This window comes from Onychomys torridus, chromosome 2, assembly GCF_903995425.1.
Source record: "Onychomys torridus chromosome 2, mOncTor1.1, whole genome shotgun sequence".
Taxonomy (NCBI): Eukaryota; Metazoa; Chordata; class Mammalia; order Rodentia; family Cricetidae; genus Onychomys; species Onychomys torridus.
In genome coordinates, this window is record NC_050444.1 from 16,921,758 (window position 1) to 17,187,280 (window position 265,523).

A 265,523-nucleotide genomic window follows, 5' to 3' on the forward strand; every position below is an offset into this window, starting at 1 on the left:
CCATTCTTCCCCTATTGGTTTGAAATCTCACATTGTATTAGGTGCTATTGGATAATATCCTTCTGAATATGACTCTGGTAGATGTGTGACAGCTTGTTCACATGTTCATCCCCATTGAGTTCTCTTCCTGGTACACACAGACTCTGTCTGAATGGAAGGATGAATGTGCACTGGGATAAGTGATTGTGGTATTTTTAGTTCTGATGTACACTGGGTCAGTACATGTGCATGAGGGATAAGTGACTATATTATTTTTAGTTCTGATGTACACTCAGTCAGTACTTAGTGTTCTGAGCTGGAATACTTAGGTAGATATTATAATGTTAGGTTAAAGAAAAAAGATCCAAACATTACCTAGAAGCAAACTATGTAACAGATTGGTATAGTAAGTGATTGAAACCAAGACCAACACTTCAAGAACTAGTGTATGAAAAGTGTAAAATTTATGAATAAAAGCAAAAAGACAAATTGGTGAAGATATTTTCAAGATAGTTGAACCAATCTCTGAAATATGGGAAGGACCTAAAGGCAGGAAGAAGCAACTTACAAGAGGAGAAATAAAGCCAGGCGTGATGGAGCACACCTTTAATCCCAGCCCTTGAGAAACAAAGGCATGGACTCTGAGTTTGATGCCAGCCTGGTCTACACAGCAAGTGCAGGCCGGCCAGGGCTTCATGGTGAGAACCTGCTTTAAAAGAAAGAAAGAAAGAAAGAAAGAAAGAAGGAAAGAAAGGAAGGAAGGAAGGAAGGAAGGAAGAGAGAGAAAGAAGGAAAATATGCAATTAATATTAATATCTTTTTAAAAACTCATTTCTTTTTTTTAAGATTTATTTTTTATCTTTAACTGTGTGAGTGTGTGTGTGTGTGTGTGTGTGTGTGTGTGTGTGTGTGTGTGCGCGCGCTGTGGAGGTCAGGGTTGTCAGATGCCCTGGAGCTGGAGTTGCAGGCAGTTGTGAGCTGCCAGACCTGGGTGTGAGAAATCAAACTCAGCTCTCCTGTCAGTGCTTTTGAACTCTTAACCACTGAGTCGTCCCTCCAGCCCCACAGGCAGGCTTGTTTCTAGTGAAGACTGTAGACTAAACCAAGAGATGGTATTTTTTCCCGTTAACTGATAGTGAAAAAGACCAGTAATATCCCAAGAATTTTTAGAATGTGAGAATCTCAATCTCCCCTGCTCCCCAAATTCTTTGGCATTGTAATTCTAAGAATTTATACCAATAGTGCTAACATTAGAGCAAATGTGTATATGGATGATGCTTATCACATTTCTGTTGGCAAATATTAAAAAGAGAAAATAGTTGTTTTTCGAAAGAATGGGTTAGGGCCAATCAATTACGGCACATTTAACTTGTAAAATAAAAATCCACCACTAAAAACGTGAAAGAGCCTGGCAGTGGGTCACACGGCTCTAATCTGAGCACTCAGGAGGCAGGGGTAGGTGGATCTCTGTAAACTCGATACCAGCATGGTCTACAGAGAGTTCCAGAACAGCCAGGGCAACACAGAGAAACTTAGTCTCAAAAACCCAAATAAATAAAATAATCAAATAAAAGAATAGAAACATGAAAGAGATGAAGTGTATTGGTCACAGAGTAATGCTGCATTTTGACCATCGGGGAAAGTATGTGCGTCTGTACTCCAAATACCAAGGGAAAAACAACAAAATGTTACCTCTGGATGGCAAGAGAAAGGTGATTTAGACACTTTCTAACTACAGTAACAGCTGGAAACTTCAAACTTTGCTCTTGAAGAATTAAGTATGGTATGATCACACCAATATTTCTTATATTTTCATTTAGATTTGTATACATACTAAAGCTTAGTCTTAAATAAATTACAACAAATTTGCTATTGATTTTAAATTGTGAAGCTTTATACCCTATCTTATCACTTCGTTTGTGTGTGTGTGCAGCTCACTTCTCAGCCCAGTGAGTCTGGAGCCTCAGAGTGACTTACCAGAGCACCAAAAACTTGCTCGCCCCCTGCTGCCCAAAGTGCTAAAATTCCACGCTTTTAGTGGGGGAAAATGAACCTATGATCAGATATTTTCTTTTAAAAATATTTTATTATTGTTGTATGGTGTGTGTGTGTGTGTGTGTGTGTGTGTGTGTGTGTGTGTGTGTGTTCATTATTTCATGTGCCATGATATATGTAGGTCACAGACAACTTTTGGAAGTCGATTCTTGCCTTTATTATTCTGTGGATCAGCCCAGGTCACCTGGTTTGTCCAGCAAACTTTTCTTCAAACTGAGCAATCTCACCAGCCCTGGTTAGGTATTTCTGACCATCTTTTGTGAATATCCCTGTTATTTTAGAATAAAGGAATCTACCTTACCCCAGAGGAGGGAATGGGGAGTGGGTTTGGGGGGGTATCTGGGGGGTGGGAGGAAGGAAGAGAGGGGGATCTGTGGTTGGTATGTAAACTGAATAAAATATTTCTTAATAAAAATACACATCAAATGACAAAAAATAAAATATTTTCTATTTATTAAAAAAAAGGAATAAAGGAATATAATAGGGATGTGGGCCAGGTACTGTGCTAGAGTCTGAAAACATGTTGTGTACTTACAGGTACCAAGGAGGGGACTATGCTTTCTCTTTTACAGAGAATATGGGCATGCTCTCCCAGAGTCAAATAGTCTGCATTCAAAACAATCATTGCTAGGTCATTCTGGTGTGTTTCTAGATCACTCCATTTAAAATACTGTACATCAGACTGAACCCCCTCCCAATTTCGTGATATGGATAAACTTCTAATTGCATTTGAGTAACTAATATAATTTCTTTAGTTTTGGCATGGCTGTATTTGAGTGCCCATGTTATCATGAAATGCTATGGCCATTTTCTTGTTCAAAATCCACATATTGCTATAAAGCCAACATTTTCAGCTACTGTATGTATGCTCTGGTGTGCACATAGGTATGTATGTAACAAGCAATGAAGAAGTCCCTAGTGTTGATTGTTATATGTGTATGTATGTAAATGTCCATCATACCCATGAGATTCTGAAGAGGTTGAGTTATTGAAGACCACTAAGTGGTAGTCCGAGCTGGTGTCAGTCAGTCTGCTTTCAAAGCTCATCTGTCTTCTACTATATGAGATCTTTTTGGAGGGGGATGGTTTGAGACTGGGTTTCTTTCTGTAGCCCTAGCTGTCCTGGATCTCACTTGGTAGACCAGGCTGGCCTCAAACTCCTGCCTCTGCTTCCTGAGTACTGGGATTAACGGTGTGTGCCGCCACTGCCCAGCTACTGTATGAGATTTTACTATGCCTCACTTTGTAGCTAATGACTTTTGGGCTTTATGTCACTTTTTATCAAAATGAATAGGAGTGTTTAATGAAAGTAGTTATCCTGAAATAATAATTCAAAAGTCTATGAATTTGAAATATACAACTGCATCAATTTAAATTTAATTGATATATTTTCACTTTAATAACTAACATAATAGGAAGAGTAAGTAGGAATATTAAATGAGAAAATTGACATGAATTGAGCCTTAAATAACTTAGATTTATTCTTGTAATGCTAGTTAAAATGGTTTCATAATAGTTTGTAAAGGGTTTTCAATTCATTTTACGTGCTGACTCATAAATTGACATTTTATGCTCTGTTTTGCTAAATGTGCATGGCTTGAAGTGAAATACACTAGAAAAAGTGAAAAAACAAAAAACCAAACCAAGTCTACTTCTTTTGAAGGCTGCCTCTCAGTAATGTGTCAGATGTGTCTGAAGACCTGTGAAGGACATACAGCTTGGCCCTGGCAGGAGAGGGCTTTCATCTGCTGGAGCCCTGGTTTTGTCAAGAGTTGCCTGAGGTAGCTTTCTAACAGAATCTGCTTATGTTGAGTTGTTGAATATTCCAAGTGGTCTATTCCTGTTTACGTGTTTGGATTTAAACTATAAAAAGGAGTTGGAAGTCTTGGTGGTTAAGATCATTAACTGTTTTTTTTTGTTGTTTTTTTGTTTGTTTGGTTTTTTTTTTTGTTTGTTTGTTTTGAGATAGACTTTCTCTGTGTAAACAGCCCTGGCTGTCCTGGAACTCACTCTGTAGACCAGGTTGGCCTCGAACTCACAGATATCCACCTGCCTCTGCTTCCTGAGTGCTGGGATTAAAGGCAGGCACCATCATGCCCAGCAAGCATTAACTCTTACAAAGTTCTGGAGTTCCATTTCCAGCACTCAGGATTGGTAGCTCACCCACATTTTGCAACTCATAAGCACTTGTAGTTACAGCTAAAGGGGATCCAGCACCCTCTTCTGCCCTGAGAGGATAGCCACATGCTTGTGTGTGCATGCATATGCTAGTGAACACACACATACACACACACATACACACACACACACACACACACACACATTTAAAACAAATCTTAAAACTATTCTAAGTTTCCTAGTGTATCAATAAAATTTTCCTAAAACCTTGGGATGTCCGATATTTCCATATATCTTTGGCTTAAGGTATTGGTCATTTAAGCAACCTGGAGACCTTTCAGACTTTAGCCTTTTGTAACAGGACGTGTGTGGAGAACTCCTTAGTCTGTGTAAGGCTTTTCTCCTGGTCTCTTTAATCACACCCACTTTACTCATTACATGTAGCTTCCTCTCTGCTTACCACTTGCCATCCACAAGTCTTTCTGTTCACATCTTCATGATCAATGGAGATTTCAGAATGTGTTTTTTATTCTTATCACATGGCACCATGTTAAATGTGAATGCTCTAATAGTACTGTAGCCTAGATCAGTGCCTCTTAGACTTTTTCCATTCATGAATCCTTTTCTCCTGAGAAGCTTTCATGACACTAAGTATACACACATATAAAACAGTCATACAAATAAAACATTTACTGACAATAAAACATGAAGAATTTGATTTTGGCACACATAAAAACTTACCATTCATTAATGATGAAAGCAAATTTATATACTGATGAGATACATGTGATTCTTACATAAAAATTAAAACTCGAATATTTGATAATGCATGGCACAGAACACCCTCAACATTTTCAGATTTGAGTTTAGAGTCAATTCAAAAATTGTCATTTTTGGGCTGGAGAGCTGGCTCAGCGGTTAAGAGCACTGGCTGTTCTTTCAGAGGTCCTGAGCTCAATTCCCAGCAACCACATGGTGGCTCACAACCATCTGTAATGAGATCTGGTGCCCTCTTCTGGCCTGCAGGGATACATGCAGACATTATACCATATATATAATAAATAAATAAATCTTTTTAAAAATTGTCAATTTTGTTCTAATATAAAGACAGAATATTGATATGTTTGTCTGTGGTATACATGTGTACAAGTGTGTGCACTCATGACACACAGCATAGAGAATGGTGTCAAGTGTCTTGCTCTTTCATTCCCCACCTTATCCCTTTGAGACAGGGTCTCTCACTGAACATGGAATTTGTGGGTTATGCCTAAAAGTCAGCAAGTGTTAGAAGTCTCCAACTCCCCCATAACCCTGTGCAGGGGTTAAAGGAGCCCTTGGCAGCTCCTGGCTTCTAGTGACTCTGAGGATCTAAACTTAGGCCCTCATGTTTACAAAACAAGTGCTTTTATGCACTAGGTCACCTCCCCTGCCTGTGAATAATCTATGAGACTTGATCAGTAACTCAGAACTGAAAATCAATACTCGCTTGAATATAAAGGTGACTAAATCTTATCAACCTGGCCACGAGACAGCTATGACATAATTAAAGGGCGTCTGATATACACCAAATGAACACAGTGGACACAGGGTGGTTCAGCAGTGCAAGAATTAGTCAAATACTGAGAACACATAATTTAAACCTTAGAAATTATTTATATCTTTTTTAAAGTTAATTTTTGCATTAAAATCTTTAGTACTATGTATTTTGATCATATTCTTTCCTCTCTCTCAAGTCCTCGCCAACTTTCTATCCATCTAAGTTCATATTCCTTTTGTCTCTTAAAAAATATTCAAGCCAAAAACCAAACAAAACTAAACAATACAAACAAAAAAACAAAACAAAACCACTGTTTGTTTTCATCCACATTTTGCCTTGGAGATTTTTACCTTTCTGTCTTTATAGCGTACTTCCTGCTGTGTCTATGTCTAGCTGGCTGGCAGCTACCTGGCTGGCCCCTCCTCTTTCTTCCCTTTTTTCTCCCTTGTTTTCTCCTCACTTCTTCCTCTTGTTCTCTTGAGCCAAGATTTCTCATCCTATTTATTCTGTCTGCCTGCCAGCTCCACCTATCCTTTCTCTGCAATTCAGCTTTTTATTAGAACAATCAGGTGCCCTAGGCAGACAAAGTGAAACAGCAACACATCTTTTCATAATTAAACAAATGCAGTATAAACAATGTAACACACCTTTACACAGTTAAAGCAATATTCCACAGCATAAGCGAAAATAACACATGTCTAGTTAATTCCACAACAGAAGTGTTATAGAATTTCATATCTTTTAAAATGGTAAACCGTATATCATGTTCCACATCAAGATCTTTGTTTCCAAGAGCTTTAAAATAAAATTCAATTCCCTTAAAACCATGCACAAAATACTGATTTTTGGCTTTTCCTATTCTCTAAACTACATTATACTTTTTGCTTTCTATAGTCCAATTATACCAACCTTAACTCAGTTTCTAGAATATGGCAAATAACAATTTTCTCCCCAGGCTGTTCTACCTAAAACCCCTTGCTTGTTCTCTACCAACACTCAAGCCTAGATGACCATCCTTTTTCAGTACCCCACTCTGTCAATCTTGCCCCCACCCAAGTCTCATCTCCTTTTGAGGTTTTTCCCCTAAATGCTTCCTTCTGAAAGGTGCAAATTTTTCTTAAACATACTTTTCCTAGTTTTCCAATTTTTTTTTAACTTTATTATGTATTCAGTGTTCTGCCTGCATGTGCCCCTGTAGGCCAGAAGAGGGCGCCATATATCTCATTATGGAAGCAGCTGTGAGCCACCATGTGAACTCAGGACCTCTGGAAGAGCAGCCAGTCCTCTTAAGCCGTCTCTCCAGTGCTTAATTCTCCAATTTATAATGCCCATGAAATACATGTATATGCAAACAGTATATGTACCAGTGCACATTTTCTGCATCATTTTTGATATTTCAAACTCATCCCATTATAATCTCACGTGTAAGTCTCAAACTCATTTCCTTTCCCAGACCTACTTTTTTTTTTTTTTAGATTTATTTCTTTATTATGTATACAGTGTTCTGTCTGCATATACACCAGCACTCCAGAAGGGGGAACAATGCCAGAAGAGGGCACCAGATCTCATTAGGTGGCTGTGAGCCACCATGTGATTGCTGGGAATTGAACTCAGGACCTCTGGAAGAGCAGGCAGTGCTCTTAACCTCTGAGCCATCTCTACAGCCCCCCAGGCCTACTCCTTGTATTCCATATACATATATATGTCCGCCACCACTGACTCCATTCTCTACAGATATCCAAGACACCTAGTGTCTCATTCCCCTCTCCTACCAAACTGCCAATAACTTTACTATCTCTTCCTTAAGACCTCCTTTCTTGCATATCTAATGCAGACGTCTCCTTTCTTTTTTTCTCGCAGTGTTGGTAAATATCTCCAGATGACTTGTGTTGCTGTGTCTGCCTCTTCCCAGAACATCTACCCTCCAGAACACTGTTAGTATGGTCTTTAAATAATCAATTTTGATCATGTCATTTTTCTGAAAGTCTAAGAATGTCACTTAAAGATAGACCATTAAATAAAGCCTCAAAGTTTGGTTTAATGTTTCATTGTCCTCTTCATCCACTTCTGCTTGCTAAAAACACTTTTCCTCTCTTTGTATTCCTCTCTCGTTTCTTCCAGGTAACTGAAAGCATGGAAGCATTATCTCCTCAGGAAACTTTCACTTACTTAGACATCTTTCTACTGTACTGCCAACCTAAGTGTTCTGTTCGAGCACACACACACACACACACACACACACACACACACACACACACACGTCCTTCCGCACAGGCCTATGGACATCCTGAGATGGCAGTGAAAAAAGTTGACGAGAACGGAAAGGAACGTGGAAAACAACGGATTTGGACTGGGTTTCGTTAACTAATTTTGATCTTTTCAGGACTGTAATCTGCTGAGTGGGATGCTGTCAACTCGATTGGATCTAGAGTCATCCAGGCACCAAACCTCAGGACAGGTCTGTGAGAGTTTCCAGACTGGGTTGAAGTGAGAACAGGAGCATCATGAATGGGTTGGGCTTGCAGGACTGAACCTCTGCTTTTGACAAGAGATGAACTGTGACCAGCTGCCTCACGCTCTTGCCGCACCTTCTTCACCAGGACAGTCTATACCTTCACACTGTGAGCCCAAATAGCCCCTCTTTAGTCTATGCCAGTGTTCTTTTGGTCACAGCAACAGAAAATACGGTGAAAATACGTATTCCCGCTGGATGGACACCATTTCTCCACCAGCATCCTTGTCCACAGCTGGAATCCAGAAGACACACCAGGCAGAATCGGGGGAAAAAAGAAGGCTTCGGGCGCCTGCTGGGAGCTTGGGTCATAGCGGGGCACCCTCGGACCCTGCTCCCCTCCGTGGGTCGGCCTCCCTCACAGAGGCGGCTTTGCTCACAGAGGCGGCTTTGCTCACAGAGGCCGCCCGGACCCCGCCCTCGGGCTCCACGCAGTAGACGGCCTGCCAAGGGTTCCGCGACGGTGGGGCTGAGGACGTGGGTCCCCGCGGCGGTGCATGCGGGCGCGCCCCGTCCAGGGCAAGCCCGCCGGTCCGCACCTGCCCGACCAGGAGGTCGCCGCTCGCCCGCCCGCCCGCCTGCGCGCGCCGCGCCGACCGCCCCAGGCGCTGCCCCGGACGCGCGCCGCCGGTTTAACGGTCCTGGCCCCGGGGCCCCGCCCGCCCGCCCGGGCCCGCGCCCCGCCCTCTGCCCGCGGCCGCGGCGCCCCAGGCCGCGAGCCGACTCGCGGCGAGAGCCGTTCCCCGACGGCAGCCGGGCGCTCGGCCGCCGTGTCTGGGCTGAGCGCCGCGACGCCGCGCCGGAAACCCTCCCAGGTCTTGAGGCGGTAGGTGACGGGAGGCCGCCCGCAGAGCCCGGGCGCCGGGTGGGCTGCGGGCACCGCGGAGGAGCGGGCACCGGGAGCGGAGGCACCGCAAACCCTGGGGCCTCCGAGCCGGTCCGCCCGCAGGTGCCGGCTGGTGCCGGCTGGTGCCCGCAGGTGCCCGCAGGTGCCGGCTGGTGCCCGCAGGTGCCCGCAGGTGCCCGCAGGTGCCGGCTGGTGCCCGCAGGTGCCGGCTGGTGCCCGCAGGTGCCCGCAGGTGCCGGCTGGTGCCCGCAGGTGCCCGCAGGTGCCGGCTGGTGCCCGCAGGTGCCGGCTGGTGCCCGCAGGTGAGAAGGTCCAGACTGCAGGGCACACACCTGTTGCCTGGACATCTTGTCTCAGCGATTCGTTAAACTGTGTCTTTTATTGAGAGATACCAAAACGGACAAAACCAAAATCCAAAACATAGAAACAAACAACAGCAACCAAAAGACTCTTTTGTGGCCCACCCCCTGAGTTTTTTTTAGAGAAAGTGGGAAAAATAAGATGCTGCGTGTAGCTGTTGGATAGTTTTTGATTTTTTAAAAAACCAAATAGGCCAGTTAGATTTATGGAATATAAAGTTCTTTTAACTACCTAGTAGTAGATTCTGTCGCCCGTTTGTATTTGTTTTGTTACTTTTCTTGTATTATTTTCTATCAGGACTGGTTGTCTTAACAAGCAGAGTTTGGTTTTAAGGAATACTTTGTAGTGTGGAATTTTGAAGTAGGAAATTGAATTTAAATCTTAACGAGTTTTCACATGGGATATATACGGAAGGTAAATAAAAGTGATCTTGTTTTTAAATTATACTAAAACTCTGCATCTTTATTTTGGTGGTGCTGGGAATAGAACTAAAGGCCTCACACATCCCAGCGTTAGCACTTTCCCGCTGAGATACATCCTTATCCTCAAGACGCCCAGAATTTAAAAGGGAGATTTTAATTTTAGTACTCAGCATGTCTAGCTGTGGCTGGTCTCTAATTCACTCTGAAGCCGAGGATGAGTTTGAATTCCTGATCCCAAGTGCTAGGATTATAGGTATGAGCCATCATACCCGGGTTTTTGCCGTGCTGGGAATCAAACCCAGTGCTTCATACGTGATAGGCAAGTACTTTATCACCTGAGCCACACACCCAGCCCTGTATATCTTAAACTCTGAATTATGATTAGTATGAGGAAAACATGTCATAATAAAATATTCTAAGAAAAAAAATGTAAATTGAGGAAATGGAAAGTGTTAGCATATACAATTTATTCACCAAGGCTTTAAACATGAATGTGCCATCTCCTAGTTAATTTTTCATCAATACATAAAATAATTGCATGTAACAGTGGAGTCATGCCTGAACAAATAAGCAACTTTGGAGACTGATGAATTGGCTAACTCTGTAGACTGGGGTTTCTGAACCTCATGTTTCTCGTCTGTAAAGTGGGACTAACCATTTCAACAGTTAATGTATAGCTCTGTTAAATGAAGTCACATTTGTATTTAGGATGCAGTAATATATAAAGAAATGGTGTTTTAATTTAAGACATCTATACTCGATACAGATTGCATCCAAATTTTTCAGTTTACATGCTTATTCTACTATATTTTAGAAAATTCTAGTTAATTTGTAATCTCAGAATTAATGAGGACAGCTTCTGCAAAACAAGAAAGGAACCCAGGGTGTAGTTAGTATTGGCACATGTGGAATAATAGCTAAAAGGTGCTTCCCTAATAGGCCTAATAAGTCCACTGATTTCACTCCTAAGCAACCGGTCTTTCAAGAGGATACATTTTCCAAACTTGAAAGAAATTTTATTTAGCAACCATTCTGAGGAATATATTAATAGAATGAATATTTTTGAGATATTATGTCAAATGACCTTTTAAAAATATAATGAGATCTAAGTCACAAACTGTACATTTGTATTCTAAAAGAGAACCTTCTTAGGGGCCTGCCCTTTGCTACTCAACATTATCAGTGAGATTGTTTCTTTTGCAGCTACTGTCCTTTGAAAAGTTGAGGAGATAAATGCATACCCTGGGTAGCACTGGCAGCATCAAGGAAGCTGTTAAGCTTTAGGATGAAACAGGCATTAAAAACTGAGGTTATTTTATACACCATCTTAGTAGCTAATAAATAACAGGTAAACTTCTGTTATTTTTAACCGATGGAAATTTGGATTGTGGTTCATGGAGTCCTCTCTTGATTAGCATCTGTAGCTCAGATATGTGTGGTGGTTATCTTGTAAAAACTTAACCCTCTAATTAATAAATGATGATAGCGTGTACTATGCATCATGATTTCTAGATCATCTTCTATCATGTCAGTGTGTCTGTGCAAACCGAGTTTGGTTTTAAAAGAAAACATTCATTAATATGTGTGCAACCATATTTTATAATTTCCTGATAGATGTGAATTTATCTATGGGAAGTTGTAGGTGTCTCTTTTCTACTGCCAACTGGAAGGTAGGTGGTACCAAAAGGGCTTTCATTTTCTGTTTAGTGTTTTGCAAGATCTGTAACTCCCAACTCTTGGAATTCCCCAGTTTGAATACTATGGATTTGCCTTGCTCAGCAGCTGGAAGAGACTTCACAGTCTACAGCTCAGTTTCAGCTGAGCAATGGAAAACAAGGAACTGTGTGCCAAGGTCTTCTATTCTTTTGTGTTCTGATTCACTAGTTTTATGTGGGAAGCAGGGAGGACAGTTGCTGTGTGGTATTACTAGAGTCCTCGTCAGAACTGATAGGGTGAGCATGAAGTGAAGAAATACATATTCTAGCTAATATTCACATTAGATGGCTTTTGACCCTTATTTTAAATATTCTGTATAGGAAACAGTCAATATATATTTGAGGGTTTTTCTTCCTGTTAGATCAGTGTTGTGTCATGAACAAATGCAATATTGATTTATTTAGAAGGCTAATTGCTATGTTAAAACAGCACTAGTTAATATATAAAAGCAAGATAGGCATTGATGGGCCCTGGTAGGCTTAGCCCCATACTTGAGGAAAAATTAACTCTGATATGAGTTAGCATAACTAAGAAGAAGTATACTTATTATTGAAATACTGGAATTATGTATGTCCAGACTTTTAAACAAAAGAGAGCATCTCTTAGGACAAAACAGTAATTAGTAATCATATCTTATGCTTAAGAAAATGTAAGTAGGGCTTACCATTTGCTTAAGATCATAATTAATTTTGATGACCTGTTTAAAGTTAAGCAAGGTCTGTACACCAGAATTTAGGAAGCCATGTACTATGAAGATGTTGGGAGATTTTACTTATAATAAGAAAGGTTTTTTTTTTGTTTACTTACTAAAATTAATTATGTTGTAGATAATAGGATGAAAAGATAATTGAAATACAGTTCCTGTGGCCTCAGCCAATTATTGGTATATTCAAATAAACATAATATATTTACATGATATATTTTAGCAAAAAGAATAGACCGATGGAGAAGGAAGGTAAGGAAAGCGGAATTATGATTATTTTACTTTTGACTACTTATCAGAACATTGAAAGCTGCTTTTCTTTAAGCCATGTGTTGAGACTCGAAGATATTCTGTGAGGAAATAGCAACACCTTGCTTTGGTCCAGAAAGTTTAATAGCAGGTAAAGTGAAGAGTCTGGAGACATAGTTGGATTTCCATCCATGGTGAAACAGAATAACATTCATTCAACAACTTAGTGAATATTCACCTTCACAGAGGAGTTGGCTCACATTAGATGCATTCCTGAAAGGGAGAACTGGAGTTTGATAGTTGATGGGGGACTGAGAGCGGAGGAGAGTAGAGGGTTAATATGATCAAATACATTGAATATGTGTATTAAATTCTCAATAAATTTAAACATTAATTAATAGGTAGTTGCAATGTGTGTAGTAAGTACTGGGTTGGAAGAGGTTACAGAAATGTTTTGTGAAAACATAAAAAGGCTTCTTATTGAGAACCTGAGCAGCTTAGCCTAAGTGTGGGAAGGATAGAAGATTGTCCCCCAGCATGGGCAAAGCCTAGATATCACTTCTTAGTCTGCTGACCTTGCATGATTACATTCTTTCTCCATACCTGAACTATAAAATGAGAATGACACATTAACTTCTAGTGAGTAACACCAGCATTCCTCAGTGATTTATGTAAGTTATACTATTTAGTATTAACATCAAGCTTAGGGAGTAAGATGGTTATTATCTACTGTCATATAGGTAGGTGTTGGAGGCATGATATGAATCCAGGCATGCTTACATAAAAATCATTAATTTTGAAACACAGCCAAGTAGCTCAAGATGGCTTTGGATTTAACTAGGTGTCCCATTGTGGCCTCTAACTTGCAATCTTCTTGCCTCAGCTTTCTAAGTGGTAGGATTACAGGGCATACCTCTCTTCCTGACTTCTATGAATGGTATAGAGTTATTTATAATAATATGTACATAAATGGCTTGTTATACATACCATGGATATAACCTGCTTCTATTATTATTAGTGCAGAAGATTTTGAACTGGTGGGCAATATTTTTGTTTTGTTTTGGTAGTGTCAGGTAATCTAGATCCTTGCATATGGTAGGCAATATATCTACCCTTTAGATATATTCCAAGGTATTTTTAACTCCCCCCCCCACACACACACACACAGGATCTTGTTAAGTTGTTTAGGGTGGCCTTGCAATTTTTCTGCCTTATTATCCAAGCAGTAGGGGTTACAGCCTTCAGGCATGTACCACTAGTCACATGCTCATGTTTTTAAACTTTAGGTGTATACAAAAGGACCACAGTTCAAAAGATGGCAATATTTATCTAGTTGCTCAAGGAACTTTATCCATATTTTATATTTTTAGAGGATATTGGGTGAATTAATGTTTCTTCATTAAGAAGAACCTATTTTCCACTTTTTTCTAGTATGGAAGAAAAAGTATACTATAATGTCCTCTAAATGTTATAATGTAGACATATTCTTGGTGTCACAAGGTCACATGTGGGAATCATTTACATCTATTTAAAAGGTGGTCAGAGAGATCAATTAAGAACTTCTATGGCCAGACAGTGGTGGCACATAGCTTTAATCCTAGCACTTGAGAAGCAGAGGCAGTTTGAGGCCAGCCTGGTCTACAGAGAGAGTTCAAGGACTGCCAGGGCTGTGAAATTAAGAGAGTAGATAAAACGCATGAGGAATCTTTGGCAGAAAAATGGACAGGAATCAGAGTGACTAAAACCATTAAATTGAGGGTGTGTCTAGTAAAAGGGTGTTAAAGGGAGTTGGTGATTAAAGAATTCAGGAGAACATTTTTGATACCACAGCTCTTAATTCCATTTTGGACATGTTTAAGTGACATGCCAATGATAATGTAGAAATGGAAATAACAGTGGGGCATTTAATACATAAAGGCTAAGGTATACATCACATCATATTTTCATGTGTATGTGGCTAGCTGTAAATATGAATATCAATGAGTTAGCTGAAAGGACTAAAGCTAAATGTAATCATCCGTAAATTTACAATTAAGGAGTAGAAGAGGAAAGTAATTAGAAGAGGCAGCCAAAGACATAGGAAACAATACAAGATGATAGAGTCACATAAAGTGAAGGAGGAAATGCCTTAAAGAGGGGTTGTGTAATTGTGGTGAAGACTGTAGAGAGGTTGAATATTTTGAATGAATTTCATGTATGTTTCCATTTAATGTTTTCAAATCAGTATTGTTTTTGTTCACATATAGGAAAAGGGTATAAATGGTCTTTATTATTTTGTCTAAAAGATAAAAATGTGTTTTTCCCATTAAAGTATGGAACCTCAAGGTCTTTATGACAATGGAAACCAAAAAATTGATTGGCAAACCGCTTCAACCAGCAAGACCTGTTCGTCATCTCTCTTCTTCTCCAGGTGAGTAATGGAGTATTTAATTCTTTAAGTATTAATTTATTAACCACTAATTAGTATTTGGAAGGTTAAATCATTTATAAGTAATTATTTGAGGTGGATTTTAAAAGAAGTAATAAAAATTAATGACCCCTTCTATTGGAAGAGATTACAAATGCTATCTAAAGGTAAAGAGATTATTAGTGTCTGCTGACCCTGAGTCTTCCACATCAGGCAGGGAAAGGAGAATAAGGCCTTACTTGGAAGTAGCTGACTTTTTTGTTTGTTTGCTTGTTTATTTTAATGTCTTATCGCATAGTTAACTGGTCTCTGATCAGAGAAACACCCTCCATATAAATTATTTGTACCTTGTGATTATTGTCAGTGCATAGTAATCATGTTGTATAATGTCTTTTAAAAACACAGGAAACAAAATGACCATTTTTTGTAGCAAACAATGCTTAGAGGCTAACATTACATTGTGCATGTAATGCCAGTAGGAGTTGGGGACATTCTTAAGCTGTTCAGAAGTCAAACAACAATAACAATGTAAGTAAGCCAGGACTCATGGCTGAGGTCTGTGATCCAACTACCTGAGACATTCAGGCAATAAGATTGCAAACGCCAGGCTTATTTGGGCCACAGAGACAGTTCAGGTTTGATTGGACAGCTTAGTAATAACCTATTTCAAAATAAAACCAAGGGGTCTGGCGAAATGGTGCAGTGGTTAAAGGTGCTTTCCCCCAAGCCTGAAGACCCAACTTTGATCCCTGGGACAAACATGGTAGAAGGAGAAGTGACTCCTGCAAGTTGTCCTTTGACCTCTATGTGTGTAACATGTGTACTATGGCACACACACACACACACACACACACACACACACACACACACACAACTGGCTAGAGATATAACTAATTCATAGAGCCTGGAACATGCGAGGTCCTGGGTTCAATCCCTGGTAACCCCTCTCCCAATCTTAAATATTTTTCTTTCAGTTCATGAAAGTGTTCTTGGACACAATCTTGAAATATGTGATTCCACTCTGCTAGAATGGTTTCTGTGGTCTTACTTAAGTGGCACACATATAAACTACTTCAAAATTTCATTAGTCTAGTTTGACCCACTGATTTAATGGATTACTTAATAAAGAAAAAATATACTCCTTTTATTTCTATAAAAATGAAGTGGGAAATGTAGACATGTCACCAGACTGCTCCCATTCTTGGTTCCTCCAAGAAAATGGTCATTATGTAGTCATGCTCCCTTTCAAGAGAGTTGTGCATTAACACAGACAGGTAATTTACTGGATCTTCCAGGTCACCAGTGTTGACATGTGGATCCCGTGTCCTCTGAATTGTAGAGTCAGATTTCCAGTTTATCATCGAGTAAATAGCAGCTGTTCCTTCCTGTGATCAGCTTTAAAAAATTTTATTAATTTATTTTACATCCTGACTGCAGTTTTCCTTCCCTCCTCTCCTTCCCCCTTGACCCCCCCCCCCCCCCCCGATCCATTCCTCTTCTGTTTCTGTTCAGAAAGGGACAGACCACCATGGGTATCAACAAAGCATGACATATCAGGTTGAAGTAAGACTAAGCTCCTCCCCTTGTATTCAGGCTGGGCAAGGCAACCAACCAGTATGGGGAGTAATTCCCAAGAGTCAGCCAAAGCATTAGGGATGGCCCCTGTTCCCAGTGTTAGGAGTCCCACGAGTAGACCAAGCTACACAACTGTCACATGTATGTAGAAGGTTTAGGTCAGTCCCATGCAGGCTCCCTGGTTGTTGGTTCAGAATCCAAGTTCCAATGAGCCCAGTTAGTTGATTCTGTGGGTTTTCTAGTGATGTCCTTGACCCCTCTGGCTCCTACAGTCAATCCATCCATCCTTCCTTCCTTCCTTCCTTCCTTCCTTCCTTCCTTCCTTCCTTCCTTCCATCCATCCATCCTCCCTGCCTCCCTCCCTCCCTCCCTTCCTTCCTTCTTCAGGATTTCCCGAGCTTGGCCTAATGCTTGGCTATGGGGTCTCTGCATCTGTTTCCAGCAGTTATTAGATAAAGGCTCTCTGGTGACGATTGGGGTAGTCATCAGCCTGATCACAGGAGATGGCCAGTCCAGGCTACACATCCACTATTGCTGGGGTCATCCTTGTAGATTGATGGGAGTTTCCCTTGCATCAGGTTTCTACCTGACCCCATGATGCCCCTCCCCCTCCATCAAGACATCTCTCTTAGTTCTCTTCCCCTCCATCCACCCACCAACCAGATCCTTCAAGTTCCCATCCCTACCCTTCCCCAGTCCGCCCAGGAGATTTCTTCTGTTTCCCTTTCCCAGGGAGATCCATGTGTTCCCCCTTGGCTACTCCTTGTTACCTACTGTCTCTGGGTCTGTGCATTATAGCATGCTTATCCTTTACTTTATAGCTAATGTCCACTTATGAATGAGTATGTGTTTGTCTTTCTGGGTTTGGGTTACCTCACTCAACATGATTTTTTTCTAGTTCCATCCATTTGCCTTCAAATTTACTGATGTCATTGTTTTTAACAGCTGAGTAATACTCTATTATATATTTTTCTTTATACATTCTTTGGTTGAGGGGCATCTAGATTATTTCCAGGTTCTGGCTATTACAAATAAAGCTGATTTGAACATAGATGAGCAAGTGTCCTTGTGGTATGATTGATCATCCTTTAGGTATGTATGTGCCCAAGAGTGGTATAGCTGGGTCTTGAGGTAGATGGATTCCTAATTTTCTAAGAAACTGCCATATTGATTTCCAAAGTGGGTGTAGAAGTTTGCACTCCCACCAGCTGTGGAGGAGTGTTCCCCCTTGCTCCACCTCCTCTCCAACATAAGCTGTCATTTGTGGTTTTGATCTCTGCCATTCTGACAGGTGTAAGATGGAATCTCAGAGTCATTTTGATTTGCATTTCCCTGATGGCTAAGGATGTTGAAAATTTGTTTCCCTGCCATTTGACTTTCTTCTGCCATTTGAGAATTCTCTGTTTAGATATGTGCCCCCATTTTTAACTGGATTGTTTGGTTTGTTGATGGCTAGTTTCTTGAATTCTTTACATATTTTGAAGATCATCCTTATGTCAGATATGGGGCTGGTGAAGATCTTTTCTGATTCCGTAGGCTGTTGTTTTGTCCTATTGACAGTGTCCTTCACCTTACAGAAGCTTCTCAGTTTCATGAGGTACCATTTATTAACTGTTGATCTTAGTGCCTGTTCGACTGATGTCCTATTCAGGATGTTTTCTCCAATGCATTCAATGAATTTAAGATTCTTCCCCACTTTCTCTTCCATCAGGTTCAGTGTAACTGGGTTTATGTTGAGGTCTTTGATACAACTGGTCTTGAATTTTATGCAGGGTGATAGATAATGATCTATTTGCATTCTTCTACATGCCAACATCCAGTTATGCAACCACCATCTGTTGAAGATGTTTTATCTTTTTTCATTGTATAATTTTGGCTTCTTTGTCAAAAATCAGGTGTCCATAGGTGTGTAGATTTACATCTGGGTCTTAGATTCAATTCCATTGATTTCGTCCCTGTGATCAGCTTTTGCCAGCACTCTTCCCAATCTTGATTTTGCAGGTCCAGATTCTCACTGACCCCTTTTCTCTAAGGCTGTGACATAGATGAGTGGGAAGGAACTCAAGGTAACCCTGATCTATAATTGAAGTATAATACATTTAAGATACAATGAACTAGAGGCTTGTTAGATAGAAAGCTAAATTTAAAAAATATCAATCTTGAGCTTTGACAACATATTTGCACACTTTGTACAGCTCAGGTCCTCAGAAGAATTTTCTTTTCCCTCAAATGCAGATTAAATTCCTTTGTGAAGCCTTCCTGGTACCCTCAACCAACTATGGCACCCCTGTGATTTCTCTAAAGCTCACAGTAAGAGTATAGTTTACTGTGTATGAAGTTATATGGAAATCATTACTTATGAGCTTGTTTTAGACTGTGGAGTCTTCTCATGCTTGTTACCTTTCTTCTAACAAGCTATGACATCAGAAGGTGGAAAAAATATATGTTGGGTAATGAACCATTATAAGCATTTTGTAACAATGCCAAAGATGTCAAAAACGTGTGCTTTTTAGACTATGGTATATCATTTATAGAACATGTGAATGTTTAAAATAGTTTTTCCCTCTTCTTACAGGACCAGTATTCCCTTTTAACTTTCAGAATGAATATCCATGTAACACTCAGTGCTTACAAAGTGGAGTTGGCCGAGTAAGTCTTAGAAATTATACGATTGAGCTGGGGAAGTAGTTCAGTGGCATAGTTTATGCTTATCCAGGGATTTTGTTTGTTTGTTTGTGTGTGTGTGTGTTTGTGTGTAATATATGTACACACATTATAGACTATAAGTGGCTGTATGCCAGATCTTATGTTAAGAGCATTATTCTCTTTTTTTAAAAAAAAAGTTAATATACATATATTAATGATTGTATGCCATCCATATACTTCTCACTTAGCATTTTAAAATGTAATATTTTTCCTATATTTGTTTAAAAATTTAAAAACAAAAGCTGACAATTCAAAACTCACTGTGTATTTTTCTAAAAGTAATTCCCTTTTCTAGCTACCTTCCTCAGAGCTAACTCTCCTGGCTGTTATTTTTTCCATGGATATATTTTGAATTTTTGCCATAATAGAATTATTTTAATTACTTTATTTTTTTAAAATTTTCTTTCACATCAATGTTTGTGTTGAAAAATTAAACTCACAAAGTGATACTTAGTGAACCTATGGCCCTTCCCTGGTAGTCCACTTCTTAGTAACCTAAGTAGATATCCTGATGCAGACACATCCAGAATTAAGCTGTGGGTACACATTGACAACTGGAAAGCTAGGCTAACAAACAGAGCAGGTCCATGGCTGCTGATGGAGAAAAACACTTCAGCTTACACAAACAGACCCCATCGTGAGTCTGTTTTCCTTTGATGGGTAGTTGTTTCAAGTTTATACCAGTGTAATAATGGCTCTCCAGTGCATTTTCCACTTTTTCAAGTTTGAAAGAGTCTCTGTGATAAAACAATAAACAAACAAAACCAGGGAGAGAATTGCTGTGTTAAGCAATATTTTCACAGGTGCTGGTGTAGGCCTTTGCACCTTGAATTCCAGCAGGGAGACAGAGGCAGGTGGAGCTCTGAGTTCCAGGCTAACCTGGTCTACAGAGTGTGTTCCAGGACAGCCAGGGCTACACAGAGAAACCCTGTCTGGAAAAACAAACTAACAAACAAAAATAAAACAGAAAACAATGTTCTCACCTTTAGCTCTGTTAGCTACTCAGATTATGCAATGAGGTAAATTTTCTATGTAGGGCATGGAACTCTGTCACCTAACCAAGGTCCTTATCTTGTTATTATCAGACATAAAATTTTTTCTTGCTAAGTGGTTGCTTTTAACTTTTATTTCTGTGGCTTGAGAACTAGAGTATCTTTTCATGTGTTTAGTTTGACTCATATAGTTTTTGTATGTGTAAAGATAATTGCCAATTCACATTATTGCCCATTTTTCTTGTTAACCTCTTTCTTTATATTCCTTTAAAATATATTTTGGGTTTTGATATTGTTCTTATATACACAGAAAATATTTGAAGAACATGGTCTATGAGAAAGTTGTTTCATATTTGGGAGTTTGGGAGTTTCTGAAAAGAGATGTCATATTTTTCTTTGTATTTCCAATTCAAACCACAGTGCTCCTATTTCATGGGTACCCTGTGTTCCTTAAGTGACCTTGTTCATTAGAGTGATTGTTAACTAGCATCTTTGTAAGAATTAGAAGAAAACCAAATTATTGAAAAATTACAAGATGGTTATATTTTGTTCCTATTTGTTAAAAGTCCACATCAGTATGACGAAGGGCACTCCTTTATGTGCACACCCTTCATAGCTGTGTATACGAGCACCAGTCCTCAAAGCCCACTTCAGCTAGCTCTGGTCTGGCATTTGGCTTACTCACTAAACTCATCTGGTCTTGTCTTTGACTGTAAATCTAAACATGATGATCATGCTTACCTTTGTATGATTATGACATTTATGTCATGGAACATATAATCAATTTGCAAAAACTTTTAGTAAGTATTCTTTTTACAAGTATGAAATATTTTAGATAATGAAATATTTTAATATGAATAGGCATGAAAAAGTATAATTTTCCCTTTGATGTTAGGCCTTGCTTTGAAGTAGCTGTTTCAGAGTTAATGATCATCCACTAAAATTTCAGATGTAAGAAACAATTATGTGTATTTATTTGTGCAAAGTGTGTGTATGTTTTATAACTCAGTTAGTGTTACTTGTATGTGTGTGGGTGTGGGGTTGCTTAGTGGGTCATGAACATCTTATCAGTAGCTGAGCCTCTAAGAGAAAATAACCCCCTCTCTTCCAGCTGCCATTAAAGCCAATAGTCCCCATCTGGTCCTGGAGCTCATGTGCCCCTCTGCCTCCATGCTAGAATGCTGAAGGGCTCAATTGTGTGCAGGTCTTATGCAGCTAGCCATAGCTTCCCTGAGTTCATGTGTACAATGCCATATCCAGAAGCAGACATCTCACAACATCTTTCTGCTTATATTGTTTTCACTCCCATCTTAGGGATATTCCCTGAGTCTTGAGGGGTGGGAGAGATACTGGTATTCCATTTAGGGCTGAGAAGTCAGCATTCACTTTGACCAGTTATGAATCTTTGAATTAACTACTCCTTATCCTATCAGGATGTGCTTAGTTAACTGCAGAACATGCATGCCACTATTTCACTACTAGTCACATCTCAATACTGGCAAGTCAGTATTGCATAGCACATGGGATTATCACTGTATCATCAGAATGAAAGCTGTATTTCTGTGACCAAGGATGAGAGTATTACTAGTTAGGAGTGTAGGCATAAAGATTTGGAAAGACTTAGACATGTCCATTTAGCAAAGCAACAGTAGTAAACTATCCTTGTAGAGTATATTACCTCACAAGCCACGGGCTTTTGACCAAGTTTGCAGCGCCAGGCATGAGTTCCCGTCTGTGAGATGGGCCTGAAATCTTAACAGAACATGGTTAGTTAACTGTGTAACATGCATGCCACTGTCTCAGTGCTGGTCACATCTTCACTGGCAAGTCACTACTTTATAGCATGCAGGGTTTATTAATGTGTAAGATCATTGATTGTTTGCTCCACAGTAGCCTGCAAAGCATCTTTTGGCACTATAAAGGTAGCCATAGGGGAGGAAGTATTCAGGTCAGTTCCAGTTTGATGCCTTTGTGTCCTACAATCAAATATATGGTTTCAGAATCAGAGTCTTACGATCTAGTTGTGTTGAGTAACCAAGACAATGGCAATAACTATATTGTTTTTGGGAATTCTGCCCCCTCCCTGCCACGCAACAGCTCACAGGTGAGCTGAGATTGACTTGTCTTCCTCTGTACCAGGCTGACCTTGAATTCACAACCCTCCCACCTCTGCCTCCTGAGTGCTGGAGCTGTAAGTGTGCAGCAGAATACCAGTTTTCTGTTGTTCACTTTAAAAAGCAAACTTATAGTTGGAGTTTATTAGTTAGCTCCAAGAATTCTTTAACATTTTAGGCCTTACAAAATGCCTCTGGGTGGTAAAACAAAATGTTATATAAACGCTTCAGTCCCAAGTTTAAAAGTATGTTTTTTTACTCCACAGTGTAAGACAAATGGAATGCAAGCCTTTTCTCAAGGTCTTAATGAGCAACAGCAACACCAGTCTCCAGTTAAAAAAGGTACACTTTTGCTAAAATTCTCAGCTTTAATCACAGAGTATCCTCAGTATTCATATAAGGTTAACTCTCTTTGTTATTTTCCTCCCTATCTATACATAAGAATTTTATTATATTTTAGGTTGATTCATTTGTATTAGTAATTACATTGGTTTTTCTGCTCTCAAAGAGACACCAGAATAACAGTTATTTCAATGAGATGGAAGGTTATATATTTTATCAAAATTTTCACTGGGTGGTTTGTTTGACTGATTTGTAGTATACATACATACATACATACATACATACATACATACATACATACATATGTGCATACATACATATTCTCTTTCCCTCCCTCTCTCTCCTCTCCTCCCTGTTCCTGCCCCTCTTCACTTTTAGTGTTTGACCCCGTCAGATCCCAGACACCTGATTTCCAGTGTTTTTGCCTGCGCCGAGACAAGGAACACGTTGTCTCAGTTCCTTCTTTCAGTGCTCAGCATTTTCATTAGATGACTCCCCACTTGGCGTGTTTCTCTTTTGGTGCTGTATTTTAGGATTAGATGGGGGAAAAAGACTGTCCGCTCTTACGAATATATACTCTTGGTCCCTTCAGGGTTTGATACTTTTATAACTTTTGGACTTTTGATCAATTTTGAGTTAATTTATGGATCTATTGTGAAATTAGAGTCCAGCTTCATTTTTTTTCCATGTAGCTATTCAGAGTTAAAGACACATTTTCCTCCTGGGAACCTTTATTGGGAATTAGGTGATATGGACATTGGTGTTTATTTATGAACTCTCAGTTCTAATCCTTTTATTTTTACCTTATGCTGGTGTCACACTGTTTGAGTACTGCAGCTTTGTAGGAAGTTTTGATTGTTGGAAGTATAAACCCTCTAATGCTGTTCTTTTTCAAGATAGTTTAAACTATTTGGGGTTCATTGAAATCCATATGTTTTTAGGATCAGGTTTTCCATTATGTAGTAGACAACACTAACATTTTGGTAATGATGGCACTGAATCTGTAGATTACTTGGGGGGACTATCACCATTTTGAAATACCATGTCTTCCAGTCAGTGAGCAGGTGTGTGTTTCTTCCAGCTGCCATCTCTTGTCCTGGGAATGCTGGTCAAACAGGTTAGGTTTTCATGAAGTTACAGAGTTCAGAGAAAGGTGATTCTTCCAGGTGTTTACCAGCTTTTCCCCAGCTTGGCTCTTTTCCATGATGTCACTCAGGCTTTTCCTCGGTTGTCACCTGTCTTCACTCACCATCTCTCTTTGCTCAAGCACATTCTTCAGAAAATTTAGGAAGAAGGGTGTTGAACAGGTGTTTGAAAATGGCGTTATTCCATTTTCACACAGGAGTGATAGTCTGGCTAGATAATTTCAGTTGAAGATAAAGATACTGTAGGGCCCTTGATATGGAATGGTTTTGCACATTCTTTGGTAGTTTTTCTCCACTCCATCTTTCTCTCAGTTCCTTTTCTAAAGCCCCTATTTGGGTCTGTTATTAATAGCATCAGCTCTCTCCTGTGTTTTATATTTCATCAGTCATTCTTTACCTTCTGAACACCCCTTCCCGCCATGCGCACATGCTCACCTTGCTAATAGCTTTTCTTGTTCTCTTTTCCCCTGGGGAAGCACAGCCCAATGTGAAGTTAAAAATCCTTAGTTTTCAGCCACTTGGCCATTCCCATCCACGAAATTGATCCCATCCTATGAGCTGTACTGTTTAAAGCAGCAGCTATCCAGTCTCTTCCTCATTATCCAAATTTAAAAATCTCAGAGAATCTATTACTTAGCAGTTTTACCTCAAGATACAATGTAGATATTATAGAAGTCACCATTTTAAGTGGGTAAACTGTCTTCTTGCTAAACTGCAGAATTGTGTAAGCACCACTGCATTTCCACCACAAAACATACTCATTTGTTGCACATTTGCCTCATTCCCTATTTCCACACTCAAGCAGCGAATACTAACTGCTATCTTTTTCTATTGTGTATTACTTTTTTATTTTTCTTGAAAAGTGGTGGGTTGGAATTTCACTACATGGCTATACAACATTTTATTTATCCTTTTGCATTTTAATGTTTGATTGTTGTTGATATTGATTGTTTATATAAAAAGTTATTGTTTGGATTTTTTTTTATTTCTCTGGGGTAGAAGTTGGGTTGATGTGCCATAGAAGAGGTAGATGCTTAATTTCATCATCCCGTTTTAGAGTGACATTGTAGCTAGATGCATCTGTGACTCTAATTGTTTGAAAACACTTGACATTCATAGCTCATTATTATTATTTCAGTTGCAGTAATTCTAATAGACTCTAATTTTCAAATGGCCATATCAAGGAAATTTAAAACCTGTGTTCAAATATGTATACAGCCATTTGATCATGTTGAATGTTGGTAGGAAGTTGCTCATTCTATCTCTGTTTTATAATTAATGCCTGGTAAGAACTCCATTATTTTTCTAGACAGTGGTTATTTGTAGTTGTTTTTTGTTGATTAATCAATCTACTGAGATGATAGTAAGAACCAGCTTTGTCTTTAATTGTTTTACTTTGTCTTTGGTGATTGTAAATTCCTTTCTCTTACTTTGGGTTTATTTAGTTTGTCCCCCACCCGACCCCAGCATTTCAGTATAGCTTATTATGTTATTACTTGTATATATTTATTTTCTTAATGATATGGTTCCTGATAAGGTTCTTATGATTTGTCTCCACAAACCTCTTATTGAGGCTCAATTCCCCATTATAATAGTAAGGAATGGGGGGGACCTAGTCTTTAAAATAGATTAATTCCAGTCTCTCTAACATGCTCACGCCTCTTATGCTAAGATGCCTCCTTGCATGTTAAGATAAAGTCAACAGTTCCTTCCTTCCCAGATGCCATGGTGTTTGGATTTTCCAGCCACCAGAATGATAAGCTGCTTTTCTTTCCCAACTACCTAGAGTCAGGTATACTGTTAGAAAAACACAGAAACAGAACAAAACATTTCTTTATATGTTTTATGTTTTAAGACATGTTTAAAACATACATGTGTCATTAGTTGAGGATTTTGTACAATGTGCTTTGATCACACTCACCTTCCTCTCACAACTCCTTCCAGGTCTCCCTCATCCCCCACTTCCTACTCATCCAATTCTGTGTACCTTTACTCTTCGAAACTCATTAAGACAAATGTCTGCTACCCCAATATTCTTAGATATATAGTATTCTACTGTACTGTGGTCAATTTATCCGGAGCTATAATCTGGGAGAAAAATTATTAACATTTTTCTAACTAACAGTTGCCAAGAGCTCCTCAGCTAGGGAAGGGACTTCATGCACAACCCCCTCTCCACGCTGGGATTTGGTGTGACTTGGGCTTGTACTGGTCTTGTGCAATGCTGTCATAGCATGTGAGTTCATATGAGCCCTTCTGCCCTTCTGTATCAGGAAGACACTTTCCCTGTAGTTGTCTACAGCCTCTGGCTTTTACACTCTGTCTGATAACCTCTTCTTCTTCAATGATCTCTGAGCCTTTGGAAGAGGAGGTGGAGTATGTCTGCCCCATTTAGGGCTGATCATTCTGCAGTGTCTTATTCTCTGCACCACAGCCAGTTGTGAGTCTCTGTGTTCATCAAGTAAATAGAAGCTTCTCTGATAAAGGTTGAGAGATGCATTAATCTAAGTCATTAGCAGTCACTTTAATACTGTGTTCACTTATCCGAATGAAAGTAGTAACTTTAGGGATGGCCGCTTGGTATTGATAACCAATGATCTTCTCTGGGAAGACTACTTCTCCGGCTCTTATTATTTCTTACCAGTAGTTCTTCCTGTAGGGTTAAAGCCTGTTTGCTTTCCTCTGTTGATGTTAGCATATCTATGGGTATTGTCCTTCAAAAACAATTTTTTAAAGTAGTAACTTCTCCGTTATGGCCTATGACTTGTTCAACTATAGGTACTTGGCCCAATAACGGTGCCAGGTGTGGCTTTCATGTTGTAGAATAGGCCTTCAATCCAATCTCAAAGTGATTGATAATGTCTGTTATGTTTATGGTACTACTGCCACAGTGGGCATGGCTTGCCAGCCTAGTCATTATTGTGGCTCCCAAGGTGTGAGATAAGTGGGGTAAGATTGATGGTTAACTTTTCTCTGCTTGTAGTGTTCATAGCACCTTCCGGTACTATGAAAGCTAGCCAGTAGGGTAAAGCTTCTAGATCAGTACCAGCTTGATTTCTCTATGTTCTATGACTCAAATATGTGTCTTCAGCAATAGAGTTGCCCCAAACCTTTGATGTAATAAGAATTTGTTCCCATTGAAGCTGTTTCAGCCATATTGTACATATTTGATGAAGACTTAGGTTTTACATTTACATGCATGAAATTTTTGCCTGAGTATATGTATCAGGCACCAAATGTATGCCTGATGCCTGTGGAGGCAAGAAGAAGGTGTCAGATCCCTTGAACCTGGAATTACAGACAATTGTGTACCACCAAGAGGATTCTGGGAACTGAACCCAAGTCCTCTGCAAGAGCAGCAAGGATTTTAACCTTTGAGCCACCTTACTAACCCCACTCTACAAGTTTTAAATGCTGTATTTGAATTGTTCACTTTAAAATATTTTAATTGTGTCTTATGAATGTATGTTGAAATATATTATTTGACTTGTTAGAAATTTGAGATTTTATAGGTATTATTATAGATTTATAATTTAATTTTGTTATTATATAGACTTTAATTTATTAAGAATTGTTTATGGTCTGACTTATAGCTGCTATCTGTATATTGTACCAAATATATTAAAAAGGAACTTTTTAGGTTTTTTTTAGGTGTCATGTTTATAATTTAGTTAGATAAAATATTTAATTATGCTCTTGAGATCACTGCTGATTTTTGTGCTTAATTTTCTTACTTTCTGAAGGAGAGTTTTATAATACTTGATGTTATTGTCTAAGTTTCCCAATTTATTTCTGTTAAAGTTGCTTCATGTCTTCTAAAAGTCTGTTACGTTTGAGAAGATAGCTAGCAACTTCCGATTTCTTATTCCTAGTCTTGGTATAATATATATCTATATATAAAATCTATACCACATACATATAACACACACATATATACACACATACACAAATATATGTATATATACCTTTCACACAAATGTATTTGTTTAATGTGTCATTTGCAGGAAGTACAGAGTAGGAAGAAGGTCTTCTTTACCCAGTGTCAACTTGTATGCATTTATGCAATGCTTTTCAGAGGAGTCAGAAAACTATGGCTGGTGTATCAAATGCTTCTTTAGAAACAAAATTTGTTGAAAATAGAGCCATACTCTTCATTATGTATTATTAGTGGCCACTTCTGTGCTATGACACAAAATTGAATAGTTGTAACAGGTTGTATGATTCCATGATTCACAAATATTTGTTAGCTGAACCTTCCTAAGAGAAGTTCTGTTTTTTTTTTTTAAGAGCATTCACATTTAAAGTGATTGTTGATATACTTGGATTTAGGTCTATTATTTTATTACTTGTTTCTGTTGATAATAATAGATGGTTTTTTATTTGATTTTTTTCTTGCCTGCTTTTAGATGGTTTTGTGTTTTTCATTTTATTTTTATTTATTGACCTGATTTCTGATTACCTTTTCTTTCTTAGTTATAATCTAGGGATTATAATATCTAAACTTGTTAACCTTGTTACTTATTTTTAATATTGTACTATTTCAAGTATATGGTGAGGATACATTTCTGGACATGTATTCAGGCCACTCTATACATCTATAATTTAGAGACACACCAGACCACATTAGAACTTTAGCCTTTAACAGTGACACACATATGAATACAATTTAGAGGAAAGATCATGAGTCTGCTGCACTTGGCCAGTTTATCATTTCTTGTGCTCTTGCGTTTGAAGAGCAAAGTTTCCATCTAGGATCATTTCTTTTCAACTTAAATGACCTCCTTTAGCAGTTCTTGCTGATCAGGCCTGCTAGTGAATTCATTTGCTTTCCTTTATGAGAGAGTGTCAGGAGAATTCCTGTGGGATTTTCTCTCCACACTGATAAGAAATATGTCAGTTCTTTTCTTTTAGTTTGTTTAGAATATTACGTCCATTGCTTTCAACATTAGCATATGGTCAATATTGATGATAGTTCTGGATGATTTATGAGGAGAAATTGGCAAATATTTGAATAGTTGGTTGCCTTAAAGATAGGGACCCTGTCTTGGAACTCTTTACCATCACCTAGCATAATTCTTGATATACAATAGTCATATAATAAATGTTTTTGAATTAGTTTGATTGTACTAAAACTACAGTATTGATTGAGATTAGATAGGATCATAGTGGTTCCATTTGGGCATGATCTGAATATTACAATAGATATTAATAATATCCATTGGCATAGTCAACAGATATTGCTGCTGTTATACTTTATAATATTAGGTCACCTTGCTGTACCTGAGTAAGCCCTGTATTACATATTTTTCCATCTGGTTCTTCTTTCCTTTTTTCCCTCCCTTGGCTTTCTTTCTATGTGAAAGGAAAATTTGATAACCTTTTTTCCCGTATGTTTTCAAAAGATACTGCCTGCCACTTAATAAAATAGTGGACAGTTTAGAGACATACAAAACCAAGTTGAAGAGTTATCTAGAATAGTATTGTTTTATATTTATGTTTAAATTTTACTATCTACAGAGAGAATTAAATACAGCAGAGATTTCTTGTTGAAGCTTTCAAGTGTTTCCATCTGCAGAAAAAAAACCAGACTTTCTGCCTGATCATCCCATTGTACTTCAAAAACCAGTGAGTCATTTGCTGATTTTTTTATTGCACAATTGTGTCCCAGGTGTTAGTTTTTAACATTTTTAATTTGATTATTATGGATTAAGAATTTTGACATTCTACATTGTAAAGTAATGGTAGTACCAAAAGCACAATAATTTAAATGTACCTATGTAATCAATCATAAAATAATCATCATTCTACTTAAGAGATAGAACAAAATAATTTTTATTTTCTAAATGCTAAAACTCTTCAGCTGAAAGATTATAAAATATCATCTTGCAGCCCAAGTTTTTGCTTAGTTTTCAATTAACTTCTATAATCTACCTGACATTTGGAATTTATTTTATAACAATATGAAGTGCGAGTTGTTTTAATTTTTTTCCTGTGTGGATATCTAGTCATCCTAGCAATATTTAAAGAAAGGCAGTACCCTGACACCTTGTGGCAATGTGTCCCGAGCCTATTTGTATGCTTCTATTCTGTTCAATTAGTCTTTTTTTTTTTAAAGTACAGACCACTCATGTTATCTCTTTAATTTGCTACTTAGTCCTTTACATTTCCATGCCAAACCACCAAATATAGAAAAATACACACAGTAGTATATAATGCACCCTGCTGGATGCTTATAGGAAAGGACACGGGTTTTCCTATTATACTTGTGGTAGAGACAATTGATCAAATTGTTGCTTCATTCTGTATATTTCTAGTTCAAGCATGGGAATTAACTTTCCTTGAACTTCAATTTTGTAATTGAAGATGAGGCTGATGATTTCTGTGTGGCTAGGATTAAATCAAATAACATATAAAAATACAAATAATGTGCCTACCAGTCATTTTGCTTTCCCTAACTTCTTTTCTGTTCTTTTTCATCTCTACTAACTTTTGCTTTTTTTTTGGCTTGTTCTCAAAACCACTATTTGCTTTAGATAAAATTATTATTTTTTTCTTTTTTCATTAAAAATTTTTTTCTCTTATATATTACATCCCAACTACAGTTTCCCCTCCATTCCTTTCTCTGAGCCCCCCAGCATACTCTTCCTCTCCCTAGATCCACTCCTCCTCCATTTCCTTTAAAAAAAAAAGAGTAGGCCTCCCAGGGATATCAACCAAACATGGCATAACAAGTTACAATAAGACTAAGCACAAACTCATGTCAAGACTGGACGAGGCAACCAAATAGGAGGGAAAAGGTCCCAAGTGCAGGCAAAAGAGTCAGAGGTACCCCCATTCCCATTGTTAGGTGGCCCATAAGAACACCAGGCAAGTGTCCTTGTGTCAGGATGGAGTGTCCTTTTGGTATATGCCTAAGAGTGGTATAGCTGGATCTTGAGGTAGATTAATCTCCAAGTTTCTGAGAAACCACCATACTGATTTCCAGAGTGGCTGTACAAGTTTGCACTCCCACCAGCATTGGAGGAGTGTTCCCCTTTCTCTACATCCTCACCAGCATGTGCTGTCATTTGAGTTTTTGATCTCAGCCTTTCTGACAGGTGTAAGATGGAATCTCAGCATTGTTTTGATTGCATTTCCCTGATGTCTAAAGATGTTGAACATTTTTTTAAGCATTGCTCAGCCACTGGAGATTTCTCTGCTGATAATTCTTTGTTTAGATCTGTGCTCCACTTTTTAATTAGATTATTTGGTTTGTTGATGTCTAGTTTCTTGAGTTATTTATATATTTTGGATATTAGCTCCCTGTCAGATGTGGAGTTGCTGAAAACCTTTCCAATTTTGTCCAGTTGGCAGTGCCCTTTGCCTTCCAGAAGCTTTTCAGTTTCATGTATTGATTGTTGTTCTTAGCGCCTACACAATTGGTGTTCTGTTCAGGAAGTGGTCTCCTGTGTACATTCAAGGCTATTCCCCACTTTCTCTTCTATCAGGTTCAGTGTATCTGTTTTTATGTTGTGGTCTTTGGTCCATTTAGACTTGAGTTTTGTGCATGGCAATAGATACAGATATAATTGCATTCTTCAACATGTTAGCATCCAGTTATTGAAGTTTTTTCCATTGTGTATTTATGGCTCCTTTATAAAAAAAATCAGCTGTTCATAAGTGTATATATTTATGTCTGAGTTTTCAATTTCATTCCATTGATGAACCTGTATGTTTTTATGCCAATACCATGTGGTTTTTATTAACATAGCTAGGTAGTACAGTTTGAAATTAGGGATGGTGATACCTCTGGAAGTTCTTTTATTGTTTTAGCTGTTCTGGGTTTTTGTTTTTACATATGAAGTTGAGTGTAGTCCTTTCAAGGTCTGTAAAGAATTGTGTTAGAATTTTGATGGAGTTCGCATTGAATCTGTAGACTGCCTTTGGTAAGATGGCCATTTTTACTATGTTAATTCTACCACAAATCCATAAACATGGGAGATTTGTCTATCTTCTGATATCTTCTTCAATTTCTTTCTTTAAAGATTTTGTTGTTGTTGTATAAGTCTTTTACTTCCTTGCGTAGAGTTACTCCAAAATATTTTAATTATTTATGGCTTTTGTGAAGGGTGTTGTTTCCCTGATTTCTTTCTCAGCCTGCTGGTCCTTTGTATGTAGGAGGGCTACTGATTTTTTTTTTTTAATTAATCTTGTATCCAGTTCTTTCACTAAAGGTGTTTATCAGCTGTAGGAGTTCCCTGGTAGAAATTTTGGGGTCACTTAAGAATACTATCATGCCATCTGCAAATAACAATACTTTGACTTCTTCCTTTCCAATTTGTGTCCTCTTGATATTCTTTAGTTGTCTTATTATAATTTTAAGATGAGACTCAGCACTGTAAATTTGCCTGGAAAAACTCCACTATAGGGTATAGAATACTTTCTCCTTTTCCTCTTTTTGGAATTTTAAGTCTTGAAAATTCATACTATTTTCAATCATGAGGCTGGGATGATGGTTCATTGGACAGGAGCACTTGGTGCACAGTCATAGAGACCTGAATTTGAACCCCCGGAACCCATATAAAAAGCTGGGTGTGGGTGCATATGGAAATAGGGGGTTGCTGACTGTCAGCTGAGTTCCAAGTTCAGTGATATACCATATCTCAAGAGAATAAGGCAAAAGTTATAGAGCAAGAAACTTCACATCCCCATTTGTCCTCCATGCATGTGTATCTGTGCTTCAGTTGGCACATACATACAAACTCCCACTGTAAATAAATATATTTCCTTGGCTATAAGTTACAATTTTTTATATTCATTGTTTCTATCAATATTCTATAATTGAAACGTCCTAACAACTTAGGTGCCTCCAGCCAGTTAAACGCTTTTATCACATTTTTATCTATTGTGCATATGTGTGTATGCCTGACACTGCACATGCATAGAGTCAGAAAATAATTTTGCAGGAGTCACTATTCTTCCCACATATAGGTCCTGGGGATCAAACTCAGATCGTCAGGATTAGCAGCAAGCCCCTTTATACACTTAGTCATCTCACTAGCTCATTAGCCTTTTTTTTCTTCAAATTAAATCAGGAAATACATTTTTTAAAGATTTATTTATTTATTATGTATACAGTGTTCTGCCTGCAGGCCAGAAGAAGATATCAGATCTCATTATTATCACAACCTCATGGTTGTAAGCCACCATGTGGTTGCTGAGAATTGAACTCAGGACCTATGGAAGAGCAGCCAGGGCTCTCTCTTAACCTCTTAGCCATCTCTCCAGCCTAAAGGATAGATTGCTGTTTTGTTTTTTTTGTTTTTTGTTTTTTGTTTTGTTTTTTTGTTTTTTTGTTTTTTTTCCGAGACAGGGTTTCTCTGTGAAACAGTCTTGGCTGTCTTGGAACTTGCTCTGTAATCAGGCTGGCCTTGAACTCAGAGTCACAGGGACTAAAGGTGTGTGCCACCATCACTCAGCTAGGAAATAAATTTTTAAATAATACTCTTAAGAAAGGAATATTTGGTGAAGACAAAGGTTTTTAAATACTTGAATTTTCTCACCTGTTTGAAGATTAAGGGAACATATAATTTCTTGGTCTGTAAGAATAAATATAAATTCATAAAACAAATCAGTCTTTATTTCCAGGCTTAAATAATTCATTAACACTATTTTGTTAATAAAAGCTTGACAAACTTATTTTGGGTAAATATACATTAGACTTGCTTACTTTTGTTTTATGCATTAACAACATTTATAAAACTAGGTACCACAGAAACAGAACAACATACTTAGAATACAATTTACTATTTTTAAAAATGGATTACATAAGTTTATTGAAACACAAATGTATTTGATAGTTCCAGTTACTTTGTTTCTATAGTAACATGCATTTACATAGAAGTAGATTCATAGTATTTGATTGAATAAGCTAATTTGTGAAAACTGTTTCCAGTTAGTCTAATTGATAAATTATCTTTCTTCTATATTACAGGAAAACAACCAAAGTTATAAGTAGCATTTTAAGAACAGATGAATTTGAAGATAAAGAATTATTCATTTTATATTTTGGACACCTGCAAATGAAGTGGACCTAGTAACAATAACTAATGGACTGTGACGATTCAATTTATTTTTACTTTTGATGGTTGGCTATTTGGCTTCTCATAAAATGAGAAAGAGATATTTTAAACTATAAAGAATTTTTCTAATCAGTTTCAGCTTTGCAGGCAGTTCCTGCAAAAATTGGGAAGTAACACTCAAAAGTGGGGATGTTGGCGAAGTGGGAAGACTGTATTATAATTTGCATGCTACTTGCAATTCTTGTTTTTCATCACTTGTAATAATGGAATGGAAATGTAAGCTGTAAAGATTCTCAAATATAAAGTATTTGCTATGATGTATATATGGTACATAATTTTTGTTGTCTGTAAAGTCAATGTCACTTTTTCCCCACTAATTTCACACCAGCCCTGAACAGGTCGTTAGGATGTCTCCAGAGGCTCAGAATGATTCAGGGTGTTCAAAGCAGTTATCAATGGCAGTGGAAGAGGGGAAGAGACTTTCTGATAGTCATTTAAGACATGTGATTGATTGTTCTCTAGGTTCTTAATAATAACATGGTCTTAGATCCATAACTCCGAGCAGAGATAAACATTTTGAAGACAATGATAGTTAATGAAACTGAAGTTGAAAAGTAGCTGATACTTAATGGCACTCAGATTATATGATTGAGAGTCAAGCAGTTGGAAAATAAAATTGAGATTGCTTCTAAAGGAGGACAAATTCAGGAATTTGCAAATAATTGAGGTATATTAAGTTTCAATTCTGTAATTTCTCATAATAAGAATATATATGGATGAAGAATTTTGATGCATAAACTTTTAATTCCTAGGAATTTAGTGTACTAAGTTTCAGGAATACTGCAGACAGAAAGGTAAGCATAAACCCAGTCCTTCACACTTGTGTTCAGGGCCCCTGGGAAGTCACTCGAGGCCACCAGTAGCAGAAACCTTGTTTCTCCTGAGTGTGAAGTATGAAGCCAGCACCTCTGCCACAGCAGATTTCCCAGCTGGCTCTTTTAGTAGCTTCTTTTTCATTGTCTGCTCCTCAGAGAAAGAATTGTTTTTCAATAGAAAAAAGAAAGTCACCTGTTCATTAAGTGTAAACGCATTGTTTGTTTGAAAATGAGATATTTATACTATGGAATCCTGTGTGTGTGTGTGTGTGTGTGTGTGTGTGTATGTGTGTGTGTGTGTGTTGCCTCCTGTTGCATCCTTTTGTCTTGGGATCCAGTATATGTATGCATGTATTTCCATACATATTCATACACACATACACACACTTAAAAAACACATAAATATATGCAGAATAGCTAAGATTTACCATAGAATTAAATTGGTTAATTATTTGCTTTTTTCTCAAGTCCTTTTGATTCTAGTTTAATATATTTACAAAACTCATTCCAATTTGTAAGCAGAGGGCCTTTCTCCAAACTCTGTTGCTGGGCAGAGACCCTCTTCAATTATACTACCATGCTACTTTGGGAACTACCTCATATGCAATACACTTGGTAGGATTTTGGGGTTGAATATAAAGTGGGCCAGCTAAGACAATGCTTGGATTGGTTTCAATTTGTATTTTGAAATCATTTATATCCAGTATTTCCAAGAAGCATTTGTTGGTTGAAAGACCCTTGAGTTTCAGAACTTTACAGTGAGTAATCACAGTGAGACCACAAAAACTGCCCTGCGGTCTCTTTGCCTTTCACACAAATGTATAATTTTTGTCTCAACAATCATTGTATAAAAAACTCCATTAATGTTTTTGCCTTGCATATCTATATCAAAAGTGTTGAACCAGGCATTGTTTCATAGTGCTTAGGAATATACATATGCACTCTGTGTGTGTGTGTGTGTGTGTGTGTGTGTGTGTGTGTGTGTGTAGAAATTTGCTCATTTGGTCTAACAGAAACTATGAAAATTTACATAGATTGTTAAATACTGAAATTATACAAAAGCATTCAATAAATCAATATCCCATAAATTGTTTGAGATAATAGAGTCTCATATTTATGAAATGAAACTTTCATTCAAGCCTTATCTTTACTTAAGTTTTCCAACTGTTAAAAATACCATAATATTTTACATGTTTTTCCCCTTAAGACCAAGAGTTTCAAAGGCATTTGTATGAGAGAATAACATGGTAATAGTTTTATGTATATTTTCATAGCAGAGTCTATAACAAGAGTTAGAGTTCTTGAGTAGATAAGCTGTGTAGTTGTTATCTTAGGGAAGTATATAAAATTGGTATATTCAGTACTAAAGTTTTGTGCTTATTTTAAATTTCTTTATTCAGTTGAGTTGAAATTTTAGAGTTAAAGTATTGAATTTGAAAATCTTCATTTTAATACAAGTGTCCACTTTTCATAAGAATAGTTAGCTATTTGGATCATATATCAAAGCCTTCTACCATAATCTTTAATTCCCCCAATGTTTGCTCAGTAATGTTTAGCTTATATATGAGAGTCATACAAGCAAAGGTGTCACATTAGTAAATGCTCTAAGTTACTACAGAGTGTTCACTTGCAAAATACCACTTTACAACATGACTCATGGACAGAGCGTCTACAGGCTACAGCCAGTTTACAACATGACACATGGACAGAGCATCTACAGGCTACAGCCAATGTTGTTTAGTGCATTTATGTTAATATTAAAGGAATTATAAAGAGAAAAATTGGAGGACCATGTGATGAGCATGTGGACCTTATTGAAGAAGAATGTGTTACTGAAAAAGTCACAAAGTATGGATGTGATTCTTTAGAGTATATGCCAGTTTACAAACCCTGGCCTATGGTACAATGTTCTAGAAGTTCTCACTTAGCTTTTTTTTTTTTTACCATAATTCTCACAATTTCCTTACTTAATTTATACCATTTTTATATATTAGCATTTTGTTATAATTTTGATTACAATGTAACCAATCAATTAGCATCAATTATCAAGAGTAACAAACTTTGAAAATAGTTACAGAACACACTTCAGAATAGTATACTTATAGTAAACACCTTGAACAAAAGTGTGCAGCCAATTGACAACCACAGAGAACTTTCCAGTTTGCATTTTAGATAAGAATGCTTGTACTTGGAACAATGAAGACAACGTGTAGGGACATCTAATTGTTGTTCAGGATCCACCATGAAGCTGAAAGAAGAAAAACAGTAATTAAAATATGTGTTTTTAGGGCAGAGAAAGTCTAAACTGAAAAGAGTTCATTCCCTTTGTCTTCAGTATGCATAACTGCTTTTCTAGTTTTCAATTCTAGACTCTTTGGGATGTTGATTTATTCCCGTGTAATTATACTCTAGTTCTTTGTACTTTGTTGGCTAAGATGTTTTTGTTATATATGAATAACATTTCTCATAGCAAGATTATCAACACCCTGGTGGTGAGTCATGTTGTTGCAATCTACCCAGCAGTAGCAGTTATTAGGAAATAACATACGGTACTCCTACATACATGCTTCAGGAAGTTTGAGTCTAAACAAATAGATTTTTATAAACAATATTTTTAAATTTCAGCACTAGAAATGTGTTCTCCCACGAATATAAACACCTACACATAACCAATGCAAAGAAGTGTGGTTGTTGGCATGCTGTGGTAAGAGGCAGATGGAAGGGAGTAAGCTTTGTTTTAAAGCTGTTGGCTTACTTGAACACTTTCCTGTGCATTTCTTCCCTTTATGGTAAGGACATTCTGGATCCTGAACTGATTACCTAACTCCTGTTGTCTGCATGGCTTATGATGGTTAGTGGACCTGCATCACTGTATTCTATGATGATTCATTTGACACTTGTATTTAATAGCTTATAGGCATATACTTTGGTGTGTACTTACATCTAATGGTGTTCAGCTTACTTGAGATGTATCTTCTCTATTTATAAACACCACAGGTACTGTTTTCAGGGTTTAGACTTAAGTTTGTGCAGTGACTCTGGTTTTGTTGTCATTTCTAACCTTCATTATGGTATAACATACAAAATGCACAAAACTGGTCATTAAAATTAGTATTAGAAGTGGTATGGTGAACCAATTAAACTCCCCAGCCTCTAGGCTCTGGGCCCAGGAGCACCACCACCCTTTGCAGTTTCAGTTTCAGGCCAGTAGGCAGGTCTCCTACAGACAGGTCAGACTACCACCATCACCCACCATACCCTGTAACTCACAAACCCCACCCCTCCCAAACCCACCCACCCTACAAGACTTCAGCTTCTCCCTGAGACAGAGCCTGCCAGTGCCAATTGGACTAAGAACTGTGATTAGACCAAGAGCTCCTATTGGACCAAGAGTATCAATTGGACCAAGAGAGGCTCCCTCAGACACAGACACTGCTTGCACTCATTAGAGAAGATGGGTAGATGCCAATGCAAAAATACAGTCAACAATATAAAGATAAATATGGCACTGTCAGAACCTAGTGGTCTTACATAAGCAATGCAGAAGAAACAGAAGATGATGATAGAGGTCTTTAAAGAGGAAATGAAAAATTCCCTCAAATCGAAGAAAAGACACACAAAAAATTGGAAGAAATCAATAAATCCCTTAAAGAAAGCCAAGAAAATGCAAACAGATGAAGGAAACAGTTCAAGATTTGAAAACTGAAATCAAGACAATAAAGAAGACAAACTGAGGGAATGCTGGAAATGGAAAATCTGAGTAAATGAACAGGAACTACATAACCAGCAGAATGCAAGAGATGGAAGAGAAAGATCTCTGACATTGACAATATTAATAGAGGAAATAGTTCGTCAATCATAGACAACACTAAAGCCAACACTCATAACACAAAACATCCAGGAAATTTGGGACACCATGAAAAGACCAAACCTAAGAATAATAGGGATAAAAGAAGGAGAAGAATACCAACTCAAAGGCACAGAAAATATATTCAAAAAAATCATAGAAGAAAACTTTCTGAACCTAAAGAAGGAAATGCCTATGAAAATACAAAAAGCTTACAGAACATCAAATAGACTAGATTTAAAAAAATCCCCTTGCCACATAATAATCAAACCACATACAAAAATAAAGAAAAAATATTAAGAGCTGCAAAGAAAAAAGGCCAAGTAACATATAAAGGCAGACCCATAAGAATAATAGCTGACTTCTCAATGGAGACTCTAAATGCCAGAAGGTCCTGGACAGCTGTTATGCAGACATTGAGACCATGAATGCCAACCCAGACTATTATACCCAGCAAAACTCTCAATCACCATAGACAGAGTAAACAAAAAATTCCATGATAAAACCAGATTTAAACAATACCTAACCACAAATCAGCCCTACAGAAAGCACTAGAAGGAAACATCCAACCTAAGGAAGTTAGATATACCCATGAAAACATAGGCAATAGATAATCTCACACCAACAAATACCAAAGAAGAGATACACACACTACCAATAAAAAATAACAGGAATTAACAATTACTGGTCATTAATATCCATTAATATCAATGGTCTCAATTTGCCTATAAAAAGACACAGGCTAACAAAATGGATAAAAAAACAGGATCCATCTATCTGCTGCATACAAGAAACACACATCAACTTCAAAGACAGACACTACTTCAGAGTGAAAGGCTGAGAAAAGATTTTCCAATCAAATGGACTTAAGAAGCAAGCTCGGTGTAGCTATCCTAATTTCTAATAAAATAGACCAAACTAAAACCAATTGAAAGAGATTGAGAAGGACATTACATATTTATCATAGGGAAAATCTACAAAGATGAAGTCTTAATTCTGAACATTCATGCCCCAAATACAAGGGCACCCACATTTGTAAAAGAAATATTACTAAAGCTTAAATCACACACACCTTTAATCCCAGCACTAACCTTAAATGTCTGAAGGTCTGTACAGACAAATAGGAATTTATGTAGCTGGGCAGAGAGAAGAAATGAGATGGCAGAACAGAAATACATATAGGAGTGGGTATATAGGAAATAGGTCTCTTTGGAGCCTGAGGCATGTGTAAGGTGAGGTTGGCTGTGGCTTTTCCTATTCCATTGATCTCAGTTTTTACCCCAATATCTGGCTCCTGGTTTTTATTAATAATGCTGTCTAGCAATTTGTGTTACAAATCTTACTCCTAGCTATTCTTCCTTTAGCTTAGGTGGCTATAGATTCAACACTCCTCATCTTGATCTGAGGATCCACCCATTTGTTCTGTTTCTAAGAATCACTCATCATACTCATTCTGGACTCCCAGAACTCATTGTAAAACCAGATCACATCACAGCATTTGTATCAGCTCCAGGGTGGAAGTCAAGAGAAAGAGTTTGCAATCTATATAAACCCTCCATCATGAAATAAACTGGAAAGCTAAGTGTCATTGCTATGAGTGGTTACTGAAAAAGAAAGAGATACCCCAGAAATGCTTTTTGAAGAAATTCTGAGTTACAAAATCAGAACCAGTGACCAGCTTGCTTATTGCATTTCTTTGAGAAATACTGTGAGTTGCATTGTGAATGACCAAATGATATTTACACTGTACGATACTGTAATAGCATACTGTTAACATCCTAAAATATTTTATGAACAGATCTGAAGTATTAAGACATCCACTTTAAAAATGGAAGTAGATGCAGAGATCCACAGCCGAGCCACAGGAGGAGCTCTGGGAGCCCAATTGGCGAGAGAGAGGAGGGATTGTATGAGTGAGAGATATTGAGACCATGACTGGAAAAAGCACAGGGACAAATAGCCGAACTAGTGGAAATGCATGAACTGTGAACCAATGGCTGAGGAGCACCCATGGAACTAGACTGGGCCCTCTGGATAAGTGGGACAGTTGATTAACTTGAACTGTTTGGGAGGCCCCCAGGCAGTGGAGCCGGGACCTGTTCTTGGTGCATGGGCTGGCTTTTTGGAGCCTGGGGCCTATGCTGGGATACTTTGCTCAGCCTTGGTGTAGGGAGGAGGGGACTGGACCTGCCTCGGCTGAGTCTACCAGGCTGGGCTGACTCCCCAGGGGAGACCTTGCTTTGGAGGAGGTGGGAATGGGGGATGGATTAGGAGGGAGCACTGGGGGGTGGGAGGAGGGAGGACAGGGGAATCCATGGTTGATATGTGAAATTAAGTTAATTATAAAATAAAGATATATAGTAAAAAATGAGGGGTTGGGATTTAGCTCAGTGGTAGAGCACTTGCCTAGCAAGCGCAAGGCCCAGGGTTCGATCCTCAGCTCAAAAAAAGAAAGAAAGAAAGAAAGAAAGAAAGAAAGAAAGAAAGAAAGAAAAGATCTCCTATACTAATGGATAGGCAGGAATCACATAGTAAAAATGGCAATCTTACTAAAAGCAATCTACAGATTCAATACAATCCCCATCAAAATCCCAACACAATTTTTCATAGACTTGAAAAAAAGAAAAACAAAAAGCCTAGGATAGCCAAAAGAATCCTGTATAATATAGCAACCTCTGGAGGCATCACAATCCCTGATTTCAAGCTCTAGTATAGAGCTATAGTGATAAAAAAACAGCTTGGTACTGTCATAAAAACCAACATGTGGACCAATGGAATCGAATTGAAGACCCTGACATTAATCCACACACCTATGAACACCTGATTTTTGACCAAGAAGCCAAAACTGTACCACGGAAAAAAGAAAGCATCTTCAACAAATGGTGCTGGCATAATTGGATGTCAACATGTAGAAGACTGCAATTAGATCCATATCTGTCGCCATGCACAAAACTCTAAGTAGATCAAACACCTCAACATAAATCCAGTTACATTGAACTTGATAGAAGAGAAAGTAGGAAGTAGTTTTGAATGCATTGGCATAGGAACCACTTCCTAAATATAACACCAGTAGCACAGACACTGAGAGCAACAATTAATAAATGGGACCTCCTGAAACTGAGAAGCTTTTGTAGGGCAAAGGACACGGTCAATAAGACAAAATGACAGCCTACAGAATGGGAAAAGATCTTCACCAACCCCACATCTGACAGAGGGATGATCTCCAAAATATATAAAGAACTGAAGAAACTAGACATCAAAACACCAAACAATCCAATTAAAAAATAGGCTACAGATCTAAACAGAATTCTCAACAGAAGAATCTCAAATGGCTGAAAGACATTTAAAGAACTGCTCAACATCCTTAGTCATCAGGGAAATGCAAATCAAAAAAATGACTCTCAGATACCACCTTACACCTGTCAGAATGGCTATGATCAAAAATACTGAGGACAGCTTATGATGGAGAGGATGTGGAGCAAGGGGAACACTCCTCCATTGCTAGTGGGAGTGCAAACTTGTACAGCCAATTTGGAAATCAGTATGGTGGTTTCTCAGAAAATTGGGAATCAATCTTCCTCAAGACCTAGCTATACCACTCTTGGGCATATACCCAAGGGATGCTCAATCATAACACAAGTGCTCATGCTCAACTATGTTCATAGCAGCATTATTCATTATATCCAGAACTTTGAAACAACCTAGATTCCCCTCAACCAAAGAATGGATGAAGAAACTGTGGCACCTATACAAAATGGAGTACTATTCAGCAGTGAAAAACAATGATATCATGAAATTTGCAGGCAAATGAATGGAACTAGAAAATATCATCCTGAGTGAGGTAACCCAGACTCAGAAGGACAAACACAGTATGTATTCACTCATAAGTGGATACTAGATATAAAGCAAAGGATAACCAGACTACAACCCACAACTCCAGAGAAGCTAGATAACAAGGAGGACCTTAAGAGGGACACCTAGATAGCCCAATAAAGGAGAAATAGATGAGATCTACATGAACAAACTGGGGGGTAATGGAGGGCAAGGAATGGCAGGTGAGGGCATAAGAAAATGGGAGGTTTGAGGTGGAACAGGGACAGAGTAGAAGAGCAAAGAAAGAGATACCATTATAAATGAAGACATCATGGGCATATGGAGAAACAGAGTGCTAGGAAAGTTCCCAGGAATCCACAAGGATGGCCCCATCTTAGTCTACTAAAAATAGTCGAGAGAGTGCCTGAACTGGTCTACTCTGGTAACCAGATTAGTGAATACCCTAACTGTCATCATAGAGCCTTCATCCAGTGACTAATGGAAGCAGATGCAGAAATCCATGGCTGGGTGCCAGGCCAAGCTCCAGGAGTCCAATTGATGAGAAAGAGGAGAGATTCTATAAGCAAGGTGCATCGAGATTGTAATGGGAAAATGTATGGAGAGGGCCAGCCAAACTAGTGGAAACCCCTGAATTCTGGACCAATACCTGTGGAGCCCCCATGGGACTGGACTAGACCCTCTGGATATTTGAGACAGTTGTTTAGCTTGAATTGGTTGGGGGGGGCCAAGGCAGGAGGATCAGAATCCATCCCTGGTCTATGAGGCAGCTTTTTGGAGCCTAGTGCCTAAGGTGTGACACCTTTTGCAGCCTTGGTGTAGGGCTAGGGGCTTGGACCTGCCTCAACTGAATGTATCAGGTTCATGGGAGACCTTTACTTAAAGGATGTGAGGATTGGGGGAAGGGTTGGGGGCAGGGAGAGGGGGAATCTGTGGTTGGTATGTAAAATTAACAGAGAATTTCTTTATAATAAAAAAGGAAAAATATGAAGATGCAGCAAATAAAAAAACAAGAAAAGTTTTAAAATAAGAAGTAGTATGGCTACTAAAACTATACATATTGTCTAAATTGAAGATTTCTGTTCAGGGTTGTCTTCCTGCAGTCACTCCTAGGAAACTTTAAAATAGGTTGGGATGCTCCAATGGATGGTAAAATTTTGTTTAAGATAGGTTTTAATTTGTGTTAGAAGCCAAGACTAGCTTTTCCTTATGTTCTGTTAAGTTCCATTTATCATTGTTGAGATTAGGTGTGATATGGAAATTAATGCAAAGCTAGACAGAGCTTAAACTGCATGAAGTTCAGCCTCCAAGGATGAGAGTTGATGCAGTTTTATTTGTCCCCAATTTTTCCTTGTAAATTAGGGGACACTGAGAGACAGTGGAGTGGAGTGATGCATATATCAATGATGAAATAGTTCATCACATCAAAAGTTCATTCAAAATTATGGTGAAGGTGGATCAGAAAACTAGGTTATTTTATAATTACAATGCTTCCAATAACCCCCCCTCCCGCTTCTTGTTATCTCATGAGCTCCTTTCTGTATTATTTTTCTACTCTATTTTTGCCTACATGTTTTCTGACATGGATAGACTCAAGATCCCAATAAGAACAAACAATAATTTTACCCTTTTTAACCAATGGGCTTAGTTTTGGGAGATTTGAAAATGGATCTGAAGGTAAACACAAAAATATTAATATAAGGTCTTGGAGATTTGCATGTCCAATACCCATACATCTGTGGTATGGAAGTCTTTATTCCTTCTCTTAGAAAAGTTTTACTGTTTTTGGGTCACACAGTAGCAGTGCAGTCTTAAAGAAAAAGATGAGCAGAAAAATGCTAGCCCTATTTCCCTTCATTCTATCAGCAAAGGCTGTAGTCAGTCAAATTTACATCATTGATTTGTATCATAGGCTGAACCTATTTAAAACAGCAAGTTCAAGGGTGCTATAATAGTGAAACTAAAACTTTACTAGATACACAGAATATGGCTGCCCCAGTATCTTCCTTTATAACTTGTCATCACACTTTCCTGGTCTTCCCCAACTATGGCACCTTGTAATACAAAGTGCAAAGCCTGAGGAACTCCATCATGTGTGTGGTTTTGTTTGTTTGTTTGTTTGTTTGAGGATTAAACCTGTGGGAGATTTTGTACATGTGTGTCCCCCAGAGGCTCTCCTGGCACACCACAGCTCTGCCTTAGACTGTGAGGATCAGCTAAATTGAAGGCTCTCCCACCCGGCTCCTGGCTCCTCAACCAGCTGCGGTTCCAGCATTCATTGCCTAGTCTCCCATCTGTTCCTCAATGCAGCGGATCCCTACTACTCCACTAAGACTCTTCTCTTCAGTGGTGATCTTGTCCAATCCAATTTCCTGTGCCGTTTTTCAAACACTTCACCCTGAACTCAAGGAGCATGATATCCATGTATTCCACTCTGATGCTATCTGACCTGTTCTGGTTCTCCCTGAGATGGTGCCCCTTGTTCTCCTTAATAAAGTAGCTCTTCTTCCTCTGCGCATCTTTTACAGAAAGACACTTTCTGGGCCTCTCTCAGATGTTTTGTCCTTATCTGCTCTTGTCCTCACTCAGAATTGATCTTGCTGTATGTCTGCAGCTGGAATCCCAGCAGGCTCTTGGTGTAGGTTCTTTTATCCTCTGGTCACTGTCCTGCTTGGTTAGTCTCTGCTCCATGATGACTACTTTGTCCATCCGGTCAGTTATGAATGAGTGGCTCATGCTGTCATCCATTTAAACAGCCTTCAAGGCCTCTAAAACATTGTTCATATGTCTAATTAAGATATTCTCCACCTTAAAGTTGAGTAAGAGAACTTCTTTTTTCTTTCTTTCTTTCTTTCTTTCTTTCTTTCTTTCTTTCTTTCTTTCTTTCTTTCTTTCTTTTTCTTTCTTTTTTTTTTTTTTAAGCTGAGGACTGAACCCAGGGCAAGCACTCTACCACTGAGCTAAATCCCCAACCCTAAGAGAACTTCTTTAAGTCTACAAAGCATGTATTGCCTCGGTGATAACTACTGTTTTGTGCCTTGAGCTGTCTTTTGTTTTTATGTAAATGTATGCCCTTTCTAAACATTTTTTTTTTTTTGGTCATACTGCATAGACAGCACTTTAATCTTAGAGACTTTGCTTTTACTTTGTACATCAGCTCTTAACAAAATGCTTGGTCAGAACAGGATTCCAATCGGTGCCAATAAATCAGCTAAGCACCTTAGGAACTCCGGGGCCAAGAACACGTTATTACCTGGTTATATTATATGCACAATTAGCAACTGAGTGGAAAAGTAGACAGCAAGAGAATTTTCTCAGTGATCTTAAGCTTTGTTCAGCCTTCTTAGGCAATTCCACTCCAAATATCTCTCCTCCTAATCTTCTTTCTCCCAGTTATAAAAATCATTTTAGCAACTATCATAATAAACTTTTCTAACATTCTAAAATCTATCCTATGATTACTTATTTCAAATTGCATTCAGCATACTATTTGAGCATACTAGTTGTAATATAATAAACCATTTAAATAATTTTTGAAGTATATGAGTTGACTTACACTTAAATTTTCCTAAAGTTGTAGTGACCAAACAGCTATCAGTACTAGGCTTAATATAGCTAGAAACAAAGTCATTAAGGGCAAAAGTCAAATGTTTCTTCCCCTCCCTAAATTTTAAATACAGGAACAGTTAAGAAAGCACTATTGACAAAGCGTGGAGGATCATGCTATCTTAAAAAAAAAAAAAAGGCAGTAGAGAAGCACATAGAAGCATGGAGCATGCTCCAGGGTAGTTACCAGGAACTAGCATAGTAGATGTGAGCTCTGGAGTCTCCAAGAAATCCACGTTGCTTCTTTGGAAGGTCTTGCTGTAGTTTGTCTGGAGGTGGCTATGAAATGATTGTAGGTTAAAGGTATTCATTTTTGTTTAAAACCTTCCTAAGTAGATTACAGCAGAGATCAAATTCAACCAAGATGTCAAGATTTGGCATGGCTTGAGCTAAATGGCCAGATATGGTCTACTCTTCATGCTTATTTAACTTGAATAGAACCTGAAGAGCAATAATTGTCATCAGAAATTGAGAAGAAAGGGCATTTAAGATAAGCATATAGAAGAACATGCAACAACAGGAGGCAGGCTAAAATTCCGGAGAGATGTACAAATGAAAGCATTCTCATATCTGCATGTTTAAAGAACAGGATATCTAAACTTAGTATCAGCAGAGAATAAATGCTTGGAACTAAGTTGCCCTCCAGAACTCTGCCTGAAATAATATTGCTGACATTGTGTCTTCATTATAGCACAGAATGCTTCGATTATTTATTACTGGGCAAGAACTCTACCATTGAGTTACAATCCAAGACTGCTCCTTGAAGCCACACACACACACACACACACACAAATTTAAGGTGAAATACGAATCAGTTGAATTTCCCAGCATTTTCTTTTATTTCCATATTTAGCACCCTAAAACAATGATTATTGGAAAGCTGTATTTTCTGTACTACCTAAAACCATCAGGAACTGTTTATGAGATAGAAGAACAAAACATTCCTTCATCACATATTTTAAAATTGCATATTTGTTAGTAATCATTTTTACTTTCAAAGTTGATTTGTAAGCTTTTGCAATATCTTTTATTACTTTACTTTTAATATTTATAGTCATTTAAAAAAGTTGTATTAGCCACTGTGTATAGTTTTAAATTTAAATAAAACAAAATGATGTCTACAGAGCTTATATTTTATGAAGCTTCAAGCGCCCTTCATCACTTCTTCCTGAGATGCCCATGACTAATTCCTTTTCACCAAGAGCATCAGTAAAGTTAAAAAAGTCAAAGTGGGATCATTATCCAAAGCTACGAAATAAATTCCGAAGAGCATAGGATTCATGTAACAGGGAAGGCAAGTTTTAAGATCAGGTAAGCACCTCAGATCTGATAGTGTAGGTCTGGAATCCTAGATACTTGGGGCTGAATCAAAAGCATTTCAAATTCAAGGCCAGACTGGACTACAGAGTAAGTGCAAGACCATCCTGAACAAGTTATGCATCCTGATTCCAAAGCACAAACTTAAAAGGAAGCTGGGATGTATCAGTGACAGAGTGCTTATCTAGAATGCTCAAAGCCTTGGTTCAATCTCTAGCACCACAAAAATAAGCAAAAATACAACTTTCCCAACAGTCTAAAAGTTTCACACATACATTGTCACACTCCACGTTTAACACAAGTTTAACAAGTCGTTTTTCCTTACAACTTACCGATTCCACACACTGCTGTTCTCCCAGAACTCATAAATCATGTATCGAGATTCATTTGAAAGCTTCTGTATAGAGATGCTGAAATAGAAGAGGCATGATTGGGCTCTGGAAATTAAAGAAGCAGAGGAGGGGTGGGGGAGGTGGCTCAGGGGGCAAAGCATAAGTGACAAGCTGCACCATCCTCATTGCGAGCTGCCTAAGTTTACCTTAATGGATAATGTGGAGAGCAGCGAGGAAGACTCCTAACAGCCTCCAGCCTCCATCTGTACCTGTGTGCACACGTATGTTGACACACATATCCATGACCACCCACGGTGCACACACAGACAAAAGCATACCAAATTGTCTAATCTCTATGTGTACTATACAACCATGTTATCTATATGTACAAGAAACAAAATAACTTAAGCTGGGTAGACTATCAAATGGATTTATCAAGAATTGAGTAGCCAAGTGCATCTATTTTGGCATATAAGTTTCAGTTTAATATTATCTTTGAACACTTTTATTAAAAAGTTCTTAATTTATTATTTGTGTTGTTTTGTGTTTTGCTTGTATGTATGTCTGTGCATCACTTACATGTCTGGTGCCCATGAAGGCCAGAAAGGAGTGTCATATTCCCCTGAAACTGGGGTTATACTTGGGAGCCACCATACTTGAAATCTAACCTGGGTCCTCTGGAAGAGCAGTCAGTGCTCTTAACCGCTGAGCCATCTCTCCAGTCCTCCAGTTCAAAAGTTTTACTAAGCTTCCTTTGTGCCAAAATTTATTAAAAATGATTTGTTTTAAAGTATTCTGCTCACAGCAGTGTGGAGCATAATAGAGGACAGTCATACAAAGCGCAGAGAAAAGCTGAGCAGGTGGTAGAAGAGATGAGTAAGAGATCCACATGGAAACAGAAGAGCAGAAGGGCACGCTCATGAAGTTCACGAGTAAGAAGAGACAAAAGCGCAGTGTATGCAGAAACGGAGTTCTTTGAGGATATCTTTTTAGTCAATTGTTTTGGAAGCAAAATGAAGGATTTAAAAAATAAGGATTTATCAGTGAAATAATCCATGAAGATTTAGGATTTACCTATTTGTGACCAGCAGGTGGCAGTAAGTACAAAAAGGAATTTTAATAGGTTTTTATTTTTAAAAGATCCTGCTCATGAGGCTGAGAGTGGATTTTTAGGTCAGCCTGAGAGGAGCTACAGAGAGACTCTGAGACTCTATGTAAAAACTAAATAAAACTAAATAAATAAATAAAACAAACAAAACCCTGGCCTTTCTGTAAGCCTTCAAAGTTTCTCTGGATCTCTTTGCCTCAGTATGTTTAACTATAAGGTGGGGGAAATAAAAAATAAAGTTTAGAGTTTATCAAATTATTGAAAAGAATAAAATGTGGTAGCCTAGTACACAGAAAGAATAAAGATAATCCCAGCACATAAGTGCCCAATAAATATTAGCTATGTTAGTAATTATTTTATCATCATTATCAGCCTCATCCTCCCATCAGAATGTAAAAAGGGAAAGTGTTTTTTGTTCAGTGCCGGGTGTGCAGGCACCAAGTAACCGTGTCCTCCTGACCATGGTTTAGATCTCTCCACAGACTGTGCTGGGTGTGCAGGCACTGGGTAGCTGTGTCCCATCCTGGCTGGCTGTGTTAAGTCAGGTTATACCTTACTGTAAGTTATCCTATATTGCATATAACTGCACTTGTCAAAAGGCTGCACACTGCCCTAGAAGACTCCATTTTACAAGTATCTTCTGATGCCATTTTGACGGAAAAGGAGGAATGTACCCTTGGGTGGACCAGAAGCTGTACCATCAGTCAGGCACTACCACCCAGCACAAACTGGTGCATGACCTCTTCCTGGGATGGAGCCACCTGTACGTTCATTGGGAGTGAACTGCAACTGTAGGGGCACATGGATGTATGAAAATCGTATCACGGAAACCAGGCCCAAGAAGTTGCTAGATACATCAGACGCAGGAAAGGGTGTAAATCCTTCATTTGGATCCTATAAAGTGGCATAACACTTCAATGATATGGCTCCACACCAACCTATTATCTAATACCTGCATCACAGACCAGCAAGAGAAGAACCCGGTGACTGTCCCTGGAGCGTCAGCTTGTTTGGGTTCCCTGTTGTTGACATGTCTACGTGACTGCCTGTCCATCTGCTCACCCATCTGGTCCTGGACCTAAACCCACAGTTTCCAGCTCTGAACGCTTACTCAGTCTTTCACTCACAACGGCAACACTGTTGTGCTCACTTCCTGATGCCAGCAGCAACCCCTTCCGGGTTGGCACTAACCCAGTTCTTTAACAAACTCTCTTGGTCCACTCCTGACACCTCCTAAACTCTGCGGCAGGCTCTTTATCTTGTATTTATTCTGTAAACCACATATTAAAAAGAAAAAAAAAAGATCTTGCTCATGGCAGTGTGGAGCATGAACACAGGACATTTTGTTCCTTTTATTTCTGTACTATGGTATTTTTCACATTTTAAAAAAATATAATTATTCATTATGCATGATATACTAATATTACTCAAGATATTTCTGAATAAATATTTGCTGTATGATAATAATACAATAGGGAGTTTGTATTTCTTACTCCAGAAGTTCATGGGTAAGCTTTGTGACTTTTTCCATAAACCCCTAAAGTGACCTGCAAATTAATGTGCACATACACTTTTTCCTGGGGAGAGAATCTATAGCTTATTTAGTGTCCTGAAGGTGTCCCTAATGCTCAAATATATTGCAAATTTTAAGTATGTTTTCTATAGAGTAAAAATTAAAACACTCAGCCTAGCATTTCAGGTCCCTCATTAATTGCCTCCTGCAAACTGGTTATTAATATTACTCATTATCTTAAAAGCCTGGTTATTGTACTATGAGAACCTTACATTTTCTAGACTAGCACAGAAAGGTTTGTAAACCTGTAATTTCAGCATTTAGAGGACAGATGCAGGAGGGTCTTGAGTTTGAGACCAGCTTTGGCTAAGTGGTGAGATATCCCTCCAGCAACACGCATTGGAGATGTGCTCATTGGTAGGTAGAGCACTGTGTAGCAGGTGGGAGACCCCGTGTTTGATCTCCAGCATTGCCCTTCCAATGAAATTCACATTTCAGCACAATGTCCAAGCTCCTTGAGGCCTGGGGTAGAGGATTAAAGAGGAAGCAAATCATGGTGTGATAGATGGTGGGTTAAAGAATGTCCCAACAGAACTACCACTCATTAAGTGTGATACCTTTGGCCCATTACTCAATCCCAGTTTGCTCCTCTGTGAATGGTTCTATGAGGACTGCAGAGGACTCTCTCTTACTCTTGGCTTTCTTCCTTCTTCAAGTGCCAGCCCTGTCTTGCCCACAGGGCCAAACCAATGAAGAAAAGATGTAATAGGAGATACATACTTCCCACATTTCTCTACACTGAGGTGTAGGTTTGGCCACCATATTTTATCTTATCCATACAGATTGATAATCAATGTTTCAATGCATTCTATTAATTCTTAAGAATGTCTCAAAAGTAATTTTAGCAATATAATCCACAGTCATGTTTCCTAGGCCTTTGACATTGGAAATATGAACATATTATATTTCTAGAATTTTGTAGCTGAGAGCAGCCTCAGAGATCACTTAGTTCTATTGAAGAACTAGAGTTTTGGACAAGGATGATTGGAATTGCTTTCTACCTTCATGAGGAAGGATCTTGTTTCCAAAGTTAGATCATAAAATCATTGAAGGTAGTAGCTATTTCCTGTCTGGCATCAAGGCTGATTCTAAGAGTATACTGTGTATGCCATTTACTCAACTGGTGACTCTCTCCCAAAAGGTATTGAGCATTTGTAATTCTCACCTGAGGTTTTTATTCAAATAATATATATATAACTATTTTTATAGTTATATAATATATAACTATACTATATAATTTATATATTTATATGTGATTTTTATATATTTTATATTATATAATATATTATATATAATTTATTATATATATGTATATATAATTTGTTGTGTTTATGTGCGTATAAGCATGCACACCAGGGTGGGTATGTGGAGGTCAGAGACAAGTTGTGGAACTCAGTTCTCTTTTTTTCCACCATGTAGAACCCAAGGATGGAACTCGGATCATTGGGCTTGGTAGCAAGCACCTTTACCCACTGAGCCATCTTGTCAGCCCTATCTTAAGTCTTTAAAGCCTCATTGATAGAATACTATAACCAAACCTCTGTCAGTCCTCAAACTTCCAAATTTCTTAGTGAATACTCAGAGCAAATGTTCTTATTTTGCTGCCTAAATTTAACAAGATTATGACTGTTATAACTGAAACAGGAAGGATCTTGTGTATGCATTCTACTCCTAGTTAGCCACAAAAGTTCAGGAATCTTTAATTCAACTATGATTATCCTGAAAAGAAAGATTAGACACACATGGTTTTGAGTGAAGCTTGGGCAAGTTTTTTAACACACCAGAGTCTGTTTTTTGTTTTTCTAAACTGGATGAAATGTATGCCTATAACAATTCTGGTGAAAACTAGATAAGAAAATAGATGAAAATAGCTAATCTTGTAAGGCATCACCCTTGGCAGCACTCTGTGTCTTGCAATGAGGAGGCTTAGCTAAGTATCATGGGAAAGAAACCTTTAACCTTTGCTAATTCATAGAACTCCATCAGCTCAGCACTAGGCAGCTGGGGAGGGTACCCAGGATCATGGCTGCTGACATGAGTGGCATTTGATGATTCATCAACAAGTGGAGAACTGGAACTGATTGACTGGTTCATCTGGAACATCCAATCTAGACTGGAGAAGTGTCTTCCACAAGGTGTTCCACTGGTGTGGTCATTTTCTGATACTCTATACATCTGATAAAATCTACATTCTGATAATTCCTGCAGAAAATTAGCTGAAGAATCAGCAATCAGTGGATATAGAACCACTAAGAAACACAGCAGTGCTGCAGAGGAAAAGGCAAAGCTGGGAGTCTGTCCTTCAGGAAATGGTCCTCTCCTCGACTCTGCTCATAGCAGGGACAGACTACTACCTCTCTGACCTGCCTTTAGCAGGGTCCTCCTCTTAGGGCTATTCCAGCACCCAGAGATGTTTCAGACCTTTAAGAACTTTTGTGTCCTTTTAATAAGTGTAAAACATCTAACCAATCCCCAGGAATTCAGCACAGACTTTTCTCCTATCTTGCTATTTCAGAAAGAGTTTACTGAGTTCAATGTTCTGCAACTGCATAGGTTCCTTTTGAGTTTTCCAAGTAGATTTATTTTTAAATGAGTAGGCTTTTAGAAATTACATATATTTCTGTCTTGGCAAATCTCTAGTTCTTCCAAGGGTGAAAATGCTTTTATTTGTGCTCTTCTGATCCTGATAGAAAGTAGAATAGCAGGCATGGAAGTGCAACACTTCCTAGTGTCTGTGACAAAAGGCTGCACTGGGAAGTTGAGAGGGGTTCCAGATGCTCACACTGCAGAGGTGGGAGGTCAGCCAGGAGAAGGAATTAGTGAGCCTAGCTCAGATTTACTGTCTTCCGTGGATGGAAGATACTATACCTGGGCAGTTCACACATAAACATCCATGAGATATGCGTGTGTGTGTGTGTGTGTGTGTGTGTGTGTGTGTGTGTGTGTGTGTGTGTAGGGACTGAACCCAGGACCTTACACATGCTAGGCAACTATTCTACTTCTGAGGTACATTCCTAATGCTTTCTGTGTTTGGGACAAGGTCTCATTAAATTTGCCAGGTTGAACTTAAATTCATTCTGTCACCAAGGCAACCCATAAACTAGTTATCTTCCTGCCTCAAGTAGCTGAGATCACAGGTCTATGTGAGCAGGCCTGCCTCCATGAGATTCTTGGTGGTGAAAAATGAGGTTTACAGCCAAGTGAGAATCCCTAAGATACAAAGCTATGCAATCCCAGCTTTAGCCCAAGTTTAATCCTAGTTTACTTCAGAGACCTGAATGGTAGGCTTGAGCATAAATAAAAATCCATTAACCACCAGACAGAAGGGCAAAACAAAGACATAATGCATGTGTTTTTATGCTCATACAGATATATACCTCACAAACACACATCTGCTAAAACACTCTCCCTGAACGTTGAAAAAACATTAGGGAATATAGTTGAAATAAGCTCGCAGGTGGAGGTAGATTGTTATGGAAGTTTTCTAAACACAGGTAAGTTTGGGTCTGTGCTGTGGACTTCTGGCACAGCATGAGAGACTGCCTGGATGTATATTTATGGAAGAGCCTGGTCAGATCTGAGGCATGGTAAGAAGGAACAGATAATGCTGGGTTATTGCTAGATGGCTGTGCAATACTTTCTGGGTTTCTGGGTTTGAAGGCAGCATACTCATAAAGACTAGGCAAATACTTAGCATTCGAGATGGCATTCCCTGGAGAGGTACTGCAGAGTCTTCATGATAGCAATTCTACCATTGTTTGTGGACAACTAGTCTAGTACTGTTTTATTGGACCAGTTGTAATGAAAAACTACAGATGAGATATAGCATATTTTATTAGTCTTTTCCTAACAGTGGAGAGGAAGCCGTGGAATGAAGGGAGGAAAGAGATATTGCCACTGCTTTTATGAAGCAATCATAAAATCTTAATTTTAGAGAGCCCTGCTGTCCTCACAGTAGTGGAAATGGTCTTTAGTCCACAGGGTAATCTAGGCCAGACACTCATGAGTGGGAGCCTTGTCTCCACAGATGATTTTCAATGGGTGCTGGCAGCCTGTGTGCAAAAGGTGAGGCTGCAATCCTCTAAAACCCTTGTGCGGATGACTCTCCACTCTATTTCCCTTGGCACGCCTCATGATTAAATCAACTCTGGTTCTAAGATCAAACAGAAAATATCCCGCTAAACTCTGCAAATGCCATCACCCAGAGGGCTGGACTGCTCTGCAGAATTGAATATGAGGATTTGGAAATGCCTGTGCCCTGGCACCTCCACCCTCACCGAAACTCCCACGCTCACCACCTGTGTAGAGCTAGCTGGTGGGGGCTTGCATTTGAGCACTTACCGCAGGCACCCGCTTTGGGCTGAGGCGCTCTCCACATAGTGTTTCAGAGCAAGCTGGAACTCTTCCAGATCGTCTTCTGTCACGGACATCTGGCGCTGCACGAGCATGATGTGCTGTGGAGGAATGGGAGCTTGCAGTCACACTCACGACTGCCAGCCAGAAACTGACCAAGGAAATCCGTGACTAGTCCACATCTCAAGTTACACAAAAGCCCGAAAATATATAGCAACAGAAGCTAAAGAAAGTGCCCTCTGGCCGAGGCGTTTCCTCTTAAAATGAAGCAAGAGAAGCCATTAGAATCACGGAGGAGTTTTCAAGAGTAGGTCTCTGTGAGGCAGAGGTGGCTGACCCGGGCACTGGTACCTTAAAAACTTCCCTAAGTGCCTCTGATGTGCAGCTGAGTCATCACCACCCCCTAAAGATACCAAGTTTTAAAGAGTTCTATCACAATCTGCATAGCTTCAGCTTCTTGGATATTTTCTGATATCAGATGCTGTGACATTCATTACAATCAAATTTGCTTTTAAAAATGTGGGCTTAGAGATACATTTCCAGTGCTGCATCGGTGATTAAAGGGCTACCATATAGTACCCATTTACAGCATGTGCTATTGGATGCCTTAACTCTGTGTGTTGCTCCATACTGTCAATTTGATCAGATCCAGAATCGCCTAAGGGACAAACCTCTGGGTATGGTCTGTGAGGAAGTTTCTGTATCAGGCTAATTTAGCTGGTAAGACCCAGCTTCTCTGTGAGGCACCATTGCCCGAGTTGGGGTCCTGGACTGAGTAAGGAGCCAGCAAGCTGGGCACCAGCATTACCTGTCTCTGCTTCTTGACTGTGGACATAATAGAACCAGCTGCCTCCTGCCCCTGCCTCTGGTACTTTGGTGTCATGATGGAGTGTACCCTCGAAACAACAAGGCCAAACAAATAGTAAGGCCTTCCTTCCTTAAGTCGCCTTTGTCAAATGTTTTGCCATAGCAACAAGAGAAGTTGCTATTGCACCTCGTTTAATGGCTCACAGTGGGTTGGCTGCTAACTGCTTTTCCTAAATAATCTTAATACAATTATAACAATTGTAATCTCAATTCCCTAGATAATTGCCTAGATTTGTGTGCCTCTCATGGAAGTATAGGTCTCAATATTCATCCTTTCTTCTTCTGCAAAGACTGAGGGGAAAACTTAAAAAGTGTTAAAATAAGCCCCATAAAAGTGAAAAGCAAATTTAAGCTCACGAGAATTATATGGAACATAAACAGAACTTGCCCACTATTGCTAGGCCTGCAGTACAGTTAAACCCTCATCTTCTGTTCCCTGCTCTATCCAGCTCCTCAGTGCCTCTTAAACAGCTGCTGTTTGTCAAGCACTGATTGCACTGTAGGATCCATGCGAGGCACTAAATGCATCCAGTTGTAGTGGGTTGAATAAGAATTGCCCCATAGGCTCATCTGGAGTTACCAAGGGAGTGGCACTATATGAAATGGATAGAGGGATTGGGAAGTGTGTCTTTGCTGAAGTAGGTGTGACATTTTTGACAGAAGTGTGTCACTGGGGGTGGGCTTTGATGTTTCAAAAGCCCAAGCCAGACCCAGTCTCTCTCTCCTTCTGCTCTCTGCCTGCAGATCAGGATGTAGATTTCACAGCTCCAACACCCTGTGTGCCACCCTGCATGCTCTGGGCCCTCTTCCATGATGATGATAGACTAGGTCTCTGAAACTGTAAGCAAGCCCCCATTAAATGCTTCCTTTCATGAAAGTTGGCTTTGTCATGTGTCTGTTCTTAGCAGTAGAACAGTGACCAGGATGTCAACAGACGCTTTTTTATTTTGTCATAGTCAATACTACATGCAGGGTTCTGAGTATGCAGCGATAGATAAAGACAGATTTCTAGGGCTAGGGATTTAGTTCAGTGGTAGAGCACCTGCCTAGCATGTATGTGTCCTATCTAAATTCCAATGCTACATGCATACACACACACACACACACACACACACACACACACACACACACACACACAAGACTCCTTGTTTTTAAATGACTTAGCAAAATAATAAGGCTAAAATCTGTGTCTAGGTAACGATATTAGCTCACACATGAAGCTGACTATATAAGTTGATAATAAGTCAATCAGTTTTTTGAGGAAACAATACTGCACTGCCATCAAAATACTAAAGCCAGTGATAAAATTATTCAGCTGTTTAGCTGTTAGAACTATGTTCCTGTCCACAAGTATATATGAGCACTCAACAGGCTATGAATAGTGTATGATCTTCCCCACACCCCAGGAAGTGATGTTCTTCAGTTGGCTTTTACAGATGATCACAGAGGTTAATGGACCAGGGAAAATTTTTTTCACAAAAACAATTGGGTGGCAAGGCTATTCCAAGTATTGAGACCCAGTGTCTAATCATAGAATTCCCTAGCTGAAAAATGTCTCTCAGCTTGAACTCATTGTTGTAATCAAGCAGTGAGGGCTGTGTGTTTCTCGTCCACTGACCCCATTCATGCCCTATGACCTAGTTTGATCTCTGTGGTTCTCTGTCTTTTTCTCCCTCTCTCCCCCTGCCCCCCCCCCGCCCCCCCCCCCCCCCCGTGTCTATCTGCCTGTCTGTCTCTTTGTGTGTCTGTCTCTCTCTCAGTTTACTTTATCTAAAATTCATGTTTTTCAGATCTCCAGAGACCAATTCCTAACAAATAGGGCTTGATAATATCCGCAGATCCCAGATTTTGATCTAAAGTAGTAACTATAGCGAGTTTGGGGTGTCTCTCTTGCAGAGGCGTCTCCTGTGTGTGTCCTAAGGGGGTTCTAAAGGTGGGGATTAGATGGTCAGACTCCATAGTATTCGTTCCTCGTTTTTCCAGGTACACTAGCGACTCTGTCACACCTTTCCGAGCATTTAGGTACAATCACTTGATGCTTTTTTTTTCTTTTTTACCGAACTATTCAAATAGAAGTTCTAGATCACATTTGAGCCTAAAGTTACAAAGGATGTGAGCCTTCACATTCCTTTTTGTTTCTTCTTCGTTGGTAGGAGGAAGGCCTATCTTGGGAACGAGAGAGACTCAAGATGAGGTGGGCCCCTGAATCATTGTGGGGGCTTTTGACTGGAAAAATAATATTTTAAAATTGTATTGGAACCAGCCTATAAATTTTATCTATTTATTTCCATAAATAGTCACTTGAGAGCTGGCTGGTGGTGGTGCACACCTTTAATTCCAGCACTCAGGAGGCAAAGGCAGGCAGATCACTGTGAGTTCAAGGCCAGCCTAGTCTACAGAGTGAGTTCCAGGACAGCTAGGGCTGTTACACAGAGGAACAGTGTCTCAAAATCCACCCCCCCCCCAAATACCCACTTGAGTTCAACAACCCAACTGACATTTGTTTTATTTCCTCTCAGTGTCAGAGATCAAGATCAGAAGATGCAAACCTGTGACTAGCTACCAAGGTTTTGTGTGATCACTCAGCTCTTTGTGTGAGTCTCCCAGGAATTTGGTTTAGTACTAAAATAGAATTGATTTCCAACAACATGATGATAGACATATCCTTTCATAGACATCTGCAAGGACTTTGTGGGTCAGGGATTTCTCGGGGGCTATCTTAGGTATAGATGTGAGCTCTAGACCTCTAGGTACCCATTTCTCTATTCTTCTTTCCGTTGGAAAACAATCCTTACATGATTCAGTAGGATGAATACTGCCAACAACTAGAGGCCTTCACAGCCCCAGAAGTTACTGGTCCCTTAGAGTGTGGCTTTCCTGTTCCTCCCACAAATTTGCCATTTCTGTTTCCCTCCCCTGGGACCTGGATTAACTTTCTAACTGCTGGCTAACTGAAGGCTGCAGAAATGATCGCGCATTACAGTTTCAAATAAAGACCCAAGGGACTGTTAGTCCCCGCCCCCAACTCAGGTCCCAGAGATCATCATGTGACCCTGATAGAGCAGAGTCAATAAAGGTTTTCTATAAACAGACAGCAAATATTTCATGCTTTGTGTGTTACTTGGTTCCTGTAGCAACTCCTCAAATATGTTATTGAGTGACAACAGTCACTCAATAAACAATGGGAAGGGATCAATTTCAATACTTTATGCAAACAAAACAAAACAAGCCAGGCGGTAGACTGTGAATTAAGCCCTCCAAGAGCAGTTCTGGACCTCTACGTGTATGAAAGGCTTGGCCAACACCAGCAAAGCTGATGCCCAGCTGACCATAGACACCTGAAGGGGCCATGGGGGAGTCACAAGAACCATGCCACCCATCCCTGTCAAATTTTCCTCCCCATAAAGAAAGTTGTGGTTATTGTTTCCAAGTCCCTGAAGTTTGGGGTTCGGTTGCTAGGCAGCAAACTAGTGCAGCACACAGGCTTACTTAGTACCCAGAATAAACATCTACTATTGCCTTGTTCTATTTACTACATGTTCTGCTTGCTACAATTGTATCCTGTGTATCTCCTCAGAAGTAAAGTAACTTCCTTGTACAATGTAACTACATTTTTATTTCCACCTTTCTTTTTTCCTTTTATTGAAAATATGTTTTTAATTTTTTATTTTATTTAATTAACATTTTTTCATTTATTTTACATACCAACCACAGTTCCCCTCCTTCCTCTCCTCCATGCACACTGCCCCACCACTTCCATCTACCCCCCACCCCATCCACTCCTCCTCCATCTCCATTCAGAAAGAGGTAGGCCTCCCATGGGCTTGAACAAAGCATGACACATCAAGTTGAGGTAGGATTGAGGTTTTCTCCCTGCATCAAGAGTGGGTGAGGGAATCCAGCATGGGGAACAGGTTCGCAAAAGCCAGTTATGTGCCAGACAGGTCCTGATCTCATTTCTAGGAGTCTTACAAACAGACCAAGCTACCCAACTGTCTCCCACATGCAGAAGACCTAGTTAGTCCCATGCAGACTCCCTAACTTTTGGTTCAGAGTCCATGTACTCCCACGAGCTCAGGGGTAACTGTCTCTGTTGGTTACCCATCATGACCTTGACCCCCCCTGGCTCATATAATCCTCCTCCCTTTCTTCAGAAGGACTCCTGGAGTTTGACCCAGTGCTTGGCAGTGGATCTCTTCATCTGCTTCCATCAGTTACAGGATAAAGGCTCTCTAATGACAATTTAGGGTAGTCAACAATCCGATTACAGTAGTTCAGACACCCTCTCCACTATTGCTAGGAGTCTTAGGTGGGGTCATCCTTGTGGATTCCTGGGAGTTTCTCTGGTAGCAGGTTTCTCCCTAACCCTGAAATGCCCCCTACCCTCCATCAAGACATCTCTTTCGTTATTCTCCCCCTCCATCCTGACCCCAACCTGACTCCTGCATCCCTCAAGCTCCCATCCCCCCACCCACCCCCACATCCTCACTCCCAGTTTACCCAGGAGATCTTTTCTATTTCCCCTTCCAAGGAAAATCTATGCAGCCCTCTTTGGACCCTCTTTGTTATCTAGCCTCTCTGAGGCTGTGGATTGTAGGTTGGTTATCCTGTACTTTACTTCTAATATCCACTTATGAGTGAATACATACCATGTTTGTCTTTCTGGGTCTGGGTTACCTCACTCAGAATGATTTTTTTTCTAGTTCCATCCATTTGCCTGCAAATTTTCTGAGGTCATTGGTTTTTACAGCTGAGTAATATTCCATTGTATAATTGTACCACATTTTCTTGATCCATTCTTCAGTTGAGGGGCATCTAGGTTGTTTTTAGGTTCTGGTTATTACAAACAATGCTGCTATGAACATAGTAGAGAAAGTGTCCTTGTGGTATGGAAAACAGATTTTTTAAAAAATCATATAATATGTCCTGATTACAGTTCCCCTTTCCTCTAGTCTTTCCAGTTCCTCCCCATCTGCTCTCCCCTCTGGATCTACTTCCTTTCTGTCTCTCATTAGAAAACAAACTGGTTTCTAAGTCACATAAGAATTGGAAAAGAAAAATGAAAAGGAGAAGAGCCAAAGGAAGGCATAAGAATCAGAGACTCCTTCATCCCCTCACTCAGGAGTTCCATAAGAACACTAAACTGGAAGCCACACTGTAAGTGCAGAGGACCTGGTGCAGACCAGTGCAGGCCCTGTGCATGCTGCCTTCATCTGTGAGTCCACATGAGTTTCGAACACGTTGAAGTAGAGAGCCTTGTTTTCTTGGAATTCTCTATCTCCTGAGGGCTCTTACAGTCTCTTCTTTATGGTTTTGTATTAAATGTATAATTCTGTATGCATTCTCTGATCATGTCCCCTTGTGAAAACATATACTCGTCTATAATATTCTTTATCACATTTTATTATTGGTTCCAGTTTAATTGACTTTCCTTCTCATCTGTTTTCTGACAAATAGTATTCACAAATTTATCTCTAGACCTTTTCACCGACGGATGCATAGCTTCAGTTTACGAAAGGTGCTTTTGCTTTTAGCAAGTGATGTTTAGTGAATGTCCTTTAACACACTCCATGTATTTATTTATTTATTACAGATTTAAGTACTCTGAGAGCTCTAGAGTACTGGAAAGTTGTGGAGTTTCCTTCTATCTGATTCTACCATTTGCTTTCTTGTTTCTTCTCATTTCTCAAGAGCAAGGAGGATAAATACAAATGAATTGGCTTCACTCTTGCTGGCTATGAGGCCTTAAACAAGGTATTTGTTTTTTTCTTAATTGAAATACTGGTATTTGTATCATAAAATTGAGGGATACTACATAGCCTTATTGTCAGAACATAGTCCAAGAGTGGAGTCATGTGAGAATTCCCAGAGCTTGTAAGAGAACTCCAAGAAAACATGACAACAGTCTTGTGACCTCAGTTTCTTCGAAACACAGCATTTTTCTTGGAATGTGCTTTCATGCCCTCCCAGATGTATCGGATAGGAGTGAGGTGACTTCAGCTGTTGTTCACATGCCTCTATGGAAAGCATGTTTGTGCCGTGTACACTTTGTCCTTGGGATTGCACTCTTTACTCAGGTGACTCTCTTAACCTTTAGAGTATAAACTGCCTGAATAAAGCTGATGCTCTGAATAAGGTTGGTTGTTACACGAGACTTTAGTCTGCCTCAGTTTTAGGCCCTGCTTGCTCTCCCAGGTTCACGCTTGCAACTAAAGTGGTAAATGTCTTATAAAATTTTTGTCTATGATATCTTATTTCCCTTACTTTGGGATGATGGGAAAAATGGGTTTTAGGGCATAGATCATATCTTGGATTCATCATTATGTAATGGCTCAAAAAGTTAGATGCAATAATGGCTAGATTTGCTATATTTCAATAAGCCCACCAATTAATCTAATCTGTTCTCAGGATGGAGAAAAATCTCATGAACAACAACAAAAAAAATCAGCTGTCAACCCACAACCTTGCTAGCAATAAGCACTTCTACTGTAGTGGTAAGGAACCCATGAGACACTGTGTTGAGAGTGTAAGTGTTTGGGCTTCCAGAGTTCAGTTGTAAATTTAAATTTCTCTGCACCTTACTTTCTTCTTCTATGAAATGAGGCTAATGCTACAACACCCCCATTTGGCTATCTTGAGGATTAACAACATAATCTCTTAGTATTTAACAGTCCCAAGATTTAAGCTAAATGCTCGAGATACAGTGATACACAGGACTAGGTTCCAGCTTAGGCCTTTACAGTACTCAACCCAGCGGTGTTTACAAAATGCCTTTATGATGATCTCAGATGGCCTCCTCCTTTGCCTATCATATTCAATTATGTCTTATAAGTTTATCAAAACTTCATTTTGTACCTTGTGTGTGACAAGTTCATTCACACAAGCAACTATTGCCTGATGTGAAGCATTTGGTCCTCACAAATCCACATTAGCCAAGCAAAATGAATAAGAGCTTTAAACAAAGAACAAAACAATTGGAAAATTGCTGAAATTGTAATTTTTTTCTGAAATCTGTCTATATACTATGTTCCTGGGTTTAGTAACTGGTAACTCATATGATGGGTTTATCTTGCTTTTTTGCATGCCATGAAATGTTTACTGTTACTGAAAGCAAAAAATAATAGATGTGATAATAAGTGCCATGGTAAATCTAAAAGGAGTGAAATGTGTTCATTTATTATTTGAGTTTTCAACTTGTTATGGGGCACTAGATTTTGAGGGAAGTAAGTCTTGTCTTCAAAGTATGTATTTCTGACATTCTGATATGGAAATCACTCACAGGTTTAGTGCTCTCTTCAATAACTTCTTCTTCCAGGGGCTCAAGTTTCAGATCCTTCAGTCAGAGGAAGTAAAGGCAGAGAAAAAGAGAAAGATGTCAAGTTACATAACTAAAACAGTCGGCATCAAGCCACAGTGTGGTTTTGCTTACTTTATTGTTTGAAAGGAGATGAACTAGTTTTCATTTTACAAATCGAGCTGTTCCAATAAAGACATACTGTATCATTATTAGACATCAACGTTAAGGAGCTACTCAGGCAATGTCGAAGTTGTTAGCGCCCACTTCACTGATGCCATCAGAGAGCTAAGGGGAAACTAGAAATGCATTCGGGAAGTCAAGTTGGAACGACCAGCCTAGCAGGCAGACAGATTTCGCCGTGAGTAGCGTCACGTCTTTTTTTCATTAGGAGGGCATCATAGATATTTGTCTATTGTTATAATGCTTTCGTGCTCCAACATACGTTTTCTTTACTAAAATTGGTGAATTGAAAAATAAGGAAAACAACTACTAATATTGGTTAAAATAAAATAAATACTTTTTCAAACTTTTAAAACCTGTGTGTGTGTGTGTGTGTGTGTGTGTGTGTGTGTAGGCATGTGTACACCACAGTGTACGTGTGGAGTTTAGAAGAAAACCTTTGAATGTCAGTCTTCATGAATGCAAGAATTTTACAAAGACCTTCAGGTCCTCAGCTGTGGTCAGTGGTTAACACTGATGTATCCAGTAAAACCAAGAGAGTAAACCTTCAACACTTGTGAAGTTACGTGTATTCTAAGTGAGGACTACGTGAAATATTTCCCTCAAAGAGCTAGGAATAAATTGGTCGTTGTAGAAGTCCGTGTTAAACTGGTCATTACAGAGCAGGTCTACTCTGGCTTGCCTGGGTGTGATACGGCTCTGGGCAAGTGATTGATCACCTCTGGGATTCACTTTCAGTCCCTTCTGCTGTAAATTCCTTTCCCCATAGGCCTTCCTCTAGATGGCGCCTTCTTATCTTTCACACCCAGTTTTAATACCGCATCTTTGCACAGACCTTCCCAGACCATCCACTCACATTGCTGACTTCAGGAGTTCAGCTGTTTGATGTGATTCCTTTCATAGATTCTTTCACGTATTTCTGTCTGTCTTTGTAGAGACAAACTATTTTACCCATTTTAAGTATTTCTGGACTGCTGTTGCCAGAATGCTGCTAGGCACATAGACACTGCAGAATCAGCGGGTGGCTGAGTGAAGGTCCCATCGAAATCACGGCTGTTCTTCAAGGTAAAATCGTGTAACGAATAAGAATGTGAATGGAGTAAGGCGGAGGACAGCACTGACAGAGCCCTGAGCTGGCGGTCTCTGACGATGTTTCTCTCACTTTTCAGTTCTATGTCATCTGATGTAAGGGAAGAAAAGCTTTGCCCATATGAGCGTGCCATCCTCAGTCAGTCCTCTCCGGTGACCTGACAATACACTGGGAATGAACAGTCCTTATCATTGCCTTTGTTTGGTTTAATATTAAAGATTTTTTTCATTCAATTTAAAAGCCTGTGTGTGTGTGTGTGTGTGTGTGTGTGTGTGTGTGTGTGTGTGTGTACACACATTCCAAAGCATACATGTGGAGGTCAGAAGGCAACCTTGAACATCAGACTTCACCTTCTATCTTGCGGGAGCTAGGGTCTCTTCCTTGTTTGCTGATTCATACAATAGGATAAATGGCCTGTGAGCCTCCAGGAATTCTCCAGTCACTACCTCCCATGTGTCTCCCCAGAAGCACAGGGATACAGATGGGTGCTATTGCACCCAGCTCTTACATGGTTCTAGGTATTTGAACTGGGGTTCTCTTGCTTGCATGGGGCACATTTATGTCTTTTGTATAAATTCAATTTAGCATGGTTATAACTTCAGTACACATCCATTATTACCCATGGAGATTGGAAAGGACAGACAAAAATCTGAGAAACTTGTAGGAATTATGAATGTTATTAACCACCAATCCCTTGAATGGTATCGTGTTTAGTTTATAGTCTAGGAAGGATTATCACAAATATTTAATAGGAAGAAAAAATAATATGTATGTTCTGCCTCAAGTGTATTTTCTTTTAACAGGGAGATCAAATCTAATGCTAACAACCACAGGAAACAAGGGAGTCAGCCATGAGATGACATGCACTTAGCCACTGTTTGGCAAGTGGGTAGTTTTCCTCTGGAAACCTAATTCAGCACAGTGCAGGATAAATCACACAAGAAAACCTAAGCCACACTGCTTCACTACTCGTTAAGACAGCTCACGCTGAGCACCACGCAATGGGAGGCCCAGGCTGAACACCACCAGGCTGTACTTTCAGAGACTCTCTTGGATGCTGCTCTCACAAGAAAACCGTTTCACGGGAAGGGAGGGAGACAAAAATCTGGGAAAGAAAGGGATGTGACAATACTTTGATTTAAAACAGGTTAGAAAGCCATTACTAAAGTTTAAGCCATTCCAGAAAAAAAGAACTATACATATTTCATACACCAAGAAGAGAGAGTTTCCCTAGGAACTTCAAACCACTTCGAAAAGAGATATTTTGTTCTTTAGAAAACTGTAAACCTATCTAACACAGGACCCCTTATGTTTCCATTGGGTTCTCTTTTCAAAACAGAGTCTCATATTCCTAGGCCTTTTGATATCAGAAAACTAATTTCCATATTTTCCCTTTAGTTTTTTTTTTTTTTTTTTTTTTAATGAAAGAGGAAAGTTGATCTGCAACACGCTTATAGTTCATGTGTTTAGTAGGAGGCCAAAGTCAATGAAGATGCCCTGGCTGAAGGACTGGAGCTATCCAGGGATGCTTCCCTCTGATGTGACTCTCCTTGTATAGAAAGAACCTTGTTTTTAGCATCCTGTCCATCTTCAGGCCTGGAGGTTTCACCTTAGCTGTGCCAAGTGTAAGACCTGACCTGTCAGCCTGACCTAGTTTCTGATACTTCAAGGGGTACCTCTGCCTATTGTACCCTGAAGTTGATGCATCTAGAAAGCCAGCTTCCTTTCTCATTGCACCTCAGAGTGGGGCACCCCTTCTCCCCCCCCATTTCTATGAAACAGTTTCTATGGACTCAGATAGGCTGAAATCCTCAGACTGTTTGTGGGTTCCCAGCATACCCATCTGGTGGTGCTGTTAATTCTACTTCTGGTCTCAGAAGTCTTTCCTTTCCATTCACTCACATAGTATGGACCCATCTCTGGGTTCTGGTACACAAACTTGAAATTAATATCATTGTTGGAGATGACTTCTTTAGCTCACAGCCTAGTCTTTTCGTGTTTTAATCCATTTTGATCTTGATTTAAAGCAGTTTGTATCTCACTGCCTGGTTTTCTACCAAAAGATCTTATGTTTATAATTACCAGTTAAAAATAATAAATGCATCTGTTGTTCCCAAGACCAAGTCCAAATCCCTCAGTCTGTTAGAAATGCCCCTCACGGTCAGGCAGCAATCACCATGGAAGCTTAGTCCTCACTCCTTTCCTAAATGAAAGACAAGGCCTTTCCACTTTCATGCCTTCACCATCCTCTCCAATTAATTTCTTCCTTGTTTACTAAAACTTTACTTCTTCAGTTTGTTAGCTAACCAGCATTTATTCCAACTTAAATGTCAACACATTTTCTTTTCCATGAATTACTCTTCTTCTTCCACTGCAGTGATCTGAAAGTCGCCCCCCCCTTTCTCCAAGAGGCTAGCATGTGACCCTAACAACACCATGCCCATCTTCCCACCTGGAATCATGAGCAGAACAGACTGGAAATGGTTTGAACTCACTAATTCTAGTGGACATAGCTCAGATACTATAGCTCTTGCTAGCTAGACATCTAGAATCATCTTCTCTCCCAAATTTCTGAATTAATGTCTTAGAATCCATTATCTGTGGATTTCATGCACATTTCCACACCCTTCCAGAATTTCCTCAATTTTATTAAATTTAGAAAGATGATTTCTATTGCTTGTAATCAAATTATTGAGTTGTCATCAGTATTAAAATATAACTTACACACTCTGTGAATGTGAAATTATTCCAAGCACCCAGTTCATGGAGACCATTCCTTCAGGTAAACATCTGCACATTGCAATTTTTGGCACATGTCAGGACCTACTGAGTATTAGCTGTGAATTCAGTTCTGACTATCAGTCATTTACACAACAAACACCCTTCCTTTGCTTGATTATTTGTACCATTGTACATGGGTTCTTCAAAACTCAGGTTTTCTACCAAGCAAAAATATTCATTCTTTGTTGTCCTGAAGTCACAAAAAACAAGTCTTTTTACTGATTGACAAAGGTCACCATTACCATCAAGGCTATATAAGCATAGTACCAGTATACTGTTAGGTCACTTGATACAAGCTAAATCACTCCATAAAGATGTGTAAATTAAGAACATACAATGTAGCTCCAAAGAAGTCTTCATCATATCCCTTCTTGTCCACTTACTAGGCAGGCTTGATGTTAAGATGATCAGTTAACATGTTAATCTCTAGAAGTTGAGCATAGAATAATCCTTTCCCCTAATTAAACTGCAAGAGTCGTAAGATCTTACTTGTATTTCTCTATGAGATGCCATTAACATCATTCAAGCACAACCTAAGAGTTCATTGAGTTCTCGGCCCTTGACCTGATTTTAAATGTAACTCTGAGCTTTCATATTTGATTTAACAAACAAACAACCAATCGGAAAACAAGCCCTTGTAGCTACCAGCCAGCCCAGCCATTCAGAGAATCAGCTAGATGTTGAGTATTACTCTATCAATGAGGCAGCCATGGGTGGACATCCAGGAGGGAAGAAACTGGGTCAGAAGATCTTGCAAAGAAGGAGGAAGTGGAAAGAAAAGGAAGTACCTACCTTCTTTTCCAGTCTATCAATTAATTTCTGGAGTCTGTTTATCTGGGTCATCCATTGGTTGTCTTCTTCTAACAACGCTTGGGAGAAAATCACAAAGGCAGAATGTTAAATTTTTAACAATGCAGAATGCTCAGTTATCTCTCTTTCCACCCTGAAGGAAGAATGCAGTGTCACTGACTTTTTTAAACAGAGCCCTAAAAATGTATCCATGAGTGATGTCTCACCGAATCACAGAGATCCCTGCATCACTGACTTTTTTTCATTAGCCTGTTTTCTTCTTTTTAGTATTGTTTTCTGCACCGGCCTGTAAGCTCAAGAGAACAGACCCTGCTGAGCCAGTTTTACCTTCCCACAAGACAGTTTTATTTTGAAAAAGAAGGAAAGCACTGATTCTAAACTCAGCTATGGAGCAGGGGCAGGAACAGGTAAAATCAGAACCTTGACATGGAGCTGTGATGTAAAAAAAGTATAATAGTGAGGTAGCTGGTGTTGTCTTTCCCAGTGAGTAACCTGGGACTGTATGGACCCTTTGGTCATGGCTTAGAGGTAAAGAGTGCGGACCAGAGTCTGTTGTGCTGTACTCAAGTATATGAAATATACTCTGTATATGTGTGGATATAGTAGGGACTACCTATGGATACATGTGTAACTGTATATATATACTGAATATTTTCTGCACTTATCTGCATATCTGGTACCATGTAATATATATGACATTGGAAAGTGTCATGTGCTGTTTGAGCTCACTGGAAGCTGGCTTGAGAAATAGGATTACCCTCTCCCCTCATCTCTGCGTGTTTGTTTCCAAGTGTCCTCCAAGGCTCCTTGTCTGGGGATGAGCTGACTCACTAACTTTACAGCAGGGAGGAACTGGACCAGCCAAACAACTCAAGAGTAAACACATTATGCCCCTGAGAAGAGCCAGCAGGTAAACCATTTCCAACAAGTATTACTACTGTTTTTTCCAGGACATGAGAGTGTCTGTAGTGGGAAGGAGAAGCCAGAATTCCAGACCCAGGAAGCTCATCCATGAAGAGAGAGCTCAACTGTAAACTCTACTTGACTGCCTCAGCCTCCCAATTTGAGGATGTCATCTTTAGGTGTTGCTATTTATTCTTTTACTTGGAAGTCTGGGCAAAGGGGGATACTCTTCCGGGACTATCATGAGGAACTCCAGGTGGCTGCTTTAACAGGCCTTCTTCAGTCAGCTTCTATGGGATGTCTTTAGAGCTTGTAGCATCCTCTCTCTGTCACACACACACACACACACACACACACACACACACACACACACACACACACACACACACACACACACACACACACACATTATTTATTCTTTTATTTTGGCTTGTTATCTACCTGATAAGCTCATTCATTCAAAATCTAAAATATGGCTGTTATAGATCATTCTCTGTACTGTAAAGAAAACACCACTTTAAACACCACATAAACACTGCTGGTATTATTGCTTAACTATAAAGATAAAAAGGGAGGCACTATGTTCTGAGATCTTGAATGATCACCCTAGCTTCCTGTGTGCTGATGACAACTTACTTAAGATGTCTTACAAATGCTTGTTGAAGTTACATTAGTTACTTATTCCTTGAAATGAGGGCAAAATTGAATTCACAGCTACAAATCTTGCTTTATCATAGAAAGAAATTGACCTAAATTGTAAAGAGGTACTATTCACATATGGAAACAGCACAGTAAACCCATTCATCTTTAAGACTGCAAAACATAATGTATCAAAATGTATTTCTGTACCCACCTTTTGGAGGAAGAAATGCACCAACAAGTTTTATAAAGTAAAAACAAACATTAACGCTGCAACAAATATATGCTATCAGAAATGAGAGTTTAAAGAAAATATTTTAAATGTAGAAACCAATATTCATGTTTAACACTTAATGCACAAATTAGGTAGCATATTTATCTCTAAGCTGCATTGTTCCCTACAGGGATTTAAGGAAAGTCAAAGACCTTGGGAACTGTAGTTTTGACTATTCCTTTCCATTAAAGTAATAGCCAGGCTTCACCCTACTTATCATCTAAGATTAAGTCAGAATAGCATGACCATAATTGAGTATTTTCTGTATTTTTCCCCCAAATTACATCACATTTATATTTTATTTATTTATTGTGTGCATACTCTTGTGTGGGTGTGTGTGCATGCACACTCAGGGAAAATTCATGCATTCCAAGGCTTGTGTGTAGAAGTCAGCTGCCAACCTGTGGGAGTTGGTTCAGTCATGGGGTCTGACTTTCTACCATGAGGGTTTAGGGATCAAGTTCTGGTTGCCAGGCTTGGCAGCAAGCTCATTTACTTGTGGGGCCATCTCGCTGGCTCTGTGTTTTCTACGTGGTTAAAATGGAAATAGTATAATCTATGCCTGGCCTTGGGAACCCAGCACTGCCATTTTTGAGCCATGAGAGCAGCCTGTAACTTGCTTGCTCTTTCCTTCTGCACAGTTCCTGTGCAAGCCCTGGTGTGTGTGTGTGTGTGTGTGTGTGTGTGTGTGTGTGTGTGTGTGTGGCTGTGTACACCTCTAGCTACAGTCAGGGGCATAATTTCCTACTCCATGACTAGCAGGCTTGGCATGTGACTTATTTGGCAAATGGAAAGTTAGGTGGCAAGAATTACATTGTAGTTTCAACCTATTTATATAATTTTGGCCTGGTTGCTTGTGCTTCTGACATTTACCAGGAGGCAAAAATGCTCTGCTTGTCACTTATTCCAGATGAAGCTCCCAGGAGCAGAGAACTCAGCCTATAGCCTAGAACCACATCTGGCTGACAATGCCCAAACCACCACCAACCACACACTCGTGAGGGAGAAAAACAATTATTTGTAGTTGTAATGATAGAGATTTTGGGTTTCTTTGACAATAAAAATGGACTAGTAGTATAGATGATCTTAGAGAAACCATTTAATATTTTGGGCTTTGGTTTCTTCCCAGTGAGCTGGAATAATGTGGAAACACTGTGTAAGGATTTGGGATAGAGTAAGACAGCTATGGCTAATCCTAAGAGTTTCCTGGAAGAGTTCATGATACACACTTCAGGTGATTTGGTCGGGGTGTGTGTGTGGGGGGGGTAGGTATCGGGTGGAGGAGCAGTTTCAGAACTAGGGTGCACTGCAGGGCCAGTCTCTCGGGAATTGGCTGCTAGAGTGCTTTCCTCTGCATCCATTCCTCTGTGAGCCCTCCAGGCACAGCTGGTAGGATCACCTCTTCGTCATCACCTCCTCACTTCCTAATAAATACTCCGACCTCTTTAGTTTCACATGCATTTGATGAAAAGGAAAGCGTCCAGGCTGCTGGTTTAAAATCATCCACATGATGAAGAACGTTGAGGTCTGCCTTACCTGGACTGCTAACAGTGAACTGCGGGCTGTTGGGGGAAAAGCTGTTGTGTCTCTGCACACGGCGGCTGGATCGCTTTCCAGGCCACTGAATAGACAGGACTTCCGGTTTGGCTGGACCTTGCCTGAAACAAGAGCCAACGCTGAAATTTCCCGTCAGACCTTCAGTATGTTGCTCCTAGGATAAGGTCCTAAGGTATCGACCACCAGGCTTTTCTGGGATAGTTAATGGAGACACAGGAGAAATACTGTTTGCAAACATGCTCTGGAAAGTCAAGCTGATTGTTACTACAGTATACTAATGCAAGGATGAGAATGTTCCAGGCTTTCATTATTTGTAAAATTAAGCCCAAGTGAAATATACTTTGTAACCTAACCCTTCTTTCCATCATCAAGTCTTCAACAGAAAAAAATTTGGTTTATGATGTGTTGTGTTTTGCTTAATTTGAGAATGCCCATGGAATTTTCTTTGCTTAATGTTTTAAATTTTTGTTCCAATCTACTAAAATTTCATATATTTTAAAAAGTCAAAAAATTCCATAGTTGGACTGAAGCTCCCTCCTCCTCTTCCCAGATTTCCCTCCACTCCCTTTTCAAAGACATTTTTTAGCAAGAGCTTATTGTGCTATTTATCATCCTATCAGAACTCAGCATGCTTAAATCACTATGTCTGTAGTTTTATCTTAAGCTTTCCTATTAGCTTCCCAATGTGAAATTAGTTAGTGACAAATACATGGAAAGACTGTAAGAAATGTCCAAGAAAGAAACTTAATTAAAGTGGTGGATTTAATTTAAAAAAAACAAGTTTGTTTTTCTTGATTCTTGGTCGGCACACAGAACATTGTAGCTGAATTTCAACTCTCTTTAATTGTGGCTAACTTGAGAATGTAGGGGAAGTGCTTGGGATGTGAAGAAGAAAGACTGACCAGTGTCAAGAGATGCTGCACTGGCCTCAGGCTGGCCTATAGATGTCTCTAGCTAGAGAAATCCCGTAAGCATCTGAGTCACTTTCTAGATTTTCCATTCTAGGCAGTCAACTATAGCACTCACTTGCCTTTGTGAGAATCAGTTTTTAAAATACCTTTTACTAGTGAAGACTCCTTTAGCTTTCATCTTGTGTTACTGGTTTCCATTTTTCTCTGTGTGGTTTCCTTTGGTGATAAATAAACCCCAAATTGTTTTCCAATGTAGATTCCTTTAGCTTTTATCCTTTGTTCCTGGATTCCATTTCCCTCTGTGTGGTTTGCTTTGTTTGGTGGTAAATAAGTCCCGAATTACTTCCTAAGGTGGATTTCTCACACATTTCAGTGTAAAATACTCCCCATGGCATTAATTTTTATGGCACTAAGACTTTGAGTCAGCCAGTCATCTTAAAGAGAGTGTCCCCTGACTCTGGCTAACTCCAGATCTTCTTCTCTCCATCCTCTCCTCCAAATCCAATCCTCTGGTGTCGTCCACAGCTCTATAGCAGACCACCTGCTGTACCCTTCCTCTGCCTCCACCCCCATCTCCAAAAGGTCACATAGATTTACCCCTCCAAACTTCCTTTCCTGACTCATTTAACTCCATCAGGCACTTTCTTGGAACCTGCAGGCCACTCTGGCCATCTAAACAGCTAGGGTAACTTCAGATCTTCACTTTTCCCTCTCTTTCTCCAAGTCCAACCCCCCAGTCTTACTCCCAGTTCTATAGTGAACCACCTGTTGCAGCCTCTCTTCACTCTCTGCCCTCATTACCAGGGGACTAAGCTGATCCTGGTGGAATAACCTGATTTTCTCCCCTCATGGATACCCTCAAGCTTTGCCCACATCCCATCCCTGTTCCTAAGAGTCAGCTTTCAAAGCTTAGAAACACATTTTACATGGAATCCCCAGTAGTCACATCTGTCAGGATCCCAGAAGAATTTCCACAACACTCCCCAAAGAACAAAAGAGAACAACAGAAATCAAGGAACAAAAAACTCATCCACAAAGACAGGACCAGATATCAGCACCCAGAATTACAACTGTCCTAATGCCTAGATACCGGCATAAAAATTCAATAACAGTGAGAATATCTCCACTGGAACCCAGTAATCCCACCACCTCAGGCTCTGAGCATTGCACCATCACTTAAATGCAAGAGAAAGATCTTAAAATAGACTTTATAAATACGATAGAGGGCAGTAAAGAAGAAATGAATAAATCCCCCAAAGAAATCTGTGAAAACACAAACAGTAGAAGGAAATGGATAAAACAATTCAAGACCTGAAAGTTAAAACAGAATCAATAAAGAAAACTCAAACCAAAGGAAATCTGGAAATGAAAAATTTAGGAACTTGATCAGGACCCTCAGAGACAAGCCTCACCAATAGATTACAAGAGATAGAAGAGAGAATATCAGATGTTGAAGACACGATAGAAGAAATAAATACCTCAGTCAAAGAAAATGTGAAATCTAAAAAACTCCTGGCACAAAACATAAAGGGACAATCTTCTCTCTCTCTCTCTCTCTCTCTCTCTCTCTCTCTCTCTCTCTCTCTCTCTCTCTCAAAAACTAAAACATTGGAATTTGATTGTACAAACAAAAGGAAAATGGCCCAAGAGAAGGCACAAGAAGCCTAGATCACTCGTTTGCACCCTCAGGAATCCCGTAAAAACACTAAACTGGAAGCCATGGTATATACACAGAGGACCTGGTCCAGACCCATGCAGGCCAATACTTGGATAAGGTCAAGTAGGCAAAGCCGAGCAGGTGGTAGATGCATTGCTTTGTTTCTTGTGCAAATGAAGCTCACACCATCCCCTTGCCTTGAGGCATAGTGGCTCTCCAGAGCCATAGACTGAGAACAAAAGAGGTTTTTACATATCTAGGTGGAAGGTAGGGTGGAGCAATGCTCCTGAAGAGGCAGAGAACAAGTGGCCAGGGAAGAAGGAACAGGTGTTTTTCTGTAGAGCTTCCTGTCTACTAAGGTTTCTTTTTCCTTCAGCAACATCTTTACCACCTGATGGTTTTGTCTCTTTTGATATATTTATTTTCTGCTCTCTGAATCATTTTGTGATGGCTAAAGAAAGTCCATTTTGTGCTATGGGTCCATCTTGGTACCTAATAGTTTTTTGTCTCTGACTCAAGTTCCCGGAAGATAAACTCCTGACAATCCTGACTCCTTGACCTGAACACAAAAATGTACAGTCATGGCCATCTGCTTGTGATGATGCCTAACTGCTGGCTTTGGCTTCTATAATTTGCTTATGCAGATGTTCAAAGACTATTTTATGGTCACCTTGACCATCTGATCTTGGCAGAGCAGAAGAACTCAGTGGTTTTTGCCTTTCAAAGCCCTTCCTTTAAGCCAGGCAGTGGTGGCACACACCTTTACTCCCAGCACTCAGGAGACAGGGTGGGTGGATCTCAGTGAGTCCTAGACCAGTCTGGTCTACAGAGTGAGATCCAGGACAGCCAGGACTACACAGAGAAACCCTATCTTGAAAAATCAATACAAGAGGGGAAAATACCCCCCCTACACACACACACCTTGTTTCTAATTTGGATTAAGGACTGTGTGGGCCTGCTGGCTGTTTTAATAAATCAGGCTAATTATAATCTGAATTGAGTCTTTTGGTCCCTCCCCTGTAGTCTCACACACCATAACAGTTTCTGTTTCTTCTGTTTCTGTTTGCTTAGCTCCTTCTGCTCCTCCTCTCCCCCTCTGATCCAGTGGCGGGAGGGGGGAGGATGGCGACTTACAAGACAGGTTGGCATTTTTGTGTGCACTGCACATTAGCCAAGTCCAGTCTTCCAGTCGGAGTCTTTAAGCCTATTCCTAGATCTGTCTAGGAGTCTCTCTTAGATTAATCAGATCTTCCACTCCAGTGTCCTCTAACTGGATACTTTGAGCTCTGCAGTCAGTGATCTGGAAATACAGGATGGGGTTTATACAGGGGGTTTTATATGCGCAGGTCAGGATGAAGGCCGTCACTTGATGTCTCATCTTCAGCCTTGTGCCACGCCCCCATTGTACTTGGTTTATACTTGTTTACTTCCAGGGTTCTCCAGACTGGGAAGGGGCAGTTCCTAAAAATGCCTGGTGAGGGTTTCCACAATACACAGTTTCCCTTTCACCTCACTGCTGGTTCTACACAGCTCTGTCAATTCTTCAGCACCCCAGGTTCTCCGTGCTCACTGCTGTGAGCGCATCTTCCTCCCACACAGCCTGTGTGAACTGCTTCCACAGAGCTTTGAAATCATTTCCAGCTTCTGGTTTGGGGGTTGGCTTTAGGGTGGGGCTTTCCCCCTTTATTGCTTGTGTGTTGATGACTATTTCATTCAGGCATTTTAAATGTCAGTTTTGAAAGTTTAGGCAAACAACAACAACAACAATTCGCATGTATCTAGTCTCCAGTGTCTAACTTCCCTATGGATTTCCACACAGCATAAGCCCTGTGCTTTGGTGACACTGGCAATCAGAGCCACTTTTCTCTGATCATAAGCCACAGGAGGATTTATAATCACTTGTCAGTAAAATTAAGGCCTTTCCTTTCTTCTACAATAGACAACATTCAAAAGTCGAAAAAAAAAAAAAAAAAAAGACTTCCTAGCCCAGAGGGACTCATTTGTATCCCTGCTTATAGAAGAAACTTGGAAAACAGATCAAACTTAGAGATTCCATTATACAAAGGAAATCCACAGATAATTGAACAGGGTTCAGGAAATGTAGCTTGTGAAGAGGAGGGCTTATGCAATAGAACAGGGGTCCTCTGGAGGGAAGCTTCCACATCACATGATGATTATTCTTGCCACTGGCTATTAGGTCCTTTGAAAAGATAGGGAATTAAAGTGACTCCCACTTAGCCAGTTTGCCAGAGCAGATACAAAGATGGCATAGAATGCCATCTGAGAGTCTCACCTCTGTGACATTCCAGCTGTGCATATCCCCCTCTCTGAAACTGCCATTTTCACATGAATGGGCACAGACATTATGCCCAGCCCAGCATGTCGGACTCATTATTGCAGGATGAACGATGCTGTGTGATTCTGCCTGGGGCTGCTAGAAGAAAGAGATGTTTTCTCTGGATTTCATCTTTCCCAACAAGTCTGTATCCCTTGATTTCACAACTATTAAATTCTAAAGTAATGTTGATGCTGAAGGGGAAGAAAATTATTATGACACAGGGAATGTTAATGAAACCTGCTGTTTACAACTTGACTTTGTAGGGCATCATGGAATCCTCCTTTGTAATATTAAAAACGGAGGAGTTTTATAAATTCTGTTTTGGTTTCTCTTCACTTTGTTCTTCTCTGCCTCAAATATGTGCTATATACAGTTACAAGACTAATTTTCCTTTCATTTCCTTGGCTTCATTAGATTGTTTTTTTATAATCACTAATGAATGAACCACCAATGCACCCAGCTAGCTTTTACGGTCTTCCAGATAGCAGACAGATTGGTCTCCTCACTGTCCCTAATATGATGCTCACCTCCATTCATTCAACATGCAGAGGGGAGACATGCAAAGTCCCTGCCATCTAGAAATGCAAAGACTAGTGGAGAAGATGAGTTAGCACAAGGCTGAGTTAATGAAGTGGGAATACAAGGCACAACCAGAGCACTTGTTCTGGGATGTGAAGATGTGAGAGTCTGCTCTGCATGAAGGCTTTAGAGACAAAGAATTGTGGAGTGAAAAAACAAGCTTGGAATATCTAGCCAGGTGACAGGTATCCAACATGGGGTGAGCCAGAGCACAGTTCCCCAGTAGAGAATATTATCCTCCTTCTCAAAGTCCTCCTAAAGATCCAGTTCAAGGATCCCCAACCTAGGAAGCTTTTCCAAGGCTGTTTTGATTGATGTCTTGGAACAGGACAGCCTTTGTCTTAATGTCATTCTGTCACTGGTCCTGATCCTGGGGTCTCTGCTCACATTGGCCTTTAGTGACAGCAGGTAGAAAAGGAGATATAGCCTTCTAGGTTAGGGCTAATGAATGCTTCCTTCTGAGTCACCAGAAACTTCATAATGGATATAACAGGCACAAGCCCATAGTGGTATATTTTTTCTACTTATTTTAAAAATTAATTTATTCAGAAACTCCTGAGAATATCTCAGAATGTAGTGGGTCCTGAGTGTCCTTAGATATTTTAGTGACATTCCAAATCACCGCACTCTCCACAAGGACAAGAGACCTGTGAGGGATCCCATTATTCAAGCAGTTTGCGGGCTATACATCTAGAAGTAAAAGGTTCATTAATCCTTTGCTGTCTTCTATTTTTCTTAAATTCTGAATTACTTTGTTCCTTCTCATTAAACACAGCTGCTATTCAGCTTCTGGTTGCAAGCATAAGCTGAAAGCAAGCCTAACCCAAAACAATGGTTCGTTAAACATTTGCTGTGTGTGTGTGGTGCTGTACAGGGCCTGTGTTTGTAGGCAATAACGATAGAGGGGGGAAAATAGAACCCAAAGAAGGAAGGAGAAGAGGCAGTGCTGAGGCTTTCCTAAGTCTCTTCTCAGGTGGTTCTAAAAGGACAGAGTTTGGTTCCACAAGATCCCAACCAAAGAAACAATAAGGATCATCATTTTCTCACCAAGAACAGGAAATCAATTTCATCATGTTTTAAGGTATCCAGTTATCTTCTCAAACTGGAGGAAGTGGGTTGCTGATTTCCTAAAGTGAATTTCTGTGCCTTGCTGTTTGGTATGGAATCACTCAACACAGTGAAAAGAAAGTATGAGTGTGAAGAAGGGTGCACAGATTCATCAAATGGTGCGTTCCAAGGTTCATCTGTGGTACCCCAGTCTATTATCAGCATAGGCTCACTGTATTCTGAAGTTATAGGCATTCTATTCCTGGAACTTGGCAATGCTCATTCATCTGACATGGTACATGTGGCTGAAAATTCCATGATATTATGGAGATGTCTTGATAACCATGTGTCCACTAATTTGTCTAGAAAAATTGGTCTTACAGAATAAGCTGTCACCATCTCATTCAAAACCCTTACTGCACAAGGTGAATGTTTCATAAGGCTTAAAGTGATGTCTTAATCCAGGTACGACAGAAGATCAAGAGTTTTGCCCTTGTCGATGTTGCAAGGCACCGACAATCACCTCTGTAGCATATCCAGTGGTTTGAGTTATGCTGACCTCACTTCGTCTGCTTATAATACCATCTTCTCATCAGCACTAGCCCTTTATTATATTGTTAACTTTCTTCTTAGTGATACATACTGCTAACCTTGGCTCCTAAATCTCTCTCATTATTTACTTTTCTCCATTTTAAAAATAATCTGGCTTGCTTAATTAAAGCCTAATCTTTCCAATATAACCAAATATCATTTGATCTATTAAGGCTTTTTTGATCATTGCCATATTTTCAAATTATACTGATTTTGAAGACTAGGCCATTTAACCATATTTAATATTTTACTGTTCAGAAACCCATTGGCAAGTTATTTCCTTTTCTCTGTATTTATTTTGTTGTGCCTTACAGTATAGTTTTAGTAACCATGTTTTATGTATAATAGGTCTTAGCTCCTTAAGGATTAATATCTTGTTAAATATTTATTAATATCATCCATATTAGCTTTTAAACTCTTCTTTACTTACTACATTCTCAATTCACATTTGTTGAATACATGACAGACCACATAATAAAAGGTGAGATTTTTTTTCCCCAAAGCAAATACTCTAGAGAGGTACTTGGCATTGCTTTAAAATCTATTAATTCATGTAATTAGCTTTCTCTAGAATAAGCAGAATAACCCCTCAACTGCCTTTCCATAAGTACAGCATCCAAACACAAGGTGGAGCCAGAGGAGCCCTGAAGAAGAGGGGGAAGAAGAATTATAGGAGCCAGAGGGGTGCAGGACACCACAAGAACATGGGCCACAGAATCAACTAAGCAGGCGCTCATAGTGGCTCACAGAGGATGAAGGGACAGTTAGGGAGCCTGCACAGGTCTGCACTAGGTCCTCTGCATGTGTGTTATGGTTGTGCAGCTCGGTGTTCTTGTCAGACTCCTAACAGTGGGAGTGGGGGTGTCTCTGACACTTTTGCCTGCTCTTGGGATCCATTTCATTGTACTGGATTGTCTTGTCCAGCCTTGATGTGAGGGTTTGTGCCTAGTCTTATTGTGTCTTGTTATGCTGTGTTCATTGATATCCCTGGGAGGCCTGCTCATTTGGGGGAAAGGGGAGAGGGGACTGGGAGGAGTGGAGCAAGGGGAGGCTGCAGTTGAGATGTAATGTATGAGAGAATAATAATAAAAAGTACATGTAGTATACTTTCATAGTATAAATAGTATAAAAGTATAAATAAAAGTAAAAAGTATAATACAAAAGTATAGCACAATCAGAGATATAAAAACATCAGTTGCCTTTCTTGGCGTGTTTGCTCCTCAGTAGTTTCCATGGCACATTCCAAAGAGTTCTGGAGAGACTGCAACTGATTTAAGGTCTCCTTCAACAGAAATCGAGTGACAAATTGTTCCAAGTTGGAGGCTTCTTGGTAGTCCTATGGGTTACAAAACAAATGTAATTAGAAATCAGTAGAGACAAACATCCAGGAATAGATTTTCCCTTCAAGTATCCATCACTTTGAGACTAATCCCTGGACGGGAGAGTAGAGAGAGGAAAGAGGCTTGGAAGTCTGTGGTAGGACGCTGTCCACCTGCCAGAGGCTGAATCTGACAACAGACTTGTATCACTTCTCATTGACCTGCCTAAAGTTTACTGAGCAAGGACAAATTCCAGCATAATTAAGTAATATATATCTGTAGGAAAAGAAAATGTTTCTGGAAAAAACGTTGGAGTGTAGCTAACTTGCTTTGTTCTGTTTTATATAAACAATTACCATGACATCATATATTTTCTCTTTCAGCCATGTATCAACAAGTGCCTTAGTTCATTCTTGATGCAATTATCATGCTTTTATCTGTATTCCAGAGAAGGCAGAGAAATTAGGTGTAGTTATTTTAAAATCTGGAAAATGTTAGGATTGGAATATTTAAAGACTTTACTCAATCTGTTCACGTCCTGCTCAGCCATGCTGAAGACAGCAGCTAACTTCTATCACAAAAATTCCTTCTATTCCACCGGCCACAGGTTGCCATGGAGCTAGTAATGGCATTTACACAGCTTCTCAAGGCAGATGAGTAAGCTCTAGATCAGTGGTTCTCAACCTTCCTAATGATACCCTGAGACCCTTTAATGCAGTTCCTCGTGCTGTGGTGACCCCCAACCATGAAATTATTTTCATTACTACTTCATAATTATAATTTTTCTCTTGTTATGAATTGTAATATAAATGTATGTGTATTTTGACGGTCTTAGGTGACCCCTGTGAAAGGGGTCTTCAATCCCAAAGGGCTCAGGACTCACAGGTTGAGAATTATTGCCCTAGATACCACTAGCTGCCACCCTGTAATGTCTCAGGGAGACCCAAGGAAGAAAGCCAGGTTAGTAAGAATGCACTGGCAGCAGAGTCTCCCTTTCACTTTATAAGAAACCAGTTAAATCTGACTTTTTAGCATCCAGTAGTGCTGTGGTTTGAATCTCAAATGTCCCTTAAGGGCACATTTTGGATGTCTGTTTCCCAGTTGGTGGAGTTATTTTCAGAGGCTGTGCAAACTATGGGAGATGAGTCAGTTGGAGCCAGAGGAAGCAGGTCACTGGTGATCTGCCTTGAAGGTTATAACCCGTTGCTGGTACCAGCCACTACCAGCTTATTGGTTTACTATCATCTGAGAAGCTTCTGCCACATTCTCACAGTGCCATGGACTTGTTTCTAGGCTCTGTCTTCCCTACTCTGTCATGAGCCAAAATAAATCTTTCCCCTTAAATTGTCTCTGTCAGGCAGTCTTGGCACCATGATACAGAAGTAATTATTCAGGTGGGAAGGGTATAATTCAGTTCAGTCAATGAAAAGATTTATTTGCTTCTGTCCCTAAACAAAATGGTATTTTTGGGGGCTGGAGAGATGGCTCAGAGGTTAAGAGCACTAGCTGTTCTTCCAGAGGTCCTGAGTTCAATTCCCAGCAACCACATGGTGGCTTACTACCATCTGTCATGAGATCTGATGCCCTCTTCTGGCCTGCAGGGATGCATGCAGGCAGAACTCTGTATACATAATAAACAAATAAATAAATCTTTAAAAAATGATTTTTTCATGATGGAAAATACAAAGCCTAAAGGAATTATGATGATGATGATGATGATGATGATGATGATGATGATGTGCTGCCATGAATCATGATGTTCTGGGAAATTAGAAGGTATGGTTGCAAATCCAAACAAATGAAATATAGCTATTTAACCTTTTGGGACCTCATCTTTCTTGCTTGAAAATTAGGCTAAGTAACTCCTCCGACATGCAATACAAACTCAAAATATTCTGTGCATCTACTAATTCTAATTATAAAGTATTTGCTTGTGTCTTTCTGATATAAATTATTTCTTCCTGTCCACAAAATAACATCATAGAAGATTTCATTTAGCAAAATTTTCAGCTATCGGCCTTTAAAAAAGTCTATTCCTTAGAGTTGAAAACCCAGGAATTTTTCTTATCCACAAACCTAGCAGCTTCACTTAAGAATTCAAAACTGTCCTTAAACTCTACTTAAAAAAAAAAAATGCAATGTTCCATGCTTACAATAGACATAAGAACTTTGGATAAGTTGAGTTAAAATACACAAAATACCTCATTCGGATCTCAGAGATTACTAATTTTTGGCAGTCAAAGCTTCACAGAATTATTTCTCAGTAATTTTTTTTACAACCAAAGGAAGCTTCCCATTGACTGGATGTGTTGATGGAACAAAAGCACATTGGATTCTTACCCTGCAGCTGCTCTCATTTTACCAACACATATTTTAAAAATAAAATTTATTAAAATGAACTCAAGACACAATTGCACAGCCAGAGATTCTGCCAGCTCATCTGCATCTCAGTGTAAACTGTGACTAATCCCAAATAGGAAGGCAAGGTTTGTACTCAATTGCAGATAGCATTGAACAGTGAAGCTCAGTGAGCAATGACTACAGTGCCGGCCTTAGTTTTCTCAATTAAACGTTAAATATTTGTCACTATTATATCAGACTAGAAAAAGATTTTTTTTAAAAGTTAGCCAATGGCAATATTCCAGTCATTATTTTTTTTTTTAAATTTTAGCTTCTTAGACACAGGGAATACCATGTGTGTGTGTGTGTGTGTGTGTGTGTGTGTGTGTTATATAAACATATATATATATATATATATATATATATATATATATATATATATATATATGTATTTATATATATGTGTGTGTGTGTGTATATATATCGCCAAGGTAAATATTCACTTGATATTTTATTTGTCTTTGCTCTGCAGATACATGTCTACTCTAAACTTTTATGTTGATATTGTGTTTATATATATATATATATATATATATATATAAGACATCAGTGAACTTTGATACTTTAAAAATTATTAATTTTTCTTTGACAGTTTCACACACATATGATGCATCTTCATCAGTTCACCACTGACACACTTCTCTCTCAGAAATGTTGAAAGCCTGATATTGGCAAGGATGGGAAGTGAGATAAGGCTTTGGGAGATTAAGTTTTTTTAAATCAGTTACAAAGGATTGCTGCCGTGTGATGCTCTTAGGTATGAGTTGAACAAATAACTTGTCTTCTTTTAAAAACGTTAAGCTAATTTTTGTTAGCATACAAAGCAGTGCATTGCATGATGGTATTTTCATACTCCGCCTTCCACAGCTGGACCCCCTCAATACCCTCCCTTCTGACTCCATACCACATATAATTCTGCTATCCTCTCTTTCTCCTCCTCATCCCCTTGATAGTTCACCCGCCCCTCTATGGTCCCCTTTCTAGTCTCATTGCACACACACAAACACACCCAGATAGAACATGCAGCTTTTGTCTTAAAATGGGCTCTCTTGTGACCATTCCTGGGCACATACCCAAATGATTCTGAGTCCTGACACGATGCTGCACTATTCACAGGAGTCAGGAAACAGAACTGGTTGAGGTGCTCACCAACAGATGAATGGATAGAGAATCAGTATACATACACAGAAGGATTTCACTCAGCCATGAGAAAAAAATTACGATAGATGGAACAGGAGATCATTACTCTTAAGTGAAAAAAGGCCTTGATTTCTAACATTCCTGTTTCTCCTCCCAGGCTGACCGCACAGCACTGTCTTCATAGCCTTTACTGACCTGGACCCCTCACTTATTTTTACATAGTCGCTTTCCCTTCTCTGTGTCCCTGGAACACCTTTTCTTTACTTGGGGCATAGGCTTTGGCATTTTACGTTGTAATCTTGTGTCACGTTCTTGGGAGTAAAGATTCTATCTTTTTCTTCTCTGTTTCCCAAGTGTTCAGAATAGCTCCTGGCCCACACCGCTGCCCCTGAAATGGTTAAAGAGTGTGTGAAGAACAGGGAACTACACAAAGACCTTGGGAGCCCTGGGTGCTCTAGACTGTTGCAGTTACCAGCTGCCTCCTGCGGGCGGCTCTCGCGGGTACGTGCCACGGTCTGCTTTGCCTGGCCACGTGGTTCTGCTCTAAAGGGAAGTACAGCTTTGCTCTCAGCAGACTGTCCCCATTTCTTTCTTTCTTTCTTTCTTTCTTTCTTTCTTTCTTTCTTTCTTTCTTTCTTTCTTTCTTTCTTTCTTTCTTTCTTTCTTTCTTTCTTTCTTTCTTTCTTTCTTTCCTTCCTTCCTTCCTTCCTTCCTTCCTTCCTTCCTTCCTTCCTTCCTTCCTTCCTTCTCTCTCTCTCTCTCTCTCTCTCTCTCTCTCTCTCTTCCCTCCCTCCCTCCCTCCCTCCCTCTCTCTCTCTCTCTCTCTCTTCCCTCCCTCCCTCCCTCCCTCCCTCCCTCCCTCCCTCTCTCTCTCTCTTTCTTTTTTTCTTTCTTTCTTTCTTTCTTTCTTTCTTTCTTTCTTTCTTTCTTTCTTTCTTTCTTTCTTTCTTTCTTTCTTTCTTTTTTTGACCATTTGTTAGTCTTCTCTCCTTTCTTCCCTCCGGATTCCATGATCTGAGACTGCAGATCCAGGTGGCCTGCACAGATCCAGCCTCCTTCCCTTCCCCCCACGCACGCAGGTCTTCCTTTGGAAGGCAGTAGTAAAGAAGCAGACGGAAAATTAAATAGATAGCGAGCTGGGGAATGTCAGAGCCTGGACCTTTTATCCTCAACAAATGTATTGAGGGAGAAGTACAAAAGGCGATCTTTGCATTCCTGTCTCCCCAGAAGACTGGAGTGTTGGTATTTGATACACGATCATTTGAGCAAAGCCCAGTGTTTCCAAGAATGGAGGGAAGAATCTATAAAGCATTGATAGCAACTACCGGGTGTCTAGATTCTTCCTTCTCAGACATTGTCCAGTCTTCCTGGCTATTAGAAAGGTTGTGGAGAAAATGAGAGCTGATTCTATTTCTCAGATCTAAATGATTTTACTCAAGTCATTGGTAATTGAATCATTACAAGGAAATTGTTAGCCATATGCCCTTAAAAAAAAAAAATTTCCATTTTTGCCAAAATGCCAGCATCTCAATTTTAGGTTATTTATTTATTTATTTAGTGTGTGTGTGTGTGTGTGTGTGTGTGTGTGTGTGTGTGTGTGAGAGAGAGAGAGAGAGAGAGAGAGAGAGAGAGAGAGAGAGAGAGAGAGAAACTGAATCAGGGCGGGCTTGCATTTGTTCAAGTGAAAATCCCAGGGTTTGAAGCTAACTTGAAAATTGTGTTTCTTAGGGGACTGCCTGTGCATCTTAATTGTGAAATCATTTGTCAGCAAGTGAACACAGCACATCTGTATGATGGAGAGTGGAGAATTTGGTTATTAACCCAATATGCGTCATCTTGGTTAATCAGGAAGTTGGAGTATCAGACTTGCTTGTTTGTGTTTGCCATACGTGAAACGTAACCAAGTCAGTGGAATCCAGTCACAACGTCTCCTGCTGAGGGCAGTTGGCAGGGCTACTGTTTTTATCTGCCTCTGCAACAAGCCTCCAGAACCCACACCGCTCTGGTGTGAGACATCGTCTTTATTTTCAAACACTGTTCAGTCTTCCTGTCTATTAGAAATATTATGGAGAAATGAAAGCTGACACGATTTCTCAGATTCAAATCATGTTTACTCAAGTCACTGATAAATGACACATACATTGAATTATTGGGTGGAGAGTGTTAACCATTCATATGCCCTTGCAGGGAGGAAAGGGAAGTGAGAAATGTCATTATATTATAATCTCAAAAATAAAATTAAAAAAATCCTAAAAAATATTCTGAAGATGGCCACATGAGTTCTGATCTGTGCTTGCGCCACTCGACAATTATGAGAAGTTATAAAAGTATTCTATTTTTCAGCGTTCTAATAACTGTTAAGAATAGTTATCTCCAGCTTGCTTCAAGAGTCAAATGAGGAAAGCCACGTAAAATGCATGGTATGTTGTCTAGTTCATAGACTTTGATAAATGTTTATTATTTCTATTAATATCATGAAGGAGAATGTCATGAATTATAACCAGTAGCTCAAAATAAAAAAGACCTACATTTGTCCTCCATAATAACAGTATATATCAGAATTACTCCCAAGATAAATGCACAGTTGGCATTTGGTATACAGTGAGTTCCCTATGTAAATTATTTTTTAGAATTATTTATACCCATATTTTCATTTAAATAGTTGAATTTTCAAAAATCTTTTGAGACATAATTATACCATTTCCTCCTCCCCTGTCCTCCCTCCAAGCCCTCCCATTTATTCCTCTTGTTCTCTTTCAAGTTCATGGTCCTTTTTCAATTGATTGTTGTTACACACACACACACACACACACACACACACACACATACACACACTCCTAAAGAAAATCTATTCAGTCTGCATAATAGAGTTTACTATTACTTGCATGTATTTTTAATGGCATATGTGCTACTTCGCTTTCTCTAAGATACACACATTTCATGTATAGATGTGTTGCTGTATTTAAGCTATCGTTTATGGAATTGTCTTTGAGGAGTATGAAGTTTAAAATGTAGGGTTCTGTGGCAGGGTCAGAAGGTTTTTATACCGTTGACTTGCTTCTCACTAAGGATAAATACGTGGGGCACAACTGATCAATCCAGCCATGCTTCTAGTATTGCCTGTGACCTCCTCTGAACATTGTCTTACTTCCTTCTAATGAATGCCCCATTGTCCAGGATCTTCCCACAATTCCTTGTCTGTCTCTGACTTGACTAGGTTTTCTTTGCTTCGTTCTAGATTGTTGATGTGTAGTTAGATATTTTTTGCCTTCGTAAGTCTGTGCAGGCCTGACTTTCACTATCGAGGCTCAGTCCCCTGTTGAGTATCACAGAAGTATAGAAAGCACAACAAATGAGGATTGGGGAAGAAGAAGGAAAGTCTACGTGAGAAGAAATACAAATGAATGTCAATAAGCAATACCTTGATGGGAAAGAGGGAACGGGAAATACTTTAACACAAAAAGCAGCCAAGAAAAGAAACAAAGGTTGAGTGGAAGTGACAACCATGGAAGACAGAGAATAAATAGTCAACCCACTGACAATGTAATTCAAAAGAAGAAAATCGAATCTAGCAGAGGAATGGAACCCCAGGATCTGATGTTTAAGTACAAACCCCTGAAACTGAAGAGATTCCCCATGAAATACCTGCATGCTGCACGCAAGAGCTCTCAATTCAGAACAACACAGTAGAGCACACACGAGGTGTGATGGTGCACCAGTGAGGTTGAGGCAGGAGGATAGTGATTCTAAGACAGATTGGACCACATAGCAACACCCTGCCCCCCCTAAAAGGAGTAAACTTTCTTTGTGTGCATAGACACAAAAGAAATCATGCAACTTAAGAGGTAAACTCAATATCAAAACAAAAAAATAATGACTTTCAAAAAGCCATACTTTTGTGTTAGCAAAATATAACAAAATATTTGTTTTAAAAATAAAATGAGCTAAGGATTCCAGAAAAATTTGACTTCTATGATGAAAGTCTTTCTGTGTCCCATAGCCCAACAAACTCAATATTTGAGGACTCCGGTATAATAACATCACTGTGAACCTTTCGCAGGAATCTGGTAGACGACACCATAGACAGCCAAAATGACTTGAGAGTCTTCAAACAGGGATGATTTAGGTTCTAAGTATAGGCAAACTGGGTATAGAAGTAAGGCACAGGTTTTAGGCAGTGTGGATTTTAGGCTCTGTGTCATGTATCCTGCCTCCGGAGTATGCAAGCAGCCATAGAACCTTTTCAAATGATTGTTGTTACACACACACACACACACACACACACACACACACACACACTCACACACTCCTAAATAAAACCTATTCAGTCTGGCTGTGTTCATAGAGCACGCAAAATCAGTAGTTGGTAGAATCTGGCCAGGCCTGGACCTTGCTCACCCTGATTTGGGCATTCTGTGTCAAAGGCTGCCACTCTCAAAATACATGACTCACAGTCTGTGAGTGTAGATGAAAGGGCGCTGGAAGGCCCAGCCTTATCAAGTCAATGCTGAACTGGGTTGAGAATTTGAAGCAAACACTGAGTTCAGAGGACCCTGCTACCTTAGCGAGGTAAACATTGATACCTGAACTGTTAGCACAGTTTACCTGATCTGCTATAGATACTTTGAAAAGTAAGTAAATAAAGTCGACTGGGAAAAACTGCAATGTAAAAGTGATGCAGCAGATAGAAAATGCAGCCCGATCTGGTTTTTCCGGACTGAACACACCAGGATAAAGTCACAGTGAAAGGCAAGGAAGAGATGACCCGGGCAAGCAGTTTGCTGGTTACGCTCAGGGAAGGCAGGATCACTGCTCCTCCAGAACATGGGGAAAGGTGCCCAGGGTCACTGGTTGCTTTTTGTTTTTTGATCCCGGGAGGTGAGGGCTTATTTCCAGAGTGTTTGCCTTAAAATCATCAGGCTCTCCACTGATTAGTTCTGTTTGCCTATTGTTGTTTCATTCGACAATAAAAAGGTCAAGATGTGTGTAAGAACCAATCTGGTAGAGATAAGCTATCTTCATATATTTGAACAGCTGTGGGAATAGACAGATAGAGGCGATAAAATATGGGATTCCTTGGCAGACGGGCTAGAAAATGTGTAAACACTTCCCAATTGGTAATTTCTTTCACCCCTCATACGCTCAGCCTTCAACGGCTAGCCTGCATTTCTTTGAAGTGTAACACAGTACCAAATGGTGCATTTTTCAGTACGAAGTCTGCTGGCCTACATTCGTACATAAATTATGCTCAACTCACATTTGTTGATTATAAATTATTACCATTTTCCCCTGGTAAATCCAGTGCTTTCTACCTTACTGCTTACACATTTAAAAAAAAAATCCTTTTAAGCTCACAGAACAAGCATAAGACACCCCAGGGGCACCGCCTCTTCTTTGACTCCTGCTAATCAGCACTATGTCAGATGGAAACTGCTATTTTAATCATGCTGCTAGAAAGTCTTCAGTTAACTTCTCCAAGTCCCTGCATTTCCAGACAGAAATGCATTTTCAAAACACCGTATTTAATCTTTTTGCCTTCAAGACATAACATCCTTCTCTTTGATCTGAACAAGTTTTGAGACAGGACAAATATTTGAATATTAAAATACTGTGGACATTCTCCACCACCGTGGTGTCTGGGGAATAGTGGATACTTTTTAGACGTATGAGCACCTGCCAAGTTTTGAATTCTGCTTTCCCCTGTGGCTCATGACTAAAGAGAATACTCATGTACTTCACACCAAGTTTTCATTCACAAAAATAATAGCCCCAAGAATAATTAGCTTCTTCAAATGATAAATAGACAAGAATTTGGCCCAGTGGAACTTGGAAGGAAACAAAATGCTGTAGTACATTAAATATAAAACACTGTTAGTTATACAATGGAATATTACTTTGGTCTCTTTAGACAGTAATAGTATTCAGTCTGTTGAAACAGAAGACAAAATTTCTAATTGGAAAGTGGCAGTCTCCATATTTCATGGGTAACCAGCATGAAAGAACTGCATACAATCCTTCATTTCTGAAGTGAGGTGCACACAGATGGAAGACACTTGCTCCAGAACAGGAGAGTATGGCCATGCATTCTCTGCTGCTTACTATCAAGGGGCATGTAAAACACAGCAGCTTACTGATCACTTCAGCAGACTCCAGTCTCAGGAACCAGAGCAAGCCAAAGGGTATCGTTGTAAGGAAAGCTTTTCAGGGCTGTGAACAAGCAATTACAATGGAAAGGAAATATTTCCTAGATTGCAGGGGAGCTTCTGTTTAAGCAGAGGGGCGCAAGAAGACAGCATGATTTTCCAAACACACTGCTCTTCTGTAGAGAGACTTAAGTCATGTCAGTCTTGCAGGATTTTTTAGGCAAGGGTTTATCAAAGTCTATCCTATGATGAGTGTTTCCAGGCCGTCATGCATTTGTTTAATGATTTTACTTCTTAGTTTTATATTTGACAAAGGCTTTTTGTGTTGAACCAAGCAACCAAAAACCTTTTTGCTAAAAGACAAACTCTAGAAGGGGCACATGTAATACATGGCCCTATTGCCTACCAGTCTGCTTTTCACACAAAAATAAAAATTTAAAAATATTTAGACATATTGCTGGGCAGTGGTGGTGCATGTCTTTAATTCCAGCACTCAGAAGGCAGAGCCAGGTGGACCTCTGTGAGTTCAAGTCCAGCCTGGGCTATAGAGTGAGTTTCAGGAAAGGCACAAAGCTACACAGAGAAACTTTGTCAAAAAAAAAAAAAAACCCAAACCAAAACAAAAATTAAAATATTAAAGCACATCTGTACTGTTGAAAAAATTCAAGAAACTGATGACACAAAATTAATTCAATCATGATATAAACAACAAAACACATTTCAAGTTTGTACTTTGAGGTCCAGATTCCGAGAATGACAGGAACAATGATGGGACAATGAGGAAACTCCACAGTAGCTTGATTATTTCTTACAAAACTGCGCATTTTAATCAAGGTTTACATCTTGCTCTTTTGCCATGGCAACAGGTAGAGAATCCTGTAACCAGAGGTTACAGTGATGATTTTCATTAAGCTCAGAAGAGGCCCTGCTGCACTCTAGTGATTAGATTGCAATGAACTAATTTGAGTGTTTCCACTCAGGTCTGAGTAACATTTTCTGACCATAATGGAAGATAGGGTGCTAAGCTGGGTGACAGACTTGACCATATTGGTTTCTCAAATCTATGAAATGGGAATGTCTGGCTTGGTTTTTATCCAGAACGAGTTCCCCTACATCTGGGTGGGAAAAAGGAATCCTCTTTCTCTTTGTCCCACAACCCAATGTACTTACCCTGTCCAGCCTGTTTTCTCTTGCTCTAGGCCCTACACAGAGATCAGCAAGGTGTGGTCACACAAGGTATGGGCATTCTACTGTGGCACAGTGCCATTTCACATGAGCTTGAATCTTCTTATTTCCATGTTTGAGAAACTACTCATTTGCTTAATGAAATGAAGATAATAATTCTAATAATGCAAATGCAGCAACGGTAAACAAACTCCTCAAGAAAGATAAGTACTAAAGGTTTAATTATCATGCTCAGAGAAGATGATGGCTTCAGAACACAGCATTAAACACCACGAACTTCCCTGAAATGTTAGTATATGTTTAGCAACATTTTGTGTATGTGTGTGTTCTTATGGTCATAAAAGTGTATATGTGTACATGTTTGTGTGCAGTCATACACATGCATGTGTGTGTATCTGCATAGATGTGTATGAATGTAAAGATATTGAGTGTCTTCCTCAATTGCTTTGATATCTTTTATTTTGGGGGGTTGGGGTGATCTTTCACTAAGCCTGTAACTCACTGATTTAGTTGGACTGGATAGCCAGCAAACCCCAGGGACCCTTTGCTGCCCCAGAGCTGTTACTACAGGTACAGGCCTCTGCGTTCAGCTTCTTATGTAGCATTGGGATTCTGCACCATATCTTGGTGCTTATGTGGCAATACCAACTGGTCTCCCCAGCCATTAGCAACGCTTTCTATCATACGCATCTGATTTACTCATACTGTATCTGATTTACATGCTTTTCATCTTTGGTTTCAGAATATTTCTAGAACATTTTGAGAGCACTCATATTTAGCCTCATCACAATATTGGTATTAAGCATTGAATTGTGAGTTGATTTAATGAGGAAGGGAGACTTTTTGGATCATCACAGGGCACAAGAAACCCATATAAAAGTCAAATGACCCATACAATATTATTATAAACATTAAGGATAAGACTTTAGAATCTCACAGACCACACAGGTCCACATCTTGGTTTTGGTTTGGGTATTTATCTGTCCTTTTCTGTGGCTCTTTCTGTCTCAGCATTTCTTACCTTCCTCCAGCTCAGATAAATCCCGAGTCCCATTTTCTCACACTTAGCAAGCTTTCATCCACCTCCTGTGACATGCTAGCAATGAATTCCCTAGGTTGATATATAGGAAATTTTATTTCCAGAATCTTATGGCAGTGGTGCTTGGAGGTATGGACTTTGGAAGATGATCAGGATTAGAAGGGATGGAGAGGGCGAGACCTTCATGATAACAATTTGTGACTTTGTAGGAAGGCAAGCATGCACTCTGCCATGCGTTTGGTTCCCTCTGCCATGTTATGGTGCAGCCAGATACATTGTGCTTTTGGCTGTCCTGGTCTCCAGAAGAACATGCCAAACAAATTTATATTCTTTATAACTTACTCAAGTGTGGGTACATTGTCATAAAAAATGAAGAGAGACTATGAAAAATTATTCTATAACCAATACGTCAGTTCTTTTTCTTTTCAGGGTTATTTATTTCCTTAAAGACTTTAAGAATAGATTCTTAAGGACTAAAAAAAAATATATATCTTTAGAGGAAAAGAAATGTGTCTTTAAAGGTGAGCTCCAAGGATTCTTGAATATTTGCCCATGCTGCTTGTGATGGCTAAACTTGACTACCAGTTTGATAGGATTTAGACTCACAGGAAATTCTTAACTGGGTTAGTGGAGTTGGGAAGAGCCATCCTGAATGTGGGCACCATCTGTATGTGGTCCTGTACTGAATCAAAAAGAGAAAGTGACCTGAGTTCCAGCTTTTCTCGCCCTCTGCTTCCCCACTGTGCATCTCCTGGTTTCATGGACTGGATTCTCAAGCTGTGAGCCAAAATCAACTTGTGTTTCCCTTAAGTTCCTTTCCTCGGGTATTTTCTCACAGCGACAAGACAGCTAACTAATACTCCTGTCTCTCAAATCACATTCTGGGGTGTCATAGGCACCATGGCAGCCACCCGTATACTCCATGAGAGAAGATGCCAGAAGAGCTCCCTTTACAGGTCTCTAGCTGCTGCACTGAGGCCGCGTTCTCACCAGCAGCTGAGGTGTGATGGAGGCTCCTGCCCAGGGTCACTTCTGCCTGCTGTGCATTCCTCTTATGGTCCAGTCGAGGTCCCCTGAGGTCCTTCTTTCCTGCATAGCGCCCATGCGCTTTTCAGTCTCAGTGGGCAGGCATGTACTCCAGTTTGAACGAGCTGCCCTGCCCACGGTTCCTGTTTCCTCTCATCTTTCCTTTCTGTAGAGTTCAGGCTTTTCTTTCTACAAATCTCTCACACTCACAGTCCTGTCTTGGATCACCTTCCCACAAGACAGGGGCAGACCTGAGACTCCACGAATATTTGCTACATCAGGTGAAGGAATCAGTTAGAATGAGAGAAATGAAGTACCGTAGAAGGGGAACAAAGAGCGAAGGAAACTAGGTTGTACCCAACCTTGACTGTGGGAGTGACTTGGTAGAGTTGGGCTGAAAGATTAATTAAGATAATGCATATTCCATGGATGACATATGTTAAATGCTCAATAAATAACAGCCATTTTTATTGAGTACGTTTAATTATGTGCATTTAGGTATGAGATATGGAGGGCCACAGAAGATGTGAAGAATAAGGCAAGAAAAGAAGTCAGGAGTTTTAGACCAGGGGGCATGGGCCACTCATCCTGCTCAGTCAAGAACTCCCTATAGGCTGCCATTTCTTTTGAAGTTATAGGGCCTTGGGGACTTTCAGTCCTAGGTAGTGTCAAATGTTGAATTTGTTAACCTTCTTAGGCTCTGGTTTTACAGATATTTAAGTGGTTAATATAATTTCTGGTTTCAGTGGAATGGGAGGATATTGCTATCCACTCATTCAACTCTAAAGATAGGCTCTGTTTTTCATTTGTGTGTGGGTCCAAGTGACAGTGGACTAAGATGGGTGTTTGCTGAGGGATGCTCTGTGTGTAATTTTACCACATAAAGTTAAAACCCTCCTTTCTGATTAGACAGAAAAGGGGAGGTGCTGTGGCATGTTCTGTGTGCTGCGAATATGTGTTGCTCTGACTGGTTGATAAATAAAACACTGATTGGCCAGTAGCCAGGCTGGAAGTATAGGCAAGGCAAGCAGACAAGCAGAATTCTGGGAAGAGGAAGGGCTGAGTCAGGAGTCACCAGCCAGACCCAGAAGAAGCAAGATGACAAGGCAGAACTGAGAAAAGGTACCAAGCCACGTGACTAAACATAATAAGAATTATGAGTTAATTTAAGTGTAAGAGCTAGTCAGTAATAAGCCTGAGCTAATGGCCAAGCAGTTATAAATAATACTAAGCCTCTGAATGATTATTTTATAAGTGGGCCACGGGACTGTGGGAGCTTGGCAGAGAAACTTTCCTGCTACAAGGGTTGTGGAGTGGCACCTTGAATTCCTTCCAATTTAAAGTTATTTTCACAGAGAAGAAGTAGGCTGGGCAGTCAGCTCTTCTATGTAATGAGTTGTGTGATTATGAAAATCTCTTCATTATGTTAGAAACTATCTGTACATATGACACAGTACTGAGGTCATATTATTTATCTGCTAAGAAGAAACAGGCTAAACCTAAGAAATTTATAGGGGATTAAGAATTTAATGTTACAAGATGAAAAGCCAGGAGGGGCTTGCAGGCCTTTAGTCCCAGCACTTGGGAGGTAGAGGCAGGCATATTTCTGACTTCAAGGCCAACCTGGGCTAATGAGCCTCTTCCAGGACAGCAAGGGCTACACAGAGAAACCCTGCCTTGAGAAACCAAACCAAACCATACCAAACCAAACCAAAAGAAAGACTCCTCCCAAAATTGTGATGAGATGATAACTAATCCCATCTGACAGCAACAGCAAATGTAAAATAAATTATTCTTTGGTTACTCCCAAAGACATCCAAACTGTCTGTCCCCCGTAACTTATGGGAAGCAGCTACTGATTTCTCTTAGTGTATTAAGCCAGTGAATGGAAGCATTCCTAACCCATTACTTGCCAGTGTGTCAGTACACTTATCAGGAACATAATTAGTTATCTCCTAAGGGTGCCATTTTTGAAAGGTTAATGAACCCATCCACATTTCCTCCAGAGCCCTAGGGGTTAATTTTTGCTTGACTGTACATAATGTAATTCTGATGTTCTCTGAAACGCAATACAATTCAAATAAAGAATTAGTTTTCTTCTATTTGACTTACCTTTTGAACATTAGATAGTATGCCCTTTTCTACTGTTAAATAACATAATCTTATAGTTAAAATTTTTATTAGATGATCTGTTACTGCACCATATATAATGAGATAGCCGTTATAATTCAGCATTAACAAAACCCCACTGGGGCCAAGTGTAAGCCAAAGTTCAGGATTTTTCAGATCCTACAGAGATCATACCTAAAACACACCAGGTGTTCTGTAATACAAGACATGGAGACTCACCATGTAACTACAATATTGATATTTTCCCCACCAAAGTTATTCTCTACATTAAGACAAGTTTTGCTTCCAGATGGATTTGGAATCTATGTTTATCAAGTACCAACAAAATTAAAGCGTTCTATTTTTAGAAGTTCCAGACAGGAAGTGGTAGGACTGCAGTGAATGCCATTCTAAATACGGTCTTGAGGAGCCCCTACAAAGATAATGAGAGGGATAGAGAAGCTAAAAATGTAGCATAAAGTTGAAGCAGGGCACTTTTATTGCTGCTTTCTATCTGTTAAATATGTAGATGAATCCATCTACAAAGTATCTCTCAAGCTTTATACACGATAGATGGTATAGAGCTTTGTCTAAAATGAGCAGCAGAGGAATTATCCTCCCACTAGAGAGCGATTAGCTCACTGAGATTTCATTGTGTCTGATTTGAAGGAGACAAATACACCTGGAATGGAGGATATGAATTAAAAGAAGAAAACAGCTCCTTTCAACCACGGCTACATACTTATTCCACACAGTGAAGCACTCTGAAAAGGCAACATTGTATCAGATCTTGTAGGGCTGCCGAGGGTCCCATAAATTCCTACCCAAATTTCTTTTTATCAAATTGGTAACCGCTTGTTTTATCAGCTGAAAAAAACAAAACAAAACAAAAACCCTGCTACAAATGATGAAGAGAGAGGTATTTAAAATACATTTCTTATCATATACACTTGATTAGAGAATAGGTTGTTAACCATTACATTCCTTTCAATGGCTGGTGCCAACATTTAGAACACGGGCATTGCTCCTTGTGATTTAAACGATTTGGGTTAAGAAACCTTTCAGCCACTACATACAAGACCTTCAGTTGCTTGGTTATTGCTCTTCAGATGTCATCTGTGCTTCCTCTGGGTTGAGCCTAGTTTTGCTGTTTGCTTTTTGGAATTTGTAGGCATAGGATTCTGCTTCAGGAGCTATTTATAACTGGGGTATCTGGGTCCCACGTGCTGCCTGTGTGCTTCCAAGTGTATTGTAGGAGTGTATGTTCTGTCATTCAGATGATATGTTTTGATCACCTTAATAAGAAAGTGGCTGACTAAAAGTTGTGCTTTCATCAAAATCTCCCTATATTTTTGTGAATTAATTTCTGTTGAGTTTGATAATTTTGTTATTGACAGACATCTGTACCTTCACACAATTCTCTATACCTCTGCCTGTAAATAACATCTTGGTCAATCATTCAGGGAAAACTCTCAGTCTTTATCAGAGAAGTTTCTATTTGCAGTAGATGGTGATTAGTACAGAGAGCCACAACTGGTCAATGTACAGAAAATGAGAGACTGCAGAGTGCTCATTCCTACATTCCTAAATTTCCTCCCAAGGCTCAGGGCTCATTGCTGAAGAAGGGGTGGAAAGACTGTAACAGCCAGAGGTATGAATGACTACAACAAACCAGCATTTTAAAGACACAACAGGGCAGCTGTACATATGAACTGACAATGGCTGTGGTGGAATGGACAGGACCTGCACATGATCGAACCAGACAAAAGTCTAGCATGAAATGGGGAGAAGGCCAGGAAGTCCAACTCCTGGCTGAGGGGTGAGACAAAGATGGTGGATGGAGAGGGGAAAGCAGTTTTCTTCTTGGACGAGGTTCCTGAGAGGCTACTCCTACTCCCATAGATGAACCCAGACCATGCACATGCTGGTAGCACCAAATGGATTCCATGAGTCTTTTTAAAAAGAGAACACATGAAAGTGAGGGAGCAGTGGTGGTGGGGACAGAGGGAGAGCTAGAAGGGAGGGAATGGGGGTGGACTGGACCAAGGCATATTGTATAAATGCATGAAATTCTCAATTAATAAAAAAGAGATGATGATATCTTCATAAAACACCAATCTATGTTTCCCAACTGTTTTCAGTAACCAAGCTTGGAACTTGGGAACAATCTTAGCAGTAAAAAGATAACTGGTCTATGTTGGGTCTATTATTGGATACATGTAGTCACAGACTTCTTACGTACACTGTCTCATTTTATCCTCCCAATATCTTTGGGAAGGAAGTAGAATTGTCCACATACAGTAAAGGAAGAAATGGAGACTAGGAATTTAACATAGGTGTATATTAAGCATTGGAGCTAGGAATCAAATCAAGTTGTTATTTTTTTTAATGTAGAATTTTTTTAAATGTTTTTTCCAGAGGCATTACTATATGTATGTCTTGTATACTATTTATATAGATAGTTTGGAAATACTTTTCCATATGTTACTGAACAAGAATAGGAAGTTATGTAGAACTCAAAGGAAGAACAGAGGACTGAGAAGTAGGTTCCATCCTGTATAATGACATATATTTCCTAATACGCTAAGAGAACTGGGCTCTGTTTTAGCACCATCATTATAAAAAACTTCATCAGATAAAAAAGACAAAATTCTTTTATGATATTAAATATTTAAAAGAAATCAAGAAAAGGGACATTTATTGCCTAGAAGATTAATATTTTACATCATAGAAGAGATTATTTGTGATATACAATAATTACCAATATCAACTTTGCACTCTGAGCAAATTCAATCAGTCCTGATTGAACTCATTATTTTCTGGTAGCAATTTATCAGAAAACACTATATAAGAAGAACCTTTTTTCTACCAGCATTTTAGCAAGAAAGTAACAAATTCAGAATAGACAAAACTCTTAATATATAACTAAACACATTGCATGATTTTATGCTATAAATGCTTCTATTTTTTCATTTTCCCTCTTTGGATGATCAGCATGAGAATGAGGAATCTAAAAATATTGTTCACCTGCACCTACCATATTCTGCCACATTATAATTGGTTACAGCTCTCAAAATGTCAGAACAGAAGATCACAAACTGAAGATATGTCAGAGTCAAAATCTGCTCAAAGGCAAGTTCAACATTGACTTGGACTAAGGAAAAAAATCCAACTGTGAGAAAACTTGATGCTGACCTACAATTTTTAAAAATAGCATTTACAAAAACACTAAATTGTATGAGCACTATATTAAAATTGTGAAGCTGAGTTTGTTTCCCAGACCCCCTAAGCTCTCTGCAAAATGCACCTGGCCCCTTGCAGGGGTACCAATTATGCCCTGAACCAGTGGAATCCAGAAAGATGGCAGAGAACACAGCTTTTACTTCATGAGTTGTTAAATTCAGAAAGAGTAATTTGTTTGCTCCAGGAGAACAATTATGCCAAAGGTTTCAAGCAGTCTTGAGAGAAAATTTGTGACTTTGGTCCCTTCTCATTCTTTCCCTGGTTCCTTGGAATTCACATCCCTTTGGCTCCGGAGACTTCCCAGAATTGAAATATGGTCATGGAGCCCCCTTTTCCTTCCAGTTTATTCATAACCAGCAGTGAACTGCATATTCTTTGTGTTTGTGGGAGCCAATATTTTTAAGATTACATGAATGCCTTGCTAGCTCTAGCAGTAATTGCTGATGATGCAATGAGGTATGACACTTTGTGTTAGTGAAATAATAAACACCTGAGATAACCAGCCAATTAATAGAAAAGGTTAGTTTTGTCTTACAGTTTGATTGGGCAGATGCTTTCAGACCTCTCTCTAGTGGAGGGGGATATCATGGCAGGAACACCTGGAAAAACAAAGCCAGCTAACTAGTGGCTGAGAGACAAAAGACTGGAAGAGGAAGGGGCTGGAATCCCACTATTTCCTGAGAGGCACAATCCCAAAGATTTAAAGACCTCTCATGAGGCCCTCCCTCATAAGATTCTTTTCACCAAGTAGGCTGGGTGCCAAACCTTTAGTATCTAGGCCTTTGGAGGATATTCCAGGTCTAAATTATAGTCCACTTTGATTGACAGGACAAACAAAGATTAAGAAATGATAATGAGAATGTGTGAGAAACTTTGAGAATAAACAGTCCTCTTTTAGAAGATAAAGATTTCCCAGATGTGGTGGCCGTTCTTGGTTGTTAACTTGACTACATTTGGAATTAACTAAAACCTAAGTAGCTGGATATGCCTGGGAGAGATTTTCTTAATTAAATTATTTGAGATGAGAAGACCCACTTTTAATCTGGCTCTTTTGAGGTGGGAAGGTCCACCTTTAATCTGCATCACACTTTCTGGTGGCAGCCTGCTTAAAGAACATGGGAGAAGAAAGTTTGATCTCTTTGCCAGCTTGTCCTCATTGACACTGCCAAGTTCATTCCTTCACTGGCATTAAAGCCTACTTCTTTGGGATCCCTGCATATACTGACCACCACCTGAGGTATCTACCTCAGGGAGTGAACAACTACAGGATTCTTGAACATTTGGTAGGCAGCCATTGCTGAACAAGCTGGACCACAGTCTGTAAATCACTCTAATGAATCTCTGTCTCTGTCTCTGTCTCTCTCTGTCTCTCTCTCTCTCTCACACACACACACACACACACACACACACACACACACACACACACACACACGTTGGCATGTATCTATGTATGAATCTTCTATTCTATCAATTCTCTTCCTCTAGAGAACCCGGAATAACAACCCTGGGAATCAATATTTACACCATTTCATAGTATTTCCAAGACTATTACAGGATTAGGCAGAAGAGAAGCAAATGAAATCCTGAGGAAGGTTCTGAGGAAGACAGAGGAATGCCATCCACAAAGAAGGATCATTGAACTTCAGAGTAACTGAAGCTGAAAAAACGTGGAAAGGATTGGCAAGAGGTAGTACTAGACATATGAGCAGGGCTACCAGATGTAAATGGAAGATTCAGGATTGAGTGTTCCTTGTGTGCTCTAAGAAAGAATCTTTCCAGAGAGTGCTGGAGAACCATTGCCAGGCTTTAGACAGATGAAGGTAAGTCCTACTTTTGGAAGGATTTCTCACTGCAATGGTATATTTACAACATTAGAAGAAAAGTAATGTATTAATGTCTGTTGCAAGAAATACAGTGGCAGTTGGGCTGATTCTGTGAAAAGTAGCCTATGTAAGTAGGTTAAGATGACAGAGGATGGAGAGCAGTAATTTTGTAAAAGATTAATTCATTTGTTCTGAGTGGTGATTTGACTTTAAGGGATAAATGGAAGAAAAGAATGTGCCAAAATCTGAAGGGAATATAAACATGAAAATTATCCTTTTATTTGAGCTCTGTTCATGAGTTACTTCTAGAATTGAAGTAGTTCTGTATAAAATCATGCATAACAAGTTACAGAGAAAAATTTGGTGTGTGGTATATTTATTGGCTGAACATTTCTGAATAGATCGAAATTATAATCTCAGATATTTATTCAAAATAGTTCTTATTACCCATAGCTGATGACTGAGAAGATGCTTAGTTAGATTTTGCATTGGTATGACCAAAATACCCACAGCACACACAACTAAAGAGAGAAAGAGTTTCGATTCATCATGATAGGGAAGGCATGACATAGTAGAACAGTTTATCAGTTTATATCACAGTGGGTCAAAAAGGAGGGAGGGAGAGAGAGAGATGGAGAGAGGGAGGGAGTGAGGGAGGGGGAGAGAGAAAGGAAGAGAGAGAGAGAGAGAGAGAGAGAGAGAGAGAGAGAGAGAGAGAGAGAGAATATTCCCGATGACCCGTGTCTTACTTCCTCCAGTTCTGCTGTAGTTCTGGTTTCCAGAAGTACTTTAAATAGTTCCACCAGCTGGGAACTAAGAAGTCAAAATGTGAGCCTGTGTGGGACATTTCATACTTAGATTATAATAGTCTACCACTAGTTCCCAGAGATCCTTGGCCTAGTTTACCTTCAAAAGTCCCCCATACTCTAATATTAGTTTCAACATTATTCAAACTTCTAAATTCAAAGTTTCCTCATAGACTCAATATAAACTATTTGATGTAAGCATTATGAAATTACTTAAGATAGTTACATATTTCCAAGATGCAATGGTGCATATATTCACAGCGCAAAAGAGAGAAACAGAGGCAAATAAAGGAGAAATATAATAAAAAAAAAAGGACTTGACTTGAGAGCAACAGATACTGAATCATGTAGCTCAATCCCGGTGCAAGAGCACGCAGGTGCATAGCGTGACTTCTAACGTCTTCAGACAAGTCCGTCCCCACGGCTTTACTGTTGTCAGGACACATGGCCTCTCTCTCCAGATACTCTGTTTGCTGCTTGGAACTGTCCTTGGCAGAAATTCCACAGCCTACCACCTACAGTATTTTGGGATCCCTGTTCCAGCTTACACTTCACCTTCATTGCTTCACACATCACTCTGGGGGTTACCCAGAGGGACTCTATCCTGATAGACATTGCCAGCCACATAAGACACATTAAAGATCCCAGTGGTGGCCTCTAGAATATTGTTGTGAGCCTATCCTTTAATGGCTGAGCCATCTTTCCAGCCCAGGCCTCTAGAATATTGTAACACTTGCATTCTGCATGCATGCAAAACCAGCACAGCATGAACAACTTCACATTTTGTGGCCAGCTTGAGCAGTAATGGGTCCTTCTTGGACCAGAGCTCTAGCAGCCTCCTAGTACTACTATTACTGTAGTTCTTTGAAAGCAAGATATCCAAGAAGTACTCTTTTCTCAAGGAGAACTCTTTAAATTTTTCTATATTTAAAAAATATTTAAAATATTTTAATGTATTTAATATTTTAAATATATATATTTAAAATGTCATAATTTTCATCCTGCAGCCTGTAAGGGGAGGAGTCTTGATGGTTTCTTCAAAGGCAACTTTACTATTATTTCAGTGTAAAGCATTAGACTTCTTTTTCATTGAGTTAGTTTGTTTAATGTGGGAGCCCACAGAGTTTTTTTTTTTAGTGAGATCTGAGCTTGCTTTACCCAGCAGGACTGCACAAGAGGATGATTGGACCATGGTCCTGCTTACCAGGTATTTGGAAGGGTCTACACTTGCCTGTATCTAGCAGGCGAAGGTCTTTTTACCTCACCTCTTGGAATTGTTATAAAAAGACCTTTTGAATAAAGTTCTGGGCTGGTGGATAAGGATCCAGGCTTTCCCGAGGCTATCCTGTGTTTCTTCTTCTCATTGGCTAGTCTACAAGTTCCTTATTCCTCTTTCCTCCTCATAGGATCCCTGGAAAAGTGGGGACTGAACCCCCACAGTTGGCATCAGAACTAGGGTCTTGGGTGTGGAGGAAGTTAAGTGATAGTGGGAAAGTACCCTGTGGGAAGCAGTTGGACATGCCTGGTAATGAATTAAGTTCACGGCAGGGGTATTCTATTCTTTGGGAGTGAAATTTTATATATAAAGTAGAGTAGTTCAAGTTAAGCTAAATGAGAAAGTAGTTAAAGTTAGGCTGTAACAAGTATTTCTCTCTTTCTGAGTTTCTTTATTTCTCTCTCAATCTCTATCTATTAAATTATGTTTAAAAATAGTACTATAAGTAAGTCATAGAAATGTAGGTTTAAGTATATTAGGGTAGAATAAGCTTTAGGCATAAGGATATTGTGTAGGCTTAGGTATATTAGGGTAGAGTAAGACTTAGGTATGATAGAAATTGAGAGTAGAGTAGTCCCACCCCCAATGCGGACAGAAAATAGCATTCATAGCAAACTGTGAGCTTGGCACTCTGAGCAGCTTCAGAAGCTCCAGAAGCCACCAACAACAGTGGATGCCAGAGCCAGCAGCAGCGGCAGCAGCCAGGCAGCAGCGGCTGAGACTCCAGTGGCATGGACACAGCACAGGTGGCAGATGCCTGAGAGTCAGCATGAGCACAGAGGTTCTGTGTGCTTTCTGCCATGAGGAGCTGTGCTGAGGAGAACGCAGTCAGTCCAGGGTGCTTGTGAAAGCTGACTGGCATAGCTTGAGGCTACACTCAACCTTTCCAGCCAAGCAGCAGCAGCATCAGATACACTGTGCCGAGAGAGAGGCAGAGGCTTGGAGTGCAGCAAAGACTTCGGACCCCAGCAGGTCTGTCTCCTGGAGCTGCAGACCCTGGCAGCTGGAGCCCAGCAGAGACACTGCAAGAGAGGCAGAGAGCCAAGTGGGCTGCTGGAAAGTGAGAGCTCAGGGTGCCATAGAAGCTGTGCAGAGACAAAGCCTCCATAGAAAGATGCCCTCAGGGCGCACACCAGGAGGGTCAGGGAACAGTTGCTCTGAGTCTGAGTGCTTTCCGGGAACACTGGGAGCTTGAGGTAGTGAAGCAGAGCATGGGATGTAAGGACCACTGGCAGAGCAGGTAATGCAGCTGGGGTGCAGTGGCTGTAACTGACCATGGCTGGGTTGCCTCCTAGACCCTGGGAGCTGAGAGCAGTGGCTCATAGCAGCAGGGGTGGCCTCTTCAGCTTGTGTGGCATGAGGTGATTGAAAGCCCTCAGGGCCTCAGGACACAGAGGTACTGGGAACAGCTCAGTTATAGGAGGCACAGATAGAATAGGACTGTGAAAGCTGTGAAAGCCAGGAGCCAAAAGCCTTGCAGTTTCTGTTTGCTGGATATAAGAAAGTCTCTTTTGAGAAGACTTTGCAACAGCCTGCTCTTGTGGAGCTAATAGCTTTCTGCTTGAGGCAAGGTTCCTAGGGAAAGACTGTCATAAAATGCTGTAACTGAAAACACAGCTATAGCTGAGAGTGAAAGCCTCAGAGACACAGGCTTGAACTGAGTTGTTGCATGCAAAGGGGCCACAACAAACTTTGGTAATGGGACTTCTCATATTTGGAGCTGTTTGCTTCAGAGTCATTATAACTCTGACAGCTATAAAAAACTTGAGGGTGGCTGACGAGCCAGGCCATGAGTTTGAGCACTCAGAAGAATTTTAAGACTGATATCAGAAAGCTTTCTGGAACTTTAAGACTGGTGGTAGAACTGTGTTTTTGAACTTTTTGGACTTAAGAAATACGATGGACAGGAGTGATTTCATTGAAATGGGACAATTTTGATTTACCTACACATATAGACTACTAACTGTGGTGATTCACAAACTGTTTTGTGTTAAAAGAAAATAGCACTGTTTTGTGGAACTGTTTGTGTTAAAAATGGAACTGTTTAAATGGAGAAGTTTGGGATTTTTCTACCTAAGCTCAAGATGCAGCTTAAGAAATAACAGAGAAAAGAGGGAGTTAATATTCCTCAGTCTATTTAATTTAATTAAAAAATACTTTCTTGCCCCTTGGGTGGACTGATGTTAACTTGTGTTAATGTACCGTGAGTTTGTATAGTTCTATAAGAAATTACTTTTGGATTTTGTTTGTTTGTTTTTGTTTTTTAAGACAGGGTTTCTCTGTGCAGCTTTGGAGCTTGTCCTGGAACTCATTCTGTATCCCAGGCTGACCTTGAATTCACAGAGATCTGCCTGCCTCTGCCTTCTGAGTGTTGGGATTAAAGGCGTGTGCCACTACTGCCTGGCTTGCTTTTGGATTTTTGTTAAAGTTTTTAAAATGGGGGCTGGAGAGATGGCTCAGAGGTTAAGAGCACCGACTGCTCTTCCAGAAGTCCTGAGTTCAATTCCCAGCAACCACATGGTGGCTCACAACCATCTGTAACAAGATCTGGCACCTTCTTCTGTATACATAAGAAATAAATAAGTAAATAAATAAATAAATAAATAAATAACTAAATAAATCTTTTTAAAAAGCTTTTAAAATGTTAATAGTTATATTGAGAGTATTGCTTTCAAATGTATGTTTGTAGGAATTGTAATTGTGTATAGTAATATTTATGTTAGAGTTATTATGTTAACCTATTGATATTGATGCACCATGGTTTGGTGAAGTTAAGGGAGTATTTAAGTTTGATGTGGATGCATCAGAAGTTAATCCTATGTTTTGTTAGTAAGATATGCAAATGGTTCTATTAAGAGATTGCTTTAAAGTGTATTTTTGTTCAAGTTTTTAAAGTGTTGATGGTTTTATTAAGAGTTTGCTTTTGGATGTAAGTTTGTGAGAACTGTAATCATGTATAGTAATATTTATGTTAGAATTATGTTAAGCTGTTAGTGTTTGGTGAAGCTAAAGGAGTCTTTAAGTTTGATGTGGTTGCATCTGGAATTTGATTTAGTTGATACAGTTGCATCAGGAGTTTTTTGATTTAAAAAAGGGCTTGGTGTGGCTAAGACTGCCATAGACATCTTAGACTCATTTTTATCATACTCTACTCCTTCACTGGGAGGTGTGGCAGCTATGGGCATTGCTGTGGTTGTTACAGCTACTTGCAAGCTCTTAATGGAGGGCTTTTTAAAATATTAAGAAGAGTCACCTGTGGGAGCCCACAGAGGTTTCATAGTGAGATCTGAGCTGGCTCTACCCATCAGGACTGCATAAGAGGATGATTGGACCATGGTCCTGGGTACCATGTGTTCAGAAGGGTCTATACTTGGCTGTGTCTAGCAGGGGGAGGTCTCTTTTGTCTCACCTCTTGGAATTGTTATAAAAAGTCCTTTTGAATAAAGTTCTGGACTGGTGGATAAGGATCCAGGCCCTCGTGAGGCTATTCTGTGTTTCTTCCTCTCATTGGCTAGACCTATCATTCTATCTACAAGTTCCTTATTCCTCTTTCCTCCTCCTAGGAACCCTAGAAAAGGTGAGGGCTGGTCTCCCACTGTTTAACAACCACAAACACATTGTCCTTAACATTTTACTCACTTCATATTTTTCATGCCCTTCTTCTCTGAACTTTGCTCTCTGAAGTTTTCACTGCAACCCGAGATAAAGACAGTCAACAATAACCACACACAGCATGAATGCTATGATGTCTTGAAACATGTTCAACCTATTGAGTTAGTCCATTGCTTTCTAATTCAACCTCATTCAACCTCTCAGGCCATGGGCAAGATGCAGATACATTGTTTGACAGATTGTAAGGTGAATGACCCGTAACCCATTTCAAATACAGTACTTATTCCCATCAGAAACCTCATAGCATGCATTACTATGAGTATTCTAGTTTTTGAGCACCCATCAAAATCACCTTTTTTAAAGCTGAACTTACAGAATTCTAAGGCTTCTGCAACTTATATCTCCAAACTTCTTCTGGTTTCTTCCACAATCCAGTTCTAAAGTCCCAAGAATCACATAGCCAGGTTTAGTCACAGCAATGACTTCACTTCTCTAGTACTAGTTTTGAATATTAGTTAGCTTTTGCATGGCTATAATAAAAATACATGACATAGAAATCTGAGGGTAGAAAAGGGATCATAAATTTCAGTGTGTCATGGTGGGGACAGCATGGCAAAGTTGAGCAGTTCACATCACAGCCACATCAGGAGGGAAGCTTAAAGAATGTCACAAGAAAGAATAGATATAGTATATCACCAAAGACCCATGTTCACTGACCTTGTTTCATCTAGGCTCTATATCCAGAGATTCTAGAATTTATCAAAATAGCAACACGAACTGGTTCTGAGTCCTTAGGAATATTTCAGATTCAAACCACAGCAGAAGGTAATGTATTTCTCTACCACAACAGAGATAATACATGTGCATTAATCCTCCAGCCCAGCTAAATTCCCTTCAGTTGAAATATTAGTAATCAAAATAATACAGAAAAGTATATGACTTTGTGAGGAAAAGGAGCAATAAACTATTTAAGTTGATGTTCCCAAATAAACAAAGAAAAATCTTTACACAAACATCTTCTAAACATTTAACAAAATTGCTTCTATTTTGTCTGCAGCAAACATTCTTGGGCTTTATCTAACTGCTGTGCTTGGGTCACATGAAAACATATAGTCAAGCAGGAAAACACTCAGTCCTCACAGTCTTGGCTTCATGCTTCTTGACTTATTTAGGGCTTCTAATAACCTCCAATAAATCAGATTAAGTATGATATATTTCATTAAACTTTTTCTACATAGGAATAAGTAATTCTTATTGGAAAGAGTAAAAAAAAAAAAACACTCTAGCATTCATATAAATACCTAGAATAGCACATCATAAATATAAGAATATGCTATATCATGCATAATTCTCCCTCAGAAGAAAAAGGGGAAATATTATGACTGATGTAAACACCCTCATTTTTAGGTATGACAGGAAACAAATAAGGACCCATGAGAGGAGCAAAATTGTGCATACTTCTGTACACACACACAAAATAAATAAGTAAATAAATGCAATTTTTCAAAATTAAAAAAGAGTATCTTTCTTGTTATAATAATTGAGGCCTGTCAGGTCTGAGAAATACAGTGATAAGCAATTTTAAATCTCTTTCCCTGCAGTTTTCCTCTTCAAACAACAACAACAAAAAAAATGAGTCATATCATATGTGATTATCTTGACAAATGAACAGCGTGTTGTGTTGTGTAGCCCCATGGCAGTTCCTATTCATTTTTTGTTCAAAGATCAGTTCTTTAGAAAAAAGTCTATATAAATTCACTCCAGTAACCGTAGTTCAGAACTATAGCCTTAGGCAAAATAAGCCAGATTTTTGTGTTAAAACAGTGTACTTTGTACATATTACTTTACTGAGCACAAAATTAACTCACTGTCTATTAATAGCATATGTGTCCTAGTTAGTGGTTTAAGATAGATAAATTTTAAAAAATCCACATGAAGGAGACAGTTACTCAAAAACTATAAGTACATGATATAAAATAAAAATAATTTCTTATAGTTTCTTGTGACAGACTGAGGTGGAGGAAGGAAGCAAAGGGTTGGAAAAACTGGGAAGACTATCAACAAGTAGAATGCAATCACGAAAGTGGGACTATTAATAGGGTCCCCTGCCTTGGGGGGCATCAGTGGGGCTTCTGGTGCAGTGCTAGCAATTTGTTGACATTTGTTTCTCTTTCTCTTTTACAGGCCAGGGATCAAATTTTGAATGCTAGAAAGCCCTGACACTGAGCTATACTGCCAGGACTCTGTTGAATTATTCTAAACCATTTCAACTCAAGATGGTTTGCAAGCTCACTGCTTGCCATTTCTGTACTCATTGAAGAAACAGTAAACAGAGTGGAATTTTGTAAATTACACCTTTGTGTGCTCTGGTTCCATTCATTCAAAACGACAAATTTTCTGTTCACGAGGGAGTGCTTCTGGCAGAGCCAGCCTTGAAAAGGTCAAAGAAATGTCATCCCTCACTGGCTCTTCTATCCTTTCTTGATTAAAATTCTATACATTCTTCGATGCTCATGTCAGACTTATTCATTTATGGTTTCAGTATTTAATTATTATTTAAACACTGAAGCATAATCTGCTTATGTCCATAATTTCCTGCACTGAGCTCTGGACACCTACTTGTTCAAATGTCTAAAAAATATTCATGAAAATAATATAAGAAATAAGATGCACATCTCCATATCCTCCTACAGCTGAACATTCAAAAGGTCAATTATTAAAAAATCTAAGTATCTAACGTAGAAAGTTTCCATCAAGATATATATGTTAGGATTTTATATTTTTTTAAATATTGATTTGATGCTCATATTGCATATTTCACAGTTTTATTTGCACTATTTTTACTTTATTTACCTTCTCCTCTAACATCTTGTGCTATTTTAAAAAAAGATTTACTTATTTATTATGTATGGTGTTCTGCCTACATGTATGCCTGCAGGCCAGAAGAGGGCACCAAATCTCATTATGGATGGCTGTAAGCCATCATTTGGATGCTGGGAATTGAACTCAGGACCTCTGGAAGAGCAGCCAGTGCTTTTAACTGCTGAGCCATATTTCTAACCCTAGGATTTTATATTTGTAATTTAAATGTAGATTATAGAAACCTTAAATTAAAAACAGTTAGGGACTGGTTAGATGGATCATGGGGTAAAGGCATTTGCTGCCACACCTGAGTTCCATTAAGAATCAACTTGCACAAATAGCCCACTGATCCATACACATGCACTACCAAATATATGTGCCCATACACCTACACAGCATACACACAAACAAATATTAAAAAAAAAGTGTATAAAAAGTAAATGAAAATTTCCTGGTTTAAATCTACTTTTATGACTCAGTAAACCAATCAAAAATTTAGTGACTCTGTTTCCTTACTCCTGAAATGGGAATATTGTGGTAAAATATTATTTTAAGTTGTGTTATGTTAGGGACCAAGATTTCAGGAACCAAACATGAACCATGGAAAGTACTAGCTAAGCCAGAGAACAAGTCATAAGCCCACCACCCTTCTCCAGAGCAGTAACACCTGTTTACTAACCAGAGGCTCCCAAAGATAAGAACATTCCACAGTCAGGTGCCATGACAACCGAATGTAAAGAGCATTCCATGGTCAGGCAGCCTAGCAACAGGACAAATGGCCCCTGACCAGTGACCTTAGCCGACTTCCTGCAGTTGTTATGACCTGCACGTCTCCCACATCTCCCACGTTCTGCATTCCTTCCACATCCCTTCCATTTCCCTCCTTCCTGCCCCTTTCCCTCCTATGCTATATAAGCCATGCGGAGGAAAATAAAGATTGGCGGCTTGATCAGAATACTGTCTTGCTGTCGTCTTTCATGTCGCCCTTCCCTTTCATTCGCTCCCACAGGTGGGTTGCCCCATTGAAACCCCACTGGCCAGGGCAGTGTTACTTTTGTTTATGTTGCATTTGTTTAATTCTGTGAAACTGTGCTATGGTGCCTGTCTAAAACACATGATGGCCTAATAAAGAACTGAATGGCCAATACCAAGGTAGGAGAAAGGATAGGTGGGTCTTTCGGGCAGAGAAAGTTTATAGAAGGAGAAATCTGGGAGAAAAGGAAGGAGAGAAAGAAGGAGGAGGATGCTAGTGGCCAGCCACCTAGCTACACAGCCAGCCATCACAGAATAAGGAGGTAAGAAAAGGTATACAGGAATAGAGAAAGATAAAAGCTCGGAGGCCAAAGATAGATGGGATAATTTAAGTTAAGAAAAACTGGTTAGCAACAAGCCAAGTTAAGTTTGAGCATTTATAATTAGGAATAAGCCTCTGTGTGTGATTTGTTTGGGAGCTGGGTAGTGGGCCCCAAAAAGAGCAAAAACAACCAGCAACAGAACATTACCATTTGTCTAGCCCGCCTCATTAGGATATAACAAGAATAACCTAAATTCTGAGTAAGGCAGTAGAACAGAAGTTGCCTCCAAGTGATCGGGTTAAGAAGAGTCATTCCAAGAGGAAGGGATCCATTTGCACAGCGAGAAAGAGAAAGCCTCCAGGAACCCACAAAGGCAGTGAGTGGCAACACATGGGGAAAAGTGCTGAGAGAGGACAGGCTAGGTGACCCTCTGAAAGAAGATGACCAGTCCAAATGTGGCTCTAGACGAGTGACTGCCCAGTGGAGAAGATGGAGCAGGAACCTCATCCAAGGCTGCACGTTTTATTGAGACAGTGATTCCACTGAGGGAGAACACAGGAGCCGTAAAGAGGAATCTCATTGCTCTCTCTGTGGGATATGCAGGGCAGTGGCTGCATGCTCTGTGGCGAAAGACTATGGTTTAAAACTGTGCTCCTGAGAGGACCAAGAATGTGGAAGAACCTCACATTAGGGAGCGTCACCTTTACTTGCTGCGGTCCTAGGATGAGGCAGAGGTCTAGGAGACAGCTGAGAGCACATGCAGCAGGAAGCTCACATGAGGCAGCCAAGTGCTCAGGAAAGGTCCTTCTTCCTGCAGTGGCCCACAGCAGACCTTATCAACGGAGACTAAGCCTGGGTTTGAGGCCTGAATCTGAGGTCGCGGGATGAGAGGTGCCTGGGCCGATTGTCACTCACTGCCGTAGAGTCCGAAAACTCTGAAGCTTATGGAGTGCTGGATACCCACAGCTGCATCCCTCCAGTAGGAAGATCAACAGTTACCAGGCACAGAAGGATAAAGGCAAGTCTTCCACTTGTATAGTTTGTAGTGCCTGTTTTTGTCTTTTCCCCTTCCAATGTACTTTGGAAGATACTTTCCAGTGAGAATACCAGCCACTCCTTGGGGGAACAATCTGGAGTGAGTGACAGGAATGTAGGAAAATCACTTAGCCCACAGGCTGCAAACTAAGTGTAACTAGCAAGGCCCTTGGTATGCACAGGCGGTAGACACTGAAATAGAGACAGTGCAGACAAGCATTGGACAGTTGTCCAATCTGGGCTCCATATCAGCATAAACCACAGGAAAAGAAGCTACTGCAAATGCGGCTGCCCTGCCCCTTCAGAGAACTGGAGAAATCTGATCCAACAGTCTTCCCTCCAGCCCCACCCCACCACGCCACCTAGGCTTCCACTTGCATTCTTGTTTTTCTGCATAAAAGTAGAAATTTTCACTTTATTGTTGTTTAACTACAGAAACTTCTGTTTCACTATTTCATCCCACCTCATCTATACACCTAATTTTCCTTATGCCTTCCCCATTATTGTGTAATCTTTCTTTTCTATTTTTTCTTTTTCAGCCCATGTGTTCCCTCAATTTTTAAAATTTTTATTACACTTTTAGTAGTATTGACTTTATTTGTGATTATTCATTTAATAGAAACTCTTATTTTTATTTTTGTTCCTCATTTTACATTGATCTAATTTTGTTTTTGACATTTCTTAGTATTGGAAGGTTCTAGAGAATTTTCTGTTCAACAAACTCAGAATCCCATGGGAGATTTTCTAAATCAGGACATATTCTTGATCACAGAGCTGTATTTATACACTACAAAAGCATTAAAACACTCTGTGTATCTCGTCAGATCACCCTGCACAAAAAAAAAAAAAAAAAAAAACAACCCACAAACAACAACAACAAAAAGATTCAAAATAGATCAATGACTTTAATATAAGACCTGAGACCTTGAAACTGGTATAGGAAAATTATAAAAAATACTTCAAGATATAGGTATAGCCATGGGCTTTCTGGAAAGAACTCCATTAGCATATGAAACAACACAAGAATTGACAAATAGGATTCAATAACATTAGAATCCTTCAGTACAACAAAGGAAACATTCACCATAGTGAAGAAACAATCTAAAGAATGGGAAATAATCTTAGATAACTGTACATCAGACAAAGGATTACTATCTAAACTACATAAAGAATCACAATAGTCAAACACAAGAACAGCAAATTATCCAATCAATGAATGTGCTAAGGAACTATCTAGGCATCTCTTAAAAGGAGATCTGCAAGTGGCCAATAATTATTTGAAAAGATTTTTAATATGCTTAGCCATCCAGAAAATGCAACTTAAAATGGCTTTGAGATCCTGTCTTAACCAAGTTGGAATGCCTTACATCAAGACATTGAATGGCCACAAATGTTGGCAAGGACATTTGGGGGAAGAGGAATCATTATTCATTGCTGGTGACAATTTAAACTGGTATAGCCACTATAGAAGCCTTTGTGGAGGTTCCTAAGAAACCTAAAGACAAAACTCCCATAGGATCAAGTCTATACCACTCTTGGTATATAAGAAAAGGACTCTAAGTCAACACAACACTAAAATACTTGTATATCCATGTTTACTGTTGCATAACAGCTAAGAAATGAACCAGTCTACATGTCCACTAACAGATGAACATATAAAGTAAATGTGCTACATACATATAATAGAATTTCATCCAGGCATAAAGAAAAATGAAATTATGACATTTGCAGGAAGAAGAATGGAACTGGATACAATAATGTTAAGCAAAAAATAAAAAAATCAGGATTCAGAAAAACAAACATCATATATTTTCTTTCCTATGTAGAATCTAGGTTTAATTTATGTGTGTCTATGTATCTATGTTTACATCATAAAAGGTTGAAAGATGAGTATGAGAGGTGAGGAAGAGATCTTACAGGAGGAGAGAAAAAAGGTTAATGAAAACATGTCATATGAAAACAGGTGGCTACTTGTGGGGAGGGTGGAGGTCATCAAGAGCAGGACAGGAATGATGAAGAAGGCAGAGAGAAATGAAGGACAGAGTACAATGTCATATATATATATATATATATATATATATATATATATATCATTACTTTTTATGCTAACAAAATATTAATCATAAAGAAGAAAAAGAGTTAATGGACATTAGAGAATACTGGAAACTGTAAATAATTATGTAAATGCTAATTGGTGTAGACTGTTACTCCTAAGCTCCATTTTATTCTAGACTTTATTCCTTATCTTAGTTTTAAACTAAGTGCATTTAAGTGTATGTGTGTGTGTGTGTGTGTGTGTGCCAGTTTGTTTGTGCACTGCCTCTGTAAAGATGTCTGTGGAGGGCAGGAGAGGGCGCTGGGACTCCTGGAACTGGAGCTACAGGCAGCTGTGAGCTTTGTCACCTGAGTGCTTGGAACTGAACCTGGGTCCTCTGCCAGAGTAGCAAGTGCTCTTAGTCACGGAGCCACCTCTCCATTTTGCTCACAGGTTCTCAAGCACTGCATTGGCAGCAAAGAGAGCAAGTAGTCCTCATTGGGTGTAGGAAGTCACATCAGTCACCAGGAATAGGGTGAGGCTTTGGCAATGGCGAGAAAGCACCAATGCCGTGGTTGTCAAAGGACAGGCAATCCGAATCCTGAGCCAGCCCAGCCTTAGTTGTGAGCTCTGTTCTCTACCCTTTCAGCCATTTCCTTACTGATGATCCTTGTATGAATTAATACCCACATCACCTCGGGAATAATGACAGGAAACTCAATACTCCTCTCCCCTTCACATCACCTCCAAAGTCACATTCATTTGTTTCTCACTTCTGTCCTATCTCTCTTTGCCCAGTCAGAGGTGCTGGGGTCTTCTGCCCAGGACTGCTCAGTTTCTGGGTCAGCAGTGCCACAGAGTTCTTTGCAAGGGCCTTTAATGAGAGGACTGTGCTCTAATTTAATTGAGTAGCCTAGTGTTTCCCTTTGCCAAGTACTGGGCAGCAGTCTGCATAGAAGGTTCTTCTCTCCTGCTGGCCTACATCTGTGGCCTCCAGACCCTGTTATCTCATTTCCCATGCCCATGCTATCTGTGGCCCCTTTACTACACACACCCAGATTTCTCATGCCTATGCTATCTGTGGCCTCACTACATACACTCACATTTCCTAGGCCAGCGCTATCCACGGCCTCCTCACTACACACTCACATTTCCCAGGTCCCTGCTATCCACGGCCTCCTCACTGCACACTCACATACAAGTGGTAAGTGACAAATGGGAAACTATTTTATCGTGAAGTCCAAGAGTTAACTTCCAGTTTAAAGAATGTGTAAAGGATAATAATGAAACAACAACAACAAAAAATGGAAACACCTGCCTTCTATCATCCGAAATGGGCACTTCAATATTTGACACCTCATTTCACTTCTCACAGTTTTGACGGAATGAAGGGGTATTTTTTTCATGATGAATCCTAGCACCGTGGTAGTAATTATCATATTTTCCTCAGTGAAGAGAATCATGAATATTTATTAATTTTTGTATTAATAATAAAACTTAGAAACTTTTGTAATATTAAAATAGTGAGAGAATCCAGTTCTCAGAGAAGCTTAGATACTAAATAATAGAAAAATGGGGATACTGGAGATAGAGAAAGTTTGAAGGTGTCTAGTGTTGCCAGAGAAAGAAGCAACAGTGACCCGAAAGGCAGATAAGAACTAAGAATGACAGAGGTCTGCTCCAGAAACTGACTATTTTTCCTAAATATTGAAGAAATGCTGTAAGACGTTCTTGCTTAAAATTGAATTCTAGATTGAAATTATATACATATTTTAAATTTGGAAATTCCTATAGAAACATTCAATATGGTAACCATCACAACCTAAATATCATTTCAAAACCACTATTCTTCATTTTAGTTTATAATAACCTTCTAGGCCTTGATCATCAATAAGCAGGGAAATCACATTCTTGCATAACAATACATAATAACTTTGGCAGCATCAGAATTCTACATGTTTATTTTGGAGTTACAGTCACACTACAAACTGATGCTATAATAAGGCAGCTTATTACTCACCCTGTCAAAAGAAGAAAAATAAATTGACAAAGTTTGTCAATATTGGATGAGGGTTGTGGTTTTCCCTACTTTGATACTTGTCAAATGACCATGTGGAGTTTCATCTTCTTTGTTTTCCTCCAGATAAGTATGTACAGTCAATTAATACAGCCCCTATGGACCCATGTGAAGACTTGGGTAAGGAGAGAAAAAGCACAGTGTCCATGCTACACTGTATCTATCCTGAGTCACTTCCTGGGGTTTGAGTTAAACAGTGAGAACCCATTTATCTCTTCTCTGATATGGCAAACAGATGTGCTGCCAGTCAAGACATCACAAATAGCCTGGAATGTAAGCCTTTCCTACTGAGACAGCACTTTTCATCTGGATAAAAATATACCAAGTTTCTAAAAGAGAAATGCCGGCTGCCAGTCAGGATGCTTCTTCATGCTGGCAGCGCAGAGAAGATAACAGGTCCCCAGTGGCTTGAAAGGTATTGGGATGCCAAATTCCTCCATCTTTAAGCTATCATACTAAGATATGGCTTCTAATTTTATTTTCTACTGCTTCACTTTTTCTTTTATGAAAGAATGCTTTCACAGATTAAGCAGCATTACATAAATCAAACACATTTTAAGGGTCAATGCCAAGAAAAAAAATGTGACTTAATGAAAACGAAAGATTGGCCATGGTTTAAATGTCACAAAGTTCCATTGTATTGGCACAGGGGGGGGGGGGGGAAACAGGATTTTAGTATGCATTTGTATGAAAATATAAGAGATTATGTGCCTGGCATGCCTTCCTATTCAAAGAAATTTGAAAGTTTCTAGAACTTAGGAGAATTTTTTTTTCTCAAAATAATTGAAGTTTTTAGCTTTTTTAGTGTACAAATGCCCCTTTAACTAAAACATTTATTTAATACAGCAATAAAATTTACATTGTGAGGATCTGTTCAGGGCTTAGGGCAAATGTGGCAGGTAAAATAAATAAATAAAGACATTGCTTTTATTTCATACAGAACTATTTTTTTCTTTATGTAGTTACTCGTAGCTACCCATAATCAGAGTCCATAGCAAAAAACAAGTAATTTTGTAACAGAGGTGAAACTTCGTAGACAGAGTAGCAGGACAAGCTCTGTATGCAGACATTAAAGGTAAGACCTAAAGAATGAAGAGGAGGGCCGGGTTGTACTAGCTGATTTTCTCATTGTTCTTTCCACACATCTAACAAGGAGCAACTTAAGAGGGTTTGGCTCACAGTTTGAAGTGACACAGTCTGCCAGATAAGAGAAGCCACAGTGGTGGGTGACTTCATGGTGACGGAAGTGGGCAGCCAGAATCTTTAGTTCTGTCATTTTGTGCTGTTGGAATTTTTGAAAGAAGAGTTTTCCTATCTGCTTCGAGGATATATTGCCCAAACTCACAGACTTTAGTGAGAAGAAAACTGGATACCTTTTTACTTATGATGCAAATTTTACTTAACTTATGCCTAATACCTCCTCAGACCAGCGATAGTATCTTACTCTTCAAATATCTACAAATTTCAATCTTGGTTGACAAGAAGTCATTGCTGAGCAGAGGATGGGATCTGGGGACCCAGTGCTTCCTACATACATTTCCAACAGGTCACTCTGTTTCAACCCTACCATGACTCACCCTCCCCATTGTGATGGCAATGATTGCAACAGATCCTTTAGTCTCTCTTTACCTACTTCAACCCAAGGCTGTTTCCCCAGTGGGTCAAACAGAGCAGTGTCTCTCCTGTTGGCCCCTTGTGCTCATGTCCATCTGCTTTGCTGTTTCCCAATTGTGTTGCTATAATGCTCCTATCTTAAAGAACCTCATTTCAGGGATGCTCATGTGGTGTTGGAATGTCAGGATTCACTGGTGGTATAGATTTGTTGTCCTTATCCAAGAATTCCATGTGTGCTTCAAAAACATTTTACCTGTCAAGCATCTTCAATGTTAATGTGCCACTTGACTTGCTGACAATGAAGAATTTAATTTTCATCTCTTAACTTCTACATAGCAGTCAGCATCAATCCACTTCCCATACCTTCAAATACTTCCCTGAACTTGTGGACACTGTGTGCTCCTGCTCAATCCCCTATCCTGGACCCTTCTCTTCCTATCATCATCAAAAGCTTTAATGTCTGACTAAGCAATATTATAGTCTCACCTTATTTTAGTTAATCCCCTGTGTCTAAATGATACCAGTCAAGTTCTTTATTGCAACTCCAATTCTAGATGTCACTTATGAGAAATAGATTTCTTTCTCCAGTGGTTTAATTGTTTCCTTAAGACACCACTAAGACAGTTTAGATTAAAAAAAAGCATATGCTCTTACATCATCACAGCTGGTCTTCTTTCAACATTCTGCCTAGGTAAAGTCACTACCCAAGTATCCAAGCTAAAGATTAGGTTTATCCTGATACACCCTCATTTCACCCTGCAGTTTCAACCTTTCTCCAAATTCCACAGCTATGGTGCCAAAGACAAATGCACTTCACTTTCTATTCTCTGTTTTTCCCACCAATTTGTTCTCCAAATACCAATCTCTCTCACCAAAAGCCTCCTTCCTCACCTTCCTGATTCTATACTCTTGTATTCTTATCTCAACCACAGCCTAGTTCTCACATGCTCTTTCTGAAATAATTCATGTCTCTGTTTGAAATACTGTTTTATTTGCATTTTGTGTGTCGGCTTATATCCTTAGCTTTGGGGGCACCATGAAAGATGCAGCCCTTCCCTAATTCATCTTCATCTCACGTTGTGTCAATCCTTCATGTTTCTGAACCTTAGTCTAACTATTCATTCTTACTTCCTTGAGTGCCCTGGGCCCTTTCTGACACAGAACTCCTGTACATGCCATTACCTCTCCTTTGTCTAATGACTATTATCTTGATTTCTAAATCTCAGGTGTTACTTCTTTCAGTTCAAACTAAGAATTCACATCCCTCTCTGTTACATAATAATGCCTTTATTTACACAACTTGTGTTCCCACCATATTAAGAATTGTCAGAATAGCTTTGAATGTCTTTTTATTCTGAGCAAACAAAATAGTGTCTGGTTCACAGTTGATGCTTGTAATTGTCCTGTGAGTGACTAATACACCCAATATTAAAAAGAGCAAACTGTATTTTCATTATACACTGAGAAATGCATATGATTTTAAAGAAAATATTTTTTAAGGAAGGTACTGTCCTGGAGAGTATCATAGACTTTCTTACTTTCTTTGTTTTGCCCATTGCCTTTAGGATGGAGAGATTCAGGTCTTCAAGCGCAGCCAGTACATTCTCATATTCACCCAAGTGCTGAGAAAAATATTCTGGAAAGTAAAAGGATTAAAATCAATTTATGTCAGAGTCTAAATAATCATAGGACAAAAATGTCAACTGATAATTTACTTCATAAATTATCAAATTGTTGGTTATATGTAAAACCCGGAAACCTTTGAAATGAGACTAAGGCAGCCATATACTGATTTCTTTAGGAAAGTAAGACAGAAAAAGAAAAATAGCCTAGTTGAATACGATTACCCACAAGTGTGCTTTCTTATAAAACCCAGGCATACATGAGTCTTGGTGTGATGACAAGGTTGGTTAAGTAAAAAGTTATTCTCAACAGTATATTATTCTAGATCACAATAGGATAGTAATTTGAGAAAAAATGTAAAATTGCTATTATTTCTTCAAGGAAACATTTCTGAAGGATAGCTTTCCCTCAAAGTTTGGTTCTGCAAATCACCAGGGATGTCTGCTGTGGCTCTACTCACAGATATACTGATGTCATGAGTTGTTTTTAATGATCTCAGCCATTTATTTCCATGGAGCAAAAGTCATATTTATCATATTTTTCCATTGCTAGGAATAAGTACTGCCTCGAAAATTATGATTAAAATGAAAACATGGCACACAAAAAATTTCAAATTAGTTGAAATGTAATACAGATAAAGGGAAACTTTATTTACAGAACTTTATATTTCTAAAATCAGAGACCTCTGATCTTAACAAAACATTCATATACTATAAAGAGCAGAACTTTCATGTACTATGTTCTAGAAAACTAATAGCCCTTACCAGTCTTGTGAACCATCTATTGATAAACTAATATTTATTATTATATTTCTGTAATGTATCATGATATTTAAAAATTATATTAGAATGATATCAACTCACATGCAAACTTAATTTTGGGTTATACTGTAATATGTTTGATAAAAGCTCCTTTTGTTAATCTAATACTCCAGATAGAACATTTGTTGAGATTGGTATTAACAAAAGTGGAGGCTGGAGATTTAAAACAGCTGGTTAGTGTGCTTGTTCAATATGCACAAAGCCCTGGTTTCTATCCCCTGTACCACATAAGCCATGTGTAGTGGTGCATGTCTGTAATCCTAGCACTCAGAAATTGGAAACAGCAGGCTCAGATAGTCAAGGTCATCCTCAGATACATAGAAATTTCAAGTCATGCCTGGATTACACAAGACTTTGTCTCAAAAACACTGGACAGTTGACTAATGTGATACCCAATGTATAAACTCCTCTGAGAATAAAAAACTGCAAAGCACAAACATTCCAGACATTGCCATAATGCAGCCTATGTACACAGAAATGAAAAACAAAGGAAATACTTTTCCTAAAGCAAAATACATTCTTGATTCTGCAGTCTCTAAAACACTGTGACTCTTCCTTTATAGAGACTCTTTTAGGGAAGAATTAGTGAAATAATAAATAAACAAATACTCATTAAATAAATGAAAAGTAACATTTTAAGTCTTGGTTATGCTATTAATTTTCTGATAGGATTTGCTAAAATATTTGTTTTATCTGTGTAGTGATTATAATAAACAAAATCTATGTGGACAGTATTCTTTATGAATCAATATGCAGTTAATATTGCTGTAGAATATTCATAAGATGGGAAAATGATTCATATCAAGATAGAAGCAATATTAAATTAAAATAAGCAAAATATGCAAAGAAACATGAAGAAATGATAAGTTTGTTCATTTTTATTTCAGTATATGCATAGCCTCAAAGAAGACTATGCAGGAGTTTTACATGTAGTGAAAATTCAGACTGTGAAAATACAAGAGAATTGAGTGTGTTAGAGGTTTTACACAAAGGCGCTAGAGAAGAAGCTATTTTCAATTTAAAAAGACCCATCACAGAGCTATTTTAATTATTTGGGAATCCAGCGATAGCTTGCACCAAGATGGTGGCAACGAAAATGTAAAGACCTGATCAGATTGCTGATATGTATTGACACATATTATTTTAAACATAAATATGTGAAAAGTAATTCTGGATTCACGTGCACATTTAAAGTAAAATATATCTTTCTGTATTCTTTGCAGGCATATACTTCAGGATGCTATAAGGAAAACTCATTGTGATAAAGGCTCCTTAGACTTGAGATTATTCAAATTGAAATGAAGACAAGAATGAGGCCAGGTGATGTGAACACAGATGCTGAAATTGTATAGACATCGAATAAAGGAGCTAACAGAAAGAAGTAAAAATTACATCTAATGTGCAGAAAATTGGAAAAGTTAATCAGTGTGAAGTAATTTGATTTGAGAGACTTTTGACTTCCCCACAAAAGAAAACATTTGGAACTGCAGTGACGGCTCTGGAAGGTCTGGGGTGTGACTCAGCTTGAAGACCTCTTCCTCCCAGACCAGAGCCGATTCACCAGTGAACGCAAATAGGTGAAGTATTTTACAATGTGCAAATGAGAAAGTTGATGGAATTTTTCTCCCTGGCTTTGTATTTAAAAATAGTCAAGTTTTCTAAAAGATACTTTATTAGTAACAAGACAAAATATCATATATATTTACTGGCTTAGTTTTTTTTTTATTGCTATTCTTGAATTTTTAAATTGAGATCTCTGTGTTTTGTCTGAAAAACAAAACAAACCCAAACAAACAAAAAAACAAAGGGACTATGGATAGAGCTTAATTGGTAGAGTGATTCATGATAGTCTAGGCTAGATCTTCACACACACACACACACACACACACACACACACACACACACACAGCCCAGGAGTTTTCATAAAATAAAATGAATGCTAAGGCCACTCTTTTTTTCCCACTCACCTTTTTCCTTTATTGGTTTTTAAGAACGTCACACACACACTGAATCTATGCCACTCTCCCTCTCCCTCCAAGTCCTCCTGGATCCCCACCTCTCACTTCAAAACTTTTTACCTCTTCTAAATTATTATTGTTACATGCACACATGTACCTATGTAACATTTTGAGCCCATTTAGTGTTGCTTATATGTACATATGTTCAGAGCTGACCTTTTTAAAATAAAAATGCCTTTCATAGTCAAGACGTTTGGCTTAGCTAGCAAAGCATGGTGAAGAGAAATTCAGTTTTCTTTCCATTTTAAATCACGTGTGCTAGCACATGCATGCAGAGGCCAGTACAGCATATGAGGAAACTATGTATAGAGGCTTCATATAGGAACCCCCTCAGAGTTTCATTCATTTTTTTCCCCTTCCTCATTTACACATCTGCTCATTTCGACTCCCCACATAGTTACAGAGGGAACAATCACATGGTAAGTGATACAGCAATGATTGATTCTGAGCATGGAGGGAATTACAAGGCCATCCCTGAACAACAGCTTGAGCTGGAAAGCTAAGCGAGGTGGTGAGGCTTGGTGTCCTAAGATCGACAGTGAGAGAGGAAGCTGGATGAGCTGTGAACACCCCTTGCTTAGTGTTCTCCCTTTATCCTCAGTTTAGGTTAGTGTTCTCAACTGTCTGTGTCAGAGTCCTCTGGAGCCTCACTGATTTTCTTCTCTGTGGAACGTGTTAGAACACATTGTCTCTGGCCCACAGGCCTGCTGATTCACAGATGTGCTTTAATAAGATATGAGGTGATTTATGGGTACATTTAAGTTTGGGAAGCATGAATCTAGGGAACTTGCTACAAATGAAGATTATTAGTAAAGTCTCATCTGCTAAATCAGAATCTTGGGTTTAAGGCCCAGAAATCAACATTTCCTACAGATTCTACAAAGTTTGACATGAAAATTAAAATTAAGATGGCTATGTGCAACAGGTAGGTGAAACATTTTGAAAAGAAGAGTGTTATAGAATATTATTTGAAGATGTGTTATATTTGTTTATGCTGTAGAACGTTTGTTTTAATGATTCAAAGATGTGTTACATTCTTTTATGTTGCATTTGTTTAACTCTGTGATGCGACGTTACTGGACATTTCTATCTGATTGTGTTCTTCAGGTTACATGAGATAAAACCGTATATCTCATCTCACTTAGTTGCTTTTTCTGCCTCATCTACAAGGTGCTAACAAGGTGCACATCGTGGAAGTCATGTAGATTCATGAGAATGTTTTCTGAGACTATTTCCTACTCTGATGCAGTAGCTATGAGTCCTTTTGCTCTGACTTGATCTTCTTAAACCAGACCTAAAATTCAACTTGGAAGATTGAGTTGCAGAATAAAATCCAAAATTTCAGTAAAGATTATTCTAAGGGAGTTTGATAAGTATGAGTGATCAGTCCAAAAAAAACCTTAACAGAAAAATGCACCTTGAAGAACCATACATAATCAAAATTCCCTTGTCTCTCTTGATGGTACCATCCACATTCACCAATGGTGATTCAGCTTATATACTCAGACAATGCAATGCCATTAATTAAAATATTATTTACATATTACTCTCATAAGTTAGACTGCAAAGATATTTTAAAGTAATATTTTAATAGATTTTGAGTTTAGGTCCGTAATTGAATTAACTGATGAATGAAGCAAAAGCTTAATTAAGCTAAGATCGAGATGCCTAGAATCTGTAATTGATTTCTAGGATAAAGTGCATGAAATCTCTGTTCTGTCAATCAAACCCCACCCTTCCCACGCCTACAGGGAACTTGTATGAGATGTGACTCGACATATTTCACTTGCTGGCACTGAAGCCTTGGCTCTGATTAAAATCCAACTTAAATATTTATTTTATATTCAAATAATAATTTGAAACGAAGCTGCAATCTAGAAATAAAAATGCATATTCTACAGCAGAGAAGAGGATTATAACAAGATTGTGAATATAATAACTGTATTTAAAAATATAAAGAAATTCTGGTTGAATTAAAGCTCAATCACTTTCCTTCCTAAAACTATGGGGGACAGGGAAGCGTTCAAATTCTCCAGTACATACAGAGTGGATGACTAATGAAGTCTCGTTATTATAGGGAAAGAAAACAAATTCTATTTGGATGATGAAGTGAAGACTCACAGCTAGGCTTTAAAGTTGAGTAGCTTTAGGAGAAGACAGATTTGTATGACACTCCTTAAGGACAGACAGACAACAGAGCAAACAGACAACAGTCACTAAATGTGTTTTGTCTTAAAGATATTAATAAGTTATTTTTTTCTCCAATTAGCTCTTCTTACTCAGGCAAAGGGATTTTCTAAACAATTGGAGAGAGTTGTTAATTCGGCCTGCTGCACCTAAACATCTGAGAGACACAGGTCTCCAACCTCATGAAATGAGCAAGGCGGTTGTCTCAGTTCCTCCCATTATCTCACCTTCTCTGACAAGGGTTGTGTACCCATGAGAATGGATTGCAACTTGACCTTCGTGGCCTTTGCCATTCATCACATATTTTGGTGTCATGGTCTAGGTGAACTCTTTTGTCTGTTTAACCCAGTAATTGTCATGTGTAGCCAAAGCTACCTGTGACTGTGTATGAAGGTATGGCAGGATTTCCCCATAACTCCAAAAACCTAACCCCCATGATACCAACACGCCTGGCTTCTGCACTGGAACTTGTTTCTTCAGTTGGATGCTTGTCCCTGAACTAGAGAGGCATTGTGCAGGAAGCATAGCGTCTACTGGCCACTGAAACATTTGAAAGCTCCTGGTCAGTGGTCATCATTGCTTTGTTCAGTTGCTGCCTTCACACAGCCTTGTGACACATCATCCTGGCAAAATCTCTGTGTTGATCTGCTGGAAGGTCAGCAGTCTTCAATGCCAGAAAGTGTCCTTTTGGATGACTGTGGTGAGCTCTAAAATTGTAAGAAGTCTACAGTACTGAGAAATATTTGTGATTTCAATGAGAAGTGTTAGAAGACCTTTCTTCCAGCTACCTAAATATTTCAGGCTGCCTAGATGATAAAATCATACTTGAGCAAAAGTGGTATTTGACACATTCGTCTCAAAATGAAAAATACCAAATCTTCCCATATGCAGAGACATATATATTTGTTTCAAGTTTAGTAGTTTCATAATGTTCCATTTTCATAACAAAGGATAAATTTCAGATTATTTACTTTTCTACATTTTTAATCTCTGTCCTCTGTTCCCAGCCACAAAAATAACAGAAATAAATGAAGACTAGGCATTTGAAAATATTTCTTTCTCTGCACTTGTACATTTTTCAAAAAGGCATTTAAGTTTCTAGAATAATTGCACAGATATGGAAAAAAGTTATTTTTATATTTCAAGGATACAGCTTTGGAAAGGCTGCATGTTGGTTATGAAGCAAATGGAGAGGCTGTATTTAGCTAGTGCAGAATTCGTTTCTCTAAAACTATTCCACAACCCCAATTCTCTTTTCATGAACAAATTAACTAGGCCCAACTGTTTAAGTAATATACACACTGGGGCCAAATTCCAGGACAAGAAGACCCCAACTACTCTGCCAGATGCTTTGCTTTACTTCTGGACTTTTAACGTCAAGGTATGAGAAGTCTATCTCCTTACATTATCCCTTTTCTGAATCAAATCAACAACAGTTTGGTTGGTCTTAAAGATACTCACCACACAGTTCTTCTGTGTCAAGATTGCTGAAAAGAGAGAAAAAAAAGATGTTATTTTTTGTTAATGTTTTTTCACTTATCTTTTTTTTCCAGAGCTGAAGACTGATAAATTCAAAATATTGGGATAAAATGTTAATAAATATAAATATATTACTGTCAGAAGAATAATGCATGGCCATGACCTGTGGCACAGAAATGAAAATATACTTCAGTATTAGTCAGTTACCTCACACGATACAATGATCTTCCATGGGTCCATCCATAGACCTTCATTTAAGTTTCAAAACATTTAAATACAGTTATTCTCCACTCCCCATAATTGTTTAAAAAAGGCATGTAGTTAGGATAGTTCTCTTAGCCATTCTACATTGTTGAGTACATGCACATTATTAGTAATGATTATATCAGAGTCTGTCTTGAACAAATAATTCTGTATTTGTGATTTTCCTTTCCACATACTGGAAAAATAATACACAATAGCAAAGAACATGAGCTCTGGGGCCAGAACACTTGAGTCCAAACCTTAACTCCACAGTGATCTTGGGTACTTCACCCCAATGAGTCTTATTGTCTCTGGCTCAAAAGGCTGTTTCAGTGTTCAAGTGGACTGGGCACAGGAATCTGGGGTCACTGGGGCAAAGTTGGTCTTTTAATAAAAGCATCACAACTGCTGGCTTAACAGAACTAAAGCTGACATACTTCTGAGACAAGTTTGCTTCAATACTTATTTCAAGTGATTTCTAAGATGTAATAGTTACATGGCTCAAAATTCAGATGTAAACAATAGAAAATCATTACAATTATGAAGGAAAATTCAAAATACTGGGATGAACTAATGTGATTATCAAGAGAATAATGCCATGGCCATGGGCCAAGAAGTGTATGGTACAGGAGTGAAAATATACTTCAGTATTAGTCAATGAATTGTTATAACTAATCACATTTTGAGAGAAAGGAGAAGCATACAATATTAACAATGGTAAATAAGAATTTAACTATAATTCCTATTTTTAAAAAATTAAAATACAAGGACTAGAAACATACTTCTTAAAGATCTAAAGTATATGAGGATCAGCTAGAAACATGAATTTGAAAAATCTTAGAACTTCCACTTGTCACATGTCAAAGTTCAACATGCACCTACATAGACAAGTCTTCCTGTAAGTCATAGGAAGGATTGCCAGACATGAGAGACACTGTAATAGCATTCCATCACCAGTCCTATCATTCTTTGTAATGTAACTAAACTCAAAATTTCATTATATGACACCAAATATTCCATCTTTTATTTGAATATTTTGATACTTCAATGCATGGTTTTGTAAATAGATTTGCCACTAAACAGAATATGTAAGGTCTGTTGTATTAGTTTTGGTGTGGGCTCCTCATTATTCGTTTATTGCAAAGACATGTATTGCTACATATTAGATATTATTCTAACTGCCATTAATACCTGAGGCTGCAATATATATCAAAATGAATATATTAAATTCCTACTTTGTTGGAGGTCAGTTCAAAAGTAGACCCAGAAGCTAGACACAGTGGCACTTGCCTTTAATCCCACCACTTGGGAGCCACAGGCAGCCAGATCTCTATGCATTCAAGGCCAGCCTGGTATACACAGAGAGTTCTAGGACAGTTAGAACTACATAGTGATACCTTGTCTCAAACATACACAAAAAGAGGTAAACTCATATATAAAATAAATTATAATAAATCAGTTGATGTCAGAGAACTGGAGAACTTTTCTCAGGGATCAAAGTGTGTCTATTTCTCAGGGTAATACAATTAAGCTAAAGTTCAAAGGTTAAATGTGAGTAGAAAAAGTAGATGAACAAGGGATATTCTTATTAAAGATAATTTTTTCAATAGAAGTTAAAAATGTGGCTAGGAATTCATTCAATTTCAGGGAACTAAGCTATTCCTTTGACTGAAATGTAGGTCATCAGTGAGGAAATGGAGCTGAACAAATAGAAGGCCTAACACAACAATGTATGAAGTTTCTTTCTGCTTTCTTATCAATTTGGAATCACAGAAAAATCTAAAGGTGAGCCACTTGATTAGATTACAGCTTGACTAGATTACAGTTTGACTAGATTATAGCTTGATTAGATTACAGCTTGACTAGATTACAGTTTGACTAGATTATAGCTTGATTAGATTACAGCTTGACTAGGTTACAGTTTGACTAGTTTACAGCTTGACTAGATTACATGTTGACTAGATTGCAGGTTGACTAGATTACAGCTTGACTAGATTGCAGGTTGACTAGATTACAGCTTGACTAGATTACATCTTGACTAGGTTACATCTTGACTGGATTACAGCTTGACTAGATTACAGTTTGACTAGGTTATATTGGCAAATCAGTTTCAATTAGGTAGTGGTAGAAGGAAAGCAGGTTAGCAAAGTATCCAGGGCTCACTGATGTGGGTGGAGTACACAACCCCGTGTGTATGGAGCCTTATTCATGGGGTGGGGCAAGAGGATATCGTTGTATTTACATTTAATACTGACCTTTACTTTATTTTTGTGTATACTTAAAGAACATACAAACAAGTATGTATATAAATCTATATTTGGCTTATAATCTAATAATACAGTATTTTTTAGATATAGTTCTCGATACCACTCCCCAGGACTCCACTCCCCCTATATTAACTAATAAGGGAGGGAGGTCAGTAGCGATTCTCCCCACTAGTGATAGGTAGAGATGAGGAGATGGGTGGGAAAAAGCTGGTACTTGTGAAAGGTTTTTGAAGAGAAACCAACAAAATATTTTAAACACATAGGATTCAGGGTTAGATCATGCAGGCATTTTGTAGCATCACTGTAAGATAAGTTTTTTTCTAAGTCTTACTGTTTTTATAGAACTGCAGACTTGAAATGGACGTTAAAGGGCACTGGCTTTGTACTTGTTCTCTCCAATGGTCCACAGGTTCATGATGAGATTTATTTTGAATTTCCAAAAGAATAAACAGCTCCAATTTATTATTGAAAATTAAATTGAAATACAGCATAAAGTAGAACAGCTAGGAAGAATGAATACAAGAGCCCTGCTCATTCATTACTACAAAATGATGCTTGTCAAGTGTTCGTGGCTCCAGCATGCTTGTATTCAGTTGTTTTTGTGCCATGCTGTTAGTGGGTAGGAAGCTATAGTTCTCTTTACAGCAGGCTTACATAGATAACTTATAGTGGGACTCATTTCAGACTGTGATCCATTACATCCTGTAGTAAGGCAAGATTTTAAAGGACACATCAGCTACAGAAGAGTCCAGAGTGTATCTGGTAATATGCAGGATCTTCCTGCTTCTTTACATGTTTATAGCAAAAAGTCCAATAGTATTTTACCAATGGCATCATATTAAAATAAAGGAGAGAGAGGGTCAGGGTCAGAGAGAGAAAGCCAGATGAGAAGAATGAATTCTGGTTATAAACAGTTCATGTCGCTACAGAAACAGAACAGGAGGGTATTAACAGAAGAGCCCCTTCTCATCTTGCTGCCAGAAAGAAATAGAAACCAAACACAAAGCTACCCATAGCCATCTGATTGGCAATAATGAAAATAAAGACAAAGAAAGCAAATGTGCCCTAGATGAGTAGCTGTGTGAATTGTGTGTTATCATAGAGTCGCTAAATGTAACTGGAGTTCTCAATGTCATGGAAAAACTATATATATTCAAAAATTATACAAATATCAAACCAGAAGTAAATTGGCTATATACATACATATTGGTCGAAAATTATTTGGAAGAAGTGAATGAATATGGTGATAGTGAACCCACACTGCTCTTGGGTGATAGGACATTAGGGAGGTTTGTTTCTTCCTTTTACCTTTCTAAAATAACATTGTCTATAGTCATTACATTTCCCTCTTAATGGAAATGATAAATTTTGTGGTTGATCTGAAAGAAATCAGGAAAAGTGAGGTGTTAAGGTTAACAGGTGAGATTCTTAGTTTCTCTGCACACACAATGCAACTGCCTATGAGTTTGCTTAGTATAGATTGCATTTAGTCTGTTCATTTTGACCCAACACTCAATTTTAAAACTCCACCATTTGACATTTTGTGTATAAGAAACAGTGACATAGTGGGCAACATTTAACAGCATTCACATCCAACCCCAAAGGCCTTGGAAGCTGTACTCTACTGTGCTGTGTTGTGCTCTCCAAACTCTGATGAAACCAAATTTCTGTCTTAAGAAGTGTGTTTGCCACTCAGCAAAAGAGAGAATACCAGGGCACCATGGCTGGTAACTCAAGATCCCCAACTCTCAGCTTAGGTTACGTCTCAGAACAATTTTATATTCAGATCAACCTTCTTATTATCTCTCTTAGGTATTTTCCTACAGATTTACCTGCATTTCAGCTCAAAAATACTACCAATGGATTGTAACTTTCCCATTGAAAGATCACCATTCTAAACCCCTCCTTTGCTGTTTCTGATTATATTCATTTCTTTATAGGCTCCTTTCCAAAACTACAATGTCCATATCCTATGTATCTTTGCTAAAATCTTTAAAGCCCAGGTTCATGTAAGAATTTGAACTCTCTTAACATTGAAGCTAATTAAAATTAGATTTTATTATTATTATATTTGTGTTTTAATTTTACACATCAGCCATGGGTTCCCCTGTCCTCCCCCGTCCCGCTCCCACCCCTACTTTCCCCCCAACCCCTCCCCTCCATTCCCATCTCCTCCAGGGCCAAGACTCCCCTGGGGATTCATTTAAACCTGGTGGATTCAGTACAGGCAGGTCCAGTCCCCTCCTTCCAGGCTGAGCAAAGTGTCCCTGTGTAAGCCCAAGGTTCCAAACAGCCAGCTCATGCACTAAGGACAGGTCCTGGTCCCACTGCCTGGATGCCTCCCAAACAGTTCAAGCTATTCAATTGTCTCACTTATCCAGACGGCCTGATCCAGCTGGGGGCTCCACAGCCTTTGGTTAGGGGAGCAGGAGATCCCAGCTGGATCAAGAACAGAAAGGGAGAATGAGGAATAACAGACCATGATAAATGAAGACCACATGAGAACAGGAATAGGCAGAGTGCTGGAGAGGTCCCCCAAAATCCACAATGATACAACCTCTGTAGACTGCTGGCAATGGTCGAGAGAAAGCCTGATCTGACCTAGTCTGGTGATCAGATGGCCAAACACCCTAACAGTTTTGCTGGAACTCTCATCCAATAACTGATGGAAGCGGATGCAGAGATCCTCAGCCAGGCCCCAGGTGGAGCTCCAGGAGTCCAATTGTGGAGAAAGAGGAGGGACTGTAAGAGTGTGAATTGTTGAGACCAAGATTGGAAAAAGCACAGGGACAAATAGCCAAACGAATAGATTGTTTTTTGCACATTAACACACCACGTATATGGGAGATGAGTGAGAGTTAGAAAAGGCACATTTCTTTTTTCTTGAACTTCAAGTTATTGATTCACTCAGCCATAACATCCTAATTATTTCCTCTGTGCCTTGTAGTAAGCTGCTTTGTGTCCTCAAAATACTTGTGTCATATTCAGTATGTGAAATAAGGTCTGTGTAGACACAAGCAAATTAAGATAGGGGTTATATTGCATTAGTGTGTGTGCTCAGTTGCTGTGGATATCGCTCTGTATAAATAAAATGCTGTTTGCCCAGTGGCCAGGCAGGAAGTATAGGTGAGACAAGAGAGAAGAGAATTCTGGGAAGTGGAAGGCTCGGGGAGAGACACTGCCAGCCGCTGCCATGAGAAGCAACACGTAAAGACACCGGTAAGCCACAAGCCATGTGGCAAAGTATAGACTAACAGAAATGGGTTAATTTAAGATAGAAGAAGTAGATAACAAGAAGCCTGCCATGGCCATACAGTTTGTAAGCAATATAAGTTTCTATATGTTTACTTGGTTGGTTCTGAGCATCTATGGGCCTGGCGGGTGAGAGAGATTTGTCCTGGCTGTGGGCCAGGCAGGAAAACTCTAACTACACTAAGTGGCTTCCTCTTTAGATGAGAAAAGGAAGAAAACTTTGGATATTGAGACATAGACACAGAGAAGGCTTGTGGAGTCAGGCAGAGATTGGAACTGCTCTTCCACAAGCCAAGAAATGCCAGCATTTGCCAGCTACCACAAGAAGCTGAGAGAAACAAGGAAAGCGTCCCCACTTAAGACTGGAGAGAGCAAGGTCTTGCTGAGCCTGTATGCTGGACTTCAGAACTGTCACAGAATAAATTCCTATTGTTTTCAGCTACTCTGTTTGTGACATTTTCCACAGTAGCGCTAGAAAACTCTTAAAGCCTGTTCTAATATCATGTGTGGGGTTCAAGTAGCCATGCACATCAAATAGCATCATGTTTTGGTCTCTGTGCCTCTTCACTGTCCTTTGGGCACTCCATGAACTCAAGAGCTAGTTTAAAAGTTAGGTGTTACTACACTGCATTATGGTGAGAAATGCAAACAGATAGAGCTGGTAAACCACTGCTAACATGCATTGAGTACTGAGCAGGAGCTATATACCCCTTGAGCACCTTCCAGGGCACTTCACTCTATATAAGGACTCTATGACTTACCTGTTACTTTCTCATTGTACAAGTGATGCTAAGTTTCTTGTTAGAAATACCCATCCTATCCAATGAGTGAATGGTGTGGCCTGTATTCAAACCCATGCACATCTAACTTGAGAGCTCTGTCTTCTCCTGTGGGAATCTGGACTCCAGGCTAGGCACCTGGAGTCAGCTGCATACAGAATAGTCAGCTACAGTAACGAAAGAGGTGAGGAGCTGAGGAGTTCTTTATAACATTCACTGGGACTCTTCATGCAAATGCACCACTTTTTAGACTTACAAAGGAAAGACTAGGAAGTTCTTCAATTTTGTCTTCCTGGTGGGGCTCTATGCCACACCACAGCAAGGACTAAGCACCATTCATTGAAAATACAAAAAATACACTGAACAGAGTAACTTCCACTCTGCAGAGACTCTTATTGCTCTGTAGAACTCTACAGAGATCTAAATGATGGTTTTTGAATTGGATCCATCATTTCAGGCACAAATGGAGGGAGAGGGACTACAAAGGAACGAGATGATGAGAAGAGCAGCCAGGAGGAACCAGTTCAGAAGACAAGGAGTAGAAAGCCATAAACTCAGACACGAAAGAGAAAGTACAGGAAGGTCTGGAGAGGTCCAGCTTGCAATTCACACTTAGGGCTTTTGGTAACATTCAGAACAAGACTTATTTATCATCCTTCTCTGAAATCTGGAGCCTTGGAAATAACAGAACTATGACTCTGAGAAAGGAGGCATGAAAGTATAACCAATGAATACAGTGTCTTCAACCCAGATGAGGACAGACCCCAAACAAGGACATAGATAATACAAAAGAGTGGAGTAAAGAAAGATATATTCTCCAGGCTTATCTCCAAACAAAGGGAACATGAGGATTTTTTTTTTTTTTTTTTTCCAGGGAGCTTATATTCACTCATGTAGGGATTGAGATTGCCCAGTTTAAAGTCATCATTTAAGAAAGTAGAGATAGTAGACACATTTTGGGACACACATGGGGGTTACGCATGGGATGCATTTTGCAAATACTGGACAGGCATGTCTCCGGGTGTACTTAGCTTGCAACATAAAGAGCTTCTGAAAATAAGGAGTAGGGCTCTTTGCAGTTACACTGATAAAGTTGGCCCTGAAAGGTGCCTGCCTTTCTAAAGCTAACAAAAACAGGAAATAAGGTGTGACTAAAGAGACTGAGGGCGGAGGGCACCAAGAGAGGAGTGCAGTTGCATTCGCAAAAGCCTAGAATTATAATCTGAAAAATGAGGAAAGGCAAGGCGAGGGGAGAGGCCACAGCAGAAACCAAAGAATGGCCTGGAGAGTGGGAGGCAATTTTCTTTCTGAATTTGTTTTTCTTAGGGCAGAAATCTAATAGGTTTATGCTCCAGCCTGGTTTTTAGTTTAGAGGTTGCTCAATCTAACTGAACCTAGGAACTGCCTGGGGAATTCAGAAATACAAATTCCCGGGCCAAACCCCTACAGACTCAAGGTGTGTGTAGGGACTTTTTCTGCAGCCTGACGAAGTGAGGTTTTGTTACCAGTCTTCACCTTTCAAAACTCTCACAAAGCAAGCAAAGCATTTCTCAAACACTGAACATAATCCACAAAAAATATTCCTTGCTCTGCAAGCAGGGCTTAAATTTGCTATAATTATATACTCTGTTAATCTAAGCCCAATAATTATATACACAGAAATACACTCTGCTACTCCTTTGTTCAGCTTCATAGAGAACTCAATTACATCCAGCAGGGCGAGAGACCTGAATGTTTAAAAGGTTACTCCCAGTGTCAACAGACCATTTGGCATTGCTTTCTTAAAGCAACCTCTGCAACTGATGGAGAAACCTGGCTTTCCTGAATGTTCTCTAGAGGACTGAGGACATCTGTTACTGTCCCTCCGCATCTTTTTTTTTTGCCTCAGGCTTACATATTATATTCATTTCCTCAGGTGTCATTGCCAGGAATAACTTACTTCCTTGGCCTTGGATTCTGTTTTCTCACTCAGACTCTGGTGTAGTTTGTGCAGCCACCTTCTGGGCTTCTTCACTTGAATATTCAACTACTACACATCCCCCTCCTTCTAAACTTCTTTTAATGTTAGAGTCACTCGAAAAGCTTCCTAAAATGTAGTTTCCTGGACCCTATGCCTAGAACTTCCCCCACCGTTTTTTAGCTCAAGCTTCCCACAATTGTGCTACTGATTCGGGGGTCACAATTTAAGCAACCGTGATGGATGTCAACAGGTGCAGTTGAGTTCAGTGTCTCTTTTCCTTGGTCCAAGTTAGATGCTCTAAAAAGCTAGGCACCCCGAACCACAAGTCCCACCTGTCAGACTGCACGGTTCCTGTCTCACTAACTTATTCTCAGAACATCAGCGAGTTTTCTCAACTTAGCAATTATTCACAAACAGACTTTAGACCCTACCTTTAAAACATTCAAAAAAGAACTCAAGACAGTTTTCTTAAAGACTATGATTTTTGAACAGCCTTCTAAGCACAGTGTGAAAAATTGTATCTTGGCTGTCATTTAAAAGTTGTTGATGGGGCCAGTATAATGGGCCTGGCAACTAATATTCTGGAATATTAGTTTGCATCCAGAAAATCATACAGAAAACAGTCTGAATTTACAGTTGTGCAATAAGCTAACCAAACTGAAGAGGAAGTGAAGAGAAAGAGGTAATAAAAAATCGCCAGGCACTAGTCTTGTTAAAGTGTGTTGTCCAAGTGCTGAAGCATACCATAACTGACAAGCTGAGGCTTAGCACTGGACTCTTGCTGCTTGAGGAGTCTTGAGCTCTAATTGGCTGATTGACAGTTATTGCCTTTCAGACCGACAAAGCTGTCCCATGGCTGATGTCTTAGAGGACACGTAATAGGCAGCTCTCCACCCACTCTCCACTTCTCTTTTCTGTTCTGTTTCACTGCTTTTGCGATGGTGCGCAACACCTCCCACATCCAACCTGTATCAGCTTCCAGACTCTCTGGGGACCTCAACTCCCCTTTTCATTTTCTGACTGTCTCCTTTATTATCTCTTCCACCTCCTCCTGCCACTTCCCGTACATCATGGTTTTCAACTGGAAAGACTCGTCTGTAAGATACAGCAAGCATCTCTTACTACTTCTACTTAACCCATCTATTCTGGAACTCACTTTCCTGGTCTTTGGGAAACTTGCACTCAACTATATATTCCAGGAGGGGCTGCTGCTTATATACCCTGACTTAGCTAATTTTCTTGCCACCTTGACAGGATGCCTGCTATAGACAACTTAAAAAGAGGGAAGATTTGTGTTGGCTCAGAGATGTCAACCCATCACAGTGGGAAAGCTTGTGTATTAGTCACTTTTCTCGTTGATAAAATACCTGGCAAGAAGTAACGTAAAGGATGAAAGGCTTACATTGGCTGACAGTGTGGAAGGATATATTCATCACTGCATCAGGACATGGAGACAGGCAGGAAAGCATGGGGATGAAAATGAGAGGCTGACTGATCATTGGTCATCCACAGCCAGGAAGCAGAGGCTGTGCTTTAAAAACCAAGGTATGTTCCCAGTATCCCTGCTTCTTTCATGAGAGCCCGCCTCCTACTGGCCCTTCAGACCCCACTGTTAGCTGGGGAACAAGTGTTCAGTGCATGAACCCACAGGGGCATTTTACATTCAGACCACACTAGCAAGGTAAAGCATAGAAGCTCATAGCACAGCGAGGTAGGGGCAAAGAGTAAACACTGGCATTAACAAGCTTTTCTTTCATTTCCTTTTATTGCATCCTGGCCACCAGCACAAGGGATGATCCCACCCCCAGTCACAGTAGCTCACCTTCAATTAGTTGATGCTCTATAGAAATGCCCGTGAGTGTGTTTTACTAATTGCTTAGGCATTTTTGTTTGTTTGTTTGTTTGTTTTTGAGACAGGGTTTCTCTGTGTAGCTTGGCTGTCCTGGAACTCACTCTGGAGACCAGGCTGGCCTCGAACTAGAGATCTACCTGTTTCTGCATCTCAAGTGCTGGGATTAAAGGCATGTACCACCAAAGGCAGTGCCTCCTGTGTGCCAGGCTATCCCTGAATTCACTCTGCAGCTGAGATGACCATCAACTTCTCCTGATATATCTGCTTCAACCTTTAGAGATGGCTGAGTACACCATGTCTGGGGATTGAATCCAGGGTTTATGTTTGCTAGACAAATACTCTATCAACTGAACTGTATCTCCTACTAGGCATTTCTCAATCCAATTAAATAAGAATTAATATTTATCATCACATAACTCCATATTTACCCTACTTCAGCCCAACAGACCCTAGTCACAGGCACATGCACCAAAGTCTTCTGTCTCCTTAGATGTGACGAATGGTCCCAGATTGAGAACTTTACACAGTACTAGTCCACTGACTATGCCTTTAGGACTTTATATGGCTGTCAGAGGAGGATCGTTAAAGTTGCTGAGGTGGGATATTAACTTCACACTGTATAAAATCAATCTCCCTGTGCACCACAAGCCTCTTTCTGGTTGAATAGAGGAATCCTAAGACCATGTGAAAGCTGAGAAAAGAAGTGCATACACAAGAATGGCAACATGGTGACTCAGATTCTCTGAACCTGTTGTTGAGTCCAGGAAATCATTCACCACCATCCCTCACTCAAACTTCTTTCTCCTGTCCAAGGTATTTAGAGTTGGTGTTCTATTATCTGTATCTAAAAGAAGACTGACAAAAACTGAACATTCGTAACCACTGGAAACGACTAACAGGTAAGTTAATCTTTCCTAGGAATGTTAGTTTGGGGTCTTCTGTTTGTTTAGCTTTATCTGTTGCTTAGTGTTTAAGGTCTGGCTGTCTCTCCCTTCCTTGCTTCTTCATGTCTCCTCCACCAGCTCATCTACCAGCACCCCCTTCCCCTGTCCCCCCTCCCGGAACTCTTCAGAAGTTTCACACAGCTCATGAGGAGAGCTGTCCATGCTCTCTGGTGAAATGCTTACATTTCCAATTCAGCCAGGTAGATATCTTTGTAGAACACTATAAAAATGAATGACTAGATCATGTACTTGGACATCATGGGAGTGACAAATTGCTACAAGATTTTTCACAGAGCTCTTAGGCTCTTTGCTTGTTTCCATGTAGACAAATAACAGTTTGTGAGTTGACGTCAGCCCATGGCCTCTGCCTTGGGTGGCACCCACATGGGTAGCTGCAGCAGTTCACTTGGCTTTAAATACTCCTGATCTAAATTATGTTTAAGAAATTGGTTTGTGCTACTACACTATGGCATAAAAACCTGTTCCTGTTTGGGGGACTGTCATGAATAAGTCAAGTCTCCACTGTTTAATTTTGTAAACTGAATAGATATTTAAGAAGCACAATTTTAACAAAAAAAAAAAAAAAAGCATGTAACACTAGTTCTTAAAGACCAAAAAAAAAAAAAAAATCAGGAAAGCATTTATCATATTAATATTCATCTATCTTTTTACCATTTCATGTTATTGCACAACATCATCAGCATTAATATCATGAAATGTTTCACTAATAAGAAGGTTGAACAAAGTGAGTGAGTCTAAGAATTAAATTTCAGAAAACTCATATACAGTTTTGTGACTATACACAAAGCTCGAGAAAATTGCACTAATTTGCTATGACTGGGAATGTTCAAATCTTTTCAAAAAATAAAAAAGAACTCAGGGAAATAAAAAAGTTGCTTTGGTGAGTAGGAAAATTATGTGTTAGGAGCACTTAAATACCTTTTAACGTGATAAAAAATTGTCACGCATAATTCTGAGCCTGGCATACCTCATAAAATGCTAGATCTCTATTTTTCCTAATATTTCAAAAATCTAATCTTCAAGGCTTATTGCAAAATAACAGTTTCCATTTGAGTGTTCAGTCTTTGTCATCAGGCAGACAGTACAAGAAAGTCAAGTAGAAATGTTCCAGAAAAAGCTGTTCAGCATGACAGAGAAAGACAATCTAAGCAAGAAATGAATTTCCCCTTTCAATCTTTTTTAAAACTGATAACATGTTTGTATCAAAATTCATTCAAGACTTTGAGATAGACACAAGGGGGAACTGAATTTCTTATATAAATTTTGATGTTATTAGGCAAGGTCACAGCGACAGAATTGAAACACAAAGTTAAGCTAAAAACCACAAAAAAAAATGTTACTTATAAATGAATGGGAGGGGAGTTATTGCAGGAAATCAAGATACGTTGTATTTGCTTCACTTTTCTCATGGGCTTTTCATGATAGCTTGAATTTTGTATGTGGGATGGAGGAGAAGGGCTGAAGAAAATCTCACATTGTAGACTTTACATATATCTTTATTTATAATGTTAAATAGAATTTTACTTTATCTGCTTAAGATACCTTTGGGTTGTGCTTTATATAAAAACAGAAGTACATATGTCTGCATACATATGCTGAACAATATGTTTCTTTAGCAGCCTATATACTACTAACTCATGAGGGATCTGACTCACTGGTTTGCCCTAAAAATGTCCTATGTTGCTAAGATTTCTAAGACTATTACCTGAAGTTTCTATTTCCTATTGCCATTGGTATCTCCATTTCATCATCATGTAGTTGACCTATCTACCAGAACAGATAGTGGGTGTGCATGGTATGACATCCATGGGATGAAGTCACCTTCAGCAGAAGGAATACTTCCCCACGTTCTCTACCCTGAGTGGTAGCTTTTTCCAAAGGATACAAAGAAAATTATGCCTTAGCGGTCATAGAAGGTGAGAATTCTTAGTCAATTGTCATGTGACAGCCTTGTCTTTACTCTTAACCTTATAGAACAGTTGCCTCTCATTAAGAGGGGCTGGTATAACAAGGCCTACGCCATTCTATTTCTAACTGGTAAATTATACATATGACAGGGGAAGAGGATAACAGTATGAGGTGATTATAGTCTTTATGTCTTATCCCACCTCGCAAAACATTTCTGTGCCTTCCCCTTTCCAAGGAGCTCAGGTAGAAAATGGAGTTGTATATCACTCTGCTCACCAATGTTGGGTACCTAAAGGGCCTGGAGTTGCTGCTTATAGAGAGTTCCAGTAAAATGACGTTGCCGTGGTTTCCCTCTGAAGACAAGCTAGGCTTCTGACAGTGAGTGTCTCTGACTTTCCTGACTTTAAAAACAGCTCTAAGACTTTATATCACAAAAATCTAGGAAGACAATAGATATTAAATTTGGCTGTTATTGATTGTTATAACTTAAACCAAGCTAAAGGGATCTAGAGAAACACTTTCAGACTGATGGGGGCATTTTCACAAATACCAAACACTTTACCTACTAGCTTATAAAAGCAATGTATTAATTAGTCTGAGACTGAGAAGGAAGGAAAATTTATTTCTTCATGTTCAGTGAAAGAATGTTTTCCAAGGAAGTCAACTCTACGGTGCCTGCATATGTTCCTTGCATTTGGGGAGTGTAGGCAGGAGGGGAGGGCATCAAGAGTTTAATCATATTCTGGCTACATAATGAGTTTGAGGACAAAGTAGGCGACATGAGACTCTCATAAAAGAACGAGGCAATTTCTCTGAGGGCTTAAGGCTAAATTTTTCTTCTTTAATACTAGTGGGCATTATCCCCCAAACTTAGCTCCTAATCTTCTCTGGTCCCCTTTCCTCTTTACTGATTCCCAGGAGCTTTTCTCCCACTGACTAAGTCTCCTACACTCTGGACACAACTGATGTTCTGCAATTCAGCTATGGTTCTAGCCATGAGAAGCTAGTCTGAATCCATGAAAGGAGGACTTAATCCCTTTACTTCAGATGCCAATTATAAGTAGTGAATTCCAAAGCAGGAATGGAAGGCACAGAAGCCCCATGTGCTCACCAATCCAGAACTTCAATTTAGGGTTTTAAGGGAGGCCTTATCTCTAGGCATGACAAATGACATCCTGACAACTAGTGATTAATTCAACATCTAATCTTTCCCCAACCAGGATGATGAGCTGCAGAGGTAAAAGTTCTAATCTCATCACAGGGAGGTTCCATTGCTATCTGGTCCCCATTTTCTAAGAAACATTCTTTTGCACAAACACTAGTATGGTTGAAAGGGGCTTACTAAGAAAAGCAAAAGACAGGCCTCTGGATACCACCTCTCAGGACATTTAGGAGCTATGGGCCAGAGACCGTGAATGATGTCCGCATACAAATTTCTTGTTTTTCTACAATATCACTTGAGTTCAGTGGATATACAGAGAGGAGATTTGAACCCACTAATTAGACACAGGCCAATTATCCTGCCTTCCTTTTTCCTAACATAGCACTCTTCCCTTCAAGCTGTCCAGCAGCGCACAGTTTCTATGCTTTCTCTGAATCACATTTTTCATATCTATCAGCACTCTACATAGATGAAAATAATTTATGTGATTCACCTTCTTCTCTCCAAGCTTTACTGTCTGTTTTAGATTGTTTGTTCCTCAGGCCTCTTTTCCATTATGTCATAGCTCTTCTGTGCCAAAACCTTTCTATTCACCATTAATTTTACTGTTTCTGTATACAAAATGCCAGTGAAAAAATATGGTACACATGGCCATTTCTAAGCTGTGGAAATGAATATCAAGGGAAATTGCTACCAAGAAGGTATTTTTCCCCTTCATGTAGAGCAACTACACTAAACCTATTGAATTACTTGATATTTAAAAGAATAATACATTGAAATCAAGCCATTGTCTTTTCCAGTCATCACACACACACACACACACACACACACACACACACACACACACAGAGAGAGAGAGAGAGAGAGAGAGAGAGAGAGAGAGAGAGAGTCTAATTTCATTTTTCACATCTCTATTTTTATTTTCTTCCTTTGTTTCATGAGGAGAATTAGAAGTTTAAGTGTTTCCAAAAGTTAATTGACAATCATTCTGACAGATTATATTTAGTTATTCTTGCCTCTGATAATTTTTGGCACATTACATTGATGCTGCTCTATATTCCTTTTCTTTCTAACTTGAAAGAGTCCAGGTACAAAAGCAAACTGATGCATTATAAAAACAGAAAAGATAACTCAACATAATCATCAACCATAGTGATTTTGTTAGTAGTTCTTTTAGAAGCATATCTAGAGATATGCATTTTAAATCTTCCATTATATCAATGCTAAGTTAGAAAGACAGTTTAGACAGTGCTATAACTTCACACACTTGGTCTGTTGTTTTTGCTACAGTCTGGCATAGAGCAAACACTTAATAACAGAGAAAAATATGAGTAAAAATAGTAAAAACTAACAAAACAAACCCCTACAACTTGTTTTTTTTTCAGTGGTGCAGTCCTATTTCCAAATCATTTAAAACTAAATTTCCTTTCTTGACACTTTTGTTAACAAAGAGTGAATTTCAAAATCCCTATTGAGGCAGTTTTTGAGGCTGGTAGAACTATCGAATTTTAATAAACTAGAGATCAAGTTAAGTTCACGGATTAAAACTATTACGACATAATTACTGCACTTTCCATGTTGATGACAATGGCATGTCTGTTATTTTTTGTCTCCTCCTGAAGGATCAAGTTGAAGGACAATCATTGGGAAACAGTTGCCCCTGCCATTTCAATATTAGTAACAGCTGTGTTGGAACACCAGGCCAGGGAAGACACTGCATGCCAGCGGCCAAAACAGACAGCCACACTGGGAGCACGTGAGCCTGAAAGATTTCCATCAAAACGCAAGTTGGTAATGTTGGGGGATTATTCCAGCACTGAAAAGCTGGCTTATGTAACTTGACAATCAAATGCCATCTCTCTTGGTCTGCGGTACATTAAAGCTGGCAGGAAGGTAATTAGGTGCCATTCTGTGGTAATTAAGGATATGCCACTTTTATTCACTTAGCCCAGCTTGCTCTCTGCTTCACAGAATTTAGGATGTACCAGGTGGCATTGCATTCTGGAAAGCCCCATGGTATGACGGCAACTCAAAGGCAGACACAAGTGATGCTTTGCTTGCTTTCAAAACCTACTTCAAGAAAAAGGCACTTCAAAAATTAAGAAAATGGATACTACTCAAAAAACAAAAACCTCCAGCGGTTCAGAGAAATCCCATTGCTCACTTATGAAAGTTTTCACCAGAATAAGGGATTGTTGATTTTGTACAAAGACAACAATTTCAAGAATAGTGTGTTTTTTCATGTGTATAAGAACAATTAATAAAAAGAGAGGCCCTGAATTTGAAAGACAGCTAGGAGGAATGTATTACGAGGCTTGGAGGGAGGAAGGGGAAGAGAGAAATGATGTAATTCTATTATACTCTCAAAAAAACAAAAGAAATAACTTTTTATTTCTGTTTTCTGTTTTCCTTTTTCTTTTTTTTCCCCCCAAGACAGGGTTTCTCTGTGTAGCTTTGCGCCTTTCCTGGAACTCACTTGGTAGCCCAGGCTGGCCTCAAACTCACAGAGATTTGCCTGGCTCTGCCTCCTGAGTGCTGGGATTAAAGACGTGCACCACCACTGCCTGGCAAGAAATAACTTTTTAAAAATCAACTTCTATTAATATAGCTATTTATGTTTACTTGGTGACCAATGCTTTCTTCGCAACTGTGATGGTTAGCTTTAATTGTCACTAGAAGAATCTAGAATCACATATGAAGAGTCTCAATGGATGATTGTCTAGATCAGACTGACATGTGGCTTTGTGTGCTGGGGATACTCTTGATCTCATTGACTGAAGTGGGAAGCCCCCTGGGTGGTATTATTTGCTGGGTAGCAAATCCTGACTGTACAGCATGAATTTGTTAAGTCACTGCTCTCTGCTCTTAACAGTGGAGAGAGTGTGACCAGTTCTTTCCCATTTCTGCTACTGTGATTTTCCTGCTGCAGTGGACTATAACCTGGAACTGGGAGCCAAAACAAATCATTTCTCTTCCCAACTTGTTTCAGGGTATTTTATTACAGAAATAGAAAATAAAACTAAGTGTCAAATACCCCTTTAAAGTTACATGGCTTTGACTTAGAAATGTAGTGCTGCATCTTCTGGTCTAAAAATCAATCTCTTCAATTAATAGAATGGGTGGTCTAACTGAACAGAGCAATTTAATCTGTGGAACATGAACTTGAGGACACACACACTACACATTACATTATGCTGTGTAGAGGAACTATTTTAGAATATGATTTGCATACCAGATTTATACAAATTCCCCAAGGGGGATTGAGAGTGACCCTGAATTGACTAGTAATAAATTTGCACTCTCTGGTAGAAAGAAAGCTCAACATAGAAAGCAAGTTAAATTGTTGATGGAAAATATTCCACTTACACCCAAATGCTGTAACCTGCTCTACTCTCTGCTGAAAAGCAATACAGTGTAGAGGAGAGAAGGTGGCAGAGATTCAGAAAACCTGGTTTCCAGCCCATGCTAGGTCAATCATGGTTGTTGGAAATCACCTAGCCTCTTTAAACTCAGTTTATTTAAGATAAGGTAGAAGAGCTGGAATGGAAAGCCCCTTCCAGAGAGTGGCTTTCTTCTTAGCATACTCTGTCAGTGTCCCAAGTTCCTTCTCTGTTGACATGATACACACCATGGCCAAGAGTAACTTGGGGAATAAAGGGCTTGCTTCAGCTTCTAGGGTATAGTTTGTTATCCAGGGAAGTCAAGGCAGGAATGTGGTGGTGAGTACTGAAGCAGAGGCCACAGAACGCTGATCACTGACTGACTTCCCTGGCCCTACACAGCAACCTTTCTTAGAGAGTCAGGCCTCCTGTCCAGAGTGGTACCAGTCACAGCGTTGAGTCCATGCACCAATTATCCATCAAGACTGCCCCACAGACAGGTCCAAAAGCCATCTGATGGAGGCAGTTCCTCAATTGAATTTCCCTCTTCTCAGCTGTGCCCAGTTGACAATTAAAGCTAATTATTAGTCAGTTCTCTAAAAACACAAAGCAAGCATTCATCTTAGAAGGAGTTGGCACTGTGCACAGGTCCAAGATTCCACATCTGGTCCTTCCTAGCCCAAAACTAATGCTAGAGTTAAACAGATATTTGCCTAAGTGAAACGAAACAAATTCTAGCATTCATGGACACTGCCTGTGGTCTAGCCATCTCCCTGTGCCTCACCATAGTGTTGAAGCATGTAGCAACCAGTTCTCTAACACCATACAGCTGGGCCTGTGAGAACTCATTAAACACATTTCTATGCTACATGCTAAGCAATATTGAAGATCTTTTGTTTGCGATCTTGTTAATCACAGCTGTTTTGGAACTTAAAGAAAAGGATAGAAGGAGAAAGTGTGAAGAGACCCCTCTTTACTAAGGAAAGCACTTGCCCACAACTCTCTCGGATATCAAGGGGAATGGGATTACTGATTACATCCATCAAAGAAATGCTACTGGAAGAACACTGAACAGCAGACCTTTTCTGTGAGTGCTGAGCCCTGTTCTATATTTCACCAAGAATCACTGCTGACCATTTCTCCTGTCTATACCAACTTTAATAAAACACACACCAAACAATTCATAGTATGCATAATGTCCCCAGATCTATCAAGAAAGACAATGAAGAATTCTCTGGCCACCTGAATGTCATCCTTGTCTTTGCACTGTTTGGTGTTAGGCAAAATGCCCCATGTCAGAAAAGCCTCTGGGTATGGTTAAAAAGTACCGACAGTCCACAGACAAGGGAAAGCCCAGAACTTACTTCATGAGCAAAGAGCTCTAGGAGACAAGCTGTTCCAGCCCCCAGAAAACAAACAGGGAACAGCAACCAATAAGCCCTCCCACACAGTCCCTTAAGGGCTGCTGAGAGTTTTCTTCTATTTTCCATGATGTTAAGGTGTAGCTAAGCCAATCTGCCCTTCTCTCCTCTACTTATCTCTTAGGGATGAGAAGCAAGGAAATGATCAAAAAGAAACAACATCACATTTATTTGTTACACATAAAGATTTTGTATTAGAAAAAACTTCAAGCCCCAGGACAAGGCTGTCCTTTGAAGCTGGAGATAAATAAACCTCTTAATGTGTGGCAATCAGCTTGTAAACCTCCCAGCCCAACTCTAGGGAACCACAGGCACTCTTGACTGTACAGTCCTCCAGCTTCCGGCTCAGACCAGCAGACCTCCACCACCAGGATTCAGAATGCTTTTCTCCATTCTCAGACCAGCCACCTCCCCACTACCAACCAGAAAGGATCTTCTCTCCCAAGACTGAAAGCCAGCCTGATCAGCTACTTTCCTTCCTTGATGTCCTTGAAAATAAGTCTCAGGCTGTTGTCATTGTTGATCAACCAAATACTAGGAGTAGACAGGAAAGCAGAGTCTCAAACAGGAATAACCAGCTCTTAACTCGACCCTCCTTTCAGAGGAGTTAAGTGAGATAGTTTTAGTGTTCTCCAACATTATTCCACCCCCCCCCACAATCTACCTCTCTACTGTGCAAAACTATGTTCTTGAAGAAAGCCCATTTTACAAGGTATTGTTGCATTCAGAAGACATAATGGGGGTGGAGGTGATTTCTGTCAACTGCCTCTCATTTGTAAAGCTCTATGAAAGAAGAGATTAATTTTGCAGAGCTCTCTTCATAAGCTTGGTTGTTGGCCAATTTTATGAGCTTATCACTCTCATTTTATTGTCCTTTATAGTACCTCTTGAAACATTAGATTTCTATTGATCAGGCCTAGCTGCGAACTCCCAAGTATCATCCATATTCCTAAAAGGGGAGTTAGTGTGCAGAACCAAGTCAATGGCTTGACTTCACAGCCACCACACTTTCTCCTGTCCTGAACCCAGGAGGCAGCACTAAGCAATTAATTAATCCATGTACCATGTGGTTCTGTATTCACAAGTACTGCTGGCTCCAGTTAAACAAACTTCATCTATTTATGTAGCACCTTCCTTGGCTGGTAGAATAAACTGCCTAACATTTGTTCCTAAGCTTCCACAATTTTCCTTCCAGAACATATTATTAGCTCCACTTAATATTCAAAGAGAGTGGAGCATTGGAAAGTCTTCTTGGCCAGAAGCAGAGTGAAGATTACTGCTCTGTCAGGCGATGTACAGAGACAGATTCACTGAGCAGTTGGGCAGAATATGATGTGACTTTGGGTGGTTTTCTACTTCACTGGGACACACAGTTTCCTCCTCTGAAAAATGGCATTCATCAGGAATGTGCCTTCAAGAATGAATTAAAAAATTGTTTTTTTTTTGATACAGGTTCTCACTATGTATATCTGGCTGCCCTGAAACTCCATATGTAGACCAGAATGGCCTTGAACTCACAGAGATCTGCCTGTCTCTGCCTCCCATGTGCTGAGGTTAAAGGTATGAACCACATACCTGGCTTTGGAGATTAATGAGTAAAAACTGCTTAGACCTGTAAACACAGTAAACAATCCATAAAACTGACTATTAATATTTTTCTAGATCCCGGGGTAATTATCGTGATCCTTCTAGATCAGAAATGTTTAAACTGACACAGGAAGACGAAGGGTATAGATCCTTCGAGAGGGTGCTACAGATGGCATTTGGTCATGCACAGCAGCAGGAACTGGTATGCCACCTCCAGACTTGTTACCTTTCATCAATTCTCTTTACTTTGGGATGTCTGCGTTGCACTCCAGCCAGCTTCCGGTTTGAGACTCTCCCCCATCTCTGCACTGAACAAAGGGTAGACATCCCAGTGCACTGCGGGTTCCTCAGCTCCTCCACAGCCAAGGCTTGCCTGTCAGTCTTCTCCTCTCATTATCTTGAACTTGATGCTTCAGACATGTGCGTGTGTGATCTGCAGCACACTGCTCCCTCTCACCCCAGGGCTTCCACGCTCGCCCTCTCTTTGATCGAGTCTTCCCCTTACCTCTGCCACAGGCACTTCTTTGCCTTTCTTTGTTAATACACCATGAGAACCCAGCTAGGAGCCTGAGATTTTGAGGACCTCTTTAGGCCAGGTCAAAATGTACCGACTCCCTCCAAAACACTGCATTTCCTTGTTATAAGAAACCATTTTTGTTTTGCTTTAATAAAATTTTTTTCATACAATATATCCTGGTCATATTCTTTCCCCACTCCAACTTCTCCTAGACACTCCCACCTTTCTATCCACCCAACTTCATGTTCTCCCTCCCTCCCTCTCTCTTTCCTAAACAAAAATGAAAATAAAACAAACAAAAAAATAATAAGACAAAAAAAACCCAAAACCACTAAATCAAACAGAAACAAAAAATGCAGAAACAACCCTGGAGTCCACTTTGTGTTGGCCAACTATTCCTCGGCACAAGACTTTCCTTGAAGTGTGGTTAATACAGTGAGTGTCACTCCACTGGAGAAAACTGATTTTCTCTTTTCCCAGCAGGTATGAATTGCAAAGAACTTCCAGGTTAGGAGTGGCACTTTACATCTGCTTCCCTTCCTCACGCTGAGATGTTTGGAGAAACCACACTCTATGTGCTGTATGCTTACTTTCTCTACTAAAGAATGAAATTCTAATTCACCATTACATTCCCAGGACCAAACAAAATACCCAGCACTTAATAAACACTCAGTAACTCATTGCTGAAAGGTGGCAAGCTCTGTTTGGATGGGCAAGACAGAACTGATTTCATGATTGTGTTAGACACGGTAGAATTTGAGCTCAAATTAAACGTTTCTTCTCTTCTTAATTGCCGGAGTCTTCTCTCCTGGAATCCTTTAGAATTTTTACTGGGCCTTTGCAGTTCTCTCTTACAATATCAAACTAGTTTTTCTATAGCAGAATTAATGTAAAATGATTCACAAAACATGACTTGTAAGCTGAAAGGCAGATAAACAAATAATGTTCTTTGATGTTTGAACATAAAACATTACAAGTGTTGTGCAAAAATTTAAGCCGTTCTTTTTCAGTCCCCACCAAAATGAAAACTGCAATATTTATGATATTTTATAGTAGATGTCCAGGATTACTGTTGCTCAGGTTAAAAATTGTGTTTATTTTTCTTTGTTTCAATGATTGTAAATAATAAATCAGGCAAACATTTCCTGTGTGGTCTGTTGCCGTGGAAAGGATTTTTGTCTCAGGCTTCAACATTCGGATTACTTTGTTTGCTTCACAGGAAAAACAAACAGTGGAATGCAACAAAGACAAATCCCACAAAAGTGAATGAAGAGCCTGACCTGACATCTGAATCATAGCTCCTCCTGAGGCTCAGAAACCATCACGGAAGAGGGGCGGAGAGACCGCCAGACGCACAGAAGACTAGAGCGAAGCAGTGCTGTCGCTGCACATGTGACTCCACTGCGGCTGTGACAGCATGCACAAGACCAGTAAGAGATCAAGCCACACAAAATGCTACAGGGGGGAACTGAGCTCAGAGTCCCACTGCTGCCTGATGAGCCTACGGGGTGGCTGATGGGAGAGGGAGGGCCATCTGCCTATGCTCCAGGAGATGGCCCTCCCTCTATACAAATGTGGGCCAGGGTCAGTGGACTCACACACTTGTTTGGGGGAAAGTGGAAGCAGCATATCCTGGTCTTTTCATGGGAATATATCTCTCTGGAGATACCTTTTTACTTACATTATTTCTATGCATTCTCATTAATCAGCCAAGGTATAGATACAATTAGTGGACAACAGAAAAAATTGAAACATACAGCATAGTGGTCTGAAATCCAAGATTGAGAGTGCAGAATACAAGTAGGAATTCACAGGAATTAGACTAAATAACAAACAAGAAATTTGATTTTAGACACCTCTTTTCAGCTTTTCTCACTTAAACAAATCCAGAACACATACAATTTCTTACCATGAAGTTGGAAAAGGTGGTGTGTGTTACATAAGGGAAATAAATACACTACAGTTTTACTGTTCTTATTTACGGGTTGAACAAATGTGAAATGATAATGAATAGTAATTCTGTTTCTTTTCTTGGTCCATAGAAAAGTGTTTAATCATTTTTCAAACAATTGGACTCTATTTTCCTGTCTCTAGTCTTTTTTTTTTAAACAACTGGCCTTTGGTCCCAGAAGTCAGGTGACCTCCCTGAGATTAATGCATTATACAAGAATCTCTGGCTGCTTGGAAATATTGCCTGTAAATAACTTCCAGACAATAAAATTTATTAAAGGACAGATTATTTGAACATAATGATTTCTATTAAGAAAGCAATACATAATCATGTTAAATTATATTTTATCATCAAAATTAAACACTGTGAAGATTGTGGGTTAATGTCAAATATGGATGGAAATATCAAGAGACAAGGGTGTCTTATCAAACTTCTCAGTCATGGAAAGGAGAAGACATCATGTACATTGGAACAAAAATCAGTTTTTTATAAGTTATTTGGAAAACAATTTCCCAGCTATGAATATGTCAGCTTACCTTAAATAGGGAGCAATTATTCATATATAACACATGACATGTGTAATTCACTGTAGGTGATGAATAAGTACTTATTGGATAAATAAATAAGTAGAGAATAAATGACTAGTTTCATGGAATCTGCAAACTCAGCCAGAATAATTATTATCAAAATTGACAATCTGGATTTTCACAGTGAAAGGGAAAAAAAGAAAAGAAAAAACTCAGCCAAAAGAAATTCTTCATTGTGGCTGCAAGTGAGTCTTTATGCTTTTCAACCCCCATGCAATGAGGATGGAAAGATAGAGGAAAATTAGTTGTGCAAATCCTCAAACCCTATGGTCCAACAGAGGTAGATTTCTAATTATGCTGAATCACTATGTTTAATCTAAAGTTGATTAAAAATAGAATCCTTGAAAATCATAAAAATAAAATTAAGTCCCTAAAATAAAATTAAGTCCCTAAAGCCATTAGTGAATGAGACAAGAACAATAATGTTCACCTGTGGCTGGTGCTCAGCTTTCATCCTATTATATTTTGAGATAAGTGCTAAAAGCTTTTGTTATTTAGTCTATCTTTTTCTTACTGAGAAACATTTTAAGGCCAGAGAAGAGCATAATAGTCTATGTAGTAATCACTTCTTCCTAATCAATAGAAACTATTTTTACATACAAATGAAGAACCATTAATATTGAGAAAGATAAATTATTCATTTGTACATATCTGTCTCTGTTAAAATAAGAGATTAAATCACACTTATATTTTAAATTATATTTCATAAGTTTTACTTCACAAGAATAGAGTATTATTTTTAAGAGAAATATCCTTTGAAACTAATTTTCATTCAGTCTTAAGCCAAATTAACCATTTACTGGGATACAAATCAAAGAGCTAATTAAAGAATTTACACGATAGACTCTGCCAATGGCATTGGTCCTTTTATACAACCTATAGGGTCTAAATGATTAAGTTCTCATAAATATACCTCTGCAAAACATCTTACATCGAATCAACTCATAATGTTTATGTGTCAATCAATCAATTAACTATTTATAAGTTTAGTACAGTGATTAAAAGAACTAGAAAACAAGGGCTCTTATTTCAGAGATTATAATTAGATTTAGAGACAAGATTAACAAGCTAATGTAACAACTATTTGAAAAGACATTATATAATTAGATGGTGCTTTAATAAGGCACACATTGTAATTATAAAACTAAAGAAAGAGGATCCAGGAAAGCTGGAAAGGTTAATGAATCCATCTTAGTTATCTTCATTTTATTGTTATTTTGGGCAGCTATTTATATACTGTTGGTAAGTTTTGTAAAAATGAGTTCTTGTATTGGTTTCCTTCTTTTGGCAAAGAATTTGAGATCAAATGAAGAGAATAAGCTCAGCATTCCAAGACTAGACTATGAAGTGGTTCAAGCCCGAGGCTGGTGTTTCTGTGAGTCTTTTACACATTGCAGTAGTGCTGCAGAGTGAGTTTGGTGGACTTTTATGACTGGCAACTTTACTACACAGAGAAGCAAAAGGATCTAAGCAAAAGGCACAGCAGGAGGTACAAGAGAGCAGGACTGTATTTTTCTTTTCATCTCAAATATTTATTGAGCTCACAATATGTGCTGGAAAAACAATCAGTGAAGAGCAAAGCAGTCACGATGTCTGCCTTCATGAAACTCAGATTTGGGGAGGAGGCACTAAACGAGGAGTACAATAGATCTAAACTCGTAATGATATAGTTACTATAGAGAAAAGCTCATGTGTCCATGAGAATGCAGGCCAGAAAATGTTAATCGAACAAGGAAACTTAGAATAAAGTTTCATGAAGTATGCACAGGTGTATATAATAAAATACATAACATATGGGGAATGTATATAAAGCCATATTTAGGTGGTAAAGACAGCCTATGGGGTGGAATAAGGGTAAATAGGAGAAGATAAGAAAGATAAAAGAAAATAGTTTTCCATGATCATACTGGAATATATAATTAGAAACCATTTTAAGCAGACACTACTGTGAGTATGTCAAAGTGACAGGGTTCCAGGCATTCTATGATCTGACCTGAGATTTTCTGTATTGTTTCCATTCATTTTAAAACAACCATGCTATTTTTAATCTCTTAATAATGGGTGACTTATTCTTTCTCAGTGCTCTAAAAGAATATGTTGGGCTGAATAATTAATAAATGACAGAAATTTATTATCTTCTTTCTTGAGGCTTTGAAGTCCAAGATCAATACACCAGCAGGTTGGAAGAGGTAACAAGCTCCCTAGGAGATTTCTCATAAAGGCCTTCATCCCATTCAAGAGGGCTCCTGACTAAATCACCTCTCCAAGTTCTCACTGACTCATAAAATCACCTCAGAGATGTGAATGTAAAGAGACACAGACAGTTGGGGAAATGTTTTAAAAAGAAGTTGTTTTTGAAAACCTTTCACTTCAAAAACAATGATACCTGCCTAAGTAACAGGATTTTTTTTTTTTTTTTTAAGAATAATGTGGTTGTAAAGATAGAAACTTTGTAGTGAGATGGTTTTAGTGGTAAAGATTTTATAAGAGCAAATTTTATTGGTGCATGGGGTATGGGTATGTGGGAAGAAACAATCCAAGAGGTGAGTACAGTGTGCCTCCAAGAGATTTTTGTTCCACTTTGACTGAATTTATCTCATTCATCTGGTTGATAATAGTAAAGCTAGAAAGATTACACTTACATATAAGTAATTTACCCTAAAAAACTTTATTTTGAGTAGTAATTGACTTCATTACATCATTAGCAACTGCCCATGGTTTCTCATCTTCTCAATGAGAGAGTTCACTTAAGATGGAGGGAAAGTTCAAGTTCTTCCTGGGGATGAATTCATGACAACCAGAAGGGAATAACAAATACTGAAAATGTTTGAAATATCAGCCTCTAATACCGATGATTTGAGAAATAGCAACACTGAGCATTCTGGAGAAGAATGAGAAAGTAGAGCAAAGTGAAGCAAGCAAAGGAGGGTGGTGAGCAGGCTAAAAGTAGAAGCTGACTTCCAGGTATGAAGGAGGGAAAATGGGAGAAGAATGGAATTAAAGTCCACAGGGAAAAAAAGAATAACTTTTCTACAATGTAGCAACTCCCACACTTTAAAAACCCAACACAATAGACATAAAAAGAGAAGAGATAAAGGCAGCAATTAAAATAATTGCCTCTATACTGTACATCCAAATATACTCTATGGCTGGGGAACTAGCCATCTTTTCATCAGAATAAAACACTTCAAAGTGACTTTTAAGAAAGGCCTTGAAATATTTTGATTTCTAATACACAAAATAGCTAAAAAGATGAACTGTTCTTGAGATGGCAAGACAATGAAGAGAGCTTAAGTCTTGATTTTAGCTAGACCTTGGGAAATCTCACGCTTCTGAACAAGCTGTTCAAGCAACTTTGGCACATCAGTTAACTGTCACTGATGAACTGCAGGCTGTTAATCGCAACTAAGTCTTATAAATTTTTTGTTGAGACTAAACAAAACGATACCAATAAGTGCCTAGAATGTAGCTGTCTAATAACTAATTATCCCTATTCAGTTATTAATCACACATTTCCCCTAGAAATTATTTTTTTAGAAATAAGTGAGATGCCTTGACACAAAATTTAACTTCACTACCATCTTTATCAGAGAAAATTAGAGACAATTTATTTCTTAACTTATAACTAAGGATAAGTCATTTTCACATAAAATTCCCTTAAAATTATCTCTGTTGTAAATCTCCCAAGGTATGATAATCTTTTTTATTGTAAAGTAGAATTTGGCTTATTAATTTCACACTCTTCCATGTGGGTTGGGGATATCTCTGTCCCTGTTCACATTAAAGGCTGTGACTTGATTTAGGAAGAAACCAAGATGCTACTGATAAAACATCTTCATAAGAAAGAAAAGAGCTTGCAATCAACTCTCAGAAATGCATATCTTTGTTTTTCTTCATTTCTTTGATAGAGAAAATGATGTTCCAAGTTAGTAAACAGGCTTAGCTAAATACTGAAGTAAAAACATATCTCAGAATTGGATGAATAACAAAGAAATCTGTTGTCCTGGGTGGGCTGTGGGACAAATAGAATAAGTAACTGGAGATTTAATAGTAAGTTAAAGTGATTCATGGCTTTAAGCTTCTGTGGGCAAACCTGCAAAGGATGCAATGAAGTAGTGTTTCTTTCACCTGTGCACATGAGTCTTTCTACTCTCTAAATTCTCAAGGGATTAAACTGGCATGAAATTCAAGAATATTTTGATTTCTACAGTAGGTGGGATTATGAGGGAGTTAGTGAATACACATTAGATGTTGCTACATCCAAATTTTGGCAGTCACCCTAAATACACAGAGGACAGGACAGACCCCAAGGCCCAAGGAACAGTGTGACAAGCATGGTTCTAGAAGAACATAGGGAGCTAGGACACTGGTCAGTCAAATGGATGGAAAAGTCAAGAGCAGGGGGTTTAGTGTGATGGACAGGACCATGGACACCTTAGTGAGACCAGGATACCCATTAGAACACACAGACTTTCCTGAATTCAGAGTTTTCCACTATAAATAACTTCAGGTTTTCTGCTGACCCCACTGTTAGAATATTTTAGAATTTTAACTTCTCTGAGCCTATTTTGCTCTTCAAAAGGGGTTGGTTATGTTTCTATAAATTATGAGGTAATAAAGATTTCTGAGGCCAAGTAAACAATTCTTTGATCTGTGGAAAACTCTAGTTGTATCAGCCAAGAATCTATACTCCTCTGTTTGAATGCAGCATCCTGGTTTCAGTTCACATTCTCTTTCCCCTGAAACAGTGATAAATTGTTCACATATGCTCATGATAGCAAAGTAGGATAATGATTCGAAACTAGGATTTTGCTGTAGCTGTTGGTAAAGAATGGCAATCTCTCTGATAGTTCTCTAGGCTGTCTTCTAGCCATCCTGACCTCTCAGTCCTTCTGAGAGAAGAGCTGATAGAGATAAAGGAAGAGGTAAACAATGACCACGACTCCAGTACCTGGCTCCCACACACTTAATAGTCACCTCTGGCTTCATCTGACACATGAGCAAGGTTATATCTTCCTTAAGTTACCTTAGGTTTTTGTCACAACCAATGAAGTCCGTCTTTTCATAGTATCATTTTCCTTATTGTGACCTTTTCCCAAGTTGAGCAAAGGAGAGACTGAATAATATCTGTTCAAAAAATGATTTTCCCTAGCTCTATAGCTTTGAGAATCCTTTATCTCCATCCTTTATCCAAAGCATTCTAAACACCATCTCTCTTGAAAGCAGTTTCCATATGCTGTTGTCTCAAAAGAGAAGGCTTTGGGTGTGGACAAAGGATAAACCCTTTACCTAGTTTCTATAGGTAAGCTTTGGTCATGCACAGAAACAGCTTGTGTTTGATGCTGGCTTCTCTTGGCCAGTTTGAGTTATGAGCACTGTTCTGCCAGGGCTTCTCAGCCAAGGTCTTAACCACTGAAACTCAGTTGTGCCTTGCCCAGGCTGGCTGCTCTATTAGGGACTTTCATGGTCATTTATTCCTTTGGCATATAGCTCTACTATCTTCCACTCTCTGGCTTCTTGCTTATGTACTTTTAGCCACCACTTACTTGTAATTAACATCTGGGATTGTGAACTACTCTACTCTTCTAGGTACTAAATTTGTGGTTTTACCTCCTGCATCCTCAATTCCAGTTGAAGGTGGTATAGGCTACACTAACAAGAAGATCCATCTCACTCACAATGGCAATGGATTTTCTAATTACAATTCTATGTACAACTATATTGCATACCCTTCAGAATGCCATAATGTTTACTTCATGATGTTGACCCTGCATTATTTTCCTGCTCCTTGCAACATATGTCTCCCCTTAAGCAGTATGATGAATAATTCAGGAAAGACAGTAGCATTATCAACCAACTCATCATCCTTTAGGAATTAACCGTCATGCATAAATATAGACTAAACAACTTTTCTATTTCAGAAGAAGCAAAACTCTGCCATCTGAAACAAACCCTTTGATATAATTACTCTCTAATTATTATGGGATTTTAATCTCATCATTGGCACATGAAAACTGCTTTCAAATGTTGGAGAGACAAGTCATAAAATATTCATATTCTGGATAGCCCTAAGGAGTAGACTAAGGGGAAATTAGAGGGAGAGAGAGAGAGAGAGAGAGAGAGAGAGAGAGAGAGAGAGAGAAAACAGTTTAGTATAGGAAAGAATGTTTCAATTCCAGAACTAACTCATTTTAGTAGTTGATGATATTTCTGTCACTCTGGTGAGCTAACCAGCACAGGGTTGAAATATCAGAGCTCAGCATCCAAAAGACTATTTTAGTCTAGAACAAAGAATCTTCTGTTTGAACGTATAAGTCCCTAGTCATGAGGCTCTCTCTGAGAGTCTTGGGATACTTTCTTTATGTTCACTTTCTGCATCATGAGCAAAACTTCCATCTGGTCTACCATTTGGTCTGCCCTGACAATCTGGAGCTCCTAAGTGCAGTTCACTGGCAGAATTGCCTTAGGTCTCTAGGGAGACTTTCTCCCATGCTTCTGCTATGACTAATACTTCAAGGATTGATGCTAAATTTTCTTTTTTCATCTAATTGATTGCCAAATGTAGCTGTGCTGGCTTTCTAGTGAGTGAAAGTACTTCCTGTGAGCTGTAAAAGTTTCTCCCTGACCTACCAGTCTTACCTTTATTCTTTTTTATTCACAGTGTGTTGGTCCTCATTTATGAGCATCTAGCTATATATTTAGTTTTTGCTAGTATTATTTTTCCCAAACTTAAATATTAATAGAATTGTATTTTTATGAATAAGTCTTATTTTCATACAAGAAGAGAAAAACAAATGTGTGTCTAGAAATATACCTGAGCTGGGAGGGTTGCAATTAAAAAAAAGCTAACTCAAATCATTGGGAGATTAACAATTTTTTTCTTTTCTTAAAGAAGAAGATTAGCCATATCTGCCTAGAAAGAAGACAGTTAATATGGAGATTGAAATGATAAGTTTTAATAATTTAAATTCGGGAGGTGAAAATTTCTATTTATTTTGAAATATTAGCTTGTTCACAGTTACTTTAAGAAATGAGTTTTCAATAATGTTACTCTTTGTTAACAATGTTTATAACTTCACCATCTTCTGTTCATCATACCATCTAATTCAAGGATCATTGTTTTTACAAACTCCATAAATCACTCTGCAACAATAATCCAGAAAGAAAAACATTCTAAGTGTTCATACCTGATGAAAAACCCCTATCAATTTAAGATATTGATTTTAAAAAGTGATAGATAGTTGAACCTATGATGCCTTCAAATTTCTCCTCTTTCACTGGAGGTTCTCTTCACTTTTAAAAACTGTGCATTGAGCAAAATGTTGAGGTTAGATGCATGAGGAACGCAACTTCTGGGAAACCACTCCCCATCCTTGAAGTCTAACACAGCTTCAAACAAGCAGAATGCTGCCTGGGATTCACCTTAGAGTGACATTTTCTGAGCACTGAGCTCAAAACCATGCTCTGTCCTGGACAGTGAATGTGAAGCACTTTCCTTAATGTCAAGGGCAAGTGGTTTATAGGTTGGCTAGAAGATGAATTTAAAAACTCTCTCAGCTAAGGCATTCTTTTTATAAGAAATAATTTACTTAACTTTGATACTTAATATACATTAATTTTACTGCATTGTAGATACAAACAACAATTAAACTTCTTTAGAAGACTGCTCCTATGGCCAAGTAAATATTCAACCACAGACATTAGGAAGCACAAGGGCCAGGCAGCTGCTGTAAGTGCGGAGAGAGTTAATTTGTTTGGTTCTCTCCCACCAACATTGATTGGCTTCTGGTGGGCCAGGCTGTGCTTCTGATTACATTAGAGTGGCTTTGGTTGTTGGACAGCATCAGTATTTGGGAGGGTAGCATATGCCCTGAGAAAGTCACTAGAAAAGGAAAAGCAATTGACTTTTATAGCAAAAACTTGGATCATACGAGATAAAAGGTTTTTTTAAGCTTAAAATAAAGCTCTGGAATTTCTATGTTGAAGCTTGAATTAATGTTTGTAAAAGATCAAAGCTTGACACTGACAACCTGTTTTAAGGAGGAATTTCATTAATATAATTCAGAGGTTTCCAACTAATATTTTTAATTTTAAATTGACTATAATTATGCCAGAAAACACAGTTGTTGCTAATGTATATGATAGCAACCAATAGTAATATACATTTCTTTAGACTTGTATAAATCATTACACATCTCAGATTTTGGTACTAAGTAGTCTTAAATGTATACAGAGTAATACAAACTATGAAAAAGGTAAATAAAGTGGCAAAACCCAACAAATAAAACCAAGTGAAAACTTTCTCCTTAACTTTAGTAAATATGCATTGAAAAATATTCATGATACCAAATTCTAAAACTAGAAACCTTAATAAATGTTCCAAATCCAGATACTTTTAAAACCTGACATAATGAGGAGATCATCAGCATGCTGATGTAGTGTTAGAAACCAGCTTCCAACAGGATACCCAAGACACAAGGGGAGCCTGTCTCCTCCGCATTCTCTGTTCAGATAGCTAGCTTCGGTCTCTGCATGGTCAATCTACTTCCTCAGTATCCCTTTAAGGTTCCTAAGATCTGCTGTCTTCCTCCACCTGCGTCATTTCAGCTGGTCCCTTATTAGAACCACAGTGACCTATAAGATGCTGCTGGAGTTCTTGACTAGGTTAGCTTTGCCTTGCATAAAGTTGAAGTACTTTTAAAAACTCAGAATAAAAATTATTTCTCACCCAGACCATTCTTTCCTCTGTTAATCCCCTTCCACTTTCAGCTGTATAGTTGACACTTTAGCAATCAGAAGTGACTCTTTCTCACCTCATGCATCCAGAAGTTTCTCCATGCCTTTTCTTTTTATTTTTTATTTTGTGAATAACTATTTTATTCCAACATAGTATTTTTATTGCTTATTTGGGAATTTCACACAACAGGAATTTCTTGTGGGGTGTGTGTGTATGTGTGTGTGCATTTTTATTGGTTATTTGAGAATTTCACCCAATCATACTAGCTTCCCAGTCCTCCCAGGCCCACTCCCCCAACTTTTGAGCCATCTCTTCTGAAACAAGAGACAAAAATACACCAAGTACAATTTGTGTTTCCCATGGACTCATTGGATTATGCCTTTTCTTGACTGGAATGTCCTCCTCAGTTTCCTGCGCTTGTTTACATAAGCAGTCTATACTTTCCTATCATATCTCAGTTCCTGAGCCACACTGACCTATGATGCCCTTCTTTGTGATTCCCAAGTGTCCTATGAATATATCAATTACAGAGGTTTTGATAGTATATGGAAATTATCAGTTACTGGGTCTAATACTATTTCTGACAAGAAGAGGCTTAAGGCATTGTCAAGGCAATTGAAAAGCTTGTTGTATTCTAGAAACTTACTGATATTTTAAAAATAATCAACCACCTGAGTAAAGTGAATTTAATCTTCTAATTTTTTAAATAGTTGCCTCAAGCAAATGTTTGTTCATAGGTAGAGCTCCAGAGCATTGTCTTAGCAGACAGGCTTATTGCCAGGAACCATGTCAGTACTTTGCCTGAAGCACAATGTGATTGTTCAGGCAGTAGGCAATGTGGTGGGTCTCTAGGCGTGTGTGAATCCATGCTCTTTTGTATTAGACTTCTATAATTGCAACTGTGAAAAATAATATGATTTGGTTCAGTAACCTTAAAGTAGCAGTACATTTCTATTGATCTGTATCCTAAAGTCCTTATTATCTTATATTTTCAGCATGGGAGGATAGGAACAGAATCTTCCTACTCCAAAAGAGAGTTCCACATGCCAAATAAATGATGGTCATCAATCACCCTGTGTATCACTCTCCAGAGCTATCCTGTGCCCTATATTAACTGCATCTCTCAAGTAGCAGTGATTTTCAGTTTATAATTGCAGTAATTTCATCTCAACATACCAGTATAATAACATCCAGAGGACAATTTTCAAACAAAGAAAGTTTGGCTTATACCAAAGATGGATAGTAAGATTTTACTTATTTACTAATGACAGACCATGTTTATCATATCCTTTTTGTTTCATATTCTATAAAGAGGATACAATATAAAATGACAGAATATTTATTTTAAAGATATTGAAGGTTTTTAGAATACTTGCATTTTTAGGAAAGGCTATTACAGAATTAAACATTCCAGAATGTACCATCTACGTGTCTCTGAGTGACTCATCACATCCTCTCCACCACGTTTCAGAGCCCCCCGTAAGAACTGTCCTTACTTGGTATTGTGCGTGTCGATGGTGTGGAAGAGCTCATGTAGTTCTTCTCCACTGAGAACTCCATCTGCAAAATAGGCTTTAAATTCCTCGAAGGACAATTTCCCATCATCTGAAATGAGAACAAACAGAAAAGAAGCAAATCACTTCAATGCCATGTGCTGGTCTACTCTTGATTTTAAAAACTTACTCCTAGTGTTTGTGCCTGTCCTTTTATGTGGGGCATACATACATTTTAAAAAAGAATGCACGATAGAACAAAGGAAAGGAAAGAAGGAAGGAAGAAGAGAGAGAGGGAGAGAGAGAAATGTTTGAAGTGTTAAAAAGAAGAGAAACCAAATTACTATCTCTTTATTGAATAAAGAAATTGATGAATGCACTGATGTATGTCTTCTTGATTTTGAGTATTTTTGGCTGGTTTATTGCCTTCACATTTAACATTTAAGGAAACATTCACCTAGCCCCAGAAAATGATATCCACACAGCAACATAGGGGCCAAGCAGACATTTCGCTTACATGACACCAAGCCTACACAGAATCTATTAGACTGCAGGATAAATACTAGATGCTTGACCAGTGTGTTTTGATTGAATATTTACACAAGTATCTAAGTTACTGTAACTCAACAAGCTATGTTCATTGTGGAGGTCATTAAACTAGTGAGTGCTTTTAAAGTGAAACACATTTTTCTTATTTGGGACACAATAGTAGAACACAATCAGAGTCTAATAAAAGATAAAATGTACAGACATAAGCAAAGTAGTTTTGCACAGCTGGGAACTGTAAATTCAACAGGAGACAGATGCATTTTAAAGGTATGGGAAATCGAGTAAATGGATTCTTTTCACTTCTAAGAGTGAGGGGCAGGGTTAGTATCATTTACACCTGACTTTGAATAAAAGCTCCAGATAAGCATGGCTGGGAAAAAAAAAAAAAAAACCCACACACATTATCAACATACAAACTATCTTCACAGGGAACAGAAGCAACAAATCTGAAGGAGTGAAGGGTGCCCCAGGGAGAGGGAGCAGCTCCACAGTCATTTATCAGATTTTTCAGAGAGGCTGCCAAATGACTCTAAGTGATGCAAAAAGCCTTTGCATTTATAACAGGAACTCAGGCAGACCAGAGACAGAAGTTGCCCAGGATCACAAAGTTCCTCATGCAGACCAACCGGCAACACTGTAATAAATAAAATAGAATTCTGCCACTGAAGAAAAAGTATGATTTAATAGGGCTAGACCATCAAGATTATTTAGAGCCATTTTCCAGCAGATGGCCCCAGACTGCCTGAAGTATTGTTAAATGCTAGTTCCTGGGTGCTGCCTTGCAGGAGAATCCTACAGAGAGCCCGGAGTGTGGGTTAGCAAGATGGATGGTTTCAGCAGCCCATACAGGTTCTCCTGGCATTCCAGGAGGTATTACTAAAGGAAACAGCAGGCCTGCGTTACTCGACTCTTCAGTGAAGACTTAAAGGCTGGGGTGTTTTTAAAGACCCTGGTTTGTGAAATACAGGTCCTTGAGATATTTCCACTTTCGCTTCACTTCGATTTTTCATTTAACAGTCACAATACACCAAGCTTCCACTTCATTCTTGCTAACACTTAGCAGAGAAGATGCGGTCATCTACGTGAAAGAAATCTGGATCTGGATCAAGCTTACAAAGCATCCCTGACCTGAGTGACCTCCTGGGCCAGTTGTTCTCAGCCATGCAACCCCAGCACAGCCCACACAGTCAGAAGATAGATGCTCCGGCTTCTCTGTTGTCTGATCCAGGCTTGTTTTCCAGTGAGCTATGGAAATTTAGCCCCATACAGCCTATTGTATAGCTGGATTGCATCTTCTTATTTTGAAAAGGAAATAAATAAGAAGGAGAAATTGTTCATAAACTAGGTCTACAGTCAGCTGTAGTGGTACACACCTGATATGCCAGCACTCAGGAGGTTAAGGCAGAAAAATCTAGATTCCAAGGCTACAAACTAAGGCCCTGGCTATAAACAAACAAATGAATTAATTAATTAAAGAGGAAAAACTATAAATGAACATACTATTTTCTCTACTGTCACTGTGCGACCCAGTAAATATGACCTTACAAACTGATTATGGGATGTTTCCTATGGTGAGCCTTTAATATTCTCGGGTGAGTTGAACCAGGCCTTAGAACTGTGGATTCCTGTGCTTCCTACAGGTGGGGTAGGCCTCTGAGGTATGCTGCTTTATAACAAGGATAACAGATTTCAAGCAGTAATGCACATTTTATAAAAATAAAAGCTTTGGCTAGCATGTGCCCTGCTTTAAAAAAATAACAAAAAATCTATTGGCAATATATATATATATATAATAAGAGAATGTAAGCATTAAATTGCAGTCCCGGCTTGAAGAGAGGAAAGTATGTGTTGAAAGCTGTTTTTATCACATGCAGCATTCTCAAAAGTCTTCATGACAGGCTGCCACATTATGAAACAAGCAACTGCAAAGAATTCCTTTCCAGTAGTTCTAGACTAGTACTAAAATGTTAAACAAAAGCTTAAACAGAAAGAGTGAAAAACCCCTGGTGTGATTTGGTATTAATAAGGCAATTATATTTTTATTAATATATTTTATTTCAACTTCAATATTCCTGCTGAAATCTTCTTTTGAAATGGAAGAAAACAATAAGAACTTGGCTCACAAAATAGACGTGCCTTCAGAGGCCCTCCTTCCTCCAGAACAAAGCTTCACTTTTACCACAATGTACACAGGCTTTTGAACTTCTCTTTTAGAATCACGTTTGTCCTGAACATTTTGACCTTCTCAGATTCATTTATTTTATTTTTAATTGAATTTGCTCTTTGGCACCTTCATACGTGCATATTATGAATTCTGATTAGTTCTCACGCCTACTGTCTCCCATCTTTCTCCCTTCCCTGCCAAATTCCCTCTTTCCCGGGTGGGTGACTTCTTTCCCACTGTTTATGCCTTCTCATTCTGTTTGTGTCGCTCTGGTTTCGCCAGCTCCACCTGTGTAACTTTGGGATTGGAACTCTCCAATGGAGTCTGGCAAGTATACTTACTGGTGGTCACACAACTGCAGACAGTGGCTATCAGTGGCCTACAAGTCAGCAGTGAGGAATAAAGGCCCTGAAGCCCCTCCCAGTCCATGACTAACAGTTGAGAATCGTCTTGTTCCAGCCCAGTGCAGGTAATCTCAACTGCTGGGAGTTATGACCACATGTGAGTACTGTGTCTGGAGGAAGGGATTTTGCTGCCTCCCCCCATCTTTCAGATCACTTTTTTTTTTTTCATTTTTCTTTATTAAGAAAGAAATTTTCTACTCACTCCACATGCTATCCACAGACACTCCCTCCTCTGTCCTCCCACTCCCTAGCTCTCCTTCCCAAGCCACCCCACATCCCTACATCCCCCAAATCAAGGTCTCCCATGGGGAGTCAGCAGAGCCCAGTGCACTGAGCCTAGGCAGGTCCAAGCCCCTTCCCACTGCACCAAGGCTGTGCAAGGTGTCACACCACAGGCACCAGGTTCCAGAAGCTTGCCCATAGACCAGGGACAGATCCCCCTGCCTGGGTGCCCCCCCCCAACAGTTAGAGCCAAACAACTGTCTTCCGTATCCAGAGGGCCTAGTCCAGTCTCCTGGACAATTCATGGGCTTCCACTAGTGTGGCTGGTCATCTCTGCATGTCCTCCCATCATGATCTTGACGTCCCTCACCTGCAGATCTCTCCTCGCTCTCATCAACTGGATTCCCAGAGCTCAGCCTGGTGCCTGGACGTGGATCTCTGTATCTGCCTCCATCTGTCACTGGACAAAGGGTCTATGATGACAATTGGGCTATTCACTAGACTGGTCACTAGAGTAGACCGGTCCAGGAACCATCTGGACCACTGCCAGACCAAGGTGGGGTCACCCTTGTGGATTCCTGAGAGCCTCTTCAGCACCCTGCCTCTTCCTATTCCCATGATGTCCTCATCTATGATGGTATCTGCCTCCCTGCCCTCCCACTCTGTCCCTGTTCCAGCTTGACCCTCCCATTTCCCTATGTTCTCATCCCCGACTCCTCGCCCTCTGCCACCCCCCCACACCCAGTCCACTCATGTAGATCTCATCCACTTCTCCTTCCCAGGATCATCCACGTGTCCCTCCTAGGGTCCTTCCCTGTTAGCTAGCCTCTCTGGAGCTGTGGGTTGCAGTCTGGCCATCACTTCCCTCCCATTTAGTATCCACTATGAGTGAGTACATATTATGTTTGTCCTTCTGTCAGCTCTTACATTCTTTTCATTCCCTCCTTGCACTGTTCCAGGAGCCTCACAAGGATTAGCATAAATGACGTGTTTAGGACCAAACTCTCTTATTATTCCCAGCATCTTGGGCAGCCGTGAGTCTATGCATTGACTGCCATTCACTGCAAAAAAAAAAAAAAAAAAAAAGCTTGTCTTATTAGAGTTGTGGGTAGCCTTAGTCTAAGAGTATAAACAGATATTTAGAAGGCACATTGACATTTTGTATATTTAGCTAGCCAGCAATAGTAATTTCCGTCATGTGATCTATGAACTTCTAAGACAGGCTTTCCTTTTTTATTAAAGTTTCTTATACAGTATATTTTGGGCATGATTTCTCCTTTCCAAACTCCTTCCAGAATCTCCCTACCCCTACCTATTCACATGACTTTGTTTGCACGCTCTCTGTCTCAAAACCGTAGAACAATGAAAATAAAAACAAATATTTCTTGTTGTTGTTATTGTTGTTGTTGTTGTTGGTGGTGGTGGTGGTGGTGTGTGTGTGTGTGTGTGTGTGTGTGTGTGTGTGTCTGTTGACCAATTACTCCTGAGTAAGGGGCCCACCCTAGTGACACTCCACTGGAGAAAATTGATTTTTCCCTCTGTCAGTGGGTATGGTTTGCAAATAGTTTCTTGGTTCGGGGTGGGACCTATGTCCACTTCCGCGCAGTGCTCTGACCCCACCTGACTTGTGCCTGTGCAGTTCTTGTGTATGCCACCACAGTGTCTGTGAGTTCACCTCTGCAGTCATATTGTTCCTGGAATACACTGACTGGAGTCACCCAGCACCCCAGCACCTCCCATTATTACCATCTCCTCTTCCCCAGAGCTCCCTGAGCCATGGGGAAGGAGTGGGAGGTTCCATGTCTCCTCCAGGTCACAGCCAAAATACACCAACAAACAGAGCCAAGCTCACCCTTGTACCTCCTTGGAAATTTAAGTCTAGTTTTTTCTGATCATTGAAAACAATTCTGTAAATTTCTATGGATTTCATTCATGTGTTGTTTGAACATTTTCGAAGGTTTTAAATATTGCGGTTTATCAAAATCAAAACAACAAAACATGATCATCTGTCTACAACAATACCGGAATCTATGGTACAAAAAGAACATCTGGGGAGGATTGCTGAGTCGCGCCAAAAGGACCGAGTATGTTTTGCAGGGGCTCCGATAAGATCAGATAACATCCAACTCCCGTGTAGTTCAGATTTAAGCATATCAGACTTATACTGAAGGCTGCCAAGGACAGGAGGAAATTTATCATGGAGAAAGCAGCAAGATAAACATTAAATGAGGACTATGGGTGAGAATACAGAATAATGGACTCTCTAGAAGCCAGACCAGTAGTAAAAGAGTATGTATGAAAGTATTTAAAGTGTTTAAGGAAAGCATCATTGTTAGAATCCCTAGCCACTCCCCCAGCTACATGACCACACATGCACTGTCCAGTAGCCAGGCAAGATGCTTAGTCATCCTAGGGCCTTTACATCCTATGTAATCCGTGCGCTGCATGATCTCGTAATTTGCCCACAGCATGACGGTGTAATCTATTTGCGTGTATGGTATAGCTACATAAGCCCATATGCACATGTGTGAGGAGAATCTATAAAAGCAGGTTCCACATATCCCTTCTCCTCTTCCTGCATGATTTTTTCATAGGCCTAAGCACCCCTTCTGTTTCCTCCCCTTAATAAACACTTACAGTGGGTTTTGTCGTACCTTGTGGCTTTTCTTGCACGGTAAACAGCCCCACTTAATGAATAACATTGTGCTGCTTAATAAATAACAGTCATGACATAGGATTCTATATCCAGTATGCCGTGCTTCAACAGAGAAAGTGAAATAAAGATTTCTACAGACAAACAAAAGCAAAATAATTCATTACCACTGGAGCTGCCCTGAAAGAAATGTTAGAAACTGTTCTTTAGGGAGAAGGAAAGAACGATTGGACTTAGAGCCACGAAAAACCAGCATCTGAGAAAGAGGCACCAGAAGTGGAACACAGTGTCTTATGTTTCTTATTCAGAATGACTCTGGTGACCTTAGGACACCAAAAGCATGTCCATGATCACAGTGCACTAATTGTGACAAATATATCATAGTGATGTAAGATATTAATAGTATGAGAAGTTAGGTGTTGGGCTCATGAAAACTTCCTAGATAGTCTTGGTACCTTTAATTTTTAAAATGTGTTTACTGGTTATAATGTAAAGAATTATGTGGAGGGCAGGAGGTTCAGTATGTGTTGGGCATCACATCTCCAGTGTTAGCCATATTTATTTTTGATGTGGCATCTCTCCCTGGCCTGGAACTCAACAGGTAGGCTAGGCTGGGTGGTTCTTGAGACCCAAGAAACTATGCCTTTCTCTGCCTCCGCACTGGTGGAATTATAAACATAAATCTCTACGCCCAGATCTTTTCACATGAGTTCTTAGGATTGAACTTGGGTTCTCATTCATGCAAGATGTCCTGTGCTTGTCACCTCTAAGTGGCTAGAGTCACCTGAGCAGGGATTAATTAAGAGATTGCCTTGATCAGATTAGCCTGTGGGGCATGTCTATGGGAATTGGCTGGGTTGTTAATTGGTTTATAAGGGCCTAGCCCCACTGTGGGTGTGCAGCACTATTCCTGGGGAAGATGGTCCTGGGCTGTATAGGGAAGTTAGCTAGGTGTGGCATGGGACTGAGCCAGAAAACCATCCAGTAAGCAGCATATTTCAATAGTTTCTGCTTCATATTCATGCCTTGAGTTCCTACCCTGATTTCCCTCAATGTTGGACTGTGACCTGGAAATATGAGATAGATTAAACCCTTTCTTCCTGTAAGCTGCTTTTAGTCAGAGTGTTTTATTACAGTAATAGAAAAGAAGGGAAGTCACGAGGCACACTCTATCAACAGAGCTATCTCCCAGCCCTTGAGAATTTTTACCTCATATTTTATTGACTGTAGTCATTATAAAAACTTCATAGAATAGTTATTCCTTCTTATTATTTTCAGGTAGAAAAACAAACCAGAAAACATAAAGAGGTAAAATGGCTGACATGAGGTCACAGCACATCTCCTGGGATACATTCCTGGAGGCCAGTCTTCAAGGCTACTGTCAGGTAGACCGAGGGCTCATGCGCCTATGCAGACACATCTGCTTCTTCCCTGATGGCCAATATACTGATGGGTTTTTATTGTCCGCTTGTGTCTCATCTGAGCAGAGGGAACCTCAACTGAGAAATTGCCTCCATCAGACTAGCCTGTGGGCATGCCTGTGGGGAACTGTCTTGATGGATGACTGATGTAGGAGGGCCCAGCCCATGGTGGGTGGCATCATCCTTAAGCAGGTAGGCCTGGGCTATATAAGAAAGCTAGCAGAGCCCAAGAGAGGAAGTGAGCCAGTAAGTAGCATCCCTCCAAGGTTCTCACCTCTGTTTTGCTTGAGTTCCTATCTGACTTCTCTCAGAGACAGACTATAACCTGGAAGTGTGAGACAATATGAACTCTTTCCTTCCCAAGCTGCCTTTGGTGTCTATCATAGCATCAGAAAGCAAATTAGGAAAGCTACCAAATATTTAGACACTTACCAGGAAATCTATCTATTAAACCAGAATATTTTCATTACTTTGGAATTGTGATGGGGATATTAAAAAAAAATAAACATAGAGAATGAGTGTATATCACTGAAAAAGGGAGACATTTAATGTCACTTCTACTGAGAACTAACAATAACATCTTATGTGAGATTAGAAGTAAGGAAACCAAATACACCCCCAGTTACTGAGGCTTTCAGATAATGACAAATAAAGCATTTGTTAGAGGAACATCTAATTATTTATAGAGGACACAGATTCAGAATTAACAGCACAAAGCATGCTCCAATTACAGACAAACTTAACTCAGAAGTGAGAAATAAATTTGACACAGACCTAGGAGAGTTCAGCCCATAGCTGACCTGCTTCCCTTCCCCCACCTCACCTTCATTCCTGATTGATCATTTTGGCTTTTCCTCCAAGAGAAGAAAAGCTGTCATTTTCACTTCATCAGAAGCCACTCTCCCTTCCTTGGTTGAAACAGTGATTTTTACACGGAAGATCACTAGTTCTTTCGCACTGGACTGCAGCTTTAAATATCCCACCCCATTCTCTCTCTCTCTCTCTCTCTCTCTCTCTCCCTCTCCCTCTCCCTCTCCCTCTCCCTCTCCCCCTCCCCCTCCCCCTCCCCCCCCCCTCCCCCTCCCCCTCCCCCTCTCTCTCTCTCTCTCTCTCTCTCTCTCTCTCTCTCTCTCTCTGTTGTGGTGTCACATGTGGACACGTGACTAGTTGGCCACTCAGAGAAAACTTCCAGACTTTTACGAACTCATCATGGAGAAAAGGCCTGTCATTTTTGACCTACTGAACTGGTGGCACGCTGTTCAGGAGGTAGCTTGCCACCACAGGTAAGAAAGTCCACCTAGCAGACCAGCCAGAAGAAAACTACAACTGAGAAGCAGAGTTAAAGAGAGGGAGAGAGAAAACAGTTATTTCTGAGTGTTTCAATGTTAAAAACTGGCGATTTCTCAACTTTAGTTACACCATTAAAAAAATTTAATTCAAACTTAATTGGTCCTAAACGAATATACATCCTTGTTTTCCTCTGGTTTTCTGAACCTTTACCCTTCCTCAGAGAACTGGTACAGAATTATTACATAAGCCTTCCTAGGCCACTCTATGCCTGGGGACCTCCCTTCTTTGAAATTTTTTACACCCATAGTCTTATTAGTCACCGAGGCTTCTGGATTTCTTTTGCATCATTGAAGACATTGTTATTCAGCTTCCACGTGCAACAGGATACTAAGTTCCCACGGGCCACCATCTGCCAGCAGTGATCCCCTTTCATATCACTAAAGGTTTCTTATTGACTAAATTTTCTCAAATCAATGTACAGTATTAAAGAGGAATCCCTGTCATTTCTCAAATCCGTAGTGTGCTCTATGAATATGAAGTCTAGCAAGAGCTCACTCAGTACAGGTCCAGTCCACCTTTCCTGGTTATCTACACTGAAGAATCCTATCTTAGGACCTACAGAGAATAAGTGAAGGAAGCTGACGTGTTTTGATTACTCACAATATTAAACACCATCCATGGGGATTGATCTTTCTTATTCTTTTCAATTTCCCCACAAATGAAGTCTTATGATTCCTACCTAAAAAGCAAGAAAATATGCTCATAGGGATTAATTCTCCAACATCATAGCCTAGTAAATGTATTCTAAAGTTTATATATCCTTTTCTCTTTGTATCCTCAAAAACTAGGATATTCTCTGGCACACAAAGGACATAGATCAAAATATCTGGTGTATATGCAAATGAAAAAAAAAAACAGAAAAGTCAAGGTTAACATTTGATCTGTATGGTTCCATATCTCCATTATACCATGCATCTTCAAACATGATAATAGTCAGGATAATTCCACATTTCCTCTCTTTTGTTCTCAGATTGCTTTGAGTTACTCAGTATTATTCATCTATTATAGAAGATCAATATTTCTACTCTGAACAGAGCAACACTCTGCAGAGATGAGCTGTGGCAAATAAGGTGCCCTAGTTAGGTGCTAAGCCCCCTTGAATTAGAAGGGACTCTGGATACAAACTTTATTTATAACCTTTATGTCCTTGAGTTTTGTCTCAGATTACTCTCACATAAAACTGGAACAATGATACCACCCTGTCTGTGGAGTCTCATGCAGACTGGCTAGCATCTGGTATGAAGAAATGCTATTAGTATTTTACTATTAGTACTATAACGATTTCATTCGATGCATGAACTAATATTCTACAGATTATATAAAACTTGGTAATATACTAACTATTAAATTTCAGAGTTTTACAAAACTATTTATGTGTGATTTAGAATGTCATGAGAAACACAGAAATATAACAGATGTTTGTAGGAACTTTCATAAATAAAAGTGATACAAGCATTGCAAAGAACTAAGCTCTTAATATGAGGCTCTAAACAAGCAGTCTTACTACCTACCTTGGGTACTGAAACCAGAAAACAAAAGTGCTCCCCACTTCAACTGCCAAGCACAAGTATGTGCTGTTGAACTCCTTCATTTTTCTAACTAACCTTTCAATTAATTAATAGTTCTTTGCTAATTATAAGTCAAAAACTGCCACATTCATGCTATCATCCCTGTTCTTTTACCGCTGATCTATGACGCCTTCCATAGCTTTACTATGGTGGGTTTTACGATGTGCTAAGAAGACTACAGAGGCTACATCAGGAACTCGGGATGAGAAGGAACTGGACATTGGCAGTGGACCGACAGGCATGCTAATGAATTGAATGCATCGTTGCTAGAAGAGGGGGACATGGGAGTGGCTGAAGCTTTTGGCTGGAGTCGATGCTGATCGGCGGCCCTGTCCTCAGACAGGAGAGACTTCCGAGGAGTAGGGCAGGGGGCTCGGACCAGATGTCAAGTTTCAGACATCGGTGTGGGCACTGTATAATATATACTTTTACAACTTGAGAACTTGTCTTCCTTATTCTCAGTTTCTATGACTGAGCTCTTGCTAATTCACTCCCCTGGAATCGCTTGTCCCTAAACCCTCAATAGGATGAACTGAACTTTTCCTCAACATCCCAGGCAAAATTAGGCTCATTTCCCTTCATAGCATCACAACTATTTCATGTTTATGACAAACCTACCACAGATCAGGAGTTACACTTGTTGCTCAGCATAATGAGATGTAAAGTCCCTGTTTGAAAAGTGAATATATATGTATCTATACACACACATACATAACTTTATATATATACATTTATATAACTTTATACATATATAATTTTACATAAAACATTTATATTTATATAACTTTTACACACACATATAAAAACCTTTATATAACTATGTAACTTTATAGAGACCAAGGGAACACATCCATAGACTAGCTGTACAATGTGCTAAGTATATAGATATATGATGCTATAGATGGAAGAATCTAAGGTAATTGGGTGAAGCATTAGTATTTGTTAAGTTTACATTTCTTACTTGTAACATCTTCATGTGATTTCAATTTCAATGGTCCCATGAGGTAAGCATATGGGTATATGTTTATAGGTGTCAAAAGGATTTGAAAAATTGACCCTTATTTATAAATCATTCCTCTGCTGTCTTAGAGTTAGCATTGGTGTGATAAAACACCATGATCAAAAACAAGTCGAGGAGGAAAGGGTTTATTTGGCTTACACTTCCAGATCATAGTCCATCTTTGGAGGAAATTGGGATAGGAACTCGAGCAAGGCAGGAACCTGGAGATTGGAGCTTATGCAGAGGCCATGGAAGGGTGCTGCTTACTGACTTGCTTCCCATGGCTTGCTTAGCCTGCTTTCTTATAGAACCCAGGACCACCAAGGAATGGCACCATCCACAATGGACTGGGCCCTCCACCATCAACAACTAATTAGAAAATGCCCTACAGCTGGATCTTATGGAAGCATTTTCTCAATTGAGGTTTCCTTCTTTGAGATAACTCTAGCTTGTGTCAAGTAGACATAAAACTTGCCAGCATATTCTGCCAAACAGAATTCATAGAAGGCTGAATGGAAAGGATAAACTTTATTGGAGACCAATAGTTTGAAAGTCATTTCCAGCAGACAGAATTTGTACATATACACAGAGAGAGGTCATCTGGAGTTCAGTGTCCTACAGACACTAATGGAGGTGAGTAGGTAGGTAATGTCCTGCTGAAGAGCCTGTGCTTCATCCTGTGGACAATGAGTAGCAAATGTAGAATTCTGAACACACAAACAGAAAGATTACTCCAGGATGGCCCCCAGGGAAGACTTCTACCATGGCATTCATTATAACATATAGTTCATGTCTAAATCAAATATTTTTCTCCCTCAAAACTATGAACTTTGACTGTCACACCAGACTCCTGCCTAGGGACCAAATGTCTGAAACTTTGCAGAAGTCAGTTGAAGTAGTTGTCTCATTGGCCAATGCCTTCCCAGCAAGAGAAGCCTTTGCCCATGGATCAGGTGTAATGTCCAGTGGGAATGGACACCATCTGAGTAAAATCTAGAGTCCATTTGCTGAAGCTACCATAAGACATAGGATCTAATTAACAATGTAAAGGAGAAATATAATCCCATCAGGTCTTTTTTATAGGATTGTCCAGCAATGCCTCAGGGACACCACTTGGTGAATAATTTCCCCAAACCTGTGAGTTTGACACTTGGGTACCTCACTGGAATAGCATGCTCCGAGGATGCACACTGACATCAAATGGCCATCTTAATGTTCTGTATCTTTTCCATCTGTTAAGAGTTATCATGGTCTCTTATGTAACCCCTCCTCTGAGTCACTCAAACTGCTACCCTTTCTATCTCACCTCTGCCAGTTGAAAGCAGTTGGAAAGACAGTCTGTGCCCCACCTACTGACAGCAATTAGGATGACCTCTGGGCACCATGAGGGTGAGGGCCTATGTAAGAGTTCCTGACAGGCAGACAGAGAGAGAGAGGGAGAGTGGACATAGATAGGTAATAAAAGTAGTGAATTTACAAGATGGCTGGCTTCTTGCTCAGCCAAGAAACTGACAGTTTGTAACAAAGGCCTTATGGGCTTCCTTTCCTCCCAACAGGCCCCCTGCTTTAAGTGCAAGGTTGGATCAGGACATGTTTACATAACAGTTGGGAGCCATCCTGTCTTTCTCCAAAATGACCAACCCTAAATTAGGGAAAGACCATCCCTCAGAGACTTTAAAAGCACAAGACCTCAAGGAGAAGTTGAGCTCAGCTTCCCAAGTCCCGCCCCAACACCTACTTCACAGAAAGTCTTTTCTTTCTGTGTGTCTGCTGTATATGTGTGTCTCCTCAGCCCTAATAAAACTTTTTTACTGGCAAAAAAAAAAAGGAAGATAAAAGAAAAAACAAACAAACCAATTTCATTTTAACTAAATTCTACTCTGTTCCCTGGTATTCTGTTTCCTGACTTCTGAGTGGCCATTTATTGGGCCCAGAAGTTAAATCTAGATTTCCTTCTGTGATATCTGATAAGCCTTGCTATGTAAAGACCAGAATTTTCACGATTTTCTACTTCTGGAAGAAAACGGACACATTTGTGAGTGTAAAACTGCTTTACATATCAGAAAAAAAGAACTATGTGAATAGAAACTTTGTTTGCCCTTATTTTGTTAAAAATAAACCATTAGAGTCAGAATCTGCACTCTAGAGTTCTTCCCACACTCTCAGCACTGTATGCCACTCCTAACAGGGTCCTTCTTAGGGCATAGCTTAAGTGACTCACTGCTCATAGGTACGGCTTTGGCTTCCAGGGTGGCAGGTGTCTAGTTGACTCTCCATTATACTGAAGAAGAGTTGTGGGCACAGAGTTATTTGAGAGTCCTTCAGCAAAATGTCTTATTCTGTTTCATATCTATTTTAAGGAATGAGTGAGAAATTATGAAATAAAAATCAACCTTGTGCTGATAATGTTAATTTCTGGGCATACATCTCAATCTTTCCATGTTGTTTGGGGCCATGTTCCTGATTACAAATAGGCAGGATTTGAGCTGTGTAAGGTGGAGGGATAACTGTCTGTGAAGCACACAGCAAGCACAGCTTCATTACAGTTTCCAAAGACCATAGACCTCTCTAAGGCTCCAAGGTGAGCCTTAGAGGTGAAGACCTCACCTCTCTGTAAAGAAGCTCTACCTGCTGAACCTTTGTTTTAGTCTCTACCTATCTTATTTTCATAAGAGGATCAAATAAACCAAAGTCTTGGAAATGATCTCGTAAGGCTTTTTAATCAATCCTCATACAATCAATTCATTGTTCACTGACTATAACCCAATGTTGTCTTCAAAATATATAAACAGTATGTGAACTGTTGCCCAGGATTTTTCTTAGCTAATGCTATTTCCTGGAGATTTGCTAGTCATACATTTATACCCTTTTCAGCTTTCCAGTGAAATATTTTAACACATTAAATAATATAATTATCATGTATTGCAAAAACAGAACACCGGACTTTTATAGACTAGGGTTACAACTACAACTAATAGTCATGAATTTACATGCTAAAATATATACAATGCATATGTGTACATATATAAGAAAATGAATAAGTCAATTTGGAGTATAAAAAGTCTGGAGCTTTGGTTCATAATGCTGGTTCTGTGTTAGCATGAGATGTAACTCAAAGATAATTATTTAACCCTTATAGCTTCATTTGGTCCAATTAAAAAAGAAACAATGGATACAAATATGAGCTATTATTACCTGGATTGAAATTACTACTGCACTGCTGGTGAAAAACTGTCATCAATAGCCTTACTAAGTTGTGGACCTTGCATGCAACAGTTCTGAGGCAGGCAAGATGAGCTGACTGTGGAAACAGTGGCAAACCTATCACGGAGGTAACCTACCATTTCCTGATTGGATTTGATGCCTGCTTTACCTGGGGAGTTTCACATACGGTACTGTGAACAAGATCAACAGCCCATGGCTGGGGCAGGGAATCTGAAGTGAGGAAGCTACTGTTGTTGTTCTGCTGAATGGACAGGATATATCTGTTGAATTACCTTCAAAATAACAATGCTACATACACAGAAGAGTTTTGCCACCAACTTGGTCAAAGCAGCATCTCTGTTTTTTTGTCAGCAGTGACTTTTAATAGCTCAAAGAACTGAGAATAAATGACTTTTGAAGCCCACTCCTAAGTGAGACAACTATAATATAGTTGTCTCCACCTCCCTCCTCCCCAAGGCTCAGGGAACATTGTTGAAGAAGTGGAGAGAAAAAAGTGTAAAAAAAAATGAGAGGAAGGTGTGGGGAGCAATGTGGAACCCTGACTTTTGAGAGTTACACATCTACTGTATTCCTGACCTCACAGCAAGTATGACAATACACACAAGGTCTGCACAAGATTGGACCTGCCAATACCCTGTTGTGAAATTAGGAAGTGTGGGGGCTTCATTCTTCCCTGAGAATGTGTGAGCAGTTAATAACTGATGAAGGAAAAATGTTTGCTTTAAGCATGCTCCTGTGGGAAATCCTTATGAAACTCAGTAAGTCACTAAAATTAAAGAAGAAGAAACAAGGTATGGAAGAAGAAGAGGGGAAAACTGGGAAGAGGTAGGTAGAGAAAGGATTAGTGAGGGAGGAGGGAGAGAGAGAGAGAGAGAGAAAATATATTATTCATTAAGAAATTTCATAATGAAATCCATTATTGTGTATAGGTAATATAAAATAATAAAAAGTAAAATGCTTCAAAAGTAAAATCTCATTTAGTTCTTTTTTTTAAAAAAAACATTCTTTTTTTTTAAAGATTTATTTATTCATTATGTATACTCTCATTACAGATGGATCTCATACCATGTGGTTGCTGGGAATTGAACTCAGGACCTCTGGAAGAACAGTCAGTGCTCTTAACCTCTGAGCCATCTCTCCAGCCCTGTCATTTAATTCTTAAGACAGCTTTATAACAGAATACTTTCATTAACCCATTTCACAGATGAGAAAACACAGGGAAGATGAATGACTTGTTCAATATTATGTAGCTAGACAGAGTAAGAGGCAGGGTACTGGAGCTCTTTCTCCTCAAATTCTGTTTTTCCTATGGCTTTAAACAGTATACTCTGTGAACTTTCAGACTGATTCAAGACAATGTGTATTAAGATCTTAGGATTGGTCCTAGGCCATAATAGTCAACCATAAATTTTAGTCACTATTAACAATTGGTAGAAATAGCTACATATTAATCAAAGGTCAAACTTGATGAAATAAATTCATATGATTTGGTTTCTTCTTCAGACTTCAAGGTCAAATTGTTGACAATGATCTTCTTACAAATATTTATAACTATTTATTGAGCACCTATGTCATGGCAGGCACTTTGCTCAGACTTTGGGACCTCAGACAGCCCTTTCCTCACAGACTAGAGTAAGAACTACGCCACAGGGCAGTTCAGTCAGAGGTTAATCATTACACAGAGGTCACAGCCGCCATTTACCCACCCTAACCATTTGCTGACAAGTGGATCTGAGCAAGTGCCTATCAACAAGAGGAACTGGATGCCACTGTTCATCACTAAAGCTTTTCATTTTGCATTTTACTAAGCTAAAGAAAAATCTTTTGGCCCAGACACAGAGCAATAAACACCGTATGATCTTAGTTATATGTAGAATCTGAAAAATGTCAAACCCATAGAAACAGAGAGTAGAGTGGTAGTTGCCAAGTGCTGGGCGTAGGAGAAATGAGGTGATGTTGTTAGAAGGATACAAACTTCCAGTCATAAAAGGAGCAAGTTCTGGGGACCTGCTGTGTACATGGGTGCCGATGAATGTGTTAATCAGTTTGGTGCTACCCATTGCATAATGAGTACATATGGCGCAATGTCATGTTATATACACATTTCTATTTTGCCAATTAAATATCCTTAAGTAAAAATTACAAGTAAATTATTTTTATGAATTTGAAATATGTCTGTGTTCTGCTATCATTTTCATTTCAGGCCATGTGTGAGGAAGCTCTTCAGAGTTCTGCATCTCTGGGTTTAATTTTGGGCTTTGGAGATCAAAGAACTGGTAACTCCCCTAAGCAACACTATTTTCAAGTCTGTCTTTCTGCTTAGGATCCTAGCCTGTGATTTAAAAACAACAACCAGACCAAGAACCATCTCTTCAGGACACCATTATTATAGCTAATCCCTAATCATGTACTTTCTCTCATTTATCCAGCAGCTTCTCTTCTATGTCAAACAGAGTCTAAATGCTAATTCCGTCCTCCGGCAGGCAAGCTCTTATTGCGTCTCATCCCTTTCATTATTTCAGCACCAATTAAGCTGTCCACATGGGTCTCCATCACATGAGAGTCTGTTACCAAGAGAGCAAATACACATAATGGCTGCTGATTTGCAACTATAGAATACAATAATTAGATGGTACAGGAAGATGGCTACTTTTTATCTTCTTATTTACACAAGATCACCCCCCTCTACTTTTCTTTTTCAATTCAACATGACTAGTAAATAGCCTTACGTTTCCTCTCCACCAAATCCTGCTACCGGAGACATTACTGAAAGGTCACCAGTTGCTTCATATAGCCAAGGCATCATGACACAAAAAGACCTCACAACTTGGAAATTAAGTTGCTACTGTGTGTGAGCCACTATACCAGAGGTTTTACCTCATTTCATGTATTATTTACAATGATTCCTAACATACATAGAGTCACAAAGTAGAATAACTGTGATTTAAGCCCAGACCTGCTAAACTCTAAGCTTCCACCAACTTTACACCAAGAGTCAGAGTGAAGAATAAGGTAGAGAGAAGGCACAGAGGAATGGACAGATCAAAGAACGTATCAATGGGCAGAGCACCTTCATTAGTAACTTATTAAGCAAATATCCCCACTAGTGTAAAAGTATGCACTGGTCATAGTGTCGATGCAAAGGACAGATTTCTGCCCTAGAGAAGCAAGTTTGGCTAAGCGAACTGGAATCTCGTGGGATCAACCCCAGCCCTTCACTGTAATGGTCTATATATGCGGAAGGGTTAGGAACTCAGAGAGTGGGTGGGGCCCTGCAGCATGGTGGAGACTTCTTAGAATGTGATGCCTTTTGAGCGAGACCACACGCAATATGTGTACATTCTCAAGCTTCCTACAGTGAAATGTCATAATAAGCCATGGTTAAAGCAGGTCTGTATCATGGAGGTGAACGAATGGAGAAATGCTCAGGAAACTGTGTATTTCAGAGGACGGCAGGGTAAACACAGTCAAAGACTGTGCGAGGTTAAGAGCAGGAAGAAGGTGGTTTTTCTCACATGGTTAAAACCAAGCACTAGGAATGGGAGGGAGGAGGGAACAGAAAGGAATCACATTAGGGGAGGAGTTATTGGAAATAAGGGAAATGGAGCTGGCGAACAGGTATTCTGTGCAGCATAAACCATGAGGTTACTATCAGCCACTAAATTCATTCATGTCAATTAATTCATAGATGATTTTTGTTGTGAATATGGGTTGTGGTAACTGGATTTTACTATGATTGTAGAACATGGTAGTTTTGATAGAAAGTGGGTGATCAATAAAAGGTAATATCAGGACTTGACCAGAATTTTGTGATCCAAGGAAACAAAGGTATAACCTGTAAAAATAAGGAGTGTCAGGTGAAAGGGGCCAGGCATATCAGAGTAGCAGACATGTGCTGAAATACACAGCAGCTGCATAAGGACCAGTGTGCTGTGGTATCCTGGGCCACTAAGGCCAGATACCAGGCAGGGTGCTAAAGGATCAGATACAAAAGCATCCTCACTTCCATATTCAAGAGTAATGAAATGATACAAGTGAATAAAAGGCATCCCTCAGTTGGTAATATAACAATTGCTTCAACATAATTTGAAAGAAATATTCTGATGTCAGACCGAGGTTTATGTTAACGAACTCCGGATCCTTTCTCAGAACTCCCTGGATGGACAATTAGGTATTGGAAAGAAAGGCGTGCAGTGTCAGAAAAGCTCTTCTGGATCTGGATGCTTAAGACAAACACAATAGCATGTTTTAATGGGCATATCCGAATGCAATCTTGCCTTGGCGATAAGAAATGAGATTTCCAGAATGGGAAAGAAGTCTTCGTATCCTGAAAGCATCAAGCCATTCTTATCAGTAATATAACTGTAGTGAAATATTTCAGTAGAATGCACTTAACAATCTTTGACTCTATGGGACAAAACTTCTGGCAGAATCAAGGAGTAAAAAATACTTATAAGCTCATAACTGGACTTAGCGTAGCTGCCTCTAAATTTCCAGGGCAGATTTTTAGTTTTGGTTTGCCGCCTCTCACTTTTGTCTCTGTGGATGAGAGTTTCCCATGCCTCAGATGGAAGAATAATTCGGGCTGTTTCCAGGCAGCTATTCCAGTGCCTTTGGATTCCCTTAGGCCACTGTGAGATTGGTGAGCCTACATGCTGGTACCAAACAGGTTTACATTTAAGACGCTTCCTATCTTAGAACTCTAAGACATACAGACGAAATACACCCTGTCAGCTCAGGACACTCTGGGTAAAAGCTGCTATTGCTCTATTTTTTTTTTTCAAGCATTATAGGGAGAAGTCACAGTCCAAGTATGACAAGACTCCTTACTTCAAAGGCAAAATTCCATCTTTCTGTCAAATTTGAGTTCATCTGCCAACTTCTCATGAGTATCTGGAGCCCTAAACTTGAGGAAAATGATAACTATGGCTAAAACTACATTTTATAGGTCAATTTCTAGGACTTTCTACTCCTTTGTTATTCATATAAGATAGTCTAAAATATAATGAATTAATAAATAGAAATTATAGAATTTTGGTCTTACCATTTTTGTCTGCTCTCCTCAGTATCTGGAAAGAAAAGAAGAAAATGTTTTATCATCTTTTTTTTCCTAGGCTGTAGCTCAGTGGTAAAGCATTTACCTAGCATATGTGATGCCCTAGGTTCAATCCCCAGGATTGGCAGGAGAAGAAAGGTTTTTGTTCCTAAATATTGCAATGAATGCCATATTTACACATAATTAATCTGTCATTAAACAAATGAAACCCCAATGTTAAAAGAATGGTTTACAACTGAGATCATCTCTTTAATACTCCACTACCTGGCAGCAGCTCAAATGTCCATCAATAGGCAAACTGATGAACAAAGTGTACGATCACTATTGTAAAGAGGTAGCAGGCAATTTAAAAAGAATCAGCTATCCAAAGTATTTTGCATGTAAAAATTTGGATGTTTCAAAATAATTAGGTTAAGTAGAAAACCTAGACACAAAAATGCCTAGGTATAATTCTAGGTATATACAGTTTTTAAATGCATAATAATATTTAGTGACAGAAAACAGATCAAAAGCTGTCTAATAGTAGTCAAGGCCAAGAACTATGGATTATAAAAGTGTAAAAGAAAATGTTGAGGACAATGAAAATATTAAATGATCTCAAATTTAGTTGTTCCATTGTAGAGGGCATGAGATCTTTGTGCTCACAGATAAGCAATAGAGAAACCAGAAACATTAGTCATGAGAGGTTGTGTCCTCAATGGAGGAAATAAATATCTGTTTTCCTCCCAAAAGCTGGGTGTGAGTGTTGTTAATGACTTGGAGACCTTTGCTATCTGGAGAGCCAAAGCCAAATCCCCAGAATGTTTATTCCAGACTCTCCCTCCCTAGACCTTTAGCTTTGTTTCTCAGTCAACTGAACCCATCCTCAGAGGAGATGCCACATGTCCTTTATAGGCTGCTCACCTATGCTACCTCTATCAGAGAGCATACCAGATCAAGGCCCTTAGGCTATAGAACCCATCTTCATGGTAGAGGTCACACGTACTTTGCAAAAGAGTTTTGATGTAGTTATACCTTAAGCTTTAATGTGTACATGGCATTGGGATAATTGCTACTTGTAGCCAGGAAACCTTTATCCAAAACTCTACTGTACTTGAATATGTCTAAAATAAAATGGTCTGACATTGAACAAGTATGAAGCAGCCCAGCTAAGCCATGCTGAATTGGGTTTCCATTCTTGCCTCTCCACAGCTTGTTTTGCTACCAGACATGGTGCTTTCAGGGACCCCACGTTTCACGTTAAAACTCAACACATTGATACCTTAAATGTGTGCCCTTTAATATAAGGTCATTGTATTTCAATAAAACAGGAAATTAAAAACAGAAAAGAACAATAATAACTGATTGACAAACAGGAGCCCACATAGCTCTACTATGTCATACTTGGCTATAGAAATGTCATCTTGGACCCTCTTTAAGGTGTTTTGATGTGCAGCGATTGTTTGGCCATCTGGTGTGCATTACTCAGTGGTAATGATTTCTAATTATTCTCTGAGAAACTAATCTTTCCTCTACTCTTGGTTTCTATGTTTAAGGGCTGGGTGGAGCATGTAGGCCTGACAGTATTACATTGTTCTGACAATGGCATTTGATGGGTCATGAGCACCTTAGGGTTAATGAATAATAGTCCACACTTGAGCAGTTAGAAGCTTTGTTTGCTTCTGGATTTAAATCTGGAAAGATATAGGCAAGGTATGCCCTTGGACGTTGTGCTATCATATACGCTGTGGGTTGAACTGTTTTCCCCTGAAAGCAGGCGTTGAAGTTCTAGTTTCTTAGTACCTGTGAATGCAAACTTATTTGGAATTGGGTCCTTCATGAAGTGGGGGTCCTGATGTGATGATGACCTTATAAAGAGACAACGATTCAGAGACAGGCATGGAAGAGGGTTCATGACAGACTGAAGTGCTGGAGTGATATAGCTGCAATTCTAGAATGATGGGGGCCAACGCTGCCACTGGAAGCCAGAATAGAGTCACAAAAGATCACCACTGTGCAGCCTTGGGAGAAACTATTTCCTACCAACACCTTCACTATACCCTTCTGACCTCCCCAACTCTGAGGTCTCTTGAGTTCTTATGTGCAAGCCACCCCATCTGTGATAGTTGCAATAGCCTTTTTCTGAAATTAATATAATTTATAACTTGAAACAAATCAACATTCCAGAAAGCTATGTTGAGAGATTAGAAAAACCAAGAGGCACTCTCTGAGGTCCTAGCTAGTCCCTAAGGAGACAACCCCTTAGGGCTATTTATAAAGGCCAATACACTTATTATACATTTAAATCTTAAACAGGTGAGGTATGGATAAATCTACTCTTCATTAAGATATTTTCTATTATAAAATACCATATTATTCTAACAAGTGTCTTTCCTGGAACTTTCCCAGCAACAGATGGGTGTCACTTTAACCATCAGACATAAATGGCTCCTCTGCTTCATAGAATAAACTCAATTACTACAAGAGGATGACGTCATGATAGGAAATATGCTTCGAGTAGACTGACACAGCATTCTTTTTACTGTTCAGCATAGTTGCTAATGGAAACTTTAATGATCCATTCTTCCACTGAACAACTTCTTCCTGTCTTCCAAAATTGAAAGCTACAGCCAAGTTAGGGAAGCAGGAAGCACACCCCGTCTCTTATCTCTGATTGACCCTAAGGTTTGGCTTTTGAACCCTATTGTATACTCAAAAAATGACTAGAATAGAAACAATCACACCTTAAGGAGTTGGGCCCAGGATTTCCATCATTTTGTTGCATAAACAACAACCGGATGTAGCACTCAGGCTTTCAGAGATGAAATTAAGACAGTAGCTCATGTTATTAAACTCTTGTAATTAAGTATGGATAGAACTGCCTTTCCTGCAAATTTTGCCTCAGAGCTCACAAAGTAATAAAAAAAAATGCAATGCAAATGAAAATGGACTTTAGTATGCAGTGTTATCACAGGCAGCTAATCCTAACAGCTGCCCTCACTAGAGGATAGTAAATCAGTTTAAATATGTTCAGGCAGGATGCCTAAACACAAGGGATTCTGCACTTTGCTGTAACTTAAGCATTATAGTACAGATTCTGTTTTTTAACCTCCAAAGATACTCTTTGATGTCCATAAGTGAAATTCCTTATTTCTCACTTTAAGTTATTGAGGACATTTAAACATAAATGTTATCTTGAAAGCATAAATCATCATTCACTGAACTAACAAGTGCCTCAGACCAGGATTCAAGTTAAGATTTAAGATAAAATGGGTTATCAGTCACTTGGCAGGATCCAGGGGAACCGGGATGTTCAGCAGAAAATTGGAGCTCATGCAGAGCATCAGCTGATACACAGAGATAAAGATCTAGGGGATGAGCCCTGGTACACAAGCCTGGGCACTCATAGATCGTTTGGTACCACACCTCTGCTTGCTCTCAGGCTGCAGGGAGGTTGACACTGGAAAACACAGGACTGAAATGTAATCAGTACATTCTATTCCATTCTTCTCAGTTTTGCCCTGGGTACATCCTATGTGGAAAGACACAGCAAAGACCACTATTGTCTAGCCTTCCACTTGGCATTTTCTAAAACGGACAATCTCATTCAAGTAATCCAGTGTGCATGTGTGACTGGGCAAGGCAAGGGATGTGTGACGAAAGCAGAATTCAGTCATAGTATCATGGTGTCAGAAAACCCTGTCTGCTCTCACAATCCTCCATCCCTGTCATCTCTCCTACAAACAAGTATGTGCCGAGCCTCAGAATCAAACATCTTTAGAAAGAGAAGCTAGTACTCATTTTGTTTTGTTTTGTTTTGTTTTTACCAGGTTCTGGCCTTGCACGCCATGTGCCTTGCACGGGTTGGGGTTGATACACTGAGATGGGGAAACAAATGAATGCCAAACTGTAAAGTCATCACTTTTCTGACCTTCTGGCCTCAATCTCACTTTACCAGTAAGATGAAGAAGACCCTCTTCCTTCTCAATTGAAAGCAACGAGAGGCTGGAGGTGTGGGCCAGAGGTAGAACACCTGCCTAGCATGCAAGGCCCTGGGTCAGATGCCCAGCACCAAACAAAGGAAGGGTCAAAAGGAACTTGTTCAAAGAGGGCAGTGCCATCAGATGAGCCGAGATGCAACTCATTTCTTTTGGAATTCCTCTTGTGTCAGGAGCAGAACTGAAGATTCTCCCCACTGCACAGTAGCACAGTAATTAATCAAAAGAGCGCCTGACTGCTCCAGGGACTCACATTTTAAGCATGACTTTGTTCTCCATTACCTGGAATAAGGGAACTTGGGGACAGTAGAGTAGCAATGGAAAAGGAAGGTGATTGTCAGCCTTCTGATCCTTTTGTGCTGCTGTGTGCTGGAGCTAGTTTGGGTCCTGTCTCATGACTCGCAGGTGTGCACTGTGTAAATATGCCCAGCAGCAATGTGCCAGCGTGTTTGGGTACCAGCGTTTGGCAGAGGTCTTCAAAGTCTCACCCTCAGTAGGTATTCTCAAGTAGTTACCATGAAGTTATATGTAAATCTGCCACCTTGGGGATATAATATAGACTATATTTATGCAGTTCCTGTATTAGTTTGTATAAACTAGAATTTAGCTATAGTTGTTTTTTAATTGAACATGAAACACTGACATGCCATAGTACTTCAAATGTACATTGCGTGTGTCCTTTCTCCCTTTGTTTTCTAGACTGTGACCCCATAAAGACAACAGCCTTATCAGATTCATGGCAACTGCTGTGTGTAACATAAGAAAAATGAAAGACAATGACTTACAAAATCTGATTTTCATGTTCATGTCAACCATTTATCTCTGGTTTCTAACCAGCTTGGCGAGTCAAGTCATATTATCAATAGTATCCTCAAATGATGGTCCAATTTCTCTAAGAAGTCTAAAGATCAACTGTTTCAATGATACTTGAATATAAATTCAGTTATCCCCAAATTTGGAAATTAGTCTGTGAGGTGCAAAAGTCCCACAGTGGTTCTGAGTCTTTTCTAGTACAGGCAATACCTACCACCTTCTCCTTATGATTTTAATAGAATTCAGACAGCAACCATTCTTAGCGATGCTACTAAAATATACTAAATCTAATCAAATAAAGTGATGTATTTATGTTTCACATTTTGTTTTCGCTAAAAGCAACAGGATCCAGAAATGAATAATTCAGAGATCCCTAAATAACCAATCCTTTTTCATGTCACACAATTCACCAGAGTGTTAGATTTTTTTCACAAAATAACTCAGAAATGTGTAAACAACATATTTTCTATCCAAGAAAAAATTCAACTGCAGTTAATCTTTTTTTTCTTTTGAGACTACATTTCACTGAAAAACAAGCATGTCCACGCCTCTCCTATGGGCTTTTTTTTTTCCTTCTTCTTCTTTTCAGTTCTAGAAACAGTCATAAGAAGGTAAGGGAACTCTGTCCAAAGATGAAAGTTCCTCAGGACAGGGCCCTTACACTGTTTATACAACTTGGGAACAACCATGTGTATATTTAATAAATGAGATTTAAATTTTTGTTTTAGAAAACTGACTTGAGCTGAGAATGGTGAATGTGTCAGGGTGGCTGACTCTCCTCTTGTATAGCTTCAATTCATTCCTCACCAGAGCACCACCGGGAGTTGTTAGATACATAAAACAAAAAAACAAACAAAATCACAAGGTAGCACTCAGTATCCTTGGAGGGCAGAGCAGAAATAAGGCCGGGATGGATGAAGGTCCTACTTGATCTCAGAATTCACTTCTTAGGAGATTAGTTTTTTTCCTCAAGGCTCTGGATGAGCAAGGCCCTGACTTCTTCTGACCTCAGGGATTGTCTTCTTGTGGCTTGTCTTTACATTCACCCAGTTTAGTTCCTCAAGGGCTATGTCCTGAATGGCAGGGCATGAAGAAATAATGCTAGCTAATGAAAGCATCGACTGAACCTATGTAAAGGTCATTTTTTTTTCCAAGAAGAATAAACTATAACAATTTGGAGCAGCAAAGGTGGAAATCAGAAAGTTGTGTTTTTGAGGGAAGAAATGTCTGGCTCCCAAAGCCCGAATCTTGTGTTGGAACTGCATGGTGATGGAGAAGGCTCCGGGAGCTGGGATTGAACCAGATCAAGTAGCTTACACAAGATTTAATTATTGTTATGTACTTCTCTGCCAATTAAAAAAAAATCTAGAACATTCAAGACAAAATGAGGATTCCTTGTTTCTCTCTCCATTGTCTTCAAAATCTCTGACTGGCCATCATGATACTAGTATTTGCCTCATATCTTAATTTTTCATTTGGCCTCTGGCCCACCTCCCACTTGCTTGGACTTTAATAAGAAATGATGGCTTGGAGAGGGGAAGGGCAGGGACAAGCAGGGCTCCTTGGCATGCTTTGCCCATTTTCCAGCATGCTAAACAAGCAGCAGCTAGACCTGCCCCCACTGAGCCAGACACTACCTCCAGTAAAATAGAGGGAATTTGACAAGTGAGCAGCAGAGGCAGAGCCAGAGCCCAGAAGGTATGCAACCCAGTGACAAGAAAGCCAGGGAACCTAACCAGGCAGCAGAGTGAGAAACAGAACGGAAACAGCAGAGGACAAAGCCAAGCAGAATCGAGGAGCAAACTAGGATCTAAAGCTGCTATGGAGGGAGAAATCACAACACAAGGGGAGACAAACAGCCCAGAAAGAAAAGAATGATCATGTTAGAGATGCGGAGGAAGTCAATCCCCAAGCAAGGAATGGGACCAAAGGGAAAACATCCAAAGCTAGAGGAGAACGCAGTTACAATTTAGGCTCAGGGGAAGAGAATAAAGGGGAACGGAGGGGGCATCAAAAGGAAAAGAATCACTATCATAAAAGAGACCTCGGCTACCGTTGTAAAACGAAAAGCAAATTATGTTCAAAGAAATTGTTTTTGGAGGCAGCTGGGAGAGGTTGAGGGGCATCACAGTTTCTAAGGCTCTCATCAACGCTCCCCAGCACAAGTGGTGGTGCCTATCAGCAAACTGGGCAGCAGGGATGAGCCAGGAGTCAAGTCCTATACTCCCAATGGAGATTCCTGTTTCCATCCCTGGCAGAAGCCTAAGGCTGCTGGGAAGTCGAACTTTTTGGTCTCCCATAACCCTTGTAATCAAAGCTGCAAGTCTGGGACAGCTCTTTTTTACAATTTGGGTGGCGGTCCTTTCCCTGACACTTGCCTAGGGTCCTCTGGGGTGGGGTGAGGACGACGGACAGGAGATAGTTTGGGTGGAGGTCTGAGCTTATAACACCAGCAGCCGGTGGCTGCGCCCGACCCCTCCTCTCTCACAGGGGTTGATGCCTAAGATGCCCACATAACTCCTTCGTCTATACTTACGTCGAGGAAGATGGACATGCCCTTGGACAGCTGCAGAGCAGAGCTGAGCTCTTCAGAGGAGTTGTTGGAGGATGGCGATGTCTCCCGGGAATCCTCCATCCTTCGGAGCCCAGAAGCCTAAGCCCACAGGCGGAGACCGACTGGGCGGGATGCAGCGGCTCGGACCTGGTGCTGTCTCAGCTGCTGCCTCCCCGCGCTCGCTCGGATGCGAGTGGGTGTTCGCTGGGCGCGCGCCTCCCTCCGCTCAGCGCCTCCCCTCCCTCTCCCGCCTCTCTCGGCTTCAGCACGCTGGCTCTCACCGCCCCCTTCCCATGAGCTGACTGCATCTCACTGGGGATCCGATTCATCCCTGCACTTAGCAACAAAGTAGCTCCCCTTGCCTGTGAGCATTTCCTGGCTCTGGCACACCCTTAGCCTCACGCTAGAGGTAACCCTCTGGGACCCTGCCCACCACAAGACAACTTGCAGGACAGCCCAGACCAGGCTTTGTCAGGAACAGGCAAGGGCCGAGGTCAGAACCTCCGGGGCGGGGAGGGAAGGCATGAGTGGAAAGAAGGAATCAAAGTGGTGGAAGCAGGACTCAAGCAGACCCCGGTCCCCGTTCCTGGATTCCTCTCAGGAACGGATGAATAGTTCAGTTTGGAATTAAGGCACTGGGTTTGGCGACCTGCCCAAGCCTGCTTTAGTTACTTTGTTATCTTATGACCCAGAGAATGGCTAAGTCTTTAAACTTCGGTTTTACTAATCGGTAAAATGATCCTCTTGGTGGTACTTAGTTCATAGTTCTGATGTTTACACATGGTGGCACTATCAGGTGTAGGGTGAGGCAAGCCAGGCACATCACAGACAAAGTGTAGGGAGATAGCCTGCTCTTGTTCCGGGGATCCTGGCCATTTGCTTTCCAGCATTTCGTATCCTGGTGTTTCCACGTTGCAACTCCAGCCCAGCACTGTATCTAGTGTTTACAAAGTATGAGTTCGGCTGGGCTCAACTTGGCTGTACGTTGGAATCATTCAGAGCATGTGTTAACTTCAAAATGTCGCCACAGCCACAGATAAATTGTCATTTTTCATTCAGGTTCTCTTCATTTCTCAAAGACTGTGCTTTCTGATGCAGGGTGCATAAAAGGCCTTACAGCTGCACCTTCCCAGTGGAGAATTAACTTGTTCTAGTAGTCAGAAACAGAGGAATTCTGGTAATCTTGCGCTACCATACTCTAAGAAAGCCCAAGCTGTATGGAAAGGAATGTGCAAGTGGGTGTCTGACTGAGGTCCAACTGAGCAGGGCCTTGATATCACCCCAGCCTAATTATTAATATTAGAATGGTCCGTAAAGACACTTCCAGATGACTTCAGCCCCCAGCTCCTTGAGACACTCCTAATAGTCTGAGCCCAAATCCCAGACATCAAAGATACCCAGAAGAATTCCAAGACAGTAAGTGCTGTTCCCCACAGAACTTGGAAGCATAATCAACTATTGATTGCATTTTACTAATAAGTTTTGGGCATCATCCTGGAGCACATAGGCTAAATAAAAAGGACCCCTCACACACACACACACACACACACACACACACACACACACACACCAAACAAACAAACAAAAAAACAGAAATTAAGGCCTGTACTTCACTTTCAGACTCAAGTTCAGCTAGCATGTGGTTGTCACCGTGTGTGTGTGTGTGTGTGTGTGTGTGTGTGTGTGTGTGTGTGTGTGTGTGTGTATGTATGTATGTATGTATGTATGTATATATACACTCAAGAAATCCTGATGAGCCCTGGATTAACAATCACCTAAAGAAGAAGCTATAGAAATTAGGTTGATGCTAGTGAACTCAGACCCGTGAAGTCCAGGGATAGAGAGCACTGAGCTTTATTAAGTCTAGGGTTAGAAAGATGAGATCTGATTAGGGGAGATATTGATTGGAGCTGTGCTTTGAGGTCTATTAATGTCACATCTTGCTGTACCTTATTAAATGCAAACTTCCTTATCCAAACAACTGGAATAGATTCATTCCTTTGACATTTGCATATGGAAAAGAAATTGAAAATCATTAAAAAGTCTAGCCAACCCTTCAAAGAATCCTGCTATTCAAACCACACAGAAGCAAGCGGAATGATGAATGTTATTGAGTTTTCAAACATCATATTTGTGCTCACTATTGACTGAGGAATATATTTTTTGTCAGTAAGTGCAGCCTAAGTCTGGACTCTCTAAGTTGTGTGGGTCTTTCTGCCCTGAAATTCAGCCTTGTGAATATAATAGGCTTATGCTAATCCCATGGGAACAAGCATGGGTGATACAGAATTTTTTTTATTGTAAGTGAAAAACAGAAAAGTAATCCATCACCATTGTTTAAAACTAGAGAACTAGCTGTAACACTTCAGTAAAAACATCCCTGTTTTTACTAACAAGGCATGACATTTTATGTTCCCATGGCTTTCCTTATTTCTTTGAAGGAGCTATCAAGAAGGAACATCAGTGGGCTGAAATGATGACTTGGTGGCTAAGAGCCCTTGTTGCTCTTGAGAGGATCGGGGTTCAGTTTCAAGCATCCACAGGATGACTCACAACTGTCCATAATTCCAGTTCCCCACATGGCACATGCATACATTCAGACAGAACACTGAGACACAAAATAAAAAGAAATAAAAAGAACATGAAACGTAGGGCTAGGGAGGTGGCTCATTCAATACAGGTACTTTCCATGAAATCCTGGCTGAGTTTAACCCCAGAATTCATGGAAAGGTGGAGGAAAGAATGGATTTCACAGTTGTCCTCTCACCCCTACAGGGAGGTCACAGCACACGCACCTGAACATAAACAACACACACACACACACACACACACACACATACACACACACACACACGCGCGCGCGCGTGCGCACGCACACATGTGTGCATGCCCACAAACACATATGCACACACATAATTTTAAAAGTAAATTATTTTTAAAAATCTGCTGATTGTTATTTCATGTGGTGATATATTATGTACCTCAATATATTGTGTACTATAATAAACTTACCTGGGGATCAGAGGACAGAGACAGCCACTGGATAAGACATAAAGGCAAGGCAGTGGTGGCACACATCTTTAATCCTAGCATTCAGGAAGCAGAGATCCATCTGGATATCTGTGAGTTCAAAGCCACACTGGGAACAGAGCCAGATGTGGTGACACATGCCTTTAATTCCCAGCACAAATTAACCATAGAGGTCTGTACAGACAGACAGAAAGTGATAAAGCTGGGAGGAAAAAGGAAAGTGATGTAGCTGGACAGAGAGAGGAAGTAAGATGGCAGGGCACAAAAAGGTGTATAAGGCATGAGTGTACAGAAAGTAGCTCTTTTGGGCTGAGAATTTCCTAGCAGTAAGAACTTGTGGCTGCCTTGTTCTATTCCTCTGATCTCTCAGTTTTCACCCCAATATCTGGCTCCAGGTTTTTTATTAATAAGACCATTTAGGAATTTGTGTTACATCTTCTTTTAATGATTTCCACATGAATTATATTATGCTACAGCTGACTTACTTTTATGACGGGTGTGATGTTCAAGGAAGACTCCACTAGAAATGGATGACAATTAGATTCTCATTCACAGCCAAATTCAATAGGCTTTACAAGTGGTAACCAAACATATTTTTAGTTTTCTTTTATCTAGACAGTGAGCATTTTGAAAACTGTTTTCACACATCGTTTTCCTGAAACGCAGATGCTGTGCTGCTGTGCAGAGCATCAGTTGTAAATGGCAGACAGCTGACTGGAGGGAGGAAATGTATCATCTTTCCAACTAATCTGTAGTGAAGGCCTAGCAAGAGAGAAAGCAAAGGAGATATGAATGTAATTTTAGATTATAGCTCTCAGACCTGCTATAAGACTGACATGAAGGTATTTGGAGCATTTCAGCAGATGACGGCCATATGGAAGTGTATTGAATTTCAATCCATCTCTGCCTTATGGAGGAACTATTATCTAAATAGTGGATATGGAGGAACTATTATCTAAATATCTAAATGAGTATCTGGCATTCTAAAATGCCAGGGATCTATTTTATTTATACATTAAATCTAGGTAGTGCTATCCTTCAGAGCAGTGACTCAGGACCCTACCAGTCTGCTTAATGGACATTCTGTTGCTCTGGCAACCTCAGATCCAAACCCACTTTTTTTATCTGGGGACCTAAACCCAGGGTGTGTGTTCTGAAAACAGGCTGGACTCACATCCTCTGTACAATGGAATATGATTCCACTCATAGAATCTAGTGTAGAGATTGAAATGTAGGCTTAGGTGATGGGGTTCTTAAATCCTTGTCTCTATAGGGAGAGGCATTTGTTGATCACAATGGGTACACAGAAGTGAGTGCGGAGGGGCCACAATGCTGGAAGAGCTCTGCAAACAACTCAATTAAATTAAAGAAGGATTTTGTGAATGAGATTTCCCCTGATTTCTTTCCTGGCAATTGAATTACTGATATTTAGAAAAACAACTGATTTAGTGTCCTGCTACTTAAGTTATCTATAAAACCTAAGAGTTTTCTGGTCAAAGAATAAAGTTCTTCTGAATGTATGATCATGTCATCTACAAATAGGGATAATTTGACTTCTTACTTTCCTATTTGAATCCCTATTATTTCTTCCTCTGTGTTAATGCTCTATCTAAGACTTCAAGCATTGTATTGAATATGAGTAAAGAGAATGGACACGCTAGCTTGTCTGTAATATTAGGGAAAATTTTCTCAGTGTTTTAGACAATTTGAATAATATGATCTAAGGCTTCTCCTATACAGCCTTTCTGGTGCTGAAATATATTCCTAGTAGTGCCACTCATTCCCACTGGGGATCACTTTCTTTCAAACCACCATGTGTTGAATCCAGCAGTGGCCTTAACTGGTCCTATGTTTACTTTATTGGGAGGTTGGGTTTTGTTTTCTTCTGTTTTTGTTTCCCATTGCTTCAACCTTGTTACTTGCTGTAGGTCTGTTTAAGTTGTTTCATCTCCTCTTAACTTAATTTTGGTGGGTGCTGCACTTAAGAATTTATTCAATTAAAAATTTCAATTGAATTGTCTGTCACACACACAGACACAGACACAGAGACACACACACACACACACACACACACACACACACCTTAGCTCTCAATTTTATTGTCTTGAGTCTTTTCCTTTTTAAAATTTTTTTCCATTTTGTTATTTTTTGGCTGGTTTAGCTAAGGAAATGTTAATCTTATTCCATAATAGCTTAACGAAATAAAATATCTGGTAATAATGTAACCTACAGTAAAAACCTTAAAATGCTGAAGAAAGAAATTAAAGACACTCAAATAAAGATCTCCCATGTTCGTGGATTAGCAGACATATGTTGTAAAAAAACAATAATAATGGCTGAATTACTGAATGCAGGTTACAGATTCAGTGCAACCATTGTCAAAATCTAAAGACATTATTCACAGAACTACAAAAAACAATTCTAGAGCTCATGGGGAAGTACAATGCCTTGAACAGTCAATGCAGGCATAAGCAGAAAACAACACTGGACACCTCATATACCTGATGTCAAGTTAGACTTCAGAGCTGCATTAGGAAAAACGTAGCAGTACAGCACAAAAGCAGAAATGTACACTAATGGAACAGAGCAGAACACCCGGAAATAGACACATCCAGGTACAGAGGCCTATTTATTCACAGAGGTTTCAAAAGCATGCAGGGAACGGTGATTATTTTCCAACAGATGATTCTGGAAACTTGTGCATCCACACACAGAAGAAGAAATTAAATTCTGAATCTCTCATCCTAAGCAAATATCCATTCGAAACTGGAACAGCTCTTTCCTCCATCTTGGTACCTGGAGAGGCCTACTGGGAGCAGGACTTCTGAAAGGCAAATACGTCTGGAAGGCTGTGAAGAAAGGGCATTTTTACTGTAAGTGAGGTCTCCAGAACCAAAGAAAGCATCCAATTCTTCTTAAAATTGAAGATGTTTATGCCTGAGATCTACTCAGACAAGAGCTGTGCTTATGTGTATAAAACAAAAACAAACAAACAAACAAAAACAAAAACAAGACAAACAAACAAAAAAGAAACAACACTGTGATTTCTGGAAGCAAACCAAACAAAACCAGAATAATTTGGAGAAAGGTCACTAAACCAAATTCCAAAGCAAACTTCCCTCAAAGGCCATTGCACACAGAATCCATGTGATGTTGTAGCCCTCCTGGATTTAAACTCGTGAAAAGCAAATAAGCAAAATTTAAATAATGGAGCAAAGAGCTTAATAGAAGACCTGAAACTCTGAAACTGCTAGAAGAAAACATTTCAAGACATAAGCATAAGCAAGGTTTTCTAAAAATGACTCAAATATCACAGGAAATAACCCCAAGATTTGGCTAATGGGAGTCCATGAAATTAAACATCTTCTGTACAACAAAGAAAGCAGTCCTGATGTGGAGGGGCCCCAAAATAGCTTGACCACACAGCAGCCATGACAGGCTTAGGTGCCTAGACACAGCTTTTGTGACAGGCTTACTGGCAGGCAACACCCGGATCCAGGAAAAGCCTTAAGCTGATACCACCCAGGGGTGAGGAAGGACCTGACATCCCAAACATTCCAAGCATTAGATAAGGTGACCAGATGTCCTTGAGTCTAGCACACACCTAGTTTTGTTTTACAGATACCTCTAGACAACTGTCAGCCAATCAGGGTCCTGGACTCTGGAAATCCCCTCACCCCAACCTCTGGCATTATAAAAACTCTGCCCCACCTGAGCTCAGGGCTCTCTGCTCTCACCGCTGTGTTGGACAGACAGAGGGACCAAGCTCTGGAGCTTGGAATAAAGGCTTGTTGCTTTTACATGCAGGATTCGGTCTCCATGGTGGTCTTTTGGGTATCCCTGTGATCTGGGCATAACATTTGGGGGCTATTCTGGATCCCCCAAGCCTACCGGGACTACCAGCCCAAAGAGTTGGCCGATATGTTTTCTGTGTGTCTGTGTCTACTTGTGTCTACTTTTGTGTTTTCTGTTTACTTTGGTTTGGTTTCGTTTGGATATCCTTTCGTAAATGGACCTTTAGGGGCCATTTGGATATCCTTTTGTAAGTGCTCAAAATTTGTAAGTACCTGCAGGTATTTGATTTGTATAGACGACATGTTACCGGTGTGAGGCTGGCATCTTTGGGTTTTGGTTTTGTCTCCGGGTGCCAAGAGAGCTGTTTAGCTATCTTGTTGTCTTGTGTGTTCTAAAACGTTTTGTTTGCCTTTCTCTTGAAATGTCCTACCTATATGAATGTGTGACTGTATGAGAAATATGGCCACATGTATGTGTGTTTTATGCCTGGGCATACATGTGTGTTATGATTCCTAATGGAAGTACATGAACAGCCTTTGGGGAGGGCCAGCACTGCCCCATTGCTTCCTTGCTCTCTGACCAAAGTGTGGGCAGGGGGTGGGGAACATACAGCAATCAGTCCAGTGGGCAGCAGCTGTGCAGCTCAGGGGCTACTACAGGGACCCAGGGCACTGCTGAGTGGGCTAGGCGGGCTGTGAGCACCACAGGACCGAGATATGGAAGGTTCTGGGCCAGGCCTCTATTCTCTCAGGGAGCCATGGGGTGGAGGCTTTGTAGCATGGCTCAGGTGGCAGCCAGGTGCTGCATGGGAACTAACCATGGCCAGGTGCTGGGGCAGACATGAGCACTGTGGGGCCCTGACATGGCCTGCAGGTTCTGGCTGGGCCCCCTTGCAGAGAGCTGCAGGGCAGAGCTGGCAGGAGCCAGCAGGGGCCTCCAGGAGCTCAGTATGACTGAGCCTGGTGGGGGCTATTGGACAACTAACTGCTCCTCCAGGGTCACAGCAGAAGAGTGATCTACAGGTCCATGGGCCCAGCCAGAGCAAGAAGTCACTTTCAGTCTGCCTCTCTCGTGTGCTTGAGAGTCTGGGCATAACACTGAGAGTGAAGAAGCAGCCTTCAGAATGGGGGAAAATCTTTCATAGCTGTACAGGAAACAGAGATTAATATCTTGATTATAACTACTGAAAAATTAAATACCCAGAATAAACCATGCAGTCCATGAGCATATTGAAGAACGGAAGAGACAGTTATTAAGGAGAAATGCCAATGGCCAATAAATATTTTTGAAAGTGTTCAACTTACTCAGTATTAGAGAAATAAAATTAAAACTGGCACTCCAACCTCAACCCAGTAGTGCAGTTATCACAAATATAATAGATGACAAGAGGTGCTAGTGAGGATGTGGGGGAAGTGAACCCTTATTCACTGCTGGTTAGAATGTAAACTCATGCAGCCATTGTGGAAATCACTATGGAGGTTTTTCAAAAAGCTAAAAAGAGAATAGCGTTGTGAACCCAACAAAAGCTGTCTTAAGTATATACCTGAGAGACTGAGCCAACATGCCATGGAGATACTTGCACACTCAGGTTTATTAAAGTACTATTCAAATAACTAAGAAACAGATTTTCATCGATCAATGATAAGATGAAGAAAATGTGGTGCATATAAATAAACAATGGAATTTAATTCAGCTGTAAAGAAAAACTAAATCATGACACTTGCAGTAGAACGGTTGTAACTGTAGATCATTATGAAAAGCAAAATAAAGCAGACACAGAGGGCAAATGCTGCATCCTGTCTCTCATACAAGAGTCTGGATGTGTGTGTGTGTGTGTGTGTGTGTGTGTGTGTGTGTGTGTGTGTGCATTGTGCACATGCATATGCAAGTGAATGTTGTGAGGAGTATGAAGGAAGGAAGAGATATTTGAGAGCAATGGAATGCATGTGACATGAATGCAGAAAAGAGGTCCACTGTCAGGGAAGGAGGACCTGCAACAGGAGGACAGGGAAGGAGGACCTGCAACAGGAGGACAGGGAAGGAGGACCTGCAACCGGAGGACAGGGAAGGAGGGCCTGCAACAGGAGGACAGGGAAGGAGGACCTGCAACAGGAGGACAGGGAAGGAGGACCTGCAGCAGGAGGACAGGGAAGGAGGGCCTGCAATGGGAGGACAGGGAAGGAGGAGAGCAAGGGAGAGAAGGTTGAGTTAGAACAAAGGGTAATGATGCATTTGCAAGAAAATGCATAGTGAAGCCGAATGCTTTATGGTCTAACAAAACATAATTCAAAGAAGTTGTTTATCGAAGATATAAGGAAAGAATAGGAATTATTAATTCATCAGCCCATTCTCTAAGCTGTCCTTCCCACAGACTTCCTGAAAAACCTAATCTTTCCCAAACTTTCTTTTCATTTCACTTTTTTAAAAGATTTGATTGCAAAGAATTTATTTAGCTCAGTGGTAGAGCACTTGCCTAGCAAGCGCAAGGCCCTGGGTTCAATCCTCAGCTCAAAAAAAAAAAAAAAAAAGAATTTAATTACATGTATGTGTATGTGGGGTACATATATGGGTAGTGCCTGTGGAGACCAAAGGAAGGTGTCGATTCCCTAGATCTGGAGTTACAGGTGGTAGTGAGTCTCCTGACATGGTGTTGGAAAGCAAATTCTACTCTGCAAAAGCAGTCCATGCTCTTAGACTCTGAGCTCTCTCTCCAACCCTTCAGTTATCTGTTTTTCAACATATTTACTAGAGTACATTAATTGTACAAAATGAAAGATTTCTGGGCCATGGAGATGTGCTCACTCCCCAAGCATGAGGGCCTTGTTCAGATCCCAAGAATTCACATAATAAAGCTGAACACAGCAGCACATCTATAATTCCAGCTCCAGGGAGGAACAGAGACAGGGAGGTCCCTGGAGTTCATTGGCTGCTAAACAGCTTAGCCAAATGCATGAAGTCCAGGTCCAGAGAACCTGCTTCAAACAAAACCAAGGCAGACAGTGAGTGAGGAAGACACTCAATGCTACCCTCTGGTCTTTACACACACAAAGACACATGCACACCCCTATGTGAACATGTACATGTACACAAAATGAATGAATATAACTAAAAGCTTCATCATGACATTTTCATACATACTTTGGGCATACTTAATTGGTCACTTCGTATTTTTGTTGTATTGTGTTCTGAATAATAAACTCATCTAAATTTCTCCTGCTAAAGAGAGCCATAACTTAAACCACAAGTTAAAAAATGTTTTGAAAGAATCAGTTCTCTTCAAATACACATTGAGTGTCCATTTCTTTTCGGGCAGCTGACAGCTATGGATGAAGAATGGTCCTTGTGAAAGCCCACAAGTTAGGGAGACACTTTAGAGCAGACAACTGTAATGCAAACACAAGGATGCTGCTGGAGGGCTGTGGTAGAGCAGAGGTGGAGAGACCAGGCAAGGCTCTTCTTTCCAGCAGCACCTGTTCTGTGCAGACATCTGTGCAGCTGCAAAGAGCAAGAGTAGGACCTGAGAGCTGTAAGCACTATGGGCTTCTCAAAGCATTAACTAATGATGACTACTTTGTTAGAAGCCATTTTCTCCTGGTGACAGAATTTTTCTTTTCTGCCACTATGTGAGTAAATCAAGCTCACATTTTCTTGGCTTATTCAGTGTGAGCTTCTACTTTAGTAAATCACAGAATCCCAGGCATTAACTCTTTATGTTGCTCTGTATGTTTACTAATTCTGTGTGTTGAGAATACTCTGTCTTCATTTTACTCATCTGTGGGTATTGCAATAGGAGTCTGAAATGCGCCCCCCCCCGCGCCCCCTGTCAAGTCCTGCCACTTTAAATGGTCAACCCCCAGCTTGTGGCACTTTCGGGAGGTCTAGGAACTTTTAGGAGGTGAGGCCTGGCTGGCAGAGTAGATCACCAGAAGCAGACTTTGACTGTTAAACTGGTCCCTGATTGTAGCCTGCTTCCCTGATTTTCACTACCATGTGCACATCTGCTGCCATATACCTGGTCCACCATGAATTGTGCTGCTCTCATGTGCCACAGAAATGCCACACAGTGAAACTTCTGAGATCAATATAAACCTTTCCTTACCTTATTCTGTGAGGTATTTTATCACAGCAGTGAGAAGTCAGGAATACAGTGGGCAAGCTTCCTCATTTGTAAAAGCAATAATAAGGTATTATGTGTGCAAGGTTCAGACAAGAGGAATGTGCTCAACAAAGGTTGTCATTGCCAGCCCCAACGACCCTGTAAGGACAAGGAATCTTCACATGAAATTTACAGAGCAGTGTTTGCACAATGGGATGAGGAAGCAGTGGTGGTCATTGACACTGTGATGGTGTTGTCTATCATTCTAAACACTACTGATGGCTCCCTCTTTCTTGAACCCTGAGCCTGCCTTTTAAAATAATTACAATTCTGTTTCTCTCAGCCTTCTTCATGGAACTCTCTAGCTATTCTAGCCTTCTAAATGTCGGTCTCTGAACAGTGATCCTTATTCAATTCTCATTAGTGCTCCTTTCCATATGACAATATCGTCTAACACTACAACTTCTGTGGGTCTGTAGGCTTATGACGACAGATTGAGACAATCTAAAAAACTCATCCTTTCTCTGCTGAGGGAGATTTGTTTGTGTTCCCACTCCAAGACTGCCAACAGAATCAGAACTTGGTTCAAAAAGCTGAGTCCACATTAACAGAGTTTTCAGATGGACTCAAAGGAAGCTAGAGAGACACCCGGGAGGAATGAGGAGGGGCCCAATTATTGGGAAAACACTCGCCACTGATTGGATAAGGATGAAGATAGAGCAGAGGAAGGGTAGAGGAAATAGTCTAAGATTATTCCTGGGTTTCTCTTTTGGACAAATTAAAAGGGGGACAATACTTGGGTAGGTGGGGATGGGAACAGGAGGGATCAGGCACGGGCGGTGGTGGAGGAAGAGGGTACTGGGAGATCGTTGACCTGTCTTACCTCCAAAATGTTCTGGGGTAAAGGTAGCACAGAACTTGTGGGAGTGGCCAACCAATGATTGGTCCGACTTGAGCCCACATCAGGAGGGTGAGAGCCCACACTTGACACTGCCTGATTGTCCAGGAATCAGAGGCTGGACAGCCCGGAGACCTAAAATAGAACCAAACAAAACTGGGAAGATTTTTCAATGAAGTGATTACTAATTATATTTTGCTGTACTCATAGATCTGTGTCTAGCCCAAATGCCATGAGAGAGGTGTTATCCAGCAACCAATGGGAACAGATGCAGAGATCCACAGCCAAACACTAAGTGGAGCCAGGAGAACCCCACAGAAGAGCAGGGAAAAGAATTGCAGGATCCAGAGAGGTCAAGGACATCACAAGAACATGGCCCACAGAATCAACGAAGCAGGATTCCTAGGGGATCGGAGAAACTAAAGTGACAAACACACACCCTGTATGGGTCTGAGTTAGGTCCTCTACATACACCTTATGGTTGTATAGCTGTGTGTTCTTGTGGGTCTCCTAACAGTGGGAGTGGGGGTGTCTCTGACCCTTGTGCCTGTTCTTGGGACCCTTTTTCTCCTACTGGGTTGCCTTGCCCAGCCTTAATATGAGGGTTTGTGCTTAGTCTTATTGTAATTTTTTATGCTGTGTTTAGTTGATATCCCTTGGAGGCCTACTCTCTTTGTGAAGAGAAATGAAGGAGGAGTGGATCTGGGAGAGAGGGGAGGTGGGAGAGAGGACTGGGAAGATTGGAGGGAGGGGAAACCGTGGTGTGCTTATAATGTATGAGAGAAGAAAAAAATACCCAAAAGAAAGAGGAGACAGAGAGTATTGTAGGATATTATTTTAAGATGTGTTACATTTGTTTATGCTGTGGAACATTTGTTTAATGATGCAAAGATGTGTTGCATTTTTTATGTTACATTTGTTTAACTCTGTGAAGCTGTGTTAGTTTGCCTGTTGAAAACACCTTGCCAATAGCAAGGCAGGAGAAAGGACAGGTGGGGCTGGCAGGCAGAGAGAATAAATAAGAGAAATATGGGAAGATATCAGAAGATTTAGGAGTGAGAGAAAGAGGAGGAGAGGAAGACACCAGGGGCCAGCCACCAAGCAATACAGCAAACCACGGAGTAAGAAGTAAAGAAACATATACAGAATAGAGAAAAATAAAATTCCAGAGGCAAAAGACAGACGGGGTAATTTAAGTTAAGAAAAGCTGGCTAGAAGCAAGCCAAGCTAAGACCAGGCATTTATAAGTAAGAATAATCCTGTGTATGTGATATATTGGGAGCAAGGTGACAGGCTCCCAAAGAATAAAGAGTAAAAAACAACCAACTACCAGAGAGAGAGAGAGAGAGAGAGAGAGAGAGAGAGAGAGAGAGAGAGAGAGAGAGAGGAGAATACTTATGAAGTATTTGGATTTCTATCCCCTATTTTGAATACTCTGAAAGTCAGAAAAATGTGTTTGAACTAGTCTCATTTGGATGGAATTTCCTCTGTTTCTTTAAGAAAAAAATAACCATTTAAAAATATCTAAGCATATACACTCCTACTTAAAATTCCCAGAGGCTCATTGGAGTCTGAAGAATAAAAAAAAAAATATGTTTGTGCATTGTCTTTGCCATTGTCTGCCTACCTCCTTCTCAAACTCAACACTGTAGCCACCATGAATTTCTGGAGTCAAATTGGGTGGTAGAGTCAAATGACACCCAAAAGAGCTGAGCTCCAATCCTAGCCTGGCTTACCATCTTTGGGTAATACCAAGGCACGTTGATTAGCTTTTATTTTTCTCAGCTTCCAATTGAAAATGGGAATGGTACCCACCGTGTGGTGTTTAGGTGAGGATACAGTTAAATAGTACATGCAAGAAAGACATTTAGCACAGTGACTTGCACGAAAATAATGGCAAAAATATGGTATTTATCAGTATGTACAGATTCCTAAATTTGACTTACTCCTCCATGTTCCTGGGCTGTTCACAAGGACTGTCTGGAGCACACATCTTCCTTAACCAGCCTCCCAAACATGTAGACATTATTTTCTCTCCAAGACAGTCCTCTGCCCCCACACTCCCACCAAGAGGAAGAGCACAATTGATCTCCCGTCTTCCTTTCCTTTCTCACAGGTTCTATGCATAACCATCTAATGCCCATTTTAATATCTCTATAAAAGTAATATTGTTGTGTCCTCTGCCTAGCTGAACTCAGATGCAACAGAGAACACACTGAGATGATGAAGGAAAAGAATTTGTTTCACAGCCTTAAAAATAAATTATCATCCAATAATGGGAAAGAGATAAATTAATGTCTAGGGAAGTTAGTGCTGCCCTTTGGTTAAAGTTAAAACATGTAGATCCTTTGCCCGAACAGTGTTATTTCTAGCACCACTCTCTCCCTTCCTTCCTTCCTTCCTTCCTTCCTTCCTTCCTTCCTTCCTTCCTTCCTTTTTTTTTTTTTTCCGATACAGGGTTTCTCTGTGGTGTTTTGGTGCCTGTCCTGGATCTCGCTTTGTTGACCAGGCTGGCCTCGAACTCACAGAGATCTGTCTGACTCTGCCTCCCGAGTGCTAGGATTAAAGGCGTGTGCCACCACTGCCTGGCTTCTAGCACTCTTTCTAAGAAGATGACAAATGATAACAGATAACTTCACAAAGATGTTATCTTAGCCCAGTTTGCCTAGGTTATAGAGTTTGAGGCAAGGTTTGCATGGGCAACTCAAAATGGTAAATGTAGTTTCAAAACAACAAACTTAGTGGGAAACAGTATCTAGATAGGAAAAGAAGGAGGGAAAAACACTACCTAGACAGCCACAGTTTTATAATAAAATATAGTTAATCATTGCATCAACCTGCTCCTGTCTACTATTTGGATCCCAGTGGCCTTCCAATGGAGGAAGTAAAAACCCTCCCATCATCTCCTTTCCATCCTGTGTCCTTCTCTGCTCAGTTTCCCTTCACTGTTCTACTCTCCGCACTAGGATTTCTTGTGTTCTAGGTTGTGCTATTGGTTCATTATCCAGGCAGCCTAGGAAAGACAGATTCAGTCTCCACCACACAGTCCCAGCTCTGCACTCCCTGTGTGTCTGGAAGTATGCCTGGTTGTAGGACCTCCATGGATCCTTGAATCTGATCTGTGCTGTAGCTGCATTGTCAAGATGTCCCCACATACTATCACCCTTGTGGAATCTTAGATATCTCAGGGACAGAACACTGACTGCTAGTAAAAGTAGCCACTGCCCTTCATTGAACTACTCTGAGCACAACTCTGGAAGGCAACAGAACCAGAAAAGTTTGGGAATACTGTTGCATTTCACACAGACACATATGCACATTGATTTAAATGCAGCTTATGGAGTCCATATTTTTATGCAACCCCAATTTACAGGAATAGGGGATGAGGTCAACAAACTTTGATGAAATCAAATTTGGTTAAAAAAATCAATATTTCCAGAATAATGTAAATAATCATATAAAGAGAATATGATTGCCTTTAGGGTGAGTGTGTGTGTGTGTCTAGAGATATAAGGAAGAAAATCCAAGATATTTTTGTCTATTTCCTATTTCATCTTTCTTCTTCTTCTTCTTCTTCTTCTTCTTCTTCTTCTTCTTCTTCTTCTTCTTCTTCTTCTTCTTCTTTTGAGCTGAAGACTGAACCCAGGGCCTTGCGCTTGCTAGGCAAGTGCTCTACCACTGAGCTAAATCCCCAACGCCTATTACATCTTAATGTAATATTTAAAATAAAGTTTGTTTTCTAAACATTTTCTTTTCTTCCTTCCTTCCTCCTTCCTTCCTCCCTCCTCCTCCTCCTCCTCCTCCTCCTCCTCCTCCTTCTTCTTCTTCTTCTTCTTCTTCTTCTTCTTCTTCTTTCTCTCTCTCTCTCTCTCTCTCTCTCTCTCTCTCTCTCTCTCTCTCTCTCTCTCCAAAACAGGGTTTCTCTGTATAGCCCTGTCATGTATCTATCTCACTCTACAGATCAGGCTGGCCTCAAACTCACGGAGATCTACCTGCCTCCACTAGAGTGCTGAAATTAAAGGCATTTGCCACCACCACTAAGCTAAACACTTTCTTACTTAGAAAAATATAATGATTGTATACTATATATTATCTGAAATATTAGAAATTTATTTCATGTGAAGAGAGCTGTTTAAATAATTATAATGGAATATATTCATCATAGATAAGAAAAGATAGTTTCCCTTTCTGGGTATGCCATGCTCTGGTAGGTCCACTGTACATCTCATCTCAAGAGAATATATAACATCACATATAATGTATATATTAAATATATATTAAATATTTACATTGTATAAAAATAATACATGTGCATTAAAGATATAACATATAATATATCTATATTAAAAAGTATACATCTCGGAGAGAGAGAGAGAGAGAGAATTTACTCTGAAGCAGCAAAGCTGAAACACATGTGTAGGTGTGCCCATCATTACCTGCACAGCCAAACCTTTGGTCTATGTTTGAAGTCAGTTAGCAGGGACTCCTTACATCCCGTCCTCTCTTTTTCTTAGACTCTTTCTCACTTTATTTTCTCCGGTGTGTCTAACTGCTCTCTCCCTCTCCATCTCCACTCATGCTTTGCACCATGATCTCCTCTCCAGCTCACACATCGGCCCTCTCAAAAACCTTCCCAGATATATGAACCCCTTTGCAACTTGCTATGATTCCTAAAACTCATATGCCTTTGTCAATATCTCAATAAAATTCATATCATTAAATATTTTCAGTAATCCAAAAGAAAATTTGATTTGCCTATGTCTATGTCTATAAATAACTATAAATAACTGCAGTTTGAAATGTTCAAATTTATCATTTTCTGTGACAGGAATGAATCATGTTTAAAATGATACTAATTTGTAAATAAAGATAGTTATACAATAAAAACTTATCCCAAAGCATCAAAATTAAAGAAATAAAATGACAGTGGTTTTGAAGACAGACTCAGAAGCCATTTTGGTGTTAGTTTTTGGTCACTGTAAGAAAGTATTGAGAAAACCAACTGGCTCACAGTTTCAGAGTTGGTTCCCTGGTCATTCGTTCCCATTGCCTTTGGCAGCACAGTGCACTATGGCAGAAGTGTGAGTGAAAGAATTGCCGCATGACAGCCAAGAAGCACAGTGACAGGAAGAAGAGGTCAGGACACAGATTCCCCCCTGGGCATGCTCCCTGTGGCCTGAGTTTCTCTACTAGACCTCACTTTTGAAAGGATCCACCATCTCCTGATCTACCCCAGGCTGCTGATGCATTCAGTAGATGGGCCTTTGGGGAATCAGTGAAGAGTCTAAGGATATCAATTCCAGAGCTCTCCTTGCTAACTTCCCAGGGAGAAGGTCACTGCCTGCCAAGGCAGCTGAATAGAAGGGACAACAGATCAGAGGGGCCAGAATTTGAGAGCTGAAGATAGTAATTCTCTTCTGCTTCTTGGCATCCACAAAGCATGAGGCAGACCATGTCAGGGGAGGCCAAGGTGAAGTAAGGCTGAGATAGGAGAGCAATGCTGTCCAACGTGCCAGTTGAGTAATTCAGTGTAGTCTGGAAAGGAGCATAAGTCAGAGACTACCAGCATATACCAAACAGTGATAAAATTATTATCAATTAATAATTTCACAAGGAACCTTCTGTCAGAGAATACTTGGAGAAAATATACATCCTTAATTTTTTCACAAAGTAATTGAGAGAAATTTGAATAATCTCAATTTGTGCAATGTGTAAAGGGCTTGATCACAGACAGATGACCCCAGCATGGTGATTCTGTCATGTCTATTGGAATCAATATAGGTCATTGCTCTCTCCAAACTCCTAACACCATCTCAGAAGCACATTAGTCCGGCCCTGAGGACCTTTGCCAGGGCATTGCATAGGCCTATTGGAAGAGTTCCCCAAATTGACAAATTTTCCTGCATTCATTTTGTCATTTTTTTCAGACAGCATCTCTAAAACTTCTCTTCAGTGCACCCACATCCGTCCTTTGTATCCTTCCCAGTCAGCCTTATAGAGATTGACTCATAAAATATATTGCGGTATCAACCGAGCATTGATTATGAGTCCAGAGGACAGGAAATGTAGTCAAGAGCTTCCCTGTGGCTATGGCAATCCTCTGTGAGGAAAGAAAGCCAGCATCCACTCTCACTGCATCTGGAGAGCTGCAACACAGCCTGGTCAAGGGGACCTGATGTCCCAGAGCCAATCTCCTGATACCAGTACTGTGTGTAGATGGATGTGAGTCCAAGTTAGGTAAATTATATAAATACAGTACTTGTATGTGAAATTCTCAAATAAATAAAAATATTAAAAAAACAAAGAAAATATCACATGAGTCAATTGCAAGATTGGTGACACTCTCAAAAACTCAAGACATGCAAAAGTGGTCTCCTCCCTCCTATCTCCTTTATCTCACCGAGGTGCCTGCAAGGACAGAGTAAATTCTGAAGAATAACTGTACCTACTACAGCTAAAGCTTTAACAAATGAGAGAGTCTTGATTTCTTCTTGATTCTATCATATTTATACACCTTATCAAAGGCATAGCAATGAATATAATAATAGATGCTACGTGGGCTAGTGAGATGGTCCAGGGGAGAAACACGCTTGCCACTTGATTTTTATATTCATGACCCACATGGTGGAAGGGAAGGCCCAACTCCTGCAAGTTGTGAACATGCAATACACTCTCTCTCTCTCTCTCTCTCTCTCTCTCTCTCTCTCTCTCTCTCTCACACACACACACACACACACACACACACACATGCATACATGCACTATCTCTCTTTAAATAAATGCAAAACTGTTAAAAGCCTCAAAATGAAACAGAGAGTATGCATGAACTAAAAGCACAGGTGCCTTTTCACTTAGCCTGGTCTGCTGAATGCTGCAGCTAAATATTGGAACAATAAGAGTCATATTTTTTTTTTGGGGGGGGTCCTGGTATTTGTGTCACCCTTGAAGGGTGAAAACGAGAGTTGGCAGTAAATTAATTACATGCAGGCTTCCTACCCTAGAAAGGATGGTAGTTTGTCCTGGGGTAGAAGCAGGGATTATCTGTGCTTGCCACAGTTTCTCAGCCATTAGGGTCACCAGAATATATAACACTGCCTAGGATCACGAGACCCACAGCCAAGGCAGTGCAGCAGCAGGCATACGATGATAGGCTCCAGGGCTCCTGAAATATATGTTTGTGTAGTACCCTGCTGGTGTAAGATGCTGTTCTTCACGATATGTTATATCCAGTGATTTGAGATTCAGTACATGACATTGTGTACACCATAAATAGAGCACACAAGTTTAGGAACTAAGGCACAGAAGTGAAAATAGCCCCCAATAACAGTCAATGTAAATGCCTTTCTTAGGAATTCCTATTTTCCATCTTGGTAACATTGAGCTGTATAGAATAATGAGCCTAGTCCCCAGAAAGGGAGAGGTCCCACCAGTGGAGTCAGTAGAAGTTTCACCAATTGTAAATCTATTGCTGCTACCTGCTGACTTTGGGGTCATTCCTCTAATAAAAGAAAAGACAAAAAAGAGAGGCTATTACCAATGGATAATCTACCAAAAGGACTCATAATTTGATGGGGTTATTGTGGTGATGGAAAATTGGAGGTGGGACATATTTGGGGAAGTATACCATTGATGCATGTCCATGGGGCATATATCTTGTTCCCAGTCCCTTCCTCTGTCTGTTTTTGCATTGTGGTTACTATGGAGTAAGTGAGTCACTTTATTCTGCCATACCCTCTGCCTTGCTGTCCTGCCTAGCACCAGAACCAGATGACCATAGGTTAAAATCACTAGAGCATTCCCTTTGTAAATCATTTGCTTAAATGTCCCTTTGAAGACTCTGTGCCTTGGGAATGTCAGCAAAGACAATGTACAAGCATAGTTGTCAATGAATCATTAGTATTTTGGTACCAGAAAACCATTCAGAGTCTGGATGAGATGCTCCATTCTTTGCTGGAACAGGATTGAAGGTGAATGGGAAGCTCTGCAGAGGAAAATGTCACTAGCTTTGAAGAATAAAGGAGTGCAAACACTGAGGGCTACACAACAGTTTCAAGGCAGCCAAGTATCTCCTTGTACCTGGAGAAACAGCCCTTATAAGGTAAATTGTATATTTGGGTAAACAAGTCAAGAAGGATTAGTAGTCATTCCTAAAGACCTCCCCGCTTAGACACTCCACTGCATTCAGTCAGGCAGAAGCAGTCTCTTCTCCTGGGGCATCAGCTCCATGATTATAGATTTCCAGTAATGACACTAAATAAACATTTGCACAATGCATGAATGAATTCTAATATCCCTGATGTCAGCTAGTGTGTATCTAAAATGCCTGGAGCCTGCTTATCGCCATATATAATATTCATAAAGCATTCAGAATCCCTTGACAGAGGCTCTCTGCAGAAAGGATACAGTTATCTCTCTCTAAAGGATATGGTGAAGATTAATTAGTTAATTTCTGAAAAAGCTTCAGGGATAAAATTTCTTTGCAGAAACTAATTATAAATATCACAATGTGTTCATGCTATAAATTCATACCTCTGAAGTTGAATAGAACTTGTTTTTTATTTATGTAAGGAATACTTATGTATGCCATTACTTTTTTAAGCCACTAAGATACTTTGCAGTTCAAAATGTAGGCTTGTTAGATCACTGAGGCAACTTGAATCTGGTTAGACTGTCGGGCAATTTGCACAAACTTCTCATCTGGGGCCCATTCAACAAAGCAGACATAGTCTATTATCATTGAAAACATATTGAATGTAGAAGTTAATATCCTTACTTATATACCTGCCAGGAATCTTTGCAAAATCTCGTTTACCAGATAACAGGACCCAGCTTATGGAATTAAATCATATAATGCAAAGTAGGTTTAGCAAAGCACCTGCCTTCTTGTTAGCACTCAGTCCTAAGTCAGACAAGAATGATCAGAAATGTGAGGCTAAAATGATTTATATTTGTCTCCAACTATTCAACTCTACTTTATTCATTGGAGGCATGTTTTACTGTCCCATTGAACAGTTATTCATCAGAGGCGTGTTTTACTATTGCACAGAACTCCTAAGAGGCCTCTGAGTGTTCCATCTCTCTTGAGTCACTTCTGCACAGTGCTGTCTCAGTGTGGCAACTAGACCTGATCTCCAAATTCCAGCAATGAATATGGACATAAATCATTTGTCTCACCTCAAGTATAAGTGGAGTTGCACTGCTTACTTCTGGAGAATAGACTTAGGCTCTGTAGCACAAAACAAGACAATCGAGCCTTCGGCTACCCTCAGGATTGGAAAGGTGTTTCTATTCATAGAAACCTGGTTTTGAGTCATGGAAGCTGACCCTGTGGGCATAATTGAACTCTCCCTTACTATAGGCAAGGTAGCTGGTCCTACAAACTTTGAGTCTATGAAGAAGTGTGGGAGCCTGTTTTCGGGTTCCTCATGGCTTTACCCAGCAGGTCCACATAGAGGATGATTAGGACCACAGGCCTGAGTGCGGGTGTCTGAGATGGTCCTCACTTGGCTGTGCTGGGGGAGGAGGTCTTTTGCTCTACCCCTTGGCATCTCTATAAATACCGTGGGGCAGAGACAGTCAGGGCCCATTGGAAAAGGTTCCAGGCCCTCTAGAGGCTATCCTTCATTTTCTGTTTATCTCCGCACTATAAATCCTTCTATCTAATATTTCCTGATGCTCACACTCAAGACAACTCTGGGGAGCTGTGGGGTTGGTGAGTAAATGCCCAAAAAGAAGGAATCTCAACTGCAGATATGGAACCCTACTCTAAAGAAATGGAACCTGACCCTCCAAATATAAAACCTGGTTGTTCAACATTGACTTAGTCTGCAAAGGCTGCCTTAATCTGATGTATAATATCACAGCAAAGAGACATTAATTTTTGTATAGTTCCAGCCCAAAAGTCCAAGATGAAGGTAGTAGCAAATTGAGGACCTGGGGTGGTTTCTCCCCATCTTACAGTAGTGTGAATGGAAACTAGTGTCGGGTATATGTTATACAATTGTTCTAGCACTAAGCTACATCCTCAGAGCTTTTTCCATTGAGACAAGGTCTCATTATCTAGTTCAGGCTTGCCTTGAAGTTGAATTTCCTAGTACCTTGATCTTTGTGACCAAAATGTCATGTAAGGACTCTAAGAAGTCTCCAAGCATTCATTTATAAATTTGGCTTTCCTACACATAAAAACTGATCAAATTGGGATTCCATGGTATCTATGCCTTTAATCATGAAAGTATCCACACAGCATTGGATACTAAACCAAGTATAAACATGGTCTTAAAGGTGTCTTACCTTGATGGCATGAAAACAAAACCTAAATATATAATGTATTAACTACATTTCTCATCGCTATGACAAAATGCCTGACCAAAAGCAGTACAAGGGAGGGGTATTTATTTTGGTTTATGGTTTGAGGGCATTCAGTCCATTTTGGCAGGAAGGCAATGCAGCAGGTGGCTCCATGGCTACAGGAATACATAGCAACTTGCTTACTTCTCAGTGGACAAGAGAGATTCCTCTGGTACAGGGCTGGTATGGTGCAGAAGACCCACCTCCTAGTGAGCCACCTCCTCCAGCTAGGCCCCACATCCTGAAGACTTCCCAAGACAACAACACAAGGTAGAGACTAAATGTTAAAACACTTGGACTTGTGGGAAGCCAGTTTACATCCAAACAATAATACGTGAAAAATTTCTTTCTGTAGGCATACATCTCAGAGAGATCAATAAATCAATAAGCAGAAGTAGGCAAAATTATGTGAGAATCTTTAGAAAATGCACTAGTTTTGTGACTAGGAGCAAAATTTAATGACATACATGTATGAAAATGTAATGATGAAGCCTGCCACTTTGCATGATAGCTGTAAAATGAATTTAACAGTTTTTAAGTAGAGAACTGAACTAAGTTAGTTTTTGTAATGCCTTTGGAACAAGTCTGGTTCAGGATAAGCACTTAGAAAGTATTAGATGGTGGAGCTATTATTATTGATGAATTTAGCACACATGGTCAAGACACTAGCACATAGCTGTTTTAGTAAACAAAAATCCTCATCAACTAGTATAAACAAAGTTTCTAATGACCTTTAATAAGAATATTCTCTTCCAATTTTGTGTCTACCCATAAAGATGAGAATTATGTAAGCAACTTCTTTGCATATTATATTTTGGCAATTGTTATCAGGGCCTGATGGTTTAGATATAATTTAGCAGAGTATCCTCCAAGGACTCATATGATTCTGCACGTGTCCATACAGGAGGTGGTGTAGCACTTTGAGGGGTGCTGCCTACTGGATGGTCCTCAGTTCACTAAAAGTGCTGCCCCCAGAGCTCAGAACAGGTTGTGAATTCAGTCAAGATCAAGTTGTTAAAAGAGCGAAACCGACCCCTGACTCTCCTGCTTCCTGTCTGGTGATGTGCTGTCCCCCTCTCCTCTGGGCTCTGGCCATCAACCCAGAGGCCCTCTTCAGAGTCAAGATCAGGCAGTGTCACTGCGTCTGCATGTCCAGAACGATGAGCTAGTGGATCCACCTTTACTTACAGAGTTCCTTTATGCAGGCATTTTATTATACTAATTAAAAAATGGACTAATATCCAGAGTAAAGATAAAATGTAAGGCTGATGCAGAGGTTGAGAAACCAGGGCGTTTGTGTACTAATGAATGAAACTAAAGTAAAGTCTTCATAGAGGGACATTTGATAATAAATGAAAAGCTTTCAAAACTCCAATTTTTAAACCCTTCTGTTTCTAGAATAAATTCTAGAAAATTTTGATAAGGAAGATGAACAAATGCCGGTGAGTGGAATATATATATTCATATATATCCTTATACATTCATACACACGCATACACACACACACACACACATACACATACACACACATACACACACACACACACACACACACACACACACACACACACACACATACACACACATATGGTTTCTTAAGAACTCTGTAGCCCAGTAAAACATTGGACACCATTTACTTATCTATTAGGAAGGGAACAATGAAGTAAATTATGCTATATATTACAACAGAACACTTCTGTGCCACTCAGCGGGTATATGAAACCATTTTAATTCAAATGCCCATTATGCATTGGTAAAGGAGAGTGGCAGTTGGTGTAGTAGTTCATAGTTGATCTTACTAGATAAAGTATAGAGTTATAAGCACCATTATATTTGTTCAGTTGTTAAGATTTGGATAGTTTTACATTTTGTTTTGTATGAGGATGTTATATTTTTTGCAATCACTGTATAATTTTAAATGATGGGGAGATTCTTACTTGTATTCTTAAATCCATGCTTATTTTTCTTAGACTAAAATTGAATTGTGCCTAAAAATGTAGATCCTACTTTTATAAAGCAATCATTTAGGGAAGTTCACAGCCATTGTGAATAATCTCCCATTACTATAACTCTTATGCCACCTTCTGGTCTAAATATAATTCACCTAGCTGAAGCTGCCGAGCATTGCCTGTATGTGCTTTAGTGCTATTTCAGCTAGCTTGCCTTTTCTCTTTATGATTCAAGTATTTCTTTGCATAGCAGATGCATAAACACTTTATAATCACATAAAACAGCTATAACTTAACAAGATAGAGCATTGGCAAATCTTGCCAAAATGTAACACAGTGAGAAAATCCTTTACTGAACAGCCATAAGTCTAACAGATAATATGAATGTAGTTCTAAATATTGATTTAGGTACATTATAGATTGGCACAGGACTTGGAATCAAAGCCTAAATTAGAATACCAGACCAGTGACTAACTTACTCTGTGATCTTCCTTAGCCAATTTATCTTTTCATTCACCTTTTATCACCTTTTATTATCTCTACTCCATGGAAATTATGACTTCTGCCTTTATGAACTACCTCAAACTCTCTCCTCTCTTTGCTTTTGAACTTTTAAACCCTATATTTTCATACACACTGGCCATGCACAAAGGGTATAAGGAAATATTTCAGTTTAGGAAAAGATAAGCTGATATTCTTCCTAAAAAAGGAATAAAATAGTTGTTTGGGGTCCTTTGATAATTTAGAATCCATACTCTGCAATGTTGTAAACAAACTATATGACTACTTTGCATACACTGTAACACGCAGCATGAGAGTTGTCACTGTAACATCATCTTATTCAGTGCGCATGAAAAGGCATCACAGACCTGTGAAAAGCAGTGCTTCAAAAGTGGTAAGATTGTGTGAGAGATACTGTAGGAGTTTAAGAAGACAAAATACTGCAGTTTGGGTTTTCTAATCAAAATAAAAGGTCACTCTTATTTCCTGGCTATAATTTCAAAATCAAAGCTTATGCACACACAGCCAACACCTCATCATTTCATTTCTGCTATTCAAAACTGAGGAACTTGCTCAGTGATTCTTTACCTTCTGTACTGAGATCCCAACTCCTCTGAAATGCTGAAGTAATTTACACCTGTTACTAGCATTCCCTGCTGCTGCAGATGGAATCGTTGTCATTCTACATTAATTTTGGAATTTATTTTTCAGTTGATATAATATCTCCTTACCAGCTTAAACACCATCATCTCTCTTTAATATCAGAGCAGATACCAAATTTGGGCTTGGACCCTGAAGCTACCTCAATGTATGCAACATACTATGTCCTCAACTAATAGTTTTAATCAATGCCTTAATGAATATAAAGAGTAAGTGACAAATAGCCAAACTAGTGGAAACACATGAACTATGAACCAATAGCTGAGGAGCCCCCAACTGGATCAGGCCCTTTGGAAAAGTGAGACAATTGAATAGCTTGAACTGTTTGGGAGGCACCCAGGCAGTGGGACCAGGACCTGTCCTTAGTGCATGAGCTGGCTGTTTGGAGCCTGGGGCTTACACAGGGACACTTTGCTCAGCCTGGAAGGAGGTGACAGGACCTGCCTGTACTGAATCTCCCAGGCTGAGCTGAATCCCCAGGGGAGTCCTTGCCCTGGAGGAGATGGGAATGGAGGGTGGGTTGGGAGGAGAGGAGGTGCGGGAGGAGGGAGGACAACAGAATCCATGGCTGGTATGTAAAATTAAATTAAATTATAAAATAACAAAAGAGTAAAGTGAGACAGAGGTTAAGTAGGTTTAAGTAAAACAAGTGACTAAATCCATTTTAGTTATCACATTGAGTACTGAGACTGAGTACTTACATGGAAGAGCTTGAAATAGCTCATCGTTATGGAGACCTAAAGTCCCAAAGAGCAGACGTCTCACAACACTTGTGTTGTGTTGTGTTGCTTCTTGGTGGAGAGCATCTTGGTGTGTGAAGAGATGACAGTTACCAAAGGAAACCAGGATGAGCAAGACCAATATTACTACCTTCCACTACCCTACTAGGAGGCCTGGGGCAAGCTGTGAAGCTCCCCATGCATGGACACTTGGAGGACACACTCAGATCATGCACAAACATAGCAACAGCAAAGGCAAGTGACCCACTACATTTGATCCCTGTTGTCTTTCTCAGAGCCTCGATACTACAATGTCATGTTGTACTCTTCTTTTGTTACAAAAATAAGGACCTCCTGTGTTATTTTTTTTTTTTTTAACAAAAAGCAAAAATCTTTCATGGGGAAGTTAAAATACAAGCATTATTTTATAAATATAACAATGTCATACTGAAGAATTATGTTCCAAGTATTTTCCAATATCCCCACTATGTTCCATGCAGAGATGCTTAAAAAGTAAGCTCTGTATAAGCACACTGATCTTTTTTCAAATATCTTAGATACATATTTATCAAAATAACATGCTCATTACTTAAATTGAAGAAAAATACATCTTTAAAACTTCTTTAAAAAGAAAAAATCATAATGTCCATTGATAACGCAGTCACCAATATTCTGCTTCAGCTCTGGTAGGTAAGATAAGAGCCAGGACCTTTCAACACAGTCATAATGAGAGCATTCAGTGATCAGAAATGGTTTAATTTGTGATCTATTTTCTGCCTCCTATAGGAAAAAAGCTTTGTAGAGAACTTTATATAAGATAGTATGTAAGGATGATCAAATTTAACCTTCATGTTTATCTAAAAGTGGTTTGGGAGAGATTCTCAACTGTACAGATAGAAGGTGGCATGAAATACAGGAGCATAGATTGTCTGGGTTCAGAAGGAAGAGGGCTCTAGCCTCCCCATTCACTACCTGCAAGATTCTTCCTCGTTTCCTTAGAGCCCAATTCTTCTTATTTGAGAAGTAAATCCAATTTATTGTATTTAAGATAAATCCAGCCACGTTGCTAGCATTTGATAAACATGGTTCCTTATTCTTTCTACTGAAGAATGCAAGTGTCCTTTAATTTTTATGATACTCTAGTTGTGAACTTTTAATTCAGGATTTTGGGGAAGTAGGCTTCTCCATCTGTGAATGTTCTATCAATAGCTGAGGATAGGGTACAGAGGAAATAAAAATTTTAGAAATGTGTAATTTACCCCATTCTTGGCTACCTAATTGAATCATTCATTGTGGCCTGTTTTACACCCCTTACTTCTGCTAGATGTTTTCTTTCTCACTCTTTTTCATTTTGTTCCTAAGTTTATATGTTGTTTTCTCCTGTTTTAATGTCTGGCAGACCCTCAACATGTTTCATTTTCTGAAATGATCATCCCTCAGGGTGCTTACACACATACATCTACTCCAGTCAATCATTACCTTTATTTTGTTAACAGTGCACAGTTTCAGGTGGATTGCTCCAAATATGAGCTCCATTAGCACTGAAAACCTGAATGGATTCACAAGATAGTAGTTGCCCTCTGGGATTCCAGAGAAAATAATGATGCTCATCAATAAGTAAACCAGGAAGGCTCTGTAAAATAGTTCTGTGTGCTTCAGAGTCCTGAGTCTATTGGCTGGAAAATGGTGCAAACACATTATACATTTATTTTTCTATCATTTTTTCTGTGAAAATATAATTTCCAGTTATATTTTATTTCCATAAACTAAAAACTAAACTTTGAAGTACCTTAAAATCTATATGTCAAGTATGGCATTGATGTTTATTAATTATTTGCTAGACAGGAAAATAAATGACTTAATTGAACTGAGGTTTTGATATTGCTTTTCACTAATTAGAAAAGGAAATAAGACCTGTGTGCATGTATGTATGTGTGAGTGTGTGTGCATGTGCCTGTGCAAATAAGAAAATATCCCACAATAATGTTCTGGGAGACTTTTCCTGGGGAAAGGTGAACAAATGTTTATTCACCACAGACACAGAACCAATGACAGATGCAAGTAAATGTTCCAACAAAGCAGAACCTGAAGAGCCGATGAGTGTTCCTTACAAGGTTGCATTTGTTTACAGGGGCATGGTGACTCAAATGCAGGTGCATAATGACAAATATTACCCCAGCATGGTTCACTACTCGTGAAACATGAAGCTCTCAATACTGAAATTTCTGCAGAATATACAGGCAGATCAACATGGTGGAGAGTTTCCTCCAGGAAACTTGGCTGATTGCAAGGATTTCCTAACAGTTAATTACTGCTTTGTCTACCTTAGGGAGGGGTCCTGGAATCTTATTTCTGTTTTCCCAGACTAGGTAGAATGTTTACTAGTTGAGTCTCATGAAGCTGCCTCTTCTCTCTGGTTCAACTTGATTGGGTGTTTCTTGAGCATCACTACTGTTCTCATGACCACTTTACCCACACAGTGTAGCATCTTCGCCCTTGGCAGTGGGTGGAAGCTATTTCACTTGAGTTCACACACGTGTGGTTTATTCTATGAACTCCATTTAGCATTCTATGTTGACATTTTCTGCTAATTATACATTTCCTCAGAAATGTAACATAATATTACATATTGTCCCATGCTACCAACGGGCTACAATTATTTTGTAATTGGCTTCAGATATATACGTGGTCACCAGATATTTTTTTGGAGAAACAAAACAAGTCAAACATAATACTCTTATCTTAACCATCTGTAGTTTTTTGGAACCTATAGCAAATAACCAAAAACTTTAAGAAAATATTTTAACTTTCTGGAACATTTTCAATAAAAAACACAATTTTAATGAATAAAGAAACAAATTTATTTCACTCTGGCCACCCATCCCTAGTCTTTCTTTTCAATGTCTCTTTTATCACTAGTTGACTATTGACTACCAGTAATCCATCTTTAGCCTTCTACACGCTCTCCCAGTCCAAGTTCATCTAGTCACTAGTGAAACTCCATGGTGATGGTTCCAATTTCTTTGGTCCAAATTGTTAGGTCTCAAACCTGGTACAAGTGTCTAACTGAGGTACCTATTAATATATCAAAGTGAACTCTGGCCACCTAGTTCTCCCAGCATCCCTCAGTACCTGTTAGAGTCATCCTAGCTGGCATACCCTGCTCCCTACCCTGAAGTCTCCAATCCAGGGACTAGGCTGGCATTCTCCCAGCTGCTCTTCCCCATATAACCCAGCCATTTTGGCCACACGGGTCCTTTGTGGTCTCCTTGCCTCTTGTCTGCTGCTCTTGGCTCCTGACTCTCCCGTCTCCCCTCCTCCACGGCCTGACTTAATCTGCCAGTCATGTTCACTCTGGACTCTTGCAGATGTCTCTGCCTCTGCCTGTGCTCTCCTTTACATCTATAATAAAAACCTCAACTGCTTAGGAGCAGTCATGTTCTCCTTCGATTTCTCTTTTTTCATTCACGTATCACCTTGTTGCATCTCTAGCCTTGATATCTCACTGCCCTCTAGGTAGCCCTGTCTTAATATACCCTACTCACAGCAAAGAAAACACATTCAAATGCTGAGAAACAAGTCCTCATCACTTCCAGAGTGACAAATGAAGTCCTTTCTGACAGCATTCCATAACTTTTTTCTCCATCACACTTGATACCTAATGAATCATTACATCTTTTAAATGGATTCCTAAATATTTCTAAGTTGAATCTTTTTCTCTTCAAGTGCTTTAACCCAGATACTCATCATTTGTTTCCTGGACTTTACAATACCCTCTTTAAGTTCACAGTTTATAGTTCAACTTCCTCCAGTGATCTTTCTGAAATTGTATCCCTCTGTTCCTGACAGTCACCTAGCAGCTCCCACTAGCTATGATGTGACATCTAAGTAGGGTATCATTTCGTCTTGACCATTCTCTGTAGCCTTATCTCCTATTCCTTTCCAATCTGCATTTCCTCATCTACATATTGACAGACTTCCTTTCTCTTGTTTTCAGTCCTCCTGAAGCCCTGGAGAAGTGTTACTCACATGCTACGACTGCTTAATTTTTATATTTCCTTGGGAGAAGAGTTGGGCTTCTGGCTATCACGTGATGCTGTCTGTGTAATTCTGTTATGATTTCACACTATTGTAAGATTCTGTGTGTATTTCTCACCAGACCAGAAATATTTAGCTTTATGTGGTGCCTGGCATAGAGTATATGCTTAATAAATACCTCAAATAGTCATATGCTTATTCACAGGGTCCATTTTAGCACCTACTTTCTGTACCATGTGTGTCTTATTGTTTTTCTCAAGAATAAATTAGTCTTATTTTCATATATACATTCAGTAAGTGGCTTCTGAATAAGGACCCATACCAGGTCTCTTTTCTCATTTGTGCATCTCCTAAGCCATTGGTTTGGTGGTGAATGAAAAATAATTGTTTGTGGTATTTTAAAACTGAACTTTGAAATTGATTTTACTTTCTTCTTCCCTTTGACACTAAAGAAATTGTGTCTGATACATGACTGCCTCCAGAGAGTTGTCAGAAACTTACATTAGGATTTATACATGAATTCTAAATTTTATTTCATTGTTCCCTTTGTCTTTTATCAGATTTTATAATCAATTTATTTTTCCTATATATGTTCTTTTAAAATATACATAAATATACTAATTAATACTTCTCAAACACCTCAAAATTATTCATGTTATAGTATGCAAACTTATCTTAATTCTTGTGGGAACATGTTTTTGAATAATATAATCCTTTTTCATTTCTTTGAATTATTCATAATGTATTCTTACTTTAAGCCTTGATCGGTTAATCAATTTCTGAATATTCTTATTTTTCTGCCTCCTAAAATGATTTATACTATACTTAGAATTACTAAATGTCTTGGATAAATGTAGTAACACTTCTTTGTATGAAACACTAATAGTCTTCAGTTTCTGTATGTCTGTTATGGAAATCAAGAGTGCTGTATTCCACTGGGTGGCAAAAGTCATTGGTTAGAATATTGATAGTTTTTAAACAGGACATATGTGGTGATATTGTGTTCCCCAAAATATTGTGCACCCTAATAAAATTACCTGGGGTCAGAGAACAGAACAGCCAGATATAGAGGCCAGAAATTGGTGCCACACACACCTTTAATCCTAGCATTCCTAAGGCAGAGATCCATTCGGATCTCTGTGAGTTTAAAGGCACACTGGAAACAGCCAGGCATGGCGACTCACGCCTTTAATCCTAGGAAGTGATGGGAAGAAGCAAAAAGGTATATAAGGCATGAAAATCAGAAACTAGAAGCATTTGGCTGGTGAAGCTTTCAGGCTTTGGAACAGCACAGTTCAGCTGAGAGGCTTCCAGTCTGAGGAAAAAGGATCAGCTGAGGAATCAGGGAGGTGAGGTGTCTGTGGCTTGTTCTGCTTCTCTGATCTTCCAGCGCTGACCCAGTACCTGACATCAGGTTTGGTTTTATTAATAAGCCCCTTTAAGATTTGTGCTACAGACATAGTTCTTAAATTCTTCATCTTGTGATCATTGTACTGAATAGTCAGCATATACTTTTGTTGATCCTCTGTCTGAGTTTGTTTCCTATTGCTGTGGTAAAACAACCCAAAGCAGCTTAGAAGGTAAAGGTTATTTCGTCGTAATTTCCACAGAACAGTTCATCACTGAGGGACTCAGGGCAGGAACGTGGGGGCAGACACTGAAGAAGAGACTCTGGGGATTCTGCTCTCTGGTCGCTCATATGCAGCTCCCTTGCTATGCGTCCTAGGGGTAGCACCGCCCCCAGAGGCTGGACACTCCCGCATCATTGCATCATTCACTAATCAAATACCCCCACTGCCTTGCCTACAGACCAGTATAATGGTGGCATTTTCTCAGTTGAGATTCCTCTGACCAGATAACACCAGTTGTGACAAATTGACAAAAACCAGAAAACAAACAAAAACAAAAAAACTAATCAGGACACTATCCATTATGACTTTTACAAATGCATCATATTTCAAAACTAAAAATTTAAACTAATAATTCTATAAGTCTAGGCAGATATTAAATTAATCATAAATATGACCCAGGGAGATATATACACCAATTTCAAATAATGAAAATATGTACTTTGCTTTGTCAGTTAGGTTATTTGAGCTAATTTTACAGCTAAGAACAACCAGAAAACTTTCCTAAACTATTGTTTTAAAAGATGTAAGGTGAAAACTACAAAGCAAAGATAATTCCCTGACAAAATTCCTAGAGATAAAAGTCCAGAAGAGCAAGTGGGATTTTTTTTTCCCTCTAGGGACATTAGTGAATCAGCTATGGTTCAGACGCTGAGAAGTTAGACTGAGGTCCCAGCAACAACCTAAGTTTAAGATGATAAACACTGGTATACAGAACTGTCCAAGGAGAGGTGTCTTCCCCAAACCCCACCCAGGCTTTATATTGAAGCTCCTAATGGCTGTACTTGAAGATTCAGGATAAGCAAAAATACTTAGGCCTTCTCAGGACTGAGGCTCCTTCTTAACTCACCTCAGTACTTGATTTACTTGATTGGATTAAGGTAAGCTAATAGTGTTTTCCCCTCAGCTATCTGGCAGACACGGATGTAAATTTTATTTTGGAGAAAGATAACTTTATTTTAGACTTCAAATTGCCTCAGTAATTTTTCAAATGCAGCAACTGGCACTGAATTTAAAAGATTAGGTAAACAGAGAGACAAAACAATGTAATGAAAACCCAGAAAGAAACAACAGACAATATAACAAATATTCCTAACATGCAGCCAGTGATATTTTAGACACAGGCTATTTAAAGCATAAAAGAGAACAATGCCATATACAATCTTATAACATGTAAAAGCTAAAAACCCAACGATCACTTCACAAAATGCAGCGTGGTTTGGCAAATCCTTATAGTACACGGCAGTGCTAAAATACTCATTTAAACAGTAGCTGAGAGCTAGGGAACTCCTAATAGACAGAGTAACAACTGAAAACAAAGGACTGTGCATCAAACCCAAACAAGGAGAAAACAAGGGAATACAGAAAATATAGTAGTCAGAAGAGAGGTAGGAAAGCTACAGTGGGGCCTTCAAGTCAGAATGAACACAAAGGCAGAAACAGGATGAATGTCTTGGTCCCAACAATGACTGACGACCATCATCCAAGGTAAATGAAATAGATTCTCCAACTAACGAGTAGAGATTATTAGGGTAGAATAAGAACAATGACTGAATACATGATTGTTACAAGAAAACAGTTTAACTATAAAAACATAGGTATTAAATTCATTAATCTGGGGGAAATACCAAGTCTAAGAAAGGCATAGTTATCTAAATAGGATAAAGCAGATAAACAGTATAGGAGAGATACTATTCTATATTGATAAAAGATTATATTCATCCAGAAAGCCTAAAATTCTGTCAAGATCCAACACATACAGCCTGAGTTAGCTTTTCCTTTAAGAGTTCTTTGAGGGCTGTATTACATTATGTCTACCCCTCTTTCTCCCTGATCCCATGCTATTGGGGACCCACACACCACGAAACTTGCAACTGTCTGGGAGACAATTCATGCGAGATGAAGAATGAAAATTGAGTCAGTACCATCTTTGCAGGTCAAAAAGCTTTCCAAGTCTGACCTCGTAGTTTATTCTACTTACAAAATAAACATAGCAGAACTTTGGTAAAGGGTGTCTACTTGACAGTTATCACAACAGAGCTTTAGGCACAACTACATAGAAACTCCCTAGCAAAGTCCCTGTGACCTTTGCTGCAAGAATAAATTCTACTGGCTGATAACTACAGTTCAGGGCTAGGGCCTAGAGAGGAAGGATTTGGAAAAAGGCATAAGGATGGAATTTATTGATGGAGGATGCAAAGTACGTGGGGCCTTTTTCATAAGGATCAGTTCTACTCACTGAGACAAAGCTCAGGATTAGGGTCTACGCATTGCTCAGGATACTGGGGGATTCGGGTGGAGGTAGGCTCCTAAGAGAACAGCAAAGGGCCCCTTGGTTTTGGTCACCGGCATTCCAGGTGACCAGGTGTCATTCATTGTCATCCTTTGAGGAAGACAGGCCTGCGTGATTGACAGCCCTGGTTTCTCCAGTGCTTACTCTCAACTGTGCTTCCTACACCATGCCTCCTCCAACTCCTGTCAACTTCACAACTTTTTAAAAGTTAACTTTCACTGATTCTTTTCGGATTTCCCATCATGCATCCCAATCCCATCCATCTCCCCCTCCCCTGCTTCTGCCCTCTGCCCTTGCAACCACCCCCCAAAACAAAACAAAATCTAAAAAATCAAGAAAAATGACAACTGAACACCGAACAAACAACACAAGAAAGAAAAGGAGAAGAATCCCATTGTGGACGCTGTGGAGTGGCCGGGTGGGCGAGTCACACAGTTTACCCTTTAGTCCTTTCCTCTTCACTTATAAGTGTTTATTGCCATGAGTCACTGGTCTGGGTTGAGGTCTCTGTCCTCTGTCACACCATTGACAATGGGCTGTCACAGAGGCTCCCCAAGAAGATCCTGCAGTTGTCCTGTGTCCTGGAGATGCTGCAGTTTGTATCTGAGGTACGTCCCCTTCTCATGCTCTAATAGTTCATTGATGAGGTGGATGTTGGGGTGGGCACACTCACAGCCCCAGTCCTGGGCCTGGGTGGCAGCTGGACAGGTCAGCTTGCAGCTTTCCCCTATTGTTACCACCCAGGCTCACTCTCCAGCACTGACAGCCCACCCAAAGCATCCTGCAGCAAGGAGTAGGGCCAGTTTTCCTATTCTCAGGCCCTCTGGTCTGGCTCACTCATACTCACATCACCAGGGCCAGCTCCACTGACATGATCAGGCAAGGTGCAGGACCCTCTCTCCCAATTGCTGTAGTGGGCTTACGGGAGTGAGGTGGGGTGAGGTGGAGGGTAATTTCTTCTGTTCTCACACCCTCAGGGCCAGCTCACCTGTGTCCTTTGTGGTGATATTGTATTCCTCAAAAATATTGTGCACCCTAATAAACTTATCTGAGGTCAAAGAACAGAACAGCCACTAGATGCAGAGGCCAGAAAATGGTGGCACACACTTTTAATTCTAGCATTCTGAAGGCAGAGATCCATCTGGATCTCTGTGAGTTTAAAGCCACATTGGAAACACCCAGGCATGGTGTTTAATCCCAGGAAGTGATGGCAGAAAGGTATATAAGGTGTGAGGACCAGGAACTAGAGCTGGTTAAGCTCTTAGGCTTCTGAGTAACAACAGTTCATCTGAGAGCCATAGAGGCGTCCAGCCTGAGGAAACAGGATCAGCTGAGGAACTGGCAAGGTGAGGTAGCTGTGGCTTGTTCTGCTTCTCTGATCTTCCAGTATTCACCCCAATACCTAGCTCAGGTTTGATTTTATTAATAAGAACTTTTAAGATTCTTGCAACAGTCCCTGACAACAGGGTCAGCTCTAGTGTGCTGCCCAGGTTAGGTGCAAGCCTGTGATGAGGAGTGGGTGCATCTTTCTGTAGTGTGGGAGATCAACTCTCCCATTGTGGTATCCAGCAAAGGGCAGGGCTAGCTCTCCCAGGGCCTGTGAGGGGCATAGAAGTTCAGCATGGCCCTTAGATTTCAACATGCCTGGTTTCTGTGATCCTTTTGATAATACAGACCACGGACATCAACACAGACCCCAGCCAATGCAAGACCATGAACCTAGACATGGCCCTTGGCAGCCAGGCCCAGATGGCTCCATGGCTCCAGAAGGTAGTAACTCCCCCCGCACCCCCCCCCCCACCATCTCAGCAGCAGCATGGTCCTCAAACACCAACATTGTCTCAAGGGACCCTTGGTGTCAACAGGAGCCATGGACATCAACTCAGACCTGGCTGCTATAGGGTCGTGGACCCCCATGGCAGCAGCTCTGGCTTAGACGATACAATGGCTCTGGATGACAGTGCAGGCCATTTAGATCAGCTTGGCCCTGGCAGTGGCACAGCCCTCAGGAACCCACATGGCCATAGGTTGCAGCCTAGATCTCTGCCATCTGTGTGGCCTTTGGTGGCAACATGAGTCATGGATGTCAAAACAAACCCCGGCTGTGGTAGGACCACAGACTCAGATATGGTCCTAGGAAGCAGTCTGGGCTAGGATGGGATGTCACCATGGCCCCAGGTAGCAGTGCTAGCCACTTGGATGGCATGGCCCCCGTGGCAGCGTGTCTCTTGGATACCAACATGGCTCTAGGGATGGCTCGCACTACAGGTTTCTGCTTGGCCCACAGTACAGGCTTCTGTTTGACCCTCAGTGGCGATAGGGACCATAGACTTCAGCTCAGGCTTCCTCGGCTGCTTCATGACCTCAGATCGAGACTTGGCTCATGACTATAGCTCAGGTCTGGTTACCATCTTGCACTTGGGAGATAGGCCGGCCATCACGCTGGCCTGTTTCTTAGCACCCTCACCCTCACCTCTTCAGATCCATCTCTCTCCCTGGCCCGTGATCCACTCAGTCTCTCTCTCTTCTACCTCCTGACCCTGTACTCACTCACCATAATGGGGCCCATTTCATAAGAGATACCATACCTGCATTCTTGTGCTTCTTTGGTGATAACTCTGTGACATGTGACACAGTATAGAAGCTCAAAAGCTATCTAGTGTTAGCAAATACCTACAAGACGTGCTACAGTGAGAAAGGACAAGACACTGTCTATTTATCTCCACACTATTCATTTGATAACTACACATTGCAGGTATCTGGTAAGAATATATTTGGAAGTTTAGATGGAAAAATAACAACAACAACAAAAGGTTTGGCATACAAATATGAGAACAAGTTCCAAGGAAGAAGAAGCCTAAGAATATGAATATAAAATTTCAGGGACTTTAATCCCAGCACTACGGGAAACCAAGGCAAATGGATCTCTGAGTTGGTAGCCATAATGAGGTTTTCATAATGAGATCCAGACCTGCCAGGGCTACATAGTGAGATCTTGTCTCAACACACACATAAACAAACAAAAGTCTGGGGACTGGAGAGACGGATAAGCAGTTAAAAACACACAGTGCTTTTACAGAGGACCCAGAATCCATTCCAAAGAGCTCTCAACTGCCAAATGTCCTCCACCAAAGAAATGAGTCCATTACTTCCAAATGTAGCTTCAGGAAATGGGCAGAAAGCAGTCAGATTCTTTGCCAAACTAGCAGGAATGGTCTACAGCTCGGTTGCTGTTGAAGTCCTTGTTTTCCTCCAAAACCTCTTTAGCTGGGCTTCTACAGTCTGATTTTCTTTTTCTCTCAGCATTACTTTCTTCCAGGTTCCTACAAGGACAGCCTATTAAGCCCTGCACACAGCATTCAGTCACTGTTTTTCTAGTCCAAACTTCATCTTCTACATTCCTCCAAACCACACACACACACACACACACACACACACACACACACACACACACACACACCAAAACAAAACAAAAGAAAAAAACCAACATGGTCAAGTTCTTTACAGCCTCAACCCACTTTCTAGTGACTGTTTTAGTATCACCTTTCTATGGCTGTGATTAAACACCATGACCAAGCAACTTATAGAAGGAACAGTTTATTTGGGCTTCCTATTCCAGAGGGATGGGTCCATCATGGCAGGGACGCAAATCAGGAAGTAGTTGGTATGGTGGCAAGCACATGAAGCTAAGAGTTCACGTCTTCAAATGCAAGCTTGAAGTGGGGGAGAGAATGGATTTGGACTGAGACCATTTGATCTCAAAGGCTCCTCCCAGTGATGTATCTCTTCTAGCAAGCCTGGACCACCTAAACCTCTCCAGATAGTTCAACCCAGTGGGAAACAAGGGTATTGAACCCAAACCTACTGTGGACACTTTTCATTCACACAGCTACAGCATCACCTCACTTTTAGCTGCCCCGTTTCTTAGTGACTTCTGATGTTCCTCCCATCTTCCTTTATTTGAAGTGGTCTTTGCCACGCTGCCTCTTCCCATTTACTGAATCACACAGAGGCAATTCCTAACCCTCCATCTTACTGAGAAAGAAACTGGCTTTTAGTGAAGAAATTGCCATAAAGCTGTACATGAAAATTTGTGTTAAATTATTCAGTCCTGGATTCAGGCTAAATTCTACATACAGGAATTTAAACTAAGAAAATAAGTCAATGAAGTTGGATGGCAATAGCCCCATTGCATAATAATAGAAGTAACTTAAGAAAATAAATCCATGATGTTAGATGCCAATAGCCCCATTGTATAATAATAGAAGTAACTGAATAAACAGAACATTAATAAATGTGGATTTTTACATAACTTACAGCATGTATAAACACTAAATACAATGTAGCAAAAAATGTTATCACTTATTTGATTGAGAAATAGACCCCATTTATTTTAGAGATAAGAAAAGGTTATATTATTAAAATATCTTAGTGAGTCTATACCTAAATGCAAATGCAGTTTATAGATATGTTTATTTCTTTATTTCTTTTTATTTAGATTGCATTTGCCATTTTTCTACAGTGGATATACAGTACTGATATGAAAGATGATCCCAGTTTAAAAAAGCAAATCAACAATGTGATTTGATTATGTCTGTGCTACAGGATCAAGGAAGATATTTGTTTTTATGCTCATATTTATGAAAAGAAGGCAACACTTAAGAGTGATATTTAAATTAATGTGGAAATAAAAACTTCTTTAAATGTTTGGCATAATGCAAAGCTCATTTACATTTTAATGTTAGGACTTGAAATAGTAATGGAATTTTATTTAATGAATATGACTTTTCTCTGTTCCTAAATTTTATGGTACTATAATAGGAATATATTAGCAAAAAGTATATAGCTAGGAGAGACATGAAAGGAATATAAAATGATTAACTTCTCATAGGAAAACAAAAAAGTTCCTAGTTCAAGAATAGTATCAGTTAAATTGTGTCAGGGTACTATAATGGACATTTTCTGTCTCAATACTGTAAGCTTAGCATTTTGTAAATACTTCTGCATTGAATTTTTATGACTGGCTGTTAACATGGTGGACTGGACTGTTTTGGCTCTGTTATGAGGGAGGAGAATGAAGCTCAGAGAGAATGGTTGTCTGGAGAAAGCTCATAGAGACAGTACATAGCAAAGCCAGTCAGTATACCTGCCATACCTGACTTTTCCTATGCTTCCTCATATTCCTGATTTTCTTACAGATTCAATGCAAAAAAATGTATTTTCCCTTCCTGAACAAGAGTTAAAACACTTATATTAATAGCTAAAAGCTTTTTAAATTAAATATACACTGATCAATGTATTGTATTATAGCAGTCTCTCTTATCTATTCAGAATTCATTGTTAATTTGAGTATAATTTTATCTACAATAAAGGAAAACAATGCTAGGTCATATATCAAATTTAGAATATTGTGTCTCACCAAATCAAGTCTTTATTTTCACTGTACTGTAAGGTACACTAGCAAAGTTATAACATCGAGAATGAAGAGCATAGAAAAGGCAGTAGAATTCAGGATTTATGTCTCTACTTTAGGCAAAAGTAGTTTTAATATGAAATAAAACCTCAGGCCCCAAAGATGACTTTAGCAAATAATCCTTTCCTCACTGAGGTACTACATTGCTTTGAAACAACAAACATATTTTGTTTGTAAATTGTGTTAGAAAGTGATGTCCTATTTTCTACTCAGAAACTTAGAGTGAGTGCATGGTGTAACTTCTTGTCTACATATAACTAAAAGCACATCTTTGGTTAGTGAAGGATAATAAAATCTACTAAGCAAACTGGGGTTGTATACTGCTAAGGGAATTCTGGGCCTGAACTTCGGCATTTGTTCTACTTTTGTCCCAGGGCTGCTTTCGGATGTGGTAAGAGGGGTCCCACTGTGTTTGCATCCCATGGCAAGGGATCGGGGCTCTTTTTCATTGCCAGATCTGAGAGACACCGGTATCACAATGATGGGACTCTTAGTAAATGTGCAATTACGGCACATAAAAAATAAATAAATGTTCTGCAGCCTACAGTTTGCTTTACAATGGCAGAATGTTTCTCAGGTCATTGGTAATCTCACTCTAAGTTTAACTCTAAAATTAGCATTCTTTATGAAGAATTCAAGAAGAATACCATATGATTACCATAAAACTCATATTCAATACTATTGAGAAGTTGTCATTCAAATGTTTGTGCCTTTAGAGAATAAAAAATTATTTAAACTATTTACTGTTTACTTAAAAAAAGCAAACCATAAAGAATGTTCTAAAAACAACAAAAAATATTTCTTTCCTCAAAATGAAAAAAACAACAATCAAAAGGCAATGAATGATTCCTTGCTGTGGTGTTTCTTTCATAGATTGACTCATGATCACTTTTCTGACTTGCTCAGACCTAACTTCCTCCCATGAGCCCAATGTACAATGAGTGTTCCCCCTCTACAGTGAAGTAGAGTAATGAATGTCCATAGACACTGGCTAATCTTCTGCATGTTCTCTTCTCTTAGAACCTGCATTCATGACTTCCATTACATAGCTCAGCCTCTCTCACAGCTCAGCACTCCTAAAATTCTCAAAGTGCATTAAGTTTGCAGTTTTCCACAATCCAAGAGGTCTGACCAGGAATTGGGTTTGATGATGCAGCATTTGCCATTAAACTTTCTAAATAGTTCCTCGGGGTAATTCCCCTCTTGGAGAGATGGTTGCTTAAGTTAGGCTGGTCATTTATAAGTTCTCTAAATGAGGTGTCTATGATAAATACCTTACTTTTAATGATATCAAAATTCTGAAATATGTGGACACATTTCAATTTTCTTTTCTACTAATCAAGAATCATCAAAAAACAATTCACAGCCTAATCCATTCAGTCCCTTGTTTTTAGTTTTAGAGTTTCCTTTGAACAGAGACTCTATTATTCATTTCATGTTGAATGGTTGTGAAAGTTATGGATGGTTTACAAAGCCTTAACTATTTCCACCTGGTTCTTTGCAGTTGTTGTTTGATGTATATCAAAGCCCCACTTGTTTCTAAACCTGGAGCTGTCATCACCTCTTTCCCAAGAGGGGCAATTGTCACTCACTAAGAAGGTGGTGCCTGGACGCCTGAGAAAGACATCCCCACTCATCTTTATATATCTACTTTTATACAAGGGCTTGTGAAATTCAAGAACATGCTCGTAGCAGCTTTGGCAGCTGTCACCCTGAGGGCAAAACATGCTCTGAGCTGCAGATGTTCACCTGTGTGAACTCAGTGGCCAAGAGTAGAGACCAAATCACCTGGAGGAGAGATGCTCGCAACGGCCACCCGCCTATCACTGTACTGTCTGTTTTGCTACCTGCTTTCCTGGTTCTAAGTTTCCCACAGCAAGCCTAGCCACCCAATATCAGTCAGCTTTTGTTGGATTGTTTCCAAGTAGTAAGCATCTCCCAAAACATAGAGCTGCAACAACAAAGACTCACTTCACATTTATGTTCCAAATAAGCTATGGAAAAATTTCAAGATCTGCTTCCAGAATCCAGCCTGAGTACAGTTCCTCTTTGGTATATGTCACTTTATCAGCAAGTTAAAACTAGATGATTGCTCTCAAATCTCTACTCAGATATCTCAAGTCACTGAACTTGCCAATAAAAATGGAATAGGGGAGTGTACCCACCCCTAAAAAAAGCATTTGTGGCAGGCACTTGCAGTGGATAGGCTTATAATCTTACAGGAAGCATAGTGAAATTTTTGGAATGGTAGTACAGTTTATGACATGATTCTTTTTTATTTTTTTTCCACTCTTGTCAGGACCAGGAACTTAATTTGGCCTCTGACACCTTCAATCTATGAATCCGATTTGGACATAGCCTGTGATGATAGATGTGGCCTGAGGCCTTGCCCATGCTAGGCAAGTGTTCACCCACTGTATCTACTTTCTTTGATGAGTCAAAAACATCTGATCTGTATCTCTCCTGGGAACCAAATGGATTCTGAAGGCATGTTCGCAGAAGTTACTGTTCCAAGTCCAGGTACTCCGAGTTCCTGTTCAGAATCACAACCCCAAATGGAGCATCATTGGTTTTGCTTTTAATCATTTTCAAAGATTTATTTTTATAAATTAGATAACTGTTCCAAGTTCTGATGAAAAAAAATTGAAAACCCTGTTCTCATATCCACATCCACTTTGTGGAGCTTTTTGTATTATTGATGAATTTTAAGCAAATGGTTTTTCTTAAAGCATCCTGGGAATTTGTATCAAAAAGGATTTAGAGACAAATTTCTCAATACTCATGAAAAATAAATATCATCACTGTATATAATTTGGATAGTATTTATATCTGAAAATTAATTCCGTAGTTGCATGTAAAGTTTAGAACTATACTGTTACTCTATGTTCTTCCCTCCACCCACAAATGTGGTGGTGGGTGTGGAATATAGGTGAATTCAATGTATTGAATGTGGTATTTTGTAGCTGAAACAAAACATATTGGAATGACTGAAGCAAACAATGAGGATGGAATATTAGAAACGGAAGGTGGTATATGTTAACTACTCAGGTCTTTCAGTTGACAGGTGTTGACTTCAGGCCTCACATCTGAAGTTCCTGATAACACCTGGCTTCAGCAACTTCAGAAATGATAAGCAGTGGTCAGAACACCTAACAAGGTAAAAAAAAAAAAAAAAAAAAAAAAAAAAGATGGACCATATCCAATCCCTAGTTATTATGATATCCTGTAAAATTAACTGTTCCTTGAATAAGTCTCTATTTCTGTATTACCAGAAAAAATTTAGAAAAGTTTTCCAAATCCAAATGACTATTTACTTCACTATCATTAGATGGGGCATTTCTAGTATATATTGAGAGACAATCATATGATAAAAAGAATTTTCTATGATTAAATTAGGGAGCTTGGCTAGCTGATACTGTGTTTGACAAACATGGTGTATGGTATTTGAAAACGCAGATTTTCCAAGGTAATTTATAAACAGGTGGGCTTCAGAGTTGATTATTTGTTGCAAACCAAAGTTTGTTGTTCTCAAGGCAGGGTAAATAATCCTCTGAAGGTAGACAAAATGTCCTCATCAGGAATGATTATGGGATAATCCAAGGCACAGCTGGAAAACTGGGAGGGGCTTTTCATGGCTGAGGACTTACTTCCTCATTCCCAGATTCAAGTGAGTTTGCCTCCCTCTGAATGTGAACACCTGGCATCTGGCATTGTTCACCTCTCCGTTTGTTTAAACACATGGGTGCTGGGAGAACGGAAACTTCCCAAGGCTTATCCACTGCATAGAAACCTACCAAACACTCTCCTCAAAATATTTCTGAGACAAAAGTCTCCCCTCTGTTGTAGCATGCCGTTGAGTATAAACTAAGGACAGCCTGCATCAGAGCCCCCCAACTAGTTCCTTTACAGACAAAATCGTGACCCCTACCCATATCTACTAAAAGCAGAATATTAGAGGGGGATCCTGGGAATTCTTTAATTGGCAGGCTGAGTGGTTGCTATCCACACAAGTATTTGAGAAGCACAACTGAGTAATTTAAGCAAATTACTCTCCAGATGTTACAAGCTATAAATGGATTCATTTTTCTAGGGAAAGCTTTGAATTTCTCTATCAGTTCTGCAATATGGTGCCTACATCTCAGAAAATTACAGAAAGTTGCTATTGCCTTGCAGAACTGAATGTCCTTCATTAAAGTAATTTGTGGTGTAATTTTAGTTCTCCAAAGATCAGAATTTAGAAGCCAGAATCGATCTTAAAAGACAAATTAATTAGTTGCATTGTTATCTTTTGTAGCAGAGGGAAAAGCTGTGTAGGAAGTAGAATTGAGAACAAGAGCGGTCACACAGGCTAAACAACAATGAAGGTTAAGTTCAAAATGGATACAGAAACCCTGTTGGCAGAGAGCTGCCATACATATTAGACACAATTTGAATGTATTTTCAAGGAACTACAAAAGAGAAAAAATGTAATACACCATTTGAAAGATGAACTCCCATAGTTTTCCCGTTCTCTGAGTATTTCTCTTTAGGATATTTGTGGTCAGCTGTCTAGTGTACTGATTCCATAATAATCATAATAAATACCTTCAATTACATGAATATTCATGATGGGCCATAATATCAATGGCAAAACTACACCAGGTAAAACTCCTTCCTTGACTGATGGGGAGACAGGAGGCAGTTTTGGCTGGAGCACTTTCAAGCTGGGGTTAAACTAACATCAACATCTGCCTTTTCAAACGCCCTGGTCAGTACTCACACAGATTTCTCACAGGTGCAGGATCAAGTCTCAGGAGTCTCTCACACACTAGGCTTCAGCTTGACACTCTATAGGCAGAGTGAATGTGGCCCTGTTGTGTGGCCTATGCATAGGGGTTCTACCTTGAGCTTCCAGGCAGACAGATGTCCTCAGGTCCAGGTCAGCATGGAGAGGCCAAGGGAGGAGACAAATGCCCAGACTCTTGATTGACCCCCACTTCTATCAGAGCATCTCAGGACTTTGTCCATGGGTGTCATTTACAGAATAAACTCTGTGCTGAGCTATAGCTCAGAGTGGGAAGTAACTGAAATGAGAAGGGAATAGTGAGTCTAGAGTGTCGTTATTTCTAATCCCCATGCTACTCTTTCTACCATCTTTTAAAGACAATAGCTACCTGTGACTTATTCTACTGCTTTCTATTCTCACACCGCCCCTCACCACTGGAGAATTATCCAGCGGTTTCCAAGGCCTTGTCCCTCTGTAGGCTACAACTGCATCCACTGTGCATCTGTGTGCATTTAATGAGATTCAATGTGGAGAACTCAAATTGTCTGCTCAAGGTCACCTTCACAGCCTGTGAGAAGTAGAGTTGGCTGTAGAGACACTTCAAAGCATCTGCTCTAACTTGGTACCCAGATCCTCTCCTGTGCCAAATTATTATCTGTTTTGTAGAAACTTTGGATTGTAAATCCTGACATTCCATCAAACTGGCATTTCTACAAGTGTTTTCTTTGGAAATGAAAGACCTTCAATTTTATATTTGTAATTCTGGAGTTGAAAAGCAACAAGTCCAAAGCAAATGCTGTCAGCTCTGTTCTTGCTCTGGAGCAGTGGTTCTCAATCTTCCTAATGCTGCAACCCTCATGTTGTGATGACCCCCAACCATAAGATTATTTCATTGCTATGTCATAACTGTGATTTTGCTACTGTTATGAATCTTAATGTAAATATCTGACATGCAAGATATGGGATATGCAACCCCCAAGGGGCCGCAACCCACAGGTGGAGCACTGTCGGTCTAGATGATGTCTGTCTTCTGTCTGTGACCATTTTCATTCTGAAGCTGCTCCATGTCTGGCTTACAGTGATCCTCTTCACTGTCTCCCACACCTCAGATGCTTTCCCAGAACACAGACTCATGGGCCCACCCTAGATGGTTGCTCTCCCTACTCAGAGCCAATCTCCACGCACAGGTCAAAACAATTCATTGTTTTTATAAAATGCACTCTTGAGAATGTGTATGCAAGGGTAGAAGTGAGAGCTGGGGGTGCCAAAACTGATTATTAAACTTGTTTAGAGAGAAGACAAGTCAAACTGGACCTGTTTGCTATTTTATACGAGACAGGCATGGATCCCATGAACAAAATAATGTGAAGGAAGTCAGTAAAACACAGCTAATGCTGTATTTAAAAACCCTTAATAAATAAACCATACAAATGGAGATTGAATTATTTAACAAATGAAATTATTAAATTTAGGGCAAGTCTTAGAATTCACTTGTGCCTCCCCCCTTCATAAAACACAGTGCAAGCCACAGACAGCTGTGAGGTTATGGACTCTGCCCCAACTGTGCAGGCCCTGAATAAGAGTCTGAAGCAGGTCCCTCTGCCACTGGGATGTGGACTCCATCTTAACACGGATATATTCCATATCAATTATACAGAAAAATGGACTCAAGTTATTTAATTTATCCACAGAAATAACACTAGTAAGAAGATAACGAAAATGGCAAGGAAGACTTTAGGATGGAATACCAAAGAACCACTTCCAGTTAAACGCCTTTCTAAGAATGTGTGTTTGTCCTGGGATAATTTTAACTTCTTAATTCAGCACCTTAACATTTAAGGGACAGTGTCTGCAAACCCTTTCCTAGATGAGCACCGTCCCCCTGAGCGGCAGCACAGTGTCTCCTCACGGTTTTCTCAACAGGGCCCATACCCTGCTTTCCAGCTGTGTGTTGGTCTTTCATCTCCTTCACATCCTGTTCATATCTCAGTGTCCAGTCTTAGCTTTCTTTACTCATGAAGCATCTTCCAAACTCCTTAGGACAGGGCCTTTCTTCCCCCAACATAATGTGTAGCATTGATTTTCTAGAGAAATTATCTGGCAAATTGTTCTCACATTGTCTCCAGCTTATTTACTTTTTATTTTTACCTTTCACTGTGCCTGTAAGAGCAAACATTACATATTCTTCTAATCTAACCCACTATCCTCAACTTCATTCTTTGTAATATTCGTATAAAATGTGCTTGTCTTGAAGGCAGTAAAAAGATGAGACCTCAAAGTCACTCTACTCTGGGGGAGTTAAGTTTAAATTTGCTAAGTCCGTTCTTTGCTGTAAAAAGCTTTTAGTCATTATATTCTCTAAGATGAGCGAAATGTGAAATTCATGTAAGTGGTATGAATTACAGTTCAGTCACTATATAAAGAAGGAATTCAAATAAATTGTAGCTACTTATCATCATCATCATCATCATCATCATCGCGATCATGATGAATTCTCACAGTCCTTCAGATCAGGGGTCACGTCTACTATTAGCTTCACATTACTTGTTCAACAAGCATTTGTTATGACCCTGTTGCATGCCAGGCATGACATGCTATTAAACACAGCAAACAAATTCTTGCCCTCTGTGTCTACAGCCTCATGGGAATTGGTTTTCTCCCTAGAATCAAATTTTAAACAATCAGAGTAAGAAAGTTCTTTTCCAAAGACAACATTGTTAACTAAATCATAGTTTTTCTGTTATGAAAAATAATGCATTTTAACCTCTAAGTGATTCAAATTACATTGTTTCATTGATTTACTTATTTGCAGAGAAGGCATACATAAATACCTTCACATTCAAACATGGCCACTAATTTTGATTGGATTGTTTTGTATGTGACATGACTTGGTGTCATTTTTGTTATACTTTTGATGTTCATAATCTAAAGATAAAAAACCTTCTGTTGTGACATCAGAGAGGAATCATTCAGAAATGCTGAGTCTTCTTCACATGCTCTACTCTGGGTTTATGCACTGCACACAATATTTTAGTGGTATTTGGTGTATCATGTGTTTGGTACCACCATGAAACTAAATGACTTCCTTTTCTTTCATTTCCAAAATCAGTACACACCAAAGCTCATCCTAAAGCAGCCTAGTTGGCTGTTAACAGATGTTGCTAAGGTGTCTCCTGACCATCAGCTGAACAAACATTTCAATAATGTAATAAAAAGTCCAACTTGTAAAACACTGGCCCCTAGTTAAACCTGTTCTTGGAACTATGTCCTATAAATCTAAGGTCCCATTTTCCATAGCACCTGTTAGCTTCTTGGGTAATCAGTCAGCTTGGAGGCTAGTATTTTCCATATAAATCAATGTTGTAAGCAGCCTGCTATGTGACCTTAAGTGCAGCCATGAAGGACAAGTCCTAAGAGTGAAATGGATATGGTTACGAAGGGAACAGTGGTCATGGAATGGAGCAGGGACCAAGGACGGGGATACTTCACCTTGTCCCTTAGGCCTGGGGGAAGAAAGGACATTTTCCATTCAGTTTACTTACTATTTACACATTCTAATACATGACAAACAGAACCTCTGCCATCTCACGCTCCAGGGATAGTGGGTGGCTGTGGATTTGTCTTGGTGCCGCTTTGTTTTTGTCTAGCTGATTGTGGGGTGTAGACAAATTTTGTATAAGGAAGTTATAGAAGAGCTGGGAGTAGTTTTCTGGGAGAGGAGAGTTATTTGATAGCTTCCATGGGCATGGAATCTCAGAGGCTGAGACATTCCTCAAGGAGTTTTGCTGCGTGTTATGTGACTGAACTCTATCCTCTGTGGTTCTTCCCACTGAGCTCTTCAGAGCTCTCACTGTGTGAAGGGGAATGTAAATATGAGGCCACTGCTGGCTGAGAAAGAGCCACAGGAGAGCTGCATTGCTTAAAGGAAAATTATGTCATTCTTCCACTTAAAACTTACTTCATTTTTCTTTGGTGCAAAAACACCTGAGTTGCTAACAAAAATCTTGGAGTACCTTATCATCTAAACCAATCTCCTAAATGCATGGCTCAGGTAAGTCAACTAAATGTAAAGATAACTATCAAGCAAACAGTTCACTATTCATATTTTTTAAAATGTAATATTAATCTGTCATTTTACATGTTTGTGTCTCTCTATTTTCTGGGACCAAAATATCTAGCAGTGTTTGTACATAAAGTAAAATTCAGGACAGAACTTTCATTTCTAAAAATTGTTTCTTATTTGCATTATTGCTAGGCATCCAGTTCTTGGGTTTGGGAAAAATTTCAAAATTTTCTTTTGTTGTCCCCTATAAGCTCTATATTTTAAAATCACTCCCCAGTCTATTTTGACCACCTGCTCTGAGCTCTGTGAAAACAAGCATGTGCCACTTGTAATCCTGGCACAATTAAATTACAGAGTCCTTTACACATATGTGTTCCAATATACTAAATAAAGTTTTTAAAGTTTAAAAACCATTAAATTGGACTTTCTATTATTTCCTCCTAAGTTGCATGAATATTTGAGACTCCACAATATTCACATTTAAAATGTCTTTGGCCTCATACTTATTTGAGAAGAAGTAATATCTAATTCTGACTAGTAATAAAAAGAAGGAAAATAAAATGAAAAGGGAGAATCCTAAAAGCCAAGAAGAGAAGGTCATTATGCTTCTGTTCTTTTCATATCCTACATGGCTTTTGAATGAGGAAGCAGCCTTTCTTTCCCTGGAATAGTCTCTTGGTGCCTTCCCTCTGCTGTGTGCTGTGGCCCATCATCCCCCAGACTGTGGCTCATGAAACCTCCTTGGTTCCCATTCCTGATTTTGGTTCTTTCTACATCCTGACCAGTGCAAAAAGCTGTAGCTAAATAATAGTAAGAAAAGTTCAATAAGTCATTCATTATTTAAAAAAAAAAAAAAATGTTACCCCTGCCCGCTGACTCCTTATCGCTTTTTGCACCACATTTAAATAAACTCTCCAAACAATAGGTACCTAAACCCTTTCCTTCTGCCTCTGTACCTTCTATTCAAAGCAGTGTTTAGGACTTTTCATTTCCTTATTTCTATCAGTATATTTATATATTCTGTATTTATATGCACGATCCTTTCCCCTCACAACCTTTCAATCTGTTTTTAAAATTCCAATTCAAAACTAAAAATTGCACTTAAAATGCATTTGTTTCTACAAGACGTTTACCCTGAATAACCTAGTCAATTTCAACTCATGCAAGGCCTGCCCTCCTTCATGGTTTTGACTCCCAGGAAATGTTTTATTTATTCACTACTTGTCCATTCATCCATTTATTAAAATCTTTATTGTGTACTCAAAATTAGGGACAAACTCGAATGCCAAAATGATCAAAATGATGGGCTTGGGTCTGGATCCTGTCTCCACCCTTTGTCAAATGTGTGGCTAGTCCTAGTAAGTTACTTAACTTCCTCTCTCGTGCTTTTCCCAAGAGTCACATAGACATGAATATAGCAAACCCCTAATTCATTGTGAAGTTTAAAAATAATCTGTTGGGGATTTAGCTCAGTGGTAGAGTGCTTATCTAGCAAGCACAAAGCCCTGGGTTCAATCCTCAGCTCAAAATAAATAAATAAATCAATAAAATTAAAAAATAATCTATGCAAAGACCTGTGGCTTAGTGACTGGTTTATGTCACCTATTTCTTGTGATCTAGAGATACATCATACTGTTCGCCATGAACTGGGCATGCTATTATTCTAATTTCTGTGTTCATCCTTCAGAATAAGGGCACGGTAATTAGGCTCTACTCTCCTTCTATGTCTTCAGGTTAATGATCTCACAGGGAAATATGTTCACAGTTCTTATACAAAAGAAGCATGAGCTTCTCAGAAGCAGGTCCATTCTGAGGGAGGGATCCTCAGTCTAGGAGTGCAATCATGATGGGAGAAGGGACTCTCTGATGCATAAGAGGATTCTGGAGCAGTAAGAGGATCCTACGTGAAGAAACTGCCTTGACCAGTGATGTGTTTAGATAGAATCCCACCTTTCACACATGAAGTGCATATTGAAAGGAACTGCTCATATTTAAAAAGTCCCATATGATGGCTGACACTGTCCCTAGCAATGAATGTCCAGCTGTTATGATGTTCTGCATTGAGCCAGAAAAACAGGAATGAGAGTGGAAACTCGAAAGTAGGGATGCTGGCCTCTTCCTCTTTTACCCACAATGCCTTGGCTAGGGAGATCTAAGGGTGGAGGGCGGCAGGGATTTGATAGACATTTTCCCCTTTGCACTAAGAAGCCCTCTAGGCTGGTCAGAGTCCATTTATGATCATGTCAATTTTTAAAATTAATATTTAGTACACTTTGGATATATATTACACAAAGCAATCTGTCGCAACACTTAAAATAGACACCCTCAAAGAGAGAAAATAGAATAGAGTCCTGATATTAGTTAAAATTAGAGATTTGTTTGAGGGGGCAGAAAAGCAGACAAAAACCACACCAATGATCAAAATAGTTCCTTCTTTGTTTAGTTGTTGGCTAATAAGAACTTTCTTGTTCAAATTGAAATGAAAGGTTGTTTTCAACTGTCATTTTCAGAGTTAATTAACTGTGGGAAGTGGATACAAACTAATACCTCTGGTCCCTCTGTTCAAAAGCAATACAGAATAAGCTTAAATGAAATAATTACATAGAAGAAAAGATTATATAATTAGTTTTATTCTGACTACCTTTTCCACCAAAGAAGAAAAAATAATAATCTGAATGTCTGACATTACATAGTAATTTTAATCAACTATAACATACAAATAAAAATATTATGTAGCCTTTTAGTATAAAAACATAACTGTAGGAATATTGGGAACTCATAATTATATAGTGGGTAGTGAAAATAGCAAAATATAGTCAATAGACACAAATATATAAAGGGAAGTGTATATGTATGATAAGAATCTTAGAAGAGAAAGACACATTCCTTACCTGCTCACTGAATCAGTAAATAGTATATAAAACAGCTAAGTATGTTAAAGAAACAGAAAGCACATCAAACCCTTTTTGGTCTAAACAAGTTGCTCTGTGACCAATTCCTATGGTATCGGGACTTGTCTCCTGCAGACCCCAGCCTCTTGTAGGCTTCCCTTTGAAAATAGAGAACTGGAGTCTGAAGGTTTAAGGAAGAGAGGCTGTCTGTGCTTCACTGTACATCTCCTGAGCAAGCTGGCTCCAGAACTACCTCTGTGTTTCACCTCATTCATTCTCCGCTGGGTTAAGGTTCACTGTCCTCTGTTTAACAAAAGCCATTCTCCAATAGAGGACAAAGCCATGCTCTTCCACACTAGTTCTTCTTGTATTGTTTCTATATGTGGAAGTCAAAATTTAGTCACCAGCGTTGTACAGGAAGAAATAAAAAATTCGTTATTTTAAAATGAAACATTCGAGGACTTTTTCCTCTAAGTGGTTTCACCAGAGAGTTTTCATTCCTGCACATTTGTATTCTTTTTTAATAATATCTTAAAATCTTTCATGTAACATATTTACACATAGAGACAGAAAAAATTCTATATTGTAAATTCCTATCCCCATGCTTTGGAAACTACGATTCATAAGTTATTGCAGAATTCATTTATAAGCTGGGTTGATTTCTGTGACTCACTGTGTCCCTTTATGTCCTTCTTGGGGGGACAGCAAAGTCAAAGATGTTTGTTCTTGTTTAAATGTTAAGTAGATTGGAAAATAAAGACATTATGAACATGAACAGTGTTTTAAATACTATTTCAAAGATTATCCTTGTCATTTTTCTATTGTTCTCCTTTTGGGTTTCTGTTGACTTTTTGTCCTTTCTAGAAAGGGTGGATTCTGAGCACAAAGTGATGGCTTTCAGTGAACAGGTTAGTCTGCACCATCGAAATATTTTTCTGTTTAATGATTTGGAATTATAAAGTTTTCTTTTATTGCTTTGGCTGGTTTCATTTGCATTTATGTTCTGTAGTGGAAAGCTGGTTTTCCTAAATGGCTGGAGTGATCCTTTCCCAGAGGGCAGCACAAGATGATCTAAAGTAGAGGTCCCTGGAGATCATCCAGGGGAACCTGGCGATGCTGCCGAGAGGCCCGTCATGTGACAGCAGGCGCCTGTCAGCATGCTCTGGAGCACTTTGCAACGGATGAAGAAATGCCAGTTATTAGACAGCTTTTACTGGATAGGACAGAGGTGTAACACTTAACTCTCTTCTGGTTTCTACTTATCCATTTTATTTGAGTTACAGAAGACTAGTATTTGATATTCCAATAAAAAATACAAACATGTTTTGTTGAGATCACTCTGCCCAAACATTCAGAGTTTTCCTAAAATTTGAGTACAATTTCCTTTCTTTCAACAAAACCAGGAAGAAGAAAAAACTGGAATTTTTTCTATATTCACAAAATATTGAGCCTCAACTTACAATTCTTTTAATTTTCACCAATTCCAATCATTATAGTACAGCATACTACAGCAGCCACTCAGAACAGCCAATGTAAACTTATTCTTACTTTATTTCTCTAAATGAATTCCCATCTTAAGGCTGGCAAAGTGATTTCCTCATTCTTGCCTCTTACTCTATTTGAATCTACTTTTCCTCCTTTGCATGGTTTCTGTGTACCATGGAACTCATCTGTTCCCCACACAGTACTGTTTGCATAAAATAAAACCTGGCATCACCTACATTTGTCAGATGAAGAGGACATTTGGAGTCAACCTAATAGTGATGACCCAAAACTTAGGCAAGTAAGTAACTCAAGAAGTGCCTCTTTTCTGTCCTTCCTTAATTATTCATAGAGGAGATCCCATAGCCTCACCTGGCATCCTCGTTTCCACTGGTAAGAAACACTGGGTATACATTCTAGGGTATACATCTAACTGATGACTAACTTTGCTTCCAAGCTCTCTCTCTCTCTCTCTCTCTGTCTCTCTCTCTCTCTCTCTCTCTCTCTCTCTCTCTCTGTCTCTCTCTCTCTCTCTCTCCCTCCCTCCCTCCCTCTCTCTCTCTCTCTCCCTCTCCCTCTCTCTCTCCCTCTCCCTCTCTCTTCCCATTTGGAAGACTGTCAGAACACAGATACAAGACAGTTCTCCCTCATCTTAAGGTTTCTGGTTTGATTTGGTGGAGGGAGGATAGCAATTCTCTTCAAATTACTGGGGAAGGCCTCCAACCTCCTCAGTGGCTCACTCCTGATATTGCTGCAACATCATCCAGTAGGAAAAGAATCACATACCAAAGAAACCAGCCAACTCACAGGAGATGTGAAGGGTAAAGAGAGGGACTGGGGGAAACTATTAATTATCTGTTTTGGAATACTCATTTAGAACGTCCTCACCTGCTCCAGTTTCTCATCTACTCTGCTTTCCTGGCACTTCACTTCCTTGCCAATCACTTGCCAATTTCGTTATCTCCTTTCTTCCAGTACTTTGGATCAACTAACAGAACGTTCTCCCTTCTTGGAGCTGCCTATATCCTCATCACCAGATGTCTTGTGAGGACCAAGCAGCTGCCAAAGTCTCAGTCCAAACAACTTAGAACACTGGCTGGGATTTGTAGCAACTTTGAAAGCACTAATCCCAAATTGCTGGCCAGCATTTGACCTGATAGACTGAAACCTGGATATTCGTTTTGCCGACTAAGTTCCCATAGCAGGCAGAGGTGCTTGAGGCCCCCTGTCCTGAGTGGTTAGGCCAGGACAAAGAGTTCACTCTCTAACAACAAAGGCATGCCTGGAACAGCCAGGGGCAGGATCAGAGCCTGAGAGTGAAGAAATGTTCTGGCTAATGAGATCCAGATGAAAGAAAATCTTTGATGCTTTAATGCATTCTTTTAGTTTCAGCTAATATGTTTATTTTTGCTGCTGACTAGGGGGCTTGTTTTCAAAATCCCCAAATCATTCAAAAGGACTGAGTCCCTGAGGGACTCACTTGCTTTGCCAGGGTTCTTAAATGACTCTGCCTTCTTATCTCCTTGCTTCCATTTGGGCATGGGACAGCATTGCAAAAAGTCAACTTCATTCATGGCATTAGTATTTGTGATGGCTGCCTGCCATGTCTGGAATAAACCCCAAATCCTTATTCAGATTCACAAGGATTTGTCTCATCTGACCATTGCCGTCTCTCCAAGTTCCCTTCCCATGCCACCTCCTTAACCCGCTGTGTGCCAGCTATCCCACTCTCCTGAGAGTCCAAACATGCTAAGTGCACTATGACTTTAGGACCTTTATGTTCTTTCTCCTGAAGGGCCTGAAAAACTTGCTCAGTTAGGCTGTCATGTTGTATTTGATAACTGTCTGGTTCACATAAACAGAATTACGGCAAGCCTGTATTTATTTAGCACTCCTCAGCCGCTCTTACTTACCACCCTTGGAATGAATTGATAAATATGCCTATGGTAGTCATGTTTTATATTATAAATGGCATCATTCATTTCTCTAAGAAATAATATACTGCCTATACCTGTAAGACTAGTGTTTAAGCTGAAAAGTTTAGTTAGTTAGTGAAATTCCATCTACCTGTTAAATGTATAGTATTGAGTATTTAAGGCCAAGCCGACTTGACCTTGGTTTCTTAGATAGAGACTATACTTCCGTAATAAGGGGCCTCAAATGAACAATGGCTTTGGTAAAATAAAGAGTCCCTGTCGTGTACAGCATAGGTAGCCCAGGGGGCCCTTACTTGTCTATCAGGACTTTTAACAATTCAGATTCCATCCATATTTCTCTCCTAGAAACCCTGGAACTCAATCCTCCTCTGCATAGTCAAACTAGCCTGCAGCCATAGCTATGATTTCATACACAGGGGAAAGAGAGAAAGCAACTTCTTTTTACACTAGTGAGGTGGTTACCTGTTCTGAATCCACCAGGTTTAAATGAATCCCCAGGGGTGTCTTGGCCCTGGAGGAGATGGGAATGGAGGGGAAGGTATGGAGGGAAGGTGGGGCTAGGGGAGGGAAGGGGGAGGACAGGGGAAACCATGGCTGGTGTGTAAAAAATAAAAATAATAACAATAAAAAACTAGTGAGGTGGAATTTTCATTTATCACTTATGGTCATTTTCTTGGTTCAGTTGGGGCTGACAAATAATCTATGTGCATCAATGTCTGTGGAAATCTGGGGACCCACTATCAACCTTCCATGCTCATGGAATCAGTGCTGTATTTAATAAACAATTAACTGTACACAGATCACTCTCTCTTATCCTGTAAGGGTCTAATGGAGAAACAAAAGAAGGGCAGAAAGAAACTAAAACAGCTTAATAATACAACGTTTCAGAATAAGACAGACATAATCAAATTCACAGCAGCATTGGACCAGAGCAAACCTTTCTGTGTGGGTGGATGTAGCTTGCCCTTGAAAGAACAGAATGCTTGCTCTGTGCAGGCAGATTGTTCCCCAAAGGAGGGACAGCTGAGACTCAGCCAGCTATGTTCAGATACTCTAATCTAATTTACAAAACATGCCATTTTTTCCCTTTTTCTCGAGGTGATGTGAGTGAAGCAGCGGAGAGAACCTAGCACATCCGCTTTCCTCTAACAGCAAGGATGAGGAGAGCAAATCTCCGAATGAAACCAAGCCAGCAGATGCCGGGACATCGCTAAAGCCCCCATCTCCAGATAATTGAACGTTTTTCTCTGTTGATTCCCACAGATAAACATGATTCTCACTTCCTTGGACCCTGATGCCTTTCTACAACACAATCTTTGTTTGGAAGCACGATCCTTGAAAGAGGCTCAGGGATTTATGTCTTCATTCTCTATTCTTCCGCCCACTGAAACTGACTTCTGCCACCTCCATTGCCAGAAAATGCTCTTACTAGTTCAAAAATTAGGTGATTATTTGGTAGTCCCTTTCTTTCCCCACCCTGAAGCAGTGATAAATACCCATCCCTACTCTCTATATATTTTAAATCTCCTTTCCTTGGGGTTTCTATGACAACCCTCTCTGGTTTATGTCCTTAAAAAGTGTCTTCACCCCTTAAGGCAGCATTTAAATTATCAATACATGACTATTCTCAAATTACAATCTGCCAAATGTTTATCTGAATGTGATATTTGCCTAGATATATATTCAGTATATTTGTATAGATGTACCCACTAAGGTCTGTTGATAACTAATTAATCTTCCACCTCAATATGAGGACATTAATATGCCCAGTCACCATAGTCCAAGCACTGGAAATCATCTTTTAGTTTCTCTATCCAAACCTCTCACTCATTTCTATGTGAAAGCTATAGTCAAATCAAACCCTTTCATAGCTCTTCCATTGATAGCTCTCTTCACTGTTATCCCTCAATCTGATAGGGATCTCTCATGCCACTAACAGAATGGTTGTTCTGAACTTAGCAAGCTAGAACAGGTGAACTTGAATACCAGACATTAATGAGAAGTCATTCAGTGACCACTCTATAATACTTCCGTTTGGCGGTTTGCTTTTGGTTCTTCTAGGGACATTGTTGTATCAAAAGTCAGTGTTTTAGGAAACTCTCCTGCTCTGCTCTGAAACTGCTGAGAGCCGCTGGGGGAGTGTGGCCTAACACTTTTCAAATTCATAACCCAACTTTGAGTCCTTCCTTGTCTTTACCTGCCACCAACAAAATCGACCTGGAACATTTGGTACTATGTTTTGACTAGTACATGTGAAGAAGGGGCCAGACAAAATATAATATTCAGGGCACACACTCCACCTAGTGACCTACTTCCTCAGCCTTAACCCTATCCCTTAAAGCTTTTATTAACTGTACTAGTAAATTAAACTATAAATTCATCAATGGATCAGTCTGGTGATGAGGTTGGCACCCCAATGACCCAAATACCTCCCAGAGGGCCTATCTTTAGGAAACTATTGGAAACCAAGACGAGTTGGGGGCACATTTCATATCCAAACCATAAAAATATTTAATTAGACATTAGGCTCTGTGTTCAAGTCTCTACTAGATTGATAAATCTAAACTAGACAGAGAACATTTTGTTTACCACAAAATCTGACTTCCTTCATATGACATAATTTTGCTCCTGCTCTCTACCTGTCTCAGGTTGTTCACATCTACTTATCTGCCAAATTGATACCCTAGATGAAATCACTTGGAGCAGTCTTTGCAAGACTCTTTGCTCATTCGAAATCCTAACTTATCTCACAGTGATATGAGGCTTTTGAAGTATCCAGAACTTAGGATCCAAAGCAGTTACCTTGAGATTATCTGCATAAACAGAGGCACCAACGAAGTATTTAGTGCCCCAGTTACCTTCAGTGATTGTTCTGTTCCTCATGTACTTCATGCAGCACTGCAGACTCTAAAAATGTTGGGGGCCACATCACGGAAGTTACTGATTAACTATATTCTAAAGCCAGAACTTAAATTTCAAAGCCACTGCTTCCCATATTTCTGTATTTGCTCTAACATATAAACTCTGAAATGTTAACTCTGGAAGAATTTATGCAACAGCTTTTAAATAAAATATAAGCAAATCAATATCTGTTTTATTATACAGTTTTGCAATTGAATGTGTATTTTATCATAATACAATTGTCTTGTTCTGTTTTATGCTGGTATAACAGAATATCTGAGACCAATTTATAAGGAATGGAGACTTATTCTTCCAATTATTAAATCTGGAAAGTCTAATGTTGAGGGCTCACCTCTGAACAGGACCCACTTCATGTCACAACTGGCAGAGGGTAAGAACACAGAGTCAAGATAGGGCTAACTGTTTTTAGAACAACCTGTTCTGGTCAGGACAAACACTCTTGTGATAATGCTATCAATCATAATGGTAATTGTGACAATTTCTTCTCCTCTTGATCCCTTTCTTCCAATACTGATGCTCTAGGGACTGAGTTTCCAACACATAGGGAACCACATTAAAACCATGTCAACCATCAACACCGTTTTTTAAAAAGGGACCTGAGATGCCATGTTAACATTTGATGGTAATACTGTGAGAAAGTTTTTGAACTCTTTTCTAAGCATGGTTTGTCATCAAGGACCACAGCTATCTGTCTTCTCTAGTTAACTGTGTTTCCTGAAGGGAAGCAGTCATCTCTGCACCTCTAGTGTGGAAAGTTCGAGCCCCACAATTAATGAATAAGTGAAAGCTCACAGGGCTTCCTGAGACAATGTTAAGATCCCAGTCATCTAATCAGCACAGCTACATACTGTGGCCCATGTGACTAAAATGGTGTAACAAGGATATTTTACTCATAGCTCAGTTTTTCGTCTTCTGTCTCTAATTCTTTGTAAAATGTACTAAAAATTGTAAAATTGGGGGCTGAATTTTCCCTTTTCCCCGTCTACATGTCAGCCCTACTCCATGCAAGTGTCCTATCATGAAAATAAATGCTGTTTAGATGATTAATGGAAAAGTTGAAGTTTAATTATTTATTTATGTTAATCAACTTTTCTCAAAACAAATGCAAATTTGGATTGCTTTGACTCCCAAAGAACCTATTGATCTGATATAGTTAATTAAACAACAATATGAAGAGAGACAACTTTTTAAGACACTTGAATTGTGCTTCATATATTTTTATATTCTTTTCATTTTTTTCAGTTAAGAAAGAATGTTCCCTATCACTCAGAAGAACTAGCGAATAAATATGAATATATCTAGAGTTAATTCTGCCCAAACACTATGCTTTGGGAGACTTGAAGGAGCTCTTCCTACAAAAGCTCCCCCTCCCCACTGGTGTTTTGAATGAAGGTTCCAGTCCAGGGTAAGATGAAATGTCACCCAAGTAGGCAAATCTACCGAGTTAAGTCCTAAACAAAATAGGTGTGCTTTGGGTCTTGCAGAGCTGCCAATCTAGGAAGACAGCAGCTGCTAAAGAGGACTAGAAGGCTATGTGTATCTAAGAGGAGAAACCCAGAGTGCCAAGGAAGACCACAGAGAAGGGGCTAAGCACGTGAGCCATTGGCCTTGGGACCCAGACAGCACACAATGCTGACTTTGGCACCTCGGAGTGGCTTCACTGGAATCTTGATTTGGCTGTACTTTGTCTCATCATGAGGTTTCTGTATTGAAATGCTCCCTATGTCCCCAACAAACTGATGTCAAATGTCCTAAGACTGTAACATGTATCAATTCTAAGCCTAAAGGAGAATGGAGTTTTTCCTAATCGTGTCTTTTGATGATTATATTTTAAAACTTGATTCATCTCCATTCCAGTCAGTATGAAGGCAGCGAGATTCTAAAAGCAAAAGTCTAAAAGCAAAGACATAAAAGCCAGGCCTAAGGAAGAGGAGTCAAGAGGTCTGCTTTCCTTTCATCTAGGCTTTGGGCCAAGGCAGAGAAGCAGCTGTGGAGAATACTGTGAGTCAGCTGAGCTCACTAGGCCTCTGCTTTCGTGCCAGGGGCCTGCCGTGAAGAATGTGAGTGCAGGCCAGCTTTGCACTGGTCCCAAGAAATACAAAGACTGACTGGTTTTTAAGGACTTGGAGGTTTCAACAAAGCTTTCTTCCCACTGACTTAGTAAGAAGCCAGATATCTAACAAAGAAAACAAGGTCTGCGTTTTCCTTTGGGAATGCCCTCAAATATTTGAAGTGTTTCTGCTGCTCTTGAAGATGTGAATTCCCCACATTCACACTTCCCACCAATCTAGAGAGGGTGGTTGGGTGTTCTCTAGGCATCATGGAAAAGACCAGGCTATGCCCAACTCTGTTATTCCACATTTCACAAAACAATGTCCTGTCAGGTTGTTCCTTGCCTCGGGAGACTCCATGTTAAAAAGCAGTTTTAACTTCCTTTGCAGAGTCAAAGATGACTGCAGCTCCTAGGTTTACCATCTGTCCAGCACATATTGATAATTGACTTATTCCTGAGAAAATGGAGACTCCTTATACATTAATTGGTGAGAATTGAGACTGTAGGGGCACACAAGTATATATAAATCAGAGTAAGCAGGGCCAAGAATGAATCAGATATCCAGACCAAGGGAATGGTGCAGCACTCTTGCCTGGACCCCAGAAAATAATGGACACCTAATACAACCACAGCACAGATCCTTACCAACCGATCGATGTTCCTTAAAGTGGTTTGTACAGCAGGACTGAGAATCCTGGGCCCAGGGTAGGTCCTCTGCTACTGAGGTGGCCCATTTCACTGCTTATCTGTCCACCTGTTCACTTGTCTGTACCTGTCCCACATCCTGTTCTGAACTGGTTCCAGCTTCTTCAGGACACAGCTGAATTCTGCAGCTTTGTTCTCAAACCTGACTGCATCAGCAGTTCCCTCTCAGCCCAGGTCTGGCTCTGTGCCTAATCTATATAGACTTTTTCTCTGCCTACTTCTGAAACCTCTAGAACTTTGGTGCATAGTTCTTAACTTGTATTCATTCTGTGACACACATATAGATAGCTGCATGTATTTGCTGTGTGGTAAGTTGTAGCTAGAGTTTTTCTGGTCCTGCCTGGCCCACGGTCAGGACAAATCTCTCTCACCCACCAGTCCCGCAGCTGCTCAGACCCAACCAAGTAAACACACAGAGACTTATATTGCTTATAAACTGTATGGCCATGGCAGGCCTCTTGTTATCTAGTTCTTCTATCTTAAATTAACCCATTTCTATTCATCTATAAGTTGCCATGTGGCTCGTGGCTTGCCAGTACCGCTTGTCATGGCGGTGGCTGGCAGTGTCTCTCTGACTCAGCCTTCCACTTCCCAGAATTCTCCTCTCTGCTTGTCCCACCTATACTTTTTGCCTGACTACTGGCCAATCAGTGTTTTATTTATTAACCAATCAGAGCAACACATTTGACATACAGAACATCCCACAGCAGTAAGTCAAGTGTGGTATGAGAATACTGGAAAATAAGATTGGAATAAAGGACTTGTATTTGACTTGGCTAAGGTGCCAAGGTATGTAGATTTTAGAGCAAGGTGCTAAAACTTGTAAATTCATTGTCACTCAAAAAATTCTGACATTGTGAAAAGCCATTCTGTGTTCGTATATGTTTCTGGCATAGTATGATCACACTATCACTGGGGTTAATTGGCTACCTTTGCTAGGATCAAAGCTTTACCTGGGTCAAAGTGTAGGTCACCACAGTCACCACAGTCACCACAGTCTTGCTTCCTTCTCTGCTTCCCAGCAACCAACTGGTAGGATGTCATGAGGGTGGAGTGTGGTGCCAAATGCTCAGCTTCCTTCTCTCCCACCTGCTTGCTGAGTTTGAAGCACAACCTTGGCCTTTTCATCCAAACACAAGTGAACTCACCAAGTTTCCCATGACAGACTTTTCTTCATAATTCTTAAGGTCTTGCTGAAGTTGTGGGGAAAAAAATTAAATAAAGGATGACAGAGGGATCCTAAAAGCTAGCCCTTTAGCCTGAGGCTACTTAGGCCAATAGGCTCAACATAAAAAAAAGCCTTTCATATGACCAGCCATTTTAATTAGAACTCTGCTAATGAAATTTTTACTGTTTTGTTTATTTTCTTTCTTGTTCAATTGCTTTGTGCGACTGTACCTCCCAGAAATATTAAGGAAGGAAATAGGTACTTGCAGAAAGCAGAGAGATAGTCTTAATACTCATGGGAAAAACACTGCTCAACAGTGTTTTAGATGAGATGTGGTATGATCTTCTGTAACCAGACAAGGCTCCCAGTGATGGGACAGGGACACCAACCCAGTCACAAAACCTTTGACCCACACCTGTCCTGCCTGCAGGATGTGTCAGGGCAATGGTGTCTCCAAGCTTGTGGGAGTGGCCAACCAATGACTGGTCCAATTTGAGGCCCATGACACAAGAGGGAGCCCATGACCAACACAGCCTGGATGGCCAGGGCCTGGATGACTCAGATAACTACAGAAGAACCAAACATAACCCACTTCCCCCCCCCCTGCCCGCCAACAAAAAGGGCCAATGTAAGGACTCCTAATGGTATTCTGCTATACTCCTACATCAGCACCTAGGCCAATCATCATCAGAGAGACTTCCTCTAGCAACTGATAGGAGCAAACACAGAGCCAAATATTAGGCAGAGCTCAGGGAACCCTACAGAAGATGGGGAGGAAGGATTTTAGGAGCTTATAGGAGCCAGAGAGCTCAAGAACACCAGGAGAACACAGCTAGTCAGGGCTAATGGGGCCTCACAGAGACTGAAGCAGCAAGCACAGTGCCACATGGGTCTGCACCAGGCCCTTTCATATATGCTGTGGTTCTTTAGCTGGGGGTGTTTGTGGGACTCCTAACAGTGGGCATGGGGCTGTCCTTGGCTCTTTTACCTGCTTTTGAGACCTTTTTCCTCCTACTAGGTTGTCACTCTCAGCCTTGATATGAGGGTTTGTGCCTAGTCTTACTGCATCTTGTTGTGCCATGTTCAGTTGATATCCCATGGGAGACCTGCTCTTTTCTGAAGGGAAACAGAGGAACAGTGGATCGAGGTCCGGCAGGGGGGAACTAAAAGGTATATATTATATGAAAGAAGAAAAAGAGAAAAATAATATTTTAGTCTTTACAAATTTACCTTTAAAAAGCATGAAAATTCAGAATTAAAGGATTAAAAGGGCTGAGGATGTGACTCTGTGAGTAAAGTGTTTGCTTTGCAAGCACGCAGACCTGAGTTTGATGCCCCCAGGACCTATGAGAAAACTGGGCAAGGTGGCTTTCACTGTAAAGGTAGCCCTGAAGGAGCAGAGACAGCAAAGTATCCAGAGCTGACCAGCCAGACTAGCCTATTTGGTGAGCAGCAGGCCAGTGGAGATCAGTTCTTATCTCTAGAACAGAGGTAACAACCAAGAAACACCACCCAAGGTTGTCCTTTGTGCCCCCCCACTAAAGTGTTTAAAGCAAAAATGCTGTTTCGTTGTAGAATTTACTTTACTAATATAGGCACTAGGGAATACCCTGACATTCACTGTAAACAATACAGCATACAGCAGAATAAGATACTTACAAAAGAGTTGTGGAAGACAAAAACACCCTGTCCATGACCAAAGACTGTCCACCTTCAACAAATGGTACCCACTGATCCTGCTGCTGATCACCTGACTTATTAGTTTTCCAATTATAGAAAACTAAACATTGAGACAAGTGATGTGGACACTGGTAGTGTCTCAGGATTTTTTATTACTGTGAAGATATATCATGACCATGGCAACTCTTACAAAAAACATATTTAACTGAGGTAATGGCTCACAGTTTCAGAGGTTCAGTCCACTATCATCATTATGGGGAGCATGGCAGAGTGAAGACAGACATGGTGCTGGCTACATTGTGACCAGAGGATCAGGAAGTTGACTGACTGTCACACTGAGTGACGTTTAAGAAAAAGACCTCAAAGCCCACCCCCACAGTGACACATTTCCTCCAAGAAGACCATAGCTACTCCAACAAGGCCATACCTCCTAATAGTGCCACTCCCTTTGGGCCATTTTCTTTCAAACCACCACAGGCAGCATCATATATCTGCCATGAATCACACTGTAGTCAAGGCACTCAAGTTGTGACATGAATGGTAATATACCAGATGGTAATAATATAAAGACTTCCCATTGCACACATTTAGGAGTATTATCTCTTCCTAGCAAGAGTATCATATAAATTCTGAATCTCAGAGATCTCCACCTATGTAGCTCTGTTTGGCAGTCTGAACCACCCTGGAAGGTGGGCCGAGCAGCAGTGGATCTTCCCTTCACAGAATTCCCATGCTCACCCAGTGCTCTTTATCATTTATTAGAGGCTTTGCATGTATAGTTTACAGTGCACATTAAACTTCAGAGCACAGACTCATATTGCTTAACATCTGGGTTACACTGCAGTATTAGACAATTCAGTGTCTCCAACATAGTGTCCTTGCACAAATCTGAATGATATACAGATGTGGTATAACACTCAGTGTGACCTCAACATGATCAGGAGACAAAATATAAAGAGTGAGTGAAGTCCTGAGTGAATGTGTATTGCTGACATGGGCACAGCCATGTCAGGGTTCCCAGTGCCTCAGCCCCATTGGAGTGGCAAAGCCTCCCCTAGTTGAGGCTCAAAGGGATAACAAAATCTCCATTAAGTTTGAATGTGAATGTTTGACAGTATTTAAAGAAAATTGTTTACCATTTCTTTTTTTTTTCCTCCCAGGTGTTTACAGCCTAAAGACTGATCCCCTACACAGCCCACTCTGGATGAGATTAGTCAAGTCCTTGTCCAGTTGTATACAATAACCCTGCCTCCTTGGTTTCTGTACATAATAACCCACTTCCCTGTTCAAATGTATATAAGAAACACACCGAGCTTCTAGGGTGCTCCATAAGAGAGGTCAGACCATGATAAAGCTCTTCTGTGTCTGTGTGTCTATCTGTGCTTTCTTCATTCACCTTGAGTCAGGGTTCCAGGAGCCATGCTGTGCAAGGACATGTGCAGAAAACAGGAGATGTGGCTGCTCCTTAGAAAATGCTTATTAGCAGAAAGAAAACATGCTAAGATGATGATTCAACAGTATAGTACAGTAAGTACACCAGCCAGGGACATTGTTTTCTATTACTATCAGGTGCTGTGTACTGTACCTAATTGTGTGTTCTCCACTTATATAACTGTCCATGTGGTAGCTGTGTTGACACAAGCATCAACACAGACACATGAATTATTAGTTGTTCAATAGAGTCACTTGGGGACAAAAATGCATCTGCTTCATTATAATCTTGGGGAGCCACTGTTGCCTGGATAGTCGGTTCATCACTGATAAAACCATTATGCTGCATGTGACTATAACTTAAAAAATGAAGGCAAAATTTTTGATTTTTAACTTTGGACCATGGCTTTTTACACTTCTTTCATGGTGACTCCTTTTCATATGAAAAAAAAAATATGTATAACCATGAGAACAAACATATATGAAAATGTGGTGGGTATTGTGTTCCCTGAAATATTGTGTGTTCCCCGAAATAAACATATCTGGGGGCAGAGAACAGACAGCCACTAGAACAAAGCCAAAAATGGTGGCTAGAAAATGGGAAGAGTAAGCCATAACAGAAGTTTGGCGGTGGTGGTGCATGCCTTTAATCCCAGCACTTGGGAGGCAGAGCCAACCGGATCTCTGAGTGCAAGGCCACTTTAGAAACATCTAAGCATGGTGACCCATGCCTTTAGTCCCAGAAACCCAACCTTTAATCCCAGGGAGTGGGGGCAGAAAGAGAAAGGTATATAAGGCGTGAGGACCAGGAACTAAGTGAGTAAAGCATGTAGCTAGTTATGCATTTAGTTAGTTGAGCATTCAGGCTTTGGAGCAACACAGTTCAGCTGAGATTCATGTGGAGGAGGACTCAGAAGCTTCCAGCCTGAGGAAAAAGAATCACCTGAGGAACTAGCAAGGTGAGATAGCTGTGGCTTGTTCTGCTTCTCTGATCTTCCAGCATTCACCCCAATAACTGGTCTCAGGTTTGTTTTTATTAACAAGTGCCTTTAAGATTCATGCTACATAAAATGGTATATAAATCAAGTGTTCACTGATTAAAAAAACAGAGAATTTTATTTTAAAGCAATTCTTCTTTGACATTTATGCATATAATTTACCAACTATTAGAAATAAAAGAATATTTTCATACTAATAAAATATTTTCTTGTTTATTTTTCCATAAATAATTAAACCTTGCCAGAATGTTTGATACTGCAGGAAATAGATCTTTTTCAACATTTCTCAGAGTTGATTGATATTTTTATGCTTTCATTGTCAATGTAAGAATATTACCTTGTTTAAGTTTGCTTTGCAAAGTATCACAGCTATGTTTAAGAACATTTCAGTAATTGTCTTAATTCTAAACCACAATCATTTAATACTTTTTTATGATGCCTAATTCAGCAACTAAAATAGCAAGCTTTAAAATATAATGTCCTAACATAATACAATCCAAAGATATACTTATTTAATATATGCCAAGGGATGGCAGTAGAAAAATAGTCTTCTTTTCCATAATTAAAGCACTATGTTTCTCTAAAACTACAAAAACTTTGTATGTACAGGAAGAACACTTTCTTAATGCACAATAGTCTTAAATCTAAGATGGGTTCTAGTTTGTTGGAGTTGTATGACCCAAGAGCATGTGCAGGCTAAGTGTATATATTTTATGTTCAGAATCAAGGATGCAAGTGTAGCAGGAATCTTAGATGATCTTATTAATAAAATCAAACCTGAGCCAGGTATTGGGGTGAATGTTGGAAGATCAGAGAAGCAGAACAAGCCACAGATACCTCACCTCGACAGTTCCCTCAGCTGATCCTGTTTCCTCAGACTGGAAGCCTCTGAGTCCTCATCCACATGAATCTCAGCTGAACTGTGCTGCTAGAAGCCTGAATGCTTAACCAGCCAAATGCTTCTAGTTTCTGTTCTCTGCCATCACTCCCTGGGATTAAAGGCTCACTTTCTGAGATTAAGGTGTAAATCACCATGCCTGGCTATTTCCAATGTGACCTTGAACTCACAGAGATCAACCTGGCTATGCCTCCCAAATGCTGGGATTAAAGGCATGTGCAACTACTGCCTAACCTCTATGTTTAATATTGTGGCCATCCTATTCTCTGACCCCAGATAAGTTTATTAGCATACACAATATTTCGGGGAACACAATACCACCACATTCAAGGAAGTTGCACAGTGTGTAACACAGACAAGCACTGACAGAAAGATCTTGGGAGAATCTTGAGGAGGGAGGGAGAAAGGGGAGAGAGAAATCTGGAGAGGGGAGTGCTGCAATGAAGATGTTGAGGTTAAAATTTTCCATCATGATAGGGAGGTGAGAGGGTCTCATGTTTGTTCAAAGGAGTTGCCTTTAGAGAGCACTCATGTTTTCTTCCCTGGTCACGGGGATTATTCTGAGGACCTCATGTATACTAGGCAAGTACACTACCAATGAGCTATAGTCACAGCTTGTGTTCTTTTCATCTAGCAAATCTCATCTACTTCCAATGCGTTAATGAATCATTAAATAGCTGGCACTCTCAAAATGTGAACTCTAGGCGGGACTTCTCTCCCATCTTCAGACTTATATGTTTGCTTACTTAGTAACTCCTTGAAAGATACCCCAGCTCAACTTGCCTTGTGCAGCATGAATGGGGCAGATGCATCGGGAGTTTCTTCAGCCACACCTATAGACAGACAGGCTAAAATGAAGGCAAGCTATGCAGGGATGAAAAGCAGATGGCCACTCTCAAGTCTAAAGTATTCAAACTTTTTCCTTTTAGTCCTTATAACACATTTTCTGTATCTGTGAAATGTTAACACATTTTGGTTTAATTTCAAATTATTTTTGTTCTTTAGTATCCCCCAAAGTCTGTTAAGTGGGTTCATCTATGACAGGCATAGCCCTTCCACAGTTGAAATGTCTACATCGACCAAACAGGACCTGGGTTTATCTGGCGATCCGCTACTCTGTAATTGTTTACATAAAATTTATAAGGCAGCATTGTAAGGGCAAACATTAACTGATAATTTTACAACAGAAATAGTAATCACCCTAATTTTTTTTAAATGTATCTCAAAAATTTAAGTCAGAAGGTCAGTAAAACATGGGAATGGGAATTTCCATTTAAAATAAACACAGAATTCCACTCTCCTCAGACTTACTCTTAGTCTTGCTGCAGCCTGCCAGCCTGTGAGAACTCCTCCCTCCACCCCACCTCACTCCTCCCCACCTCCACTTCCTGAGAGTTCCACCTCTTGGTTCAGACCCAGGGTTGTCCCAGATCTTTCCGGGGGACCCTCTCAGCCTCCCTTCCTAGCCCATCTAAATTCCTTTGTGCCAGCCCCAATCCAAAGGAACAGTTTCTACTCAGGGACCCCCAGTGGTCCTACTGGGCTGAAAGGCAAAGCCCCACACCCTCCATTCTTGCCTGCAACCCCTAGTGAGCAGTAGCAACCCAAGAGCAGAAGACCCAGCCAACAAAGATGAGACCAGATATCTCCACCAAGAGACAACCAAACCTCATAACTCCAGGTTCCTACATCCCATTGCAAAGACACAAACATGAACCACCAAGCCAACATGCCTCTTCCGGAAGCCAACAAAATAACAGAAATCAATAATTATTAATAACTGCATACGAATGGTATCAATCCCCCAATAAAAAGGCACAGACTAATGAAATGGATTAGAAAACAAGATCTATTTTTCTGCTGCATCCAAGTAAAAAGCCTTTCATCAAGAACAGACACCACCTACCACAGCAAAAATCAAGATTAAATAAGCAATATAAACAAACCCATAACCTTAATGAATAGAAACAGTAATTAAAAATCTTCCAACTAAAAACAGCCCACAGCCAGATGCATTCAGTGCATAATTCTACACCAGACCTTGAGGAAGAATTAATGCCAACACTCTTCAAATTATTCTGCATAACAGAAACTGAAAGAACAGTTCCTAATTCTTTTTGTGGGGTTGCTATTATGCTGATACCTAAACCATACAAAAACCAAACAAAAAAAAATTGGAGACCAATATTCCTCATGAACTTGGATGGAAAAATTATCAATAAGATACTTGCTGACTAAATTCAAAAATACATAAAAAAGATCATTCACCATGATCAAGTTGAGTTTATCCTAAAAATGTAGGTATAGTTCAACATTTATAAATCAATAAATTAAAATTCACCACATAAATAAACAGTAAGACAAATACCATATGATCATCTCATTAGATGCAGAGAGGCCTTGATAAAAATCCAATATTGTACTGGGTGGTGGTGGCCCATGCCTTTAATTCCAGCACTTGGGAGGCTGAGGCAGGTGGATCTATGTGAGTTCCAGGACAGCCTGGTCTACAAAGTAAGTTCCAAGACAGCCAACACTGCTGTTACACAGAGAAACCCTGTCTAGAAAAACCAAAAAGGAAAAAGGAAAGAAAGAAAACCCAATACCCCTTCATGATAAAAGTTCTAGAAAGATTAGGGATACAAGGAACATATGGACATACTTCAACATATAAAGGTAGTTTATTGCAATTCCATGGCCAACAACAAAATGAAGAGAAACTCAAAGTAATTCCACTAAATTCAGGAATAATACAAGGTTGTCCACTTTTCCCTTATCTTCCTAATGTAGTACTTGAAGTCTTAGCTACAGCAATAAGACAACTAAGGGATACAAAGTATAAAGTTAGAAGTCAAAGTATCTTTATTTACAAATGATATTATTTCATACATAAAATGTCCCCAAAACTTGACCAGAAGACTTCTTTATCTGATAAACATCTTAAGCAAAGAAGAGATAAAATTAATATGCAAAAATCAATAGCCTTCCTCCATACAAATGACATACATACAGAGGAAGCAATCAAGGAAATAGTACTTTTTGCATAGCTTAAAAGAAGTAAAATATCATGGGGTAGTTTTAAACAAACAAGTGAAGGACTTATATAACAAAAACTATAAGACATTGAAGAACGAAATTGAAGACGACACAAGAAGATGGAAAAATCTCCCATACTCATAGATCAGTAGTATTAATATAGTGGAAATGGCCATCCTACCAAACCATCTACAGATTCCATGTAATATCTATCAAATTTCAACACAAGTTTTCACAAAATTGAAAAAATTAATCTTCAAATTTATATGGAAACACACACACACACACACACACACACACACAAAAAAAAAAAAAAAACCAAAAAACCAGGATACCCAAAACAATTCTGAATAATAAAAAGAACTTCTAGAGGTATCACCATTCCAGCTTTCAAGATGTGCTATAAAGCTATAGTAATAAAAAAAAAAAAAAAACAGCATGGTACTGACATAAAAACAGATGTGTTGACTAACAGAATCAACTTGAAGACCTAGACCTAAGTCCACATACTGCTGAACATCTGATTTTTGACAAAATTATAAACCCTGAAAACATACCCTGGTAAAAGATAGCATCTTCAACAAATAGTTCTGATTAAATTAGATAGATGCTTGTAAAAGAACGGAAATACATCCATACTTACTACCCTGGAGAAAATGCAAGTCCAAGTGGATCAAAAGCTCAACAAAAACTAGACACACTAAACTCAATAGAAGAGAAAGTAGGGAACAGCCTTGAACACACTGGCACAGAAGAAGACTTTCTGATGAGAAAATCATTAGCACAGGCACTAAGATCAACAATTAATAAATGGGATCTCATGAAACTAAAAAGCTGGGAATAAATCTAATTCAAGATCCAGCTATACCTGACCTACATATCCAGGCATGTACAGAGACACTTGCTCATCCATGTTCATTACTGCTCTATTCATAATAGCCAGGGACAGGAAACAACCTAGATGTCTCTTAGTTAAAATATGGATAATGAAAATGTGATACATTTACACGTGGAATATTATTAAACTGTTAAGGAAATTGAAATTATAAAGTTTGCAGATAAATGGACAGAGCTAGAAAAAATCATCTTGAGTGTGGTAACCCAGATAAAAAGACAAATAGAACATGTTTTATATGTGTATGTTAGATTTGAAGCTCTTGATATGTGTGCTACAGCCCTAATAACCATAGGGGTTGGGAACCTAGTAAGAAAGGAAATGATTCTGCAAAGGACACTATCATTCAGACAAAGCAGCAGCCTACATAATGGAAAAAGACTTTTACTAACCACACATCCTTTAGAGGACTATTATCCAAAATATATAAAAACCTCAAAGAACTAGATATCAAGAAAACAAATAACCCAATTAAAAATGGGGTACAGGTAGGATGCAATTAAAGATTAATAATAACACAATTAAAATGGGGTACAAGGAATTCTCTAAAGAGGAAACTCACATGGCTAAGAAACACTTAAAGAGTCAGGAAAACAACACCTTCCACAATAGCCTCACATAATATAAAATATCTTGGGGTAACTCTAACCAATCAAGTGAAAGGCTCACATGATAAAAACTTTAAGACACTGAAGAAAGAAATTGAAGAAGATATCAGAAGATGGAAAGATCTTACATGTTCATAATTTTGTAGGATAAATATACTTAAATGGTCATCCTACCAAAAGCAATCTACAGAGTCAATGCAATCCCCATCAAATTCCAACATAGATCTTGAAAGTACCATTTTCAGCTCCCAAGGAAGGGGAAGTAGAATATAGTCTTATGGAGAGTTAAAGGGGAACTAGTATAGGAGGACAAATAGGGAGGGGATGGGAGAGAAAGGTAAAAGAGGGAATATGGGGAGGGACAATTAAGGCTAAAGGCCATTTGAAAAACTATATGAAAACTTATGACTGTACAAGTACATGTATTCCTAAAATACATACATGCATGAAAGGCATCGAAAAGGAGTCACCAAAAAATTGAAGAGACAATGCTTCAACTAGACATCTTAAGCCACTAAATAAAACCTCCAGTGCCAGGAATGAGTTATATCTTATTGAGTCATTGGCCAAAGGTGTCCCACAGAATCCCCCAAACATCACAGACCTTTGTCAAGGCAATTATTAGTTGCCCTCCACAAACTGATAGCGAGGACCTATTGATAAAGACAACACTTACTTATGGCACTGAACACAAAGAAGCTTCATCCCTACTGACTAGCATTCATGGCACTGGAAGGCAGCCTGCACACTACTGTAGGAGAAAGGGAATCATCAATATCACCCAGCTACCAACCCTGTGAATTACAACATCAACCTTCCTGCAAGATACATTGCTGCAATAGTGGCACAAATGTTATGGGAGAAACCAACCACTTTTTGGAAATTGTGTTTAAGGCCTGCTTTATGAGATAGAACCCTTATTTGACATTGCCTAGAGGAAAAACTACAACTATTATTTTGCTAAAGGAACATAGCAAAAAAATGACTCCTACTGACATACTGTTGTGTCTTCCAGACAGAACAGGAACTGACATACGTATGAACTTACAGAGACTGTGGCAGCAAGCATAAGGTCTGCACAAGTTCAAGCCAGACAAGTTCCTAACAGGGAGAGGGGGAAGTGGACTCAATACCTCACTCCTAACCAAGAAGCTACTGGCAGAAATAAAATCAGTTTTCACCAATGGAGTATCAGTGGGTATATCAATCACACTTCAGAGTAGACCCTATGTCCAGGAGTAATTGGCCAACACAAAATGAACCCAGTATTATTTTTATGAACTTTTTGCTTTTTCTTTTTCTTGGAGTTTTGTGTTATTGGTCTTTTGCCTATTTGAGGTTTTATTTGAGGTGTTTTTGTTTCTCTTTGGGAGCAGAAGAGGGAGAGAGAGAGAGAGAGAGAGAGAGAGAGAGAGAGAGAGAGAGGTGTGGGGAGGGATAGAGAGAGAGGGCATAAAGTTGGGTGGGCAGGGATGTAAGAAGTTCCAGGAGGCGTTGGGGGAGAAGCAAAACAAGAGAAAATATAAAATAAAATAAAAATAAAAGATAGGGACTCAACTTTATGTGAGTTTGAATAATCACTAAAGATCCTGATTTGTTAGAAATGCAGACATGTATAATCCCACACAATTAACATCCAGAATCTTTGTATAAATTTGGCAGAAATATTTTTATACAGGGAAGAATATTTTCCAGGATTATTTATAAGGGCATTTCAAGAATGGAGTTTTTCTTTAGCATTTTTTATCTTGTCTTATTTCTCTATTTATGTATGTATCACACAATAGCAAACATTATTTCACCAAGGAGAAAAATTTCCATTTGCCAGAAAATAGGAATATATTTATTAATGGGTAAGTCTTAAATAGAGTGAGTGCAATTCTATTGCAAATCTTCTTTGATATATGTAGGAATGTATGTATGTGTCTGTATATACATATATATGTATGGTGTATCTGTGTGTACATGTCTGTGTGTGTGTATGTGAGTACGTGTGTGTGCATTGTACATTTATGTATATGTGTAGCAGTAGCTGTTGTCATCATCGTTGTAGTCTGAATCAGTTGTTTCTCACCTTACAGTCTAGCCAGGATAGGCTGGCAGACCATTTCTGCCATGTCAGTATCCCAGCTCAGCAAAAAGAAAGACAGCAGAGAATAAGATGGTTCTTTTTCAACATGCTGGGTTGGAGTTACACACATCCCTTTAGCAGCACCATTATATTAGTGAGAACACGTTTGCGTATCTTCCTTAGCTATGGGTGAGGCTGGGCAGTACCATTTCTAAGTAGGTGAATATAGCTTCAAATGCTACTAGTATGCCAGAAGGAAGATTAGATTGCAGGAGAAATAACAGTAAATGATAACTTCCTAAAACTTGTGTTCTCCTTTCATAGCTTTTGAAGATTAAATACAGCTTAGGCAGAGGTAGTATCAATTATCCCCTTGATTACAGCACTGCTCATCTTCATAGCTGAATAAACATTCTCTGTGCTGCATTGATATTCACTACCTTTAAAGGAAGAAGCTCTATTTCTCTACTGTCTTAGGCAGACTTAATACTGCAGTGACGAAACATCATGACAAAAAGAAATTCTGGGAGAAAGGGGTTTATTTGGCTTACATATTTTGAATCTCAGTCTACTGAGTGAAGACAAGTGTAGTTTTATTTTTCCTCAAATGACTCAGATACATTTACTCTTTCTTCAGAACATGTGGAATAATCCACTAGGTAGTTTCCTCCCCTGGTTCTCCTCATTAGTGCCCAATAAAATTTTTAAATTCAAATCTATTCCTTTATTTCTCAAGTTGCAAAATTTTCATGTACTACTAACTACTATAAGATAAAATCCAAAAACTGAGGAGTGTTTCTTAAAATGTACTTCAAAGACCAGCTGCACCTGCATCCCTAGGGAATTTATAAGCAATGCAAATTCTTATCCACTTTTCCCAGCCAGAGACCTGCAAAATCAAAGTCCCTGGGGACGAGATCCAGTGAAGTGTGCTTTTAAAAGCTCCTCAGGGAATTGTGATGCAGATTCAAGTTTGAAAACTACTGCAAGGCAAGTGTACACTGATGTTGCTCCTGTCCTCCAGGCTCACAGATGTACTCTGCATCTACTCTCAGAATATCCCATCACATCTCAAGCCTGTCCTGGCCTTTTGTGCATACATGACTTGGCACTTTCTATGCCTGAAAAAATTTACTCTACATTCTATGGTGTGGTCAGATCCCATAGGCAATTATAAATCCTTACATAGGATATAACACAATGGAAGGTGGATGCCTGAGGCCCATCCCAAGATCGTAGTAAGTACTCTATTTGTTATTATTGCTTATTTTCACTCTCCCCCAGGCCCCCTTTTTTACTGAGATAAATCATCTTCCTCTTCAACTAGGGCCATAGTTTGACTATCAGCCAATTATTCACATTAAATCTAAAGGTCAACAGTAAATATTAAGTCCCAACTTCATATATAATAAACTGGTAATTTTGAAATAAACCTAGATTTAAGTTTAAATTCTTAAACTTCTTTTTACTCTTAGATATTATTTGTTACTTTATAAAGGAGTTCTAAAATTATGTATTTTTAAAATGTTAGAAAATGTATAATTCTCTTTCTGTAAGTGTGGCTGAAAAGTGACTGACTGGCCTGCTGACATGGTTCAGTGAGGAAAGGCACTCACCCCAAACACTGGTTCCATCCCTGGAACCCACATAAGAATGGAAGGAGAAAATGAATTCCACGTAGCTCACCAACTTCCACACTGTGTCATAGCATGCATGTGCTGGCATACATACATCATACATACATAGTAATAAAAAGTACAAATTGAAAGTAAACAGATTTTTATTTAAGAAGTGATATGTTTGTCTTGTGGAAGTTTTAGGAAACAAAGTCTCATTAGTAATAGGATATTCTGAGTTTTCTTTTCTGTACATCTTTACACAAGAATTTAAAGGCATTATCTGTTCATTTTTCTTCTTAATATGATACATAGTGTTAGTGTGGTAGCTAGAACAAACAGCACCTTGTGTGAACATTATCTTGTACATTAACAGAAATGAAATAATTAAAATATTTGGCATTTTCATTCATATAAGTGATCAACAGTTTTCTTTTGGGGATCCTGAAATACCTTTCCCTCAGAGCTTTGACTATAAAATCTGCCAACATCAAGTCATATGACCTCTCTGGACTAGAAGTTACATCCATAGAGTCAAACGTGTATATTTTCATTCTCTTAGTATGAATAACAACTAAGTAAACATTTACTTGGCAGATGTGATCTGTCCCCTCCATCACATTCTCCTTCTTCAGGGTCAAATATGCAGTGAGGTGTAGTGTGTGAAGTGGGAGAGGCTGGAGACACCTAGGAAGCTATGCACTTACTCAAGTATGGGCAAACATGCAAATGATTGTGCCAGATCAAGCCTGGATGAAACTGCAGTATTTTTTTGCTACAGGAGAAGAAGCAGTTGAGGTTGGCTGCTTTCCCAATCAGCTCAAGTGCTGAAGAAAGCCTTCAGTTTGAAGTGTCTAGTTAAATATGACCAAGGAACAGAAATAAGAACACCGTTTGAAACAGGCACCCTATCAGGACATTCTCCATAAGCCTGCCATCCTAAGTCCTTAAGTGGCACTCTGATGCTCTTGTCACACAGGCTTTGCAATGGAGTTATTGTTCTCTTTCTTATAATTGGATTGCATTCCCCAATGGTAGAAGTGCTTTTAATTCATCCTTCTGCTCTCAGAGGAGTCTGCCACAGCATATGTACTCAAAATATTCCTGTTGAACAAATAAGGTGAAAATCCATCATTTAGAATTAGTGGTTAGCTGAAAAAGGCAATTTTATGCAAGATCCAGGTATATTTACATCTATTTAAATTATATAGCTTCAGTAAGCCTGAAAAGAAAGGTACTGGTCTCATATAAAATGCACCCAAGCAATTTTCCTCACTAGAGCCACTGAAGAATAATACTGTCATCCCAAGTCCACCTGCTTGTATGTGCTTATTTATGTGGGGGGGGGGTGGTGGGGAGAAGAAGAGGGGTATCTCATGTATCCAATCCTGGCTTTATACTTGCTATATAGCTAAGGATGACCTTGAACCTCTGCCTCTAACCCCTCTAGTGCTGGGATTACATGCATGCACCACCAGCCCTGGTTTATGAGGTGCTGGGGATCAATCCAGTTGCTTTGTGTATGTTAGGCAAGCATCCTGTCAGCTAAGCCATGTTCCCAGTCCACAAGGCCATTCGTTGATGAAGAGATTTATACTCACCTGGCTGCAGTCTTGTTTGGTATATATCCTTTTTTTTTTTTTTTTTTTTTTTTGGTTTTTCAAGACAGGGTTTCTCTGTATAGTTTTGCGCCTTTCCTGGAACTCGCTTTGGAGACCAGGCTGGCCTCGAACTCACAAAGATCTGCCTGGCTCTGCCTCCCGAGTGCTGGGATTAAAGGCGTGCTCCACCAACGCCTGGCTTTTGGTATATATGCTTACATGATACAAAGGTACGCAAAGAATTCATGGCTTCTGAAACCTTTTTTTTTTTTTTTTCTCTTGAGACAGGGTTTCTTTGTGTAGCTTTGCGCCTTTCCAGGAACTCGCTTTGGAGACCAGGCTGGCCTCGAACTCACAGAGATCCGCCTGCCTCTGCCTCCCGAGTGCTGGGATTAAAGGTGTGCACCACCCCTGCCCAGCTCTGAAACCCTTTAACAAACTTTACCAAGTCCTAACAAGTCCAGAATCCTAAAAATCTCACAAATCAAATATTTTAAGGGGCAGCAGAGGAAGGCAAATACACCTCGGACCATCCTGCCAAAGGCAAGGGGCACTTAATTACAGCATATAAAAAACACAGTTGTAGATACTTTGAAGTATGGAAAGTAATTTGCCATTGAATTTAATAGCACCTTCCATTTGGCATTTAAACAAGGTTAGTTAACAGTGTTCTTCCACTACACTACAAGGAACTTGGAAATCTTTGCCTATTATATAGCTGACATGTGAAGAAGCTGGGAGCATAAATCAGCTCTCCTTAATGTTCAAGAAAATTCATGTAAAACCTGCTCCAGGCTATCAAAGGAGAGACAAATCTATCTGCATTCTCCCCAACCACAGTCAAATAAAACCTCAAATGACAGAGCCCATCTGTGTTATATAAACACTGGAAAATACAAGAAATAACCCTGCACTGACTCTCAGAGGAAATGCCTTGTCTCCTGTAATCTTTCTCCCATATCTTAATCCCACTCTCTCCCATCTCCTGCTCAACCCGACTCAGCCCTTACTTCCTCTCTTGTGATCCTTTACCTAAAATTATAAAGATACTGAAGTAACTTAATATCCATATCATTCTTGTCCTGCATTATCTTCTAGCTTCTTTCCCTTCCTTCTGTAAAGATTATGAAAAGTTATTGAAATTTATTCCTTCATATCTACCTTTTAGTTATACTCATACTTTTAAGAGAAATATGTAAGGGATCCTCATTGGTCCTTTTCTCACCTTAATCTTTTGCTACCTTGGGCAATGTTGACCTTCTCTCCCTTCCTTCTCAGCTTCTCTTTTCCTTGTATTTCTACTATACAGAAGTTCTCTTGATTCCTCTTGAATTTACTTTTACTTTGAAATCTGATTGTACCACTTTGCCTATGTGGCCTTGGGTAGGTTACATTAAAAACAAGTGCAGATTGTACTGAACTGGTTGGCCTCCAACTTGCCTGTCTGTGTCAGCCAGGCTTTCTGCTTGGAACAGAAGCAACAGTATAGCCTTATGGTTTATTTACCAGCTTGACTGGACTGAATGATCTCTAGAAAATTAGTAAATCACATTTTAGGGTATGTCTAAGAAGATGTTTCCTGAGAAGACTGGCATGCTGGGGAGACAAGTGAGGAAGACTCACCCTGAATTTGGAAAGTACCACAGGGGTGGAAAGAAAGGGAGAAGAAAAGAGGAACTCATGCTGGTTCACAGTCTGCTCTTGGTGAGTTTTTGACATTGTTTTGACTTGGTTTATTCTTGATGCTGCTCTTTCATGAGGACACAAGAGTTGAGAATCCCTGAATTGTGTCTGTATCATTTGATCCATCTTGTTTGGAGGCTTCCCTGGACCGAGCAACTACTGCTGGCCCTTACTCTCCAGTCTTTCCCAGCATATAGGTAGGGACTGGTTAGCCTCTGGTTACATAAATCATTTCTAATACAGCTCTTCATAATTACACATTCTCTTGGTTCTGTTCCTCCAGAGGTTCCTGAAATACAAAAGCCTAATCAAAGTAGTAGAACATGGAATGGAAAATATCAGGAACTCATTACCAGAGTTGGGAGGAACTGGAAACTTAGGCAATAGGAGTTCTTTCCAGGTAAGAACACAGCTAATGCCAAAATCACAGAGAAAATGGATTAGGAGGAGATATGCATCCAGATTACCTTTCATTCTGTCCTATCTTCTGCTAATGCTCAACTACTCAAACCTATGTGGAAACTGACTTCAAACTAGAGGTTGGCTGATGCTCTAGAGATCCATCTACTAATGTGCATATAAAGGCAGACAATGGTGGACGATTAATATTTTGAAAAGGCTATACCAAAAATTATCTAGAGATTCAATGCTATTCTTATCACAATTCCAATGATATTCTTCATAGAACCAGAAAAAAATTTAGTTCACAAGGAAGAACAAAAAGATCTTGAATATCCAAAGCAACCTTCAACAGAAAAAGTGATGATAGAATTATAGAGTCGACTAGGAAGATAAGGAATTACGGCGGAAAGAAAAGAGGGAAGGACACACTGTTACCCAGACCTGATCTGATTTTACTGCTGAGAAAGGTAGGGGACTCACTTGTTGTGGAATAATCTTTTTGAACACTGTGAGGATATGCCACTGTTTTGGTTTAATAAAAAACTAAACACTCAGTAGCTAGGCAGGTTTTTAGGGGCAGAGAAAGCATTGGGGAAAAGAAGGCAGAGACAAGAGACAAAGAACAAGCAAGACATGCATGAGGAGAGTTAACAGTCATGATCCATGTGGCAGGACACAGATTAATAGAAATGGGTTAATTTAAGTTATAAGAGCTAGTTAGAAACAAGCTTAAGCCATTGGCCAAGCTTTCATAAGTAATAGGAAGTCAACATGTGGATGTAGATAGTCATAGAAAAATAATTTATAAATAATAAGTTAAGTCTTTAAAGAGAAGATCAAGTATAAAAACCGTAAGTCATGTAGAGATGGGAAATACACAGGGAGTCTGAATCCTGTATGATGTTGTATTGACTTTAAATTTTTTGATTGCTGATGAGTGAACAACAGCTGCTGAGAGACACTGGCTTATGGAAACTGCTAAATTAGACCAATCTATATATTTAAAAAATGTCTTAGCTTCAAAATGGAAGTAAAAAACTGAGTTGGGGAAGAGGTTATGTGTGGTGATATTTTATTTGTGCTGAAATGAGATGCTTTATTTGTATGTTAATAAATAAAGTTTGCCTGGAGATCAGAGGTCATAGTCAAACATAAACAGAAGTCAGGCAGTGGTAGCACATGCCCTTAATCTGATCCCATGGCAGGCAGAGTCTCTGTGTGTTCAAGGACACAGGCAAGTGTGGTGACACATGCCTTTAATCCCAGCACTGATCATAGAGACCTGGAGGTCTGTATAGACAGGCAGTGATGAGGAAGTGATGCAGCTGGGCTTAGAGTCAATGAGAAGGAAGAACAGGAAGGCAATAAAGGTTCAAGTTAGACAGGAAAAGGCTCTCTTGGGAAGTGACAGTGGTGTGGTAATCTAACATTAGTTTGTTGGCTATCACTATTGCTCTGATCTCTATGGCTTGTACCCCTGTGTTTAGCTCTGTGTTTCTTATTTAATAAGACTGTTTAGAAATTCGTCTACAGTTATGCTTTTGTTTTCAAAGAAAACAAAAGGATGTGGATTCTTTCAAGATTGATAGAGATCAGATTTGATCAGTGAAGACCCCTGAAATCCTGGCTAAAGACATAAAGAAATAAATCTAGAAAAACTACGAGACAGATAAGGTATATTTTACCTGCTCAAACATAAAACAAAAGATCATCTTTGGCTGGCTTGTACACAACATACAGCCTATACTTGTATTCATACATATATATGTATGTTAACTTTAAAAGTTTGTGTGTTTTCAGAGCAA

General features: G+C 39.6%; 2 protein-coding genes across 2 annotated transcripts; one reads left to right on the forward strand and one right to left on the reverse strand.

Annotated features, from left to right (window-relative positions):
- Nucleotides 1–8,698: 8,698 nt before the first annotated feature.
- On the forward strand, nt 8,699–29,399 carry LOC118577475 (translation initiation factor IF-2-like). The gene is made up of 5 exons (XM_036177670.1): nt 8,699–9,027; nt 14,810–14,908; nt 19,056–19,129; nt 22,559–22,634; nt 29,297–29,399. Exons 1-3 carry the CDS (start codon nt 8,699–8,701, stop codon nt 19,072–19,074), a joined length of 447 nt encoding a protein of 148 aa, XP_036033563.1. The 3' UTR covers nt 19,075–19,129; nt 22,559–22,634; nt 29,297–29,399.
- Nucleotides 29,400–33,376: 3,977 nt separating this feature from the next.
- Nucleotides 33,377–185,598, reverse strand: Necab1 (N-terminal EF-hand calcium binding protein 1). Its single transcript, XM_036178394.1, has 13 exons — nt 185,370–185,598; nt 178,032–178,056; nt 158,435–158,543; nt 124,353–124,378; nt 117,781–117,878; nt 79,403–79,539; nt 71,060–71,181; nt 67,690–67,766; nt 62,829–62,882; nt 54,671–54,783; nt 47,649–47,726; nt 46,187–46,278; nt 33,377–36,963 (listed from the first exon to the last, which is right to left on the reverse strand). The coding sequence occupies exons 1-13, from the start codon at nt 185,466–185,468 to the stop codon at nt 36,935–36,937; spliced, it is 1,059 nt and encodes a 352-aa protein (XP_036034287.1). The 5' UTR covers nt 185,469–185,598; the 3' UTR covers nt 33,377–36,934.
- Nucleotides 185,599–265,523: the final 79,925 nt, after the last annotated feature.

Coding starts and splice junctions, on each gene's coding strand:
- LOC118577475 (XM_036177670.1), top strand. CDS start 8,699: ATGCGGGCGCGCCCCGTCCAGGGCAAGCCCGCCGGTCCGCACCTGCCC. Junction 9,028..14,809: donor CCCTCCCAGGTCTTGAGGCG/GTAGGTGACGGG, acceptor TTCCCATTAAAG/TATGGAACCTCAAGGTCTTT.
- Necab1 (XM_036178394.1), bottom strand. CDS start 185,468: ATGGAGGATTCCCGGGAGACATCGCCATCCTCCAACAACTCCTCTGAA. Junction 79,540..117,780: donor CAATGGGCAAAACAAAGAAA/GTAAGAAAGTCT, acceptor TGTAACCCATAG/GACTACCAAGAAGCCTCCAA. Junction 46,279..47,648: donor AACAGCAGTGTGTGGAATCG/GTAAGTTGTAAG, acceptor ATCATTTCATAG/CCACCTCCAGACAAACTACA.